Source organism: Eretmochelys imbricata, chromosome 15 (assembly GCF_965152235.1).
Source record: "Eretmochelys imbricata isolate rEreImb1 chromosome 15, rEreImb1.hap1, whole genome shotgun sequence".
Lineage (NCBI taxonomy): Eukaryota > Metazoa > Chordata > Testudines > Cheloniidae > Eretmochelys > Eretmochelys imbricata.
This window is the reverse complement of record NC_135586.1, coordinates 26817718-27028315: the sequence shown is the minus strand read 5'-3', so window position 1 is coordinate 27028315 and position 210598 is coordinate 26817718. Positions and strand designations below refer to the sequence as shown.

General features: G+C 43.1%; 7 protein-coding genes across 13 annotated transcripts; 2 read left to right on the top strand and 5 right to left on the bottom strand.

The window, feature by feature from the left end:
• Positions 1-5044: 5044 nt before the first annotated feature.
• LOC144275832 (uncharacterized) lies at positions 5045-5179 on the top strand. The gene has a single exon (XM_077835361.1). It carries the CDS (start codon positions 5045-5047, stop codon positions 5177-5179), a length of 135 nt encoding a protein of 44 aa, XP_077691487.1.
• Positions 5180-9827: 4648 nt separating this feature from the next.
• On the top strand, positions 9828-18385 carry DIABLO (diablo IAP-binding mitochondrial protein). 2 transcript variants are annotated; one of them, XM_077834946.1, is made up of 6 exons: positions 9828-9943; positions 11813-11933; positions 12872-13003; positions 15054-15164; positions 15320-15416; positions 16498-18385. In XM_077834946.1, exons 1-6 carry the CDS (start codon positions 9891-9893, stop codon positions 16710-16712), a joined length of 729 nt encoding a protein of 242 aa, XP_077691072.1. In that variant the 5' UTR covers positions 9828-9890; the 3' UTR covers positions 16713-18385. The 2 variants fall into 2 exon arrangements, with proteins under 2 accessions (XP_077691072.1, XP_077691073.1); XM_077834947.1 differs by lacking the exon at positions 15054-15164.
• A 3604-nt stretch (positions 18386-21989) lies between these two features.
• On the bottom strand, positions 21990-23078 carry B3GNT4 (UDP-GlcNAc:betaGal beta-1,3-N-acetylglucosaminyltransferase 4). The gene has a single exon (XM_077835277.1). The coding sequence runs from the start codon at positions 23076-23078 to the stop codon at positions 21990-21992; it is 1089 nt and encodes a 362-aa protein (XP_077691403.1).
• A 6284-nt stretch (positions 23079-29362) lies between these two features.
• LRRC43 (leucine rich repeat containing 43) lies at positions 29363-44891 on the bottom strand. Its single transcript, XM_077835324.1, has 12 exons — positions 44805-44891; positions 43564-43848; positions 41950-42060; positions 41611-41750; positions 39744-39982; positions 37968-38146; positions 36887-37019; positions 34664-34803; positions 34362-34466; positions 33547-33738; positions 32398-32485; positions 29363-29490 (listed from the first exon to the last, which is right to left on the bottom strand). The coding sequence occupies exons 1-12, from the start codon at positions 44889-44891 to the stop codon at positions 29363-29365; spliced, it is 1827 nt and encodes a 608-aa protein (XP_077691450.1).
• A 21147-nt stretch (positions 44892-66038) lies between these two features.
• MLXIP (MLX interacting protein) lies at positions 66039-142591 on the bottom strand. Of its 4 annotated transcripts, XM_077834620.1 has the most exons (17): positions 142220-142591; positions 96696-96802; positions 96212-96297; positions 94614-94703; positions 94223-94264; positions 92710-92881; positions 89764-89853; positions 88747-88838; positions 87237-87900; positions 84336-84457; positions 83387-83567; positions 82462-82586; positions 79297-79398; positions 77929-78056; positions 76743-76866; positions 73884-74013; positions 66039-72951 (listed from the first exon to the last, which is right to left on the bottom strand). In XM_077834620.1, exons 1-17 carry the CDS (start codon positions 142582-142584, stop codon positions 72830-72832), a joined length of 2742 nt encoding a protein of 913 aa, XP_077690746.1. In that variant the 5' UTR covers positions 142585-142591; the 3' UTR covers positions 66039-72829. The 4 variants fall into 4 exon arrangements, 2 of the variants coding, with proteins under 2 accessions (XP_077690746.1, XP_077690747.1); XR_013348031.1 differs by lacking the exon at positions 76743-76866; XR_013348030.1 differs by lacking the exon at positions 66039-72951 and having other exon boundaries at positions 76743-76897.
• A 5066-nt stretch (positions 142592-147657) lies between these two features.
• On the bottom strand, positions 147658-178184 carry BCL7A (BAF chromatin remodeling complex subunit BCL7A). Of its 3 annotated transcripts, XM_077834999.1 has the most exons (8): positions 177995-178111; positions 167701-167865; positions 165896-165944; positions 164003-164084; positions 158245-158341; positions 155315-155482; positions 152175-152296; positions 147658-151175 (listed from the first exon to the last, which is right to left on the bottom strand). In XM_077834999.1, exons 3-8 carry the CDS (start codon positions 165904-165906, stop codon positions 151104-151106), a joined length of 552 nt encoding a protein of 183 aa, XP_077691125.1. In that variant the 5' UTR covers positions 165907-165944; positions 167701-167865; positions 177995-178111; the 3' UTR covers positions 147658-151103. The 3 variants fall into 3 exon arrangements, with proteins under 3 accessions (XP_077691125.1, XP_077691126.1, XP_077691124.1); XM_077835000.1 differs by lacking the exon at positions 167701-167865 and having other exon boundaries at positions 177995-178052; XM_077834998.1 differs by lacking the exons at positions 165896-165944; positions 167701-167865 and having other exon boundaries at positions 177995-178184.
• A 2633-nt stretch (positions 178185-180817) lies between these two features.
• CFAP251 (cilia and flagella associated protein 251) lies at positions 180818-210254 on the bottom strand. Its single transcript, XM_077835152.1, has 21 exons — positions 209967-210254; positions 207988-208407; positions 207329-207469; positions 206318-206427; positions 205153-205261; positions 204016-204096; positions 203171-203248; positions 202631-202675; positions 201802-202019; positions 199019-199213; positions 197434-197681; positions 197192-197340; positions 196154-196327; positions 194487-194671; positions 193108-193222; positions 190791-190954; positions 187304-187394; positions 186954-187097; positions 183810-184038; positions 182249-182350; positions 180818-181034 (listed from the first exon to the last, which is right to left on the bottom strand). Exons 1-21 carry the CDS (start codon positions 210252-210254, stop codon positions 180880-180882), a joined length of 3441 nt encoding a protein of 1146 aa, XP_077691278.1. The 3' UTR covers positions 180818-180879.
• Between the last annotated feature and the right edge of the window lie 344 nt (positions 210255-210598).

Here is a 210598-nt window from a genome sequence, read left to right as displayed (position 1 = left end):
CTGTTGCTGTGAAAGTAACAAACAGCACTTTTCACAGCAGCAGACACACTCAGGCCTGGCAAGCCCAGGGACACATTAAGCCTTAGATGGGGAGGTCAGCAGGGGGCAGGTATTGGGGGTGGGGGGGGGGGCATAATGGGCTGGTGAAGGCAGCAAGAGCCAGGGGCAATGGGGATGTGAGCCTCACAGCTGTGGGGGGGAGGAGCCCCATGGCCCAAGCCTGCTGTCCGCCACCCAGGGCTGGACCCTGACCCTACCGTCCCAAGCAGTGGTGGGCAACCTGCGGCCCACATATAGCCCATCAGGGTAATCCACTAACAGGCCAGGAGATGGTTTGAGCTGGATTCAGTTCTGCCTCCCGCATCATCGCCAGAGCTGGCCACTCTATTTCAAAGCTGTGAAAGGGCTCCCTTGTCTGAAGGAGGAGCCGAGCCACAAGGAGCAGCTGTGTCAGCAGACGGTCAGTGTAAATAAACTGTCTTGTGGCCCACCAACAGATTACCCTGATGGGCCATGTGTGGCCTGCAGGCCGCAGGTTGCCCACCACTACTCCCCAGGAAGGTGAGGAACTCACTAGTTGTCTGCTCCTCCAGCATTAGTCTCTCCAGACAGGGGCAGGGTCAACCCCTGCTGGTGGCCCTGTGGGAGGGACCACTGCTTTGCCCCCCGATCACTGCCCAGGAGGCTGTGGCTGCAAGAAAAGCCCCTACTGGCCGCCTTTGGGAAACACTGCACTAGGCCTCCTACATGAGAAGTGCTGAGTATCATCAGCCACCCTTTCAAGCAGTGGGTGCTTGACACCTCCTGAGTTTAGGAGAGCTAGATTAATTATTCTCAGTGATTCACCTAGCTTTCCTGAATTCATAATAAGCTGAATTCCAGTGTTACTTATGCAGCTGGAGTTCAAGTTCAAACCCGTCTAAAATGTTTGGCCCTTAAGAAAAAGAATCCAGGTGTTTTTTCAAGCAGAAACTCTTGCCTTAACAAATGTCTCCTGCTTTAGAATTCACCCTCTTTTGTGGGGCACATTCCTCCAACCCCATAGTTATACTCTTGTCAATCCTTTAAATAGTCTCAATTTTTTGTTGAATTGTGATCTAAAAGACAAGGTTTGTGATTAGATGAACATTCTATATTCTGCTACATTTGTTTATTTTAAATTGAAGTTCCGTGAACATTTGTGAAACAAACCCTAATATTTAACCAAATCCTCCCTTTAGTATGTATATTCTTCAAGCAGAAACAGAAGACTTTACTGAGGGCAGGTCTACACTACAGCTGGGATCGATGCTCTGCGATCAATCCACCAACGGTCAATTTAGCAGGTCTAGTAAAGACCCATCAAATTGACAGCAGATTGCTCTCCAGTCAACCCCTGTACTCTACCCCTGATGAGAAGAGTAAGGTATGTCAACAGGAGATTTTCTCCCATCGACCCCCACGGGTCAACACAGCCTCAATGCGAAACTGCTTAGCCAATATCTAGGCTATGTCTACACTACCGCGGTAAGTTGACCTATGTGAATAACATAGCTGGAGTCGACATACCTTAGGTCAAGTTACTGCGGGGTCTACACCGAGGGGAGTCGACGGGAGAAAAAAGATCTCCTGTCAACTTACCTTACTCTTCTCGTCAGGGGTAGAGTACAGGAGTCGACTGGAGAGCGATCTGCTGTCGATTTGGTGGGTATTTACTAGACCCACTAAATCAACCACCGGTGGATCAATCTCAGAGCGTTGATTGCTGCTATAGTGTAGACTTGCCCTTAGATTTCTACCATACTAGTAATATACTCTTAGTTAACATTTTTATTTCTTTGATAAGTACTTGAGGAACATTTGACTTTTTAAAGTATGTAAAAAAACTGAACGGGAAATTTACCACCTGATTGTTCTTACCTCAGGTATGTGTGAGCTCTCCAGTAATAAAGCAGCTGTCAAACTGAGCCCTTATATCTTATTACAGAATAGTGGGCTCATTTCCCAAGTATTGGAATCAATACTTAGCACCTTTGAAAATCAAGCCATAAAGAATTACAAATTGCACCTCTGCAGAGTTCTTTGCCTTCCACTTTTAACCATATACAAACACATTTATAGTACTCAAATATACTAGGAAAGATAAAGTGACAACCATGAGTTTAGGTTTAGTGTTTAAAAAAAAAAATCAAATTGACAGCTCCTCAATAGGCTTTCATAATTTTATTATTTAAATTGATTTTTCTTTCATTTGGATATACATTTTCTCCTGTAATACTGCATCATTTTGATACTGCCTGAGACTGAGAGAACAAAACTGAGGAGAGAGAAGAGTAAAACCAATTAATCTGGTTTTACTAGCCAAGCTAAGTGAAATGTAAAAGGTAATAGCACAAATAGTTAAAAAACAAGAAGTGCTAGATTATTTAACTTTTTCATTTGTACTAAGTTGTTGGTAACTGGACTTGTTTCATAAAAAAATATTTTTAACCTGCGTATCAAATTAAACTTCAACTTTGACCAGAAAGAGCGTTGTGTGTCAGCATATCATTTCTGAATGGACATCAGAACTAGCAGCTAGACTGACAGTTACACAGACACATCAGCTACAGGGTCTCTTCCTGGAAATATGCAAGAAACAAAGTCCAGAGTTGACCAATTCTCCTGGGGAGCAATTACTACTTAACAAGCTTCCTGAGCTTGTTTATGTTCCCTTCTAGCTAAGGTCTTTCTGACCATGGGGTAATAATTTGATAACAAGAGATCCTGATTAAATTAAGAGGCCATTTGCTAGAGCATAATGTCTCAATAGGTAAGAGATTTGATTTGCAGTAGATGCTCTTGCTTCTCTGTGCTGCATATATGTCTGGTTGTTTAAAAGTCAAACCAAACAACCTTTACCTTTTAAATAGGATTATTAGTAACCAATTCACTGAGACTAGACTGACATCTTGACATTTTTTCTGTCATTTTAAAAACCAAACAGTCTCTCTCTCTGAGGCAGAGATTCTGTGGTGTGGATATGTGAAATACAGTATGTACCAAACTGGACTTGTGATATTGCAGAGGTAAGCCTACCTTCATCCATCATTTTTGATAACCGGGCCTAACTAGATCTACAGGCATCCATCCGGTCACGTCCTGTTGATCTTAAGAGATTCCTCAGTTCCACTCCAGTATCATCCTCCTCCTTTTTAATGGCCTGTCTGTGAGAACAAGGCTAAGAGCAGAAAATTATACAAAAAGCAGAATATGCACAATAAAGTATCCAAAAACATAGGAAACTGACTGGTGAAATAAGAAGAAGGAGATGAGCTTAAGATCTGATGCAGAAAAAATAAGGATATTTACGAAAACACAGTGTTAAATGACAACTGGGAGGTGGGGAGTTTCATGCATTTTAAAGTATGCAATATATTGTTCACATCAAAAATCTCCCTAGGATTTATGGCAATACCAATGGTTGGACTGTTCTGTACTGGTGTGCTGTCAGCACAGAGAAAGCAAAGGGTCTATGTCATATATAATAATTGGTCTCTGACCACACCTAGTCCATTAGTACTGGTGCAGGCTGTAAATACAACCTCATTACTCCTGACTCTTCGGATTAGCAGACCAGAAGGGGATCAAACTACATCACCAACCTTTTAGAAACCAGAAATTCAAGAGAAAGCTACAGAACAAAAGCAAATAGAAACTTTAAGAAGTAAATGCAGTCACCTATCCGACGGTAAGCAGTTTATTTATCTCTTTGTCAAGATACTGTTCCATAATTAAATTCACGTAAAACATTGGTTAGTAAATAATTTCCATACTCTGAAAAACTATATCTAACAGATTTTTTTAAAATTGCAGTATTTTAATACACCTGACCATAGCGTGGGGTGTAGGGAGTTTAAAAAAACGTTAAAACAAAATATATATATATTTTTAAAGCTGCTGTTTAGATTTCACTTCATGTTTCTAATTAATCACTCCTTTGTTAAGTGGTAGGATGGAATTCATTTTGCTTCGACTGGAGGTATATAATTTGAAAGAAAAATAATCCTTTTTGGTTAGTATTAGCCTAGTTTCATTTTCCTTTTGGTCATGCATACAAAGGTACAAATATTTTTGCTCTGGTAATTTTCTGATGAAGGATCAACGAACATGCAACTGTAGATGGGGGTAGGATTCCTTACACCTTAAAAGCCTAAGTAAGTAGCAAACAACTATTGCAAATATATTGAGATTTTACATAAAGTTCACTAACTGGTGGCAACTGATTGGGCAATGCACAAATATATATTTAACTGGGGAGGAAAGAAGTTTAAAACATCTTATCCCTTTCCCTTTAAAAATAAAAAAGGTTATTTTAACAGGAGTTATGAAGCTTTCAGATAAATAAATTTATCTTTAATCCCAAATCTTCCCCTGATCCAAAACAAAAAGCCTGCTCTGTTCCTGTCTGTCCATTAGAAGCAATTATAACATTAAATATTAACAGTGGCTTCTCTGGAGGAATTGACCACTTTGATTAGAGCTTTTTGTTGGTACTAATGCACCATCGGCGAATGCTCTAAATACGAAGCTCACCAGCCACATATCAATTGACAGAAGGGAATAATTCCAGGAATTGGCTGGGACGTCATCTGTCTGCTCGTGCCCTAGTGCACCCATATGTATTTTTAACCTTGTTTATTTCTTCCACTCTCCCACCCCACCCCAAGTCCTAAACTGGTTTGTGATCAGATCCTGCAGCACCTTTCAGCACTATACATCCTGAAAACTCTGAAAGAGACTTTCCAAATACACAAACACCGTCCCAGCCTGACACTTTCCCCTGGCAATTAAAAAGCTTCTGACAAACCATAGTGTCTACAGATATTGTTTATACCAGAAGCTATCTGAATCCAGACTTTTCTACATGCAATTAGCAGACTCTCCCTCAGCTCTGCAACCGCCTGCTCAGAATGGTTCATTCTCCCCTTTATTTCTCTTCCTTTCAGATCAGGGTACGTTAGTGGGGAGCAGAGTGTGAGACAACGGCAGAAATCCCATCTGGCTTGTGGTGCCTGGAGGAACCATGCAGGAGTCCTTCGCTGTCCACTTCCTGAAGGTGCTGAAGGAGCTCCTGGCCTTTGTGCTGTTCAGTTACACAGTGCTGATTGGGGCACTGCTCCTGGCTGGCTGGACAACTTATTTTTTGGTGCTTAAGTGACGGCTCCCCTCTATGTTCTTTGGCCACAGACTAGTGCAGAATGTGCAACAGTCACCACCAAGTACCCTGCAGCTGGCATCTGCTCAACAAATAGAATGTCAGTTCATTTTGGCTCCACAAACTTTGCAAGTCTTTGTTTTATTATTGGCTAAATACAACCTTATTTTCTTATGTAAAACAAAAAATGATTAAAAAACACCTTGCTGACCCCCAGTGACTCTTCCACACTCAATCTTTGGGATCAACCCTGTCCCATGCCTGAAGGATCAGAAAGATGGCTGGCAATTTTGTTTTCTGATCAATCTTCTCCTTTTTGACATCACTCCTGAAAATAGCAGCTTGTTGAGGGTGGTGGATGAAAGGGAGGGAGAAAGCCCAGAAGTGGTGCAGAACCATTAGAGTGTGAGTTGGCCTCTGAGCAATCAAGTCCAGACATGTCTGCTTCAATCAGCCTTGTTATGGCGGTAAAGGCAGACAGAGGCTTAACTTTTTAATTTCTGATCCTCTTATTCAGTCCTGGAAGTGCTTCCCTCAAATCAGCATAACGCATGTCTCCTCTCTTTTTGTTTCAACATTTTTATCTGATGGTGTCCAGTTTTCCAGCCTTTCCCACCGGAGCATGATATTAGCATATTTGGAAGAGCTGAAACCAGCAAGGCAAGAGTTTTACTGGGACCATGCTGTATAAGCAAGCACTAAAAATATCCTATGCAACTAACCTGTCCCAGGAGAGAGGGAATAAAGTGACTGGCTAGGATTTTCTGTAATTTCTATGGGTCAGAACTGTTCATCTTAAAATAGCGGTAGGACTAAACAGTGGTATCTGGTAAATCAGCATCACTCCATTGAAGTCAGTGTAAATCAACCCGAAATCTCAAACATGCTGAAAATGTGCACCTTCATAAAGCTGTATTAATTTCTTATGCTTTTATTTAAGCAGACAGAAGTGTAAAAAGGACAAGTGTCCTTGGGAGTTTGTTTAAATAATTCTATGATTTTTAGAAAGAAAAACAAATCCTATCTTTTAACTTTCATGACCTACATGGCATGTTTCCAACTTCTAACAAACATTTTAATAACTGCAAACTACTGGGCTGAAAATGAGCCTACAGAATGGTAAAATATGGGCAACCACATGGTGTTCTTCTAGATACTGCAGTTTACACCAATTGCAGTGTTACAGCAAAACACAGATGTTGTTTTACTGACATCAACATCTTGGTCTAAGGCCTGCAAAGGCTTAGACGTTTTACAGTGAATAGCCCCACTGACTTCAAAGGGAGTCTGAGACTATTCACAACGCGTAAACTTGATCATGTACTGTACATAAGTCTTTGCAGGATCAGGGTCCTAGTGCGCAAGTGATTTCTCTCGTGGTTTGTGTCACACAGGGCAGTCCACTGAGCTGACGTCATGTTAGCGAAATCTGCTTCTAGCTCATTCAAGCCAGGTTTTATGCCACTTAAAATGTATTTCTGTATAAAAATGCTAGAAAAATTAAAGTGAGTAAAAAAATGTCATTTGAATTAAAGAAATTACCACACACACACACACACACACCTATTTCACAGTCCCTGCTCTTTTTAATGTCATCAGAAGTCTGTGGATCTTTGGTCATACACCGACACTTGGCCTGTTGTGCCCTATAACTGAAAATATTTATGACAGAGGGAAAAAATATTTTTCCCTCAGAATGTATTTACACTACTCCCTTCTAAATTAGTGATCTGTTGATGCCCATGACAATGACTGAATAAAAAATAAATAGAACATTTTAACACAAACAGAAAACTTTTAGAAGTCAATAGTTAAAAGTTTGTCCGGTTAATTTACAAAGTGCCGTTCCTGTCTTTAATTTCAGATCATTCAAATTATTCATTACTTAAAGACTAGCAACTTCACTCCCAAGAACAAATGTAGTCATTGGACTTTATAAATAGCAAAGTAGCCCCATTAAAATAATTAGGTGTTTGTGTTGGATAATTCTAGATTACGTGTCAGAAAGGAACAAGAAAAGTTGCTAATTGTAGACTGAGTTTTAAAATGGAAAAATCCACAAAGGATACAGCTGTGTCTATAATGTAAAGAAATGAAGGAAGATATCAGAACGAGCTCTATTAAAAAGTTACCAGGCAAAATTCACACTAATGCCCTAAATCTGCAAGCCATTATGTGGCACAGAGAAGTGAGTTCAAGATCATTATACTCCAGCATGTGTGAGTTGAAGCTGTGCATGAGCATAAATAAGATTAAGCAATAAGGGCCTGACCTAAACCCCACTGAAGTCATTGGGAGACTTTACATCAGGTGCTAAGCATAGTCCACTGAACTGCATTAAAAACAGAGTCAGAGAATGGTCACATCTAAGGAGACAGGCTTAAATATAATACTCACCATGCTAATAGAATGTTTATCTACTTTCTTAGGGCTCAGTCCTGCTACAAACCTGGTGGTCACACAGAAAAAATCTGATTTAGGAGCACATTCTCCTCCGGCAGTTCCTGTCCCTACTTTTTACTTGTACAGACAAGATTCCACATTTGCACTATCCACTTCAACCCCTAAATTCTCTTTACATATACGTATACTTTAAATCAGATGAGTAAGACTAAGTTATTTCACTTTTGATTCCCACTAAGTCATTTTTATGGCATCGATACAGCTTAACAAAAAAGAAAAAGGAAAAAACAGATCTATTTGCCAGAATAACAAGAGGTCAGCACAGACAGGAGAAATAGTTGTTATCAAGCCAAACCATAAGGAAAAAAGTTCAGATGAGCTGACAATTTCTCAGTGAGACAATATTAGAGGCACAACAGCAAACTATCCCAATGCGGAGAAGAGCCAGGCAGACTAGTAAGAGGCCAACGTGACTCCATCAGTTCTTTAATGACTTAAAAATCAAAAATCTAAAAAATGAAAACATGGACAAATTGCTGAGTACAAATCAACAGCTCAGACACGTACAGGCAAAATCAGAACGGCTAAGGCACAAATTAGTTACACCTAGCAAGAGACATAAAAGACAGGAAGAAGAGGGTCTTTAAATAGATTAGGCACAAGAGAAAGACAAAGGAAAGTGTAGGTGCTCTACTTAGCAGGAAAGACAGCAAATAACAGATGACATCAAGAAGGCTGAGGAGTTTAATGCCTCTTTTGCTTCAGTCTTCATTAAAAATGTTAATTGTAACCAATACTTAACATAATTAAGATTTAGATAAGTTAGAGCTATTGAAGACATTTAAGTACTTAAGAAACTAGCTGAAGCAATCTTGGAGATTGTTGCAATTATCTTTGAAAACTCATGCAGGAAGGATGAGGTCCCAGAGGACTGGAGGAGGACATAGTGCCTTTAAAAAGGGGGACAAAAGACCTGGGGAATTATAGCCCTGACAGACTAATTTCCATACCTGGAACAAATTATTAAACAATCAATTTGTAAGCACCTGTAAGATAAGAGGATTACAAGTAATAGTCAGCATGTATTTTACAAGAACAAATCATGCCAAACCAACCTTCCTTCTTTGATAGGGTTACTGGCCTAGTGGCTAGAGGGGAAGCTGTAAATGTGAGAGATCTTGATTTTTTAGTAAGGCTTTTGACACAGTTCCACATGGCAGTCTGATAAGCAATCTAGGGAAACATGGTCTAGGTGAAATTACTGTAAGGTGGGTGCAGAACTGGTTGACAGGGCTTACTCTGAATAATTACCAATGGTTGTTCTCAAAGTGGGGGGGGGGGGGCGTAGCAAGAGGGACCGACCCCCCAGGGGTCAGTCCTGGGTCCAGTACTATTCACTATTTTCATTTGGGTAATGGAGTGGCAAGTACGCTTATAAAATCTGTGGCAGACACCAAACTGGAAGAGTAGACTGGCACTTCAGAGGGCAAAATTAAACTTCAAAACAATCCTGACAAATTGGAGAATTGATCTGAAATCAACAAGAAGAAAATCAGTCAAGATAAGGGCAAAGCACTACACAAGGAAGGTAAAGCCAACAGCTGCTGACGGGGCTGAGCTCGCTGTGGGGCGCATTAACAGGACCACACGCATGCGGTAACTGTCCGGAGACCGGCGGGCAGGGCTGGGCGCCACGCGCCAGGAGCGAGGGGGGGCCAGACCGGAGAGTCCCGGGGAGCCCAACCCAGCGGATCGCGGGTTCGAGACCCGACCTGTGAGGCAAGGCTAAAGCCCGGGGACGTTCAGAGCGGAGACAAGGAGCCCGGGGGCTGGGACCCAGGCCAGCCTTCGAAGCTGTGCGGGGCTGGGACTCACAGGGCGGGGCTCCGTGTCCACGGGCGGCAGCCTGCGGCCAGGGAGCCCGAGGCTCGCCGCCAGGAGACACGCCCCGCTCCGAGGGCGCCCAAGCCCGGTCCCGGTCCCGGTCCCGGCTCGGCTCGGGGATGCGGAGGCGGGACAAAGAAAGCCCCGCAGGGCTGGGGCCGGTTCACGAGGCCCGCCCTCGGCGCAGGGACTAGACAGGCGGCTCTCCCCGCCCGCTGTGGGGGGGGGGAGGGGAGGGGCGGGGCTGCACGCTGGAGACACGCCCCCCCAGCAGCGCGGCGCGCGCACTCCGCGGCTCCTCCCCCTGGCGGCCAGAGCAGTGCGGCTGCGCCGGGAGGGGCGGGGAGAATCGCCGGGAGGCGGAGCCGCACGCCTTTTGGGGGCGGCTGTTACGTCACTTCCGCCGCCCCGCCCTAGTCTAGGGGAGATGGCGGCCGCTGTGCGTAGCCGGTGGTTCCGGTGCTGCTCCGCCCTGCTCAGGTATCGCCTGGCAACCCCCTGCCCCCCCTCCCCCCCCGCTTGAGAGCTCCTCCATCCGCGCGCCCGCCCCTGAGACTCCGGTGTCGCGTCCCCGTGGGCCGCCGCCGCCTGACCCGCTCCCCCGCCTGTGAGCCCGAGCGCCCCCTGCCTCCTTCTGAAACCTCCGGTCCCCTTCCGCCACCGCGACGCCCCCCTTCACGCCTGACCCAGGAGACCGCTGCGCAGCTGCTCGAGCCGTTCGCCGCACCCCTCGGTGCCTCAGTTTCCCCTCCGTAAAGCGGGGATGAGCCCCGCGCTTAGAGATCCGTGGCGCACCAGGGCTAGAGAAATTAAAGGGTCATTGGAAAGGTCTGGCCTTGGGGACTCACCCATTTTGAATGGGCTGCTCATTACAGTGGCTACAAAGGAACTTCGGGCCGCTCCATTTTAATTTTTTTTTTTTTTGTGATACACCCTCAGAAGTTTGAAAATAAAATTATTTTACCGCGCGCGCGCACACACAGCTGCAGGATTATTGTCACAGTTCATGCACACATTTTAACAGATGTGGTTTGCTTAATACCATGAACCGCCAAACACTTAACGCATGCACTTAAGTGTAAGCACGTGAGCAGTCCCACCTAAGTAAAAATATAAGAATTAATTTTCACTATTTGTTTACATTTTCATAATCCTCTCAATTTACCTAGTGAAATTAGGCTGTTCTCACTTTTCTTGAGAGTTGGTCTCATGTTTTGGTTCCCATGAACTAGTGCAGTGTTTGAGTTGTAAACAGGTATGGAGAATGTTTAAATCTAAAACAGTTTTTGTTTGGATCATAAAAAGTAATAAAATCATTTTTATTATTATTTTTAAAGTGTATGCCTAAATTATCTGAGAGGGCCCCTTTAAGTCTGTAGGGTGCTAAAGATGTTAACGTGAGCAAACACTGTTTGCTTTACACAAGAAGTCTCATTGTGTGGGAACTTGTGAGAGTGAGGTGAAGTGGCTTGGCTCATACATTTAGTTCTCACTGGACTGTTTGTTTAATTGAATATTTTTGTAGTATTTTAATATGAAGATGCTATTCTTTCTCTCCTTTTCAGCTAGGTAGGCCACCTCCTCTTATTTGTGATCACATAAGCAATTGCTGTAGTTATACAGGGATGTTATCTGAAGTGATATTAGGACAGAATGTAACTTGTTTTAGTTGTCTTTTAATGCCATTTATCTGCTGCAAATGATAAACCGCCTTCCACAGACCACCGGTGTTCCACATGTCACACTTTGAGAATGAGTTACAAAATGAACTGATCGCGCATTCTCAGAAATCTTACCTGGAAACTATATAAATGTAGTGAGAGACAGAATAGATGCTTTTCACTTTTGGTTCAATACACTACCATACCATTTGATTTGAACAATAAGGCCCTGATGCTACACACCTTTACATTGACATAATCCCATTGACTACAATAGGACTACCTGTATATGAAGTTAAATGTGCATAAGTATTGGTTTCAGGACCTCTGATTATAAACCTACTATTCTGCTTATTTGGCCCTGTTAGTGTATTTTATTATTAATCTAAATGCTTTGTATCCCTGTTAATTATATTAACTGCTGACAATATGCTTATTACTGGTTACAATACACAACGTGTTTAGCTTGTATCTTTCCTTGAGACTGATTAGGTAATTAACTTTAAAACAAACTTGAATTTATTATTTGTATTGTGGTAATGCATAGGAAACCCAGTCATGGACAAGGCTCTGTGCTAGGCAAACACATAGCCAAAAAAAAAAAAGTCTGCCCCCAAAGTCTGCCTCCAGAATATTTATTTCCCCCTGTGCAGCTGTCTGTATGCTTATATTTGTTTCTCATTCCCAGACAAAGTTTTCCTGTTCTGGCTAATGCTAGGAGACGCTGTTTCTCAGGACTGAGTGGCCCATGGAACAAAATGGTGGGAGTGGGTCTTGGAGTAGCCCTGTGTGCAGTCCCTGTTGTACAGGTAAATATACTGGAGTGAATATAATTTTAATATCCTAAGATGTTTGGTGGAAGAGTGTGCTTGTGGCAAATAGACCATTCTCTTGTATTAATTATAACAACCTCCCAGTTATTGTATGATGTTATTAGTATGCATATTGAAGTATGCCTACTGAGCTTTCTGGGACATAGTTGGACATCTAGAAATTCTCTGCATCTTAACTGACTTTTAAAAGCAGCACTAATTTAAAGTGATTCCACTATGAAGAGTATGACTTAAATCCACTCAGCAAGAAACCATAATTCATTTTTAAAGATCAGTGGCAACATAAAGTAGATTTGCCCTAGTATCAGTTGTCACATAACTAAAATACTATTTTATAATACAATTATTGAAAAGTACTTGCTGTTAGCTTGTGATGCCTCAAGCTGCCATGGCACATCATTCAGGAATCCCATTATTAACAGAGCAAACCCCACAATTCCTGGGGGAAAATTTACTTGTGGTCCTGGTATGTAATTAAGAGAATTTCAGCTCTTGCACTTTGCCTGGTGTGCCTGAACTTTTACAACCCACTGATAACCATCAGACAGGAAACAAGATAAAAATGTTTTGCATATAAAAATATCCTGACACAGGCAAATATTGGGACATAAAAATATAAACACTGGTTTAAAAAAAACATTGAAGGAAAAGATGTTTTGGTGAGCTACTTCCTGAAACATGGGCCCTTCAGAGAAGCAGTTACAGGATATGAGTAGAAGAGAATGGAACTATTGGAGTAAGATTTTGTTTTACTTTTTATAAGTTAGTTATTTAAGAGTTAAGGCAGACTAGCAATTTTTTATTTTAGCAATGGCGCCTGTGGTTTTTTTTACTTACCGGAGAAGATATTTTTATCATAAGTTGTCTGTCTTTGAAAACCAGTGTAAAGATTGTGTAAATCTTTTGCCTTTCAGAAACACGAGCCCATTTCTCTCAGTCATGAAGCTTTGATTAGAAGGGCAGTTTCTCTGGTAACAGACAGTACTTGTACTCTTCTCTCTCAAGCAACATATGCATTAATTGAATCATTAACAGAGTATACAAAGGTAAGATGAGTGACTGCCTACATTAGTACAAAGTTAATACTGCAGCAGCTGGAGTATTTAACTCTCTGACAAAGACAAGCTCTAACTGCATCTATTCAATCAGCTCTTATACCTAAAATGGACTTTGACTTCACAAATCAATGTAACAGGGATGTAGAGTTTCTGGGGTAGCAGTTCAGCTTGAATTGGTGCATCACACATGTCAAAATAAGTGAACTGAACAGAACATGTCCCTTGTGGACAATAGAGGAGGTGTTGCTGCGGTTTTGGAGTGTTCGTGATAGAAGGCACGAGCAATTTTTAGAGGTTTGTGAAACTCTTCAGGAGAAGCTTGGGCACGAACTACTTCCTGAAATGTGGGCCCTTCACATGAGGAGTGAGGCTAAATTTTGAAAATAGCAGACTAATAGCTAGACAGAAAAAAACAAAGCCAGATATCAAGCGGTCTTTAAAAAATACATCCATTACCTTCCTGACTTCTTTTCTAGGCAAGAAAAATATGTAGGTTCCATCAGAAACAAGTATTTTTCCCAATCCAGTTAACGGAGTCTGAAACTCCAGAAAGGCCTATTTGAAATGCAGTGTCTTTAAGTTCCAAATTAAGCAGTGTAGTAAGATGAGGCCCTGAAACATAAACTCTTGTATCAGAGGCCCAGACTGAGGCCTGAAGCCTGAACCAAAGTACTTCCAGGCATTGCTAAGCAAAGGCTGGGCTGTGAGCCAGAGGCAGGCCCCACTCACAGAAGTTGGCAAGAAGAGGGCTGCTAGAAGCAGGTGCATCCACACAAGTGATAATAAGAGGAACTTGTGCCAAGATGGCATCAGAACACTCCACAGAGATAACAAGGAACAGGCAGGTGGATCTTAAAGACAAGGTCAAAAGGACAACATGATGGATAGATTTGTTTGAACCAACATGTAAAGGAGAAGCAGCACCCTAATAAGTAAAGGGTGCACCTCAATACGTCAGGAGGGATGAGTAATCTGTTCCTCACCTGTAGAAGAATAGGTCCAGCCTAGAAGGCAGTGGAGTGTCCCGCCACTGACTGAGCTGTGTCCATTGCCAGGGGGCACATATTCGTAGTATGCCCTGTAGAGTCTATAGGAAACTATTACTGTGCTTCGTTTGACAATAAACCTGGCTGGATGTCTTTGTACCTTACTAGAGTCTGGTCTTTGGGGGTTCTCTCGGGGTCTGCTGTGTCAGCTGTCTGCACAGAGCTGGGGCAGCACACACAGGGAACACGCGTGCAGCCGACTGCTGTCATCATCGAACAAAAGCAGAGCACCACACCAGTAGCTACTGACAACAAGCAGAATAGTTGTCCATATTAACTACTGATTAGCATTGCCTTTAATATATCACTGTAGATAAGTAAATGTAGAAACTGAAGACTTACATGCATACAGAGAATTTATCCATTACATGTCATTCGTGCCAATATTTTCAATAAAAAATAAGCAGTTTGGCAATATTTCAGTTCTGAAAGATGTAATGAACTAGCCAGTTTTTGTGTATATGTATTACTGCCCTCTGTTAAATAGAATCAAAGTGTTTGTGTATTATAGGTCCATATTTCAAAGAAAATTCTCTTCTAGCTCGAGTGCTAATAGACTTGCTTTTTCAGCAGGAGAATCAGAGTTCTCTCTCTGCTGTTACTATTAAGTTCCTAGGATATCACAAAACTTGTTTTACAATATTAAAAAACTGTCAATTTCTAAGTTTTCTAGACTTTAATTACAATGAAGTCTTTCCATTTTCAACAGATTTTCATATTAATTAAATTCATGAACACTTTAATACAATACCAGCAAAAGCAAAGTTCAAAAAGCACTTCGGACACTATCCAGAAATGATTTCCTCACTAAATATTATAGGGGATTAAAACAAGGGAAAGTGTTAGATCTTTTCCCATTTTTGTCTACTGTGTAACATAAGCTAATAATGTGAGAGCATCAGCAGATGCAAAATTAGTTTGAACATATGCAAGTACTACTTACTTTGAGTATCTTCATCAAGTAGCTGTGCTAGACTTATTCTCTTTTGTAGGCAGTTTACACACTGGTGTCTCTCTACCAGCAATATACAAATCTTCTTGAAAAAATGAATTCCAAAGAGGTGGATGCAGTATGGCAGGTGATCATAGGAGCAAGAGTTGAGGTAAAGAATTAACTAACTTCTGCAGTCATCAGTGTGTCTCCTTTTTGTTATTTAAGAAGTATTTCTCCATTCATTAATTTAACATGGCTGTAAGAGTGTCTCTTACAAAAAGTGGGTTCAGATAGTGTTACATGGCATTTTGTTTTTAATTATAGATGACTACAAAGCAGCAAGAATTCCTGAAGTTAGAATCCACTTGGATGACTGCTTTACATCTTTCAGAGATGGCAGCAGAAGCTGCATATCAATCAGGTATGCGGGCATTACTGTAATACACTCAGTATCAGCTGGAATTTGTAATTTTTAGCAAACTTTCCCCTGGCGCATAGGCAGTATTTATTATTAAAAAGGTGCAGGCAAGACAGACTAGATCTAAATATACTTAGTTAGTATGCAGACTGAAAAGGAGTACTTGTGGCACCTTAGAGACTAACCAGTTTATTTGAGCATAAGCTTTCGTGAGCTACAGCTCACTTCATCAGATGCATACGAAAGCTTATGCTCAAATAAATTGGTTAGTCTCTAAGGTGCCACAAGTACTCCTTTTCTTTTTGCGAATACAGACTAACACGGCTGTTACTCTGAAACCTGTGCAGACTGAGAACCACATGGTCTGATTTTCAGAGCTGCCAAATACCTGTATCTTCTAGGGAGGACACAGCTGCTCAGTTCCTCTGTATTTTCAGTTGAAGTGCTTAGTACTTCTGAAAACCAGGCCCATAATTTAACACAATCATCTAATTATTTAAATTTAAAATAATAATAATGAAGACCTGATTATTTCATTTAAGGAAATAAGGAAAAACTGCGTTATAAATTTGACTTAAGAAATATTCTTGAAACTAAATATTATATTAATGAAATAGTGAGAAGACTAGGTTGTTCAAGGTTTGGTACTGTAATATAGTTATTCACAGAGTGCAGGTTCAAATTCAGAACACATCACTAGTGACTGAAAGTTGCCACCATGTGATTGATGATTGTTCAGTCTTGGTTTATTTCTCACAGAGCACATGGCCACATCACATAAAAATCACAACCTAATTTTGCATTAATTGGCAATCCGAACTTTGTTGGCAGGAATGTTCTGAGGAAAAATTCCCTTTGTGTCATATGATGATACAGTCTAAAAATATCTACTATATCAAGTTATTAATAGACAATAAAGAGGAGTAAACTGTGATTTGAAAACTGTCTGATTTGCTTAGAACATGAACAGTTTAGTAAAACATAATATTTAATTACCACCAACTTAATCCCTGCCTTAATTGATGGCATTTTATCATACGGGCTGTTTCTGAATGAATTTACTTAAATTACTGTGTTTTTCCAGGTGCAGATCAAGCTTCAGTGACAGCTCACAACCATATTCAGCTGGTGAAAACACAGGTGCAAGATGTAAGACAGCTATCACAGAAAGCAGAGATCAAATTAGCTGAAGCTCAGACAGAAGAGCTCATTAACACAAAAGTTGAGGAATCATCACAGCCATGCAGAATCCCTGAAACCACAGAGGAAGTTGATGAGTCCTATCTTCGTGAAGACTGAAAAAACAAAAAACCTTCTAAATATCACCTTTGGAATATTTGATAGCATACCACTAATTCCAGGCCCTGAGTTTCCCACATCGTTAAGAAAATAGATGTTGGATAAAGAAAAGTCATTGAAGACAGGCATGCTATCTTTATAATTGGTGACAGTGGGCAATAATTCTCTTCCCCACAAATTTGCTATACCTAACCACCAGCCAGATTCAGGTGTTTGAAACTTCTTTATTTTTTAAGTTACCATTATTATAATATGCATTTCCAGTACATTTTTATTTAAGTGTACCACTATGCAAATGTGAAATTACCTGTTAAAGATACTTTGTTGATGAGTGTTTGGGTCTGCTGCCATGAGGGTCTAATTCAGATGATTTAATACTAAACCCTTGCAAATGCCCAATGTCTAAAACTAATTGTAGATTGCAACCAAAGAGGGACATTTAAAAATAATTATTTCTAGTCTGTGAAGCAAGTTAATCTTGGTGTTATATCTCCCATTGAACAACAGAATTACATTTCATAATCAGAAAGTCAGTTTGGTTAACAATGTAGACTTTTTTGTGCCGTTTTCTAATTATTTTGACTGACAATTCATAATGGAAATCTCATTGTTTAATAAAATGCAAACTACTGCACTTAATTGTATCAAAAGATGACAATTGATAGAATTGCTACAAATCTTGGGAATCTGTAGGATCTACACTCAGTGATTACTGTAGTATAGAGTATGGCAGTTGTGTGTATGCAGAGTTGCTTGTAATCTAATAGGAACATAACCAGCAAGATGCAATACAGCTGGTTTTCCAGTGGTAGTGAAGAAAGGATTTTGTTGCTGTGCCACATTTAAAAAACAGTGTTTGTGTCAATAGGGAACATTGTGTTGCAAAGGCAGACACCACAAATAGTGGCAAATGCTATTTGATCATAGAACACAGTGCTCCGAATGTGAATTTTCAAGCAGCATAGCTGCAGTCTGCCCCAAATTGCACAAAAAAAAAAGCTTCCTCCTGGATTGTCAAATGACAATGTTTCACTGCAGGCTGTGTTTTCAAGCCACATTTCAACAGTTCATGAGTATCTCATTTCTTTCCCTTTGTCATTTAAGCAGTTTGTTAATTTCATAAGGTTGTATTTCCCCAAATTCACGTGTTTTACAGTCTGTACTGTAGAATAGTGGCTGCTAGATTTTTATGAAGAACTCCCTTTAATATTTGTGTAATGTTGAATTACAAGACAAATGACTATTGGTAGTAGATATCAAGCCAACAGGTATGGTTTAGGGAAACAGACTTCTGTGTATTAGTAATTGTTAAAAGTGCCATTTTCTACAGGACCCCAGTCTGTGTGAAAGTTCCCTCCCCAAAATTTCTTGATATTCTTGTGTTAGATTATAGGTTTTGGGTGGTACTTACACTTGTTTTGGCATTTATAACTAGCAATGTGTGTTTGGAAGTCTTCCAGCCCAATACCACCCTTCCCTGGGAATATCTTTCTGAACTTCATTTCCGTTTTACCTTTTTAACAAGGGGATCGGATCCCTGTAGCACTGTGTGACTGCAGCTAATGGGGAGTTTTAAACTCTAGTTAGATTACTCTGCACTCTTTTCTTGTGTAGTTTAATCCTCGGTCATTTTAACTCTCCTGCATTAGTAAGAAATAAAATATTTCCTGATATTTGCTTTGTTGTAATCAAATGTTTGGGTTTGCCCTGTATGTGCAAAGTGCATTGGTATCGAATGAAAAGATGTAATAGAAAATAATTTCTCTGCCCCAGCCAGAAGAAATCTTACAGGTGGAGGGTGAATACTTTTGTAACACTAAGTTTAGAGGTTAAATTAAAGCCTATGTTTACCAGTGAATCTCTTCAAAAAAACAGCAAAAAAATTTATGCTTTGGTGATGGTCATAGCAGCCTTTAAGGACCCCTGAATACAGTTCTAGGATGGAGGATTATGGGAACAGAGGGGAGGGGGGAATTCCTTGCAGTTGCACTGTTGGCACAGGGCTCTAAGCAAGCCACACTGCCACACGGGGTCAGCCTCTCTCTGTAACTGCGCTGTGTGAACAAAGGTAAGTAGCTGCTGATTAGTTGGTGGAGAATTCCGGTGCCAAGCCATTTATATTTATCATCCAAAATTGCACGTACTAGCATTGTTGAATATACGTGTACTTGGTACTGGCCTCTTGTGCCTGCCACGGTGCCAGTGTAGCTCTGTCACATGTTTTTGTGGCAGAGAATATCAAGAAAAGATTGGATCCTATTTATGTAGTTCCCTTTCTGAGTCAGACTTCCCACCCAAACCAGCTTGTTTCCCTCTCCTCTGTGATTGCAGTTGTAAAGCAGCATACACCCACTTGTAAGAATACAAAGAAGGTGGAAGGGGGAAAAAGGTAACTTTTTCAGCCCAGTACTGTTACAATATGCTGTTAGCCCATGTTGAGAGGAGGATGAAGGAAGCCATGTAAAGAGGAATGCTTCACCTTCTTGATGAAACCATGGCAAGCAGCATAGACAGACAACTTGCTTGTTACAGACAATAGCCAATACCTCTGCACCTGTAAACTCAGCCCTGTAACATGAGTCATTAACACCCAAACCAATTTGTCTACTTTGCCATTGGAGAGAGGCATGGTAGAAATCTTAGTTAAACATGAATGGAAGATAAGCCCCTTTCAAATGTATCCTTCTGTGAACCACATTTGAGATGACAAGAATTAGTGTGGTTGGACTTTGATCTAGTCTTTATTTTTCCAACACCTGTTTGAATACACTCAAAATTGATCGGCTCATAGATGCTGGAGCTTTTCACTGAATCAAAGTCCTTTCCAGTCCTATCTTCTGATTGCAGCTTATCGCTGCATGCTTAAGTTAGTTTGTACAGTGCTTGGAGAGGCACACGAAACATTTCTTACAGTATCTCACTGAATTTGTATCTGGGATTGTCTAGGGTAACAAAGAAATGATACAGTAGTATTTCATAAAAGGTACCAACTCCTGTCCTGGATAGTGGCACTGATACACACACGAGATTTACACACCTCTGGAAATGGATAAAAAGCGCCCACACAGAATATCAGTGTCCAGTGAACAATCTTCCTCCCTCTCTCCTAAAAATCCAAGCATTAAGTTTTACTACCCTACCTTATGCCTTGGTTACAAATAGAGCAACATAGAAACATTTTTCAGACTTAAACACCTTCCTAACCATGTTTTTAACCCCTACATCAGGGATTACTACACCTGAATGGAAATGTGGGAGGGTACAGTAGTATTCATTAGAGACTTAATACAAAATCAGCTGTGGCCTAAAATTTAGGTTTATGTAAAGATGAACCCACATTATGGGCTAGTCTCTGAATAGCAGTTCTGCTTTCGTACATGCTCCTCTTCAACCACTAATCTATTTATATTAATCTCTTCCTAGATGCTTACACAGGAATTGCATGCTTATTCCATGGCAGAGTCCACTACAGGAACAGTGAGCAAGTATCTGTCATACAACAGTGACAAGTGGACTAGTATCCAATGTTACAATCCCTGATGCTTTCAGACAACTACAACCCTAAGTAAAATGGTGAGACCCTCCGACACCAAAAGGGAATTGACAAGAACATCAGAAGTAACTAGAAAGGCAGTTCAGGTTAAGCACTAACAAAAACAAGCAGAGTAGTGACAATGAAGGCATAATACACTGGCAAGCAGAAACCCACAACAGAAGAATCCATTGATTTGGTGTAGTTTAAATAGTCTTGTCATAAACTTTAAAAGACAGGGAAGCAGAAATGTCTTGCTTCTAGTACCAGCTCTGTCAGACTCTCCTCTCTCTGGCCTTGTGCGAGGATGTAACTTACCCTCTCCATCCCTCAGTTTCTCTTGATGAGAGACCTCCCTGCAGTGGATCTCAAAGCACTTTACAAACATAAATTAAGGACCATCTCACATCTGTGTGGTAGAATTGCCCCTCCAGTTGCAGGTGCTAAGGCCACACAGTAATCAGATGAGAATTAAGGTCTCTCTCTTCCAAGAGCACCACTTTACTGCCACTTCCAGGCCTCCTCCCCTCACCTGCAACACAGCAGTGCAAGGATGAATTATTTCATGCAGTTGAAAAGCTCCATATGAGTACAAGGAGGATGGGTCTTCTTTAACTTTACTCAAGGGATTGACTCAGATAGTAGCACCAAGGTGACATAGGACCTGTGTAGGCATTTATACCATACTCCACCACAAGGCCATTAATTAGCAAGTCCCACTTCCCACAAAGCCTTACAGATGTATTTTCCATTTGCAGTTGTGTAACCTCTGATGTAGGTAGCTGTCAGCTAACCCTGGATTTCCTTTTGATATTCTCATCTCAGTTGTACTTCCAGTAGAACAAGAATACTCAGAATGTAAATACTTTCAAAACAGTATTTATTTATATCTGCTGTTAAAAAAAAGCCGTGGTTATTACAGTGATTAATAACGATTTGTTTCTTCTCCCAATCCCATTGTCAAGTATTTTTGTGCAAAAATTCCAATGCCAGTAGATACATTCAAGGAAAAAGAGCTGGTTAGAAGTCAGTGCTATCGGAACTAAGTACCTTGTGGCATAATGGCTGTGTTAAGAACAGACAACAGAGAGGTTTCTGGACCATTTTCTCGGTGTTCTTTCCCTCATATCCCCATTAAGTAAACTTAGTGCTGGTGAAGTCTGCTGGATTGCTAACCCTGGACAGTGAAGTCCTTCACAGGAGATGCACAGACCCCACAGCATAAGCTTGTCCACACTGCTTCTCCTTGTGCCTTAGCCCTGATTTCACGGGTTAATGGGGGAGTTCAGGCTCTATTGCCTGTTTAGTTACAGGCCTTCCTACTAGAGACTGCTAGTAAGGCTGGCAGTTGTAACTGGGACACTGGTGTCCAAGAGCCACCATCAGAACTGGCACTAAGTCCACCACCTCACTTTGCATGCTACCAAACAGCCACTCAGCACCACCCAGGTAGGCTGAATTCAGATCAGTGATCTAGAGAGGAAGCAATCCCAATCCCAAATCCCTGAGCTAGCTACCCCCTAAGTGTTTTCGGTTCAACCTTGTGATGCTTCAGTAACCCAACTGTATAGTTTCAGAGGCTCATTGCAGAACATTACCCTACTGTAAAACTACAGTCTGTTAATAAAAATGTACCATCTACGGCAACTTTGTTTGGTTTGTTTTTAATGTCAGTTTAAGCAACCTGGAGTAACCACCACCGTCATTCTGTTCCCCCCTTAGCACCAGTAGTCTTGTTTTGCAAGTTACTGAGTTAATGATACAGCACATCTAATACGGTCATCCTTTACCAGTGTCCACATGATCCACATCTCGGTGGGGTTCAGCTTGTGCACTATCATCAGTTCTTTGTACAGACATGGATCAAAAGGATTAAAAGGCCTCTGGATTCCAAAGGTCTTAAAGCCAGCATGGTTCAATGGAGTCACTGCCATCTTTGCCAGACACATTCCCACAAAGACATCATCTATTGGGAAGAGTTCGGTGTCCTCGGCGGTGCTCTGGAGTCGCTGCACTGTCATTCTGGACATCACATAGCCACCGCCACCAGCATAGAGAGGATAGTAGGGCGCTTTGTACATAGACTCCGGGATGAAATATTTTACTTTGGTGTTTCTTATAGGACGGGCCTGGCTGATCACATCCCCAACAAAGAGATCCTGCCCAGGTTTGAATTCCTTGAGGAACTCAACAATATTGTAGGTGTTGACAAAAACATCGTCATCGCCCTTCAGCACAAACCTGGCATGGGGACAGTCCACCATGAACCAGCGGAGGAAGTGCAGCTCCTTCAGCGTCAAGTTGAAGAAGTTGTCGGTGAAATCCCACTGGACAATGTCATCGAACTCTTGGCTCTCATAAACCAGCAGCTGATGGAGGGAGTGAGCCTGGACTTTGGCCTCCGAGCGCCCAAGCAAGAACACCAGCTTGATTGGCTTGCTGCCAATGGCCACTTCTTTCCCCCATGTGTTCCTGATAGCAACCCTACGGTCTATGTTGATTGGGGGAGACTTGATTGCCAGCAAGAGGAATGTTTCCTCGCTGCATCTCGTGGGCTTCAGCAGTGTTGAAAAGTTCCTACAGTGCTTGTACATTAAGAAGGTGCGGTGAAGCTCTGGGAGTGCAAGAGAGGAATTGGCAATTGTCAGGTCTGGCAAACATTTGCTGAGTTCAGTCTGCTCTGGGGCCCAGAACGTATGGCTGGGATTTGGTGCAGCTATCTTCCTGGCTGCTGGAGACACAGCCAGCTTAGTCTCTTTCCTTATATACATAAGAAATGCAATCAATGTGACTGAAATGGTATATAGTCCAACCATTCTTATCCTGGGATACATCTCAAACTCTGGAGCAGGAGCCAATCCCTGAGTGGTTAAAGGAACACACAACATTTATTAAAGGAGCATGTAGGAGTCTCTTTGGCACTGAGACAAGAAGTTCTAAATAATGATCACAAGAGACTAAAGGCTAGATTTACAAAGCTATTTAGGGGCCTAAAGATGCAGATAGGAATCCAGTGGGATGTACAAAAACATCTAAGCAGCTTACACACCTAACTGCCCCAGACTTCAATAGCAAAATTTTTATTGAATTTAATGGGATCAGGAGCTGTCCCATTACTCCACTTAAACAAGGCAGGACACATGTTTGTCCCTGCCCAGCCCAGAGTACTGATGTCAGGGCTGCTCACAGGAGCCCCTTGAGAGCTGCCAAAGTGCTCGGATTTGGGATTGGGGGGGGTGGGGGCGTGGAGGACAGATTCTAATGTTGGACGGTGAGCTCATTAGCCTATGAAGTCAGTCACTGCTCAATTTGGGCCCAATTTCCATCCTCTTCTTTGGGAAAGGAGGGTATTCAGCACAAGACCAGCTCTGCAAATTCAAAGCTAACACTGCTCTTGGGCAGTGCCCAGGTGCCCAATATGTATTATGAGAAGGTCTCAGGAAGCACAGCGAACCATCACACAGGCACATAGGCCAAGTGCTGCAGCTCACAAGGCTCTTGCAAGGACAGAGCTAGCTTGATGCAAGCTATTCAGACTGCTCTTCCCATCAGAGTCAAAGCCCTATTCGCATCATCTAGTGTCAGCCCATTTTAGGAAAATTGGGGGCAACACCAGGGATGCTTGGATAGCATGGTAGTTTGGTCTGAGGGCCTAGATGTGAGTACAGGTGGCAGGCAAGTCTCTGGGCTTCCTTCTCTGCTCACTTCCCCCCCATCTAGTTCTCTTTGGGGTTGCATGCTGTTTGCGAAGTCGAGACCTTGGGGCGCTTCACATCTGCCAAGTTCGTCTAATCTAGCCATTTGTTTGGCCAGCTGGAGCTGATCAGTCCATTCTAAGTTTTGCAGGGGGTTCTAGGTTCGCAAACCTGGAATCCCATGTCTGAGAGAGTACACTAGCTTTTCCAGGGCCCTCATGACTGTCAGCTGAAGCAGCCAATGCTGCATAGCCTCTACATTCAGTATTGTTTTAAAGGCAGCCTTAAAAAGAATGTCATGGCATTTAATCACAGACATCCTCAATTCTATGCAGGCATTAGAGCACAGAACAAGCCAACAGGTTTCTATTAGTCACGTCAGAGGCAGTATTCTGTCCCTCCAGCTACCAAGCTTGCACATTAGTGCAGCTAAAAAATTCATCTAAGTGAACAGCTTGTCTGAAGTGCAATCCTAAAGCTTGGGTTTTGTTAATACGCTCTCTCAGGTAAAAGCCCATATCCAAGTCCTACAGCACATGGGTTTTACAGCACCTTACTTCCTTTCAGCATCTTTGTGTCACAGTGGGGATCAGAAACTACATCTCCTGACACCCACCCTTGTGCCTTGACCATAAAACTTTTTTGCTTTTTAGCACATCTATAGAATCATAGACTTTAAGGTCAGAAGGGACCATTATGATCATCTAGTCCAACTTCCTGCACAACGCAGGCCACAAAATCTCACCCACCAACTCCTGTAACAAACCCCTGACCTATATCTGAGCTACTGAAGTCCTCAAATCATGGTTTAAAGACTTCAAGGTGCAGAGAATCCTCCAGCAAGTGACCCCTGCCCCACGCTACAGAGGAAGGCGAAAACCCCCCAGGGCCTCTGCCAATCTGCCCTGGAGGAAAATTCCTTCCTGACCCCAAATATGGTAATTAGCTAAACCCTGAGCATGTGGGCAAGACTCACCAGCCAGATACCCAGGAAAGAATTCTCTGTAGTAACTCAGATCCAACCAAATTCTAACCAAATTACATAGCCAATATCCCCATTATTTCCTTCAACTATTCTTGCCTGTCCATCTTCTTCCATGAAGTCCCCTTTACCTAGAACTCCCCTTCATACTTCTAACATCCTCTCCAAGTACCTCTTTAAATCCTACTTTTCAAGAAAGGCTTATTATTTTCTATTAACTATCAATTAGGGCTGTCGATTAATCACTGCTAACTCACACGATTAACTCAATGTATCAACCACACTGCTTTACAGGCAACAACTTTCCCTCTTCCTTTTAAGAAAAGAAAAGCACTTACCAGGCCCCATTCCCCATCCAACTCCAGTTCTGCCAGAGAGTTCTAACAGGCCATTAAAGGCAGAAGGAATTAACCTAGTTTTCCCCTCACCAAACGTTCCCATTTAGAACTTTAAAGTGTCGGACAGGCACGCTGGTGCTTGCTCTGGCAATGAACCCCACATTTCAGTAGAAGGGCACTCAGGGTCTGAATCCAACATTAGAAGCATTACAGGGATCCTGACTTTACACAGGGATGACACACCCTTTTTAAGAGCTAGAGAAGCTGAAGACGCGGATGCTGCTCCCAACTGAAAGTGTTTAAGTTTATACTGTTTAACTGTTAGTAAAGGTTTTTGGCCTAGGAATCCAGCAACAAGCAGGTTTCAATGCTGCCTTAGAAAACAGTGTTTATAGTTAGTCACATTTTTGGCATTTGCATTTAGGGTGGAATTTACCATGGCAGGATCAGAAGCCCATACCCATACTATGACAATACCAACGCCTGCAGGGTACACCAGACGAAAGGGAACCTCAGAGAGGTTAAGGTTTAAAAGCTGTGGCCAAACCATAAAGCGTCGTGTTACACAGGGGCTAATTTTGGGATTAGGGTTGCTCTGCCAGGGCCAGTTTCTTGATGATCCATCACGCATGTGAAATTTAGAACTGGTTGCAACATTCCCGAGGTATCTAGCATCCGATCAACAGAAAGACTGAACTTTTTGCTGTCCTAGGCAAACTGGATCATTTATGCCATTCCCAGCCCTGTAACATTTTGTCGCCCTTTAATACAGACACATTATTTGTAGTGGCCTTGTCACTTGTATACTGAATCCACTGGTCAATAATTGAAGTAAATCAGAGGTCTGACTTTAGACTCGCTGTTACAATCAAATAAGTCCTTAGTTATTAAAGGACCCAAACATCCCACCAAAGCCTAATCAGTAACGTTCCCAAACCTCACAACGCTGGGCTGTCATTTATTTAAAGGAGATGGCGTGCAGAAAAAAGAGCTAGTCTCCCAGCAAAGCTTTGAAGGGAGTTTTGCAATTCCCTTCCAGGATACAGCATCTTCTGCTGAACCCCGCAAGACCAGGCAATGATGGGTGCAAACCATTCCCCCGAGTTTTACAGGGCTCCTCCTCCCCTCTTACCTTTCCTGTAGCACCGACTGGTCCTCGGGGGCTGCTGCTCTGCAAGGAGCGCTCCTTAAATGCACCGTGCAAGTCCCCGCCTGCTGCAAACAAACCTTTCACCAGGCTCCAATTTAAACAGAGGGAGGCGGGGGTGGTGCATGGAGGCCTGAACCCCCTTCCGGCCCCCTCTTTCTGTTGTGCGCTTGCCTCTGATTCTGGGAGCCGCTCGCTCCCCGAGCCTGCTGCAGTTAAAGGCGAAGCCGCATCCACTGGGGCTCGCGCTGCCCTAGAGCCCGGCCGGGGTCGCCATAGAAACGGCGGGCAGACTCGTGCGGCCGGGAAATGAGCCGGCTCGCGCAGCGGATGCTCCGGGATTTGGGGAAAGCCGGGCGCGAGGCGGGGCGACGGGCGGCAGCGGCCGGGGAATGGGTCAGCTGCGGGAGAGCGCCCAGCCCCCCATTCGGGGATTAGTTTAATGAGGGAGGCATTTGCTCTCAGGCAAATGGAGCCTGAATGAATTCAACCCCCCCCTGCTCCCGAAAGTTGCTGAGGAAGGCGGAAGGTGCAGCCGGGGGCTCGGGCACCGGGAATGCGACGGGCCGAGCGGGGTACAGTGGAGTGACACCGCTTTTCGGCCTAGGCGCTTTGGTTTGACTCCTTCCCTGCCGGCTCTTTGGGGGAGGAGGAGGCGGCGAGGCTCTGCCCCCGGGCTGGGAACGGTCAATACCCTCAAGACAGGGCCTGGAGTTTTACTGGAAATTCTCTGCCCACCCACCTGCTCCCTAATTTCCCTTTTGGCTGCAAGGGCTGGATTCGGATTGTGCGTGGCGCGGGGCCTTACCAGAGCGCCTCTGCTGGCTCCCGGGGATCAAGATTGAAGGGGGGGACTCTGCTTAAATAGAGCACAAGCTTGGCCCACATGTAAACTTAATTCCTATGGGTGAGGAGTGGAAGTGTTTATGTCATCCTGCTGCGTTAGGCCGGGCTCCCAGCCAGATCTGCAGCTTTTAAGATTTGTTTTTGTTTTGCTTTTCTCTTTCCAAGGAAAATCTTCTAGGTCAGATCCAGTGCTGGGCTGCCTGCCTGACTCTTCAGAGGACCCAAAACAATAGCTAGGTCTGAGGAGTGTGAATTGTCTTAGAATAACTCTCAGCTGGTGTTAATTCAGAAAGCCACAGGGGACAGGTGAAATGTTAGCACTGTTAACTGATTCACCACTGATCACTTGAGAGACAACCAGTTAGACTGGGACTGTAGGCCGACCATAGAACAACACTGCTCCCCAGTTGGAGCTAGGGTTGTCTGGCTCTAATCCTTCATCAACAGCCATCCCCAAGGAATATATTTGACAAGAGCCCTCTGTATTGCCCACCTCTCGCTCTTTTTCTATAGCACCTAGCATCATTTGCTGAAACATATTACAATGTGTGTGGAGCTGGGGGACTTCCCCACTTTATCCCGTACCTTCCTGTGTCTTCCCTCTGCTCAGGAAGGTTCACCAATAAACCCTTAGGGAGTTTTCTTCATTTATAACAAATACACTCTGCCCTTTTCAAACCTCTTATTACTGCTATCCAACCATCTCTTCTTACAAGCTCCTGCGGCATAAGTAGGTCTCCACTTCTTCTCTAGCAGACCCATGAGGGCCACACAAGCTGCTCTCTTGTGACCTGTCTTGTCAAGTTCTCCTTGAAGGGCAGCTATGCAAGTTATTGTTTTCTACCCCAGCAGTACAATATCTCAGGTGTGCAGCTCTGGTGACACCATCTGGCTGAGAAGGCAAATAGACCTGCCAGCTTAGGACGCTGCCTTTACGTTTTCTCCCTGGAGAAAGCAGAGCATTGAAGACAGCTTATCCTCAGCTCTCAACTACCGTTAAAGATGCCACATGACAGCAGCCCACGAACAAACGTTCCAGACATTCTGAAAATGAACAGACGGCAGAGATGACATGTAGCTGTTGATAGTGGGGAGGGGGAGGGGCACAATTTAAAGGTTCTGGTGGTATGCAGCAGGGTCCAGGGCAAGGCATATAAAACACTGCAGAAATCTGGGGGCATGTGACCCTGCATGTTCCCCCATGTGTCACTTCTGATTCACACCCAAGTGACAAGAGTTCAGATGACACTAGGAGCTTGACCTGCTGATGGCAACAATTGTCAGGCCCAGGCCTCCTTGAAATGAAACAGCGTTGAAAACAGTTTGTGTGTTAGTGTGGATGAGACAGAAATATTTTTCAACAACCACTACAGAAAGCATGAGTTAGTGGTACGGCTGGGAATAAAACCCAGGAGTGCTTGTATTTGCCAATCCAAACTCCATCAAACAACTGGAAAGGCAGCTCCCACTGAGACTCCTGCTGCTACATTTAAGCTCATTGCCATTAGTGACTTCTGGTTTTAAGAACTTCTCTTTGGCCATGAGGCGTGCTCCTGCTCCTGGTGGGGCTGCTAGCCCATCTCCCCAGCCTATTAGGGACCAACTCCACACCCAAAGGCCATCTGGAAACTCACAAAGTTATTCCCCTAGCCAAAACTGGAACCCAGAAGCCTTTCCCTTTGCATTTCTTCCCACAGCTCCAGGGCCGGCCTCAGCAGCCGGGGCCCTTCCCACAGCTCTTTTGTCAACCAAGCCCTTTCAGCCTGACTCCTTCCCAGCTGGGTCTGATCGTCTCCTCTCCGAAGGCCCAAACCCATGTCTCTGAACAGGGCTGGCTGGCTGGCTGGCTCCACACCCGTAAAGGGGCCGATCACCCTGTTATACACCCACTGAAGTCTGGCAAAGCTCCTTCAGGGGGAGTCACAGCAAACTCAGCAGTCAGTGGGAGTTGAGCGTATCTCCAAGCCTCTCAGGCCTGAGCCCTACAAACCCAAACCAACCAACACCTAGCAAGCTTCACAGGTTTATTTCAGTGGTGGAGACTGTAGGGTTTTTTTGCTGCACATATATTACATGAACCTGCCTCATCAAGCAAGTGCTTCTCATTTCTTTATTGGTGCTGGGCATCGGATGCGGCTGTCCACTGAATCAACTGAACTTGGAATTCTACGGTCAGAGGCACAGGCTGGATTTCTTGGACTTCCTTCCCTTCAGGAGATTCTTTGTTTTTTCCTTTTCCTGAGGAAAACAGTTAGTCATTGTTTCTAGGAAACAACCCTAGAAAACCCCACTACTCTGAATGGGCTGCATGTGTCCTTGAAGTTTTTGCAGTCATTCCAGTTCCTTAATACAGACCAATTTGAACATGAATTTTGTTGAATAAGAATCCAGCACTGTTAAGTGTTAAGATGCTCAATCCAGCTGGGTACAGTTTTGCTTTGTTGTTTTAGAACTCAATATCCACCAGTCAGAGGAGAGAGAAACAGAAATTCCAAAGCACATGGAGAATCTGTTCAGGGGTCAAATGAAACCTACAGGCCTCAGGCTGAGAGAATACATTCTTTCAGTGTCTGGTCAAATCATTCATTGTGGATGAGACTTCACTCTTTCCCCTGTTGGTGAGGGATCCTGATTAAACGATAGTTTTCACTATTTGTACGTGTTTGTTGAATAGATGATGCACACTAATTTCAGACTATGGGTTATTAGCAAATCGTTCACTTTGGCTGCACCTGCATTAGCAAACTCTGTAGCTACCATTCATTGGTGCAGCTCCAAGAGTGGTAGCAACGGAAGCTGTGGTGTAGACAGAGCTCAGATGTCTTCTATGGGATCTATACTGCAGTGGTGAATTACATCTACTGCTGTTAGTACCACGTTTGCAAGTGTAGCTAAAGCTTTTGATCCTTCATTATTTGTAGTATGCGATCGGCCATCTAACTCACAAGACATTTCGGCTCCATGAACGGCTGACATACCTTTTAAACAGGAGAATAGCGAATGGTGAATAACCCACTGTCCAGTGTGATAATTTGTGATACAATTCATGACACTTTCAAGTTTTGCACACATTTTCATGAGTTCCTGGCAGTTGTCTGCACAGCCAGGAAAAACAACAACAAATGCAGCCAGTCACACCTTAAATTATTGCACCAGCTCTTCTGAGCTCCAATAGTTCAGGTCTGACTTGTGGAAATACGACCACCTCTTTGCCTACGAACCCTAAACAACAAATGGAAACCCTCAAGCTACTTGGTGCATGCTGCTGGCTGAGCAGGGGTACCACAGATTATGTCCCTAATCTTTGAAAGACAATCAAGTATAGATGTAGGTTTCAGAGTAACAGCCGTGTTAGTCTGTATTCACAAAAAGAAAAGGAGTACTTGTGGCACCTTAGAGACTAACCAATTTATTTGAGCATGAGCTTTCGTGAGCTACAGCTCACTTCATCAGATGCATACCGTGGAAACTGCAGTTTCCACGGTATGCATCTGATGAAGTGAGCTGTAGCTCACGAAAGCTCATGCTCAAATAAATTGGTTAGTCTCTAAGGTGCCACAAGTACTCCTTTTCTTTTTAAGTATAGATGTAGTTTGACTTCTATATTTGGAGGGGCAGCTCCATTCAGGCCAACGGGGCCATGCGTGGGGGGCAGGGCAAATTCCACAGCTGCCGGAGGCTTGCAGTTTGGGGGGTGTGCAAGGTCCCCTATCTCCCACAAACTATGCCCATGCAATCAACTTCTCCCCTGCTCTGCCAGCCAAGGGAAAGGGTTGGCTAGCCTTAATATGCACAGAAGTAAGGAAATGCCAAACTAAGCAAAATCCTCTGCTTAATCCCAATGGGTTTTCCAAGTCCATGATAACATACTTGGATATTTATTGCGCATCTGACTCCATCATTGTTGCGGAGGCTGCATGAGGGGATATTCCAGTCATAAAAAAAATAAAAAGAAACCCCAGGTGCTAAGTGCTACTTGAAACCTTTCAAGCCTACCTTCTGCAATGGTTACAATACATTTGGTTTGTTACAAGTGTGCTGACACGAGGTGGACTAGCACTGTGGCTGTGGCCTCCTTCCCTATATGGGTGAGTGGGTTGCTAGGGTGGTGATCGAGTTCAGTGCAGCGTCCAGGAGCATGAAACTTCCAGAAACGTTTAACGCTTGTTTCAAATGTGTATCTTGCTCTATGGGGTGTGTGTCGCAGCTGGTTCAACAAACTCTCTTTTCATACAACTTTCTCTCAAGCAGGACAAGCACTGGCCGGAAAGCAGCTGGGACACTGTCTTCTAGGACAAGGTAGGAGCTAGGGCACTGGGGAAGCAGAAAGTCACCCTGAGGCTACAAGAGACTCCTCTTCCCACAGAAATATTGAAAAGCAAGGACCTCACATCCTGTTGTCACCCTTCAGATGAGGGTGGGTCTCATTCACAGACAGGGAAACTGAGGCACAGAGGGGCTAAGTGACTTTCCCCAGGTCACACAGTCAGGAGCAGAGCTGGAAAAGATGCTAAGAGTATTGATGGCCAATCTCTTACTCTAAAGACTAGTGAAGTCCAGTGAATAGGAGAGGCAGGGCTGAAAATTAGGGGACTTAGGTTCTATTCCTGGCCCTGCCATGGGCTCATTGTGTGAGCGTGAGCAAGCCACTTCCCCTCTCTGTGCCCTGATATTACCTTTGCCATGTGCTCTGAGATCTACAGATGAAAAAATACAATGAGATTGCTAAGTGTTCGTATACGCTATGTTATTACTAGACAACACTCCCTTATTGGATCAGCTAGCCCATGCCATGCCCTGAATATGTGTGTGTGTGTGTGTGTGTGTGTGTGTGTATACATATATACACATCACACACACAACTAGCTAGCTAGGCAACAATTGAGCAAGGTACTTAAGCATGTGTCTAACTTTAAGCACACGTAGAATCCCAGTTTGATGAATGGAACTACTCGTGTGCTGAAAATTAGGAACATGTTTAAGTTCTTTGCTGAATTAGAGCTATGAAGATGCTTGTGCGCAACCTACAGCTGAATGGATGGAGGATGCTGGTGCTGCCTTGCTCATTGTGCATCTCAGTGACGCAGCTCTTCCGAGGGGCTCTAGAAATGCTGATAGCTTAGATAGGTCTACCTCTGCTGTTACCTTTGGCAGCCACTGTGGTTTTCTGGCTTGCGGGACTTTCTCCCCCAGTTTTTGGTTTTTTGTTCTTGTCTTTGCTCTTCTTACCATCCTAGAGAAAAGAAATTTGTTGTTCTTAGTAGGGAAGGCTTCCAAGCAGCTTGTGCGAAGCAAAGTTTAGCCCTGAAGTCACAATCTCCCGACTGGGACATCATGGTCACTTTCACACAGCCAGGTGAGGTCGCAAACAGAGCATTAGGATTTAAAAGACGCTGATCAGCAGCAGGAGCTCAGCAAAGAGCCTCTGTACTCAGAAACGAGAGAATGTCAGAAAATAGGAAATGTCAGAGCCACTCTACAATGGGAATATTTCCCGTAAGGCCTCCGCAGCTCTTTAGGATTTATACCCTACCTAGGAGCAATGCAAGAAGGGACTTGAGTGAATGATTTCAGTGTATACAAGGGAGACTGCAAACAGATCAGTTCCTCTTTAACAGAGGACCATATTAATAACACCACCACCTAACTCTTATCCAGCACATTTCATCAGTAAAATTGTCCATGTGGGGTATAAGGGCTTTTCCCCTTTCCTCTGAAGCATCACGAATGTGTCAGTACCACAGACAGGGTACAGACTTCACGGACCATTGGCCATATCAGACTGGCACAATCATATGGGCTAGTTTGGCTTTACGTTGACAAGATAATCGAGAGAGCCTGTGTGTGGTATAATCTCATCTCCAAAGTCAAACCTATGTATCTCCCTAAGGGCCCGAGCTCCTGCCGTCCTTCCTCACCAAACTGGCCCCTGGAATGAGAAAAAACTCTGAGCTAGGGCTGCAGGATCAGGCTCCAACTGACAACCTTCTCTTTAGGCCTCAGAGTACTGAGGCCAGCTGAGATTCTGCACTCTGTGCCCTGATGCCCAGCAGCAAGGTTCTACTTCTGCTACCTCTCAAGCTCTGTCCATCAGCTCAGGCCAAATTTTGCTCCCCTTGAAACACATCCAACCCTATGGGGTGTCCCGCAAGCCAGGACCAATCCCCATGCTCACACATGCAGAGTGCTCCCGCTGGCATCAATGGACCCCATTCATCCTGTAAGGTCAGCGTCTCGTGCTTCGCGTTATTAGCTGGGATGAGGATTCGCTGCTAATACTAGAGTGGCTGGTACCTTCTCCTTAGGAGACGGTGGCTGAGTTGTTTCCTCAGAGATGAGGACTCCTAAGTCACACACCACGGCCACAAGCTGGTCGCCTGTTAAGAGGCTCTCCAAGTTCACGTGCCCAGACCCCAGGCTTCTCAAAAGAGGCGGGTCACTGCGGAGTTCGACGGGGCTTTCCTTTTTCTTTTTCCGCTTGTCGCCCTGCACAGCACAGAGTTGATCGTGTCCAAGAGTCACGCACCTTAAGATCACAGTTCATTCATCAAACACCATCAGATCTGGGAGCCCCAGTCCAGATTTATACATGTGACTCTATAACCACCCCCGCCCCATCCAGAATGAAGATGGAGTAAAATGGTTGCATCGAAGGTCTCCACCTGAGACCGGAAGGGGGCTCAATACCTGGGCAAGAACTTTAGGAATAAGTGGGAGGCGTCTCATAGAAACTGAGGCCCTGATGATTACTTGGCACAGACCAGTCAAGGGACCAAATGTTCAGTGCCTGGGGGAATAACCTCAGCTGAACAACATAGACACTGTTCTGTTGTGGCTCACGTGGATATTTTTTCCATTTGATATTTTTTAATGCAGCCTCTCTGCAACCGCCTGCATCATATGGAGTAGCAGCAGATGCCCTTCTGCACCCCCGACAGGGGTCTGTGTAAGTGTAGATCATCGCTGGCAGGCTGAGCAGGAGCACAGGTTAATTAAAAGTGAACTGTGCCTGTAAGTGACACTTCCTTACTCTTTGTGTGGGGTTGCTTAGCACCCTTAACCAGTCTTCACAATAACAACATCCTCCCTCACCCCATCTCTGTTATTACCTTACCACCATCCTTTGGCTTCCCCTTCTCTGCTTTTCCCTTATCCGCCTTCCCCTTCTTGCCTGCATCTTCAGCCAGACGTGCAGCAATGGGCCATGAAAACACCTAGCAAGATAGAACAGCCTGGTTCTCATGCTGCAGTATTTGGGCTGCAAACAGCACAAGGGATCTCGGTTTGTTACACCGGAATTAAAAATATGCAAATGCAGGGGAACGTTCACATTATTGTCAGGCTTTCGAAAAGCTTGTTTTCCTCCCAGCCAGACTGTGTCCCTCCATCCCAAAGCATGCCAAGCATTTACCTTTTCCTCTACAACAGTGACGGTGGTTCCAGCCATGAGGAAGGCTTTCAGTGCCGCTAAATCCCCAGTGACATGCTCCTTCCTGTGGCTGCACTCAATGGTCTCAGCCCAGTGCTTCCGAAGGGTGAGGTGCCTGTTCGCTAAACGAGAAAACACAAAAGGAGCAGTGAGGCCCACCTTGACATCTCAGCTGGGCCTGCAGAGCACACACAGGGGCAGTGACAGCTTCCCCCACACTGCTCTGCTCTAGAGCACCAGCAGGAGGGAGTGGGGAGCTGGGTTTCCATGATCCATTCAGTCCTTGGGCTCTCAGCTCACACTGCCAACATGGGGAGTGGCCGGGGGCAATTCATCCCAATTGTGGATGCCGTTTGTTAGTGATGTGGACACTTGCCAGCTGGGAACTAGACTTTGAGACCCACCAAACTCTATCACGCTTGCTCTGGTGAGATCCCAGAACAGAACCAGCTGGCCGCAGCCCTATAAGTATGTTTGGCTCCATTGCAGTCAATGGGCTTACACCAGGGCTGAATTTGGCCCACTGTTTTAAGTCCAGTCTGGCTACAACAGAGAAGCTCACCCGTGGGGTGATCAGAGGAGAATATGATGTATAATAGAGAAACAGAGCATTTAACAGACCACTGTCTGGGATGCAGTAGAGAGCTGAGTGCAGGAGACGAGAAATCCCATTACCATGCGAAGCCAGGAGACTCTGGTGAGATGTACTCCTGGGTATTCAGCTAGCTGCCTAGATCAGGAGCAGCCTGAAATCACTTTCGAGGCAGACACGTGTGAGTGAGTTTGATGCCAGGAAGGAACAAGACCATTTTAAGGGGAAGAACAATTGTTGTCACATTCTCACTTATGCCACAAAGCACAGTAACACCCTCCCCTAAAATAACCCCACTGGCCTCCCATTAATGGCAGGACCCAGTTCAAAATTGCCCATCTCCTACAGTATTTAAAGACCTCCCGGTGCCTTCCTCCAGCTTATATCAAGGATTTTGTCCCTCTCTCCCCTCCTTCATTCATCTTGCACTGGCCTCCCCTTCTGTCCCTTCACAGGATCATTCCACTTCTGGTGCAAGAGCCTGCTCCTCTGCAGCTCCTGCCATCTGAGAGAGCCCCCCTGAATCTCTGCTTCATTGACTCTCCATCTCATAGAAGATCTCAGCTCCTATCTCCTTTACTTTTGCCTCTTAGTTTCTCTCCCCCTTTGCTAGTATTTATTTTAACTTTGTGACTATGAACCCAACCCCCAAATAACTGCACACAAAGAACGCTCACTGACTTCAGCAGGAGCTCCACGCACAAAGCAGATCTAGGATTGGGCCCTGCATTCATGCTGTAAGCACCATATGCAGGTATGATGTTATACAAAATAAGGGCCTGATCCTGCAAACTGTTGCTCCCAGAAGTGGTGCTGGCTTCTATGAGTAATCCCTTTGACTACTTGCAGCAGCCAGCGGTCCTCCTTGCAGAATCAAGCCCTGTAGCCTTCTAAGCACTGAAACAACATGTGCTGTAGAAACGGAGCACTGACAACTGAATAAATATTTTGATATTTTGTCATTCAAGGACATCAGTTTCAGGGTTTTTTTTTTAAAAATCCCTGAAATTCTGTTTGGATCAGGAATTGGTCTTTTTATTTCACACTGGGCTTCTGGGGTTTCATACGATCTATAATACTGTAAAAAGAAAAGGAGTACTTGTGGCACCTTAGAGACTAACCAATTTATTTGAGCATGAGCTTTCGTGAGCTACAGCTCACTTCATCGGTATGCATCTGATGAAGTGAGCTGTAGCTCACGAAAGCTCATGCTCAAATAAATTGGTTAGTCTCTAAGGTGCCACAAGTACTCCTTTTCTTTTTGCGAATACAGACTAACACGGCTGTTACTCTGAAACCTATAATACTGTAATTATCACACCAAATGAAATTACAGATTCGAGACAATCACTAGGGAAATGTAAATCCTAAATCTGATTTGTATTGACTCATTTATTTGGAGAGCAATATCTGTCCCAGACCAGATGTCTTGCTGGAGAATAATACCACCAATTAATAAGTGGCATGGTCTTGATAACGTATCTAGCGGTGACCTACACTACTGGAGACATGTTGATGGCAACACATTTCAATGTAGCAGCTAATGACGTTCCAGGAAGACTGATAAACCCCCAAGTTCAGTTTAAGGTATGACTTTCTTGATTCTGTGGTACCCCTGTTTGCCGGAGGCTCCTGTTTAAGCAGAGAAGACAGAGCTGAAGACTCCGATCCTCCTGTGTCAGCATTCCCTGGTGGGCTCCCAGGGTTTGGTGTAGCCACCATTTGACTCTGATGGAATTTTATTACCTGTAACAGAAAGGCATCAAAGGTACCTATAGAAGGGGCCAAATTCTGGCTGAGTCTGCACACAGACACAGGTTGCAAGGAGAGAAAAGTGCCTGTCTACATCATGGCACTTCTGAAATGCCACTACACAGACTTCCCCTATCATGAGAAACATGGAAGGGGCATTGGAGGAATGCCCAGTAGTGCTGACTCTGGTGAACAGGTCTCCTGAAGTCAGTGAGACAAAGTCTACATATTTAAGCACATAAACACACCCTTCTGTGCAGAATACTACTGTTCACTGCAGGAACAGAGTACATGGAGGCAGAGGACCTATAGGGCTGATCTCAGACAGAAGGTGGACACACCTCAATACTACCTTTGCAGCATATGTCTGTGCCCAGATTGTGAGATTTTAAAAAGAATACATTGGAAATTCTTGTTATTTGCCTTTTGGTTTTTTAACCTGTAGAGTTTCCATTTTCAAGCCTATCTCCACATCCATGAAACTAGCAATTTACTTTTTTTTTTTTAAATGAAAGTAGAGATTCTGTTGCACTCACATGACTTCAGAGCCTAGAGTTTTAAGAAAGGCATCAAATATATAAAAAAAACATCATAAAAATCTCAAGAACTGGCAACATTCCCTCAAACGGTCTCTGAAGCACAACAGCTGGGTACACGCCCAAGGTGAAAGGGGAAGTTAGCTTCCATGGCCAACTCAATCCTTGGGCTCTTTGCTGAGACTTCCAAACAGAGGCCAGTTGCAGGGATGTGTTTTTTGAGATGTTGAGAGTGGCTGCTGAGAACTCACCAAACTCATTTCATACAAGCCAACTAACAACTTTCAGTCATTAATAACCTGGGCTGTGTTACACCAGCAACCTGGAGGTAAAAGGCTTGGGAATCCCTCTCACCAACCACCCCCTAGCTCCCTTTGCTTATATTTTAACTCATTTGAAAACAGACCTCAGAATTGTTAGTGTCCTCGGCTTCCTCCCTCTCCACAAACTCGTACGTCACATAATAGCTGTGAGTGATCACTGGAGACTCTGGGCCACTTTCCAGCTCCTCTGGCTTGCTGGGGTTGGGGACGCCTTTGATTTTCCCAACATTCACCACCAGTTGTGCTTTATTCCCAATGAGATCTAAGAGGAAGACAATCCAGCCGTCGAGTTACAATGTACATTCTCCAGGATGGAATTTGAGATACTGTACCAAAGCAAATTAAAGGAGTACTTGTGGCACCTTAGAGACTAATAAATTTATTTGAGCATAAGCTTTCGTGAGATACAGCTCACTTCATCAGATTTCCTAAGCAAATTAGGAAACTAAGGGGTCAAATATTTTAGTGGAAGGGCTGTTTGGCAGGGGGGAATCCTCTAAGATATGTCTACACTGCAGTTGAGAGGTATGGCTGCAGCAAGCATAGACACAAGCTAGCTAGGTGAAAACACAGCCTAGTTCCACCAAGGAGCAACCAGTTTAGTTCCTGATTCATTAATGCCAAGGCAACCACTGGCCACATGGGGTCACTCAAAAACTATGCAAAGAGCTCCCTTTCCCCAGGTAATGGGCTTGCTGCCTTCACAGCTCTATTTTAGCCTTCTAGACCCTCATTCAGGAAAGCAAGTTCAGTGCTGTCCTGAACAGGGGCCTTAACGAGAGGCTTTCCTTCTGCGGGAACCTTTCAAACATCTGACTTTAAATACAGTCAAGGGGATTTAAGCACTTGCTTAATTATTTACACGCTGAAAGTTAAATGTATGAACGTATTTTCTTGAATCAGGACCCTAATCTACCAGCATAGAGCAGCAACCTTGAGTGGGAAAGGCCTGATCTAAAATCAAATGCAAGCCTAGGCAATAAGGGCTTGCTCATGCTCAGCCCAGCTGATTTTATTTCCCTTGCAGGGAGGCCAGAATGCGGAACTGGAGACAGCATCTCTCTTGGATGGCAAAAGACTGAAGTCATAAAGAGAGAAAAGTAGGATTTTATCACAGCTGGGCTGTGGGTCTGAAATCCAAGAACTGCAGATCTTTGTTAGATTAACAGCTAAAGACCAAATTCTCTCTCTCTAGGTTTTTATAAGGCTGTCTTTCACCATGGTGCCTGTTCTGGGATGCATGAGCGAAGTTCCATTGGTATCAATGGAAGTTGTGTATGCATAATCCAGATAGATTCTTCACCCAGAATATAGAGAAATAATAAGAATAATGAAGACTACCTAGCTCTCACATACTGCCTTTCATCTCTAGCTCTCAAAGCACTTTACAAAGGAGGTCAGTAAATATCAATATCCCCATTTTACAGATGGCTAATACTAGCCAAGAGAAATAATTGGTTGTATAAAGTTCTCAATCATCTTCTATTTTGCCCAAATGTAAGAATTTAGAGAGAGTTTTAGAGGATATATCAAGACGCTTAACATTTAATGGAATTAAAAAACAGAATGATCATACTTAGTACTTACAGATATTTATAATTAGACATCAGTTAATTAATCCTCACAGCCCATCCCCAGATAGGTATGTGGGAACAATTATCCTCATTTTACAGATGGGTAAATTAAGACAGAGAGAAGGGGGACTAACTTGATCACAAGCAAACAGGAAGCCATCAATGAGTCTAGAATGAAAACTGAGGACCCCTGACTCCCAGTCCCATACTCAATACACTACCCCAAGATGCCTATAAAAAAAAATTACAGATTACTACGGAGATATTTATACAATAAAGTCTCACCTGGCTTGCTAGACAGACCATGGAACTGATGCCTCTCATCAGGCGATATGTTCCTATCGTCCAGTATACAGAGTTTGGGCAGGCTGTCTATTACAAAACCTCTATAGCCAGGAATGAGCACTAGTGGGTTACCCTGGAGCACAAGCGTTCTGAGCCTCCGCAGAGTAGCCAGTTTAGAGACTATGCCCAACAGATCCGTAAAATTATTAAAACTTAGGTCAAGAGAGAGAAGATTTGGCCTAAAAGAGAAGAGAACAGTGTTAGGGTGTGTAACAAGCAGCATTCAGGTCAGTATATAGGGCCCAGCCTGGAGTCTAAGCAGAGCTCTCACTGAAGTCAATGAACCCAATGCATTTTACTTGGGCCACTGCATGGTAACAACTTGGAACTGCAGGAGAATGAAGATGGATTCAAACTGGGAACCCACAAGTTACATGCTCAATATGCTACTGACAAACCTCTGAGCTGTCCAGGCCATCCCTGGCATGCTACACACAGGATAGCTGACTAGCGTACAGTATCCTTTCCTAGCACAGGGTCTAATCCGCAGGCCCTTATTCAGGCAAGACTCATTAAAGACTTCAGGATGTTTCCCTTTGAAAATGCAGATTGAAACAGGAGCACAGGAATTGCCATACAATCAGAGCCATGCTCCACCCAATCCCGAATCCTGTCTCTGACAGTGGCCAGGACCAACTGCTTCAGAGAAAAGTGCACAATTAGTGGATAATTATGAATAACCTACACAGGATGGAAGCTGTTTCTTAGCCCATCTGTTCATGGTTGGTTTGTGCCCTGAAGTATTTCATCTCTAAACTAATTCAATGCACCCTGCTTGCTATAGCTATTAAGACATAAAAGATAGAACAGACTAACTCAGGTGTGTGAGCAGCTCCTACCCAGGTGCTTTACACTAGCTACTTTAACTGATGCTGTGTGTCACTCTTCAGGGCAACCACACCTGTATTTCCTCTCAGTGCTCCTACAAGCCACCCAGTCTCAGGCTTCCAGGTCCCCAGCCATTTTCCTTTCTAGGTGGAGACCTGCATCTATCTCCCTTCTGACCGGGGTATTTCTAGGCTGCACAGTTCCCTGACTACACTGGGTTAATCCCAGCACAGCCAGGCCACCCAAGGACACCTGATGGCTTTCTCTTCAGAGATAGTTAACAGGTGCCACAGGTTAGAAGGTACCACACAGCACTTCCTATACAAGCCTACTTTATTCTTAAGGTAAAAACACTATGGAGAAAATATATTAAAAACAAGAACCTACACACATGCTAATAAGCTTACCAGAGATCACCCGAGCCCCAACCAGGCTCTGGCAGGAGCAGTTCTTCAATACCCCATCTGTGGGATTTCCTTTGCAGTCACAAGTTCATCCATGCTTGAGCTCAGAACAGATGCATGGTTTTATGTGGCCTCAGCAGGCCAAATCCTTCCAACCCTCCCCTAAGGATTAGGGCCCTCCATAGACCAGGGGTCCTGTCTGTTTGCTGGATCAGAAAGGTCCCTGAGCCAGTTTAAAACCAGGCTATTTATCCAAAAGTCCTTTCTTCATCTGTTGGTCCTTGGAGAATCCACTTTGAACTAGCATATGCAGCTTCTCCAGGGAGGTGGCTTCAAATGGCTGACAACAGAGGAAGTATATTAGCATACTCCTTTCTACTAGAGAAGGTACAGATAATTCCACCATAACATGTACACAATTGCATTTTTAATGCAATGGGCCCCCAAAGGTATTAACCCTACTTCAATAAGGTTTTATTAGTTCAGTAAAGTTAGTTTAGTTCCATCAGGTTTGTTCAGGATATTATGATATTGTCAGGCAGTCACGCTATGGTCCCTTTAGTGTTGGGAGTTACCAGAATTCTGCTGTGAGATATTTATCCTCGGAAGAGCCCAACAGCCTGTTGTAGCCCAGCCCCAAATGCTGGAGTTCCGGAGGTGGGAGAGAACACAAACTCTGCAAACCGACAATCTCATTGCCACAGAGCTCCAAGACCTGCCAGAGAAAGAGGAAGCAACAGTTATCGGGGGAGGGAAATTATGCTCTAGAGGTTTTAAGTGTCTTTTTCTATGTGTTCCTTCTGTTGTAGCCCACTACGGTCCATTCAGTCTGTCTGAGGCAGAAGAGAGACTCATCTTGACACACCTTCCCTGTCTGGCCTCCCAAAGAAAGAGTCAGGAACCTGCTTATTTACCTTCAGTGTTCTAGGAAGGTTGGCAGAGTTTATTTTGCTGATTTGATTGGCACTGAGTATGAGCTCTTCCAGGTTATGAAACTTCAGCAAATTTTCATCAACTTCATTTACCTGGAAAGAGATTCACATTCAACTTCAGTCAGCTGTCTCTGAAGCACAGATGTATCTTAGCATGACAATACAGCACACAGGGCAACATCAGTGCCTGATTCTATGGTTCTCACAAAGGCAAAACTCCCACTGGCTTCCAAGTAAGATTTCTATCTGATTTCCTCTAATCCAACCTGTTCAGGTTGCTTTATCGTAGTATCCAAGCGCCTAAGTACATTTGTTTTGCCTGAATAAGAACTGCAGGATCACACCCATATTTTGTACAAATTGTGGGGTTGATCTTGAGACGCACTGGTCACCTGCAGCTCCCTGATTTCACCAGAGGCTTTGGGTGCTCAGCATGTCAGAGGATCAGGCCCTAGAGCTCCTAAAATGATTCTCAGAGTTACAAAACAGAGTTATACAAGGTGGCAGCAGAGGGAGAGAGAGGCAGATGAAACACGGAATGTGGTGGAGAGTGAATGAGGTGAAGGGACATCTGGAGGCACTCTGATCATTACTGATTATTGGTTCTCTTCCTCCCTAGGAACAGGCACGCAGACAACCAGAGTTTAGGGGGTGCAGCATCTACAGCAGTTTCATTCCCTCTCCAGTATGTTTACTTGATAATCTGAACAGGAAACAGACCCAGCCTCCCAATCCCTTCTGTCAAGTCTTAATGAGTCTTTGGACAACATCTAACATCACCTGAGCCTGTTTCAGGAAAGCCCTTAAGCAAATGCTTAAGGCCACCCATATTCAGGGCAGCATTTAAACATGTGCTTAATTCCCAGTGAATTGAATGGGACACAAGCACATGCTTACAGTTAAGCATGTGTTTAAGTGCTATCCTGAAGAAGGGTGCTTTCCTCAGTCAAGGCCTTAATGCTGGACTTTTCTTATGGATAAATAAATGGGGTGAAAAAGATCATCACCCCTGTTGGGATGGGTTTGCTGATATTACTGAGACATGTTTGAAAACTATAAAAAATATAGTGATATCGCTGTTTCTGAAAAGCTCTTGTGAGATGTATATTTTTATATCTTGCCCATCACAAAGAGAATACAATGTTCAGGTTTGATTTGTTTTCTAGAACAGGAAGGTTATGGCAGCATCTTATCAGAGCACAAATCTGTGAAGAAAGGGGCTGAATGACAGCTATAACACTTAGCCCTCACACAGCACCAGGCAGTGAAAGCCATTGAACAAAACTGTAAACCCTGTATAAAACTGGAAACCACTTCAAGCCAGGGGATACTGCCACAGCCCCAGCATCAGTACCCTTGGCAACAGTTGGATATTAATTAAGGAATACTTACAGCTCTTCTGTGAGATAGGAACATAGTAGCATCTACTTTATATGTGGGGAAACTGAGGCAGAAAGGCTCCCTGACTTGGCCAAGACCACAGAGGGAGGCAATATCAGAGCTAGGATTACAACACAGGAGTTCCTGGCTCCCAATCTTGCACTAAGTCTTTCTCTACATTTTAACAATAGTGAAGATCCCGCTGGTTGAACTCACTCCTTTATCCACTATCCTTAAGGACCTGAAGAACAAGAAGATGAAGTTGTCCCGGATAAGCTGCGGCGATTGTACTGCCAGCTCCCTCAGGTGCTGATCCTCGGGGCTGCAGTCAGGTGGCAGAGCCCAGGGGGAGTCCTGGCTGCTCACAAACTCCAGTAAGGTCTCCAGGCTCTCTTCACTGGGAGTTCCAATTTCCTGGTGCTGGGCTGTGCCTGCATCTGCATCTCTCTGGGCTGCATTTCCTCCAGGTTTCCTTTTCCTTAATTCGAAACGGGACCTGTTCTACAGAGGCAGAAGGGGAGCGCATGTGCAGAGGAATGAGGGCAAACTGAGAATTTCTGGGGCTCTGGGCCTGGCAGACCCTGCCTGCTGGGGATAAAAGGGCTGGGCCTTTTTAAAAACCAAATTTAAACCATCTGAGGTGTCTAGGTCCATTCCCCATCTCCATATGCACATAGGCCTCCAAGTGCCATAGGATGATCCCCGCTCCTTGAGTAGGGTGACCAGGCAGCAAGTGTGAAAAATCAGGACCGGGGGGTGGGGGGTATGAGGGGTAATAGGAGCCTATATAAGAAAAAGACCCAAAACCCAGGACTGTCCCTATAAAATCGGGACATCTGGTCACCCTATCCTTGAGCGTTCAGTCTGCAGCACAGCTGGCCCCCAGGGGCCACTGCAGCACCCCAAGGCGTGTGCCTGGGGGGCACTCGGCCTCGCACCGCCGGCCCCCAGGGGCCACTGCAGCACCCCAAGGCGTGTGCCTGGGGGGCACTCGGCCTCGCACCGCCCGTGACACAGCGCCTCGCTGGGAACACGCTGGCCTGGCCTTGCGGAGGCGGGACCGATGCCGCCGCTCTCTGGGCGCAGGGACGCTGCCCGCAGGCCCATCTGCAAAGCCACGAACAGGCTGCGGCCGCCGGGCTGCACCCCCCGGCCAATGTCCCCGGCGGACGCGCCCCCACCGCAGACAGGGCTCCCCACTGGAGCCAGTGCAGAGGATACTGGGGGTGCTGGTGACACTGGGCACTGCCGGGACCCCCCTTTTCTCCAGGCCCTGCCCAGGCAGCCCGGCTCCAGTGCCGCAGGACCAGGAGCTGCCCCCTCCGTGTCTCTGTGGCTTGGGGGGGGGTCTCTGGCCCCCAAGCGAGGCTGCGCAGGGGCTGGGGTGCGAGGCAGCCCCCCGCCCCGGTGCACTGGCCGGTTGCCGGACGATGCCCCCGCCAGGCAGGAGCCCTCACCCAGCGGCCGGCGCCGCAGGGGAATTCGCCCAGGCACAGCCGGCGGAGACGCTCCCGGAAGGCGGCGGAGGCGCTGAGGCCGCCCATGGCTTTGGAGCCGCCGCATGCGGCCGGCCGGGGCCTGCGGCAACACCGCGTCCCCAGTTGCTAGGAGACTGACCTGGTTGCTAGGTAACAAACCGCCTCCCCGCCCTGGCCGCGGTGCGGCGCCCCTCCCCCCGTCCCCCCGTCCCCCTCCCCGCCGCCGCCGCCGCCGCCGCGTCCAGGGCAACGGTAGCCCGGTGCGCGGGCGCCGCCAACCCGCGCAGCCCCGCCCGCGCGGGGTCTCTGCAGGCGCCTGGCAGCCGAAACCCCTGAGCACGCACGTTGCCCCCGGGGCTGCTGGAACAGTTTGTGGAGTGGGGGTGCTGGGAGCCACCGAACCAAACTGTCAACCCTGTCCAGGAGGGACACCACTACGAGCCAGGGGGTGCAGCAGTACCCCACTTCCAGCACCTGTGATTGCAGCCGCAGCACCGCTGTGCACTTGGCGATGGCAACGGATCTGCCCACGGCGCAGCCCGCACACGCCTGCCCAGGCGCTCTCGTCACAACGCATCTGCACCCACAGGGTCTCTGCACCCGCAGGGTCTCTGCACCCACAGGGTCTCTGCACCCGCATTGCCGCCGCACCGCAGCTGAGCGTACAGCAGCCTGCGTTGGCACCTGTGCGTGTGTTCCGGCACTTGCTCAGCCGTTCTATTGCTCGACGTGAAGTGAACAGCTGTATATACTCTCGCCTCCAGTGGAATTGTTTATTGCAGTATCTACAGTACATGCAGTGAACTATCCAGTGAAGGAATCTAAGGCCTTTTGAAGGTTGGTTGGTTGCTTGTTTATGAAGTGATTGAAAACGCCGCAGCAATTATTGAGTATGAGATCCAGAGAGCTTGAGGGAGCAGGACTTCACAAAGGGCTCGAAGCTATGGAGTAGGTTAATTGATGGGCCACAAAATGATTAACCAGTGAATACAAATGTGAAAATATATGGGGTGGGGAGAATACATTCCCTGACAGAGAAGTTATCGAACAACTGGATCCAGGTTTGAGATCGATGAGGAGGAGATTTGCTCTGGCTTTTCCCTTGCAATTAAATCAAGGTTTATAGGCCTGTAGTAAAATACTGCGGAGCAAACCGACACAGTATTGATGATGTCAGCTTGTGGCATCCATTCCCCCTTTCTGCCCCCCCCACTCCCTGCTACTGTAATGTGACCAGTGGTGTTTCTGTACCTGTGGAGACAGGGTGGTTGGCTAACCACATACATGCTGTGGGGAGTATAACATGTACGGCTTGTAGCTTTAAAAACACATGTGCTCAAGTAGCAGTAGTGGCCGAGCCAGGTTTTGCAACCTGGGGGCAATGGGTAGTGGGATGGAGAATGAGCCTGCCCCATACTCACCCGGCAGTAGCAGCTCCTGTGGGGCTGGGACTGACTCTCCACGCTGGGCATTGTGACCTGCTGCATGGGGTCACAGTGCCATTTGGATTTGGCCTGGCCACCGTTCCATCACGATGGAGGGCATTGTAACATAGTGCACAGGGTCCCCATGCACCACATTGTAATGGCCAGAGTAGGAGCCAGGCCCCCGGGACAGGAGCTGTAGCAGTCAGGTGAGAGCAGGGCGAATTTGCTCCCCAGCCCAGCATGAATATTCCTGTTGTACACCTCTTTTTGTCAGTTGCATAGTATACTTGAAAAAGTGCCACCCACACACCTAAAGGCTGCTGGGGGAGAGACGATAGCCCCTCTGGCCCCTTATTAGCTCCACCACAGTCCAGCAGCTGTCCAACCCCTCTGCTTTTCAGCCTGGAATGCGTGGCGTCACAAGGCGCCAGCAAAGAACCCAGCTACACAGTCAAATGTGAGGATGAGTTGGGCCACTTGGGATTATTTACGATTATCAAATATTTCTACTGCACAGCAAATCATGCTAGACAATTTATAGTACAACTAGAAAGACTTGGGCTTCTCTCCGGAAGTTCTTGGTCTAATTAATAGTAAAATGAATACTCTAGATTGTGAGCTTCAAAAATTCCCCTCTTTAGGGATCTTTCAAACAAGCTTTTAATTGTCCATAAAACGCCAGTGGATCAGTTTTCAATTACTCTACTGTACATAGGGGCTACACAGGGGAACATTGTACCTCCCAGTTAGGCAGCTCTCCAGGACAGATGCTGATCTGTCACCTTATCAGCATGACACAGCATTGCTTATTGCAGATAGCTATGGAAGGATGTGCAAAGGGAGCCGCATACACACAAGATAGTGGTTTGGGGTGAAAGAACCATGCCAATAGCTTATCCCCAGTTGAGTGTAATGTAGTGAATCCTGCTATTCATCTCTGAGAAGCTGAAACACCAAAGAGCATCAGTAGCACGGAGCGATTTTCTGGATCAGAGCCAGTTATTTATTATCTGTTTTACCAGAGCTCATCAGGGCCCTACTTATAGACCAGGACTCCACTCTGCGAGGTGCCGTACAAACATCAAACAAAAAAATGATTCCTGCCCCAAAGAGGTTACAAGCTAAGTACAAGACAATAGACAACAGATGATACAGTGCAGTCAGATGGGGGAGTGCAAGGAAACATCGAGACACCATTGGTCAGCATAATAAGCAGGGGTCTCAGCACACCAGCAGCCTAATCATTGTCGAATTTTCGGTTGGCATCACAGCAAAGGAGAGTTTTGAGGAGGGGTGGGGTTGAAGGAGGATGAAGAGGCAGCTTTACAGATGTTTGCAGGGAGCTCCACCTAAGTGCTTGTTTGAAACGTTAACAAGAGTGTGGTGGAGGTTGGCTTCAGGGGCTGATCAGAGGCAGGAGTCGACAGCTTGCTCATGAATGAGAGGTGATGGGTAGGGTGGAGATAGGCTGGGTAGGGCCTTGGAAGTGAAGCCGAGCAGCAGAAGAGGTATGTTTTGATGGTACATTGTGAAATGAAAGACGTGCAGGATACCCACAGACTGGATGGAAAATAATTAAACAGCCTGAGCACACAACACCTTTACTCGCTTTCCCATCTTCCCAGATCAGACCTGCCCTGCTGAATTACAGGCCCTCTTCTACTTCCCCGTCTCAGACCTGCCTGCAGCACTGGGAGCTCCCTTGCTTTCCCGTCTCAAAAAGAGAGGGGCTGGTCCAATGATTAGGGAACTAGCCAGGGCATGGGAGACGAAGGTTCAATTCCTTTGTTTGTGACCTTGGGCAAATCGGTTAGGCCCAGATCGTTAAAAGTGTTTAGATTTCCAACTTCCATTGATTTCAATGGCCTTAGCTTCTCTGTAACTCAGTTCCCCACCAGCAAAACAGGGTGTTGGGAGCAATGCCCTGCTTCACATGAGTGTTGGGAGGTTATGTATGTTACAGAGTGTGAGGGTCTCAAGAGGGAGTCCATAGAAGTACCTTAGATAGCTCTCCTCGCTGTGCTCTGCAGCCTGGGTCAGATGGGCTCACATGATGGGTGCCCACAGGCCACTGGTTGGTCCAACTCAGCTCTTAAGCTGGCAAAGTGGAACAGCTGCACCCAAAAAGTTTGTGAGCCTCCGTCCTAAAGCATTAATTTGACAGCTTGAAAAATAACAGCACCCTAAGAGTTAAAGCCTAGTAAGTTACATTTGCGTAGCACAAGATGAGAAGAGTTACAGCCCTTCACTTACGGGTCCCTGTCAGCTTTGATTGACTCTTTCAGGACAAGGATTTGCTCTGATGGTCGCAATGCTAGGAAAGCCTTGATGTCCATAGTCTCTCTTAGAAGAAATAACTGCCTTCCTCAAAACACACAATGGCTATGAAGTCTTTCAAAATGATCACTGCAAGACTTCCATGCCATCCTGAGGCTCAGATACTCCTGTCTTTGTCTTCTTTGTGTTAATCCCAACAAATGGGATCCCCTTTATGAGTCCTCTCCCTCCAAAGTCCTCTGTCCAATGCCATAGCCTTTATTATACCACGTCTTCCTTTATGACATCCCACCCCTTCTTCTTGGGTCAGCCTCTCTTTTTCCTTCATCCTTAATCTGTAGAACTCTCTCACCTACATATTTGTCAGCACTGCATTGTACGTAACCAAACCATCTGAGCCTGCATTCCCTCATTTTTTCTTGTATTAGTATTACTTCTGAGCAGGTCTCTAACTCACACATTCCTCACATGGTTTTTCTTGCATATAGACCTTATCCATCTCAACATTCACTTTTCTGTGGAACAGTTCATTTGCTTATGTTCCTTCTTTGTTGCCCAACAATCAGTGCCACACATTAAAACTGTATGGGGCCACTGTTGTATAGACTTTCTCTTTTCATCTTTATGATATCTCCCTGTCACATACTAAGCCACTTAACTCTGTCAATTTGAGCCAGGTATCTATTATCCTAGTTCTTATTTTCATCCTCCATTTTCCCATTTTCCAGGGTTCTGGAACCTAGATACTTTAAATGTCATGTTTTTGGTATTTTCTGCCCATCTAGTTTCAAGAATAATTCTTCAATGTTCATATTATTTAAAATACAGACCATATACCTGACCCCAAGTCTGGCAATCAGCTGGACCCTGACCATGTGAGCAAGAGTCACCATCTAGGCATCTAAGGAAGAAGATTTTATGTCCGTGGCCACTGTCCTGACTCAAGTTGAGACCCGTCTCTGATGGTGTAAAAAACAAACAAACCAAAACAACAAAAACCCCAGAATTCAGCTGGCCAGTTGTACATTGGGGGAGAAATTCCTTCCTGACTCTGGAGTAATTTCATCACCTTACACCAGGGTAACAGAGAGACTATTTTCCTATTCTACTTTGCGTCCCTTTTCTTTAGAAATTTCCTGTCTCGAGGCCATTTCTTCAGTTCTCCTTTTCTGGATCTGTGTGGCCACATACTCAGAAACCGTCCTTTTGGAGATTTAATCTCATTGAGCGGGGTATTTCCCAAGGAGCTCTGGTGTTTCTCTTTCCCCCTCATAAGTAGGTCAGGCCTTCAGTTTTGGGTCACATTTTCTGATTTGGGGAAAATGGAAAGACTTGATCAAGCTGACACTAAAGAAAAAGTTCTTGCCTTTCACCGTCTTTCACCTCAGTTCTTCTTAGACTGGTTATCTCACATCTGTGCTCTAATCTGTCATTTCCTTTTAAGGTTCTGTCCCTCACTGATTCATTTTCTTTTAGTTCCTGCATATCACTTCATATTTTCTTGCTTAACTCCAGGAGTTCAAAGAAATTCGCTGCCTTTTATTGTTTTCTCACTAGCAGTTTTCTAATGCCTTTTTCTTGTTGCATTGTCCATACATTTTAAAACCATCCGATGACTAGGCAGATCATTCCCTACTTCATCTACAGATCACAAGGCAAAAAGCAGCAATGTCACAGCAGAGTTCTTCCACACACATACACATCCCCCCCCGAGCACTTTTGGACAGTAGGAAACGACTCGTCTAGTGCAGTAGAATGAAAATTCCATCTAATTTCCATGCAGCACCAATGCGTTTGGTTAGAGTGACACAGTTCTGATAAAAGCTGTCCTAACTATGACTCAAATTCTGGTTCCTACATCCAGCCTGAACACATGGGTTTGTTGGGAGACAATTCTGCAGCAGTCAGTCTGGAATCCCCCACCCCAGGCCACTCCAAAGAGGCCCTTGCATCCTTTCCAGTAAACTTTTTTCTTTAAGGTCATCTTGATCAAGACTTTCCAGCAGGTAGTGGGAAGATGCAGCTGGGGCACTCTATGTGGCTGTGAAACCACTGGCCCTGCCCACATCATGGCCCTGTCCCTGGTGGGCCCCCCCATCCATGCTAGTGAAAAGAAAGGACTGCCTTCCCCCATTGCCTGCCCCCAAACATCAAAATTACCCCAATCCTGCTCTCTTCAGGCCCTCCCCTCTCCATCCACTGGGAGAGATTTGCCCCTGTTGCTGTATATGAGAACTTCCTAGGTCCAACCTTGTTTCCCAGGCCATCTGGATCAGTCCTTTGAAAACAGACATCAGTGGTATGATCAAGGGGACTATGGGCCTGACCCTGAGGTCCCTTGTGCGAGTGTGACTTTATTTTAGTGGTGGTGCTCAGGGTTTACAGTGAGGTGCAATCTGGATCAGGCCCTGTATGTGCCACCTTGACACTATGCAGTGAGACTCCACCTTCTCTAGCTATGGCAAAGCTTTCCCCTCTGTGTAGAGATTAATGTTGCATCAAAATAGGTCATAGAAATGAGCTGTGAATGTACAAAATGAACAAACAGAGAAGCCAAGATCACAATCAGTGGCTGGCAGTTCAACCCCTTTAATACAGTGCATTCACAGGCCTGTGAATTTTTGGTGACATTAATGTTCGGTGAGACATAAAGAGGGTAACCAGCTAGCTGGAAATCCTGTTGCATCCCTCATCATACCTGGTCTGCAAACTGGGATACAGGGTTTTGCAATGAAACTAGTTCAGCTTGTAACCCACATGCTTTATACTGCAGTAATTTGGTTTTTAAATTGCAGGGAGAGAAGCAGCACTGGGCCGTCTTTAGGTTTTATGGTGCCCTAGGCGAGATTATTAAATTGGTGCCCTATGCCTGACTTGCTCTTAGGAACCCAAACATAAGCTTACAGTATTGGAAAACTTGCCACAGGCACTTTATGAGAAACAGTTTAACTTAATTAAGCACACTGTAATGCTGATGGACTAGCACTAAAGAAGTAGCGCTATAAAAAAATTCTGATTTATTGACAGAATGATGCAAATAATATAATTTTTAAAATTTGTCAACATTTTATTAGAAATTTCTATGAAGAGGTATTTAAACAAGGATTTGTTTTTAATTAAAAGCGATCTTTCTGGCTTTTTTGGCTGCAAAATCAGTAATAATGTCATTGTATGACAAAGACAAAGTGATGTCTTGTCCGATTGCAAGAATAGCAAGACCAGTCAATCGCTCCTGACTCATTGGAGAACAGAGATCGTTTTTAATGAGCTTTAGTTTTGAGAAACTCCGTTCTCCTGATGCTACCGTTACAGGAATTGTCAGTAGACTATGAGTGGCAATGTACACATTAGGATATATGTCATCAAGTTTGCTGGTATGAATAAACTGTACAATGTCTGTCACCGATTTTGCATATGGTAACATTGATGACAATGTACTCAATTCTTTGTACAGTTCAAGTCCATTTAAATCAAAACTATCACCGTGCTTCAGGAGGCTCTCTAGGTTCTTGCACTTTGTCATTTGCTGCTCTTGTTTTCCTATTTCGTTGAATTTAGTTATGTCAACACTTATCTTACTAAACAACACACGAGGCTTTTTAGTGAAATACAAAGAAAAAGGATTCAAAGAAGCACAGGTTACAGCAAGAGAGCTTACACCAGCACTCGGTGCAGAACCAAAATTTCCATGTCCAAACGTGACACAAGTTTCAAGGAAAAAACGGCAAGTAGAATATGAAGGCGCAGACGAGCCCACAGATGAAATCTGAGGTTGAATTTTTTAATGAATTTAGTTATGTCATACAAAATTCCAAACTGTTCATGGTGTGCTCGTAAGGTATTAAACCTTTCATCAATGGCAGATATTGCTTTATCGATCACAACATTAAAAATAATTGTCAACAACTGAATTTTCTGTTTTAAATATTGAAATTGGATTCAGGATTGTTAGCAAGCATTTTTGGCAAACAAAGTTGTTAAATGACAATCTAAATGGCAACACAGTCCTGCTTTCATGCTTGGCTCACCCTCCAGCCTGCTGGTCCAACAGCTGCAGTAGAGGAGGAGATAGGTGGAAAACTGCAGGACCCCAAAATCCACCTCTTGGGGTGCAGAGTGGCGGCAACAGCAGCAGCAAACCCTCAGATCCGATCACAGGCCAATGGGTACCACTGCCAGCCCAACGGACCCCCTCCCCTTCCCAGAGACCCCAGCAGCCAATCCCCTCCCTCAGACTGTGCTGCATTCGGCTCTTTCTAGGACCCAGCCCTGCTCTTACATGCGCCACTGCTTCCTGTCCATCCAGGCTCCCGGCAGAGTGGTGCCCCAGACATACTGGTGCCCTACGTGGCTGCCTAATCTGCCTATGGCTAAGGATGGCCCTGAGCAGCAGAGAGGAGACATAGATTTTTGTTGGCATATACTGTGTCTCTGCTTAACTGCAGAGTACAGGGCAGGCTGGCTCAGCAGGAAGAGCCCAAAAAACACTGGGAACGTTGGATATAGCAGCAAACGGCCATTCTAGGTAGCTGTCTCTGAAGCTGGATAGGAGCTCAAGCCCTGGCCGGTCAGATGCTGTAATCACCACCTGTAAAAACAGCCCCATGGACTCAGTGGCTGGATCGAGAGATATGTCTGCAGTGGGGGCTGGGTCCCAATCTCTGTCCAACGCTGGACACAGGTCCGGGGTATTCCAGCTTTACTAACTGGGGCAGGGGTGTTGGAACAATTTTTATAGTGGGGGTTCCAAGAGCCATTGAACCAAACTGTAAAACCCTGTATATAATGGAAACCACTTCAAGCCAGGGGTGCTGCAGCACCCCCACACCTCTAGTTCTAGCACCTATGAACCGGGGAAGCTCTCCACTGGGATAATGCTAGGCCGACTGCTGTGTATTTTATGGAGTCAGAGGGAAGGCTGGCAGGGGTGTATTTGTCACCCCGAGGGCCTACGAAAACTTTGGAACTTACATTTTGCTATTAGGTAACTGCTTCAACCTGGGGGTCTGGCTCAGCTAGAGAGATGAGGGTTTGTACATTCTTACCTGACTGAGCTAGGCTTACAGGGAAAATATAGTGCCCTGTACGAGGCTCATGGAAATCCAGGGAGTGGCTATTTTAGTCGCTGATCCCAACAGCTGGGGCACTTTGGACACAGGATACAGATTTCTGTTTCACCAGCCACTGAATGAACTATTAACCCAAGAGCTGGAATACTGCTAGCTATAGAGACTCCCACCTGCTTGTTTTCTGACAGGGTTCTGAAGGCTTTTGAAAGGATTGAGGTGTGCCATTCTTTCCGAACGCTGAGGATTCCCAGTGACACATACTGCACATCAGAGACACTCTGTAAACACTGGGAAATCCTCGCTGAAAGAAGATCAGAGGGGAATGTGTGCTGCGCTGAAGTATAGACATGTAAACGTATCTTGAAACCTAGCATTTAAATTGGATTCTTGGTCAGCTGAAAGGCAAGCCAGTTGGTGGAAGTCACTGGCTCAGCACCTGAAACCAGTGTTTGTTGAAGTGCTAAGCCAGCTTTTGATGGCAGTAACTTTTTCTGCATATGTAGAAAGAATATTTTCTTCATTTAGGTTCGTTCAACTAACTCAGTATCATTCAAAGTTGAGAAACCAACTGGCAGTTGAAAAAGCAGGAAAGCTTGTTTTCCTCTTCTAAACTATAAACAAAACAAGGCATGAGAGGATGCGATCTGCCAGCGCTAAACTCTCGAAGAACATGGTAACAAGAAGCAAATCAATTACTATGGATAATACTTCCTTTAGTTAATTAGTTACTTATTTAGTTTTAATGCAAAGCACGTTGTGATAAACATACTCCCATCCCTTACATACATAGTATAATTAAAGGTAGTTTTATGTAACTAATAAAACAATTTTAAAATGCTGCTTTTGTGCATTTGAATTAAATTCCCATTTCCATCCACTTGCAGTTTGACACAATCATGAATAAAAACATACTAATCATCTAGTAAATAAGAAATGCCTCATTCACCATTTTCTAATATAAAACTACAAATCTGAATAAGAGCTATATAATTGCTTAAACAAATGTGTAACGATATAATGTATGCTCCCATCCTGCTTAGCAAAAAGTACCAAATTATACCAGCCTGAGAGAGGCAATGTGACCTAGTGGCTACAGCAATAGACACTTGTGGCCTAGTTCCAGTCTAGCCACTGGCCTGTTAGCAGTCATTTCCTGTCTCTGTGCCTCAGATTTCCCATCTGGAAAATGGGGATAATGGTAGTTACTTCCGTTGTAAAGCTATTTGAGATCTACTGATGAAAAGAGATAGATAGATAGATAGATATTCTTTTAGGCAAATAACTGAAAGTACAAACCAGATTAAAATCAAAGTTTCCTGTTTGCTTGCACTAAATGTCACAGATTAGTAGCATTTAAATACAACTCTGCAGGCCATGGCAGAGACACACAAGCCAAAAATTTACTAGAAAACTGAAGGCAATCAGCTTCTGGTCTGTTCAACTGCTCCTCTCTGCGTGCCATGAACCTCCAGACAGGTGTGTTTTCACTTTACCTTACCATGGTTTGCCATTCATGTTATGTGCTGACCAAGTTTAAATTGATAGCAGGTTGTTAGCAGTAATTGTGCCTTAGCAGGCTTAGCAAAGAATGGAAAACCAAAGATTGTGTGAAAGAAATAGTAAGAGGTTTTAGCCTGTATTCATTGCATTTTTTCCCCTTTGTACACAGAAATCAATGGATTTATAATTTTCCACTTCTGTTTACTGGCCCCTTCATTCTCAAAGCCGCTGACAGTGTTCTCTGAATTAGAAGACAAGGCTACCGCACTGTTTAAATCCTATGTAAGTTCACTACAGTTCTTATTTATTGTCTATTTTTCCTTTCAATCTGTGCAGAAAACACTTAATTATAAAAAATTGTAAAGACAATTAGAAACAGTCATCTCAAAAGAAAAGAGAATGGGCTTTTTGTGTTCCAGTCAACAATGGAGACACTATAATTATTATATTTTTTTAATGTTAACTAGAGTTTTATGGTATTGTCACTTTCCAAAGCAGTAAAGCCTGCAAAGTCTAGAAAGGAAATGATAGGCTTTTCAAATCTCGCTTCCAGTAGGTTCACTGCGTGGAAAGTTTTGTGCTTAAGGAAAGCCTCTGAATTTAGGACTTTCAGTAAAATACTTTCAAAGTTCAAAATTTGGTACTATAATGTGTATATTATAGGTAGAGCTGGTAGAATAGGAGCAAAGGGACAGGAGATGAAGACGGCGGGGTAGATAGGAGAGCGGGACAGGGACCTGGGAGGTGCAGGCAGGAGCAGAAGGGCATAGAAATGGGATGGGTAGAAGTGTCTCTAATGATGAGAGACACTGCCCTCCAGAACCTGGAGTTGAACACAGGAGTGCAGCATCTCTACATTCCTCTGCTTTCAGTAAGTAACTGTGAAACCTGTGGAACCCGCTCTAATTGCTGATCAGAGCACAACAGCTTCCTACAGCTACCTGTTACTGTTAGCTCAAGCATAGGGGGCCATACTGCAGCTGAAAAGGTTGGATCCTTGCTGATGACATAAGTTGAAGGTCGATATCATTCCATAGGACAGAAATTCTGTTATTTTAGTTTGTTGTTCTTTTAAAGAGGAAGTTAGAGCTTAAAAAAAAATTAGAAGAACATAAGGTTGTAAAGTCCAGTGCTCAAAAGCGCCAGAATTAAGGCTGCCTATGCAATCTTCATTTGGCCCCTTTGTGCGGATGTCTGATACAGGCTTTAATCACAATTACATATTATATTATTCCCACAGGAACCCCTGCCTCATCCAGAGGCTGGATAGTTATTCTGTATTTATTTTTAGCCTCCTCACTCAGTGTGTGGCCCCCTCACTTATTTGTCTCACACTCTCTAACTTGCACTGAACACAGAATTTTTAATTTCCTCCTGAGTGTTTCTACAGGGCTCTTACTGGAATACCTGAGCTATTCACAAACATTTGTTTATTTTCACAACACATGTGAGAGGAGGGGTTATCATCATCACCCCATTTTACTGCTGGGGAACAGACGCACAGAATTTAAGGCCAAAATTATTGAGTGTCCACTAACTATGGGTGCCCAACTTGAGACATGTAGGGCCTAATTTTTCGGACTGCTTAACATTACATAGCACTTGATTTTCAATGCACAGCTCTCATCGACTTTAGTAACAGCTGTGAGCACTCAGCACGGCTGCAGCTCTGGCCCAAGGTGTCTCATGTTAGGCACCTAGAAAATGAGAACCACCCAATTAGTGACCATCTGTGAAATTTAAGTTACTTTCTTCGCATCACATAGCAAGACAGGGCAGGGATAGAATCCAATTCTCCACGGAGGGGCATTCAACTGCCTTCCTGCCTTGTTCACCACACACCTTCCAACTTCGGCAACAAATGAGGCAGGGGTCCTGCAGACAACAGCTTTATTCATTGCATAACCGTGATTCAGCCCCACAGCTGGTCCAGCCTGAGTCTTGTGGAAAAAACAACATGTGATCATGTAATTAAAGATTATGTCAGAATGCATATGCACAAAGGGGTTAGACCTACTGCTGCCTTTTTTGGCTTCTTAAAAACTGTGCCAAGTCCCTAGTGAGTCAGAGAATACTTCTTCTTGGGGGCTAGTTTATTAAAACACATCGCAGTTCAAATGTCAGCTTAAACCCAAACAAATCCCTCCACTGTTGCTCCAGCCCTTGGCCAAACTCGATAGTTCTTTCCCAACCCCCAGCTTCTGCTGGCTACCCTTTCCCCAGACTCTTCCTTTTAATGCTTCTGCTCTTGTCTCTCAATGCAGGAAGCTCCAGCCAGGCCTCACCTGGCTGAAGCAGAGAGCTCTTCCCCCAGTCCTTGCTGATGCTGGGCACCCGAGTCTAGATCCCTTGGGGTGGTGGTGGTATGTCCTCAGTTACTCTTGTATCAGCTCATCAGTCCCCTGCAAACAGAGGAGCTCTGCTGGGCCTTTGCCAGGCTTCTCTGGACAGACCTCCCCAGGTCTTTCACCTGTCTTCTTGTAAGGAGCCTGGGCCCCCAGGCTACCATCACATGCTGCCTGATCACCTGGGGGGTGGTCAGTGAGCCCTCAGAGCTGATAGTGCTTGCAAGAGCTCTGCTTTATTCTGGGACCGGTTCCACCTGGCTGTACTTCCCAGCCCCCTGCCCAGCCCCTGTCTGGGAAGCTTAGGCCTTAAAGGCACAGTCCCCCGTACCACAGCTTCCCTTCCAAAGCAGGGCACGTACAGGTAACCAGCCTACAACCTAAAATTGCGCACACCGTTCAGTTAGTCTGAGGCAACCGGCGTGGTCCCGTTGCTCGGACCTGTGGGGCTCCCCTGGAACAGCAGCATCACCGCTGTCAGGACGCAGCAAGTCCACCGGCCCGGTCGTTCCAGGGGCTGGGGCTTCACTGTCTCAGCCTGCTAGAACTACCTCACTTCTGAGTGCTTGACTCTGCAAGCTTTTAACGGACCCCCTCTCCCACCCCCAGCTCCTTGTGTGGCCAGTCCCACTTTCTGCCCCACACCCTAGGGTCCTGGTCTGATCTCAGCCTTCCCTCCCCTCTCCCTGCCCCCCACCGGTTCCTTGTCCCAGTTCCCCTCCCCCACAGCTCCTTCCTCAATCTGTCTTCCCCACCACCACTGGCTCCCAGTCCCAGTCTCTCCCCTGCACGTTGCCTGAGCTCAATCTCCCTGCCCCCTCCACTCTGTTTCCCTGTCCCAGTTGGCCCCACAGCTCCCAGTCTCCTTCCCCAATCTTCCCCCCGCTACCCTGGCTCCCTGCCTGTGCCTCTTTCCCCCATGCCTTAGTCCCGCAGTTCTCAAACTGTGGATTGCAACCCCCTTTGAATGGGGTCACCAGGGCTGGCTTAGACTTGCTGGGGCCCAGGGCTGAAGCCTGAGCCCCACTGCCCAGGGCTGAAGCCAAGCCTGAGGGCTTCAGCCCTGGGCAGTGGGCTCAGGTTGCTGGCCCCTTCCTAGGGCTGAAGACTTTGAGCTTCATCTTGGGCCTCCCTGCCCAGAGAGGTGAGGCTCGGGCTTTGCCCCCCCCCCCTCAGGGTAGTGGGGCTTAGGCAGGCTCAGGCTTCCTGGGGTCGTGAAGTAATGTTTGTTGTCAGAAGGGGGTCACAGTGCAATGAAGTTTGACGACCCCTGGCCTCGTCACAATCGCTTTGTCCAGATAGTTCCCCTCCCCCTCTCCAGGCTCCTTGGGCCAAACTGCCCCTTCCATGTCAGTCAGTCCAGCTCGTTCCCTCCCCGCATTTGTGTCAAACAGCCTCCTCCTTCACGTTACCTGGGCACAAGCAGCAAGAGCACTGAGCGGACCCAAGAGCCGGTCGTCTTGCTCTTTAGTGCCGGTGCCTGGCACCAGTGCAGTCAGCAGGAGCTGCTGCACGGAAAGGCCTGCTCAGCACGCTCAGTTGCCCAAGCAGTAAGGATACAGACACACTGCAGTCACCATGCAGGAGCTGTGCGGGGCAGGAGGGTGTTCGTTACAGATGAAATCTTTGGAGAATGTAGCTGGCAAGCTCTACCAAGGCTATGGAGTATGTGCAAATTGAGATTTTATTTCCCCAAAGGCTCCTACCTTGGCCAAATTTGGGTGCTTTATTCCCTCCCCATGGGAACAGCAAAAGGCCCATCTCTGATCCAAAATTCAATTCCTCACTCCAAAGCATGAAGGCCCTAGAGCTTTCCAGTGAAAGACTTGGTTGGTTTTTTTTTTTAAGGGCAAAAGAAACTATTTTTCCTGACTTTCATTTTTGGAAATGGCTGAATACTTTTTGCTAAAAACCCTGCACTACTCAGCCTGAGGGTGACTGCCACATTCATTGTTTGGGCTGAAATTTCCCATGCAGGCTAAGTTATAAGCTACTAAAACCAGGGTCATATGATAGAAAGTGTTGGGCAATCTTAACTATCTATCAGAGGCAGTGCAGAGAGAAATGACCATAATAGGTATTTAGTAAAAGGACTATAACTCTTAATATAATTAAGCATGTGTGAAAGTTTATGCAAAGTAGAAAACTACCAGGGAATAACTTAAAATTATAAATTATCATTTTTCTCTCTTTCTCCCCATTTAGAACACATGTCGGCCTTTTACACAGATAATTATCACTCTGACTAACTCATCGACCAACATGATGATGGAAAAAATACCAAACTGCTTGAAATTTGATCAAAAAGTGCTTGCCCCATATTGCAACGCCTCCTACATTTTCCACTCTGTTTTAGACTCTGTTTCATCAAAAAACAAAACTCTCTATTCATTGTGTAATGATTTTGGCTTCAAGAACTCAATTGTTGCTAATGTAGCCCAGCTGAAGATCCTGCTAAATAACGTCTTATGCTACCTTCCACAACGACCTAAAGATATTGAACAAAATGAGCCCACCTCTAACGTTGAGAAGCAAATTTATTTCTGGCGGGTTTTCCAACACTATGAACAATGTATGAAGCAAATGAATGTGGTCAAGGCCGAAGCAAATGTAGCAGTGTGAAAATATTTAAGTTTCAGACATTGTGGGCTTCTGTTAAATACAATTGATCATTATTTATGTGATGGTTGGTACTAGGGACACAATGGTTAGTTTACCTATTGGATTAGGTTTCTGAATTACATGATCTTTTAAAAACTAAAATATTTAAAGCATGAATGTTTTAAATTGTCATTATATTTATTGGAAGGCTATTTAGTCCGTATTTATTTGTGCTAGTGTATCAATATTGTGTCTAGGGCCCATGAGGAGCTCAATCACGCACTCCTTAGCCAGGCAAGACAGTGGGTCTTGCTGTGGGGGAGTCAATAGGAGTTTGAGAAAAGCACACAGAATTGGGTCCTGGTGAATTGAACTTGTATTAGGTTGCATCCCAGCTGCATTTGAGCTCTCCCTCTGTCTCTCAGAGGGGCTGTGAATGGCCCCATAATAACTCACACTAACTCAAATTCTGCTAACATGTTTTGGGAGCAAACACCCTGTATGATGTCAAGAAAACAAATAAAAGGCCCACCGAGTGAGTGGGGAACCTGGGGAGGTGTGCTCGTCTTTCTGATTTCCTGGTAGTACAGCTGTGCTCAAGCTGCTGTGAAGTTTCATTTTTCACAGGAATTGTGGGAGTCCCACAAGTAGTTGGAATTCAATATTTTATGAAAGGAGCTGGGCTGTCTGGGCCTGACTGGGGACAAGATATCAGATATTCAAAGGCTTAGGGGTAAGAAGCGCTGGCAGGGTCTGAGTGGAAAGGAGTGGAGGGATGAAATGGGTGCTCATAGGAGTTGTGTGTGTGCCAGAGTTGTCTGCCTGTGTATGTAATCATCCACGTAGGAAGACCTTGGGGACAAATTACAACATGCCCATTTGTACCATCTGGGTGCATCCCAAAGGCCGCACAATTGCTCCACAGAAGTGAGCGAGGCCATGGGCTCCTGTGGCAAACACTCATCAATGATGACAAATATTGTTCATCTGGGCGCTATGGGCAACCTGCCAGGCATGGGTGGGATGTGCTTCTGCCTGCTCTCCCTCAGACCCCTCATATCCAACTCATGGCCCCTGGTCCATATAGAGGCTCTCTCGGGGCATAGCTCTGTGAGGAAAATGGTGGTGGCCGTACGTGTGCATCAGCTTCCCTCTTTTCTGCCAGACCTCCTGGCTGACGCTCCATTGCTGGGATTCAGGAGGAGGGGAGGGCATAAAATGGAGGGTGACCCTGATTGTGGGGGGCAGGGAAGAGGCAGCCAGGAGAGCGGAACACCATTTCCCCAGCCACACCTGCTGTCCTGTGGAGATTTAGCCTGGGACATAATCTTTAGTGGGGAATCCCTCTTTCAGTGGCTACTGGGGGCTCAAGCAGAGAACCTCTAGACAGATGGCTTGGGCTCAAGACGCTTTGTGGGGCAACCCAGCAGCTCCTTCTGTGGGGGGCAGGCCCCTAACCAACCAACATGGGAGAAATCTCAGAGTTTTGCTTCCCCTTAGCCTCCTCCCATGGGTTTTACCAAGGGAAGGAGTAATCTGGGCTCCTGCACCAGGGCTCCGGTGATGGCTAATTAGCTGAAGCTCAGCCCTGACAGGACGGAAGTACTGCCTGTAAGTTGGGGGAAGCAACTAGAAGTATTGGCAGTGATTATGGCTGTGGCCAACTGTAACTGGGAGGTGGCCACTCAGAGGGGGACCCTCCCTCCTGGAATTCACCTCCCCTTTTGGCTTGACTGACCACAAGGCTGCTGACCTTCAGGGTACACTGCAAAGGTTGCTGGTAGTCCAGTGGAGGAGATGCAGATGGGTTCACAGGGGGTTAACCTTTCAGAAGGTAGCACTGGGCTGTGTGACTCAGGCAGCATCTCATCTTTTATGGGTTTCTCTTTGTGATATCTGGGCTGGCTTTGTCACACAAGCTCCAAGTGCAGAGAGAGACATTTTAAACATCTTTCCGGATGGCTGCAGGGCCCTTTTCCGGTGTCAATGTGTGCGCATGATTATTCACCGCACACATCTTCCATTAACATCTCTGTGCCTAGGAGAGTGCTTTTGGAGGTGAGGGAATAAGAGAAAGGGCATCAAAGAGGTTACACACCTGGGTGAAGGAGTCTGCAGTCAGACCACTGCTCACACTCCTCCAAAAAAACAGTGAAAGAGAAAAATAACCAGTACATAATTCTAGAGCCTTAGGTCTGCACCAGTCCCACAGGAGTGTCTGTTACACAGGGCTCAAGCTGCTAGTGCTGTATATGGTACAGCCAGCTTAGGCTTAAGCATTTCTCCTGGCTTAGAGAAGCACTAGGGCTCTTGAGTTACCAGCCTGAGAACTGAAAAGCAGGTTAAGAGGCAAACAGAGAATTATTGGAATGGTTTTCTGGCTGGGTTTCTCGCACAATGTTGTGAATGGGGAGAAAACAAAAAACAGTCAGAGCCTGATCCTGTTGACGTCAATGGGAGCAGGTTCAGACACTTAATATATCAGGAAAATTACGCCATGAAAAATGTAAAGCATTAGCTTAGAACCTCTAGGTCAGTCAGAGACTTATTAGGTCAGCTTGTTGGTCCCCAGTCACATTAGCTGGGCCAATTCTTGACTGCTTATGCTGCAGGTCCAATTGATTTCTAGCCTGTGTGATTTTAGAAACGGAGTACATTAATTATAGTTGTACTATGAGAAATAACTGTAAATGTGGTTCTGCGTGGCTCCATGGTTACTGTCTCTAAATGGATTTAATATCTAATGTATTCAGTTCACACGTAACAAGGTTTTTGTTTTGTTTTTAAAACATCCATGCAAATTTAGCTTGGAATCCAATAGTTTAGCAGGGGTTTTTCCTCCTCATGCATCATTATCACCAGGAAAAGAAGTTCTGCAGCCCGTATGAGGCCCCAGTGACACTGTGCAATGCCATAGTTTCCAGTGGATTGTTACAGGTGTCACTGAGCGGAATTTAGTTAGCAACTCTGTTGATGAATGAGCAAGAAGAGAATCCAGCTTCCTCTCCCATGGCTATATGAACTCCAGCAGCACTAAGAGGAGCAAAAGCATTAATATTTATTTTTGTCACTGAATACACACAGGGAGTGAATCTGGTGACATTTTTATCACTTTTTGGAGTAGAACTGCACGTTAAGACATAGGAGCTAATTCTGTTCTCATTTACACTGGCATCAATTTGCAGTAAATCAGTGGAAATTCTCTGGATTTTCCTTTGCGTAACTGTGGTGGGGCAGTCACCCCACTCTGAGAAAAGGTCTGGAACAGGCCTTTTGAGGATGCACAGACCGGCAGCCAATCAATAAAGGCATGTGGAGGGCCAATCAGGGGAAGGAAGAGGCAGCCAGTCAGGGCTGGGTGAGGCCCTATATAAAGGCAGCCTAGCAGAGAAGAAGGCAGTCTCTCCCTGACTAGTTTCAGAGTAACAGCCGTGTTAGTCTGTATTCGCAAAAAGAAAAGGAGAACTAACCCTTAGGGGCTAAGCAATTTATTTGAGCATGAGCTTTCGTGAGCTACAGCTCACTTCATCAGATGCATATCGTGGAAACTGCAGAAGACATTATATACACACAGAGACCATGAAACAATACCCCGCAGGACAGTGGGGTGGGAGGAGGTATTGTTTCATGGTCTCTGTGTGTATATAGTGTCTTCTGCAGTTTCCACGGTATGCATCTGATGAACTGAGCTGTAGCTCACGAAAGCTCATGCTCAAATAAATTGGTTAGTCTCTAAGGTGCCACAAGTACTCCTTTTCTCTCCCTGACTAGTGAGGGAGAAGGACAGGCTCCTGAAGCAAGGAGCTAGCACCTTGGACAGGGCAGGCTTGGGGGAGCAGGAGAGGGCTCCAGCCCTGTTACCTGCCAGGCTGCAGACCCTGCTACAAAGGGCTGAGAAGGTGCACAGGGCCATAGGGGAAGTGGCCTAGGGAAGAATAGGCGGACAAGAGGGGAATGAAGGAGGGCAGAAAGAGGCTACCACTAGAGGGTCCCTGAGTTGGGACCCAGAGTAGCAGGTAGGCCTGGGTCCCCCCCTTATACTGGCCATGGAGGATGGTGGCCAGTACAGACTGCAACTTGCCCCTGAGCTAAGGGGCTAGACTTTGGGTTGTGGTTAGCCACTGAGGCAGGTGTGAGTCCCAAAGACTGCTGTTAACAAACCTCCCCTGCCCCAGAAAGGGGTGAGTCTGGAGTAGTGGGCACTGCCGGAGGGCAGTGTCCTGAAGCGGACGCTGCTGAATGGGGAGCAACGCGGGTCCCAAGGCAGCAGAGCAGACGATGGGCAAGACACCATATGCTGAGGATGCCCTACAACAGACAGAGCTAATTCCTGGAACCACCACCGGGAGGCGCCAGTGGTGGGGAGTCTTGACCCCGTCACAGTAACTAAAATCTGAATTAAAAAGAAATGTGCAGTATACCAATACTTGTGGGTATGTACAGAGCTCTGATGGGTATGCTGCCCTGGTGCCTTCCATCCTGCCTTAAGTGCAGAATCTAAACTTTTCATTAAAAAAAAGTAAGGTCTTGTCCTCACTCACAGGTTAGAGCGCATCAAATCAGCCCCGGGCGCCATAACTCCTGAGGTGTCCACACTGGCAAGGCACTTAGATCGCCTGGACTCCGTGGCTGGAGCGCCTCTGGTAATCCACCTCCATAAGAAGCATAAAGCTTGCTGCGTCCGGGCTGTAGTGCCGGTGTGTCCGTGCGGATGAGGTGTTGCATTACTGGGCTGTGATTGGCCTCTGGAAACATCCCATAATCCCCTGGGCATTGTTTTGAACTCTGCTGCAGGCATGCGGCTATCCCCTTTCAAAGCTCCGTTTCTGACAGCCCGCATGCTTATCTGCTCCTGGACACAAAGCAAACCATTACTATGGAATGCTCTGGCTGCAGATGCAGGTGTGTGTGAGAGGCGTGGGGTGGGGGCTGATGTTGGGTTTCCCTCTTTCCCCTGCCGCTGGCTGAACTTACAAGATAGCATGCTGACACACTGTCCCCCAAAACACACTGTCTCTCCCCCCCACACTTGAAAAGCAGCTGGCAATCTAGTAGGATGCCCATGGAACAATGGGACTGGGAAACCTACATCATGGGATGCTGTACCTGCCCCATTAGGCATTGCAAACCCTTCCCAAAACACACTGCAGCCGCTTGTACACTGGGACAGTGACCGCAATGCACGGCTCTCTGTGGCATTGCAAGAGCCGCTCATGGGGACATGCTCCACGGTCACAAGGAGCACAGTGTGAACACACAGCAGCGCTTTCCCTGGTGCTGTCTCCGAGGCCTGGTTTAACTCCCGGCGCTCTACATCTGCAAGTGTAGACATAGCCTATGTTTCTAGTGGTTGATTGCTGAGATCACCTCAAACGTGACCTGACTCAGTGTAACTGATGCGGTGACATTTGTCTTTGTTTGCAGATCTGAAATGGTACCTGAGGTGTGGACGACTCCATTCATCTCAATGGCTGCTGACTCAAGACACCCAGTGATAACACTTTAAATGTCAGCATTGTTAAGAATTTCACTGCTCATCCCCGCAGGTAAGAAAGGAGAGAGATTATGACTTTCTGTACAATCTATTGCGAGTTCCAGCTCCTTTTGGCACTACCAGTGAGTAAGGTTGGAAGATGCCACCATTTTTCACCTCCTCCAATCAAGAAGCCAAGCCTCAGGAGCATAGCAGAGCCCCAAGGGGCATTTAGGCCCCCACAAGCAGCCAAGTTCCAGTAGCTTAGAGCAGATGAGCCTCACAAAGAGGAAGTCAAGCCTCAAAAAAAAAAGGGGGAGGGGGGATTTGGGAGAGCTGAGCACAAGGCACTCAGAACATGATCACATCTGCGCAGCTATGGTGAGGGGCATTTCATGTGGACAGAACTTCTTTTGTAGGTGGAGCTGCTCTCCTTCTCTTCTCTCCCCCCTCCCCACCCCATGAGCCCTGGCTATATAAAGGCAGTACAAAATTTAAAAGTGAACACACTAAGAGCGGAGTTTTCTTCCAAAAAATAACATTTATTGTTTTGGTTGTAAATATAAAATTGCATTGCACATTTAACAGAGCTGCATGACAAATGCTGCATATCAGTAGCGCAGCAGATGTTGTGTCCTACAATAGAACAGAAAACCTTATACAACAAGGCCAAAGCAAGAGCACATCTGAAGCCCGTGTTCTTCCGAGAGTTTATGTAACAAAAAAATCAAATCCATTCATTTAAAAAAATACCTGTAGCAAATTTTTATGGCAGCACAGGAAGCACTTTGTCCAATGTATCATTAAAGAGGAGGAGGAGGAGGAGGAGGAGGATTGCTTCGGGCGCTCACTTACTTTGTCTTAACATTTTATTCATGCGTATGAGCTGTGCTTTAAGTTCAGAATAAAAACAATTCCAACAGCCATGAGACCATTATATTAAAATGCCTTGGTATGTTGCTTTGTAACCATACCGGGTTTTACATATCTGTCCAAAACCTACCTGTGTGCTTGCAGTCTTGCAATGCAAAACAGCATGACACCTGTTTAATAAAGAAGAAAAATGGAGAGCAGGTGCCCCAATCAAAGTCAATGGGAACAGGGCTGAGGGAGGAAGGGGCCTTGCTGCAGAAAACTGTTATGAAACACATGCACCCACATAGTAGACAAAAATTACTGGAGGCAAGCAATGGGCAGGCCAAATCCTGCAGTCGTTACCCCACCAAATATCTTACTCGAGTCAGAAGAAGTTAAGGGCACTCGGCAACTTGCCGATTGGGCCCTAAGACTACGTGATTTAGTGGCAACAGTACTTTGATCATTTTACTTTATCTTGGTGTATAATCAAAAGTAGAAGCAGGCACTGGAAATAAAGTGTAGATAACACCAGACAAATTATTCAGAACTGTCCTGATACTGAATAGTCAATTCCCCGCCCCCCCCCCCCCCCAGTAGCTTTCAACTGGAACCAGCAGGTCAATAATTAACCATCCCAAGAATAGGCAGAAAAGATGGAACTGCTTCCCAGTAATCTGAACTACAAAAGCTTTATGCTGCTGACTGTTTCTGCTATTACCCAGAAATGCCACTGTCACTAAATATTATAACTGCTCTCAAACCGCTGCCTGATCTCACAGAGGCTTTTGGTTTTAAAACCAAACACACGTACTGGAATGTCAAACTCTGGGGCTGCAAACTAAATGGATTCACTCAAGCTGGCAAGACACTGCTTAGCAGTGTGACCTCGCTGGTCTTTGCCTTTTCAAGCACTTACAGATGCACAGAGATCTAGCAGAAAGCTGGTGCCTGGAGACTCTGGGGTATTACTGGACTTTTTTGTGCACATTTCCCACAATCAAGTAATTTTCACAGTCCCAGATTCTAAGGGTCATATCATCCCCTGGTCAGAAGGGCACACAGAGGGCCCAGGAAGCTCCACTATATTCAGGATTTTCAACAGATCATCCTGTTGGGAGCAGGGGATGGCTGAACTGAGATGCACCAAACCTGTAGTACCCTAATAAGGCCTGGTCTGCACTTACAAATTAGATCAACCTTGGTACGTTGCTCAGGGCTGTGAAGAATTTTGCGCTCTGTGTGACGTAGTTAGGTTGACCTAATTCCCAGTACAGACATAGGTAGGTTGATGGGAGAATTCTTCCATCGACTTAGCTACGGGCTCTCAGAAAGGTGGATTAGCCACAGTGACTGGAAAACCCCCTTCCCTCAATGTAGGAAACGTCTACACGAGTGCTCGCAGTGCAGACATTGCCTCAGCTCTGTGAGAAAATCTCCAGGAGCTTGGGGCACTCACAGAGCGCAGGAATAGTCACACGCAGACTCAGCACATCTACGCTTGTCCACACAGCTCCCTTCCAGCAGCTGATACAGAGAGTCTCCCTGCAGGGGGTATTTCTCTAGGGGACGGGAAAGCCATGGCAGAGCCTGCCAATAGACCCAGTATTATCTCCCACAAAGAAATCCCAACAGTTCTGTGAGGGGATCGTGCTGCCAAGAGTATCTCTTGTCCCCATCCCTGCGGTGCTCTTGCTCCCTCAACCTCAGCTAGTTTCTGTTTTTTTCTGCCCATGACTGTGCTGTTGGCAGGAAGCATAAGGCCCTAAGAGAACTACAGTAGCTGATGTGTTGGGTTACAGAGATGTACAGAGTTTAAGGGCGGAAGGGACCATTAGATCATCTAGTACAGTGGTTCTCAAACTTTGAAAATCCAAGGACCCCCAAATCACCTGCTCAGTCCCAAGCCCTGCCTGCACTCACCCCTGACCCTCCTCTTCCCTGCCTCTTTCTGCCCCCTCCCTGTGCAGCCTGTCCCACTCTTCCCCCTCCCTCCCAGTGCCTCCTGCACACTGGGGAACAGTTCCCTGATGTGCAGGAGGTGGTGGGAGGAGTTGATCAGCAGGGCCCATGGACCCCAGTTTGAGAAATGCTGATCTAGTACATCACAGGCCATTATTTCACCCAGATACCCCTGTAATGATTTGGGTCTGAGTAAAGCATAACTTGTGTTTGGCTTTTAGGGAAGCTAAAAATGAATCTGAGCACTACAGATTCTTGGAAACCAATCTACAACATGAAGCCACTGAAGGCGAGGTAGACCGTAGGTGTCACCTGAAATTCTCTGTAAACTGCAACAGATAGTGGGGACTGGTTGAGAGCCTGCATCTGTTTGTTGCCACACAGAACTGAATTGAAACTCGTTAAACTGAGGCAGAGTGTGACTGCTCTGGGCAGAAATCATCTTTTTGAAAGATGTGTTATTTAAACCCCTTAGCTGGTGAGCAGAAATAGAATACAAAGTTCAAGCTTATAGCAGAGATTTACACCGCAATTCATATAAATTGGGTCAATCTTTTTTCATAACAGTATTTTGCGATCTAAAGAAAAGCTCTGTAGAAATACTAACTGCTTTACAAAAGATGAAGTATCATCCCCATTTTACAGAGGAAGAAACTGAGGCAGATGTAAGTGACTAGGCCCACAGCAAAACAGTGGCAGAGCCAGGAATTAAACCAAGGTCTGTAAACTCCCAGTCCAGTTTTCAGTGCCCCCAATAAGCACTGTCACGATAAAACCTGTAGTCTGAAATAAACAAACGAGAGTTCAGATTTACAGAAATTAGGTGGCAAAGGGTTCTCAGAATTATAAACCTCCACTAAGGGGCAAGATCTTATTGTTCAAATCTCCATGCGTCATGGGTATTTGTTCAACTCAAAAGATTTAGGAAAGCAGATGATTTCTGGTAAATGCCAGACAGAATGAAAAGTCTGTATTCTTTTTTCTTCTCCCTCGTACACTTTTCCCCTTCCTCACTGCCAAAGTCAGCAATTTTTAATAAAAAAAAAAAAACGATAAAGTGCTGCCGATCTTTGCACAGCAAGCAGAACAGTTTTGTGTCCGTTTCCCCTGCAACTAACGATACACACCCTATCTGTCCCATTTTAATCTATTCAGCTATGCAGTGAGACTCGATGGTTTTTAGCAAACTTCTAGATAAAAAAAAGTGGTAACCTGATAACTTTAAGCAGCTCAGTCACAATATCCTTTCATGTTCCTTTAGGCTACCAATGCAGTCAATGCGAGTCCTTCTATTGATTTCAATGGGAGTTGGGACTGAACTCTTTAGGGTCTGATCCAAAGCTCCTGGAAGTCAGCAGAAAGACTTCCACTGACTTCAATGAGCTTTCTAACAGGCTCTTAGTACATCTTGGGTATTGAGGGAAAGATTGATTATGATCGCACCTCACATTGTCTTCAATGCAATTACTCCCAATTTACACTGGGATGAGGTAAGAACTAGGCACAATATCTACCATGCAGACTGGAGACAACTTCACCTGATACATATTTTAACATGCAAATATATATATATCAATAAGGTAGGTGTGTAAATGAGGAAGTTGGGGGGGAACCCAGCTAATCACTGTGTCAGATTTTGTTAGAAGTTCAAGATCATTGATAAAATGAAGGCTGAATATAGGCATCGATAGAAAAGATCTTACATTTATATAGCACCATTTATTCAGATGGATACCAAACAATATTGCTTATTTTACTAATAGATTGTACTGCATATCTAGGCCTGAGTATATATGTAGAAAAGCCACTTCACCGCTTACCAACCACCTCTGTGTACTATTTCAATAAAGTCTAGGCCTACATTTTCAAAGGGCCTTCAACTACTATCCCTACAGCTGTGACTGAAGTTTTTCTACAGCTGCAAAAATCTCAGAGATGTGTGTGTGAAGTTTAGGTATATAAATGCATAGCAAAATGTCTCTTGATTTGCATGCACAAATGCCATTTCCACCATAACTGATGTTCGGCATATGCAAAAACTCAGCTGTGAAAAGTTGAGAATGCAAAAACTCAGGACAGGGAAATCCTGCAGTTTGTTTCACAGGTAACTTTTGAAAGCCTGACCCTCCAAATGGAAAGTTATGTGGCAGAGAAAGTGAAGAGTTGCTTCCTAATGTAAAATCCCTGAAAATATTTTAGAATGTATAATATCAAATTATTTTCAGTCTGCTCTCTAACTAAACACTGTCAGCGTACCAGACCTGCCCATCTCAATGCAGCTTGCTTGTGAAACTGGAAGGAAAGGTACCAAGGGAAGATATCAGGTGGCTTTACCTGGATTGTTAACATGGTTCCTAATAACTTCTCTCTAGAAAATAGTGGAATTGTCAGGGTTATTAATAAGTTGTGCTGAGTTTAATGATTTATTTTTCTGCCATGAAAACTGACCTGAGAGTTTGGTAAACTTCTGGGATCTCAAATTTTGAACGAGATACAAAATACAGTCAATGGCCTGAAGGCTCAATTCTTTTGCAGATGAAGTTAATTCATGCAGTGGAACAAAAAACCAAACAAAAACACTCAGACGTGTAATCACATTATTGGAGTTACCCGTCACTGTGAAAGCAGACACTGCTAGGCATTTCTCTAGCTGTGCACAGTACAGCTCTCCGCTTAGGTGGTTATATGCTAGTAGCTAAGCAACAAATCACTTAGTTTTTCACAGTGCATTGGAAAGCAGGAGCTCAGATACCAGAGTGATGAGTGCCGCATCAGAACCTCAACAGAAGACTTAAGCTTTACATCGTGCCTCTACTTTCAGGTCAAGGGGGTTGGCTATCAAGGATCATGTTTTTAGTAGACTTCATTACAGCGATGCAGCAGAGTAACTTGTTACCCACAAGCCAAACCCTGTCCCCAGCACACAGGCTGAGAGCAACACTGGTGGGCAAGGTGCTGTGCAAAGGCACTGGCAAGGAACAAACCCCAAAGCTGGGAAGGCTTGAAGCGTAAATCTTCTGCTCCAGCTTTGCTCCAATCAAAGAGAGTCAGTTTTGCAGACTCTCCATGACATGAGCTATGGAGAAGGCACTGCAAGAGAAGGCCTACAAATCATGGGTCAAGAGTCTCCAGGTTTATGCCCATACTCCTCCTAATTCGCCAATGGCAGATACATACACCCTGCCCCACTTAGATTAATCCTAATGTGGACAGGAACAATCTGCATGAGGTACTGTTGGCCAGAAGTTGCTAGCACTATGGTGACGAACACATTGCTAGTGAACAGTGAAGCTCAGACCCATCTATAGTTATGTCAGACGCTTACTGTGCCAGTCACAGTGAATAAAATCACATTTCAGATATCAAACAAGCTGTGTTCTAAGTTTTATGTTGGATGCAAGCCTCCTCTTAAAGATTGACAACCGTGACCTAAATCTTTCAAGAGTTTAGGACTTAGGGCAGGGATACTGAAGCTGGGGAAACAGGCAAAGAAGATACAGGAGTGAGGGATAGCTTATGAGTACATATGGATTGATCTAATTTCTGTGACAACATAAATGCCAACTTCCTAGCATTACAAACTCAGTTTCTGTCTCTAAAGCATTACAGCATCATCTGTGCACATGTGTTATGATGGAGAGTTCAACTCTGCAGCATGTAAGAAAAAATAGTTTACAGTTTAAGCCTGTATGGAAATTCATGTCTATATTTACAAGTAAAAAATTCACACAAATTAAAGAAATTGTTCTCTTGTACTTGCCAAACTGTCCTGCTATGCACTTGTACTGCCTAAATCAGGAAAAAAAAAGTTCTACGAAAACATCTGCTACTTTATTTGCTAGGAAATAAAGCATACCCACCAAATGATCACATACAAATAATATACTGAACTAAAATAAAGATACATACACAACCTGAGATTTTAATTCTAGTATTTTACCATGATTTTGTATCTTTGATTAACTTTTTTCTCCTTTGGTTATTAATATGTTGATCATTCTTTTTATCATCTTTTTTACTGTTCAAGTAACACAACAAAGAAATTGAACTGCAGGTAATAAAATGAAAAAGCACAGTACCTTTCATGAAATCAGATGTGCATTTCCCTTTAACAAATTGTTCCTAGGTGTAGTGAATTTACACCTTGTTTAGTACTTAAAGTCATTTTATGCAAAGATGTTCACTGTGTATTTATTCATGCTTCATTGATGGAGATTTTTTTTATTGCTGAATGCAGGACCCTAGCCTACTTATGTATCTGAGGTTGGCATTCTCACTTAACTGAACCTAACAGGTACTGAAGAGGAAGCCAAGCATTAGACAATGTTGCATTGTATCTCTACATGTTCAGAAGCCAGAGGCAAAATGCCCTGAACAATGTCCTACATGATAGAGAGAATCCTTTCTAAAGTGCACGAACTGTAAGGAGACTCATAAGTCTGTGAGGCTGGGATGTTCTTCACGTCTTGTATAGGTAACTCATCATTTGTGGTTGTTAGGTTTCCCCAGCTGTTTTGTTGATCTTACAAACTGCCTCAGTGGCTTGCTCTGGCAGGCGTGATGGATCTGACAGAATCGAGGTGGTTATACTGAGATGCCGAAGGGTGTTCAGCACCACTGGAATAAAGGGCCAGAAAAGAATCAAGGAGAACAATTAGTCTGATTGCAAACAGATTCACGTAGTACACAGTGAAGTTACAGCAGGGATAAATGATCTATTATAGATTCATAGATACTAAGGTCAGAAGGGACTATTACGATCATCAAGTCCGACCTCCTGCACAACGCAGGTCACAGAATCTCATCCACCCACTCCTGCAAAAAATCTCTCACCTATGTCTGAGCTATTGAAGTCCTCAAATCGTGGTTTAAAGACTTCAAGGAGCAGAGAATCCTCCAGCAAGTACAGATACACGGATATTCGTGCAGTACACACGGAGCCTCAACAATGCAACGTCAAAGACATTGAAGCGCAATGACTTTGCTGGAAGGACAATGTTTACAAAGTGGAGATCTAGTATTTTGACTGCACGTTTCAACAAAATCCCAACTTGTTCCAATATAGACTGTATTATTTTGCAGTATTAACCACAGATATGAACTTGCTGCTTCATAATGGAGGAGGATTGAGAAACTGGCATCAGCTTCAATCACCCCCAAACTTCACAGGCATTTGAAAGCTAAGCACAAATTCAAACATCTTCTATCTTCATAACAAGACAAACCACTCTCCTGACCCCTACGCCATCTCAAGAGTGTTTGAAATCTGGATTAAAATGTTGTGGCTTGAATCTATATTTAATTTCTGGTCTCTACAAACAAAAGTTAAATTATTTTCTCTCCTTGGTGCTAACAAGAAATGCTCAAAGTGAATTTCACTGGCAGCAACAACAGTTCTTAATTTTCCATTGCAACAATGCAAGAGGGTTGAAAAAACCCACATCTTATATCATGCCTTCCTTCCCTTTCCCATGCTGAATTTCCAAGAGGAAACTGTATGGTAACAACTATTATAGTATTAAATTACCACTGGTTAGAACTCTACTTACTTGGCCTCAGAACAGGGAGCGAACAATGCTGATCCAGCCAAGCCATTGCGGTCTGGTTCAGATCCTCTAAACTAGTCGTAGACACCATTCCATTGAAGGACTCAAACAGTGGCTTAATGATAATACTAAACTGCAAATCATTGAGGGTTAAGGGGAAAAAAAGAGGAGCACAGAGCATCTTAATAAAAAAACAACAACCATTAATAGTTCAATGTAAGTGGGAAACAGAAGGCATCTAAATGGACTTCAACCAGCAAAGGGACACTAACATTTAAAGAAACATTTCTCCCTGGGATATTAAAATAAAACAACAACATCTAATATCAGTGCTCTTCACCTATGTTGTTTGTCTACTTTAGTAATTCATTCTGTATGAACAGTGAAATTAGACTCATCAATTTACGGTCACTTTCAATGCTTGGTCCCCATGCACTAGCATCATGCTGTAGAATTTGGATTGCAAATAACAAAGGAACATTTAAAAGAAATCACGAAAAATGTTTCTAGTCCTAGTAGTTTGTGTCCCTCCTTTTTATTATACTGTTATAAAAAGATGCAGCTAGCCCTAGACACAGCCTATGAAACCGTGGGACATTCCACTCTGGGGGACACCTCTTCTGATCAGAATCCTTTGGCAACCAGTGCTAACAGCAGAAAGCTATAGACATGCTTTAGGGATTCCTCCCATTAACTCCTCTAACCTGAAGGATGGGCACTGTGATGGCTACAACCCTACTAGAAAAGGAGGACTGGACAGGATTCTCACATTGTAATGAGCTAAAAGATATTGAGCAACATAGGATCATTCTCTCCTGCTCGCAGAAGGCTGCATCCTTTAAAGCACAATTTAGCCTCCACTGGCCCCATGTAGCAGTGACTGGGAGCAGATATCAAATCAGGGTCTCCTATATCACAGCTGAAATGTTCACTACGCTTGACCTACAAAGCAATTTGTTATGATGATGTTTGAATAATTCTAGAACAAAAACAACCTGCCCCCAACTAAATCAAAACTTAAAATCAAACCAGCTCGTGAAATATGTACCCACGGAACTTATCCAGGGCTTTAAAGATAGTTCAGTTCTATGATCAATGGGCCTGACAATCTACCACTATCTTTAGATCTTCTGATAACAGTAAAAAAAAAAAATTTCCAATTCCATCAAAGCGTGGAAGTATGGCATAAACAAGTCTCAACATTGTAATATGCTCCTGGGTACCCTCCAACACTAATGGCCAAGATCAATCTAATTATTTCCTGTTATGCTTAAAGGGACTGCCTGAGCTTACACCCCCTTGTAAAATGACTGGAAAAGTAATGTAACAGGCTACTCTTCAGCTATCTCTTCCAGCCCAAGATCAGCTTACTCATCTCCCTCCTTTACGTAGCAGAAACTATTAAGGGATTTTCAGATTTATGTTATGAACCTCCTTCACTGCTTTACAGTCATTTTACCATGGTGAAAACAGTTTTCATTCATCATCATGATGGCTGACTATGGGCACAGATAGCCTCCTAAGCTTTCACTGGACAGTATTCTGGAAAATGTCACTGTGTCCTGAGAATTAAACCCAATTGCTAAAAAGGAACTTGGAGGCATAACCGGCTGTGAGAGGTGGTTTGCTGAGAGTATTATTCACTCCCTTCAAGGTCCCTGCTGCAAACTGCCTAAAACAATAGCTCTGATAAACGTAAACTGTCCAGTTCATCTCAGTGAGGCATTAACTCTGAAACCTCATGATGCCAATTTAGATCCCCACAACCATTTTACTGCTGAACATTTAGGAGAAATATCCAACTATCCCAAATTGCCTCCCATATCTTCCTGAGTGCAAAAAGTTCCAATTGCCTCCTACTGAGCTGCCAAAACTCCCAGCTTCCTCCCTGACAACTTTTATAATGCTCTTAAGCCTTTTTAAAACCAAATTCTGCAGGAGTTGAACATTTTGGAGGAGTATAAAATATAATAACCAATTAAGCAACACATGGGATATTGTCCTTAGTTGATCAATAATTTTCACAGTTAAATCAATTGCAAAGAACTATTTTTCTACTTTCTCTGAAGCTGCTCCAGTGTGAGGTACATACTAGAATGCTGCAAAATCCTTGGGCCTTTCCCACAGATGCTAGGTCAAACTTGCTGTGTAGAGCACAGGGGAGTCTTCCCCAAAAGTGTTGCACAATCTGACTAAGGGACAGAATCCTTTAAATACTGGTGAATATAAACCAAAATAATATCTTAGCTTTCTCTTAAAGTGTCTGCAACTCAACGTAGCAGCCAGTGCAGGAGAACCAGAAAGAGAAACTGACCAGTCTGGTTCACTGTACAGTACGAGTGCAGGGCAAAAAGAAAACCACATAAATGGTGAAAAGCACATGTGATTTTATTAAAATTAAATTTTAATAATCTCAGTAGTTATCAGTAAGGAATTGATTATTTAAATATCACCTATCTTAACAGTGGCCTTTTCTAAAAAATGAACAGACGAGCTATAACCTCAGGGACAGTATTCACTAAACTTTAACAGGTTTTAAACCATAATAACGAATAGTAATAATACTTTGCACTCCTACAGCACCTTCCTTCCAAACCTCTTGAAAAGCTTTACATACATTAATGGATTTATACCTCAATACCCTGTGAAGCAGGGAAATATTATTCGCATTTTACAGATGAGAAAATGGAGGAACAGAGTTACTTAAGTGACTGGCTAAAAGGCACAGCATCAGTTATTGGCAGAGCTGAGATTAGAATCTAGTGTTCCTAACTCTCAGTCCTATTCTCCAGTCACAAGCCTATAGGGATTTAGTGCTTTTTTGATACAAATTTAATGTACAGTAGCACAGTGAAAGGATACAATCCAGAACTTCCAGTTCTGGAGGGTCCTGTTTCTCATGTACTCATCGAACATACTCCGCATGTGATCAAATCTCTGTCGTGTTATGGGAACCCCGGTAGCAGGGAGCTGCTGTTGACAAGAACTGAAGAAAAAGGCCAGAGCTCAAAATCTCTCTGCAAAAAGGAGATATTTCTCTTGCAAACCAAACACTAATACAGGACAAGCACTAAACATCAGTACCATAGGACTGATGCTGCCTATTAGGAGGTAATCCACTAAAATGAAGAGGACAAACCTCATTCATTAATGTGTATTGTATAACACTGTTTTCCTATCAGTTTTGTCCATATCCATTTAGCAAAGCGAATTTTCAAGCTGCTAAGCTTTTATTATTACAAATAATAGTGCTAAAAGCAAAGTAAAACATCTAACAACGTAATTCTGAGGGCCCACTTAGAAAGGAATAAAAACTCTAAAACTAGCAGTCAGATAAGAAAAACACTAATATTTTCTTCAAATTCCCATGATTTTAGGACACAGCCCAAATTAAAGGATTAATTTAAAATCAGCTAAATGGAGTTTATCAACTCCTACAAATATAATTTATTGCTTTCCTCAAAACCCTAATTACATAACAGAACACTTAACAAGTCTGTAGATGAAAAGCACTACAGACCACAAAATGGTTTAAAATTGGGTAATGATAGCTACCTTCCACTGTATAGCTGGGGAAACTGAGGCACAGAACTATTAAAGTGACTTTCCCAAGGTCACACGGGAAGTCAGTCTCAGAGCCAGGAAGATATCCCTGCACACTGACTCTCAATCCTGTGCTCTATTCACTGGACATTATTTCTTCCAATAATGAAAGATTACATATAAAAGGACATAAGGGACATGATTTCTGATCAACCGTACAATACAGCTTTGAACACAATGCTCCCTGACCACTTCTCAGAAGTGGGCCATTTTTGGTGCTACCACCATATGCACCAATACTCAGAGCCCACTGAAGCCTACTGACGCTCATCCTATTGTGACTTTGCTTTTTCATTGGGATCCACGGATTTTTTTCTCCTCTTCAATGCCCCGCTGCCATTTACGCTAATATTTGGTGCAGACACCCAATGTTATTACCCAAAGAAATGCTCCCCATGCTCTGGTCATTATGGAAAAAAGGTAACAATACCCCCCAAAACCTCACATGATGGCAGTGTTTAGCTCCTCAATCTCCTCCCGAAGGCGCCTGGTTTCCTCTTGTGACTGCATTCTCTCCTGCTGTAGTTTAGCGATATATTCCACAGTCTTCTGGAGCGTGATTGCGTGGCTGATCTGTACCGAAGACAAACACAAAGTTGACTTTCTGGAGTTGATCTAAACAGCCTAAGAGTTTGACCCAAACCAAATATAGCACCTACAGAAGCATTTCTGCCCCTTTATCACATTCCTTATCCACCCTGGTAAGGCACTTTGGGATTGGCAGATGAAAAGTGCTACAGAAGAGCAATTAACCAGTTAGGTATTTATCCTCACTCTTATTAGCACTGGAAAAGTGAAAGATGCATGTGTGGCAACTTGCCTTCTCTTCCCCAGATTGGATTTTGACTACTTTCTCAATGGCAATGTTTAAACTGTTTGTTAACCACTTTCCCCCTTAACAAGTATTCATAATTATTTATGGGGTGTGTGATGTCTTCTTTGATATGTTTCACATGTTACTAAAAGTTGTATGTTAAAGAGATAATTTAGAACATTTGATTCTAAAGGGTTTGGCGTTTTCTCATTATCATTAAACAGATGGGAATGTGGTCTAGCGGTTATTAAAGGGGACAAACAGCATTACTGACTTCTATTCTAGGATCTGCCTCTGTGTGCACCTTTGACAGGATAGCAATAAATAAGATCTACAATTATTATAATCCATTAAAATTGTTTCAATAAATAAAATAAGACGTTATATCGGTGAGCCCCCCTCACTTTGACTCAAATCAATCCATCCTGGGCTTTAAGCAGGTCACAATCTTTCTGTGCTACAGTTTACCTATCTGTCAAATTTGTACATGACCTGCCTCGTAGTGGTGTTGTGAAGATTAAGGAACGTTTGTAAAATACTCTTGAGATGGCAGAGGAAAGGAACCATATACACTAAGCTCAAAGCATTATCATGCTGTACCTATGATCAAGTATCTGTTACTGAAGCTCCAGGAGCAAAGAGGACTGCACTGCCCAGTTTCCTTTCTTTCCCCCTTGGGTCCTAAAGCTGAAGCTCATGGTCAAACAAGACTCCCTGTAATTTTGAGAATGGTACCAGTGGTAAACTTATGAGAACAAGAGCTGGCACGTACTCTGCTACCTGACCAGTAGCAATAGATTTTCTTCTACCCATCCTGCGAATCCTCACCTAAACTCTTATGTCACAGATGCGTCAAGTAACTTCACTTTGATGTGTACTTCACATTCTCCAATGAAACAAGTGATGTTCAGGTTTATTAACAACCCTTTTCAGAATAAGTGATGGTTTCTGTAACTTCTTTTGCATGTTAAAAATGCACAGCACTCATGGACAACTTACTGACTTAGAGTTAGCTGATACCAGGCTGTTCAGGGTGCTAAAACCAATCTTGATATTAAATCTTCTCTTTTGTTCTGCTGAAATATGCTTCATCCTTCGATTCTACATAAACAAATAAAATTAACTCATCAATCTATGCTGGTTTCTCCACCACTGCCCTATGGTCATTTTTGCTATTAAAATCTATACAATTTTATCTTTTGCTGAATTAAAAGTTACCATGGTATCCACAGCGTTCCTAATAATGCGGCAAAATATCATAGTGATATTAATTACTTGCACATGGCAATTTAAACACTTTCAGAAGTGCCCACTGTTCTAAATGCAAACCAAAACTGGTTTAATAGGGTTTTCTTCTTAGTTTTATGCACACTTCTATTAGTTTTAAGTTTCATGAGGTTTAAAAATACCCCCTAAAATTCTGACAGTGTCTCTTTACATCCTTAGACCTTTAAAATTACCTGCAAATTATGGACCTGACCCACCATTCCTAGTGCAGCAAAAACTCCCACTGAAGTCGGTGGACTTTATAAGTGTGAAAGGAACCTAAACTGGGCCCTAACATTTGGTATACAACCTTTGGCACATACGGATGCTTTAAATCATTGTTTGGCTTATGTGCTACCATACATTTCTAAAGCTATCAAACATCTTTTTCCACCAGAACCCTGAAAAAGGGCTAATCAGATTTAGCCCTTTTATAGTGCTTTACAGAAGATGGGTAACTGTCATTAGCCTCCTTTTACAGAGGGGAAAAATGAGGAAGAACAAGTTTGTGTGATGTAGGCGTCCACTCAACGAGTTGGTGGCAGATTCTGGAACAGAACCTAGATTTCCTGACTCGCAACCCAATGCCCTACCCACTGACATGCTGCTGTACTGTAATCTAAGCAGTTTTGCTCAGCAAGACCATCACCTTAAGTTTCGAGAACAACGACATTCCAAAAAGAGTAAAGAATGGAACGCTAAAGGTGGGCAAACATCAAAGCGCCTGTAACAATCACTGATCCTTTGCCTGCTTACCAACATATTGGGACTTAAAACATTTAAAATACAAAGCATTCAGAGTCACCAATATTTATGTCAAAATGGCTAAAAAATTTGATTCACTGTAGGTTTGTTTTCCCAAGGACACCACATTATCTCGTGACTGCCTACTTCTAAACAAAGAAACGGAGTTGATAGCCTTCTTGGGTCTGTTGTGGTTTTCATTGTGTTTCTTGTATAATCAAGGAAAAATTCTAAGAAGGCCAACTAGTGTGAGTGATACAGCCAAGGCCTCTAGCAGTCTGATTTAACAACTGGCATTTCTATAGTGGCTCTCACTCCAAAGTAAATCCACACTACAACTTGGAATGGAGCTTGTAAGGTTATTTATATGGATGGCTCAAAACATGTGTTCTTACACCACATGCCTAGGACTCTCTTAGTAACCATAGCAGCTCAGTGTTTTGCCATTCCAGGGCTAGACTGGCAAGTGGCTCTCTTCTGCAACTGGGTCAGTGCATTCTTTTTGCTCTGCAGACAGGAACCCCTATCCATGTGCAACTGGTATGGCCTGTTCTCCATCCTTCAGCTGTGAGTGTGGAAGGACATCCTTGAGGGTATATGCAGCTCCTGCCATTCCAGGTGCATGCCCTCCAGAAATTCTATCCCTTGTTGATGTGTTAAATAGCATGGCAGATACAGATGCACAAAATGGGAGTGACGGCAGAAAAGCAGCCGGAGCAGAAACTGAACTGTGTAACTGTAACTGGTTAAGGTGACCGTGACACTGTTTACAAACTCAAGGTTAGAAACCGTAGTGTGGACACAGCCTTACAGCGAACTTGGTTATAATGATACTCCTTGTGCAGGTGAGGGCTTTCAATGGGCTTTTCACTGCAACAGATTTCACTGTGCTAATCTTCTTGGAATGCAGTAGTTATCCTACTGGCTAGGTGTTGGCTGCTGTATTTTAAGGAGAGCAGAGGAGGATGAGGAGAAGAGAAGATGCCACTGTCCCCTGGATGGATTGATGAAGGGTGAGAAAAGTTCCTAACTCCAACTCATGCTACAGCTGTTGCAAGGAGAGAAGGGGAGACAGGCCAGCCAGGAAATATCTGCCCTTTAGTAGGGGCAAGGAGAGGTCTTTGTAGAGGATTTTTTTTTTTAAACCAGGCTGGCCCCATCCTGTTAGAGTGAAACTCCATCCACAGTGACTTTTCTGTGTGGAAGAACACCCTCCACTATATATAGATAATTTATACAGTAGGGAACACTTCCCCAAGTGACATGCAGCCACCCCCTCGGAGGAAAATGTCAGCTCTTTAATAGCACACAGCAAGAGTACCACTTTCTGCTTAGGAAGAGTGGTGAAGACACCATGTCAAAATGAATCTTTGAGGGGAATGTCAGAGAGTCTTAATCTAAAATTATTCCAATATGAATTCACCCAGGTCATTAAGGCTAACACCCCAACAGTGGCATATGTATCACTGTTTGTAAAAGGAGAGGAGATTTGACAGACAGGAAGTCAGCTGGAGTTCTGTTTCCACTAAATTGACCTGCTGTTTAATTATCATTAAACTTCATTGAGCTCCAGAGTATTCAGTCTTGCACTTTCTTCAGGTTTTGGAAAAGGACCAAATAGGGCAATCGCCAGGGGCTATCAGAAAGTACCAGACACCGCCAGGCGAAATCATCCCAACAAACAGCACTGAAGATCAAGAGCCCCCAAAACTGAGCAGCTGGAAGAGCTCCCAACAGAACAGCAATAATCTGGATGAAAAACCACATGCACAGACAAACTAAAATGGCTTAGAAGTCTAAGGCTAAAACCAGCTGAATACAGATCTACCAGTTAAAACCTAGATCTGTCGTAAGGGTTATATGAACTACAGTATCAAATACTGTCATGGCTGATAATGAGAAACAGAAATACAGCCTCCTTGGGCATGTTGGATGACAAATCACTGCTGAGCAGGGCAGGATCAGTACCATTACCAAAGCCTGAAGCCATAATGAAATGTTTAAATTGAAATACAGCAACACAAATGTAATGCAAGCTCAGCCACAACCTCACATGCAACCTCATTTATCAAGTGACTTACAGTCTAAATTAGGAAATCAATAAGCTACAAAGACAAATAAGGAAGAAAAAACTCAAAAGGAGGGAACATGTACCTTAAATGCAGCCATCTGAGGGTTAGCTGTGGATTTTCCTGAGCAATTATTCTGTGGAGACTGAGGACTGGGGCTTTGTTCAGACGGGCAGGGAGAGGCCTGTCCTGAATTCTGACAATCTCGGCCTTCAAAAAGAAAATGTCAGATCATTAAAACAAATAGCTCTCTCTAACAAACTGAACTGTCAAGCAGCAGTTTCTACCCAGATCATTTAATCTAGCCACTGACTGCACTTCTAGAGCATCCAGTGCTGTAATATCTAGGTTCTAGTAGGATGATCAGATGGCTAGGAAATCCAAATATTTCACAAGCAATGGCTAAATGCCTTGTGGCGACATGTTCTCTCCACTTCAGGCAAATGTGTGTTAGGGTGTCTGGGACCTAAACTGACTATCCTACCTTGACCTACTTGCACGGTGACCTTCCAGGTTCCTAAAGCAGGAAGCAAAATATTTAAATAATTTCTTACTATCCCATGAAAATGGACACATACCTCAGAAGTAGAGCACAAGGGAAGAGGCCAGGGACACGTACTGTTGCAGGGAACCCTTGGCAAGGTGTGAGGCTAAACTGTGCTTAGACATCCTCTAATGAAAGCTGCTGCAGAAGTGGTGCAAAGTACTAGAATTATATTTATTATATTAAATGACAAACTTGTATAGCATTTTATGGAGTACTGAAATGCAACCACTTCTGGAGTGGACTACTGCAGCTTACCAGTGCACAGACACTAATCAAAAGCTTAGGGCAAGAACTGAAGACTATTATAGACAACTGAAAGTGTAGGAAATGGGGCTCACAAGCTATTTCTACAAAGAATTCCCCAGGATATGTAATAACCACAGCTGGCCAAGATCTGTTTTACATCCCCCTTAAAGGTGGATGCATATGAGGGAGAGTCAGAGAGTTTAGGTCTCTAACTTACTAGGTGTAGGTGAGGGAACTTGTGAACAGGTACTGTGGGAAGGGATCTGCTCTCCTTTCACATCTTGGACTGCACTAGGAGAGAAGCGATGCGAGACTGTGGACTGGACTTGCTGGTTATTCGGAGCTTGCTGTGCTTGACCAACCAGAATGTTATTATGGAATTCCATCACCCCGGGAGCCTAGAAACAGCACAGGAACATTATAGAAAGAAATACACAAAGGATTCTATTATCTTGTCTTTCAATGGGAATGTATAATGTTAAATTAGTACATAACTATCTGGTGACAGGAACCCCCCAAACTAGTGCTATATTATGGACAATCAAGCACAAAAGTCAGGCTTCTGGCAAGAGTCACACATTTTTTCATAATTCAATGCACTATTAGAGTATGTTAGCAGCAGTGAAAAAGCAATTTCCTCTTATTATACCAGGGTACACTTAAATTCTCTCTCCCATGCACTCAAACATATTGGACAAACACACTGGCATACTCAAGACAAACTTCTCAACTGACAACTGGAAAATCAAGCTGGATTCTTTCTGGCTCTTTCATCATCATCACTTATGGGCCTATCATAGAGGTGGACTGGTGAGGTTCTGTGGCATGCAATGTGCAGGAAGTCAGACTATATGATGATGATGGTCCATTCTCGACTGAAAGTCTATGAGTCAAAAAACCCTCTGCAACTGGTGCCTGTTATGAATTCTGTTGATGTGTAAGCCACAGAAGAAACCAGTTCACTCTCCTGAAGCTGTGCAGATTATATAGTGCTAAGAGCCACACAATGTAGATAAATCAAACATTAACAGATAACTCTGAGTACGCCAACAGATCTGTTGAGTAATGAGGGGGCATCTATACCTAGTCACTTTTTGAAGCATGAACACTTTAACGCTCTAACAACATGCAAACTCCAATCCAAATATCTTTTTTCTTTTCCTTACTCTGGCAATTCCAGCTGGTGCAATTACAACACTAGGTGGAGACATGGCTGGAGTCAAAATCCCCTCTCTTTTTAAAGGTGCTGGGGTTACGATCACAGCTCTGGACTGTCCCTGAAAGGCAGCTGAAGAATACAACTGAAGTTAGAATAGTTATTGACACAAAAGATCTGGAGAATGTTATATAGGGAACAAACTAGTGTTGATTGGGAGGATGGACTAAATGGGACCGAACAGGTATCTTCTGTACAACTTTGCCAAATCATATTTATTCTAAGTTCTCTCAAAGATCAAGCTGCAACACAAACTGCCACTGCTAGGTGGCTCCAGGATACAAAAAGGGCTTATAACAGCTTCAGATACCACACAGTATACAGAGTTGTCTATGGATCAAGTGTTTTATAACTGATGTAAGTGCACCTTGAGGCTGTGACAGGTGTACTTTGCAACCTAATTTAGAGACACAGTTGATGTTGAGCCCATGAACAATGAAGCCATTCATTGTCCAACCAGAGGTGCAAATCCCATGGGTAACAAAGGGGCACATCTTAGCCCCAGCATACGAAGGCAGATACATGCTCTTGCTGAGAAAGGACCTAGAACACATTTCACTAGGTCAGTAGTGCATTTCTTGGCTGTTGAAGGCACATGGACTCTTGCTTTTTAATTCATTAGGTGCACATAGGAATGGCTTAGAAACACACCTAATAGTGTCTTAATGCTATTAATCATGGATCAAGCTATTTCAAGTGACATGTCTTTGGGCTAGGATCTGGGATGCAGCAGACTTGAGGATGTTAATTGGGGTTTCTGGTGAGCTGCCACAGCATCATGCCCATGGCAGGCAGACACACAAACTCTCTTGCTTTTCAGTAATTTCCATTTCACAATAATCCTTCAGGCTGTGTGTTTCTGGGGGATTGGCTATAGCAGTGGTTCTCAACAAGGGATCTGGGGCCCGCTAGGGGGCCACAAGCAGGTTTCAGGGGTTCTGTCAAGCAGGACCAGCATTAGACTCGCTGAGGTCCAGGGCAGAAAGCCGAAGTCCCCTGCATGGGGCTGAAGCCGAAGGGTGAGCAACGTAGCTTTGCGGGAGCCCCTGTGGCATGGGCCCCTGGGCAACTGCCCTGCTTGCTACCCACTAACATGTGCCCTGGCTTTGATATGTAGAAAATCAGTTGTCATGGTACAGGTGGGGTTTTATTAGCATGTTGGGTGGCGGGGGTGGCTCAGAAAGGAAAAGGTTGAGAACCTCTGTGCTAAGCGTATTTTGGATGAGTGAAGTCACTTGGGTCCTCAGTCAGGTGATTTTAGCACATCCCTGAAGGCAGTGTATAATAATCCCAAGAAGTGAACATGCTGCCTGTTCTGTGTTATCATGGAGACTGTGTAGCCCCTTGGCAGCTGTTCCTTATGACAAGTTCAGAGCGCTCTCGTTTTCCTCACGCTTGCTGCTCTCAGACATCTGCAGCAGATGGTGGGTTGGACAGCACTGAAAGCTCAAATGTCGTAGACACCCACAGTCAGATTCTAAGTGGATTTTAATCTCTCTGTTACATCTTCATGACCATGAACCAACAATATTTCTCCATATCATTTGCATTCAGAGCAAATGGGCCAACGTAGGGACATTTTAGAAACTGCCTCTGAAAAAAGCTCAAATCCTGAGGGGTCTCTGGCTTCTGCTGTCTTTAGAGTGTTAACATGGTCCTGAAAACAGACACCGCTTGACTGAATCTCTAAGAGCCCCAAGCTAGGCAGCTTGAGGCCAAGGCACACAAATCCTAAAACTTTATTTCTTAGGGTCCCGTGTCACTGAAATGTCTTCCTCCTCGCTACGCCAGGCCTGCTCATAAGCATTAACATTCATGGGGTAGGTCTACACTTACAGTGGTTTGTAGACTACAGACACGTTACGCCCAGTTAGCCCAGGTATAACTGGGCATAATGTGTCTGTAGTCTGATATGGGACCCTAAGAAATAAAGTTTTAGGATTTGTGTCCCTGAAAAAGGTAGATGGTGAGGCACAGCTTAGGCGAGTATCGCAGAGTGCCTGAACCTGTGGGTATATATTCTACACGGCTCTCTGCACACCCAAGCAGTGCCTCTCACATCTACACTTCTATTTTTAGTGAAAGACTCTGGCAGCAGTGAAAGGTTCTGGCAAGGGGGAGACAGAGAGGAAAGGCTCCAGCAGCTCCCCACTGCCAGAGACTTTCACTGCCTCATGTAGCTACACACACTGCAGTGAGCAGGGACGCAGCCTGCTTTTCACCCTTTGTGCAGCAGCCAGTGTAGACAAGGTCACGACAACAGAGGAACAGCCCCATTTGATCAGAGAGTTTGGTCAGTTTAGTCAGGTATATCCCTTTGAAAACAGCCAATACCTGAATTGACACTCTGCACCTGTCTAGCGCCATTCAGCTGAGGATCTCCAAGAGCTCTGAGCACCTCAGCATCAACTGAGGTAGGTAAAATAGCCTCATGTTACAGAAGGAGTCACTGAAGCAAAGAGGGGTGAAATGACTTTCTAAAGGCAACCACCAAGGACTCAGTGGCAGAGCCAGGAACAGAAGCCAAGACCTCCTGATTCCCAGTCCTATGCAAACTCCAATGGTCCATGCTGCCTCCCTTATAACCAGATTAAAATTCAGGACTGTGGGAAAAGCCTGTTTTTTTTGTCGCCGTCCTGAATGTTTATTTGGAAAGCGGATTCTGAGAAGGCAGTGCTAGTAACAATAAATATCCTCCCCATCAAGATTTCTAGGTACTTCCAGTGACAACCAGTGTGCTGCAGATGAGCATATTTTTGTTAAAGTTATTTTGCACCTACAACAGCAACTGTGCCCCGCCCTCAGGTTACTCCCTCCCACCAGAAGAAGGAGGAACACCCGTGACTCTCACCTGGGGCGATGAAGGCATTTTTTAACACTAAGGACACCGTTTCAGGCTTTGGAACAGGCACTATTTTTTGTGGCTGTTTGGGTCTTGTCCCAGCATTTGCCAGGGGAATGGCTTTCGGGAGTGCAAACGTCAGGTGGGGTTGCAGCTGAGGCCGGGGCTGCCCCTGCAAGACAGCAGTCTGTAGAGTCAGGTTACAAGGCACGCCTCCCCCTGGCTGCTGTGTTGCCAGGATGAGGTTCTGGCTCTGGCTGAAGGTGGTAGCAGAGGCGTTGTGGGTCTGGGTGGCAGAAGCCGTGTGGGTAACAATGGAAGATTTGCAGAGGCCAGACTTTTGGGTTTCTGGAGCAGTAAAAGCAGGCGCCTGAGAATTCAAGCCGGCATTCAGAGGCACCGTGGGCAAAGCGGCTTGTTGTGGTGGGACAGTGGGCTGCAGCAGCGACACTGGAGCTGGGAACACCGGAAGAAATGGCTGCTGGGCACTTAGAGATGAACTGGAATTGAAGTCTGATGGCTGGATGAAAGAGCCCCCACTCCGAATGTTGGAACATTGGTTAGCACCAACATCAGGAATGACAGGAGCAGGTACTGATGAGGCAATCAGTCCTTCACTGAGGCTCACCGTTGGGAGTGGGCTGGGTAAAGAACCTGAGGGCAGGACAGAAGACTGGCAGGAGGAAAAAAAAAAAAAAAAAGTACAGATTAATGCTTGACATTGGAGATGGGCCAGCACCAGAAGCTTTTATCTGACCTTTCTTTACACTCAATTGTGAAAGGGGAGAACGAGGCTTATATCTGAATCACCCCTGGTTATGCTAAGCCAAAGCCTTCCATATCAAGAACTAAACAGGTACAACTACCTCTAGTTTTGCCCATTTCTCCTTGGCTCAGGTAAAGAAGGTAAAGATAAAGGAGGTAAATATCTTCCAGGGGGTTGAGATCCACAGCTCTTCAGAGGAAGGAAATCACCAATATGCTTGTTTTACAGATAAGAAAACTGAGGTACACAGAGGTTAAGTGACTGGACCCAGGCCCCACAGCTAGTCAATGACACAGCTGGAAACAAAACCCAGCAGTTAAGTCTCCCAGTTTGCAGGTCTACCTGCTAGTCCACACTCCCTCCCGGTACATAGGATTCTTTATAGCAAGGCCAACTACATTCAGAGACAGCATTATTTCACTCGAAGGACAAAACACTTTCTCTACAAAAACTAGTATTTTAAAGTACAAAGAAAATTCTGTTCTGAACTGGACACTGTGGAGGACAAAGGTATTTAAGTCACAACAGTGCAAGTATAGTACATGTACCAGTTATTTTTACTTCTAGGTTATCGTAATAATTTCTTTTATTGGTAAATCAGAGGAAAATATACTCTATTAACCAAGTATTGTAAGTGTTTATTCAATTCTATTTACATGAGCTTGTCTGATACTGCATATTAGTACGTGAAGATCTGTATAGTACTTACAAATTTGAGCTCTGGCAAATTTTCACTACATAAAACCTGTTTACCTGGGAAGAATGGCTGCTGGTATCTGTCATAGCAGAACTGGCAGCAGGGAGAGAAGTGAAAAAGTTGCCAGAGCGACTGGATGAGAACAGATCTGAAAGAATGTGAAAACAAATATTAAATGTTTTACTCCCTATATTATGGTAGCACTATATTTACTCCCTATATTATGGTAGCACTAAGTAATGGGAGACTCACTGAGAATTAGCAAGTAAATAAATAATTAAAAAATAAGGAAATTGCGTCACCACAAAATGTACTCTGCTTATTTACAAACACAAAGATGTTTGCCCGTCTTATTGAGATTTATGAACTCTTTGAGAAATGGATTATTTTTCAGCTATGCTTGTAAAATGCCATGCAAATTTAGTGGATTTGAGTGAATTTCAGCCCTGCGCAGAGGACCAGCACAAATCCCAGGCACCATTTGAGTTCCAGTTAAACTCTATTTTCTATTTTAAACTCTATTCTAGAGTAAATAGTGAAAAAGTAATGGAGGTCTCAGTAACATGAGACTTTGCATTGGTTATTAAATCGTTACGAAGAAATGGGGAAACCACAGAGACTGTATGAGTGAACAATGGGGTGTGAGGAGTAGGGAGACACCAATTAGCATCGTTCTCCTGTAAGGTCCTCCGCTGACACCTGATGTTCTCCCATACAATCAATAGGTAAAGTTTCAAAAGCCACTTGTATGTAAACAAGGTTCTCTGAAAGCTGTGTTCTTCTAAGTCTAATCTTAAGACACATAGACTCTTACAAGTGAATTTCAAAACCCAGCCAGGCAAAGAACTGGTCTCGCAACAGTAAGAGGATCTCGCTACAGTATTTTTTAAAATTTTTTTTAATTGGATTTCAAATACTTTTGAATTTGGGCTCCATTTTCATGCTGTATAAAGAGGATAAATATGTTGGTTTGCATAGTTTATTTTTCTGTGCAAAACCCATTACCGCTATAGCAGAAATTGGTGCTATACTACTAATAAAGACAGTAAACTCATTTTTTCCCTTATTCTTACCCTGAAAAGATTCAAAAGTATCCATGAAATCTAGGTTTGGCTGGAGGGGGATAAGTCCTGGCTGAATCATGTCAGCATTTCCTAAGTGTGCTGGAAAAACCAAAAGAGAGACCGGTTAATTTTGCAGCATACATGCCACTTCAGTTTATTACAATGTAGATATGGGTTGCTCAAAGAAAGCCTGGCACTTTGCTGGAACATAAGAATACAAGAATGGCCCTATTGGGTCCAGACCAAAGGTCCATCTAGCCCAGTATCCTGTCTTCCAACAGTGGCCAGGTGCCCCAGAGGGAATGAACGAAACAGGTAATCAAGTGATCCATCCCGTCACTCATTCCCAGCTTCTGGCAAACAGAGGCTAAGTACACCATTCCTGCCCATCCTAACAGCCATTGATGGACCTATCCTCCATGAATTTATCTAGTTCTTTTTTGTACCCTGTTATGGTCTTGGCCTTCACAACATCCTCTGTCAAGGAGTTCCACAGGTTGACTGTGCATTGTGTGAAAAAATTCTTCCTTTTATTTGTTTTAAACCTGCTGCTTATTAATTTCATTTGGTGACCCCTAGTTCTTGTGTTATGAGAAGTAGTACACAACACTTCTTTATCTACTTTCTCTACACCAGTCATGATTTTATAGATCTCAATCATATCTCCCCTTAGCCATCTCTTTTCCGAGCTGAAAAGTCCCAGTCTTATTAATCTCTCCTCACATGGAAGCCGTTCCATACCCCTAATAATTTTTGTTGCCATTTTCTGAACCTTTTCCAATTCCAATATATCTTTTTTGAGATGGGGCAACCACATCTGCACACAGTATTCAAGATGTGGGCCTACCATGGATTTATAGAGAGGCAACATGATATTTTCTGTCCTATTATCTATCCCTTTCTTAATTATTCCCAGCATTCTGTTTGCTTTTTTGACTGCCACTGCACACTGAGTGGATGTTTTCAGAGAACTATCCACAATGTCTGAGAGATCTCTTTCTTGAGTGATAACAGCTAATTTAGACCCCATCATTTTATATGTATAGTTGGGATTATGCCATTTTGTTGCCCATTCACCCAGTTTTGAGAGATCCTTTTGTAGCTCTTCGCAGTCTGCCTGGGTCTTAACTATCTTTAGTAATTTTGTATCATCTGCAAATTTTGCCACCTCACTGTTCACCCCTTTTTCCAGATCATTTATGAATATGTTGAATAGGACTGGTCCCCTGGGGGACACCATTTACCTCTCTCCATTCTGATAATGGACCATTTATACCTACCCTTTGTTTCCTATCTTTTAATCAGTTACCAATCCATGAGAGCACCTTCCCTCTTATCCCGTGGCAGCTTACTTTGCATAAGAGCCTTTGGTGAGGGACCTTGTCAAAGGCTTTCTGAAAATCTAAGTATACTATATCCATTGGATCCCCTTGGTCCACATGCTTATGGACCCCCTCAAAGAATTCTAGTCGATTGGTGAGGCTTGATTTCCCTGTACTACAACCATCTTGACTCTTCCTCAACAAATTATGTTCATCTATGTGTCTCATAATATTGTTCTTTATTATAGTTTCAACCAGTTTGCTCGGTACTGAAGTCAGGCTTACAGGCCTGTAATTGCCAGGGTAACCTTTGGAGCTCTTTTTAAAAATTGGCGTCACATTAGCTATCCTTCAGTCATCTGGTACAGAAGCTGATTTAAATGAAAAGGTTACAGACTACAGTTAGTTGTTCTGCAATTTCACATTTGAGTTCCTTCAGAACTCTTGGTCCTGGTGACTTATTGCTCTTTAATTTATCAATTTGTTCCAAAACCTCCTCTAGTGATACCTCAATCTGGGACAGTTCCTCAGATCTGTCACTTAAAAAGAATGGCTCAGGTTTGGAAATCTCTCTCACATCCTCAGCTGTGAAGACCGATGCAAAGAATTCATTTAGTTTCTCCGCAATGACCTTATTGTCCTGCTTGATCGTCCAGTGGCCCCACTGGTTGTTTAACAGGCTTCCTGCTTCTGATGTATTTAAAAAAAAATTTGCTATTACTTTTTGAGTCTTTAGCTAACTGTTCCTCATATTCTTTTTTGGCCTTCCTAATTGTATTTTTACACTTCATTTGCTAGTGTTTATGCTCCTTTCTATTTTCCTCACTAGGATTTAACTTCCACTTTTTAAAGGATGCTTTTTTGCCTCTCACTGCGTCTTTTACTTTGTTGTTTAGCCATGGTGGCTCTTTTTTGGTTCTCTTACTATGTTTTTTAATTTGGGGTATACATCTAAGTTAAGCCTCTATTATGGTGTCTTTAAAAAGTTTCCACGCAGCTTGCAGAGATTGCACTTTTGGCACTGTACCCTTTAATTTCTGTTTAACTAACCTCCTCATTTTTATGTAGTGAGTATAAACCTCAGGGCTGGATTCTGTAAGCACTCTGCACACACAACTCCTGCTGAGGCAGTTCAGTGATTAGGTCCCACAGAGTGCAACCCTGAGTTTTGGCTACAAGACTTTGAGCTGAGTTCTGTTGGGAAGAGGAACCTTCATCTAATGAAAAGAAAGAGGGTCATTTTTACATTATTACATTAAAAAAAGGAAAATAAGATTTAATGTAAATGATAATGGCCTCATAAACGATAATGCATGTCATGGGTAGATTTATTAGTACCAGAAGGTATACCAGTAATTAGGTGTAATGAGATAAAAAGAAAGAAAGAAAATTTAGGCCGAATATCTGAATAGGATTTCTGATCCCTTAAACAATTATTTTTTAAACTTTTAAGTTTGGCACTACTGTTAAACTGATCCAATGTATTTCCCTGGTCTCTGTGTACTTGTAAGTGAAAGATGGAGCCACCTTCTCAACCAGAAAAATGAAAAAGTAAGTCTGGAAGAGAAGTGAAGCAACAAGCCTCAAGTCTCCTCTCACTGCAAAATCAACACAGCCAAAAGCAAACACACACCTATCTCTCTGGGATTTGGCCAGGCAATCAGCTGATGTGAAGAAAGCGTAGAGAACAGGGTGTCAGTGAACTCAGACATAAGCATGTCTGCATCCAGAAAGGAATCTTCCTCCATAGGGACCGGGGTTTCTCTGCCATATCTACTCTGATGCCAGAGAACCACATCATCATCCTGACAAAGAGGAAAGAAAAATAAGCCTGGTTATATGAAGCTGCCAGTCACATGCAGTTATTATGGCACCAAACAGACAAAGCTAATTATTTTTCACATTTTAATAAAGAGGAACATTCTACAGAAGTCATCAAAATGCATCAGATCAACTTGTTAGCATCCTGCCTCCAGTCACATGGAACAGAGCAACAGTCAATCTAGTCTGGTATTCTACCCTCTGCCACATCAGCTCAGACCAACAGTTCATCTACTCTGGCTACTTTTATATACCAAACAGACCGATGGTTCATCTAGAGTGGCATCCCATTTCTGCGTGTACCGGAATAGGCCACTTGTATATCTAGTCCAATATCTTGCCTCCAGCAATGTCACAAACCAGATGTTTTGGAAGTTAGCATAAAACCTCTGTGAAATATATCACTGCACAACACTAGACTCTGTGGGGAAATATCTTCCCAATTCCACCTGATGATTAGAACTGCATAAAACCAAAGTGGCTTTGGAAATACTTTTTAGTTTTTTTGGGTATAAGTGGGATTTTGCACCCAGAATTTCACTGATTTTTGGGTTTGAATGAACCCTAACAAATACAAAGCAAAACTCAATTGAAACTGGTGAAGTTTCCAGCCAGAACCATGACATCCTGAGGTTTATCTAAATCTTAGCCAGGTTTGCTGAATGGTTTGTGAACCTGGGGATTGTTCTGGGCATATAATGAAGAATGAATCCAGGCTGGGTTTACATTTAGTTACAGAAGGTCTGAAATGCTCTCTTTGGCATAAACTGATCACCAAGAAGGCTCCATCACACGACTGTTTTTTGTCCCAGGTATTTGAAACACAGATGCTTTTATACATCTCAACATCTAGCCCCCCTTTTTTTTTTTTGAAGCTTACCAAACTACTTGGCTATAATAGCACAGAAAAGGGACTCATTTGGTTCTGCTATGTATTTTTCTACTTGTAGCACACACATCCTTTCCCGATTCCACAAGGCAGGCTATGTTGCCAGTTATAACTCAATAACAAGCTGTCATGTGACCAACTGCAAAGAGGTGGCCCTGATTGGCCAGCTGGCCTGCACACACTCATTTCTTATGCCATAGCACTCTAGACCAAGACTTCCACTCAATCTGATTTAAGCTGGGGAAAGCTGTACTGCTCTCTATTATACAATTTATTCTAAGCAAAATAAGGTGCCCCCTCTTCATAATAAACATTAAAGCTAAGTGCGTGGCTTTAGGTTTTAATCACTGCAAGCTGTCATGCTAGTACACCTTTGCTACTTATCACAACTTCAATACACAGAGATGCTGCTACTGCCTCCACAAAAATTACTTACCCGCACCAAGCTTGAAAGGTCTTCCTCTTTGTGTTTCTGTAACTGCAGAGATAGAATATTTTAAAAAGTAAAATTAGCACCTGTACTTCCCAAAGGACCTGTTTCTGCAACCCCCTACTCATGTGATTTGTCCTTACTCATGCAAGTCATTTTCTAGCCCCCATCGGACCAATCATGAGTAGAGACTATTCACAGGACATGGGGTTGCCGGACTGGACCCAGTGTATCAATTTATTCTTATGATGCATCAGCGGACCCAATGTTTATACTGGTATAACTAAATTTCCAACATTTTTGCATGGGTTAGTAAAAGTTACATCCGAAGTCCAACTATTAAATCAAAAAGCAATTATTCCAGTCAAAATACTTTCACAGCTGCAAACAAACAGACCCTTTTCTTGAAGTATGTTCTCCACTTGTGATATTCCCTGATGACTATTTCGATTCTTCGTTTCCAATATTTCCCTTCTGTTGCAATGGCCTGACAACAAACAAAATACATGAGGAAATATACACAAACATTAAATAATCACACACAGTTTTCAGGCAGACTGAAGCCATAAGGTGAGTACATTAATTCTGTTTGACCCCATAACCCAGCTGACACAATGTGCTTAAATCCAGCTACTGTAGAGCAACCCAGGATCCATTTAATCATCCCCACATATAATAAAAAGTGATGATGTTCGATAATAGTACCAATATGTCATTACTTGGATCACCTGTAACCAATTGCAAAGACAGTATAGTACAAAAGGAAAAATAAAAGTTATGTTTCAGAAACTGTTTTTAAGATACTATTCATGTTAACACAGCCATGCAAAAGCATAATGAAAATTCATCAGCCAAGATACAAAATCTATAGGCTTACCTGTCACCATGACAACTATGAAATAAAATGTACTCACTGGAAAACAAAAACAAAAAACAAACTCCTCGCCTGGAGTGAGTGGGAAAATAGGCAAGTATCAACATACACATACATCCAACGACTGTGAAGGAATGACACAAAACAATAAAAGCCAAGTAACAAAGCTCTGGGAGAAACGTCACTCTTCAAGCCATATGTAGTGCAGTGGTACCCCAGTGACAACAATGGGATCAGAATGTGGGGCTTTAACATGCCACAAGTACTGTAAAACCAAGGACAACAGGGCAAGTTCACAAGAACTGAGGTAGACTTAACTCCACCTAGTCTGATTGGATTGTGCCTCAACCTAAAGGGTTAGCCTAACTTTGCTTTTCAAAAATTTCAGATACTAGGAAGTTTCATGTATGCTTTCGAAGCCCATTTCTGCTGCTGCTTCTGCTCTGTAGGTTCAACAGAGGGTTTATGCATTTTGAGTCCAATCTAAGGTTATGCAGTACATGAGAGAACCAAAAACTTTGATATGTCCTGGGCCTCACAGGACAGCAGCCAGAGGGCTGCAAATAGTTTGCATATAATAAAATACAATAAAAGAAAAGGAAAATGCACAGACCTACCGCACTCAGTTGTGGTTACAGTTTACAAGACAGGGTTAGAAATTGCTTGTTAGTTTGTATTCAGGTGAGCAAAGAAAATTAAAAAACGATGTTGAAAAAGCTTTTATAAAGCCACTCAGCTTGATCCTACAGGGTAGTCTGCCCTCACCTCCCACTGACTTCTGCAACCTCCAGAAATGGGCTCTTTGAGAGGAAAAGTAAAACAGGCTCTGAGGTGTAGGAATCATGGGCTCTTCAGGCTGCACCTTTGTGCTTTAGATTTGTCAAACTGGAGGGCAGTCATGGGCTGCATAGTAGGACTCCAGGGACTGTTAAGTCACCCTTGGGCTGCACCTTGATCATTCCTATACAGGTAGATTTATAACATCTGGCTCAACAGCAGCCATATAGTACACATGTTGATATTTTTCACTATGGAGAGGACACCAAAGCAGAGCCTTCACATCTAAACGGAGGTAGGAGAGATAGAGAGATAATCAAATCCACAGCTCAAGTTTTACATACTTCAGGCCGCCGATGTTCCTCTACATCAATAGAGCCATCTAGTGGAGTCACAAAATGGCACACTGGGTTCTTGCGTTTCTCCAGGTCTGAAACAGAAATGAAAATATGACAGTTGGGTACACACATGCTATTCAGGGATCCCTTCTCCACCTCGGAGGCAGGATTTTAACAAGGTTCTTCTCAGAGTCCCCTCCAACACACTACTGGGGAATAGGCCATTTCAGACTGCACCTGACTTCAAGTGGTTCAATGCCCCGAAGCAGTGTTGAACACCATGGGGATGGTTTGATCATGGGGTGGAAGTTCAGGACTGTCCTCTACAGGGATTTAGGCCACCAGCAGATTGCTTGGGTTTCTCCATCATAACGGGGCTTGTGATTTCATCTCCTGTCCATTCAGGCCCTTATATGCATGGCCAGATGCAAGGCCAGATTCAAACATTTTGTGGTTGCATGCAATCACGTTTACCATAAAAGCAACTTACACTGCATATACCATGCCCTCCAGATGGCATTGTTGAGACGAATTTTATCCCTCCACTGAAGTTTTAAACCTTTAAAATTCTTCCATTTTGGTGAAACCAACTTCCCACTGAAATAAAAAAAACCCAAACAAACAAAAAAATCAGTGATTTTTTTAAAAAGCAAATATAGTAGCTAATTAAAGTGCCAGGCTGACAGTTCTGGAGACTACAGTGAAATGAAGCTCAGGCAATGGTAGAGCAAGCTTCTGCCATGCACCACCCTAACAACGTACCTCCCTCCTGGCCTAAAGGTCTAGAGGTGATAGGGAAGTTCTGTCTTCAAGGCTCTTCTAGTCCTTTATCTCTCTGCTACTAGCTCTGGGGACGTGTTTTGTGATGTGGATACCCGTCACTCTGGAATTTCACTGGGACCACAACTCATTTCACCCAAACACACTTTTCTTACCTACTACAGTTCCCCTGAACCCAAATACATCACCTCCCACCAACCCCAAGAATGAGACCACCCAAAGTCATGTCTATAACCTGGCACTTAGCAGGCTTTTGGTTTTGTCTATCTTGGATGTTGAGGGGCTGTACTGAGACAGTACACATTCATACTTGCAGCTCCAGATCACCTTCCAGGACAACAACATTCAAAAGACAACATGACAATATTAACTCTACTCTACCCCAGCAGAGTTGTCGCCCTTAAACTTTGCAATGCTGCATTTAATAAACTAGATCTAGTTACAAAAGCAAAAAGTTTAGTGACAACCACAGTACTATCAAAGGTGGGATGTCCATAAAAAAAAGCAGCTCATATGTGAAGGGTTTTCTTGGAAATGAGAAAGGATAGAGAAACAGAGACACTGATAATGCTTAGCACTGTTATAAACACTTAATAAATGTTAGCTACCTAACACTCAGAACACCTCTATGCAGTATTAGTCTCATATTACAGGTGGAGCAGACAAGGTTAGACACACTTTTATCTAGTCAGTTTCAAGCCAACATTTTTTCACGGTTTTATAGTCACACATTTTCCTGTTTTTAAGTGTTTCCTGTCCCCTATTGTTGTGTGTTGTCAGAGCTGGGACTACAACTCAGGAATGCCCAGTTCCCAGTCCTGTACCTGTCCATCCCCATCCCCTCAGTTATTTTTAATGAAGCCAAGTAGTACCATATATGAGCAAACCTATATGGGGCTTAGAGTAAGAATTTCCCAATGGCCACTGCAATACAGAAGCTCAGAAAGCTCCACACCTACCAAAGGAAGACATTAAAACACTGCTGTTTTGGGTTATTAAGCTCGCCTTTGTTTCTCTTTTTAGGGCTTCATCTGACATTATCACCCAGGTAATCTCAAAAAGAAAAGGAGTACTTGTGGCACCTTAGAGACTAACCAATTTATTTGAGCATGAGCTTTCGTGAGCTACAGCTCACTTCATTGGATGCATCCGATGAAGTGAGCTGTAGCTCACGAAAGCTCATGCTCAAATAAATTGGTTAGTCTCTAAGGTGCCACAAGTACTCCTTTTCTTTTTGCGAATACAGACTAACACGGCCGTTACTCTGAAACCAGGTAATCTCATGACTCCTACAGTGGCAATCAAACAGATACCAGATCTCAGCTAAGCTGTCAGGGAAGGAACAGCCAACCAGCCACCTTTCAATTCTAGCTTCTATTGTATGCTGCCAGTTGTATCTATATTTTAACCGGTTAGGTTCTATGCTAGCATATAAAGGTTTTTCTCTGCTTCCTATCTTCATTTTTTAAAAAAACCTGTCTAGTGTTTTGTACTATACATGCAATGAACCAGGTGCAGAGACCAGATAACAAGTGCACTAAAAGGATTAAGTTGATTCCATAGTTAGAGAACTGCATGGTCATTGCACTTAACAGTTCCCAAGTGACCCCATATGTTGTACTCTGAACCCTCCATATTTGAAAATGAACAAGTTTACTATAGTTTTGTTTATGCTAAAATTCCCTGAACCTGATGCAGGCTTTGAGATTTGGGGAGGTTACTTTTAAACAACAGAAACCACAAATACATTTATTTCAGCAAATAAAACAAAGCTGATTTCCACGAGGTACTCAAGGCTCTCTGAGTTGAGTTCAGATTTTAGAAACATTCCAAGGGTAGCTATATGAGTTTCAGGGATTAGCAAATAATGAAGATGAATGCAATTGTATATGGAGACCCTTCCTGTTCTATGATAATACGGTATATATTTTACTCAGACTCTTAACCTATTTTATTTATTTAAGGTTCTTATATGGCATCTATTGCTATATTACCTGAGCGCCTCCATAGTATCTTTACTTTATTCTCCACTGAATTCTACAGTAAATCCTTGCTGCCATGCTCAGCTTTTGCTGAGACACATGAATCTCTGCAGATCTACTATGCTTAATGCTTAAGACGACATTTCTTCAGCACCATCACTGGAAGCAACAAGCATGGCACCCATCAATTGCTGTTTCCTTGCCATTCTCAGAAATGGGGTGTGCTAAGAGATACATTTCAATGCTACAGGAACTTTATGACTGACAGAGGAGCCTGCAAATTAAGAATTATCCCATATCACATTGGGGAAGTGCTGCAAAATCCATTCCTGGTGCCACCAAGTTCTGGGTTTAGAGCAGACAGAGGCAACCCATCCATTTTAGGATCTCCTCTGTTTGTTTAGTGTCCTCCTTTCTATCTTTTCACAGTCTCATCAATTTTAGTATGAGCCTTTGCTCTGTGGCACGTGCTGTGTGCAACAGCTTCCCCCATATCTCTTCACTTCATCAAGTCTTCATTTCCTTTCAAATCTCAGATGAAAACATACCTTTTTTCCTCTTACTTGTGTCTCAATTTTCTCTCTCTTCACTATCCTAACACATCACTCTCCTGTAATCCTTAACTTTGCCAGAGTCCCTACAAAATAAGTCGGACTAGAAAATATGCCAATCCAATATCAATCTCTAGAGTAACATGGATTTTCAAGAGACAATGGTTGCATAGTTTAATAAACTAAATCCTAACTGGCAGAACTCTCTTATTTAACTTATCGGTACCCAAAATAGGTCTAATCGCTAATAAAAAGTCACAAGGACACATGCATTTTTGCAGACAATCCAATATAACTATAATGTATTTCTTGTATCCAGTTTAAATCTTCTTCAAAGACGAAAGAGATTAATAATTCATCCTCCTTTTAGGACAATGATTATTATTATTTCTAGTTCTTTCAGTGCATTCCATGGGAGCAAAGTTCAAGTCCAGTGTTAGGTCATAAGTGAAATGAGTTTGATAACCTCAGTTTCATACAGCAGACAGGAATCACCATGAAGATGTCAACTATATTTACAACCTGATCCAAACCCCCATAAAGTAAATGGAAAGGCTCCATTTACTTCTGGGGAGATTGGATGAGGCCTCTAATGATCATTTCAGCCTAACTGGTCATCTCTATTCTGGAACACTAAAGGAGAGAGTGGTTTCACCAACTCAAAACATAGTGTTTGAGAGCAGTTCCCTAACTGTAACTGACCTTTGGATTTTGAAAACCCAAAAAAACCCAAAAAAGGAGTTTCTGCTCCTGCTGGCCTATTAACCTTCAAGAACACTAATATTCTCGAAGCAAATAAATGTAACAAACAAATGCAGATAAACTTGCCTACTGATTACACAGTCAAAACATGAACTTCAGTGGAAGATGCCGAAGGCCTTCAGGAATTCAACAGTCACTGGTTCAATTCCATGTGAGAACTTTTCCCAAACAGGGAATAAGCAAAGTTTCCAAAAATGGGAGAAGAGACCTGGATGAAATCTACTGCAACACAAACTGCAACAGTCACCAGAACAGTGACTGACACACTGGCCAGCAAATGGCTTGAGTCTATGAAGGTGTTGCTACTTCTAGAAGAAAAACTGATCAGGTACCAATTGAGATGACAAGAGTAAAAAAAGATTTTCAGGAAAGATACACATAATCTCTCCTTAATGTTTTGTAGTTCTTAGTCCCTGATAAAAGAGCAAACTGTGCTATGGGGTCTCGGTGGTTCAGAGGCATGATGGTGGTGGAATATGGAACTTTTAACCTCTTGATCCCGATATTAAATCCACCCCAGGTCAGGAGTTACTGATGTGAAATAAATTCAATGGTTTTAATTCAGTATTAGTGGACAAGTGTTCACATAACAAAATCAAATCACAGAACCATAGAAATGTAGGGAAGGAAGGGACCTCGAGAAGTCATCTAGTCCAGCCCACAGCTCTGTGGCAGGACCAAGTAAACCGAGATCATCCCTGACACGTTTGTCCAACTTGTTTTTAAAAGCTTTCAACGACAAGGATTCCACGAGCTCCCTTGGAAGACTATTCCAGTGCTTAACGACCCTTATAGTTAGAAAGTTTTTCCTAATATCTAACCTAACTCACCCCTGCTGCAGATTAAGCCCAACACTTCTGGTCTTACCTCCAGTGGACCTGGAGAACAACTGATCCCCATCCTCTTTATAGCAGCCCTTAACGTCCTGGAACACTTATCAGGTACTCCCGTCAGCCTTCTTTTCTCACGACTACACATGCCCAGTTCTTTTTGAACCTTTCCTCAAAGATAGGGTTTTCTAAAACTTTTATAATTTTTGTTGCTGTTCTCTGAACTCTTTCCAATTTGTCCACATCTTTCCTAAATTGCGCCCAGAATTGGACACGGTACTCCAACTGGGGCCTCACTAGTACCGAGTATAGCGGGACAATTACCTCCTGTGTCTCACATGCAACACATCTATTAATACAACCCAGAATCATGCTAGTCTTTTTTGCAGATGCATCACGTTGTTGACTCATACTCAGTTTGTGGTCCACTATAATCCCCAGATCCTTTTCAGCAGTACTACCAGCGAGACAGTTATTCCCCATTTTGTAGTTGTGCATTTTCTTTTTTCTTCCTAAGTGAAGTACTTTGCACTTGTCTTTATTGAATTCCATCCTGTTGAATTCAGACCAAATGTCCAATTTGTCATGGTCATTTTGAATTTTAAATCTGTCCTCCCAAGTGCTTGCTAGCCCTTCCAGCTTGGTGTCATCTGCAAATTTTATAAGCATACTCTCCACTCCATTATCCAAGTCATTAATGAAAATATTGACTACTCCTGGACTCAGGACTGCCCCTTGTGGGACTCCACTAGAGACGCCCACCCAATTTGGCAGCAACCCATGCCACAACAGATCCCTTTTTGGCCATCAAGATTGAATTGCCATCTGACCCTGTGATGCTGTCTAATTAAAATATAATCATGCAAATCATGATTGCTACCACTGTTATATAATTGCAACAGTGAACTCACGCAATTCTGAAAGCCAAAAACTGTCTCCAGTTTTTTTTTTTTAAAAATTCAATATAAAATAGGGTATTTTTTCCCCAGACAACCAAGCATTCCCCAAACGCTGCAGTTTTGTGCTAGTACATGAGAAACAGATGTTCACTGTCCAATCTGGAAACACAAAATGTAAATAGTGTCTTTTAAATGCAGACAGATATATTAGATTCTTAAAATGTTTTAGCTTTCTAAGAGGCGATTAGTAACAGATAAAAAAATAGGTTTTCTTCCTAAACAGATTTTTTACTGTGTTCCCTTAATTAGTTCTTTTCCTCTGAGGATCTCACCACTTCGTAAGGGATTTTGTTTTATATTCACAGAATCCATAATAAAATGTTTTTAAAACAGAAGGAGATATTTGCACTGCGTTCTACATTTTTGGCTGCACTCCCATGACTAAGTACTAATGATGTAGAGGGAGCAGGGATTTAATCATTCTACTCATAATCCAAGTTTCTGTCTGGCCTGAAAATCACTAATCACCAGCCTATGAGTCAGATAATGCTTTACCTTCATCTCTAGAAGTGATTTTTTTATGCTCTAATACCTTGTCTCTAACACAATACTATTAGGGAGAGTATACAGGATTTGCCCCCCTGCTGCTTACATACTCATCAAAAAACTAAGAAGAGTGCTGAAGGGATGCTGTTCATATCTAAAATTGAAGTTAATAAATGACCCAACAGAATATTTCAGTGAAACTTGGCTTAGGAGGAGACAATGCAAATGGTTTGATTTGCTTCAGTACAATTTTGGGGAATGTGATACAGCAGCTGATGCAAGCAATGGTGTATGCAACTTTTAAATTAATCAAATAATCACAAGTAGAATTTTCCCTATACACAACTTTGACACTTCAAATGGTGTCTAATGTGTTTTCTCAGCCCTTATCTGCCTCATGATACTGTGAAAATAGCAATTTCCCATTTTAGTTAATTATTTTTCATTACATCTTTGAGTCCCCTCTGTTGTCTCATGTTGTGGGAAGAATATATATTACTCTAGCTTGCTCTAAATGCCTACTGAAAAGCTTCCCTCTTGTCTTAAAGAAAATAAATACATTCTCTACTTCATGACTTGCAATTGGTGCTGAAGAAGGAACTCTAGTGCCTCCAGTGCAATTTCACTTTCACAATCATCAACAACTGAAGTTACAAAGGGAAAAAAAATCCCCTCTGGTGGGAACCATGTTGTTCTCAGCTGCGATGCCCAGTACAGCTTGGACAGCTGCAGTGAAGGTAACAGGGATCTCTCTCTCTGCACAGCAGCTGGTAACGGGTGAGATGCTTGAGCTAACTGCACTCTGTTTTAACCATGAGGAGATTAGGAGCAGGGCGTTTTTAATGAGAGATCTTCAAATCCAGACCTTGCTTCCTCATTCGTCTAAACAAAGTTCAATCATCTGAGATTGAACAGAGAATAGAGAATGATTCAATCATTCTCTGTTAATCATCTGAGAATTCTGAAAGCCATCTACTCTGCTGAGTTTTATGTTAAAGAAAGTGCTGATGGTTTATAGTGGGACCAGGGGAAATGGGTTGGGTGGACAAAGACAGGTTACATTTATCAGTTTCTAAAATTCTGAACTGTTTTTTATACTGTGCATTTGTCTAGAGCCTGTAATAATTCATATATTATAAACTGAATTTAAAATAAATTAGGCATTGCTGAAGTTAGGTGGATGAATGGAGTAAACAAATTGGAGCACTTAGTGCAGAATAACTCAGTCCAGTTACATGTACAAGATAAGAAAAAGCCTGCATTCCAATGACACACCTTGAAAGTGCTTTGCAAACCATCAATCCTCACACCAGCCTCTCTAAAGTAAGGAATTTTAGTCATCTACATTTTACAAATGAGGTAGCACAGAGAGGTGAAATTACACATTCAAAGGGCCTGTCAGTGGCATAGTCAGGAATGGAACCCAGATCCCCTGATTTTCAGTTCTGTCTTTTAAACTGGAAGCCCTTGCTCCTTTACACAGTTGGGATCGATCCTGCTTTGAGCAGGGGATAGATGACCTCCTAAGGTCTCTTCCAACCCTATTCTTCTATGATTCTATGAAAATAACTGAAATTAATCTGAAGGTAGAAAGCAAATGCTCCTATTGGAGTTCTCCAGTTCAGGAAAAAAGTTGTTTTCTCCATTTGCATTCATGTTGCATCGGTCCTTACATATATCCTAGGTGGAATTTAAGCATAAATCTCTGGGCACTGAAGCTCAGATTCTACAGCACTGACTCAACTTCTCAAATAAGATGCAATGAAAAGTAGCTACGGCTTGTAAAACCCACTTTTCAAGCCACATGTATCTTGCCTATTATAGCTGTGACAGAAAAGGATTTAATTGAGAATTGCCTATACAATTTTCACTTTTGAAAACCAAATCATTTTCAAGTTATAGGAGCAACTATACCAGAAGTATATTTTACTTTTTTATTCTTTCTTTTACAGGGTCCCACTTTCCTTGTGCTAAAAGCCCTCTGCCCTGCCAAATCCTTTGTTAAAATCCACTTGCAAGGATCTACAACCTATCCTGAAGGATGACCCAGCACTCTCACAAATCTTGGGAGACAGGCCAGTCCTTGCCCCCCCAACCTGAAGCAAATACTCACCAGCAACCACATACTACACAACAGAACCACTAACCCAGGAACCTATCCTTGCAACAAAGCCTGTTGCCAACTGTGCCCACATATCTATTCAAGGGACACCATCACAGGGCCTAATCACATCAGCCACACTATCAGAGGCTCGTTCACCTGCACATCCACCTATGTGATATATGCCATCATGTGCCAGCAATGCCCCTCTGCCATGTACATTGGTCAAACTGGACAGTCTCTACATAAAAGAATAAATGGACACAAATCAGATGTCAAGAATTATAACATGCATAAACCAGTCAGAGAACACTTCAATCTCTCTGGTCACGCGATTACAGACATGAAAGTTGCGATATTACAACAAAAAAACTTCAAATCCAGACTCCAGCAAGAGACTGTTGAATTGGAATTCATTTGCAAATTGGATACAATTAACTTAGGCTTGAATAGAGACTGAGAGTGGCTAGGTCATTATGACAGGTTTCAGAGTAACAGCCGTGTTATTCTGTATTCGCAAAAGGAAAAGGAGTACTTGTGGCACCTTAGAGACTAACCAATTTTTATTTGAGCATAAGCTTTCGTGAGCTACAGCTCACTTCATCGGATGCATACTCATTATGCAAGTTAACCTATTTCCCCTTGTTTTTTCCTACCCCCTCCCCCCTTCTCAGCCGTTCTTGTTAAACCCTGGATTTGTGCTGGAAATGGCCCACCTTGATTATCAGACACATTGTAAGGAGAGTGATCACTTTAGATAAGCTATTACCAACAGGAGAGTGGGTTTGTGGGGGGGGGACGGGACGACGACCTGGATTTGTGCTGGAAATGGCCCAACTTGATTATCATACACATTGTAAGGAGAAAGAAACCTGTCATTGTAAGGAGAGCGATCACTTTAGATAAGCTATTACCAGCAGGGGAGTGGGATGGGGGAGAGAAAACCTTTTGTAGTGGTAAACACCAATTTTTTCATGCTTTGTGAGTATAAAAAGATCTTCTATACTTTCCACAGTATGCATCCAATGAAGTGAGCTGTAGCTCACAAAAGCTTATGCTCAAATAAATTGATTAGTCTCTAAGGTGCCACAAGTACTCCTTTTCTTTTTGCTTTGTGAAACTTTCTTGAGTGATCCCCTCCTCTGCTTGTTCATTTATAGCATTGTCTCTGAGTTAGACTGCAAAGACCTTTAGAGAAGGATATTTTCTTTGCAGGTTTTTGTAATAAGATGTCCAATATTAAATAAAAAAATTTCTATTGCTTTAATTTAAAATAAGCTAAACAGATGATATTTTTTCCTGTGACAAAAGGAAAGATCTTTTTGGCTTCCACACAGAATTCACGAGAATGGTTTTGGTTTGTTTTTAATCTCTTTGTTTTGATGGAGGCTGGGCATTATCACCTCAGCTCTCTAGGAGCCAAAAACTATCAATACTTCCTCAAACAAAGGCTCATTCAAAGGATCAGATTACAAGAACATTCACATATTGCGTGACAGAATGAAGAGTCAGGCAAGTGGAACAAAAACATTCCTGCATCATGTGGATAGGAATTATGATTTCTCTACTCGGTACAGGATTCACATGAAGGCAACACTCTCACAGATTCATGTTTACTATCCACAATAACTAGACAAAAAGAAAAGGAGTGCTTGTGGCACCTTAGAGACTAACAAATTTATTTGAGCATAAGCTTTCGTGAGCTACAGCTCACTTCATCGGATGCAAGTACTCCTTTTCTTTTTGCGAATACAGACTAACACGGCTGCTACTCTGAAACCTGAATAACTAGACAGCTAATCCTATCCACAATTTTCAAAGAAAGCACTGGGGTTGCCCTTTTTTTGATGCTACTCTGTCCATCATCTCATCTGAAAACTTCCTCTGGAAAAGCAGGTTCCAAAACAAGGGAGGATGTTAACATTACCTATATTCCATAAAACAACACATGAATCCTTGTGCTGATGCTAAATTCAGCATACTGTTCAACAACCATCTATCCTGCTGTGCAGCACATCCCCTTTGAAAGCAATGCTTTGATTTTCGAGAGAGAGATTCCTGAAAAGATAGACATCTTTTCCCAACCTGTCTCTCATAAAAAAACTGAGGTGCAAAATCAGCATTCAAAGTATTCTATTGCTAGGTTGCAATAGTAGTACCCTGTCAAACATGTATGGTTTTCTGAACCAACAGCTCATAATTCTATTCAGTCACTTCTTATCCCACTACCTGAGGAAATACATCTCCCCAGTGTACTCGACAAACAAGCTGGAGAGCGAAGATAAAGTAGTGACTTTACAAAACTAGCAAAAAGCCCAATCCTGTACTTGCCTGAGTAAAAGTCTGCAGGATCTGGGATTTTGCTCTCATAAGAACTACATCTACAGTAAGTGCTTTGCAGGTATAGCTATATTACCAAAGCGTTCCTAGCGGGGTTACAATTTATACTGCTGGTATAGTTTATTCCAGCCCCCCCGCCCACCCATAATTCACTTATTTTTTTTCAGGCTTACAACAGTCAGAAAGCTGGAAAAGCCTCCTAAGCATCTGAGAGAAGTGCTGTCTAATGATTAGATCAGGAGGTTGGTTGTTGGGCTCCTAGCTCTGTCACTGGTTCCCTGTGACTGGGATAAACGGAGGTGAAGAGAGGGTAGGACGAAGGTTTGTCCATTAATAAAATGGAGATGATCAAGTTTACCAATCTCATGGGAATCTTCTGAGACTTAAATAATTAAAGTTTGTAAAGGGCTGTCAGATGCTCACAAGAAAGCAGCTACAGGACAATAATATCTTGCCGTTATATACAACTTTTTAGATCTCAAAGCATTTTACAGTGTATAAGTACCAACCACCCCCATTTTATAGATACCTAAACCAAGGTACAGAGGGGAAAAAACAGCCTGCACAAGGCCACACATTCTGTGTCAGAGCTTGGAACAGCACCCAAGCCTGCTGACTCCCAGTCCCATGCCACGTTCGCTAGATGGGACCCTGTTCTACAAACATAATTACATGTTTGAAAGGAAGCAATGTTTATTCAAGTTTTAAATCAAGTTTTAAGAGTGAAATATTACTAAGGGAAAACCAGAGTTTACTTTAGCAAAAACAGGCTTTTTAAGACTACACATTCTGTGGCTCTTTCTAAACTTCCCTACCACACAGGAGTGCTGGGAAGCTTACTTAATGTTTGTGAAATGCTTTAATAGACTCAGTCTGAATATGCTAGAGGAAGGGTAAAGTATTAAACACCAAGACAATCTTTCCTGGTACAAACATTTACCCCAATACATGCATCTTTATACCTTCATTTGGCTAATCAAACACTAGAATAGACCTAGTTTAACTTTTCTCCCAGCTGGCCACAGAAGTGTATCCAAAATAGAGCCATCAACTATATATTTTGCAACCAGACATATATTTTTGAATATTTCCTCCCTATCTCAATAAAGATACCACACCTAGTTTTTATATAATGTTTCCAGGATCTAAGAGAAACTTGCCAATTAGCCAAACATTGTGCTGCAGAAAATATTAAACCCACATGGAGTTTTCCTCAGAGCACCCCATTCCTGTAATTGTGGTCAATAACCAGAGACACGTCAAAAGATAAAACCTAATTTTTGGACCAGAGTGTAAGAAATTAAACTCTTACAAGAAATACAAGTCTTTCTATTAATATTTGAAAATAAACTCCAATGGAAATTATTTTGTTAGAACAAACCCAAACATTGCAGCCTTGTGCTTGAACAGAAGACCCAGAAAGGGAAATTAACTAGAAAGCTCACTAGAAACAAATGTGAAACTGGCCAGTCTATTTTCAGGATCCAAGGTGAAATGTAAAAAAGTAAACAAACAGCATAAATGGTGAAAAGTATGTTAGATTTTTTTAAATGTTCAATGTTAATAACCTAATGTGTCTCTTTAGGGTAGGCGCTGTGTTTTACAGGTTTTGAATACACGTAACACAGTGGGCCTTGATCCTGATTGGGATCTCTGAGCACTACTGCAAAATATTAAATTATACACAAAAAACTAAACTAAAAATATTAAGATTGCAAGTCAAGCACTCAGAATTTAGGAAATGCCAGAATTAAGATTGCTGTGCAGCCTTAATTTGCCCCCCTTGCATGTATGCATTGTGGTAGTCTTTAATTACACAATCACTGGTTTTTCCCACAGGACCCTTCTCATTCATTGCATAAAATGGATGGTACTTACTTAAATTACCAGCTATTCAATATTTAGCTTTCTCCTCATTGTTATGTGTGGCTTTAGGCCTTAATTACTGCACATTGTTCAAACCCTGCTCTGAAGACAGAATTATTAATTTCCTCCTGTGCTTTTCTATGGCACTCATCACAAGAGTATCTGAGTGCTTCACAAATATTAAATTTATTTTCCCAACACCTCTGTGAGATGAGGGCTCATTACTCTTCCATTTTACTGATGGGGAACGGAGGCACAATGAGATTAAAGTCAAAAGTTTCACCTGTTTGGGTGCCAAACTTCAGATGCTTAGAACCTGATTTTCAGACTACTTAGCATGATATAGCATTTTTATGTGCAAAGTACAGCTCCACCCGACTTCAGTTGCAGCTGAGAGTACTCAGCACTTTGGCAAATGAAACCCCAGGGTCTCAAGTTGGGCACCCAGAAAATGAAGCACCCATAATTAGTGATCATCTGTGAAAAATCTGGTTCAAGTGACTTGACTAGAAACACACAACTCTTCCTTGGGACAGGCTGGGATAGAATCCAGTTCTCCAGGACAGCATTCAACTGCCTTAACAATGAAACCATCTTTTCTTTTCATGCATTCCCCTGCCTCATTCACTACACACCTTCCAACTTCTGCAACAAATGAGACTGGGGTCCTACAGACAACAGCCTCCTTTACAACACAACCTGATTCATCCCCAGAGCAGGTCCATCCTGTGTACTGAATGAGGGATTTTTGGAAAAATTAGCATGCGATCATGTTATTAGATTACCATAACGCATATCCACAAGGGGGCCAAATTAAGGTTGCAGAGGCAAACTTAATTCAGGCATTTCCTAACTTTGGAGTTCTTGACTTAGAACCTTAATAATGTTCTTTTAATATAATTTGTGTGTAGTTTTTTGAGTTTGTATAAAATAACTAAAAAAACAAATTCCATCATGTGGCATCATACTAATAAACACATGCGTCATCAGCAGGGTAAAAACCTTCAGATCTACCGCACAGACCTCTTCCGCTTGAGCTAATGGAGTAACTGATAGCAGTAAGCAGACTGTCATCTTTTATATGCACCAGCAGGAGAGAAGGATGGGACACTTTGCCGGTGAGTTTCTCAGATGTCTGCTGACAGCAGAGGAATGGAGCGACTCATGAACCTAGGGTTCCATTCCAGGCTCTCAAGGGGACTATCCTCTAGTGGGCACAGACTCTTCTGCCCATTCCTCCCAAACATGACCTGTTCTGCCCTGCCCCTTCCAACCTGTCCTTGTCCCAGTCCTGCCTCTTCCCCACCCCTAGTTCCTTGTACCCATCCCATTCTCCTCACCTAGCCAGTCCCAGTCTCCATTCCTTAGACTTCTCATCCCAGTCTCTTTACCTAGCAAATCTTAGCTTCACTCCTCTCAACTCCCCTTCCCCGTACTGCCTGCAGTCCCAGTTTCCCCCCCTCACTGCTTCCTCACCCAACCTGTTTTCCACCCTCAGCCTCTAGTCTCCCTTACCTCCTAGCCAGGCTTCCTATCCCCAATCACTCCGTGTCCCAATCTCGCTCCCCAGGCTCCTTGTCCAATAGCAGTGTACCCTGGCTCCTTATCCCAGTTCTCTCCTTGCAGTCTGGCTCCTCATCAGGTCTCCCCTACCTACTCACTTCCTTCCCTACACCTCATTGCTTCTCAGTCCCAGTCTCTTCTCCCACTCACTGATCCCCCAGTTCCCAGTCCAAGACGTCTTGCCCATCCCAAGCTCCTGTTTCTCCACCCCTGCCTCTCCACCACCAGTCCCCAGTTCCAGTCTCCCCCTCCCCTAAGGCTTCTTGTCCTAATCTCCTTCTCCTCCCTCACCCCCAGCTCAGGCTTTTGTCCCCTCTGCATTACAATCAGGCAGCTTCCTCCTCCACACTGTCTGGGCCTGAGAAGGGACAGGAAAGCACAGGACAGTCTCACTGTTCTCAGTTCAGGTGCCAATTCCTGCTCAGCTCCAGGGTGGAGCATGCCCAGTGTGACTGGAGTCTTTGGGAAATTTAGCTGTTAAAATCTAAGACTCTAGTGAGCATTTACGAACTGCAATTTTTCCAAGGCTTATAACGTAGCCAAATTTGAGCTGATTTTCTTGGGGTTGGCAAAAGGCACACCCCTGATACAAAGGCACCCTTCTGACAAATTTTGGGCACCTGCTCCACAGCCTGGGGGTGTTGGACCTTTTGAAAGAAAAGGTCACAAGAATTTTTTAACATGGGCAAAACAATGTGTTTTCCCCTAGCCTCATTCCTGGAAACAGCTGAACCATTCTGGTTGAAACTGTCAAAAATGTTATATAAAAAATATTTCAGCCTTATACAGAGACAGAAAATTTCAGCCTGAAGGGCTAAAGTTTGGCAGAGTTATAAGTAAGTGAAAACAGAGCCTTATAATAGGTAGTACTATCAACCCTGCCTAGAATAATTAATAATAATATGTAACATTAGGTGTGGAAATTAGGTTTCTTTTCATATGATTTTTTTTAACCTGACACTGTGGCTTACGTGTCCCATGTTTTATATGACTCACCCTTTTAACAAAGAGGCACGTTATTTTTGTATGTAAAGCAGTATGAGACCAGCTAACAGCATGCCAGACAGCTGCTCTCAGCACTGCGTTTTGCAAATGACGGCAGTTTGAGGCCACATAATTGGAAGTCAATCTGCCTGAGATGTGAAGCCCTACCCCACCCCCTACCGAGATCCCCTTCTTTCTAGTGCTAGAACTGCACTCCAGGTTAGCCTGGGTCAGTCCAGAGTCACTGCTCTGATGTGCCCTAGGACCAGAATGGGAAGGAAGGGAGAATCCAGTCTCTCACACTGGTGACCTGAATCATTTTTGTAAATGTCTCCTACTCAACCCATTCCTGACACGAGTTGGCAAGCCTCTCTGACAGTGAGAAGTGCTACATTCTGTCTTCTTACATTATACCTGCAATTCCAATTAACTATAATATTCCCTTTATTTCCTGTCCTACATTACAGTGTAATGTTGATATTAAGCAATTACTCTCTCTCTCTCTCTCTCTCTCACACCCCTCTGTGGTTGCAGTTCAGCTGGGTGAAGCAATCCCTAAATGTGGTTTTTGTATCACTATGCAATACACTTTGGAAAGGGAGGTGGGGATCCAGACACACACTTGTCATCCTTTAAGACTTTAAAATAACCCAAATCTAAACAACCTGGTAACATTATAATCAAGGATTCTGCATTTAGTTTGTTGTCCAATAAAGGGTGCATTTTTGTATTTGGTTTTGGTTCCCCAGTCCTCACTTGGGTAAAGCACCTGCTATATACAAAATTCCCAAACAAAACAAAACAAAAAGATCACATCAAAGTAGGATTAAAGTTGAAAGTATGTATCAGTAGCTTAAGGGGATGTTGTCATTATCCCCAAAGTATTATAAACTCAGGAATTTCAGATTTAGAGTTACACTTAAAAGGAAGGTATAATTTAGACACCCAAAAGAATCTTAATTCTATTCAGTAATGACAACATGTAATACATATTTTAATCATAATAATATGGTTTAGTGTTGAGGTCTCAGATTAGCTGTAGCTGATTTTTAAAAGATTTTTTTTTTCATATTTTCCCCCTCAAAGCATAAGTACAAGGTAGAGTTAAAGTTATTTGGATGCCTTAACTGTACATTTTTACTTTAACACATTTGATTTCGTTTAAGTGTATCCTTAGCTCTGAATTTTCTGTGTTCATAATTACATCCCTGCAATTATTTTTTAGTCTTAGGGCACGGCTACACTTGCTGATGTAGAGCGCTGTGAGTTAAAGCAGCCTTCGGAGAGCGAGCAGGGAAAGCGCTGCAGTCTGTCCACACTGACAGCTTCAGGCGTGCTGGTGTGGCCACATTTGCGGCACTTGCAGCGGCATTGGGATTGGTGCTTTATGGGCAGCTATCCCAGCGTGCAACGTGCTTTTCCAATGGGGGTGGGGTGGAGTGTGACAGGGAGTGTGTTGTGTATATGTGGGGGTAAGAGAGAGTGGGTTTTTGGGGGGCTGAGAGCATGTCAGCATGCTGTCTTGCAAGTTCAGACAGCAGCAGACCCTCTCTCCCCCCCGCCTCTCTCACACACAGCATTCCACATTAATGGTTGCTTTGTCTCAGAGCGGATAAGCAGACAGCTGTCAGAAACGGAGCTTTCAAAGGGCATATCGGCATTCCTGCAGTGATTCAAAAACAATGACAAGAGTGACCACTTGAGTTAAGGGGATTATGGGACGTTTCTGGAGGCTGATCAGAGCGCAGTAATGCAACACCTCGTTCACACTGGCGCCGCAGCGGGGTGCAGCAAACGTTATTCCACTCACCAAGGTGGAGTACCAGCAGTGCCACAACCGTGGAGTCGGAGCGCACTACGTGCCTTGCCAGTGTGGACGGGGTAGTGAGCTAGTGCGTCCGGGATTCCTTTATTGCGCTGTAACTCGCAAGTGTAGCCAAGCCCTAAGTTATTGACATATGCTATCCACTATAACTATCTTGACAGATTTTTGTCTCAATTTCCATTTAGAGACAATATGCCATATTTTTCACAACAGTGGTTAAATCCTGCTTTAATGAAACTCAACCCTAACACTAATTGTGACTTCATAACACTTTACTGGTCACACCAGCAACTTCAATTTGAAGCTCTGCTAGGGTGAGGGTGGGGAAGAAAGGAGGGAATACACACTGGGATTTTCCCTGCTGCATCACCATCACAAGCTTTATTTTTTCCCTCTGGCCACCCCCTCTTTAAATACAGCCACCATAATCCCAGCACCCTTTCTTCCCTTCTCCATCCTTTCTTTTCACCTCATATGCACTCCCTGCAGCTCACACAAGATTAGAAGTGTTTTTAAGTGAAGCAAAAGAAAATTCTATATGGCTAATAAAACTGCAGCTGGTTTAATGTCAGCCCTAGGATCAGTATTATCAAGGTATCTTTCTCAAAAGCAGCTTTGGGAATGGCAGGAGGCTTTCTGTTGATATATTTCATGTTTTGAAGAGTAATAGAAGGATCAGAATTCTGCCTTCTTATACATATTAATGGCCTTTAAAAACACTAAATGTCTCTAAATTCTCTAAAAAAACCAAAATAACCCATACCAATACAAAGCATTTTTAACCACCATCTCTACTAACTATGAAGAACTAAGTGCTATTTACCATGCTCAACAGGCTGAGAAATCTGAAACCAGCTTTTAAGTCACAGAGGATAATATAACATTTGCAACATGGCAAGCCTAAAAATATACTGTGAGCCTACAGGGATCTCGTTCTAAAAGTGGCTTCAGTGTTTTAAAAAAAACATTAAGAGATTCTCCTCACCTCTCCCCTGCTAAACAAAGGTTTTGTAGCATGTCTGCAATCCAAACTATGAAAGACTCTGAGGCTTCATCGGAAAACCTAACTTTGTAATGCTTTAATAAAAACGACAAAACTGAACAAATGGGAGGCAAAAAGGTATAAGTTAACCACAGATGTAGTAATGTTAATACAAATTACCAGCAAAAAATTTAGAAGCCTCAATGTAATCCAGAGGTAACAAATAAAACTGGAATGAACAAAAAGGAAATCTGTTTTAAAATGGACTCCACTATGCCATACACATCCCATAGTAAAAGTCTCCCTTTAGAATAGCTTTATAGGAGGTTTGGATAGGTAAAAGGAAAACAAACTTTCACCCCTAATTCACCATCTTATATAAAGCTCAGGTTGATGGCTGCCGAAAGTCATCCTCATCTGAAGGCTCCGTAGTTGTCCCTTTCTGAGAATAATCGGGAATGTATCTATCCAACTCTTAGCATACAAATGATAATGACACAGAAATCAATCACCAATGTACATGGCAGAGGGGCATTGCTGGCACATGATGGCATATATCACATTGGTGGATGTGCAGGTGAACGAGCCTCTGCCACCAATGTGATATATGCCATCATGTGCCAGCAATGCCCCTCTGCCATGTACATTGGTCAAACTGGACAGTCTCTACATAAAAGAATAAATGGACACAAATCAGATGTCAAGAATTATAACATTCATAAACCAGTCGGAGAACACTTCAATCTCTCTGGTCACGCGATTACAGACATGAAAGTTGCAATTCTTCAACAAAAAAACTTCAAATCCAGACTCCAGAGAGAAACTGCTGAATTGGAATTCATTTGCAAATTGGATACAATTAACTTAGGCTTGAATAGAGACTGGGAGTGGCTAAGTCATTATGCAAGGTAACCTATTTCCCCTTGTTTTTTCCTACCTCCCCCCCACCCCCAAGACGTTCTTGTTAAACCCTGGATTTGTGCTGGAAATGGCCCACCTTGATTATCATACACATTGTAAGGAGAGTGGTCACTTTAGATAAGCTATTACCAGCAGGAGAGTGGGTTTGTGTGAGGGGGGGGTGAGAAAACCTGGATCTGTGCTGGAAATGGCCCAACTTGATTATCATACATATTTTAAGGAGAGTGATCACTTTAGATAAGCTATTGCCAGCAGGAGAGTGGGGTGGGGGGGAGGTATTTTTTCATGCTTTGTGTGTATAAAAGATCTTCTACACTTTCCACAGTATGCATCTGATGAAGTGAGCTGTAGCTCAGGAAAGCTTATGCTCAAATAAATTGGTTAGTCTCTAAGGTGCCACAAGTACTCCTTTTCTTTTTGCGAATACAGACTAACATGGCTGTTACTCTGAAACCTGTCTCTTGTGTTGTCAGCCAAGGATTGAACAGGCCATGGATTCCTTCAGTTCCTGGCTGAGATTGGCTAGGGATCAACGCATAGAGGAAGCTTGCAGGCTGGCTAGCTGTGGTGGCCTTGTTCTTTAGGATAAAGGCATCAGCTTGCAGATCTAGATGGCTTATCAGCACTAAATTTACTTTCATTTTTAAAAAAGTGGAGATTTGTCATTTATCAGCATTTTTAAAATAAGGGAATTATTTAAACATCATTGTTAAACTCAAGATATTAATGGGAAAGGAAACAAAAGTGTTATAAAGTGAGTAGCATAAAAGGGAGGGAAACCTCATACACAATCCATTTATACAAGCACTAAAGAGCTTTTCCTTGTCAATCAGTTCCAGGACAGATTTAATCTGTTCAGTGGTGTGCTGCCCAAATATTTGGAAATTTAACAATTGTTCCATTGGTATACTCTCATCATCTTCAAAGTGCTATATAAACACTAATCACTCCTCCTACCACCCTCTTTTACAGACCCTAACTTGGCAAAGCTCCCCACAATGAGTCAGTGGCAGGATGGGGTTTAGAACCCATACCTTCCTTAACAGTTACCCATCTTCACGCTACCAAAATGCTGTGTGCGCCCATGTTCTGGATGACAAGATCCCCATCTCACCCTCTTGGCCTCCACATGCTGATTAGGAATACCAGGAGCAGGAGTAATCTGCCTATGACAGGGGACAAACATACTGGGAACTGGTAGGACAGTGGCCCCAGGTAAAAAAATATGCAGACCTAAGACCCTTCCTTGAACTCTACTCTCTTACATTTTGGCAAGGCAGACTCTTCTGAGCCAGGAATTTTTTGATGGATGATGAGTGCAGAGTCCCCTGGCAGCATTTTTTTCTGACTTTTATGAAATATCCTAACCAAGATGGCACTACCCAGCATAACAGTGAAATGAGGACTTAAAAGCTGTAGTCGCGTGTCTGTCTGCAGTTTCCAATGGGTTAAAACCCTACTCCCACCTTCAATTTCTACTTTCAACAGCTGCATAAAGCCAAGGTTAGAAGCAATTAATACTAACACTCACACATTCTGGAGACGGGCACCAGAGGAGATAAAATAAAGAAAACATTGAAAAGCTATGACAAACACCTGTACAAGGAGTTTATTTTGTAGTTATCCTGTTCTCTATTTTTGCAAATGTATAAGACAGACTTTCACCAAGAAGGTGCGTCTTTTCTTAACAACTCAGAAAAAGGGGAGAGTATCATGAAGATAAGAGACAGATAGTAGAGAAGTCTTGCCCGAGTTCTAAATTCATTTGACAGACTCCCTCTGCAACCTTGGACAAGTCACTTCTCCCTGCCTTAGTTTCACCATACATAAAATGGGATCATACTGTAGATGAGATCTTGAACCTGAGAGCCCTGTCTGGTCAGCAGGGTCACTAAAGATCCCATGTGGCTTTTCATAATGGAAGTGGTTTGGCCCTCTGCTTGAACCTTTTCCATAGATGCAGTATGTTGATCACCTCACTATCATTCTATTCCAGAGAGGTCTGAGTGACTCCTGTACATAAACTGTTTATAAAATCGTTTGGGTTTCTTCAGGATGAAAGGCCCTATATAAATGCAATCTTGTTTTTCCTATTTTTACTTACACTCAGATGAGTTTTAAAAAAAATCACTAAAGAATGCCCACATAGACTGACAAACTTCAGAATCAATCACAGCCTTGGGGCAGTGGCACATATCACGATTGCTGGGTATCTGCTCTGTAGTAATTGCTCCAAAAATCTCAGGTATTGCATTAGTCTAATGGCTGCAAGACACAGCGCTCTCTACTCCAGCTGATTTGATTTAAATGTGAGTCAAGGGTGCCCAGCAAAATATTCATTTTTTTATCCTTATTATGAAACTGTGCTTTGGTTAGTAAATTGTCACATCACTTGTGTAAAACTGGCTTAATTAGGTTTCAGAGTAACAGCCGTGTTAGTCTGTATTCGCAAAAAGAAAAGGAGTACTTGTGGCACCTTAGAGACTAACCAATTTATCTGAGCATGAGCTTTCGTGAGCTACAGCTCACTTCATGAGATGAAGTGAGCTGTAGCTCATGAAAGCTCATGCTCAAATAAATTGGTTAGTCTCTAAGGTGCCACAAGTACTCCTTTTCTTTTGGCTTAATTAGGTGTGACAGCAGAGTGAGCGAGCAGAGGGAACCCCACAACACCCTTTTATTGCCTATGTATGTTTCTAGCCTATAGAATTCTGCATGTCTAATTAACCCATTCCTGCAATACGTAGGCACCAGGCTCTCCTGGACAGGATTTTGAGGATTGTTCCACAGAAAGGTGAAGTTGTGAAGTCTCAGGAGTTGCAGTCATTCTTCTGCCTGGCAAAATGACTGAAAAGAAGCTGAAGTGGTTCTGTCATTCAGTAGTCACAGCAGGCTAGGCTCTCAGGAACACTTCACAGCAATTAACCTTATCAAGAGGTACTTAATCACACTATAATGTGGAGACCGTCAGAAGTATTTGGTTGTATTGTACTAGCAGTTAAAGAAGCCAGCAATTTGTCCACAGGCAGCTAGTAGATCAGTAAAGATATGATGCTGGAAATATCTGGTTGTGAGACAGCTTCACAAATTGAGTTAAGCCATTCAACCATCCGCTGCTCCAAGGGCATAACTGGGCAGGGGGTCAGAACAGTTCAGAGTAATCCTCCTCTTCAAGCATACACATTTCCAAATGGAGCAGCGTCTTATGTCTCCCAGAGTGGTAATCACCTCCTGATTAAGGTAGGTAACAGAGTCAGCACTCCTGGGTCATAATTCACTGGGTGACCTTAGGCAAGCCACTTCTCTCTGAACCTGTCTTCCCAATTTGTACAATGAGGATAAAATCTAAGCCCCAAAACCCCTCTAAAGTGATATCTGTAAAGAACTCTGAAATCCTCAGATGAAAGGTGATTATGTATATATTACTTATTTATCATCAGGGTAAGGACAATGTGGTTGTGTGAAAGACCGCAGGGACACTACTTTCTCTATGATCATCAAAATCCCGCTCCATATTTTGGGAAGCTGGTTATACCCATGTGGCCTACAGTCACCCTGGAGGCCAAATCCCTTCTGAAAAAGCATGAGCCAAGCCTATGTAGAACACACCAGGTGCACATCCATGACAAAACCAGAATTTCAGATTGCCTACATGCCAACTACAAGGATTTGTTGGAGCTCTCCATACTCCATTTGTACAATTGAGTGCTGAAGACAGATTTAATAGCACAAAATGAAACATGTGTAGCACTCCTGTCACGTATCAATGTGTCACTGAGGAAAATGACTTTACCAGAAACAATAACACTTAAATTGGGTTCATATTTCACTTGCGTGTGTCCTCCCACGGGGTTCAGACTCCATTTCTATGCTCTTTTTAAATAAGACAGGTTTCAGAGTAACAGCCGTGTTAGTCTGTATTCTCAAAAAGAAAAGGAGTACTTGTGGCACCTTAGAGACTAACTAATTTATTTGAGCATGAGCTTTCGTGAGCTACAGCTACATCGGATGCATCCGATGAAGTGAGCTACAGCTCACTTCAGCTTATGCTCAAATAAATTGGTTAGTCTCTAAGGTGCCACAAGTACTCCTTTTCTTTTTTTAAATAAGACTAACTGATTTTTATGTGGTAAATAAGTAAAACCTCTAGTATTACTGTAGGTTAGGAACTAACTATTTTTGTCCAGGGGAAGAGGGAAAGCAAGTATTCATATGCAAGGATCTCTTTCTCCATGTTGATTGCATACCTCTTCTCCACATGGGCAATAACTCAGAACAGGTGGATGTCCAAGTTTCATACATTCTTCTCCCTCTTCCACAATACAGTAGCATACCCTCCAAACAAATGCTGCACCTTCAGCCAGCAAGTAAGGGGGAAAAGCTTCCTCCTAGCCTGAAGCATCAGGATAGGACTAGAGTGATAAAACAGAGGCAGATGGACAGCAACCCAAACTATACTTATCTACAGCCTTCTAGAACTCAAGTGTCAACTCTGACACACCCTGCCTGTACTGTCCTGAAAAGAATAAATATCCAACGTGCGTTTTTATCCGAAGCCTCTCATTAGGGAGATGCACCTTTCACTTGTCAAGAGGCTAGTCTTTAGTAACTGGAGGGAAAGAGCGGACTGGTTGTTAGAGCACAGGACTGGGAGTAAGGACACCTTTCTTCCCCCCCGCCATCTCTGCCACTGACTCCCTGTGTGATCTTGGATAAGCTAATTTTCTGTTTTTAAAGTTTCCTATTTGTAAAGCAGGAATGCTCTTACCAACTTCACTGGCATGTTGGGAGGTGTTTTGGGATCCTACAATGAAAGACACCGGAAAAATATTTCTCCTTCGGCATATGTAGTGAGTCCATTGTTTCCATACTTGGTCTGCTGGGGAGTGTGTGTTGATTTACTGGGTTTCTACTTTGAAGAGAGAGAATGAAGTTCTTCTTAAAGAGCAGCTGCTTGTTAACCACCACACTGTTTCAAATCTACTAGGATGCAGAGAGATTGCAGCAGGATTCTCAGCTATTTCATGACTGCTTTTAAAAAATTACTTGGTGTGATGATCACTCAGATAAATTTTGGTGTGTTTGTGCAGCTCTGAACATTCAAAATAAGTTCAATTTCCTGCCTCAGGATAGAGAGATTTTTTGATCAGTTCCTCCTCCTATCCCAACACTGGGTACATTTTAATATGCTGACAACATGCTGGTTCTGCAGCAGGCCTACAAGTTTGAAACCATGTCTGAATTCCCCGAAGTGTTGGATTTGGTACCTTTGCAAAAATACAAAACCTTTCAACAACAGACAAGTCTCCTTTCCTATCTGTTGCTGGGTCACTATATTTCCCTCCACAAGTACCCTCCCCATTTAGCCTCTCTCTCACACAAGCTTCTGTTTTGTAAAGAGCAAAAGTAGACATCAGTCATTCCCATTGCTCTGTTCTGGGCTTTACTCACACTTGGCAGGTTGCCTCCATATTTTCTACTCAAGTTCTCTTATCCTCTATCCAGACTAACACATTATTTACTAAAAAGAAAGGGAGTACATGTGGCACCTTAGAGACTAACATCTCATGCATCCGATGAAGTGAGCTGTAGCTCACGAAAGCTTATGCTCAAATAAATTTGTTAGCCTCTAAGGTGCCACAAGTCCTCCTTTTCTTTTTGCGAATACAGACTAACACGGCTGCAACTCTGAAACCTGACATTATTTACTGACCAAACCAAAAGCTGAACAAACTGGGTAACTGATGCATGGTCACCAAAAAGCAGCAGTGTGAAACTCCATGTCCCTTATGGAGCATTTGTGGATAGCGCTGTTAAGGCCCAGGTAAACACATCACAGGCTGCATTTACACACTGCATTTACACTAGCCAGTTTCACAGCCCTTACATGAATACCAGTGCAACTCCACCCCAGTGGTAGCAACAGCAGAAGCTTAGTATAAGTAGGACTCTGGTGTTTTTACCACTCTGTTGCCCTGCCTACACTACAGCTTCCCAGTGGAGCTGAAACTGTGGTGATTTATGACTATGAAGCGTTTGCCAGTTTGGACAAGGCACCACTCCCTTCCCTATCTCCCAACTCACCAATGATCCCCGCCTTTTGAAAACAACTGCTGCACATTTGGATCCTGTTTGCACTGTAGAAACCACCAATTTGGGAACGAGATTATAGTAGGGTTGTCCCGACAGTTAAACTAGTTTGGTCGTGCAGCACAGATGGGACCAAAGTGCATGTTCTAAAATTAAGCTGTAGCTCTGCAATGCCCAAGAACGCAGCACAGCACAGCGGTCCTATTTAAACTGCAAGACTGAATTTTTTTAACCATTTCAGTGGACTACTTGTTACAACCAAGTCTCCCAGCACAGAAGCTGCAACAACAGTGTAGCTATATCTAAGAGCCTGTTCCTCTTGTGCTACAAGTGACCCTGTGACAGAGTACAGGGAACTAACAGGTGAGCCTGTGCTGTGATGCCTATTAGTTCCTCAGAAGAAGGCTGATTGCCCTCTTGCTCACCCAGCCCCAGTCCCTATTAGATAATTAATGTCAGTTACCCCATTAGCCTATCAGCTCAAGACTGACAAGAAAGGCACCGAAAGGAAGTGAGGGAGGATGGAAGAACAGGGCTAGCTGAGCCCAGGCTCACAAAGGTTTTGGAGAAGGGAGACCGTTGCTCCTCTCAGTCCTTGAGGAAAGGTCTGAAAGTACAGGAGACACTGTAAATAGCATTGCTGCACAGGACTGTAAAGGTGTTGGTGGAGGGAACATAAATAAATGGCAAGGTGTGGATACACAACCAGCGGAGTCTATGCAGGTTTCTGGGGTGCAAGAAGGCAGGAGTAGAGTATGCCCCACTACAGCCCCCCCATCTTAAAGGATTCTAGCCTCAGTTTATAGGACAGTCGAATTTGGACCTGATGGTGTAGTCCTGACACAGGTAAAGCTCTCAGATGTCAGAATCCGCAGGACTGGGTCTTTAGTTTGACTATCAGACTGTGCTGAGACCAGAATGCCTCCTTTTCCCTTTTAGGTAAAGGATGCTATGTTTCTGGAAATTTTAATCTTGAAATGACACAAGTGTAGTAAATAAAACTGGCACATATCATTTGTTACATTGTGCGTATTTGTTTAGTATCAATAACAAATTTAAGTGGTCCCACTGAAAGTCTTTTGATTGCATTCAAGTCTAGGAACCAAGGCAATATGGTGATCTCAGTCTAATTCCCAGTAAGCAGTGTGTCCACATCGCAAAAACCTGCCACTACAACTGGCTTTCTTGTTGACACTTAGAGAGGTCAGACTAATTAGGCCATGGGGACTGAACTCTGTCCTTTCCCTGAGAGGTGATTCCTCCAGATTAGGATTAAATGAATTTTGATTGGGACTGTAGGGAGTTTGCATTGCTATTGACCATGCTTAGGGCTTCTGTTTTTCAGGGTTTATTAGTTTCATTTTTCAGGGTTAATTTTTGTAATTTCAGAGTTTTATGTACATGTCCAAAAATCAGGGTTTTGTATACACTATAATGAGTAATCTCTTTGTAATGTTCCCTAGTGTGCTTTAATGTAGAATTGTTTCAAACAGCACTACGTTAAAGTGGCATTAGGGAATCTTTTAGTGCACAGCATCTTGGTCTACACAGACCAATTACTGTGCAACACGTCCATGCGCTTTAGAAATCACTCCCCCATAGCCTGCATTACTGCTCTCTGTAGACAACCCCTTAGAAACCATTTCTGGTGTTTTCCCATTGTTTATTGTATAAACACATTTCATTTAAAAACGTTATTGGGGATGTTTTATCAGTTAAAACCAAAGTCAGAAGCCCTAACTAGGCTGTATTTGTTCCATGGATGCACAGGGGATTTATTCATTGATTCTAAAGTCAGAAAGGCCCATGTGATCATCTAATCTGGCCTCCTGCATAACACAAACCATAGGGAGACTTGTGGCACCTTAGAGATTAACAAATTTATTTGAGCATAAGCTTTCGTGAGTTACAGCTCACTTCTCACGAAAGCTTATGCTCAAATAAATTTGTTAGTCTCTAAGGTGCCACAAGTCCTCCTTTTCTTTTTGCAGATACAGACTAACACGGCTGCTACTCCAAAACAAACCACAGGATTTACCCAAAATAATCCCTGTTTGAACAAGACCATCTCTTTCAGAAAAAGATCTAATCTTGATTTAAAAATTGCAAGAGATGGAGACTCCATCACAACCCTTTGTAAACTGTTTCAACAGACTTCAGGGCTGTCAATCAATGCTAAATTAATTTATACAGACCACTCAATACAGTAATAAAAATGAGTAGAGACAAACTGTCCAAGAAGATAATGAATTAGCTGGAAGAGATGGCAGGATAGCACCCAGATCCAATAATGGGCACATAAAAAATTCAGAAAGACTTTTCCCATTGGCCTCTTCCAGTTTGGAAATTCCTATGCAACATCAACCAGGCACAGAGTGTGTAGGTTCTTCCTTTTCTTCCAAGCCTTTCCTTTCTTTTTTGCTCATCATTTGGTCTCTCTCACCAACTCAACATTATTTGTATTGGGAAAAGGAGGCCATTTTTCAAGAACTAATTCAGATCTTTCAAAACAAATGACAAACCCCAGCATTGAAAACAAAAGTATCTCTGTAGAGAAATTCCAACATAGCACAGCAAAGGGCCTCAAAAAGTTAGTGGTCACTGGGTACTGGATGATTCTGTCCTAATTCATCCTCCAATCACTCTAAGATCTTCTGAAAGGGATACTTTAAAAACTTCTAATTAATCAAAAAGTCAGATGAAAACTTCTGTGCAAACTGTGCCAGAGGATTGAGTCTAGCTAGGCAAACAGTGAGGGCTCTTCCTCATATCTCACATGAAACCACTTTATTAAACTCTAATGAAATACAGAGGAATCTCAGCTATTTTTAGAATTTACTGTACAATCTTTATGTTGTTTCATTTCCCTATGGCACTCCAGCTGCTTCAGACAGGCAGTACCATAATGGCTATAAGAGGCCTGACCAGATGATCCTGTGGCTAGGGTTCTGCATAACCATGCATGGGTTGATTTCTACGTCTAGTCTCTTGGTATTCAAGGCTTGGAGTACTGCAAAGGCAGTGTGACAGTTACTGTGATATGAACCCTTGAGGGAAGGAGATGATAAAAAAAAAAGTGAAGGAGGGAAGGGGGGGCAGGAATGCTGTGTAAACGTCCCAAGCAAGGCAGTTGTACAAACAAATTACTCAGGAGACTCCACCACTAAAAATGACTTTTTTACAGTTACGGCACTTTAGGGCAGTGGTGGGCAACCTGCGGCCCGCACACGGCCCATCAGAGTAATCCGCTGGTGGGCTGCGAGACAGTGTTTAGACTGACCGTCCGCAGGCACAGCCGCTCTCAGCTCCCAGTGGTCACAGTTCACCTTTCCCGGCCAATAGAAGTGGCAGCCAGTCTCTGTGGCCTGCACCACTTCCCGCCGCTTCCATTGGCCGGGAATGGCGAACCACAGCCACTGGGAGCTGCGGATGGCCGTGCCTGCGGACGGTCAACGTAAACCAGCGGATTATCTTGGCGGGCCGCAGGCTGCCCACAACTGCTTTAGGGCCTTGTTACACTGGCATGTTAGGATCAATTAGCTCCACTGCTGGAAGCCATAGCACAGAACAGTCTCCAGCAGGGTTAGATGATATGGCATAAACCCTTCAGGTCAGCGATTGTCTGTGTTTGTATAATGCCCAGCATAATGGGATCCCAAGCCCAAATGGGGCCTTTGGGTACTATCACAATATTTACTGCTACAATAATGGTGTATAGCCACTTAGACACCAGCACTCTCCCAATGTGACTAACACTGGAGAAGCTGGAACATTTGCAGAAAATTGTCTGTGTAGATGCAAAGAGGTGATCTGACAGAGATAACAGGTGCTGATAATCAATGCCCGATTGCAAAGCAAACAAAGTAACTGCTGTGTCACTTCCAAAACCAATAACAGCATTATGTTTCTCAAGGGTGAATCTCTTAGGCAAGAACAAGGCTAGTTGGACTCCCCACAAGTCAACCCTGATGCTCAGCACTGTATAAACTCACAAGCCAAATCTAGTACTAGCAGACCCCATTAATTTCCCACCTAAACAAACAAAAATAAGATGACCCTTCCCATTTCCTGACTCAAGATGAAAGAGAAAGCCTTCTAAGTACATGCTGCAGATCTAGCCTTGCAGAAGCAGAAGTTATAATGAGCAGCTGAAAGGAAACAAATGAGATTCTCACAGGTAGTACAGTACAAGAGCATTTTTCATTGGGCAAACATCTTGAATCTGAGCCTGGAAATCTGGCTCCTTGAACTGAAATGGAACTGGGGCGTCTTTCTTCCTCCTCTTGACTCCCCTATACAAGATCTCCCCAAAACCATTCTAGCAATTTTGGCCTCAATTTTTCTGCTTATTTGCCAGTATGCATGGGAAACCTTTCACTCTTTGCTTTATCTGCAACTAGAGACGGCAGCACACAGAGCATGTATTTGCTTCACTGTAAAGTTATGCTTTGTTTGCTCTGGTGGTGTATAAACTACAGATAAATACCAAGTGCAATTCAGACCCCTCATGCTACAGCATAAGCGGAAGCATTTCTCCCAGCATGCAGCAAGATATTTCCAAATAGAACAATTTCAGGGAAGAAAAGACACCAATAAATTTAAAAAAAGCAGGCATTCTAACCATTATTTTAGTCAAGCAAAAGTGTTTCATCCAACCTTTGGGGACAGATCAGGAAGCTGTGGGACTGTCTCTTATTGTGTTAGTGCAGTGCCTAATGCTGTGGAGAGCACACAACTGGGAAGTAGAAGATCTAGGTTCCATTTCTGTATCTGCCCCCAACCCTCCAAGTAACTTCACTGCTCTGTGTCTCAGTTTCCCAACATTTGCACTTTATTCAACTCCCAGATAGAGATGCGAACATTAATTAAAGCTTGTAAAAAACACTTAGATTCTCAGAAAGATGCTTCACAAGTGCAAAGTATTATTATCCTACCCTGAACAATTTAAATGGTTATCAGAAACAACGGAAAGCCACACTATGGAGGGCCTCACTCAGTATTTTTGGTTCACTCACTATACTAATCGCTATACAGCAGTTTAAAACTTTAAAGCCCTTGACAAACATTACCTAAGCAATTCTCATATCTTCGCTGGAAGATGTTTTATTACAAGGGAAGCTGAGGCGAAGATGTTAAATTATTTGCCCCAGGATCAGCATCAGAGCCAAAATTAGAATTCAGGAGTTCCTGGCAAAAGTCTTAAGTTCAGACGACACCTCTAATAGTTATTACATATTATACAGCACCCCTTTAAAAAAAAATTCCAAACCACACCACTGAATAGAGATGAGAAAGGCTACCTGTGCATCAGTAGTGATCATGTTTAAAAACAGCACACTTCTATTCCTAATTACTGTTAAAAAAAAAAAATCAGATTTTCTTAAATTAACATTCAACTCTATCAAATATCTTATTTCTCATTATAATTTGCAATTAAAATAATTTATCAACCAAGAGAGGTGTTTCATGTCAAACGGGCACAGCTCAACATCCCAACTAATTATGTTTATGTATATATATTAACAAATAAGAATGTCTGTATTATATGGATGGGCTTGATCCGCTATAGCATCTTTTATCCGAGAATCTCAAAGCACTTTATAAACATTAATTCTAACCTACTTAGGAGACATTGTGAAGGTTACTGTACAGGTATAAAGATGAGTCTTACTGAATGAGTGCCAAAGATGGCGATAGAACCTAGAAGGCTCATGCCTTAGACCCTACTCCAACCACTCCCTCATAGACCTGACAGGGGCTCAGAGAGTGGGGAGGAAACACCAATAATGATAGTCAGAAACTAAAGAAAATGACAATGAGACACATCCTCCCTACAGGAGTCATGCAGCAGAGAACAGACTAAACCCCATCTGCCCAGTATGCAATTAGGAGATGAAAACTTAAAACAGCAGGGGACTGAGAGCACACTTGGCATAACACATTTTGTTATTAACCCAAAACTGTATCTCCAGCCACTTCAAATGGCAATCCTTGCTCTTAATTTTTTAGATATCTCCATTCTGTGTGGGAGGATGTTAATTTTGATTGTAGATGGAAAATGTGTTGAAGTGTCAGGATTATTATAAATTGCACCAACTAAAACATGCATACACTAAAATTAAGACTTCTATTCTGCATCACTGGTTCTCTGCCCCTTCAGTGGCCTGAATTTATACAAACTCACTGCCCTCCATGTACAAACATGGACAAGGATTAAGGGCACTGATAATTCAGCACTCTTCACTAAAGCAAAATTTCCATTAATTTCAGTAGGACCAAAAATCAGGTTTGTGTAGTCGAGAGTCTGCGGTATAGTGCTTAGAATACTCTGAAATCCCAGGCCTCAATTCTGATTGCTGTTTCTGATTCTGCCATTGACTCACCAGGTGTCATTTAGCCTATTTTCCACACACAAAGAAAAGGAGTACTTGTGGCACCTTAGAGACTAACCAATTTATTTGAGCATGAGCTTTCGTGAGCTACAGCTCACTTCATCAGATGCATACCGTGGAAACTGCAGCAGACTTTATATATACACAGAGAATATGAAACAATACCTCCTCCCACCCCACTGTCCTGCTGGTAATAGCTTATCTAAAGTAATCATCAGGTTAGGCCATTTCCAGCACAAATCCAGGTTTTCTCACCCTCCACCCCCCCACACAAATTCACTCTCCTGCAGGATTTGTGCTGGAAATGGCCTAACCTGATGATTACTTTAGATAAGCTATTACCAGCAGGACAGTGGGGTGGGAGGAGGTATTGTTTCATATTCTCTGTGTATATATAAAGTCTGCTGCAGTTTCCACGGTATGCATCTGATGAAGTGAGCTGTAGCTCACGAAAGCTCATGCTCAAATAAATTGGTTAGTCTAAGGTGCCACAAGTACTCCTTTTCTTTTTGCGAATACAGACTAACACGGCTGTTACTCTGAAACCTTTCCACACAGAGATTTCCATAAATGGGGGTAACAAAATCTCTCTACTTTACAGGGAAGTTATGGGGCTTATTTATAAAATGCTTTGAATTTCTCCAGTGCCTTTTATCCAAAGTGTCTCATCTCAAAATGCTTTATGAACAAGCTTCCAAAAACTCCTATGAAGTAAGGTTTTATTGTCCCATTTTACACACAGGAAATGGAAGCTTAAAGTGGTGTGGAAGTATAACATTGTATAAGTATAGCGTTGTATAAGGGGACATGCTGGATACATTATATATGAGAGGGCACGCCAAAACATGTTACAAAGTATCTGAGGGAGCACATGTAGGGACAAAAAGAAAAGGAGTACTCGTGGCACCTTAGATGCATCCGATGAAGTGAGCTGTAGCTCACGAAAGCTCATGCTCAAATAAATTGGTTAGTCTCTAAGGGGCCACAAGTACTCCTTTTCTTTTTGCGAATACAGACTAACACGGCTGTTACTCTGAAACATGTAGGGACAGTTAGCTTTTGAATGGAGAAGCAATTAAGATAGAGCCAGCACGTCTAAGAAGCAGGCATCAGAATGGAAGGTGTGAAGGGCAATTAGTTAAGTTAACTGGAAGCTGTTAAAGGAGATTGTTAAGGGTGGCAGGTAATTGAAGATACGACTGGTCTCAGGGATCTCGAAGGGTGGTGACTAAAATCTTTTTTCTTCTTTTGTCTGTAACTTCTTCTCCAAAAACTGTATAAATGAAGAGACACAAGCCCCACTCGGGGGGGGCTCACTTCTCAATGTATTAGCAGAGCAGCTTTGCTAATAAAACAGAGTAGTCTGATAAATTGTGAGTCTGAGTCAAACTTTGACAATTTGGAGGTCCCACCGAGATGGCAAGTGGCTTCACTGAGGCTGTGTGATCCCTGACTGCCTTGCAGGACGATCGTGGCAGCCGGCGCCTGGACGCTTAGTCCAAGCGATCCTCCACAAGACGGAAAGGTACACAGCAGCAGCGCACTCTACGCCATTGAACTTGTTGGTTCCCACTCTGTTCGGGTAAGGGTCCTTGGATCCAGCTTCTGGAATCAGACGTCTCAGGTACTTATTATTTTTGTGCTTTAACCGGTTTGAGGACTGTCTTGTCTTTATGTCTATCCGTCTTCCCCGTGGTGTGTGTGTGAATCTGGGAGCCATCTCTGTCCGGAGACTGGCTGACCAAGGGGTCCCCGTCCCCACGGTCTGAATAAGTGGAATCTGCACAGCTGCAGCCGCACCACGCCTTGGGTATAACCCCTGGTGTGAAAGCAAGGGCAGTTGAGGGAGTAGCCTGTGGGCTCCTTTCTGTGTGTTGCACCGGGTACCGCTCTGCTGAGCCCGAATTTCCTTCTTGTTTGAGTGCTGTGTGAAGTCCTCCTGGATGGGTAATCAGAAGTCTAAGGTAGAACAGTTCCCTAAGGGAACTCCAGCTTATTTTATGTATTTTAGGAGGGGTCCGGACTCTTGTAGGTTTCTTGAAAAATGGTCCAAATTAGCTCTAGAGAACCCCAAATTACAGTGGCCACTGTTAGGTTCCTGGGACAAGGATCGAGTGGACGCTTTAAAAAGGAAACTCGTCCTCCCAAAAACCAAATTGGAGAGAGGAGAAGTAGACTGCTTCATGCAGTGGTGGGAAGAGGCAAATCGTAGATGGACTGAGTCAAAACTCACCTCTCTTAAAAATTCAATCAAAAAACTAGCAGTTCAATTGGATGCAGTCTCTCCCACCACTAGTCCGAGCGCTCCCCTTTGCCCAGTCCTGTGCAATGATCCGGATCAAACCCGACCCCCACCATACTCCTGCGCAAATGAAAAATCAGAAAAGGAAAAATCTTCAGTGACTACAGATAATGAAAGTGAAGAAGATACCCTCATTGGCCTCGCAGCTCTGCAAAATATTATGAAGAAGAAATCCAAAGCAGACTGCAAAGATTCTCTTGACATCTCTTCTTGGAAAAGAGAACCTGATGGGAGGTTAATGCGAGACTCTGATCAAACTGTTGTGGCACCCTTACGAGTCCTTAAGATGGGAGAAAGTGAGTCCATATGGGATTATAAGCCCTGGACTCGTACGGAACTTTTATCTATAGTTAAAAGTTTTCCCAAACCACAGGAAAACTCTGTCAAATTTGCTGAGGAGTTTCTGTTAATCTGTGAAACCCATGAACCCTCTGAGACAGATCTCCTCCAACTGTGTAAATTGTTAGCTCCTGCCAGTTATTATGAAAAATGGTTGGCTGCAACAGACTGGCCAGCTGAGGCATGCCACTCAACCATAAAAAGTACTGGCCCAGATTCGGCATACAGAGACTGGTGTATGGCTCTTTGGAAGCGCCTGCATCCATCCATTCCCAAAGTGTGGTCTCCTAAAACAAACTGGACAGCAATACGTTGCTGTAAGCAAGGGCAAGGAGAAAGCCCAGGTGACTATAGGTCCCGGCTAACTGATATTTTCCTACAACATTCAGGAATACAAGAGCCCGATGTAAATGGGCAGGGGGCCTTGGCACATGCATTTGTTGATTGTCTTCTCCCTGCCACAGGCAGCATGTTAAAACGAATAAGTGTGGGATGGGAGACTGAAACCATGGGCAAATTGCTGGCAGTAGCAGAGCATTGCCACCGCACTTTAAAAGGAAAGGAGGAACAGTCCTCCCAAAAGTTAATGGCTCTGCAGATACAGCATTATTCAGGACTAAGCAGACCACACCGGGGACAGGGATGGGGTTGCGGAAGGGGGCAGGGGCCTGGATTAACTGGGGTTTGTAACTACTGTAAACAGCCTGGACACTGGAAAAAAGAGTGTCCAAGATGACCTAATAATTGTATGGGAAATCAAGTGAACCCCCCGCTGGTTCCTCCAGCTGATCCCCAACCCTATTTTTCACCCCAACAATGACGGGATGCTGGGGAACCTCACAAAGTTTTAGCTCCCTTGTTACCTCTGTCCCCTACTGGAGAATGTGTCCTGACTGTAAATGATCTCTCTCTCCCTTTCCTTGTTGATACTGGAGCTTCTCTTTCTACAGTCCGCACCACTGACTTGCCTGAGGTTCCCCGATCTGGAATATCTGTGTCTGCTGTTGGCATTACAGGGATCCCTACCTCTTTTCCCCTCTCAGAACCTTTGTCTGTTCAGGTCGGTCCCCTCTCTGAGGAGCATGCATTCCTCCCCTCTGATTCCACCCCTGCAAACCTTCTGGGACGGGACTTGCTATGCAAACTTGGCTGTTCTATTTACTGCTCACCTCTCCTCTGCTCGCCTCACTAGGTATGAACTTTTGCTGCTTTCAGCCTCACATATCACTATTAAGCGCTGCTCCCGGTTAAACCCTGCTACCCTCCTTCCTTTACCTAGTGATGGTGAACCCCATGACTGCCTTGCAACTGACTCTGCTATCACTGTCCCGCTCCCCAACCTTTCAGATGTACCTCTCCCTAACTCTGACCTGGTATTATTGATGGGTCCTGTTATAGAAATGACCAAGGCCACCTTCTTGCAGGGTACGCTGTGGTCTCTCTCTCTGAGACCATAGAAGCTGCGCCCTTACCCTCTGTGACCTCTGCCCAGGTGGCTGAACTGATTGCTCTAACCCGTGCCTGCTTTCTAGCCGAGGGGCTCTCTGCCACTATTTTTACTGATTCTCGGTATGCCTTTGGGGTTGTGCATGACTTTGGCACCCTCTGGCAGGCTCGAGGTTTTCTTACCTCTATTGGTACCCCTATCAAGAATGGCCCCTACATTGCCGCCCTCCTGTATGCAGTTTTACTACCGTCTGCCTTGGCAATTGTTAAGTGTACTTGGCCACTCAGCGGCAGACACCGAGGTGGCAAAAGGTAATGCACTTGCTGATGCTACTGCAAAACATGCCGCCACTATAAAACCTTCACCAGAAGCATTTCTTGGTCCCCTCTCTGTCTCTGTAACGCCATCATCCCTGTCTCATCTCGCTCAGCTCCAGGATTCTGCCCCAGAAACAGAGAAAGACTCCTGGAGTGCTTTGGGTTGCTCTTTGCATTCTGATTCCCTTTGGTGATCGCCCACCGGTACCTTTGTAGCCCCCCTCTCACTCTACCCGTCTCTAGCCGCCCTGCTACATGGTGTTTCGCATGTCGGCAAGGAGGGGATGGTCTCTGCTATGAGTAAGGCGGGGTGGTGGGCTCCCCATTTCAGCTCCTTTGCAACCCGCCACTGTGCCGCTTGTGTTACCTGTCAAAGCCACAATGTAGGCAAATCTGTAAAAGTAACACAAGGGTTCCGGGGTTTGTCTCAAGCACCTTTCCTACACTGGCAACTTGATTTTGTACAAATGCCAAAGTGTCAGAAATATGAATTCATTTTAGTTATAATATGTCTGTTTTCGGGTTGGATTGAAGCCTTTCCCTGTCACAAAGCTGATTCATTGTCCGTTGCAAAATGTCTGTTAAACCACATTATCCCTACCAAGGGAATTCCTGCCACTTTGTCTAGTGACCGGGGAACACACTTTACTGGAAAAATTGTTCAACATCTAAACCAGGTATTACATGTCACCCACCTGTTGCACTGCCCTTACCATCCACAGAGTGCAGGGGCAGTTGAAAGGCGAAATGGTGTGCTTAAAAATAAGCTGGCAAAAATCTGTAGTTCCACAGGGTTAAACTGGCCAGCTGCTTTACCACTGGCCCTTATGGTCTCAGGGATCTCGAAGGGTGGTGACTAAAATCTTTTTTCTTCTTTTGTCTGTAACTTCTCTGTAACTTGTTCTCCAAAAACTGTATAAATTAAGAGACACAAGCCCCACTCGGGGGGCTCACTTCTAAATGTATTAGCAGAGCAGCTTTGCTAATAAAACAGAGTGGTCTGATAAATTGTGAGTCTGAGTCAAACTTTGACAGTGGTTAAAAGACTTGAATAAAATAATATATTAGGGTCCATGGCAGAGGCAAAAAGAGAAAGTAGTAGTTCTGGCTCCCAGGCTTGTGTTCCAATCAATAGACCCGTCTTCCAGTATTTTCTCTTCTGCATTTCTATTTGTGTCTTAGAAAACTCTAAGAATGTGCAGTGTTTAAAATGTATAATACAATCTCATTGAGGCTCTGCTTCCTTTTGATATTAGAGTGACGTACTTACTGAATCAAATCATTGGAGATATGAATCCTCCTTTGACAGACCATTACATTACAGAATTGTAATCTCAAAATGAAATTCACCAGCAGCACATAAAGCAAGGAGAGAAGAGCATGCAAACAGCCTGATCATTTGTACTTTCACAGTAAAACAGGTTTCTTGACTGGCACAGACACTTGCTGAACTGGAGTCACACCCTAACATTTGTAACAAATTTCTCTTTCAGAAAGGAGTCATGCATCACATGGAAATTCAGTTTCTGACATCTTAAGTAGGAGATGGTCATTGTGGATGGTCATTGTACTCTGTCAAATGTAGACATCCCAGGGCCTAGCAGACAGAAAATATAAGCTTCTCTATGAGTAACAGGGTCCCCCTTTGTTCTAAGGTCAACAAAGTTTTCTAGAATCTCCAGAACGTCTCCTCCCTCCGCCACTTGCAGATCTCTGACTCAGGAATTAGCACTGTAGTAGCCAGACATTACATTTTTCCCACAGCAGTCCCAAAGCAGAGCAATCCCTTACTTCAAAGAGGATTACTCTTTAAAACATAACAATCAATTTAAACACAGGAGTGGGTGCCTTCTCTGGTATGTCAACTGGTGTGAAAAGCTGTGTACAGAGCAGCGCCCCTGAAAAGTGTTCAGTATTAACTTTATTATCATTATTAAAAAACTGGTGAGGTTTTATTAGGCAGTAATTTGTGTTTGTGGGTTTGTCTTTTTTGATCAGCTACAAAGGTTAACATTTATTGGAATTGACAGATCAGCTCTTTTCTTTGAGCACTTATCTTACCTCTCCCAAGTCCCTCCTCTTCTGCATTCTCTATCACTGACCACCACCAACACTATCCTCCTTGTCACTCAGGCCCATAAACTAACTGTCATCTTTGATCAATCCCCTCATCAGACCCACATAATCAGTCTGTTCCTAAATCTTGCCTCTTTCTTATATAACATCTCTAAACTCCAGCCGTTCTTCTCTATCCATGCAGCCAAAATTCTCGGCCAAGCTCTATTTGTACTGCTACTATTAATAAAATAGACTCGGAATGAGAAAAGAGCATTTATTGATTACCCTGAAGATATACAATATAGCACAAACAAAGGAAAGACAACTACGAATACCTAGCCATATTTACATTAATAAATGCTAAAAATGAGCGCTTTGGCTGCTCTGAAAATGTGAATGAAGAAGTGGTTTTTCCTATGATTAGCTGGCAGGCCCAAGGAGAGCAAACAGTTTCACAACACCCATATGAATCAGCCAATATTATAATAATTTTACAGATAGGGAAACTGAGGCAGAGAGCGGTTAAATGACTGTCTAAGGTCATATAGCAAGTCATTAGCAGAGCCAGAAATACAACACAAGAGACCTGGCTCCCAGTCTTCTGTTTGAATGACCTGAGCACTTTACCTTCATGTTTAAACAAGCTGTGAAGACTACATATTAAATTACCAGCCCCATTTCTGCTTACTGATTAGATGACCCTCAGAAACTAAACATTTACTTCTATTATACACTGAATCCTTGAAGAGTGTTTTAGATAAGATGTTTTTCTAAAAGACATGCTCCCGTAGTTATTGTGGGGAGTTCCAGGGTACACGCTATACAGGAAGTCAGACTAGATGATCACAATGACCCTTTCTGGCCTTAGCACCTATGAACCACTCTGAAAAAATATTTAATAAAAGAAATAATCACACAACTTCCATTTTGAGCACCAAAGCAGTTACTGAAAGTCCTACGTTCAGAGTCCCTACTTTAACACAAAGCCTTTCCAGTAGCAAACCTACCAGAAGTGATATTTGAAAGCCTATATTTTCCTTAAAAGTTTCCAAATTTTACTTCCCTAGAAACTCTGACAATACCATAAAACTCTAGTTTGCATTACAAAAATTAAGACGCTTCCACTGTTGACGGGAATACAAAGAGCCAACTCTATTTCCCTGGAGACAACTGTTTGTTTTTATAATTAATTTTTATAATAATTTTAAGGGTTTTCTGCCCAGACTGAAAGAAAACAAATAAAAACCTGCAGTACACTTATGCAGCTTTCAAACAATTTAGTACCTTTGTCTTTTAGTTCTGAGAAGACTGTCAGTGGCACTGAGATCGAAACAACCAGTGAAAAGAAAAGGAAAATTATAAACCCACAAATTTTTGTGTACAAAGAAAAAAAAATGAATACAGTCTAACACCTTTCAATATTTCTTTCACACAATCTCAGCTTTTCCACTATTTGCTAAGTCTGCTATGGCACACTTCCTATGCCCAAGAGAAGGTTGAGGCCGGATGCTAATAAATCCTGCCAAATGCACAATTACCTACAAGAGAGTATTTGCTCTGGGAAAAATAGATTATGTCTTAAGGCACCTATAACCGAGCTTTGCCTTATATTATTTGTAAGGGAGATGCTGCACTTAGCCTGGCAAGTATGGAGTCTATTTGTAGTGTACAGAATATAGGTACATGTCTTCATTTCTAAGTGTGAATTCCCACGTTTGAACCTTCAACAAGTTATACTCCACTGTTTACAAGGTAAAACTTTCCACATGGAGCTCTCTAACATAACTTTTCTTTGATTTATTAATGCAGTAAATCCTTCCCACTGCCCTCTGCAAATTCCTTATATCAGAACTTTCTACTACATGCACTTCCCTTTCCACTTTCTCAGGCAGTGGGGCCTGCTCCTGCAAAGGGAGCACACCCTCAACTCTCACTGAAGTCAATGGACATGGAAGGTCCATTCCTACACAATAAAGCCCACAGTCAAAGAAGGGAGAAGAGTCCTTTGTCCCAGTCCCAGAATCTAATCCCGGTGACTCATGCTGGGGCTAGGAACATCCTAAATACAATCCAAAATCTTGCACTATTTTTGCTAAAGGATATTGCTTAAATAGTTCTAATAAGCCTGTTAAAATGGGGGGGAGGAGGGAAATGTACAAAACTGTACAAGTTAAAATTTATAACATCAATTACACTTTTAATTTTAGAGGGCTGAGGCAAAGGGCTACAGAAGAAAGCATCTACAGTCTATTTACCAGTATTAAGAGAGGTACCGTTCCCAATCAATCTCATGATGGTAGAAGGTGACATTCAGATAAAGTATACAGTACAGGACACGTTGTCATAAATATAAAGGGAAGGGTAAACCCCTTTAAAATCCCTCCTGGCCAGAGGAAAAATCCTCTCACCTGTAAAGGGTTAAGAAGCTAAAGGTAACCTTGCTGGCACCTGACCAAAATGACCAATGAGGAGACAAGATACTTTCAAAAGCTGGAAAGAGGGAGAGAAACAAAGGGTCTGGGTCTGTCTATATGCTGCTTTTGCTGGGGATAGACCAGGAATGGAGTCTTAGAACTTTAGTAAGTAATCCAGCTAGGTACGTGTTAGATTATGATTTCTTTAAATGGCTGAGAAAAGAATTGTGCTGAATAGAATGACTATTTCTGTCTGTGTGTCTTTTTTGTAACTTAAGGTTTTGCCTAGAGGTATTCTCTATGTTTTGAATCTAATTACCCTGTAAGGTATCTACCATCCTGATTTTACAGGGGTGATTCCTTTACTTCTATCTACTTCTATTTCTATTAAAAGTCTTCTTGTAAGAAAACTGAATGCTTTTTCATTGTTCTCAGATCCAAGGGTTTGGGTCTGTGGTCACCTATGCAAATTGGTGAGGATTTTTACCAAACCTTTCCCAGGAAGTGGGGTGCAAGGGTTGGGAGGATTTTGGGGGGTAAGACGTGTCCAAACTACATTTCCCAGTAAACCCAGTTAGAGTTTGGTGGTGGCAGTGGATATTCCAAGGACAAAGGATAAAATTAATTTGTACCTTGGGGAAGTTTTAACCTAAGCTGGTAAAAGTAAGCTTAGGAGGTTTTCATGCAGGTCCCCACATCTGTACCCTAGAGTTCAGAGTGGGGGAGGAACCTTGACAAGTATTAAGAGAGGTACCGTTCCCAATCAATCTCATGATGGTAGAAGGTGACATTCAGATAAAGTATACAGTACAGGACACGTGATAGCTGTAGTTTGCTCCACTGTTTATAGGTAACATATTGATTTATAAAAGTTTGTTTATGACCCACTAAACTGCACATCAGAATGTGTGTTCTTGTCACACTTTTCCCTGTAAAGCAGTTGATTTGACATGATTTTTTTAAAAAGCAATTATTTAAATTACTGCAATACAACTGAAAAATAAGTTTAACTAAGCTAGAAGCCTGTTCTGTTCACAGAAGAAAGAAAAGCAATCACTTCTCTCCCCTTCAGGTTTCCTCAAGTGAAACGAGGTAGCTGTTTAAACAGCACAAAGGAATGATGCAGCACACTTTAAGGTAGAAGACAAAATTAGACGTCTGATTTTGAATCCATTCCCGGCAGAAAATATTACTCAGCACAAACCCGGACACTTCTAGAATTATGGGGAAGATGCACTTCTTTGAACAAGCTTTCCCACACGATTAAATCCTGGTTTCCTAGCAGATTGGTAAAGCTGTAAAATAGTATATAATTTAGTACCTCTCAAGGCCTTGAATAGCTCATCTTAAGCCTGCAAGTCACCTAGACTCAAGTGAGGAGTCTCAAATAAATAAAAATACAATTTTGTCATGGTGACTTCCTTGTTTTTGCATCTGTATAGGCCATGTTTGCCCAACTCTGGGAACATGGTTAGTGTTGCTGGCTCTGCAGAACACAAATATCAGACATTTTCCATAAACAACATCAATTTTTTTCTGTTTAATTTTCTGAGTTAAAAATAATACTCAGCAGTAGTGGATTTCCTGACAGTGAAGGTGCTGGACTGGAGAATGAAGTCTACTGTATAATCTGTAAGTCTTGAGCATCCCTAGAGCAGATAAGGATGTAGAGACAACTTCTAAGGATGAGTGGGGGTAGTTCATTCTCCGGGCTTAATCAATCATTCTTCATCTGGTGATCAAGCACTCAGTTTTACTAACTTTACCATGTTCACCAAACAGTCACCTAAAGCCAGGCTTAAAAAAAAAAAGTCCTGTTTAAAGGACACAAACTTTGTGATCAGTTTGTTGTACTAATTACAAGGTGATGATGAAAATGCTCAGTATGTTATCTGAAATCTGTTCAGGGAACTTCATCAGGTGGAATTAACCAGCCTTCAGAGTCACCAGGATAGATTTCAGAGTAACAGCCGTGTTAGTCTGTATTTGGAATCTACTGAAAAGGTATTTTCTGTCTCTTGACATATTCTCCTCTCAATACATAGGGCCAGAATATCAGAATGACGACATTTGCAAAAAAAAAAAAAAAAAAAAAAAATACAGGGCTTAGTGTTTGTATGACAATTGGCTATTTTCAATAAGCACAAATTACCACCACAGAATTGCTCCCTCATTAAATATGATGACCAATTTTCAAAATCTTAATAATACAATGGTAAATTATATATATATATACACACACACACACACACACGAGTAAAAAGTGAAAAATATTTAAATCTAGATTACTTTAACAACCTTTCTGCTGATGATTTACTTTTTGCATTTCTCTTAGTTTGGACAGTGAAAGCAGACTGGTTAGTTTTACATTCTGGTTCTCATATATTAGCACAAAACTCTCCTGTTTGAGTTCACAACATTTATACGTAGCCAATTCACTCTTCTTCATGGAAATTATTTACCTACTAACGATCATTCAGGTAATCAAAAGAAAGGAATCAGTTTCATTGCACTGCATACTTCACAAAATTGTATGTCTAGCCAGTTACACTATTTCACATGCATAGTTAGTTTCCCCTTTACTTTATGAGTCTTTTGCATAGCAACACCTGAAAAGAACATTTTTTAAATAAATATAAAAATGTGGCTGTAAAACCACAAAAAATGGCAGGACACGTCAGGAATTGCTGAAATTCATTTTCTTTATTTGACTAAATTTCAAGTTAATATGTTCCCTTTAAATTAAAAACATTTTAATTTATATGTTTTGAAGAATTTCCCACCCCTCCTTTTAATCAAAATCTAAAAATGTGAATCCAAATGGACTTTCTCCCTTATACATTCCCAGTAGCATCTCAAGAGACAAAAGCTTCAAGCAGACATGCATCTTCTCAAAAACCCATTTCTATTCCACAGCATGATTACCTTATGTCCCTGTCTCCAATGTGGAAGACTACAGACATGGGTGATAAGTGTTAGTATCTTACTAAAAAGGTGGAAGGCAAGACTGAAGTTCTAGTAACATGTCTAAATAAATTCAAGAAGTACTATTAACAAACTGCAATCACCGGAACAAAGTTAAATAAAGAGTTACTGTAAAATAATGAAAGACGCTGACTAATAATTTCTTGTACTTGCAAGAGAAAAATGCAAACAAATAGCTGGCTACTCTTCCTATGGAACAGGAAAAGAAAAAGAGGTAGAAACTTGTATTCTGTCCTTGACAAATTATTCGGCTTTGCAATTAAGTGTTGCTGCTAACTTTGGGCCCAATCCCAAGAGGTGTTGAGCATTTGCAACTTCCACTGAAGTCTACAGAGGCAGGAAGAGCTCAGACTCTCTCAGAATCAAGTCCTTTTATTTTTAATTCTCATCATATACTGAAGCTAACCCTATTTGTTCCCTTTGCAACCCATTTTAGTCCAGAACTTTAATTATATACAGGGATACAAGCTTTGCCTCTATAATGCCAAGTCCATAAAATTTTCTACAGATACTTTAAAGTTTTGCTGTTTCATTAAACAAAAGTAATTTAGATACAAAGAACAAAATAGAAAGCAAATACATACTGAAAGTAAAAGAAAAAGCTTTACTACTCATATGCTCCCCCCACGGGTTCTGCGCCAACATGACTATATTTTCCACCACACCACAAAAGGGATTGTCACCAGAGTTTATGAGATTGTGCACTAACGGTCCTTTTTCTGATGTCTGTCACAATGCAGACTGACAACGACAGCTTTGGAAGGGATTTTTAAGGCCAGTCACTCCCTAGGTTAAGTCTTTTCAGAACTGTTTTAGGCCCCACTGGCACCTTCTGTCTTAAATATACTAAAATTACGATGCAAGTCACCAGTTTTTAAATCTGCATTTACCACTCTCCCCCACAACCCTTTTCTCTGCTTCTGTAATTTATTTATATCAAATGTGGAGTGTAGCGAGGGGACATGGCCTTCCTCTGGACCTGAGCAGGAGAAACCACCATCTGCTCCCTGGTGCATGGAGCCAGGCCAGCCACGCCCAAAGCAGAGGGGCAGACAGGAAGTATAAAAGGCAGGCCCTGCAGCTCAGTTGGCCTGGAGCTGGTGAGCAAGATAGATGCTCCCCACTGGGGTTTGTGCCCAAGTAGGACCTCTACAGCACAGAGGACTTGAAGGGGCTGCCAGGGATGAGGAAACTGTTGTTATCTGTGTACCATGAGGAGACAGAGGACACCCACAGAATGAAGGTATCTAGTCAGTGGGTTACAGGAAGTAGCCCAGGGACACCAGACAATAGTCTGGTTGTAGTGCCAAAGTACTTGTTTGTGTGTCTTGGTGGGATCCCTGCTGACCCAGTGGCAGAGCTCTCACACTGTCAGGGCTCTGGGCTGGGACCTGGTGGAGTAGGGTGGGCCAAGGTCCCTCATCCTTCCTGCTGGCACCCCACCTTAGGCCAAGAGGCCAATGTTTTCTGCTGCCTACCCGAGTTAGGATGTCAGGTGAGAGACCGTTTGGGCCAGAGCCCTAGATTCCAGCCCTGCTGGAAGGCCAGAGCCCTAGATTCTCTGCTGTCTAGCCCTGCCTAGAAGGCCAGGACTTCAGAGGCTGCTAAATCCCCTTTAAACTGGCTTTTCCAGAGATCAGGTTTCAGAGTAACAGCCGTGTTAGTCTGTCTTTGCAAAAAGAAAAGGAGTACTTGTGGCACCTTAGAGACTAACCAATTTATTTGGAGCATGAGCTTTCATGAGCTTTCTTTTTGCAGAGATGTGGAAGTAAGGAGGCGTGGCCTCCCTTCTGGTCCTGGTGGGGAGGGACAGACACTGGCCTCTACATGGAAAACTGAGGTTCCAGAATGCTCAGCTAAAATATTTCTCAGGTTTACTCCACTCTTCTCCCACCCTCTTTCAATTAAACCATCCCTCACTTGGAGTCTGACATTGATGCCTTCTGGAAGGGTAGATGGCCACATCTGGGACCAGGGGCTATGCAGTAGGTAGCTATTGACATTGCTGGGCATAGCTACCCATCCACTTTAAACATACTGCGGAGGAGTTTTCCTATCCAGAGCACTTATGCAAGTGTATAGTCTTGTACAGTACATATACATCTAATATTGTTACCAGTTCCTGCCTCACGTGTTGTTGTGCCCTCTTCTAGAGATATCTGTATCTCCAAATCCCTGTTAGCCCACCCAGCATCATCCCTCACCTCTCTGCATCCCCTCTCAACTCCAGAGGCGGTTCCAAGTCCCCTAACAGGGTCTCATGGTTTCCCCTGTTCCCTCCCCAAGTCTCTGCAAGATCATAACTGGAAGAGCTAATGACAGACACACGAATGCTCAGTGATGCCAGGCCCTTTATACCCCAAGGCTGATACCGAGCCCCCTACCCAACTTCCCCTACTACTCCCATATGCCCAGGCTTTAAGGGGTTCCCCCACTTAAGCTAACGCTACTGTGTACCACTGCTGTCTCCTGAGTCCCCTCAGCCTGCCTGGGGCCCCCTGTCCCCCCAGATACCCTAAGCCCAACATCCTGGACTATCAACCTCTTCGACCCCCGCCCCCCCCCCCGGGGAACCCCCTGTTGTCCTAGACATCCATAACCCCACCCCATGGAGCCCCCAGCCTCTTGGCGCTTCCTGTCCCGTCCCCCCAGACACTCTCCCTCAGGGAGCCCCCAGTTGCCCAAGAAACCCCCCAGCACCCCCGTGGAATCCCCTGCCCCTTCCAGGCACCCCGCACCTGTAGGCCAGGCTCATGCACTCGAAGAGCTTGGTGAGGGAGGCGTCGATGCTGAGGCGCCCCCCGGCCCCGCCGCCGCCCCGCGCCGCCCCGAAGCGGTAGGTCTGGCACGTCTGCTCGTTGACCGTGTCGAAGTCGTAGCCCTTCTTGGGCGGGTGCTCGCTGTGCGGCGACGAGACCATGAAGTGGCCCGAGTGGATGATCTGGGGCCCCGCGGGCTGGCCCCGCCGCGGCCCGGGCCGCCGCCCCGCCGGGGAGCCCCCATCGTCCGTGTCCGAGGAGTCCTCGTCCGGCTCCGCCCGCCGCGACACGGGCCCCGCCGCCCCCGGGAGCCGGCCCGGCCGCATGAACACGTCGGCGGCCATGGCCCGAGCCTCCCGCTCCTGCTGCGGCCGCGGACCCCTCCCGACTCCCGGCCCGCCCCCGGTCTGGCACCGCCCCCGGCCTGCCTCCGCCATTTAAAGGAGCCGGGGCCCGCGCCCCGCCGGCCTGCTCAGGGGCGGCGACAGCCGGTGGCGGGGCGGGAAGCCCTGGACCAGGACTGGCACCTGTCTGAGGGAAGCCAGGCAGCCCCCGCCCCCCTTTCCCCCACCCCTGCTCCTGGGCAGCCCGCGCCCTGGCCCCCAGCCTGGAGGCCCCTGCCCCTCTCTTCCACAATTCCCAACCACCCTTACGCCCCCATTTCCTCGGCACTGCATCCCCCTGAACTTCAACCCCACCCCTGCAGTGCATCCACAAACTCTTCCTGAAGCAACCCACATGCCCCCCAGAACTCCGCCCTGCACCGTAAAGCCTTTCCTTAATTCCTGCACTATAATCCACCCCAACCAACCCTTTCCACTGCAGTCCTTGGTATTCCTCCCTGCTACCATACAGCTGCTACCATCCCCTAAACACCCATCCACATATCTACACTATAATCCCCGTGGCACCTTCTCACATCCCCTCCAATACCTATACCAGAATCACCCTGCGCCTCCAAAGAACAGCCGCCACACCTACATGCAGGCAATGCTCCTGCTCATTATATTATGGTCACATTTGGGAACCGCAATCAAGGATCAGGGTTCCATTGTGCTAGGTGCTGTACAGACAAACAAAAGAGAACTCTTTGGGGGCAGGGACTTGCAATCTACAGGTCAGACAGGATGATGCAGGGTGGTCCCCCTGCTCCCACTGAACACCCCAAAGAACAAGACAGCCTCTGGAGACTGAGGAAGCTCCTTCACTGGAGGTTTCCAAAAGGAGGCTGGATAGCCATCTGTCTTGGATGTTTAGACGTAACAAATCCTGCATCGTGGCAAGGGGTTAGACTAGATGACCTTTACAGTCCCTTCTAACCCAATGGCTCCATGATGCTAAGGCCTGCACTGCCATCCCTCAAACAACTCACTGCAATTCCTCTGCCACACCAACTCCCCACGTACCAGCACTGCAATCACCACCCTACAACCTGCATGGCTTTGGGGCACCCAGTTTCAAACCAAAAGGCAGCATTTTTGCTTCCCCTCCATACGTACAGGATCGGGCCAGGAAAACTTTCTCCACTGACCACCTTCCTCTCCCCAGCTACACAGGGCTCCAAAACAGTTACGTTATTGCTTAATTGCAAAGTGACAACTGGGTTATTTACAATGAAGATGGGAGACGTGTCTCTTCCATACACACAGAGGGAATCGAGAAGGTTCTGTCTCAGCTGTGACTAACACCCTGTTGCTGCAACAACCCCTCCCCCTGCACTCCTATCCCATTAGTGATCATGCAATGCCACCCCAGAGTTGCCTGCAGCCTTGAAGTGCTCTAGCCCAGTGGTTCTCAAGCAGGGGTACACAGAGGTCTTCCAGGGGGCAGATCAATGCATTTAGATATTTGCCTAATTTTACAACAGGCTACATAGAATCGTAAAAAATTAGAGTTGAAGAAAATTGTTGATACCCGTGACCCAATGGAGCTGGGGATGAGGGGTTTGGGTGTGGGAGGGGCTCTGGGATGGGGCAGAGGTTGGGGTGTGGAGGTGAAGGCTGCGGGGTGGGGCTGGGAATCAGGGGCTCAGGATGTGGGAGGGGGCTCTGGGCTGGGGCAGGGGGTTGGGGTGTGGGAGAGGGGTTCAGGGCTCTGGGCTGGGGCCCGGGATGAGGGGTTTGGGGTATAGGAAGGGGCTCCGGGTTTGGGAGGGCTCAGGGCTGGGTCAGGGGATGGGGCATGGGCTTGGGCTTACCTCCGGTGGCTCCTGGTCAGCGTCACAGCTGGGGTGCAGTGGCAGGCTTCCTGCCTCTCCTGGCACTGCAGACCGTGCTGCACCCTGGAAGCGGCCAGCAGCAGGTCCAGCTCCTAGGCGGAGGCACGCAAGCAGCTCTACGTGGTTCTCGCCCACAAGCACCCCTCCCCCAGCACCCATTGACCAGGAACCGGCTGATGGGAGTGCAGAGCCGGTGCTCGGGGCAGGGGCAGTGCACGGAGCCCCCCTGCCTAGAAGCCAGACTTGCTGCTGGCTGCTTCCAGGGCGCAGCGCAGTGTCAGAACAGATAGGCACTAGCCTGCCTTAGCTGGGAAGCACTGCCGACGGCACTTTTAACTTCCCAGTCGGCAGTGCGGACCAGAGCTGCTAGAGTCCCTGGGTGCTGAGCAAGGCAACCCAGTGCCTTACATGCCGCGACCCAGTACTGGGTTGCGACCCAAACTTTGAAAAACACTGATCTAGTCCAACCCCCTGCTCAAAGCAGGACCGACCCTAGAAAGCACAAGCAAAGTCAGTACAAACTAAAATTTCATAGACAATGACTCTATACTGCTCTACATACTATATACTGAAATGTAAGTACAATATTTATATTCCAATCATTTTCTTTTATTATAAGCTAAAAACGAGAAAGTAAGCAATTTTTCAGTAGTAGTGACACTTTTGTATTTTTAAGTCTGATTTTTGTAAACAAGTGGTTAAGTGAGGTGAAACGGGGGGGGGTGGTATGCAAGATAAATCAGACTCCTGAAAGGGTACATCTGGAAAGATTGAGAACCACTGCTCTAGCCAGTCCTGTTTATAATGAAGACGGCATCATCCTTGATGTAGGGCTCTGGCTGCGTGTGACTGCCTTCCTGCAATAGCCCATTGCAAACGGAACAGAACTGCTCTCTACTCCTCCTAGTGGACACCAATTAAAAAACCAAAGTAAGTTTAAACTGTGCCTTTTCTTTGGAGTCTGGACAGGAGTCTGGGGAATTCCTATTATTTTTATATTTTATAGAACAGTTTATAGTGAGGGAGAAAAGCTAGACAAAAAAAATCACAGATCAAAGTCCCTGGCCCAAAGTGTATAGGGAACTGGGGATGATGAATACCTCACATAATGTGACTAGACTCCGGCTCTTAAGGTGAAAACTGTCACAGAATGTCTAAAACTGGCACCCACTAAATTTCTTGCTAGACTTTCCAGGGAGAAGTGGCGGAAACCTCAGTGACTAGGACAGTTAAAAGTGGACTGCACAAAACACAAGAAAAATCTGCAAGAGGACAAGAAACAATCCAGTACTGGTCATGCGGTGGTAGTCTACCTGAGACAATAGGTCTTTTCTAGGATTCTGCTGCCAATTATTTCTGCACCCATGTTAAAAACACAAAATATAAGCAATCAAAGGGGGGGGGGGGAGAGGGGAGGACCACTAGCCCCACACCACCAGTTAGCTGTCCAAATGTAATCTTGTCTGGACATTGTCAGGCTAAAAATTGCTTGGGTTATTTCTTTTTACATATTTTTACCTGGACAGTTAATACCTTTCTCTATTAAAAGGTAACATTTTAACAGTCCAGGTTGAATAAAATAAACAAGTATAAATGGTGAAGAGCAAATGGGACTTTAATCTAGACTGGTCAGTTTTACTTTGATTCTCATGTTCACACCTGTATTTACATATATCCAGTCAACCATATAATATATACAGAATTAGGGCATAGTCCTACTAACACTCACTCATGTAGGTCACCCACTACAATTTCCCACCCCACTTTATGCACTTTGTCTTAACTTCCCCCTCCCAGTTTTAGTCTCTGCAGGCTGCGCTATATCTGGCAGCACAGCTGTGTCAGTGAGGGGTGTGGAGGTGGTACAATTTGCAACCAACACAACTGTGTCAACAAAAGTCCATACTGTAAACATTCTGGCAAAACTGCATCTCACATTTCACTCATGCATCCTTTCACTCCATCCTTTATGCTTGGAATAGTTTCCTTTCTTGTACAACAAGCAAATTCTCTTTGTGCAAATCCCCCTTTTACACACACCTTCTGTGAAGCCTGATAATGCACTAAAAATGTGAGCATTGTATTAAAATAAACCCCCCAATCAGCACAACTCAGAATGAATTGCTATCAGGCAGTTCAATGTGTAAATATGCTTGATCTATATGTCTAATTTAGAATGTAAGATCTTTGGGGCAGGGATAAAGTGACCATGTTTTCAAAATAAAAAAATGGCATTTTTACAGCAACTTTTTAGGGTAATGAAATATACTTTTTAAAGTGTTCTTTTGTATGTGCTGACTTTACTATTGCCAGTTCTTGGCTCAGTGACACAGGTATATTTCTGAGTACAGGACTTTTTCCAGTAAGTTTCTGAATAAATTTATCATAAAACAATGAAAAATTGTCATTAGCATTCACTTCAAGAAAAAGCATAATTTTGATAGCACTCAACTTTTCCATTCACTCCAAAAACACTTGTTCTACTAGACTGAGTGTTCCCAGTAAACACAGACCCAAATTATACTTCATACAGCAATATATCTTGAACATTTTGTGGTTCTAACAAAAAAATATTAATGAAATGAAAATTGGAACATTTCAAGTGTCCTGAAAAACTGCGAAATATGGACACTTAGGGTAGAGGCCACATCTCTCATTGTGTCTGTACACTGGAGAGCACACTGATGGTGAGCAAGAAATCATACAGTGGAAATTTACTAATCTGCAGTCACTTTACAGAAGTTGCACTAATAGTTTCCCCACTTCTCAGCAAAAATTCAACAAGACCTCACTACAATGATCTGTCTGCAAGTTTTTTTTAAATGTTTTTACAAAATATACTACAGCATATGACCCTGTGAAGTACCAAAGCAATACTCAAGCACTTTAAATAATCAGAGTACATTGCTGGATCCAGTAATCTTGCTCTTTTATTGGATTTGTTTACCCACTACTTTAATTCCATGAGACCACTCATTCATCCATGCAACTTAGCAAGGTCATACTGAAGCAGTATTACAACGCTGTAGTTCAGTGAGAAACAGGAAGATTGCAATATTTGTTTTATGTATTATGGAATTAGACACCACAGAATGCACAATTTTTTAAAAATCTATTTAAAAATTGAAACATTTATTTTAAATTAGAAACAAACTGAACTTCTTAAATTTAAATTTCTTAATCAAAATTATTCACGCAATGTTCATGTTGTGATTTTTTAATTTTATTTTTTAAATGAAACCATTGTACATTGTACAAACCATAGCTACTGATGGAATAAATAAGTGAAAAATTATACTGCTGTACAACACACACAAATCATAAGATGGAAAACGATTAGGTATTGGGGGGGGGGGGGGAGAACAAAATTCTTTACATCTTCTAACAGACCCTTAGATATAAAGAACATTCCAAAACATGACAATGTTTATGTATGAAGATAGCCACCCAAAACCAATATTTTATACTGCCTTGTTGATTTGTTGTTTTGTAAGTGCCAGCACTTTTTGGAATGTTTAACAATTACTTTCCCAAGCATAAAAATTCCAAGGAATAGTTCTGCTATAAAATGTTTGGCTGAGTAAATCGCTTATTTGGAAGGCCTTCTCATGTGTTCCACAACCTAAGCTAAAATTTACTTTTTTGCTTCTAGTTTCTTTTGTTTTTGTAACTGAAGCTCCAACATTCAGCATGTAGCAAGGAAGCACTTCTTGATATTTGCACTAACTCTAAAACATTAGCTGTATGAGAACTTTCAGTTACCTCGAAGTAAATTACAACTCCCCTTCTGCTTCATGTCTCAATGCTTTCAATACACTCTTTTACAGTGAGTTCATAAAACAAATTTCTGGTAGAGATGGGTCCAAGCCAAAACATTGAATCTAGATGTGGTTCCAAACCTCAAGTAGATATGGATCCTATGTTCTGGTCTGATCACATCTGTACTTTCTGGTATTAAAATGTGTTTAATCACACCCACTGGCCCATTAATATTATCAGGCACTTCAAAGAAAGACTAATAACAGTCTTATACATTATTTTGGATTTCTTCATACCAGGTAATGTCAAGGTCTCTCCTCTCAGAGAATGACACTAACAGGTTTAAGGAACCCAAACCTATCTGCTTTTTCAATTGTCTGTTGTCACTAGAATCTGTAGTGAAAAGAAGATCTGAATGTATTTTGTATAAACTGTAAATAAAAAGTTACTATTTTAGAAATAAAGCCATTAGCAATAGCTGGTTTGTTTTCCAAGCCACAGTACAATGGACACAGTTCTGAGCAGAAGCCACAGGAGAAAAAGAAGGAATTTTATAGTTAAACCTGTTGGTGTCAGTAATGCCAATAAACATTTCTATCTAATGAAAAATTTGAGGTATTTTAGTACTATTTATATTTTTCTTCCTAAAGTACAGGAATCAGCTTTGAAATCAAAAAGCTTACCTACCCCTTCAAAAACTTGTAGAAAAATCAAAATTAAAAACATTTTGGGATGCATCTGAAGATGGTGATCAGTAAACATGACGACTTGTAAAAGGTGGCATCTGATTCATGTAGTTTTAGCATTCAAAATTAAAATGCTAGTGAATGTGTTTTGAAAAGTCTGATTTTTTTTTAAATTTGCCCATTTTATATATCAAATAGAATTTTTCTCACAAAATATCAATTAAATCTGAGTGTATTTATACATACAAACTGATAGCCATTGACCAGTTATCAACATTTTTAAGCATACACACAATTCAAGAGAGAAATTACCATTCCAATATGTTTATTGTGCAAATATAACTTTTGGCTCCTCGGTTCCTTATGTTCAGAAAGTTAATGGACTTCATGATCTGACCAGAGAACCCAAAAACTTATTAGGGAGCACACTGGTTTCATGAATGATTTGCAACCAAATTTTATTTAGTTGAGATCCAAAAAAGTTTATTTCAACATAAAAGGAAAAATTCCCAAACTGAGCATACCAAGTCACTTTGGAGTTTAATCCAACAGACATTTTACGGAAGGTCAGCATTGGCTCCTCACTCTTCTCCTACTCCCAATTGTTCTTCATAATTAAGGTGGTAATTGGAAATGCAATGTAGTAGTCAAAGCTCAAGCCATTTTCACCATTGGAGAATTCAGAAATAAGCAAGTTTACAAAGAGCTAATTATGAAAATGTGTGGACAGAAAGATTTATCATTTTAAAAAATATTTACAGTTCTTAGCTTACACATTCTGCACAATTTTTGGAGATGTGGGATCTGGTTTTAAATTACAAGCCCCATCTCCCTCTGAGAGTGAATGAAGATTAAGGTCCAATCCAGAAACATTTACACCTCATGTGAATATCCTTAGTCACACAAGTAGTTACCACGGACATGACTCGGTTTTGAAGGCGCTTGGCACCTCCCTAGAAGTATTAAGCCCATTGCAACATCAGGCCCTTAAAGGCCTGATCTAGGTAGATACTTCGCACCTCTAAATGCCATTGACTTGAAGGGAGTTACACATGCTCAGAGCCGCTCAAACAAGCTTAGCATAAGCACGCTTCAACATAATTGAAAAGAAAGGATAATTTCTACCAGTAATGTAGAGATTATGGAAATAAGACTTATTTACAAAGACTAGCTGAAAGTTTAAAAAAATCCCAAATACAGTATAGCCTGGAATATATCAGTAAACATCTTATTAAAGAACAGTACAATGAAATCCAGTTCAGTGAAAACCTGATATCAGAATAAATCATTTGCTGCACATCAATCCCTTTGATCCTATCTTTATAGTGGAACTTTTTTATAAAACAATTACTGTACCCAGTACAGAGATCTGGACCTATTACTTAATCTACTTTACTTCTATTAAATTTATTCAGATCTGGAATATAAATGGTAAATAAATCATATTAACTTCCGATGAAGTTAAGAACAGTTTAAAAGACCAGATTTACAGTTTGCGAATGCCGGGCATTCAATAAAAGGTCTCCACTGTAGCTGCAGAAAAATAAAATGACGCTTCTTTGTCTCCTTGGACTCCAAGTGTGAAAATGGCTTCCAGATCAATTTTATCTCTATTTGTTAAGTTTTAAGCATCAGGGATTTAAAATAAAAAAATAAAACAAAAAACCAGAAAAACTTACTACATGGCATTATACAAACATAGGCCACTTTGCAAAGGAGACAGCTGCAAAACAACTTTAAAAGTTAGCACTGTTTTCAGAACACAAGGCACAAAACAAAAGCAGACATCACGCCAGAACAATGAACTTCACATGAAAGCTAATACCTGACCTGTACCATCCTTAAATATCTTACATTGTTAAATAGAGAAATGGAAAAAAAAAAAATAGAAAAAAATAAAACCAGCAGCAACATAATTGTAATTTTGACTTTAGAAACAGTGCGTAGACCCCTCCTGAGTTGTTTACTCCAACCATTTCAGAGACAGTAACTTAAAAGTTCTCAAATGTTTGTTTCACAGGAAAAAGTTTTCAGTGTCTGAGAAGTTAAACCTTTGCTAGGTTTTCTTGGATTTTTGCTTGGTAACTTGAAAAGTTAGGAGTTCTGTCCTCATCCAAGAGAAGATGCTTAAGTAAAGTTGTTCTATGATTAAGCCCACTGATGTACCTTACATAAAAACTGATCAGAAAAAATCTATAGTCTAAATCTCTTCAACATTTTGTTGGGAAGCCTCTACTTTCATCTTTTTAGAAGGTGGCACTCCTTCAGAGTCCTTAACAGGAAAGAGAGAAAGAATTCATGTTATCATTGGACTGAATCTTAGGTGCTGTAGATATCAGATTAAAATAAAGAGTGAGTACTCTCATGTTACTTGGGGGACGCAAAATATCCTAGGATGTGAATGACATAACCAAATAAACACACCTCCTGAAATCATCTTTCTAAAACATCATGTTGCTTGGTCTTGTTGTTACCTAGTCACATAGGGCAAAATCCTGATTCCCGGCATGAAGCCACTGCATACATTCCAAAGCAACAGCAGTAATGTGATCAGACTGACTTACCTCAGCTCCATACTCAGCCACAACAAAAAACAAAGACCCAGAAGTTACTCCTTCTAGTAGCAGCAGCAGCAATTTCTCCAGGGCAGGGTGTGAGAGTTTGAGAGTGGGCACATGTGCACTCAGACGTGAAACCACCACCAAGTCTCAGAGAGGACCTGTAGTGCAGATTTAGGTGGGATAATTCCCAAGCCACAGCCCCTCTCCTAGCCATGGCTCTGCAGACATACACATACCTCAAGCCAGAATCTGACCCACTGAGTTTATTAGCATTACATTTTTGCCAGGTCTATTAGCTGTTCTGCTTTATAAAGACAATATATTTATTTCCAAATGGAAATTAAAGGGATACATTTTGGGCACAGCCTACTGGACTGTAAGTAAATAAAATCCTCCTTATTTGGACAGTAACATCTCCTTACATATCGAACTTGGGCTGGTGCAGATGAGCCTGAAAGTGAAACTGATCAGTCTTCTTACTGTTAAAGGCAAATGAAATTGAAACAGAAGGCCAAATGAATGGTGAAAGCAAATCAGATACTAAAAATAATTTAATAGTCCAAGGTGATCTTAGTAACACAGCTAAAGAAATAAATGTAAATGTGGTTGGTCTCCTGACAGTTTTTCTTTAACTTTTTTTTTAAAGTTGATATTGAATTTGGAAAAGACGTGTAAAAGTAGCTTTTTTTAAAAAGCTTAATTAAAATTACCTGAGAGTTTTTAGATGCCTCTGTAGTTATATCATTTTCTCCAGAGGATTGAATTTCTGCTTTCTCTGAACTGTTCATGGAATTTTCCATTGAAGACTGTGAATTCTGTTCATCAGAAGTATCTGAAAGAGTAAAAACTTATTTTAAACATGAAGAATCAACTTTCAATACAAGCTTATACTCTCTAATGCTAATGTACATACAATACCTTTCATTCAAATATAACCAGTTGTGATTGCATACACATGATGATATCTGAATTAGCAGTGGGGACTAAACTCATAATATTCAGCACCCAATATTACATTACCCAATTTAGCCACATGAGCTAAACTAAAGAATTCTTTTTACCTATGAGTTACCAAAAGGCAAGCCTTCTCCAGAAAATCTTTTACTGAATGTGGTCTGAAGAGTGATAATTCTCAAAGTGACTCAGTCAGATGCAAGATGTTTGTTTTTGTGGTTTTATGGGGGGTTTTCTCTAAATTGCCATAGAATTGTTTGTGTGGCTATAAAAAAAACACTAAGTCTTCAGTACTTCCAGATTAAAAGCACTTCGGAGCAGTGGCTTTATTTCCTTTAGTATCTTCTACAGTACAATTTGCTGACACTGTTAAACTACAGTTTGGTATTGCCACCAGTTTGGTATGGCATAGTTTGGTATTGCCACCCTTACTTCAGCACTGCTGGTGGTGGGGCACTGCCTTCAGAGCTCGGCAGCTGGCCAGCAGCCGCAGCTCTCTGGCCACCCAGCTCTGAAGGCAGCACAGAAGGGTGGCAATACCATGACTCCCCTGCAACCCCTTTTTGGGTCAGGACCCCCATTTTGAGAAACGTTAGTCTCCCCCGTGAAATCTGTATAGTATAGGATAAAATTACATAAAAGATCAGATTTCACAGTCTGTGATGCATTTTTCACGCCTATGAATTTGGTAGGATTACCTGTCCTCAGAGTCATTCAGACCTGCCAATAATTAGTATACACATAGGAAAATGTTCTAAAATATTTGTTCATTATAAAAATGTTGATTTTAAAGAATTAGGGACAATTTTTCCCCTAACCTTCCACAATGACTTCAGAATAGTCACATAAGATGTACAGTGGAACAGATTTGGGTCCTTAATTTGTTACCTGCTATTTAAATTCAGCTTGACAATGTCACAATCAGCTATTTGATCAAACAGCATCATTCTCCAATGGATGATGGGTTATTTGGATTTAGAATCCCTAAGTAAACACAGCATCCAACCAGCAAAAAGGCCAGATTAGTATGCATTTTGCCCTAGCTTTTCCCTCTCATTTCACAGTAACAGCCCTGGAAACAACCCAAGGAAAGATTTTCCTTGAACCTAAATTTAGTCATGGGAGATGTACATTATGTAATTGGCTGAATTCACCCATGAACAAGTTAAAGGCAAGTTTTCCATCTGGCAGGAAATCCACACAATTCCCAGTGAGCAGTCAGTTGAGAACACTATTTTATAAAATTTGGCTTTCCTGTGTCTACTTTGGTAGTGATTTAACTGCCAAATTGCCCCGCATCTAAAAGTTACATTCTAGCCATTGAAGGTATTTAGCATGATGTACATCGTTCTAATATTACTGAGATAACTGATCTAAATTTAAATTGGATATTGGATCTACTGAGTTAAGAACTGAATCAGTAGGAAGAGGTTTGTGAAGGACAATTTAAATGCTTTGTTATGGCAGAAATTTTGCAACCAGATTATTAGAATGCTGTTAAGAGTATATTTTATATATTATAATAGGGAGGAGACAATGGTACTTTCAAAACATCACAACATAAGATTTTGCATAGGTACACGGCAAATGTTTCAGTTACTAAAATTTTACAAGGCACCAAAGAAATATAGCATTAACAATGTCAGATTTAAAACATTTTCACCAACATCATGTTTGGCTGTTTTTCAGCGCAGCAAATAAAATACATTATGTACTTTTTAGAAAACTGGGCAAACAAATTCAGAGTTAGCTTTAAAAGAAATGTAGCAAAGTGAATTAAAAAAAAATAAAGTTAAAATAAAAATGTACACATACAAGTTACAAAATACCAATATTTGTTATTTCCATTTTTGTTTAGAGCCCAATGATGCTAGGTGAAGCGCATCCTCAACTCCCACTGGCTGAGCACCTGGCAGGATCAAGGCTTTGATAAATGTCTAAATGGTGACATACAAAGGATTTTTTAAGATTGGGGTTTAAGTCTATTTTTTGCTTCTTGGTATGGATTAAGGTGGCCTAAAAGGTTTATTTATTTTAAGGTTTCCCTCCTCCCCTGCTTGTTTTTTACCTTAAGAATATCTGGAATGTCAAGTCTGATCTTCCCTGCTTTCACTGGAGCATCAATGAGCAATATAAGGGAGTTTATTGTGAGTTCTCAAGAAAGCCCAAGGATGATGAATACAGAAGCAACTTCCTTCTTTAAAATGTCAATTTTCAGTTACTGACATTAGATAAGTTTTACATAATAAAAGTTTTAAAGAGTCAATAAAAATCTCTTCCCCTCTCAGCAAATCAACTTTCACCAGTTTAGCTCTTGTGATGGAACCATTTCACTAGTTCGCAATCAGTCCTCCAACCTAGGCAGGACCTGAATTTTTAAGGTATAAAACCAAGCAGAAAAATATTTTCCACTCTGTTCTGGAGATGTGAGGCATCTAGGTGCAGTAAAGATTTCGAACCTGGGCCAGCTACCACTGAAGTCAGTGGAACTCTCATGGAAGAAATTAATTTTGTAATTTAGTTTAAACCTGTTCTTGCTCCCTGTGAAGTCAACAGGAGTTTTAAGTACATAAATAAAATACTTACATACCAAGGACTTTGCTCTGACTGACACAGCAATGAAGTTTAGAAGACTTAAGCCAACTAGACATCATTATGGAGAAGTTAAATAACTAACAACATGTGGACTGTGGCAAATCATCACTTTTGATTTGTGAGCTGTATTTGTTGTTTTGGAAAAATGGATGGTTGTGTTTTTTATCACATGCCAGTCACACTGTTCCACTTTTATTATTTCAGCTTCTTTCTTATCAAGAATGTGGAACTTAAGTGTTAGTTTAAACTAGTGCTTCCTATTAGAAAAGCTGCAGGCACAAGATATATCTATATGCATTACCTTCTGAACCAGGTTGCTCCTTTGCATCTGCTTGAGTTTCATCAGACTTTACTTCAGTGCCATCTGCTTGTGTTGCTGAGTTCTGCTCAGGTGCTGGACTTGAGTTGCTACTGTTCTCCTGTTTTATTGGAGAAGCGTCAGCTATTGAACTCTGGTTGCTATTGTCATCTGGAAAAAAATTCTACCTTGATGAAAAGTGAATGAAATAGGATATTTTGGCTCTTCTTGAAGTTATATAATTTTATGCATCATAGCATAGCTAATATCGGATGTGATTCTACATGTCTTGCACACTCAAGAATCCCAGTGACTTCACTGGGAATATTGGGTGAGCTGAGGACTGTTCAGGTTCACAAATTAGTAGGACTCTTTACACTTAAGTCCCCTTCACGCAACTGACATTCTCTGATGCCCTGTGTTGTACACAGTGCTGCTTAACTATAGTGCATATTTCTTCAAATATGGTGACCAAGGGCTCTAAACAATAACAGCACAGAATTCTTGGATTTATATAATATAATCTCTTATCAGAAGCCAGAATTCTGTATTTTATCAGTTCATCCATCGAGAGCATCAGTACCCAACTCTTAATACTTACCCTGCAGACTTGTATGCTCCTTCATGCCCCTCCCTCTACTCAAAAGAACAGGTGCGCCTTCCAGAGTATCCTGAAGGTCTACAAACCTAGGCCACGTCGAGTCAAAGGGAGAAGCAAATTCTAATATCAAGAGCCCCTCAGCGGAAATGCCTTGTCTGCATCCAATTCCTGGGGAAACCAGGGGCTACCTGCTTGAGTGCCTCATCTAATATCATCTGCGGGGGTATCGTCCAAGGAAAGAAACACTCCCAAACCACTTTATAGGTACAAACCAACAGCTGAATTGCAACCAGAAATTAACTGACAGCCAACCAGTACAGATCTTGGAGCACAGTTGTAACATAATCCCCTTAAATCAACCTGCTAATCAAGCACATAGTATCCTTCTGTAATAGGTAAAGTTTTCATGTGTATTTCCATAGAGAACACTTATTTTTATTATTTGTATTGATGTGGGGCCTAAAGGTCCAAACTGAGATCAGGTCCCAACTCAGGTAGTCACCACATAAAATCGGGGACAGTCCCCGTCTCAAAGAGCTTACAATCTAAATAGACAAAATGGACAAAAGGCAAGGAAAAAGTATTATCTCCATTTTGCAAATGGGGAAAGGAGAGACAAAGATTAAATGACTTGTCCAAGATAAAGTCACACTAGAAGTCTGTGTAGATGGGTGACAAAGCTGCAAACTGCTAAAGCTAAAATTCTGCATCTTCAAAAGGTCAAACCTTTCTACTCCAACTCAAATGGGGAAGCAGCTTTGGCCACTGCTGCTACCTAGACATCCATAAGTTAAGGAATTTCAACATGGCTGAGCTGTACAGATGCCATTTTGATAGAAACCATGGTAACACTCAATTCACCTTGCTTTTCTTAATCTGTCAGCATTTGTTCTGGGAACTGAAAATTTTGTTTTCTGGTTTGGTTAATTTTATCAAGGAGAAGTCTTCCCAGTGGCAAATACTACAGGAGAGTAGTGTTTTTTTCTTGGAACTGAAAGAATAATTTTGCCCCAATTCTTAACTTGCACTGGTGTAAATCAGGAGTAACGCCATTAAAGTCAATAGGGTTAAACAAGTGTAAACCTGACACAAGTGAGAGGAGAAGCAGGCGATCTGAAAATAAAGCTTCTCCATTCTTCACAACATTAACCCAATCTGCTTATTTCATCATATCAATTATGTATGGCACAAAGGAACTTTCATTTTCCAGGAGGATTCTTAGCAAAAGTTCTCATGAATTTAAAATCTTGCTGAAGATTCAACTACTTGTCAAGAAAGTCTCCTGTGTTATTTTTGTTTGTCACAGCTCAAATTAGGAATTCTGTTTTAGATGTTATTGTACACAACTTTCAAGCTAGCTAACAGCCCAGTCTCATAGCCACTTCCTTAATGCTTTGCATTTCTATAGTCTTCCATCCAAAACTCTCCAAAATGCCTTAAAATCCTAAATTAGGCACCACAACACTCCTCCCAACAATTTATTACAATACCCATACAGTACAGACAATCATAGCTGAAGTTGCAGAAGAGATTCCATTGTAGCTCTCTGCTTTCATATTCTGATGACTTCCTGAAATATTTACTTTGGGGATGAAGTTGTGTGTTTCGTCTCTTCCCACAATTTTTTTTAAGCAAAATTCTTTCAGCTCCTTTGGAGTCTGGGGGAGGGCGAATAGGTACGTATATAAATGACCATGTTTCTTCCCTTCATAGGTTATTAAAAATTACTAATATTGCACACTATCTATTAAAACATACTTCAATGGACAGTCTCTGCTTTGCTGAATTTGAAAAAGTGGTTTCAAGATAAATTTTCTCATATTTTAAATGCGAAACGGTATTTTATTAGGCAGTTACCTGTGCACTTTAAGGACAGACACACTGTGAAGACATATGCAGCTTGTCTGAGTTAGCAAATACATATACAAGAACTCATTAGCTTTCCACTGCCAAAGCAAGCAGTGTCTGTAAGCTGCACAAGGTTACTACGTCACTTAGATAAGCGAAACAGCACCTTGGATACTGGGCTTATTTTTGTTTTGTCCTTTTCACGTTTTATTTCAGTGTCTTAGCTCCCCTCACAGAAGACAAAGGGATTTTCTTTTACATGCAGCCTGAGTGAAAACTGCATTTACCACCATCAACGTTAATGACTTATACCACACACTGATCTAGCGCCAGGCATTTCTAATTTTTTTTATTCTCACTTGGCCAATTCTGCCCTCATTGTATGCATCAGCGACTCCTGTTGATTCCAAGAGGAATCTTGTCCATTGGTTACTTCCTTTATAACAGTGCCTGGAGTAGCTTGGGCTGATCACGTCCCACTCACCATGCATGTCCATCATCCCTGGAGAAGAGCTATTCTCTGGAGTGGTCACTTCAGAGCCACATTTTTCATCTTTGCCTTTTTTCTTATTTTTGTTTTTCTGAAAAACAAAAACACACCCCAAAAATTAAAGTCTCCGAATTGTTAGCCAGGAAAACAACACCCATGTGTTAGTGTAAAACTCTCTCTTTCAGCTCAGTGCATTAGTCCTGTAAGCATATCATGCTTATAACTTGCATGTGGGAAATAAGGCCAAGTCAAGAATTACCAAGAACACTGATGAGGCAGTCATCATAAGAATCTCTGAGAAACATTTATACAGTTTATTCTTTATGACCACTAACGCACACACAAAAAAGCAACTATTACCAGAAGTTCTGCTAATGTTTAGTGTTTATAAACATTATTATTATTATTATTTGTATACTGTAGTGCCTAGGAGCCCTAGTCACAGATCAGGACACCTTTGCTTTTCATCTTCAAAACCACTGCACAACATAACATCACCCTCGTGAGGTAGCTCATTATTATCCCCCCATTTTGCAGCTGGAGAAATTGAGGCGGAATGCGCCAGTGACTTATCCAAGGTAAAATGAAGGAGCTGCATAAGAATCAAGATTAGAACTGGGGAGTTGCTGGTTGCCAGCTCTGTGGGCAGACCAAAATACCACACCTCTCTCTTTGTAACAGAAATTTTACCATAGCTTACTGCAGTGCTATAACCAATAGCACAGGCCCTAGCAGTTTTGCACCTTTCCCTAGTGCAGTCATACTACTTTGTAGCCGAAAGCCCACCTGTACATTATGCTTGGGGGCAGCTCTCTTTAGAGAGAGGAGTAGAAATTTACTAAAGAGAAGTATTTGAACACATACTTTGTTCACCAGAGCTCTGCTGGCCTTCAGAACACAATGAAAAACTCCTTTTATTTTCAGCCAAGCATCTGTTTTGCCTAGGGCTAAGACTGTGGAGGACTCCTCCCCCACAGCTAGTATATCCGGAGCCTTGAAGGTATATAATATACCAACAGGCCACTCCAGTAGGTGTATAATTTAATTTATTATGCACCATTAAGGTGTTTTTTGGGTGCATTAAAATAAAGTATTTTTATTCATGTTTTTCCCAATTCCCAAGAGCTACAAAGGCAACTGGAAAAGGAAAGACAAGATCAAGAGAATTCCTGCCAAAACCGAGAAGGCAAAAGCAGAGGCAACGTCATTAGAGTAAGGGCTGGGATTTGGGAATTCTTTACATGATTTCTGACTCTGCCACTCTGGAGCCTTGAGTAAATCAATTCCCTGCTTTGTAACTCAGTATCCTATTCTGGAAAATAGGGATAACAGTGATCTACCTCACAGTAAAGTGATGAACATTTCTGGTAAAGCACCTTGAGATCTTTAGATGAAAGACTCGCAGGCTGCAAGTGCCAAGTATTTTAAAGAGTATGAAGCGGTTCTGGAGAGAGAATGGAGTAGGGGCAATTATTTCCTGGAAGGGCTGTATTATGAAGCAACAGCCTGCTCCAGGTTATCATTTAGTCACCTAGGACACAGCATCTTCACTTTTTGCATGGATTTTTGAAGGTGTGCATGATGGTAATGGTGGGGGACTGAGAATTTTCACATGGAAAGGATGGCTGTTTGCCGGCCTGCCTGCCTCCCTCCCAGGCTGCTGAGACTTCTCCCTTCTCCATATACAATGTAGTTTCTGCATTAAATCTAAAAAGTGGAGCAGGAGGGATTATGAGAGAAAGAGAAATCCCAACAGCAGCAAGACAGTCCTGCATACACACACCCCTGCCCCATGTCCTGTGTAATAGCAGGAGCTGCAAGGTTAAAGCAACAAAAGAGATGTTTGCATCCATCATGTGGAAAATCCGTGTCTAGAAAGGGATGCAGCATTTTCAATTAGGAGATGATGTAACTGGTCTCCTAGGAGAAAGTGCCAGCTGCGCTGCTCTTGGAAAACCCAGTTCCTGCTGAGAGGAGAATGAAAAGCCAGACTCCAGGAAGGGAGAAGCTCAGTAATCAACCCATTATGGTCAGGCAACACTCTCCAATGAGGGACAGAAACAAGAAGACAATCAAGTATGGTCTGAGGCTGCAAAAGAATTTCAACAAGACAGACACTGGGGCACTTTTCTCTATCCTTGGAACAAGGTGTTTTTTTCCCTATTAAAATATACATCATAAATACAAACAAACACTTACATATACATATTTCAGAAAGTTACTGACAAATCTAACAGCTCTGGATCAAGGAAGCCACACTTTCCAGAAGCACTGTGTTGTTTCTTTTCAGAGGGAACAAAAGGGTAGCAGCTGAGTGAACAGCTCCTAAACCATCCCACCAAAACAGCTCAGGTGGCCCTAGGAGCACCTTGTGCATTGATGGGGGAGAGACACTAACCATACCCCCTAAAATGGCATACAACTTCCTTTGGGGCCATGGAGCATTGCAGGGCACATTAGTAAGACCCCCATCCTACCATTCTAATGAGCACTAGGAGGGTATCTTAATCTGCTTCGGTGCATGTAGGCCAAGGGCAGGTGGAGAATAATTCTTGTGCCCAAGTAAAAAGATCAGATTTTGCCTTCCCTCCTTTAGGTTCTCTAATAATGTATAGCTCTTTTCTGTTCAGGGATTTCATGTGCCACAAGGCAGAGACCCTTTAATCTTAAACAAGGCTGCAACAGCATGTGAATGTTAGAATGACCTAGTTTCAAAGGGCCTCTGTCAATTAGTTTTAGACTCAAAATCAAGGGTTATTTGCCCAATATGCCAAATTATGGTCCAAATACTATGACTGGTTACATGTGAAAGGACTCAGACAAACATTGAGCATCACTGACTGTAATGAGGATCCGCCTATGCGGAGCTGATATGCTCATGCAGAATATGTCTATGAACTCAGTTCTAATGTACTATGAAGGACATTTAAAAAAAAAAAAGTCAGAAGTATTCTGCTGGATACAGGCTTAGATGCAGGAAAGTTTGCCTGGAAAAACCCTAGAAATTGTAACCCCCCGGCTCAAATATATTTAACAAAGCACACATTGTAACAGCAACCATTTTCTCTTTGTATAACAAGTAATCCAATTAGTGCCAACACTTATCAATGAGATAAAAAGTTTCTATACAGAACACTTCTGTGAAAAAATAGGCATCCTAACTGACGAGAGTTTATTTCACACACAAGCTGTTCAGCTCTGAAGAAACTTTTAAATACAAGAGACTCTCTGGAAATCTTTGCAGCATGTCAGCTAGTGAAGTCTTTAGGGCAACTTTTTGTATTGTGATTACATTTACATAGATGTTCAAGTCAGGCATGTTAATTTAAATATCTCAACCATTCAACAGCTGATGGAAGGTGTTGTGCAAGTCCATGAGGGAACCACGTAGCCCCAGCAATGGATGCAGCCTCCAGGTATATCATCTACATCTTCTAACTGGCCATAGTAGCAAAGGGGAAAGTCACAAAGGCCCCCACTTATAGACATTTGCAGCACACTTGATCCGTCTACATCTGAGGCAATTAAGCTTTGCCACAGATGGCTTGGAAGGTCAAAATCAGGGGCTGGACTGCTGAATAGGCATTGGCTATGCTTGCAGCTTCTTCTTGCCATCTAGTGGTGACAGAGGTTCTTTAAAGCAATGGCTCTCAACCCGCAGCCCAATTAGCACACAGCTGAGGCCCAGCTGTGTGCTAAAGGCCACAGAGCCACAGGGTCCAGGATCATGGCTGCCTGGCCACCCAGCACGGCAGGGGCTGGCCTCACGTTGCGAGGGTCTGGAGCTGCCGGTCAGCCCCGCAGAGGGTCTGGAATCCAGGGGCTGCCACGCGGGGTCCGGGGGCTGCTGTCCAGGGTCGGGGCTGCCAGCTGTCATGTGGGGTGAGGGTCTGGGCTGCCGCCAGGCTGCCCTACAATCCAGCCCTGTGCAACTGGGTCCAAGGTCGGGGCTGCCCGGCCCTGTACAGCAAGATCCAGGGTCCCTGCTGCCCAGCTGCTACCCAGCCCCCATCCAGGGCTCCACTCCTGGCCCCACTCTGTGGAGGGGTCTCTGGGTGGGAGCGATGGGCATAGTGGTCTGGGGGTGGCAGGCTGTGGTTCTCAACCTGCGGCCCACAACGATAAATAGGTTGAGAACCACTGCTTTAAAGGAGCTGTCTAAACAGGGTGCCTTGAACTGAAAACGGCAGATTGGCGGATTAGAGATTTCCTTAAACGGGGTAGATATGGCATGTCTTGCACCTTAAGGAGCAGATTCTGCAAGGCGACTGAAGTCACGTAAAGAAACAGGTTCAGTTTAACATAACCTCAATCAGAAGACAGAAATTGGGTTTTGAGTAGTGTAAATCCAGGCTTCAGTCTTTTTTGAGAGCCACTATTTTGGACATTTTACTAGACCAGTGGTTTTCAACCTTTTTTCATTTGCAGACCCCTACAAAACTTCAAATGGAGGTGCGGACCCTTCTGAAAATCTTATACAGTGTGCAGACTCTTGGGGATCCACAGAACACAAGTTGAAAACTACTATGCTAGATAACAACCACCTTTCGCTGACCCCTTAGACGTAGTCTGTGGTCCCCCAGGGGTCTCTGCAGACCACAGGTTGAAAACCAAGATACTAAACTATTAGTTCCATCAAACTGCAACTTATTTCACACCTCTGTTATAGATTTAAAACAGTGGCAACATGGTCCAGTGGATAGGTTACCAGACTGGGATTCAGAAGATCCAAGTTATATTTCCCTGCTCTGTCACTGACTTACTGCAAGAACTTGGGTAAATTACGATTTCTCTCGGCACAAATTTATCCACCTGTAAAATGGGAGTAATAATGCATACTTACCTTTGTAAAGAACTTTGAGATCTACGGATGAAAAGATAAGTGCTATTAATTTTTATTTTCATTATATATGCTGTTTTATGCCATGTGTCTATCATAGCAAAAAAACAGTGAATTCACAATGCACTGCACAGTAAGAACATCAATACGCTGCAAGTGCAATGCTTATTTATCAGGAGAAAATAGCCATTACAATAGCAGAGAACATGCTATACTGCTTGGCTTGAGCATCTTAATCAATACAATAATACCTCACATTTCCATAGCACTTATATACCAAAGAATTCTAAAACACTTTATAAACTACACACGCACACAGAGGAATCTCTTTATAAGACACTGAAAAAAAGGTGTCTCTATTGTGAGATGTGGCAACCGTAACGATGCACAGCAAGAATACAGTATACATACTGTGCACAGTTAGCTGCACAAGTTACTTTCCTCTGATGATTGTATGGGTCTTTCAAAAAGAAAAAGGTGAGATTTTTTTTTTTTTATTAAATTGGAAAATGGGAATGCAGAATCTATAACTAACTATTTTAAAAAACTAACTTGCTTTCAAATCTCTTTAAAAGTCATGTATTAGAGTGAGACTTGGGGGGGGAAGTGCTACCTTACTGAATCACCAACATTACCTTCTGCAGCAACCTCAGTTTCCCTTGGAAATCTTCTCTTTAAGTACTAAGGCCCAACCCAATATTAACTTTGAGATCTGAGGACAGACAGTATGTCCCCTTACGACCTCAACTAAATACTGGTCTGCAGTTCCAAAACTTCCGATGAAGTGAGCTGTAGCTCACGAAAGCTTATGCTCAAATAAATTGGTTAGTCTCTAAGGTGCCACTAGTACTCCTTTTCTTTTTGCAAAAACTTCTAAAGATATCTATCTGTAGGATGTCCAGAAATACTTACATCATCAACTTTGGGCTCTGTTACTGGTACCCATTTGTAAATTCTGAGGGATGTGTCGCCAACTGTCACCCATTTCTTCTCCCTATAAAATTACAATGCAGGAGACGTTAATGTTAAAACCTTCATATTCACAAAATGACCTACTAAGTTGTCAAGGATTTAAATGGGCTATCATACAGTTAAGATGATCTCTATTATACCATCTTTAGTACTGTAGGTATGTATATACTATTACCTGCATTTAAAAAACAACCAATTACAGCCTGCAAAAAACTTCACAATTCTAAGAGCAGTTACTGGCTTGGCTGAGTGACTGCAGTAGCAGTAACGAGACCTGGGTTAGAGATATACTGTAGTTAAGCAGAATTCTAGCCAACCAAAAACACAATGACAATAGTTTCCATTTTATGTAACTTTGTATACAGCAGAAGTTTTCAGACACATGGTACTTTGGTTGCTGTATAGTTAAATTTAGTGTTATTGGAAATCTAAATGCTGTCTGACCATTTACATTTTATTTTTGGAGAGAAACTTTCTGGTAGCAATTTTACTGTTCACTCAACACCCATGTCAAATAGCTTTGAAATTAAGCCTGGCCTACTGGTAGCAATATGTGCTGCCATGCAGAAGGCTTGAATCTGATTCTTGGACCCTGGCTCCCTGGACCAGCTGGGGTTTGGAATACTGTGGAAGAGGGAGAGCATAGCCTAAAGCACTCTATGAAGACCCCTGCCAGCCAGCCAGCCAACCATGAAGTGACACTGATGAGCTGCACAGGGAATCTGTCCGGAGGGTGCCACTGCAACGTGGGGCTATGAAGACACACAGAGTGGGGAGATGACAAGGATGCCGAGAACGACTGAGAGATTATCATTACACAAGAAGATTAAAAGAAGGTCCACAATCCCAGAAAAATTTCATCTAGTCTCTGGTAATCAGTTTTCAGGTCACAGATCATCACTGCTGGTTCGCGGATTCAAAATAAAATTCTGCAAACAGATCGATTAAAAACCTAGCAAAAACACACTAATGTCATTGATTATTGAGAAACAACTAAAATTAATTTGGCATGATTTCAAAACATTTATGGCTTTTGGGTATGGGTTTGGTTTTTTTTTTTTTTTGGTTTTTGCTTTTAAAAAAACCCACAACACTACAGCTGGATTCCAAATCTATTATTTAATACATTGTAAAACACACGTTCTTGGCAGGATGGGAAAAAGCTTTGTCACTCCTGTGCATTTGCGATAACATCTCCTCTGAGGTTTTTAAGAAAGGCTTGCAGAATCAGCAGCAGTCACACTCTAGAAGTGCCACCGCCACCCTCCCATCTTTTCCCTTTTTGGCAACTGACAATGTCAACCTCGTTCTTCATCTGCCTGAAGGGATACTCTTTCCTGCTTAGAAAAGGAACTATTTATAGCACTTTGGTAACAAATATTGGCTTTGTCTACACTGACATTTGTTTGAAATTTGTATTTAAAAACAGGATTTAAACTCTGATTCAGATTAAATGGTTTCCCGCTTCAGTTCTTAGATCACAGTTTTTTAAATGTGGCTTAGCACCACCCATTCATTCACACCAACTGGCCAAAGCATGTCAGAAACCAATTTAACTGGAACCCAGTTTGAATTCTGTTCCTAAACATAATCAAAATGGCTATGAAGATACAAGCATGCAAATGCTAAGGAGAACAAACCTATAAAGAGATTCTCATGATACAGGGTTTGTTTGTTTTAAGGATACAAGACAATCTAAACTCATCTCTAGTTAAAAAAGTCTTTGAAGTTATGGAAACAAGAATGGATTTTAGTCTCAAGGTTTTTTAGTCTTCTCCTATATCAAAATATTACTTAGAGATGCTGCACTGGAAAACCAAAAGTTCAAGGTACCTGGTTAGCATCTCAATGCAGCCTCAAAGCAGCATCTTCACTGGACAGACTGTAGAACACAGGAGGAAACCTATATTAGTAACTTTTTCCTTCTAGTATAAAAATTAGCCCCGACATTTCAATTCTATTAAGCTTCCTAAGCAGTATTTTTAACCTTTGATAACCTCCAACCAAAAGTATTTTTTCTGATTTAAATTAACAGTAATGAACAGAAACACAACACAAATAATAATTTTTGATGGAAGAACACCAAAGCCCCAATTCTGCAAACACTTATGCATATGAGCAATAACACTGAACTTAATGGGACTACTCACTCATGTACTTCACTTTACAAATGTGATTGCAATACTGGAGCTTTCTAGAGCACGAGTACTAAGAAGAATGGAGAAGACAAGCTTCTTTAACAAACTCTTAGTTAACCTGCCAATGTAAACTTTGTAAAGTTTGTAACAAGTCAAAAAATTTAACTGGTTTCGAACACTAACAGATACCTTTTAAAATCTAGAGAATGGGCAGGAGAGTTCAGCTTCATAATTTATAAGTACAAATGAATGCTTAAACTACAAGTACTTCCTACAATGTTTTTATCCACAATATTAATCATATTCCCATTTCAAAAACTTCAAATTGTATTCTGATGTCCTCAATGTTATTTACTGTTAAAAGAAAATCACTCTGATCTGCTAATTAAAGCATTTCTTTTAATTAGATTGAATTAACATAAGATACTCATTTGTGTTTCCAACAGCACCCACAGTGTGCTAGATGCTGTATGAATTATGAACTGTAGCATGGTCTAGTAGTTGACTGAGCATCGGACTAGAAGCAAGGAACTCCTGAGTTGTATCTGCTCTGCTTTGACACCTTGGGCAAGTCAATTCTCTCTGTCTCAATTTCCCCATATTCATCTTGAAAGTTATTTTGTTTAAAAACAAACAAACAAAAACCACTAACTTCCAATTGCCCCCAACCATCCTTGCCAATTTTTGTGGCTTTACAATCAAATAGTGGAAGGGCATCACATTTTGGTCTAAATTATTTTGTTTAGGTTGATAGTGATCCTTAAAGGTTTGCACAATATTTTGAAGACAGCAACAGATATGTACATATTTAGAATTTAAAATAAATACTAGTATTTAATGTTTATGTCTCAGGCTATGTCTACACTACCACTTATGTCAGCAAAACTTATGTTGCTCAGGGGTGTGAATATTCTATGCCCCGGAGTGATGTAAGTTGCTCCGGCATAAGCGGTAGTGTGCACAGCGCTACACTGGCAGGAGAGCTTCTCCCACCGACATAGCTACCACCTCTCATTGGGGGGGTGGTTTAATGATGCCGACGGGAGCTCTCTCCGGTTGGCACAGAGTGGCTACATGAGAGATCTTACAGCAGTGCAGCTGCATCGGAACAGCTGTGCTGCTGTAAGCTCTCTAGCGTAGACACAGTCACATCAGTACCCTAGAACTTAAGTTACATAATCACTTAAGGTCTAGTTTTAAACAGCCAAGACTTTCTATGCAAAAATTATATACATAAACCCCAAAGCCCTCAAAGAAAACCCAGCGTCAAATTGCATATATAAATGCAACGTTCTAGTGGATGAAACAGAATACCATGTATTACATTGATACATGAAATGTCAAGAGGGCTTTTGTATTAGCATTGAACATCAGAAACAAAAATGTTTAACAGAACAAGAACTGAAAGCCTTTGCTGCAGATACAGCATTGCCATTTAAGCAAAGTGGCTTTCAGATAGACCAGACTAGAAGAAATCCACCACTTGTTACAGTTTCTTACCATGTCTGCTATTTATTAAAACAATGTGTGTTTAAACAAGGATAGCTCCCGCATACCCCATCTTCTCTTGATGGTCACGAAATGATGTCATAATGCTGAATTTATCACATCACACTCACTTGCATTGCAACAGAGTTTGGTGAAAATCACAGAATTATGACTTCCCTGTGGGATCAAGCAGAAGGAGAAAGGGGGGAATGGGAAAGAAAATGCCATTATTAGACACACAAAGTGCTCTCAAATGCACAAAATAAAACTGAAATAAATGAAAATACTTTTTCAACGTTAGGCTCTCTCTTTAGAGTTGGGGGTGTGACTTTGTAGATGTCTGTATAGTGACTAGCAGAAAGGTCTCTCGACCCAATTGTAATACAAAGAAATAATAATCACAAGACTAGCATCAGAGTGATTGGAAAAAAATACTGACCAAAGACATGTCCTTTGGTTCAAAATGTTCTTCATCCAACTGTGTTTCAGTACAAAAGCCCCCATTAACTTACATACCTAAGGATCCATTTTTATGCAGAGTCTACTAGTTCCCCAAGTTGCAGAGATGGCTCTTGTTGACTGCACTAATCTGAAGGGTATGTTTATAATGGGCCAAACTCTTCCCTCATATAAACACTTGCAACTCCCACTGAAGTCAGTGGGACATGCATATCAGAGGGTAGAATCTGACTCAAAATGGAACATGTAATGAGCCACAAAACACAACCTACTTCAGCCACATGAAAGGGGCACTATGAACCATTACAAAATCTCAAAGAGATGACTTGATTACACTAGAGAAAGTGCTAACACCCTTTCAACTACACCAGTACTAGAAATGTTGGAAGCACTAGCTTGGATCTAACACTTGCCAGCCTTTTAACCAGCAAGCTCTCTGAAGGGTTAGATGATACAGTGTCAAATGCAGCTGGCAACAGCCGCATAGCTATGGTAGGGCTCCCAACATTCCCAATGTTGGTGGAGCTGAAATAATGTTAGCAATGGTGGGAAAATGTTGGCAAGATGTTAACCCATTGGTCCACTGATTCTCCAGAGGACCTGAATTAGTCTCAGTTGCCTCTGACTTGGTCAAAACTAGAGTCAGCTTTGTGCTAACATTTTAATTTTGATCTGTGTGGATGAGCACCTATTTACTCTGCCTCAACCCTGAATTTTCAGTTTCAGGTTGAAACAAACCCCAACATTCAACACAAAACTCAGTCAAAATAGCTGAGATTCACCAGGCTTTGCAGTCAATATACAGATTATATACAATTTTGATACAAAAGCACAAATTGGCCCAAGTTCTACAAACTGAACCAGGTTTCCTCTAAAGTGCTGTGTCCCTTGGAGATATATAGCTTAAAGTTTGTAACAATACCTGAAATAAGTGAATTTCACATGGTTAGGGTTTCATTTCACACTGCTTTAGCAAAAGGTTTCCTATTGGTGCCAGATGAAGAAACCCCAGATCTCAATCATTTTCAGGGAGGGAATGGAAAGGGCAAAAGCCAATGTTTTGAAATTCTTATAAAGTATAGGGAAATCTACTTTAAGGAAGAAGTACCAGCAACAAAACCTGTAACTGATCTTTTCAACCTCAGAAAGTTGAACAGCACATGTATTTTGTACAGTACAAGGAGAGACAATAAATAGAGATGCTCCTGTGGCAATGCCTACAAGTGCCAATCTATAGCTAGAGCATATTATGGTTCTTCACCAGACCTGGGAGAGCACCATGATCTCTCAAACTCCTCATCAACAAATGAGTTACTTTGCTTCTTAGCTCTCACACACATTGGTAACATTTCCTAGTCTGTGTCCCATTTAAAGACTCTGTTGTGGGGCCAGACTTTTCCATAATAAATACTGAGCACTTCTATAATAATACAACCGTTCATCTGTAGCTCTCAAAGCACTTTACAAAGCAGGTCAATATTAACATCCTCATTTTACACATAGGGAAATGGAGGCACAGATAGCGGCCTGTTACTGTTATTATGATTTTCATCCATTATCTCCAAATGCTTTACAAAAGGAGGTAAAGTATTGTTATCCTTGTATTACTGCTTGGTAAAATGAGGTAAGAGTGGCTAAATGACTTACCCAAAGTCACACAGCAACTCAATGGCAGTTAGAAATGGAACCCAGGTTTCCTCACTCCTAATCTAGTGCTCTATCCTAGACCAGGAGATTGGCTCAGTCTCCTCTTGCCTATATATTCTTAGTGTGTATGTGGGAAATGATGAGTTATGGAATATTAACTCCCTATACTTGTGAATTATTTTTCTGCCTCACTCTAAACCACATATCTTGTCCCCCAAAATCCTGTGATATGCATTATACAAATATATTTAATAAATAAGCAGATGATATTTAAACTCTCTCTTTCTCTCATCAAGTAAAATATTCCAATATTTTCTGGCATATGGCAGAAACTGCCAAGTTTTTGACCAAACTCTTGGAATGGTATAAAATGTCCTAAATGATCCTACCTAGAATCTACAAATGCTTCTCAGCCTTTGAAAGCTATAAATGACACATTAGGGGAGACAAAAAGAGATGTTCCTCTTAAATCCATTAAGATACATTGGACTGTAAGCACTTTTTGGATAGGCGGATTGTAAAATTATAAATATTTTGGCTAAAATAGAGACTCTCTCTTGTAACATCATGGATGGTCAGCAATTCTGCCATGTATTCAAAAGTCACATGCACAGAATGTATATTTACAGCAGCAATGCCTATTCAGATATATACTTGAGGATGTTCTACAATATAGGCCCATTGATACAGTGCTTTGAAACAACCTAATTGAGTAAGCTGCACTAATCTCAAAGATCAAAACCATTCACAGTGAACAACTTTATTATTACTATAACAGTTGTATTAAAGCATTGGTTCTCAAACTTATTTGATCGGGGCCTCCTTGTGTCTGTAGTTATTTATGCCCCGCCCCCTCCCCACCCCCCCCAAATACATATACCATCACCCAGCTCTGAAGGCAGTGCCACGCCAACAGCAGCACATTTCTCACAGCAAACACAGCTGCCCCACTGCCCGCCCTCCATGTCCCCAGCGGCTCACAGCCAGAGCCCTGCCACCTCCAGGTGAGTCTGAGCCCAGGCTGCTTCCTGGTGACAGATTGGGTTGGGGTGGAGAGTCCATGTCTGGGCGGCCTCCCAGTGAGGGATTGGGGGCGGGGGAGGCTGTCCCCTTTTTCCCCCACCTCCTTGGTGTGCACAGCCCTTCTGTACAAGTCCCAGCCATTCAGAACTGACAGCCACAGCTCTTCAAACAAAAACAAAACAAAAAAACAACCAAATAAACAAAAAGGCACACGCTTGGGCCTCCCTTGACATATTCCCATGCTTCCCTTGGGAGACCCACCCCATAATTTGAGAACCGCCGTATTAGAGTAATTCCCAGAACCCACTGGTCAGGATCCAGTCCTCACCATGCTAGGCACTTTGCAAACATATATGAAGATACAGTCCCTGCTCCAAAGAGCTTACAGTCTAAGACCACGCATATTTTCTAACAGACATATTCTGCCTGAGTGAAAAAATAACCCCAAAATGAGCACATGTGCATATAATACAATATTAGTTACTCTGCACCAGTATTATGCCCAGTAATGAGCCCAGTGCACCATCTCACCTCTTAGTTACATACGGTGGGGACAATGTGCATAGAAGCCATTGTCTGGGCAGAGGGACCTGCTCCTGGACTCATCTTTCATACATGAGTGCAATACTCAGACTACAATAAAAGTATAACTGGGTTCAAAAAAGAATTAGATAAACTCAGGGATGATTGGTCCATCAATGGCCATTAGCCAAGATGGTCAGGGATGCAACCCTATGCTCTGGGTGTCCCTGAACCTCTGATTGCCGGAAGATGAGACTGGTTGACAGGGGATGTATCACTCAATACAGGGGGGCAATGGATCAGTGTTCATGTTGCACTCCTCATCAGTATCCGACCTGGGCTAGGCCGGGCAAACTAATGATCCAACCAGTGGACCAAATTCGGTGATGGATCCTGGTCATGTGCCATCTGACCGCAACCCCAATATAATCGCCATCCTTCAACTTTCAAGCCCTTGAACTGGTGCTTCAAATTCTTCAGCCACCAAACGCAGCATCATTAATGCCTTAGCTATTCATCACAGTATTGACAAAATCTGTTAGCAAGGAACTCATGTTGCAATTTGTGAAGCAGGACATTATGGTAAATGGCTTTAACCTAATTTCTCACACTCCAGATGCCAAAGATGGCCATGCAACATATGTACGCTCCGACATATCTGATGCTGTTCCACTCTCCTCCTCCAGTTTTTACAATGTGATCCAGGTTGATGGCTTTAGGACTGTCAATGTATTTAAGCCACTGAGTGTGTGCTGGGACCAGCAGGTCCTTCCAACACTTGATAATCCAGCAATATTCATTGGTGATTTTAACAGCCACCACTCTGAGTGGGGGTATGCTGATCCAGATGACGACAGTGAATGGCTGATGGATTGGGCGACTAACAATGACTTCATGTTAATTCACAATGCAAAACAATGTGGCGCATTTCTTTCAACTAGATGGTTGAAAGAGCACTCGCCCAACCTTTCATGGGTCGGTTCACTAGATGGCTGTTCACAACCGGTGAGCGGTATAGTACTTGATAACTTCCCTCGTAGCCAACAAAGACCATCGCTTATCCACACCGGGCTTCAGCTACCCATCATTCAAAGCTCAACCAAGCGTTGGTAGAATTTCTGCAAGGCAGCGTGGGAAAAGTTCTGTGACGCACTGGAACTTAGCATGGTTACAATTCTGTTGCACAGTATGCCAGTCGATGAAGCCTGACACTGATTCCAAGGAGCCATTTATAAAGCCGCATGCTCAGCTATACTACGGGGCTGTCGTCCAATTTACTCTCCCTGTCTGAGTGCCAAACGCCAAAACTTGCTCAGGAAATTCAAGACATCTGGCGACTCGGACATTGCTGACCACCTGGATGCAGCCAGGCTTACTTGGTAGAAGGAATCTAGAGAGACACTTGACTTTATTTATTCCAGTCAGAAGTGCTGGAACTTGATCCGCCAGCTGGGTGCTGCTCAACAACCTCCAGGTCAAAATCATCCACAGGTTAAGCCCAGTGAGGTTGCAAGCCATTTTATGTGGGAAGCAAAGGTCCCACTGGCGAAGCGATTCAAATGCAAAGTATATAACAAATGGTGCCTACTCTGACATCACAATCTGAGTAAGAGTCAACCAGAGCCATTTATGGTCAACGAGCTAGATAGGGCCCTAACTCCATCAAGCCAGGCACAGCAGTGGGCTATGATAACATCTTGGTGGAACTCCTCAAACACCTTGGACCAAAGGCATCACAGGGGCTTACTTAGTTCTACATATGGGTCATTAATGAGAAGAAGTTACCACGCACTTGGCATGAAGCAAAGATTATTGCTATTCTTCAGCCAGGCAAGGACCCCTACAATGTGTCATATTACCACACCATATCCTTGCTGTCAGTGTGTTTCAAGGTGTTTGAGAGTCTGATCCAGAAACGAACCGCTCCAGATTTGGACGATGTCTTGCAGGTCAAGCAGACAGGGTTCAGGAAAGGATACAGCACCTATGATCAAGTCCCAGCCTTGACCACCTTTATCGAAAATGGTTTTCAACAAAATCTAAAGATGGCAGCAATCTTCTTGGATTTGATTGCCACCTATGACACAGTTTGGCACAGAGGGTTTTTGTTTAAACTTTCTCAAGTTGCCCTGTATTGGGTGGACAAAATAGTAGAGCTCTTCTCCAAAACAGGAGGTTTAGAATACACATCGGCAACTGCTATAGCTCTTGGAAGTGTCAGATCAACGGCCTTCCTCAAGGTTCAGTTCTTTCACTGAGACTGTTCAATGTGTACATCAACAACCTGCCAGCTACATTCTTGCGCAAGTTTATCTATGCCAATAACATCTACTGCAGCTAGCAAGCTCAATCCTCCTCAGAAATTCACAATATCTTGAATGATGATACAAAACTCATTACAGACTATCACAGTCAATGCTGACCACAGCCAAACTTTTCCAAAACAGTTTCTAGTGTATTTTATCTGCATAATGCAAGAGCAACACACAAGTTAAACATTTTTCTCAATGGCCAATGCTTGCAGCATGATCCAAACCCAGTTTACCTCACTGTAATATTGGATAGGTCATTAACGTACCACAACCACTTGAGGAAGACTGCAGCCAAAGTCAACGCTTGGAACAACCTCCTCAGAAAAGTGGCTGGTACAACCTGGAGCACGAGCACTCGGATGCTTAGAACATCAGCCCTTGCCCTCTGCTGTTCAACAGCAGAGTACTGTGCTCCTGTCTGGTGTTGCTCATCTCACACGAGGCTGGCTGACATAGATCTTAACCCCGTATTGTTACCGGGACTTTATGGGCAACTCCATTGTCATGGCTACCGATACTTAATAACATAGCACCACCACAAATTCGCTGTGAGAAGGCATCTGTCAGGCTGCTGGCCAAGATCCAAGAGAATAGCAGCCTGCCTTTGTACACGGACCTCTTCAACCACCCTCCAGCTCACCTGTCTTCTAGACGCCCTTTATGGTCATTTGTGCCACCACAGGACATGACGGTGGAATCTGCTTGGCACAAGAAGTCAGTGACAACAGTTGTTAATCAGTCTCTCACCACTGACCCAACCATCTGTCCACCAGGTTTTGATCTGCCAAGACATCTGAGGTCATCTCCAACCCAGTTTCAAATAGGAAAGGGCACCTGTTCAGGCCATCTCTTTAAATGGGGTTTTTCTAATAACCCGCAATACAGCTACAGTCAACTTTAGACTATGTCATGTATCCTTGACGGGTACCCACTAACTTACTTCAACAATAGGTTACCAGCTCTCCACCTGGCTGATGATGACGCAATCAAACGGCTGGGCACATTGTGCACACACTGTTACATCACTTGGTAAATTGCCCTGTTCAGTTCATTCCCTCTGAAGCATCTGGTACCGGTCACTGGTCTGACTCAGCATGGCCATTTTTATGTTTATATTCTTATGTTATGTTATTACAGTCCCACTATGTAGTGCTCCATTTTTGATCCAAGAAATGGAAGCACTCATGCTGGGACTTTTCATCTCCAATGGTTGCATTTCCACAGTAAAGATGTGAATGGCAACAAATTGCTCCCAGTTATAACAAATTAGGTGTGGTACTCACGCTCCTTGCAAGTTGCATATGTAGCTCTTGACAAGGTGTGGGTGAGGCTGGTGTATAAATCTCATAATTCACAACAAGCTTCTCAAAAATGTTTAAGTCACATAAACTCAAAACATTTAATGTCTCAGTGCCTTTCCATTCTACATGGTCTATGGGGATGAGAAATAAGAACAAAGAGACATGAGGTTTGTTAACAAAATAATGAGTTCCAACAATTTCATGCGAAAAATGTGGTTTAGGTAAGTACTCATCAGACTTTCATGCAAGAAGTGACGAATAAATCTGGCAATGGTCAGAATAAGTGCTTTCAGTAATTCTGTAAGGCCACCCTTAAACAATCTACCCTGTCAGGATTTAAATTTACAAATTCCATTTGAATCCTAAAATCTTTACTCTTGGTACAACTAGCCAGGCTAATATCTGTGCACAGTTGCTGTGATGGTAGAAAATACTTCCAAAAAAAGATTAGCCTCTCTTATTTTAATTTGTTGGCCATGAAGAAAAGATCAAACTCCTGCCTCTCCTTCTCTCCAAGCACAGTCAAACTCCTGTCTCTCCTGTACACTGCATAGTATTATTTAAAGGAAACAAGTACCAGTTCTCTTTAAAGAAATATCAGGAAATTAAAAAAAAAAAACAAAAAACAAGCATCTAGCTACATTACCACTAAGAGAAAGTGCTGTCACATCTCTACCTATTGTGTTTGACCCCTCAATACTAACCAGCCAGTCAACAAAGAGCATTAAAAAAATACATAGTAGAAGTATTATATCAGGAACTCTGTACTATCATCAAACTATAACACTGTGAGTGCTTCAGCTCCCAACACAATAGATGGATTCCTACTTTGAAATCCCCTTCTCAAGCCCTGCATTATGGACACATATTTTGATTCTTTGTCCGATTCAAGCCAACCAGCCTATTCACAGAGTTCAAGGGCTTTAAAATGGCAACAATCCAGTTCAGGGAGAGAACAAGAGAAAAACGCAGATTTATTTCTATATTTTATTATTTTGTTAAATCAATTTAAAGTTATAAATTACATAACAAAACAGGAACCTTCATTTTATCCTATTCAAAATATATGAGTTATGTCGATTAAAACTGGTCCCTGGGATTTACTGTGTCTTTTATACATTTTAAAAAAGACATTTTAGGATAGATATACAAAAGCTATTGAACAGACAAGGTCAAGCTGTTTGAACAAAGTAACTCTTTCCTGAGTCATATTGACACTGCTCTTTATCCCATCCAAAAAACCGAGACTGTGTATTGTGCTACAATAACTGTTCTACTATATTGTTTAACTACTTCATGTTGATTTTCATAATAAAACTAGGAATGAGAAAAGCATAAAATGCCAAAACACTTCTAAGGTTTAATAAAAGGGGGTTATTTTACTATGGGTACAACCTTTAATTATGTAATTTAAAATCAATTCAAGTACCAATTACATCTCTCTCTCCAATTCCACTCAGGATTTAAAACCACCAGAATGTTAAAATAAGACACTTTCGTTCACATCTGATTTGCTTATGTGTGCTTTTTTAAGCTTTTTTAAAAACAAAAACTGAAAGCCTATTGGGATTTTTAATACAAGATCCTGTTTGTATTTGTTTTCACCCAACTCTCAAGCATAAAAAAATAAACTCAACACCTTTTTCATTTACACACTAAGATAATTATTATTTCTGCAACATTACAAAGCATTTCAAAATGTGTTTCCTTAAAGATCCACACTAATAATACTTTTTAAAACCTCATCCCCTTCCCTGTTTTTGACAGGGAAATTTGAGAGAAGGGAGAACGGGTTTCTTTTGCAATGGACTAAGGCCAGTGGGGTCTGACTCATGCCTGCTACATCTGCTCCCATCCATGCACCACTCCCTGCCCGGCCCCTTCAGCTTTTCTTTGATTCTTTGATGACACCCCCCCTTCACAAATCGCTACATTCACTCCCGCATCCCCATTACTTTGCAAGAGCCCCTAGGATGGGATCCCGGGGGGAGGAGATACACACTCTGAGGCAGCATGAAGGGGAGTGAGGGAGAGATCGACCGCACGGGACGGTCTCGGCAACTGGGACAACAACGGTACCTAACTAGGACCAAGGGCAGCAGGGGGCGATGGGAGGGTGAGCTGAAAGAGGCGAGGAAGACAACAAGTGGGGTTTGGGGCAGGAGGGGGAAAGAGAATGAAAGAGGGGCCAGGGAGCAAGAGCAGGGAGGACATGGGCGGGGGGCTCAGCCACAGAGCGGCGGGGTAGAGGCGGGCCCGGTGGGTACCGGGGCTCGGCCTCAGAGCGGGGAGGGCCCAGAGACGGACCGGAAGAGAGCGGGGCGGGCTGGGGGTACAGATCGGGGGAAGGGACGGGCTCGGCCGCAGAGCGGGGAGGGCCGGGATACGGGGGGGGTCCTCGGCCGCAGAGCGGGGGGGTCCTCGGCCGCAAAGTGGGGGGGGGCGGGGTACGGATCGAAAGACGGGGGGGGCTCGGAAGAGAGCGGGGAGGGCCGGGGGGACGGATCGGGGGACGGGCTCGGCAGCAGAGCGGGGAGGGCCGGGGGGGGGGTCTCGGCCGCAGAGCGGGGAGGGTATGGATCAGGGGCCGGGGGGGGCTCGGAAGAGAGTGGGGAGGGCCGGGGGTACGCATCGGGGGACGGGGGGGGGCTCGGCAGCAGAGCGGGGAGGGCCGGGGGACGGGAGGGACTCGGCCGCAGAGCGGGGGGGGGGGACGGGAGGGGCTCGGCTGCAGACCGTGGGGGGGGGACGGATCGGGGGACGGGGGGGGCTCGGAAGAGAGCGGGGGGGGGACGGGAGGGGCTCGGCCGCAGAGCGGGGAGGACGCGGGCCGGGGCTCGGCCGCACAATGGAGCCCTGTGTGTCTATCTGCCGCTCTCCCCCTCACACGCCGCCTTCGCGTGACTCGCAGGAGCGAAATGGCTTGTGGGTGAAGCCGGCTCCCTGCCCCCGCCCCGGGCCACCCGGCGGGCTCCGGCCCCGTGCGGGGGTGAGCAGCGGCACGGCCGGGGGAGGGGCCGGAGCCCGGCGCGGCCCGCTCACCATTTGCGCACTTTCTCGATGGCCGCCATCACCCGTTTGATGTCATCCTTGGCCCGGCTGCGGGTCTCGGCCCGCACCGACCGGCCCGACATGCTGCTGGGGACGGGGCGGCGGCGGCTGCGGAGAATGCGGAGCTCGGCCCGGCCCGGCTGGCTGCGCCGCACGCACAATGCTCCGTCCCGCCGCTCGGCTCCGCCCAGACTCAGCCGCCCGCCGCCGGGGCTCGCGCACTGCGCAAGCGCCCAGAGCCGCCGCCGCCGGCTGCCGCACGCGGCAGGCCGGGCTCGTGGGGCGCGGGAGGGGCTGGCGCGCGGGCGGGGGCCCCCAAGGAGTCAGCGCCGCGGCCATGCGCGCGGGAAAGGGGCTGCCAGGAGCTTCAGGGCGCGAGGGGACCAGGCCTTAGTCCTGTTGCTGGCCCGAGGAGGGGGATGTGACATCCAGTGGCTAGAGCAGGGCGCGGGGAGCCAGGACTCCTGGGTCCTATTCCCAGCTCTGGGTTGAAGTGTGGGGGTCTAATCATTAGAAGAGATGGGATTGGGTTGTGTTGCTAATTGTGCCTGGACTCACTGTGGGACCTTCCCTTGGGCAAGTCACTTAACACCTCAGCGCTTCAGTACCCCTCCTTCCCGCCAAGGGGGATAGCAATTCTGATCTACCATAGAGGGGCGTTGGGAAACTTAATGAATTAATGTTTATAAAGAGTTTTGACAGTCTCAGATGGAGAGCTGCAAAATACTGTGGCTTGACTTCTCTTCCCTCTGTGGGCAGCAAAGTTGCGGAAATAAATTGCAGGACTGTGAAGGCTACTTTTAGGAATTATTATTTGTTTATATAGTGCTGTAAATACTTTTGTAATATAAATATGCAAATATGTGCCCAAAAGACACAACCCCAGCCTTTAGAAAGCTTGATGATAATAATAAGCTCTAGAAACAATTGATTCTCAAAACGATTCTGAGAAGTTTAAAATATTTTACAGGTAGGGAAAGTGAAGCAGGGGGGTAATTTTCTAAATGAGGGTGTTAATGTCAGAGCTGGGATTAGAAATAAGACTGCCAGCCTCTGCGCACTGAATCACTCCTCTCTGAAAAGCTAAAGAACCATCCTGTGATGTATTATTGTATGTATGTCTGAGCCTTATTGTCCGTGTCCAAATTAGATTGTAAGCCCCAAGGGCAGGGATCACATCTTTGTATAAGCAGGTATTTGTGTAGCGCAGAGTACACAGAGGGTGCTCAATCAGTAATAATATTAGACCCATTTGTTCCTAAACTTTGTGATTATTACACTAAATACTTATCTTTGAGAATCCTATAGTGCATCCTCTTATGGATGATAGACTATTTGAGTGACTAGTTTCTGATTTAGCCCTTGTGCAAACAGTTATGACACTATGTTGCAGACTTGCGGTTTGTTGTTTAGCTATATTTCTTTTTCAACAACTTATGTGATTTATAAAACAATAGGAAAAGGATATTTAACAATCCAGTTCATTGGGCATTACATACAAATGTTTGTGTAATACAAAAAGATAGAGTGAGCCAGATCTTCAGCTGTGTAAGTCAATGTATCTCTAATAACTGCAGTGGAGTTCTGATGATTTATGGTATCTGAGGATCTGACCCAACACATGTACATGTGTGTGTACATATATGCAAAAAAAACCTGGTTGGAGAGCAGGTCATATGAAGCAACACCTCCTCAGGAAATCTTTGTCACACACCCTGTAATACTTTGATTTGTGTTGTTTGACCTTTATCTCTTCACTGCCATGCAACTAGCTATACATCTTGCTATATGTACTAACACAACTATAATTATTTCTGTGATGTATAATAGTAATCTCCATGCAATAAACATCACCACTGAGTGGAACACTTTTTAAGGGGCTACATGATTATGCAAAGACCCATCAATGCTGAGGGGCACTGTAAAGAAGGAAATGAGTTCAACAACTCACTGATCTTTCTGCAGCAATTTGCATTGGTACCATTATGCTGTTTATACAAACACTGAGTAAGACACTCTCCCACTGGTATTACACTACTAATTGGAACTAACACTCCCAAAAAGAAATACAAAGTTGTTAGGAGTAAAATGGAAGCCCATTTTTAATCCATCACAAAACAGAATGCTCCTTTCACTAAGATTCATTACTGTGGTATATTCAGATATAGCACTTAATTTTAATTGCTATTTTACTGTAAAGTTTTTGTGAATAAACTTTTCCTGTAATATGCTGAAACTGGACTGTATTAGTGCAGCTTTGCATTACACCATTAGTGTAAACCTGCCCTAAAGCTAATGTTACCAGTCACAGGAGGATTCCTCCCAGGACAGGGGAGTATGAGCTACTGTACCATCTCATATTTCACTCTTCTTCCTGCAGCCTTATGCCATGGTGATCCCTGATTGTCCTAATGGCCCACTGGACCATTAGATGGATGGATGAAGAGCAAAACCGTAATGTTGCACTCTGAAGAGACCTCTTCAGGAAAGCATTTGTGATTGATACCATGATGTCAATTTTAGCAGCAAGTTTACTTAACCCAATCCTGTGTTTGGTGTGTTCATTTTGGAGGTCATTGATTGGCAATACATGGTGTTCCTAGGGACAGAGTAAGCTGCTTCCTCTTGATCTCCAAACTCAGAACTCCCCCACGGTAGCACTGCTGCGTGATTACTGGCCCAGACTTTGTGAAGTGTTTTAATCCCATAGCTTTATGACACGCCCTAAATTGATGAAACATCATAGAGTTTGAGGAATGTTTAGTTCACTTTATTTTATAATAAATACAAAAATATAGTTTCCCAGGTGTTTGAGGAGAAAAAATTATTACAGAAAATGCATTTCTGGGTAAAAAAAACTACAAACTCTGTGGCAACTATGACTCTGCTGACTCTATGCTACTCGTGAGTTCATAATTTTTTTCTGTCTCAGTTTCATCTGATTCAGGAGTAGGTAAGCCAAGAATATCAGCAGTAAATATCTCTGCTGTGATTTCCTCTGGAATTTCTTCTTCCATCAAAGCTGCTGCACCTGGAGGGGAACAAAAAACAACAACCCCAAAAGCAATCAGGTTTCCAGATCAATAGGACTTGTCAGCAGCAGTGTGTTGTATGGAATGTCTACAAAAATACATGAAAGGGGCCTTATATAGTATCAGTTTAATACTTAATAGGTCCCCTGTCACGAAACAAAGGCATTGATCCTGCGAGGTGCAGCACACCTTCAACTCCCACTGAGAACTAGATTTAAACTAAATGATCTATAGCACTATATTTGTCCATTCCATCTCTGACTCCTCTAATCCTGCATGGCTTTTTTTCCTGTTACTTATCCATGATTTTCTTGAAGATGGTTACAAAGCCATCTTGAACATGCTGTATTTTGAATACTGTTATTCAGATATCTGCAGACTCCACTCAGTTGCTTTAATAACAATATCCATTTTCCGTTTCAAGTAATTTAGGCATAAAAGAACATATTTAGGCCCAGATCCTTATAAAAAATGACTTGAGATCTTTAACATCTATGCAGAATGGACTGGTGCTTGGTTAGTAAGATCTCATCTGTAAGACCTACATGCAATAAACTGCACAGAACTCACTGAACTTCGGAAGGACAAAGGGCTGTCTCTATGCTGCTGTGATTTGATTTGAATCTAGGGTTCCAAGCAATCCAGGTATTTCAAACCTGGGGTTTGTTCCCTCCAGGAGATGCACCTTAAGTAGGCATATATCAGTTGTGGAAAATCCCAACTGGATGTTATTGTAGACCTTTAGGGATTGGGACACTCATTTCAGAAACTGCATGAATATGGCAGAAGTCAGGGGTTCCAATTACAATGGACAACTCTGCAAGGAACTGAAAATAATTTGTATATGATAGGATTCCGCTTTGCCCATGGATCTCAACAGTGGTGAGGCCTCCAGCAAATATCTCCAGTTTCCATTCCTAGACAGCAGATAAACAGTAACGTAATGTAGTCAAGGACACTTATATTTCACTGGCCATTTAAATATATATGAGTTTCAGTCAGCAGTAGAACTTTTCCCCAGCATCAGTGGAAGCTAAGTGCATGGACCAAGGATAGATAGTATTTGGCCCTGTGACTATATTTTGCAATCCCAGCTGAACATTTTTAACAGCTATTGGAGTAACAAGGTTAATAGGATTTTCAGTTTAATTCTTATATTAAAGGGAATTGAAGCAATCTTATTTCTGTGTTTCATAGAATATTAATCCTGTACCTGAGTGATCATAGATGCCCAGCTCAGATCTCCCACCCTCTGGATTCATGCCCAACAGGGTGGTGAGACACTCTGCCAGCTCCTCCTCTGTCATATGCTCCCCTACACACATAAAGCAAAAACACAATCTCTAAGCTTTCTCACAGCATCATTAACACAAACTCAGCACAAACATATCTAGCAAGAATGGCATAAGGACAAAATAGGATGATTTGGGTTCCTCCAAGGTGTAGCCAGTACCACCATTCAAAATGCATGATCACAGTGCAAGAAATTTGACCCAAGAGACATTTGTTTTTGTGAACAATATGAGTTTTTGGCATACAAATTAGGTTTCTGGGAGGGGGAAAGGCTACTGGAGCTGGCTTGTTGAGCTGAGCTGCACCTACAGCAGTTTTCACTCTATTCCTTTTCTCAGGAATTTCCAGATCAGATCAGGGGTGTATTGGCAGTGGCCAGCACCACTGCGATTCAGAGGAAGGTGCAAGAAAACATATGGTCAACTATTACAGAATAGCCTGCACATAGGAGTTTATTCCTAACCTGCATCAGTCAGTGGCTTACGCCCTGAAGCATGAGGATTTGTATCCCTTTTAAAAATGTTTTATCCTATGTCATGTATCTGTGGATGTTCTCATCATCCATATAAGTGTCTAATCCTTTTTAACCTCCTGGTAAGCCCTTTACCTCAATGATACCATGTGGCAATGAGTTCTACAGGTTGATAATGTGTGGGTTAAAACAGTATTTCCTCTTATCCATTTTAAATTTGCTGTTTTTCAGCTGAATTGGGTGCGGTCTTGTTCTTATAATAACAGAGAGAATATAGAAGTACCTAATTTACCTTCTCTGTGCCAATGCCATTAATTTTGAATATCTTTATCCCGTTCCCTCTCATTCACCTCATCTCTAAACTAAACCATCCCAATCTTTTCAGTCTCTCCTCATATGAAGTCATTCCAGACTTCTAATAATTTTCATCACTCCTTTCTGGACTCTCTTCAATTTCTACTAGTACTTTTTTGGAGATCGTGTGAGTTAAACAGAATATAGTATTCCTGGTGAGGGCACATCATCAATGAATGTAACGGCATTATAATATTTTCCAAGATCCACACTCTTCAGATAGGTTTCAGAGTAACAGCCGTGTTAGTCTGTATTCGCAAAAAGAAAAGGAGTACTTGTGGCACCTTAGAGACTAACCAATTTATCTGAGCATGAGCTTTCGTGAGCTACAGCTCACTTCGTCAGATCTGATGAAGTGAGCTGTAGCTCACGAAAGCTCATGCTCAAATAAATTGGTTAGTCTCTAAGGTGCCACAAGTACTCCTACTCTTCAGATAGCAGATAGAATACTTGGAGCATGCAGCAATTTCCAAACAGGAGGATACAACTGAGTTGAGACAACGTATGTGGTTATTTCATTTAAAATTCTAAGACAGATGAGGTAACATACCACCTATCAAAACTTGTCTCCGGATAACTTTTTACTGCAATGGATACTTTTTGAAATGAAGGACAGAACAAGCAAACATAAAACTGATGTTAGGAAAATGCTCACCTCTGCACTGAAGTTGTTGCAGTAAGTCTCCTTTGTTGATAACAATTTCTCCATTCTCAGTACCATAACCAAGAACTTGGAAGGCATTTTGTATTTCTTTCATTGACAGGCCAAATGCTGGTCGATGATTTATATAAAGTTTGATAAAATCCCCTAAATTGATATTTGTAACTTGTTTTCCAGTGTGCACATACTCACTAAATTTGACTTCATTTATCATGTCCTCAATCTAAAAGTCAAGACAAAAGACACTTATACAAGGCGGGTTTCTTTTAAAGCATTGGACCAGTTTCTGATCTCAGGGATGCCAATATAAATCCAGAATAATTCCATTGGAGTCACTGGATTTACTTTGGATTTACACCACTATAACTGTGATTAGAATCTAGCCTCAGATTAGTTGACGGTGTCTCTTTAAAGAAGTTGTTTACCACATAAAAATTACATCAACCCCAGTAGTACAATTCCTGCAATACACTGGGGTCTTTCTGTTATTCTCAGAGAAGCATTTTGCCTGGGATGTAATATACTGGGGAAATCTTTCATTATGAGATGATGTATCCAACAATTGACACGAGAGGGGGAAGGAATGATTCCCCCACAAGCCATGCAGTGAAGGCAGAGCAATTCTCTGGCTGCCTCACTGCAGCCCTCATTGCAGCTGTGTCTCCACTCTGGGGACAATGGACAGTGAGTCCACAAAATGGTGACTCCACCTTGCTACAGACCAGTGTGCAGGAAGTCTCCACGCAGTAAGCTGGCTATGTGGGTATGCACATCATGAACGAGCTTCCAAAATTCTCCTCCTTCCACCCCTACTCCCAATACCCACTCATCCTGTGCAGCAGAACTGCCTCTGAGGCCCTCTGCAACTGCAGAGGACTGAACTTTGCTCAAAGGGTCCCACATCCTGTCCTTTATTTCCCTGTATCACTCATACAGCAGTCCATCTACTGGGCAGTCAGGCAGTGCCTGCCTCTTTGTCGCTAGCAGTTTAACAGTTTTCCTGAAGCCTGCTGCTGTGAGTCAGAGTGGCATGCAGCCTTGCAGATGTTTGTTTGAAAGGCAAGTTCTGTTCCATGCCTTCATTGTGCTCATGTTTAAAGAGGCAGCAGCCTCCTTACAGTTACAAATGCAGCTAAATGTTGGGAGAATTCCCAGTGCCAACATGTACCAAGCATTCTACTCCCCAGGAAGGCAGGCCAATGCAAAGCCTCCCTGGGGAGGATTTTGCATTCAGCCCTGGGCCTTTGTCCTCATGTCAGAAGTTTTTCCACTGAATGGTGCTCAGGGAAGATGGAAATCATGGACTTATATTTTCGCCCTGGCAAATATCATGCAGGGCAAGAACAGAACATTTCACTCAGCTCTAGCTGATCTGGGATTAAGTTTTATCCCTGTCCTAGTGAATTACAAAAGAAAAACTCTCCAACTCCCAAGAGCTCCTGTTAGTGGAGTCCATGCTGATTTTTCCCCTCTCACTTTTTATTTAATAAAATGCTCTGGAGAGAGAAGAATTTTCATTCTGTGAATTAATATTGTCCTACCTACTTTGTGAAGCAGATCATAGGTTGTCTAGTTTCAGGGTAGTTTCCTTGACTGAAATGCTGTCCTCTAATTTCTTACAGACTATTTCTCAGGAGATATTCCCCATGCCTCCTCTAGCAACTGTTCATGAGAGGAATACATTCTCTTCTTCCCTACCAGCAGAAGGTGCCAAGGTAATGAGCCCAGGAAAACATCTAACTATGTACAAAATTATAGTACCAAAGCAGGACACTGCACCAGCTCATCCCAAGATTAGACCAACTTCTGCCAGCTCCAGGAGCTCCAAGGAAAGTCTGCTAGGGGAAGGCTGCATTGATGAAAAGTGACCAAAACTTTCCTTCTGCTGGATCCTTCTGCTGCAGGGCTGGTGGGGTGGAACTCCCTCAGTGCAGCTTCCTCCATTGGAATTCTTATGGAGCCCCAGCAGGGGAGAATTTCTCCTGGATGAAGGGACTAGGCTGGCCCTGCGAGGTGTAATTTACACCTCCTTGCAACAGAGTCAATACATCTGCTCCAGGTACCTTAATTTCCTTTCTGCCAGGTTGCAGTGCTATAAATTAGGTATGTGTAAATACAAACTGCCTCAGAACTACTATTACAATAGGATAAGAATCATCAGCCTTATTAAGGGATTTATCTTTAGCTACAGTACAAAGAGGATTTGAGGCTTAAAACTCCTGAGAAATTTTTGATAAAAAAAAGCTCCCCATTGCTGTGACCTGACAAATAAAACTTTGAGAGATTTTCCATAGGAATTTAAGTCAAACATTTATCAGTTAGTGAAGGATGTTGAGGTCCCTTGCAGGTGAAAGGTGCTCTCTCTATGTAAAATCATTCTCATCATCACTATAAGGCACAAAGGGAAGGAAAACAAGAGGCTGTATACTATATGGATGAGTCAGTATATAGAGCTGAAAGTTCCAAAGCCCCATTTGTGTATAACGACACTTAACACAAGCTGAAGAAACTCAGGGTGGGCCCCAATTTGACATGGAGGGACCCCCTATAGCACAGGTGCTGGAACTAGTGGTGCGGGCGATGCTGCAGCACCTCCTGACTTGAAGTGGTTTCCATCATATACAGGGTTTACAATTTGGTTCAATGGCTTTCAGTACCCCAACTATACACATTGATTCAGCACTCCTGCGCTATAGGGTGAAAGGAGAATCCACTCTTCATACTTTCAGTTTCTTTTCTGAGGCAACCAACCTCTCTTCTGAAGTGCCAACTGTGGGTGTGATTTTTGTGCTGTGAGCACTTACTCTCTGAGGCCACCAAACACCTGACAGATGAAAACTTTTGAACTCCATTGACTTGGGCTGGATTTGTCCATCTAACCCAAAGGTGAAAGGTTCCTTTCACCAAGCCCCAGAGCACTCCAATCCCCTAGTGGTATTGAATCTTTACTTTGTCCCATACATTTTTTAAAAAAAGATACAGAGCCAGATTTTGATCAAAGTTACACTAATATAGATCTAGACTAAATACATTTAAAATCCATGGATTTATTCCAGATCTAGCCTGTGTGACTGAGATCAGAAATTGGCTGACCGCATACTCTGTAAACACAATAATTCTCTTTGGTAAAAAACAAACCTTTTCCTCTGATGGATAAAACCCCATTGCTCTCATTACAAATGGAACTTCCTCCAAGGGAATATGTGTTGACACCTGTCTGGTCTCCATTGCATCAATACCCTGACTGCGCAGCTGTGCATAGTAAAAATAGTCCTCCAGTTCCTGAGAGAAAATCACATGAAGTATAACAAAGTTCAGTTTGTCAACATGCATGGGACATAAGCCTCTTTGAAGATATACTAAAAGGCATATCAGTGAAATTATTGTTAAAGCAGATTTGGACCCCCAAAATTTGTCAGACCTGTATAAATTAATTCTAACATTTTAACCAGCTGTTACCACACAATGTTTACTGTGACTATAATTACCCTGAAGAATTCACCATCTCTTCCGCCATCCAAAAGGTTGTAGAATGGGATCAAATCCTCACCACCGAGAGAAACAGCAGCCTCCAAAGCACTATGGCAATAACAAAAAGATAGCTCAGAAAGGGTTCATGTAAGGAAAAATGTCCTGTTTGCTGCCAGTCACATAGAAATTTATAACAAACAAATAAATAAATAAAATCCACCCAAGGCTCAGAACAAACGGGGAGAGGTATAGTTCTAAGTTGAACCTTATGCTACTCTATTAACAGTCAGAACTTCTACAGCACTTTCTATCCCACGATTTCCCAGTGTTTTACATACAATAGCCCATTATAGGAGGTAATTATTATCATGTGTGTCTCTGGTCTAATGGAATAAGCCTAGGCCTGGGAGCCAGGAGATGCTGGGTTTTAATCCTGGCTTTAACACTGACTTGGTGTGTAGTCTTTGTGTCTGACATTTAACTTTTCTGTGTCGTGGTTTCCCCATTTATAAAGTGTGTTACTTCACAGGGATGTTGTGGGGATTAATTAGCTTATGTCAGGCCAGCACTTTGAAGAGGAAAAGGGCTAGTGAGCAGAGCTTGCCGTAGAACAATCAAACCTTAGCTCCTAAGTTCCTGGACTCTAACAATTACACACACTCCTTCCTGGTAAGATATTAGGCTCTGTTATTCAGGCGCTCTATTCTCCACAGTGGAAGACAATGTCCTAGATGCAGTGTCAGGTAAAAATTCCGCTCTAGCTTCCTCATCTGTGGTCCAAATTTCAGTTTCATAGGCAGGTGGAGACCAAAGAGCCACATGTGTTAGTCAGGATGCAGAAAAGTAACAGCTCCCACAATGAAAACAGCCCAAGACACTACAATAGCCTGATACAGCAATAACATCAGCAACATCCCTGTGCATTCATGACAGCATGGCATCGCTTTGATCTGCACCTTTGGTGTGCTATTCCCCATTGTGCTATCTTTACGTTTTATGATTTTTTATAATTATTTGGACATTAAACATAGTGGAGACACAGAAGATACCAGAAGCAGCAGTAAACTGATAATTAGCTCATAAAGAGCCTTGCTCCAAAAGCAAATTACATAAAAATTCAGTGATGCCTGGACCATGACCAACCATTATAAAGAAGGAGCATTTACATCCTATTGCCTTCTATTGCCCATTCTGACACCCAAGTGATTAAGCCAGATGAAATGGAAAAAGAAAATACATAAAACCACTGCTCTCGCACCAGGGCTTCATTTGCTCTGGCAGCTCGGAAGTTGCTCTGTGCCCTCACTGCCGTGCAATTGGCTGTTCTTACTCGGGAATCATCAAGAGGAGCTCTATTCATAGTGGACAGTGTCTGAACTGATGTCTTTGCAGAGTGAGCGTATATGAGAAATAAAGCCCTAGGTGGGGGGAGAGGAAGGATTCTCCTGTTTAGTTCGTACCATTCAGTGCACTCCAAAGGGCAACAATGTGTTCTTCAGCAGTATCTTAAAGCCAACCCCAGCCGGGATGATTTAGCAGAAATCATAGAGAGGAGGAATTCCCACCTTACATATGATGGCAACAGGTACTATGGAAAACGCTAAGGCAGACAGATAGCTAGCTAACCCCCTAGCCTAAACCATCCTTCAGTTCTAGCTCTGTGAGTAAGTGCCATCTCCTTTTTTTTGATATATGAAGTTACGCTGCACTGAAAAGGCTTGTTTCAGAGCATTTGCAGCTGCTTGCTTCCTGTTGATGTTTGCATCTATCTATGCATCCGACGAAGTGAGCTGTAGCTCACGAAAGCTTATGCTCAAATAAATTGGTTAGTCTCTAAGGTGCCACAAGTCCTCCTTTCCTTTTTGCGGATACAGACTAACGCGGCTGCTGCTCTGAAATCTATCTGTCTAGGCATTCATAGGAACGCTTGGCACTGTGGTAGCTTCCCCCCACCTTGTGCTCACATCAGAATGAATAGCCCTGATGTTAAAGGCAACAAACATGGCCTCGCTTTTTGGCATCTTTACCAAGGGCTGTAAACAAGGGCCGTTTGGAGGAGGTGTCCCCATCAGACATCAATGGCACAGCTTTTTGGCACAGCTCTTCAGTCGGAAGCTGACAAAGGAAAGTGCCAAGCTTGCTGCCAGGGCAGCACAAAATTGGCATATACAAGCAGTTCTTACTCACAGGAGCAGTCCCGGTTACTTCAAACGGTCTACTCATATGAGCAAGGCATTAAAGTTGTTGGTCCTAAATCCATTCTGCAAATGCATGGGGAATTTCCTGGACAATATCAGACCATCCCATTTGGAAACTGGATAGTCTGTATCAGCACTTCTCTATTGTTTTTCATCCTGCAGGGCATTTTATAAGAAACAGATGCTCCTGTAGACCCACCTCCCTGCCCAAACCTCGTAATCCCCACTGCCTGGCTCTAAAAAGATCCCAGCCTGTGGCCCCTCAGGCAGGGATCTTAAAAGCCACTGTTTTATACATTACTTAGCATTTACATAGTATCTTTCATATTCAAAGCACTTTAAAAATACTCATGTATTAATCATTATGGCAGCCTATGAAGTAGGTAAGTCAGAATGATCAGGCCCTTTTAACAGATGATGAAGCCAAGAGGATAAGAGATATTCCGAAGTTCCCAGAGGGAGGCAGTGTCCCTAACCCAGATTTAGCACTTATGAGTTTTTGATTCTCACTCCTGTGCTCAGATCACTAGAGCACATTTCTGTTTGCATTCACCGCAGGCGAGATCCCGCGAAGTACTGAGTACCCTAAACTCCCATTGACTTCCGTGTGACATAAGGCTGTTCAGTGTCTCACAGGATCTGGCCCTTGGCTGGCGGTGCAGAAGCCTAGAAATACCAGGATTCTAAGAGCTTAGTCTGAAAACAGGACCCTTAATTGTAAATTGGGGGGAGGAGGAATTGTGGGTTCCTTTGCCAACCCTCTCGGATGATATGATAGGAAACTGGACACTTGGGACCAGATTTTCAAAAGAGTTCAGCATCCTTAGTGATTCCCACCTGAGAACACCTGTGAAAATCTGCCCACCTCCGTTAGGTGCCTAAATCGGAGCTGAGCCGTTTTTGAAAATCTGGCTCCAATTGTGGGTCCGGAGCACATGTGAAGATCTAGTCCTCTCTGTTTTAACTGCAGCCCTTGTAGCAAACCTGCACTGGATCAGGGAACATTTTAAACCAAGTCGAATCCACTGAAACGCAGGTGTCAACGCTGCACAGGATGGTATTAGAGTCCCACTTGCACCAGGGCACCTGTATTAACGCTCCTTGTCTGAATGAGTTTTAGGGGCTTCAACTTTAAGCCTTTCTGAACTAGAATGGGATCCTTTGGGATGAAAGTCCCTATATAAGCATAAGTTCTTTGCCAGCAGGACATATGCTTTAGCTGGGTTGGTCACCGTTGTGTAAAGGGACAGAGCACATCACCATCAGTGAGAACAGCATGCTCTGCTTTGACCTGGTGTTTACTCACTTTACATTAATTTCCCATTTCATCACGATGCAGTCGTTCCCCCCCGCTGTAAAGACATGGCATCCATCGTAGGAACTAGCTAGGTTGGAGACACCTCCTGGATGGCAAATGAAAGCTGAGGACTTGTGGGGGTTACCATCAATGGGCAAAATCTGCAGGCCAACCTACCAAGAAAAGGGTAACTCCATGATGATTGGCACTTTTATACAAATTCAGCTCTTTTATCATTAGATGGTGTTGGTAGCCTGTGGTATACAGGAGGTGAGACTATATGATCTGGTGGTTCCTTCTAGCCTTATGCTCTATGACCTATGTGACACAGAGGGGTAAATTCTACCTCCACGTGTGCCAGCTAGGACCCTGGGCTGTCCACTGTGGAGGGTTCTGTAGTGAAAAGAATCCACTCTCAACAGCAAGAGCTCATGGGGCTGTGTCTTGAATCTGCATCTTTTGCATGGGGTCCTCAGATCCTGCCCATTCTAGTGCAGTGGAATTGCACAGGTTCTGCAGTGCACAGAGACCTCCATGCTAATGAAAATGGGACAAGATTTACCACAGAAATATTCCAGTGTTGACGAAAGGGCTGACTAAGGAAGGGCCCGTCAATATGTAAATCTAAAGTTTTACCACATTGTTCCACAAGTCTTGTGAATCTCAGGGGCACAAACAGTTCTGACCCCAATTGCAGCCTTCGTACAGATCATCCAACCTGTACGCAGTGCGCATAGGGGCCAGGTTCTGCTTTCAGATGTAATTACACGGTGTCCATTTGTGTTTACGGGTTTCAGGTGCCCATATGAGGGTACAATTTTCCACCTGGAAACCCAAATCAGCAACCCAGGAAGGAATAACTCACATGGCTCTTTTGAGACAATCAAATCCCCAGAGCTGAATTCAGACCTGGGTGGAACCAGGAGCTACCTAGTGACTTCGCTGGAGTTATATCTGCTCAAAGTAGGTCTGAACACAGGCCCCAAGCATTTGCAGCACCTAAGATGCAGTGTTTTTTGTTTTTTTTTAAAGTCACTAGTATTTTATTCTACACTGGCCACCACTTCCACGCAGTAACCACACAGGGAGCTCAGCTTGGGGGAAACACATCCACAGATGACAGGGCCTTTCCTCTAAGGAGAGCATGTCTAACAAAAAAACAGAATACAAGCAGAAAAGGAAACAGCAAACTCCTGGCTTCGAGTTCAGTCCAGCTCCAAAACCCCTGGGCTTGAAGCCAGCCCATCCCAAAGGCATTCTCACGCAGCTGTCTGCCAAGATCAACTTTTATAGCCCCTCCCCTGAGGATCTGTGTGCAGGAGGGGGACGCTGAGCTGAGGTTAACTCCTTCTTCACCAGGGGCAGGTAATGTTCATACATGGGGAAGGGGGTGGGTGTCAAAATTCAATACCATAGTTATTGACTATTCAAAGTATAGAGAAATACTGTGGTACCTGTGGGGAAATACTGATTTTTTAAAATGGTGACCACTGCGCATAGAAAGCAGTACAACTGACTCCCAAGTGAAATACAACAGAAAGCTTAAACAACTCCTCTCCACAATTCCCACCTCCCAATCCCCTCATCCCCTACTCCCAATTCCTCAGCTTCCAATACCTCTGGTCTCACCCAAACCCACATCTTTCATTTAATCCCCCCAATACCCCAGCTTCAGACCTCCACTCTCTTTCCACTTGTTTCATTATGTGCCTTGCTGAACACATGCAGGACTAGATTACCTGAAACTCAGAACCTCTGATGACTTTGTCTATGGTGAAACCTGCACTAAGGACCTGCATGTACAACAAGCAAACCTTTGTCCTAAGCAAGCACTTTAAAGTATTCCAGAGATTGAATTTTTCTCTCATGCTGGGTAGCTGCTGCGGGCAGGTTTCACTATTTGCATGCACATGTAGAGGATATAGCGAGGAGCACTATAGAAGTATCTGGTAGTATAAATAACAATAAAAACTGTAACAGAATAATACCTAGCTCTTAATAGCACTTTTCATCAGTAGATCTCAAAGTGCTTTCCAATAAAGGTCAGTATCATTAGCCACATTTTACTGATGGGGAAATTGAGGCACAGAGATGGGAAGTGACTTTCCCAAGTTTACCCAGCAAGGCTATGGCAGAGCCAGGGATAGAATCTAAGTCTCCCTCATTATAGTCCAGTGCTCTGTCCACCTGGTAACACTGCCTCCTCTTAAATATCTGGTGTTTTTCTCCCTTAGGTACAAATGGCAGCTGTACCTAAGGTTGTTTGCAATGTTATGCAAAACAATCCAAAAGGCATATCTGACATAAACATGTAGGGACTCTGTACCTTATCTTTTGTAATATAGGCCAGATATCGTTTCTGTGGATCCTGACTGTTTGCTGCTGGAAGGATTTGTATCTTCTCAAGAGGGGACCCATAGGTTGGCCCCAGAAGTGTCTTTCTAAAGGAAAACAACATTTTCATTTATTCTATTGATCTTATCCATTTTTTCACACAAATGTTCCCGGGCACAAGTATGGAATTGAGCATGCATGTGTGTATAGGGGTGTGAGAGTGTGAATTTAGTACTGGTGAAAGGTGTCAAGGTGACAGCTCTAGAGACCAAAATCTTCTACCCCAATTGCCCTGTCTCTCTCCTTAGAAGGGCCACCATTGGAAGTGAGAGAAAAGTTTAGTCTCCCTGGCTCATTCAGTTATTGGCCTTCACTGAAACTGCCTGGCTCCCACTAGATCAAATATCGGCTTCCCCTTGGGACTCTGCACTTTTGGGTGAAGAACGAACTGCTCAGCTTCCAACACATTCAGCTTTTTAGGCTCTGACAACAATTACACATAATTAAATAATCTCAGAGGGTTAGCATTCAGGGCAAGCTGGCAAAAGGAGCTTTTAAAGAACCACTCTCTTGGATCATCTTTGCAAACACTGTGATTAATTTAGTCACTAACATCCTTGATGGATGGTTAGTGTGTCCTCTGTGAGAGCGCTGGCTTCCATTCCATTAACTTATGTAATACAGTGATCAGTCATTTCCACAGGAAACGTTTAAGGAGGAGCTAAGAGCTGAATTCTGCCCTCAGTTACACCCATCCAGCAAAATCTAGCTCCAGGTATTTGATGTGCTCCATTAAGAACCTGGAATATTTCGGCTTCTGCTAAAAGGATATTTTGGCAGCTGTAGCAGTGAGACAGGAAAGGCCGATCCCATCAGTCTGGCTCAGAGAGCAGAGAGAGGACTTGAGCTGGACTGGATGCTGGCTTCACCTTCAGGTTTTCTTTATCTGAAGACCAATACAGGGTCCATCTGTTTAAAATCTGCTAGTTAGCTTTGTTGGCCAGGGAAAGACTCCTGTTGTAACTAGGGAAAACCTTCTGAACTGATATCTTGGTAGCTAGTACAGTGGAAGCGGGGGTACAGTAGCCTGATAACACAGGCAGCTTTATAAATGAAATCTGTGGCGCTATGCAGGACTCTATCATAGTCATCACAGTTTCCCTCGTCTTTTAGTAAAGAACGTTAGGTCTTCCCCATGGTTTGAACAGAGCCCAGGCACTCGGGACTCTGAGATTCTATTCCCAGTTCTGACTCTCTGCGTGAAAGTCCATTATGCCAAACTCTTCAGTAGTGTCCACTGATCTTGGGTGCACACCGAGAGGAGAAGATGGCGGGGGGGGAAGGGGAGCAGGGTTTGAGTTTCCCAGTTACCTGCACATTTTAGTCGTAGCATTATAAAGCTTCATTTTGTACTGATTATTGGCTGTGAGAATGAAAGCTTCTGGAGTGAAGGGAGGGTACCAGGCCAAACACATTGGGACTGCCCTCTGTTCAATGCGGTCTCTTCGCAGAACTGCCAGGTATTCTTTACTGCTGCTGCCTAGATCATACTCCACCTGAATAGAACACAATGAACAAGATCCACGTGAAACAGCTGCACAGACTTGCCAGCATTCATGGTAGTCTGCTCCTCCCTAGTACCTTTTGCTTTACACTAGTGATTTGAGTGTGCTTTACAAATGCTTAATGAATTCACATCCCCAACAGCCCTGCACGGTAGAAGAGGAGATTTTTTGCAGTTTATAAAATGTTACTGTTGCAACCTCTGCTCATGTATCCATAATTATTAAAAATCACATGGATTAAAACCTCACTAAGCTGATGCAATGTAAATTACGGAGAACACAATAAGAACTCCACAGCAAAAGAAACTCAGCTCCCTGCTGACATGCCAAACCCTCAGCCAAAGCTGGAGGTGTAAATCCCCTGGCTGTGGAGAGCCCTGACTGCAGTGGAATTGGTGTTAGTTCATTGGGGGGAGGGGTGTGGGAAGAATGTGGGGAGCCTTTGCAGGGGTATATGGCCCCCTATACATCACAGGGACACTGTTCCTGCACAAATAACGAGGAGTCCTTGTGGCACCTTAGAGACTAACAAATCTATTTGGGCATAAGCTTTCGTGGGTTAGAACCCACTTCATCAAATGCATGGAGTGAAAATACAGGAGCGGATATAAATACATGAAAGGATAGGGGTTGCTTTACCAAGTGTGAGGTCAGTCTAATGAGATAAATCAATTAACAGCAGGATACCAAGGGAGGGAAAATAACTTTTGAAGTGTAAGAGAGTGGCCCATTACAGACAGTTGACAAGAAGGTGTGAGTAACAGTAGGGAGAAATTAGTATTGGGGAAATTAAGTTTAGGTTTTGTAATGACCTGCACAGTAGGCTTTGGAAGTCTGGGCTGGTGTATCCGCTGCTACATGTATCAATTGGTCATTGCCTCCCACAGAGAAGGGTGCAAGAAGAGATTGGGTCCATTCCACCCTTTGCTGCTCTGTAGCTTGGGGGTAAGGGGGGATAAGTCCTTGGCCTATTGAAACTTCACTGCTCTAAAGGCAACTGGTATGGAGCCTGGGGGAAGGTTTTTCACTCCCAGTAACTAGACAGGTCTTGCAATCTGAGGTGAAGCTCAAAGTGAGAGTCTGCCTGGCTAAGAGAGGGAGCAGGTGACAGAGTCAAGGGCCTTTCACTGAGAATGCCCAGCTGCCAGCTCAAGACGTGCAATGGGACAAACCCACTGACTATCAATGAGAGGGGCATAGTTGTTCTCAAATGGTGGGATGGAAAGTTGTCTCTCACACAGCCAGGACCTAAGCCACACAGAGTTTCATACATGAAACCCAGCACCTTCAGTAGCACCTGGAAACATTCAGGCTACAAATGAGTAAACTGACACCCAGAGGAGCTAAAGTAACTTACCCAAGGTCAAACAGCATGTTGAATCAGAACTGGGAATACGACCCAGGAGTCCTGCCACCCAGCCCCTGCTCTAACCAGTAAATTCTACTGCCTTGCATGCTTTTAAGCAGACTTACCAACAGCCTGTCCTCCCCAAGGCTTAAGAGCCTTGGTTGATCGCTGTCTAAAAGGACTCCAAATATTATATTTCGAATTGGTTTATAATGTGAATGAAGCCCTGCTAGATGCTCCCAGGATCTTTCACCATTTTTCAGTATTCTTTTGTAAACAGTCACTGAATATTTTTCATCCTAAAATGACAATAAAAATATTTCAGTTTATCTTCAGCCTGCATTTCTATTGTGTTCCTCAAGCTGTCAGGGGAATTCTTAGCATTTCTTAGCTCTTTAGTCTGGCCTACATGCCTTTCTAGCTATGTGCTGTGTAGGCCACATGGAAAATTAGGTAAATAGAATGACAACAACAAACCTGATTGGGAGAAAGGATCTGAACAGAACCAACAAACACTAAAATAATAAAGAACAACTCTTCAGCCCTGCCTGAAAGGAAGCCACTGACCAACCCCAGGGGTATACTAGAGTATGCTTCTGGCTTTGGAAAGGGAATGTAAAAATGGTATCATGAAACTCCATATTGATTGTCTCCATGAGCCTGGAGCAAATGTGATCAGGTTACAAACAAAAAGATATTTTTCATAACTTCCAGCCCCCATGGGATGTATCATCATCAGTAATTAAGATTCTGCACTCCAAATGCAACCTCATTGCCTTCAAATACTGGCAATTACATCTGTGCACTGAAATATGAAAATGAGTTCACAATTCTTTTGATGACACATGAACCAAACCAGACTCCATCTCACTCTCCCATCGCTAGTACTGCAGGGGTCAGAGGAGTAAAGAGATGTCAACACTTATTTTTGTCAATAGAATCAGCAGGTAGGGCTCTCTATAGAGACAGGGAGCAGGTACACCAAGGAAGAAGGTGCTGTTTTTACAAAGTCACAGCTTTAAGAGACGAAGAGTGTTCCAGAGTCAATGGAGAAGACCCTGCCTGTTCTCCTTTCAGGATCATATCAGGGCACAGCCTGTAAGTTCCAGTCCCACCAAAAGGTGCTGCAAGGAGTATATACATATATCTTGAGAAAAACTTACAGCAGTTGCAAGATACTGGGAATCATGAGAGAAGCTTATTTGAGTTACTGGGCCTCTTGAATATTTGAATTCTTTGCAATCATTTTCCAATGAAATAGAATCAAGGATGTAAACACTTCCATCAGTAAAACCAGCTGCCAGAAAAGAACCTAAAATACACACCAGAGAACAATTATTGTACAGATCACTCATCTCAGGAAACCGGATGCTCAATGTTCAGTGAGATCTCAAGGTAAAAATACCTTCAGGGTCATAGGAGAGGCACTGGATACTGGCCCCCATAAAGATTCGGCTAATGAGGTACTTTGTCTGCACAAAGTCCCACACCTTTAGCAGCCCACAGTGACTTCCTATGGCAATGAGATGCTGACTAGGGTGGCAAGCAATGGCATTAACAGCTTCCTTGGCCTCCTCCATTAATTTGTCAAGTTTTGTCCCCTCTGCTGTAACGTGAAGCACTGTCGCGTCCAACGTGGAAAGAATAAAATTCCTGTTTAGCACGAAGAAACAGACACAATTTGATGAGTCAGCAAGGTGGACTCTTTTCCCTCCCAGTTACACACCAGGCTAATTTCTTGTCAGTAATTTAGGGAATGATTGCTCCCTAAAACAATGCAAAGAATGGCTGCTTATCCATTCATTCAGCTGCGTCTTTAGTGCAGCTGGACTTCAGTTTCTGCATATACATAAGCAAAGATATATAAACAAAACAACTGACCATGCATATATGTTACGAAACTCGTATCAGGAAGTGGTTATCAGCCATCCTGCAATGTGAGAGACTGGCCCCAATAAAAGTGCCAAACCCTGGAGTCCTTTCTCAGAGCTCAGTTCTGCCACCCTTTACTGTACTCCCCAGAAATCACTCACTGACAACACAGGGACTCTCTGTGCAGCCAGGAACTACTTAGCAAGCCTAAGGCCATGAACAGTGTTTGAACAAGAGTCGGCATTAGAAACCAGTGGTTCCTGGGCCTCGGTCCTGTGTTCGGACCACACCTCCTTTCTCTAGCATTTGTAAGCCTGCTCTGATTTCCCCTGCGGGGCAGGAGGGCCTTTCAGTCATTTGTCCTGGTGTTAAACTTGGTGTGCCAGAGCTGGTGGGGGGTTGTGTATCTGCCTGGCCAAAGGAAGCTGCTGTAATCCCTGGTTAGGCAGAAGGTCTACAGAGGTTGCTAGCTGCAATCTCCATCTATACATTTGATGATGGGACCCTAAGGGCAGGAGCATCTTTTAACCTTTCTCTTTGCGGTTCAACCACTTCTTGCTTCCCAGAGGGGCTAACAGTGCCAGGAAACTACAGCAATTACTCAGGATGAGGAAACAGACAGAGGAGATCAATAGGGAAAATACCTATTCCCTGAGGCAGAATTCAGGTTTACAGAGGAGTCTATCTATGCCCCACAGCTCCCTGGAGAACATGTGAAATTTAAAACTGTTTCCATAAGAGTCTAAAAACTCTGCATAAGGAAGCTCTGTTTCAGGCTGCAAGCAACTGGGGAGGCAAAAATGAACTAGCAGGGGGACAGCCCTCTGCCCCTTGTCTGTGATGGACAGGTTTGATTCAGCATCAGGATGACCAGTATGAATATCTGCAGCCCTTCCTGCAGAAAAGACAGTACAATGGGCAACCTCGCCTACCCATCATATTGTATATTAACATCTGAACCATGTGTACTGACAATTTTAAACTCAACTAGATTTAGGATTTAAAATCCATTCTGGTAAAGCCAAAGCACAACAAAGAAAATCTGTCGACCACTAGTTGAATATTTCAACAGTTTCTTATTAATCAGTTGATTAGATTCACCACTGAAGGACTCTCACCTGATAATAAATGGTTGACCGTTCATAGTACAAGAACTGGAGTAGTCTGAGTTGTTGCTGGCAGGACTGGGAGGGTTTTTTGAAAAGGAAATGGATTGGATGGGTCCCAGTTTAAAGTGGCTGTACCAGTTCACAAGCTGCAGCTGGCCATCATAAAATTTAATATGACCTTTGACATCACAAGTTACAAAATAGCTAAAAGGAAGGACAAGAATTGGTTAATCAAAAAACATTTTTAAAGCGCTCCAGAAGAACTAAGGGCTCGTCTAAGCGTTTAGTGCACGAGGGTGTAAATCTACACTGCATTAGTGTGCTGTGCACTAAGTATCCCTGTTAATCCTGCTGCTGCTCACAAACAGTTCCCTAATGCACTTTGATCTATTCCTGTTTCAAAGCAGAGGTATATCAAAGCACACTACTGAACTTCTAGCATGTGGCAGTAGGGTCCACGCAGACACTTGGAGCACAGCAGGCTTGTATGGGGTAGATTTACACCCCAGCTTGCCTCAAACTCTTCGTTTAGACAAGCCTAATGCTCTGCACTACTCTAGGGATTTTTATGAAGGAATACGCTTCACAAGGCCTGATCCTGCTCTCATTTACACTGGTGTAAGTCAAGAGTAACTACTCATTGTAATCAGTGGAGTTACACTGGTGTAGAACTAGTGTGAGATCAGAATCAGGCTTTTATATCTCACAATACTGCTGCAGGGCATTTTCATCCCCCATTTTATAGATGAGAAAATGGAGCTCAGAGAGATTACATGAATTCCCAAAAACCACACGTGTCAATGACACAGCCAAGAATAGAGCCCAAGAGTCTTGACTCCTCGTCCTTTGCATTAACCTCTAGACACAAGGCCTTGGGAAAAAGAATTGGTATCTAAAGACTCCATAGTAGTATAGCAAGCTGCTAAACACATGCTTAACCGACAGACTAATTTCATTACGTAAGGTGGTGGCATTATCTAGAGATCTAAGCATTGGACTAGGAACCAAGAACTCCTGAGTACTAATTCTGACTCTGCCATGGATTTGATGTGCAATCTTGGGCAAATCATGTAACCTCTCTGTGCTTCAGTCCTTCCATCTATAAAACAAGGATAATGATGCTTAACTTACTTCACTCACAGGGAATGATGTGAGGGTCAGTTAATGTCTGGACAGTACTTTCGAAGTGTAAACAATTAAGTACTAGCTATTTATTTAGGATAGGTATTAACTTCCAGTTAGCAATCCTTAAAAAGTACATAGATGGTTGATACATAATAGCACTTAGAGCTAAGCATCTAGTAGTATCACTGCATGGCTTGCCAACAAATATTTTAAAGTTGGCAAAACATCCTCTGTGACTTCAGTGTGTATCAGTTCCCTCTACTGGTTAAGATAGGGAAGCTGCTCTTATAATTCACCCGATAGCCCAAATTAATCCATTCTCTGAACCTATGCAATTAGTGGACAACCGTGGAGCCTGTTGATTAGGTATGGGGTGGGAGATTTCACAGATTTTGATAGTGTATATTAAGTAAGACCTTTATTTTTACTATTCAACACAGTGAATTATGAGTTTCTCTATCGTTTCATTTTAGACCATTGATGGTTTTAAGGTCTGGTACCTCATGACTGTTAGGGCAACAAATGTCTCCCTTATCCCACTAGGGGGCAGCGATTCTCAGCTTTCACATAATAAGGAGCATTTCAGCCAAATTTACTGCCAGTGAAAACTGACACAACTCAACTGAAGTCAGTGGAGTTTTCCTTCTTACAACAGCAGTGAATTTGACCCTTTTCATCCAGTCTCAGAAGGATGCAAAGTATTGAACCTTAAAACTGCAACACTGGAATGTATGTAAAATATATTTTATATGTTTTTATTATTATTAATAACTTGTCTGCGGCCTCAAGTTCTGTACCCAGTATATTAACTAAAGCCACCTGGATTTGCATGTGGAAGAATACAGAAAATATTACTTATAATATTATTTAGAATGTGATTTTCAGAAGTGCTCAGTGTTGGCCCAAATCTGCACCCTATGAAGAAAGTTCCTCCTGGGAGCAGAGTTAGATCACTGCTAAGAGCATTGGAAAACACACCCTTGAACTCTAAAAGCAATCCTCGCTTAAACGTCTCTTTAAAATTTCGCATAAGCAAAATATATGATAGTGTGTAGAGATGCAAAAAGATTCTACTGTCACTTGTTTGAGATGAGCCACATAGCTCGCCACGTATGAATAATGTGAGAATCTCAAACTCATGCCACTAGAACCTTATATTAGAGACCCCACACCATCATTTGGCCTCACTAGCTAACATGGATATCCCTGATCCTGTGATGTGTCGATCAGCCTGATTTGCTACTGCCTTGCACCTTGTGTCCTCACTGATGCTTCTGCAAAGTGGGTGTAGAATACTGTCACAATAGGTGATAGTACTTGCTTTGCACAGGTGTAATGGCTACAGAATGTACAAAGCAGTGGAGAATCGAGTTTTATACATTGCAGGAGAATCCTGTTTTCATTCCAGTTCAATATCCTGAATACATTAAAAGATAACAAGGCCCTTACTTAATTTTTACCTATTCTTTACCCAGGCAAACTACCATTGACAGCAATTGGAGGTTTGTTTTGGTGAAAACTTCTGGATTTGGTTCAGCATAAATACATGTATGCAGAACAAACAATGCAAAAACCAGTTTGAACATTGATTTTTCATTTCAGCCGCACACACTGGCTTTTTAAATGCCCACATTAGCTCAAGAACAGGAAATTATTTTATCCATTACCTGTCAGATGCAGTAAGCACAGTGAGGGCATCTTTCTGCACATACATCAGCTTAATAGCCTTTCTATTTTGTGGTTTTACACACAAGCTGGCAGGCATGGACGGTGGGCAGACTGCGTCCCACACGACCAGCTTCCCTCCTGATGTGGCTGTGAGAGCTTGCAAATTGCCAAAATGAAAAACTGACTGACTAAAGTGTCCCACCGTCTTGTTGAAAGTCTGCAAAGGAAGCAAAGAGACCCCGCATGGCATTCTCTGTAAAGTACAAACTAACCTACCCTTGCAAAGTTTTCAAAAATTAATTGAAACTAACGGAGAGAAAAAAATAACCTCACAAATCACAAATCTGATTGTAGGAAACAAACAGGCTATTGGCAGCACATGTCTCTTCAGTGCGAAACTGCTTCCCAGCTCCATCCACATTAGGAAGTGACTGTCCCCACCCCATGGCAGGACCCAGCAGAGGCAAATCTGTCATGCGGGCAGGAGGAGGAAGGTCCTGCAGCAGGAGATGCAACAGGACCAGCTCTTTCTGGGAGTCCCATCCTGACCTCTCCTCCCAGCAACCACAGACTGTCCCCTCCAGTCGCCACAGAGTTCCCTAGAGAGCCATGCAGCCTCTCACAATCAACCAATGTCCGAAATGTTACTTTACAATAACAATCACAAAGTAGCATAAACTAGAGACTGTGGGATACACTGTGATGTGGAGGGACTTAGCAAGTTCACTCCATTCAGGACATTGTGCTTATTTAGTAAGACAGACTGGTCGTCACTGCCAGAAAAAAAGCAAACCAGCTAAAGTGGTACAGTCCATCTACAATACTCACTCTGTCAGTTAAATGAGGAGCGCTGTACTGCAAACCGCTACTATCCTGAGGAGAAAAACAGAGAACTTGTTCCACATAAAGATGATAATTTTTAAAATGGACTTTGATCAAAAAAGAAGCTCTAACATGCCCATCACTGTGTTATCTGGGCACTAACATTACATTATTATTTATTATTACAGTAGCATTTGGTCGCCACACCCAAGATTGGGGCTTCATTGTGCTAGGCACTGTGCAAATAGTAAAAAAGAAATCTTCTGCCCTGAAGATCTTACAGTAAGTAGACAAACAATGGGTTGCAGGGGAAACAGAAAGGTTAAGTGATTTGCCCAAGCCCCCATCCAGTGCCCTTTCCATTAGGCCATGCTGCCTCTCTAGAACACAGAGCCACAGTACGTCTCCATCCCTCCGTATGCTCAGCTTTTCCCTTTTATGTATTAAAGTAGTGTATTTAGAACGTTGGGAGAATTTTTTCCCCTCCCAGAATTATTCTTGTGGCACAACAACTACAAAATCACATTAACTCCTACGTCTACTTACCCATAGATAAAATAGAACTTGAGTTTTACTGTTGCTGACTAGTTCCTTGTGATTTTTTGGATTAAAAACAATGTAGTTCTGAAATTAAAACGTTAAAGTGAGGTTAAAATTCACGTTGGCCAGTCTATGACATTTACACCTCTCAATTTTAATGCTCTGGCCTGGCAGCGTGCTGTGCTTCACAACATCCATTCTTATGAGACATGTACTCTGTTAATCTGCAGAGAATTTGACCCATAGGGCCTGATGCTCAGTTTCACTAAGGCCTTCTTATGTCATTCTGGCAGTGTAAAGGAGCCTTAAAGTGGATACAAAAGGCCTTGTGAGTGTGACCCTATGAGTAGGGTGACCAGATGTCTTGATTTTATAGGGACAGTCCCGATATTTGGGGCTTATAGGCTCCTATGACCCCCCACCTCCTGTCCCGATTTTTCACACCTGCTGTCTGGTCACCCTACCTGAGGAATGCCTCCCTGGCTGTTGTAAAGCTGGCATCAGGGCTCTACTTTGCACCTGCTGCCGAGAGGTCACTACAGATGGTGCAGAAAGTCATAGGCATGACTGAAGTGCACTGGTCTATTGCTATTCTCAGGGCTCATAGAAGGCCAGGGCAGGAAGCAGAGTGTAAGTTATACTGTCCCTGGGGCTGCTCTAACATATACTGGGGGCTGCACAGGGCTCTGCACAACCTCAGAATACAGGAATGCAACAACATCTTTGTCCCCCACCCAGGCCTGTTCCTGCCCCAAGTGCAGGAATGCCTTAACGTGCAAATCAGGCACACTGTGTTTAACAATGGTTTGTTTCCACTCTCCTAAGCCCCTTTAACAATTAGCATCACTCACCTGATAACCAAATGCAGGTTGCAATTCTACACTCCACATAGGTTTCTCTTCAGGTGAAGTCCATTTCCAAATGCAAACTCTCTGGCAGACAGGGGAAAGCAAAGTGACATCAGTGTGATTTTCTATGCACTATTGAATTCAATGAGCCTAATCCTGCTCATTCAAACTGCAGTGACCTCCAGTAAAGTCAGCAGGGTTGCATGTGGGAACATGGGAGCAGAATTGAGCCAGTAGGGTCTTGCTGGTTAGTATGGAATTTTTAAAAATCGATTATATGAGATATTGATTGTATGCAAAGTCACAAATTAATATCCAGCATGGTCAGGCCTGCAGTCAGACATACTTTTTGAACTTGAGACCAACAGAGTTTGGGCTCTGCTTCCCACAGATTGTTCAAAACCATGTTATAAATCAGTTTTGCTGCAGCTAAATTTGAACCATGTTTAAACCTGGCCCTTTGCCAGTGAAGATTGGCCTGCAGGTACAGAATAATGCAAGAGGTTATGGCATTAGCTTTTCACTTCTGTAGGCCTGGGTTCTAATCCCGACTCAGGTGAACTCAAGCAAACATGAGTTTGATGGTTTCCAGTTGTGTACATGGAGGATGGAGAGACAGCATTAGCATTTAGTATGACTTCCCTCTAGCTTCAGCCCTGGCATAATTGTGGCATTGATATTGGGTGTGAATTGCATAGCAAAACTGACTTTGCTGGGAACTCCCATTATCCTCCTGCTAGCTAGGCCTCACATTATACCACTAGTCACATCTTGGAGCAGATTGACAATATGTTCAGAAACTAACAAAAAAATTCATGTTATTTTTCTGCCTGAAATGTAAGGTGACTGGGTGTTGCTAGTTGCTAGTTTAGTAATCAGGTCAACTAAAGATCTGTCAAAGTCAGAATCGTTTATCCTGACTTATACAGGTTTCTGAACTTTGTAGCTTTAAGATAAATGAAATCCAGATCTGAACTACCTCTGAGTTAGTAAAACCAAAACCCAGCTGACATGATTTTGTAAAACCAAAGTCCAACCCTCCCAATTTGACTCCAGTGCATATCCTCCTCTTAGTTACACTGGTGCAAATTCGCAGGGTTCAGTCTCTACAGGCTGCAACGGCGAAAACATGTTCTTTACCTGTACTTTGCCAGCACCAAGTGTTACCAAATACTTAGCATCCTGGGAAATAGCAATAGCACCAACCCCATCTTCCGGGTGACTATCAAATATCGTATGCACCGGAATCCTGCAGAACAATGCATACACAGTCACTAATTACAGTGACAACTATTTGCAACGTTATTTTAGCGCCCCCCCCCCCAACCCTTTTCACAAAATTCTATCACCTGTCATTTTGGAAGCTCCCTTTCACCATAACTGGGGGGTGGGGGAGGAGAAACAACAACCCTGAACTGTTACAAACTAATTCAAATAAGATTCCAGACACTGCAAGGCTGGGAATCCCGCTTCTATAGTGCTGATAAAGCCGGTGAAATTACAGTACCTATAATGCTGCTTTTTTGAAAGGATCATCGCATAGGACTCCCACCCATTCCCCTCAGAATCTGGGGTCCTGTTCTAAGCTGCAGTGTTGCCTTCAGAGCCCTGGTTTAGCTTCATATTTGAGAGGCTCTTCTGATTGTAATTTCTGAACAATTCTTATTGACAGTTGCATATTTCTAGGGTTTCCTTGACATTTCTAGGGTAGCTCCTGCTCCTTGCATATTTGGGGACTGATTGAGACTATTCTGGAGGGAGCTGCAGCAGTGGTTACTGGGAATGTGGGGAAGGGGCTTACAGCCAGCAGCCAATGTCACCGAGCACTCAGAATTCTAAGAACTAGAGCCAAGATTTAAAAAAAATAGGTGAGTAAAATTAGATGCCCAATTATGGATGTAGGACCCTAACCTTAAGGCAGTCGAGTTTGAAAATCTTGTCCTAGGGGAGTTCTGACTGATCTTACGTGGACCCATCTGCACTGGAATGATTTGAAACTGAAGCCATTACTTCTTGGCTGCTTGGTCTATTTTTCCATCCTGCGCTCTTGGACTATGTAATTATTTCAGTCTAAACTAAAAGCTAAAATCGCTTAATAATTATTATATTGGCTCAAGAAGTTTTCCTATGTCTTGCTTTGTGAGTCTAAGTTTTGGTTTTTGCTAACACTGCCATGAAAAGGTTACTTGGTGATTACCCAGAACGCTGAGAAAATAGCATCTCCTGAGCAATCTGGAGCATTTGCTACAGAAAAGAAAGAAAGAAGGTTCTCAAACAGGGGCTTTCTAAATACCTAGGAACTTACCCTGAGAAGGCATCCCACACAATGATTAGATTATCAGGTCCCTGGTCAGCTGTTGCAATCCATCGCCTGTCTTCACTTACACACAGACAAGAAATAGAATTAGAGTGACCCTGGAGAGTCAAAATAAGAAACGTGCCTTGAAAGATCTAGGAACAACATTTATTTAAAGCCATCATTTAGCAAAGGCCTAATTAAACTGCACATACTGTAATTGCACCTGTGACAGCCTCCATGTCCATATCTGTCAAGGTCCTCCTCTCTCTCCCCTTTCAAACCCACTTTATCCAGGAGTACTTCCTTCTTTACCCCATCTATAAACCCCTCAGTCCCTCTCTCTGAACTTGTTGCCCTGTGTCTTGTCTTGCCATATTTACACTGTAAGCTGTCTAGGGAAGGAAACAGAACATGACTTCTCGTAAGTATAAAGTGGAGAGTAAATGTACAGTGCTATATACGTTTTATAATTCATAACAGAATAATACAAATCTTTGTCCAGGCTATAGCTCAGTGCAGATACAATTCATAGTTCAAATATAAGGTACCTGATTATAAATATAAGGTGTATTATAGGATTATTTATTACTTATACCAAGCCCAAGAATGTGCAGAGCACTCTGCAGCCATATACACCATTTATAAATATTTCCCTGTTAAGTACAGTATCATTATATCAGAAATGTCTGAAGAGCTCTATAATACCAAGTTACAGTAAGGAGCCAAGTCAGCTGAAGATAAACAGAGACTCATTAAAGGTCTCTTGACTGGCAGAACAGTGAAAATGCAGCTGATCCTGGGTAGATGTGACAGACAAAAAGGTCATCAGAATGTTTTTTAGATCCCAGTATGTGAGTCTTCCACTTCCCTTGCTGTGGAAGGGGTTCTACACCTGGAAGAACAGGGTTCTGTACCTGCAGATAATGCAGTGGGGTTCTGGGCCAGTAGGATAGGGTTCTCTAGCAATGGGGTTCAGTACCTGTGGGAAGAGTGTTCTCTGGGAATGGGTTTCTGTACCTGTAGATGATATTGCCTGTTTCTGAGTATGTCGTGGATCACAACAGTGTGAGAGGAAACGTATAGAATCACCCTGTGCTCTTCATCAAGCAGGCTGTAAACAGGGAGGTGGCTATTGTAACCAAATGCCCAAGACAAACTCTGTAAGGAACATAGTTACTTCTTTATGCCAAGCAGTGACAGAATTATCATAAAACATAATCTCTCTTACTTTTAGATAGCATCTGTGATCCTAAAGGAGCCCAATATGTTTCAGTTACAATCCCCTCAGTCACCACTGATATCCTGCCACCCTTAGGGAGAAGGACAGAAACACACAACACCACACCTGGCCAAGAACACTGGAGCAAAACCCTTCTCATAATAAGTTCCTATGTTGCCCAATGACCCATTAAAGATGTTTTGATTGGCAGAAGACTGAAAATGCAGCTGATGCCGGTTAGATGTGACAGAGCAAAAGGCCATCAGAATAACCTTTGACACTAATTTCAACCTCCTACAAATGCATCATTATTTTTAGTAGAAAAATAAACTTTAAAATCTAAACTATGTCTCTCCTGAAGCTAAAAGATCAGCTCATCACGGATGAAGTAGTCTTTTTCACTAACATGAAACTTCCCATTCCCTAGGCCCTGCTTTGTACTCTGTAAAATACTCACAATTGGATGTGTTTTGATGCGCTCATCCTCTTCAAACAACAAGCCTGGGGTGGCAGAGGACACTAGTGACTCCTCCTTGGCTGATGCTGAGCTGGCAGTGATTGGTGCTTCTAGGGATCCTGTCTCTTCTTGGCTCATTTCAGCACCTGCTTGTATGTTCTGGCTTTCCTGATCTGCTAAACTCTCTTTGTCTTTGTCCCTCAGATTTTTCTGGTCACTCTCTTGTGCCTTTTGGCCTATTTGCTGCATGTCCTGCTCCACCTTGGTGGAGCTTGGTAGTCTAGTAGGAGCCTTGCTCTCCCATTGCGGCTCTGTGGGTACCTGCTGTTCATCTTCTCCAATATCTTCTAATGTTCCTGTTATTGCTGCAGTTTCTTCTCTTTTCTCTGATGGACCTTCAGTGACATCAGCCCCCGATTCCTTAAAAACAAATAAAGGCTGCGATGTACACTTTGCAGAATGAAAAATGTATTTAATCTCTTCCGTGCTGCATTGTCTCCCTTGCCACCTCTGTAACTCATCCAACTGTCATGAAGTGGATTGACATTCAGCTACATGCTTCAGTCCTATTGGTTATTAAAACGTGATCGATTCTATTTTGGATTCCAGTCACACCATAAAATAAGAACCCATTTTAGGGCTGTGGCATCAATAAATTCCTCTGTGTGTTTTTAAACTCTCCTTGGATTTGCTCCAGATAACCTGATAGAAAATGTCTCTCCTCTCCACTCTATGGTCCTTCTGCTCATGCAGTCCTGGCCTCCTCTGGGTCCCTTCATTTAATCTCGCTGCTCTTAGTGCAAGAGACTTCTCCTCTGCAGCGCCAGTAACCTAGACTAGCTTTCTGAATTCCTGAACAACTCTCCATATCACTGTAAAGCTCAGATGAACACACATTTTGCTCCCTGCCCCAGACTTTTTATGTTACATGCAAAAACATTATTGATCATGTTCACAGTGTCATAGGTGGCCCCGGTGCTTTGCAGGGAACAGATATCAAATCCATGCTAAGGTTGGCAAATAAAATGAAATAAAATAAAAAATCAGGAAATGCAAAGGTTAAGGATTTGCCAGGAATTTTAACTTGGCTACTTTGCACATCCTCTGCACGGCATGCTACACATTTAACAACAGGAAATCTAATATAGTCACATATGCATTATTTAACAGGGAAAACAAGAATAGAAATTTTGCTACCTCACTACTCACCCCCCTTCTAGATCGTTAAGAAACATATTAAATAGAACTGGATCTAGTACTGACCTTTGAGGGACCCCACCATTAACTTGTTGCCATGATGAATATTGACCATCTAATTCTAACCTTTGTTTTCTGTCTCCTACAGTTTTTGGTCTGTGACCATACTTTGCCTCTAACCCAACAACAACTTCTTTAGGAGCTTCTTGTGCAGGACCTTGTCACAGAAACAAGCCTAGTTTGGAGTTTCTAGCCTCTGTTGTTTTTGAGCTCCATGAGTGCCAAAAGTTCATGGAAGCATATGGATAATCTAGGTTTCCCTTACTCATAATTAAAATACGGCTCAAATTTTCAAAGCATATTCATGACTGGACTGATATGAAGCAGAGGAAGCTTTGGCCTGAAAAGGGATTTGTTTAAGAACATTATGAATGATTGTAAATGGGGACTGAATGGAAATTCCTTCTTAGCTATAGAATTTCATCTGAGCTATAGAATTTGCTAATGGAAACAATAATGTCTCCCTTTTCTGTTATTTTCCATTGAACCCTGTGAGCCCGACTCTGTGGAATTGTATGGATGGAAGAGATAGAATCTAACCCTCCTGATGCTTTAATTAACTCCATACAAGGGCAGTGTGATTCAGTGAGCATGAAAGACACCATAGAAAATATCACAAATAAAAAGGTGCACTGAATGGAATACACCCTTCTTGTGACATCATAGGGATCCAAGCTGGGGAGCTGGCAATAGGAAGTCTGTTATATGATATCCATACTCACATGTGGATTTGTTGTGATGCTCAGTTCGTTCTCTTCTGTCTCAGGGGTGGCAGCATCCACAGAGAAATTGTCCGCTGTGGTTGGTGGGGGCTGGGTCTCCATTTCCATAATGTCCATGGATTCTGCATCACCCACTAGCATATCTGCTGGCATTTCGGTGACCTGTTTGGGTAATTCAGTGTCCTGAGCCCCTTGTTCATCCTGTGGAGTTTCTTCTGAAGCTTCATTTCCTTCTATACTTCCTCCTGCTGGTTGCTCCAGGGGGGTTTCATTAGAATCATCAGCCATCTTCTTCTACAAGCTTCCTTCCAAAATACACATTATTAGATTTTCTTCCCTGCTATCCCTAGCAGTTACCACAAAAGCCCTTTAGATCAGAGTCCATTCCCCTGAAAGGGTGATGGTATAGTCTCCTAACTGGAGGTATATCAGATGGGAAACCAATAATACTTTTGATCTTGTGCAACATGCCCAAGCGAAAGGAGCTGGTGATGTAAAATTGGTCCAAAGTATTAAAATTCCCTTAAAGTTTGCCATAAGGAAGGGTGGCAGAACTGTGTGTAGGAAGATAGGGGCCTACCCTACATTAGTCCTGGCATCCTAGCCAGAACCATTCAACCCCTCTCACTTCT

Bases quoted from the DNA above. Each gene is read 5' to 3' on its own strand.
- B3GNT4 (XM_077835277.1), bottom strand. From the start codon at position 23,078: ATGTATCCCAGGATAAGAATGGTTGGACTATATACCATTTCAGTCACA.
- DIABLO (XM_077834946.1), top strand. From the start codon at position 9,891: ATGGCGGCCGCTGTGCGTAGCCGGTGGTTCCGGTGCTGCTCCGCCCTG. The intron at 9,944-11,812 runs GTATCGCCTGGC...TCTCATTCCCAG, and splicing joins TGCTGCTCCGCCCTGCTCAG to ACAAAGTTTTCCTGTTCTGG. The intron at 11,934-12,871 runs GTAAATATACTG...TTTGCCTTTCAG, and splicing joins GTGCAGTCCCTGTTGTACAG to AAACACGAGCCCATTTCTCT.
- LOC144275832 (XM_077835361.1), top strand. From the start codon at position 5,045: ATGCAGGAGTCCTTCGCTGTCCACTTCCTGAAGGTGCTGAAGGAGCTC.
- LRRC43 (XM_077835324.1), bottom strand. From the start codon at position 44,891: ATGGGCGGCCTCAGCGCCTCCGCCGCCTTCCGGGAGCGTCTCCGCCGG. The intron at 37,020-37,967 runs GTCTGTTTTCAA...TTTCTGTTACAG, and splicing joins AGGACACTAACAATTCTGAG to GTAATAAAATTCCATCAGAG. The intron at 29,491-32,397 runs GTAACAGCAGAG...TGTTTTCCTCAG, and splicing joins AACCACAGTGGCTGCCAAAG to GAAAAGGAAAAAACAAAGAA.
- BCL7A (XM_077834998.1), bottom strand. From the start codon at position 178,086: ATGTCGGGCCGGTCGGTGCGGGCCGAGACCCGCAGCCGGGCCAAGGAT. The intron at 158,342-164,002 runs GTAAGTATTTCT...TTTGTTTTTCAG, and splicing joins CAGAGCCCAAAGTTGATGAT to AAAAACAAAAATAAGAAAAA. The intron at 155,483-158,244 runs GTGAGTGGGACG...ATTTTTTTCCAG, and splicing joins AGGGATGATGGACATGCATG to ATGACAATAGCAACCAGAGT.
- CFAP251 (XM_077835152.1), bottom strand. From the start codon at position 210,254: ATGGCTGATGATTCTAATGAAACCCCCCTGGAGCAACCAGCAGGAGGA. The intron at 203,249-204,015 runs GTGAGTGATGCT...TTTTAATTTCAG, and splicing joins AACCTGCATTTGGTTATCAG to AACTACATTGTTTTTAATCC. The intron at 181,035-182,248 runs GTACAGGATTAA...GTTCCCCTCCAG, and splicing joins GGGCATCTATGATCACTCAG to GTGCAGCAGCTTTGATGGAA.
- MLXIP (XM_077834620.1), bottom strand. From the start codon at position 142,584: ATGGCCGCCGACGTGTTCATGCGGCCGGGCCGGCTCCCGGGGGCGGCG. The intron at 78,057-79,296 runs GTAAGTTGTCCA...TCTTCGGTACAG, and splicing joins TATCAGCTAACTCTAAGTCA to ATCAGCCACGCAATCACGCT. The intron at 74,014-76,742 runs GTATCCTTTCAC...AATGATTTGCAG, and splicing joins AGAACTGGAAGTTCTGGATT to TTTAGTATTATCATTAAGCC.